Source organism: Sparus aurata, chromosome 8 (assembly GCF_900880675.1).
Source record: "Sparus aurata chromosome 8, fSpaAur1.1, whole genome shotgun sequence".
Taxonomy (NCBI): Eukaryota; Metazoa; Chordata; class Actinopteri; order Spariformes; family Sparidae; genus Sparus; species Sparus aurata.
The window spans coordinates 31,657,333-31,905,110 of NC_044194.1; the positions used below are offsets into that span (position 1 = coordinate 31,657,333).

The window sequence follows — 247,778 nt, forward strand, 5'->3', positions numbered from 1 at the left end:
TATGCAAACACTATACACTATATACAATAAAATGCTAATAAAATAAAATGTGAAAAATGCTAAGCAAAGTGGAACTTAGTGGGAGCTAAAGTGTAAGAGAAATAATGTGCAGTTTTATTGACAGTGATAATAATCTAGATAATAGATTATTTAAATGGTGTGTGTTTTTGCATAGGCGTTGTACAGTCTAATGGCATCAGGTATGAATGATTTCCTTAATGCAGCGGGGTTGAATGAGTCTGTTGCTGATTTAAAGACTCAGAACATCAACATCAGTGTCCCTCAGTTTACAGAATAATAGATGGATATGAATCGGAGCTCAGAGATAATAATCTGACATATTGTGTCCTTTATGTTTATATGACAATCATTTTGTCAGCTCACGGTATATGTACATATTCAAAAGACACAGAGCACCATTGGCAGTCATTTGGTATTGTGTTTTTGTCTACCAGATACAATTCAATCCAATTTTTTTCAACTATGGTTACCTAAATGTAGGATTTCTTATTATGTCAGAATCAAGACAGTCAGTACTCTCTCTTTGTGTGGAGCTTTGAACCATTGTTGATATTTATACTGTATATCTCCTTTCCATGTTTCTATGCTATTTGCCCTGTTTTTATATCTCCCTGTGCATGTAAATTCTGTACTGTTATTGTCATAATTATTCAAATTGTATATACAGTATGTGCTAACTGAAATACCAATGAACAGACATTAAAGGATTGTGTATTGTGATGAGTATAGCTGAGTTAAATTATCACCAAAGTGCTGGATATTGCATCTTTCATGTATCTTTAAATAAGAAAACGTCTGTAATTGTTCGGTTTCACATGACTGCAAGATAATGATCATGAAGGTGTTGCAAAAGCATGCACAGATGTAATCTTAATAGGTCACAGATGCATTGCTAACCTGTTCTGAAAACAGCTGTGATAAGATCTTGTGAATCTCCATCACTTCAGACTGCACCACACAGATTTGCATACAAGGGGAAACTGACTCATGATAAATTGGAAATGTAGTTGACCCTTGAGGAGTCAGACAACAATATGTTTTTTTGTGTGGATGTGTGGTTGGTGTAGTATTCATAATCTGATTCGAGATAATTTTCTACTGAAATTTGATCTATAAAGGCCACATATTTTCAAGCATTTCTTGGTCTAGTGTCAATTTGTTTTTGTGTACACCCTGTCAGACAGGTCATTGACATAACCTGCAACAGCTTTTACTTTTCCATTATAAACTGAAGTATTTAAGATGTAATATGACTTTGCATAAAAACTAAAAACCCTTTTACAAGTGTTGCTCCTGGCTTTGCATGCCTATATTTTCATCAAAAAATGACTGGTCCTCAGACCATGGTTAGTAATAGTCACAATCTTTTGGTTATTCTCCCGTGGATGAGTCAGAATGTGTTTATTCAGAATAGTGGTTGAAAGCCGTTTTAGTCAGTCCTTGGTGACAATAACCCTGCCCCCAGCCCTTTACGTAAGTGGTTCTTTATTCTTGATCAGCAAAGTGTTGGTGCCACTCTTGAACCACTTTTCCTGGCCAGGAGCCAGTTATTTTGCTGACAAAACACAAAGAACTGGTTCCAAAGTAGGCACTGGCTCTGAACCAGCACCTGAATCACCTTGGTCAAACAGGGGTGAAATTTAATTGTTTTAGACTTCACTATTTGTCAGTTGTAACACATAAGATGAATTGTGTAAAAGTGAGTTCATGGGTGGCTGGGTGTAACCTCATTCTATGGGATGCTATGGTAACTGTCTGCTGGCAGTAGCCATGTATTTACCAGACAAATCAAAGATTGGTAACAATCTTTTCATCCAATTATTGGCCAGAAATCAAGCAATTATATATCCCAAAATTGCAATATGTAAGAATCTTGGTTTTAAAACATATTCAAAAATTGACTGAAATTAACAACAGAATGTGAAAAAAAACAGTTTTTACGTTTTGTTATGGTGCCACCACCCAATAGCTTTCCCAGCTGGGGACAGGGGTATATTTTGCCACCTTCTCTTAAAATCAACGCTCAGCTCCTTGATTTTGTTGATGTTGAGCAGTAGATTATTCTCTGAGCACTGCTCTTTAAGATTGTAGGTTTCCTTTCTGATATGAACTCTCATTATTGTCTGTAATGTGTTTGATGATGGTGGTGTTGACTGCCCACTTCAATTTACAGTTCTCCTAATGTCTGTGAGTGCAGTAATGAGTATATGGTGTGTGTTATGAGAGTGTTTCCCAATCAGCTTTGAATGTTGAGCTAAAATCAACAGACAGCATCCTGATGTAGCTGTTTCTATTTTCAGGTATGTGAAGACTGACTGCAGGGTAGTGAATGTGGCATCCTATGTAGATCTGTTGGTTCTGAAAGCATAGAGCTGTGAGGGTCCAGGCTGGCAGGGATGTTGTCTTTGATGTGCTGGAGCACCAGTTTCTCAAAACACTTAATCAGGCTAGGGGTAAGAACAACAGGGCGGTGATTATTAGACAAGACACTGCAGCCTTATTTTGACAGTCTCCAATCAGAATGAGATGTGCAAAATGTCAGTAATGACATCACATCGGCACAATTTGAAAGGTGAAATATGCAAATATAAAAGAAGAAGGATGAATGGGGAACATTCTAAAAGAACACTAAGGACAAAATATCCTTTTAACTTAACAACTGGGTATAAACAACTGAATATGTGATTGTGTTGTTTGTTTTTTTTTGTTACTTTTTTACTGTATTGTTTTTCACTCATAAAAGTGTGTGAAGAATATGATGTTCATGATGATCTTTCCACGGACTGAAAAATGCACAGATGTAGATAAGATAAACGCTGAGGAGACTTCTGTTTTCTGTCTCTCCGTATCTCTACCGTCTGTCTGCCTCCGCAATGGAAAACTGAGGAGGTGTGGGGAAATCCTGATATAATGTCTCATGGCAGGATCAAACCTGATGATAACATGATATCATACACGTTTCAGTATCACAATGAACAGGATTTACAAGAAGCGCAGTTCTAAGAGGTGTTCACAGCAGAGATAGAAGAGGAACATCAGCATTATCTCCATCGTTTAACTGCATCATGAAGACATGTTTATAATGACTTTATCTGTGTACTTTCCTTACAGCTAAAGCTCTGCAGTTCACAGCACCTGGAAACTGCTGCTTCAACTTCTATGCACACAGGTTACCATTAAAGCTTGTGTCTGACTTAACCAAGACCCACAGCTCCTGTCCAAAGAATATATTCATGTAAATCTGTGCTTCGTTTTCTTGCTATTCTTATATTATGATGGGTGATGAAATGATGAACAGAAAGATAGATGACCACACTATCCCACAAAAATTTGTTACAATACCTTGAAAACACGATCACAATGACTTTTAAATGGATCGTCTGAATTAATGACCATCATCATTTGGAAGGGTTGTAATTAAAGTATCAGTATGGTCTTGACTGTTTTTTTTAGCCTGATACAGGCAGACTTTCCAGTGGGCTCTGGGTGTCTACAGTCAGCTCCACAGCACTGAGAGCAGCAGTCTGCAGCCTGAACATGTATAATTGTATAATACTTATTAAAACAATGCCTGGTTTTGCAGGCCTAAAAGTGTGAAGACATGTGACTTATATTTGAATAAAAATCAATATTTCAACAAAATGGTTACGTGTGTATTTTCTGAGTAAAGTGTGTATTTATAACAATAACAATAATAATTAAAGCTGCAAGCAGCGTTGAACGGGCCCTCGCAGTCCACGCGCGTCGGGGCGTGCTGCCGTCGATGCATGCTGCCGTCGATGCATGCTGCCAGCCTGAAAGCCAGCCAGGTCAGAGAAGAACTGATTAACTGATGGGATGTGAGATGTCACCTGCTGCATGATGAAATCTGAAGAAGAGGAAGAAATTGCAGCTCATGGGGGACTTGCTGTTGTGCTTGTCCCTCTGGGGCTTTAACAGCCAAAAGTCCTACATCTAAAATAAGACCATCAGCCGAAAGCCAACAAGATTTCCTACATGTCTATGTATATATTGTCTATGTGAAGTTAAAGTTGTGGGATCAAAATCAAGCTGAAGAGAACTTTTTCTACAGTTCTTCCAGCTGCTCTCCACTGTAGCTATGATGTCACGCATTCTATTTCACGCAACACCAGTGTTGGGAATAACGGCATTAGAATAAACAGCGTTACTCACAGCGTTACTTTTTTCAGTAACAGTTAACCTAATCAATACTACTATTTCCATCGTTACAATGCCGTTACAGACTATTAAATGTGGCGTGTGACAAACTGAAGCTGATCACTGAGGCTGTTGTCATCCATCTCGGCTCTCAGCCGCCGGAGCTGCAGAGCTGTATTTTTTTTCCTCCGGTGAGGGAGGAGGGAGGAGCGAGACAACCGCATAAGTGATGATGATTTGCTCCCTAACGTTGAGTTAGAGTTCTTAAGCCAATCAGTGGCAATGTTCGGTTTACACACAAGCCACACACGCACACAGCAGCATCACACACTCAAACTAGCAGAGGGGAACTGTGGTAATGGTGAGTCCGGAGGGAAAGTTGATGTTTTCAAAGTGGAAATACAGACACTACTTTAATCTCCTTTGTCCACATCCGTTGTAAGCAACTCTGAGCACACCTTTTACAAAACTAACACTGGCCAAAACTCTGTTGCTGACGCTGTTGATGATGATAGCAGGCCAGGTGTGGCTAACCTGTGCTCTGCGAACAGCTTCACAGAAACTTGTGACACAGACTGAACTGAATGCAATGATAGACAGGTATGTTGTTGAGAACTTGCTCCCGTTATCAACAGCTGACTCAGACTCCTTCAGAGCACTCATTGACAAAATATCGGGGAGAGCAGGTGCCGGTCAAAGAAATACAATTTCTAAATACATTTGTAGCCAAGCAGCTAAAATGACTGCCGAGCTCAAAAGGGGGAAGAAATAAAAGTAGCGCAACAGTTAATTTCCTGGTAACTAATTACTTTTATAATGGAGTAATTCTGTTACTAACTCAGTTACTTTTTGGGAGAAGTAATTAGTAACTATCACTAATTACTTTTTAAAAGTAACGTGCCCAACGCTGCGCAATACACCCCCATTATAAAATCAGAAGACGGCCTACAAATCCTTGAAAGTAAAACTGTGATGATTTGAAAACCATAAAAGATATTTAAAAACTGAATACATGCCCCATAGTTTGAGGTCTTCTGACTCTTTAAAAGTTAGAATGGTGTGTCTAGCTCAACATATTAGGGACAAGGAGAGGTTGAAGGTCGATGAGTTTTGAAGAAGACTTTAAGATTTCCCCACTTTATCCCATTGAAACTAATTAGACTGCGACCAGAGCGCCATCTATTGGCCGATTTGCACCAAATTTTACACAAAGCCTCATCATGCCATACCACACAATGAAGAGTATTTATGTGATAATCACACAGTATTTTGTAAAGATATGCAAGATTGTCTGTTTTCAACACAATATGCAGGAATTTATCATTTTATATTTCGGGCAGTTTATGGACTATCAAAATTCTTTTGATAACTTTTTGTCAGGAGGGTCCACAGATGCTTCACGCAAAGTTTGGTGCAAATCACTCAAATTGCCTAGGAGGAGTTCGAAAAAGTACGTTTTTCATTTGTCGCGATTTTGCGAACGGAAAGTTAGAACGAAAGTGGGCGTGGCCTACACCAAACAATTCAGCTGAATGGAGGGAACACATAGGGATGACGTTTAATAATATGCAACATATTAAGTGGGAGTTATGAGCCAAAAACGCTTTTGCATTGAAAATAGCGCCACCTGGTGGTCATTTTCGGTGAGTGAGTCACAGGGGCCATTCTATAGCACCTCTATGAATTTCATTTCCATAAGTGTTATGGTGTGGGCACAGGGCCAATTATACAATTAAAGTGACGCCAGAGCGCCACCTAGTGGTGGATCGGTAAACCCATCGTCAGATGTCCTCAGGAGGGCACTGACAATAAATGTACCAAGTTTCGTCTTAATCCGATGAACCGTTGTGGAGATATAAAATACATCAATTTAAAGAGCGCCACCTTGTGGTCATCGCCTAGAATTTTGCACAGGGCCTCAGGGGCTCATGGGGAAGTAGTATCCTGAGTTTCATGTCATTTGATCTGACTACTGTGGAAATATCCAACACTTCCTGTTTTGAGCCAAATCTGCAGGAATTTGTTATTTAATAACTTCAAAATTATTTATTTTAATTAGAATCCTTTAATAACTTTTTGTCAGGAGGGTCCAGAGATGCTGTGTGCCAAGTTTCGTGCAAATCGGTGAAATCGCCTGGGAGGAGTTCGAAAAAGTAGGTTTTCGACATTTTGCGACGTAGCGAAAAAAAGCGGTAGGCGGAAATGGGCGTGGCCTATACCACGAGATTCAGGACAATCCACTGAACGCAACGATGTAAGGTTTTTGAATGTGCGACAAAGTATTTGGGAGTTATTAGCCAAAACGCGCTTTCCTTAATAACAGCGCCACCAAAACGCGCTTTCCTTAATAACAGCGCCACCTAGTGGTGGAAATTCAGGACGACAATAGATTATAAAATTTTTCGCCAGGTGTGACTTATATTCCAAGTTTGGTGAGTTTTTGGGTATGTTCAGGCAGTGAAAAATGCGATCATTTTGGACAAAGGAAAAAAAAAAGAATAAGAAAAATCAGAATAATCATTACGATTACAATAGGGACCTCGCAGGTTCCCTGCTCGGGCCCTAATAATAAACTTTATTTGTATAGCACTCAGGGCCGTTTCTGTCTTTTTGGGGGCCCTATGCAAGATGCTGTTTGGGGGCCCCTATTTTGTCAAACTACAATGGATAGATTCCTAACCCTTTTGGGTGATCCATAAAGATGCAACAATCTATTAGCTACATTTTAAGAGGAAAACAGGCTAGAGTCATGAAAACCTCTCTCAAATTAAAATCAAACATCTTAAATTGACCCACACTAGTAAGTTGAACTGACAGAAAATGATAATACAAGGTAAACAATAGGGATCCTTGATAGGTCAATAAATGAAACTGATGGAGTGTTCCTCAAATTTATTTTATTTTAAGGTGACATTAAACATATAACATGCATACACCCAAAATTAAAGTTAAAGTTGTAGAGAAAATAAAATAGGCTATTACTTAGAAAAGAAAATCACAATGAGCCAGCATCCATATCAATTTGCAAACAATAAAAACAAAAAAACTAACAAGAATAATATAGTTGAGGTAGTAAGGAACCTTTCAAATGTAACACAAGCCCTTCAGGACCAACACAATAAACCAGCATACAATAAAAATGCAACAATGAAAACAAACCAACAATAAAAACAATGCTTTAAAGGAACCATACAGAACTATATAACACAATCACACCACTTTGTGATGATTATCAGTATCATCTGAGTCTTGTGTTTTAAGCAGATCTACTCTAAGCCGCTCCTCAAAATTTCTGCTTCCTTGCCAGCATATTCTCATATGCTGGCAAGGAAGCAGAAATTTTGAGGAGATGCTTGCCAATCTCTGGTGCTGAAGGTGGCAGCGCTGCTTCCTGTTCTCGAAATTTTGAGGAGATGCTTGCCAATCTCTGGTGCTGAAGGTGGCAGCGCTGCTTCCTGTTCTGCGGCTCCAAAATACTTCAGAATTGCTCCTGCAAAGACGAAACTCCTCAGGTTACCAAGCAAAACAGATCCTAAGCAAATATTTATACTAGGGCTGCACAAAAAATCGTTAAAAAATCGCGATCTCGATTCACACATACACGTGATCTCATATCTACACACAGCGATTCTGAAGCATTTTATATCTCGAGCTGAATCACAAACAAATGCTCTTATTTTCCTCCCGGATTTTTTGAAGCGCCCCCAAACGCAGCACTGCCGCTGCCTCCGCCCTCAACCTGTGGTAAAGCGTCTTTACAACACGTGATTCAGTGGCGGAAGCCCGCCTGCAGTTAAGTGTATGGAAGGAGTGAGTGAGAAGCCGTTTTTAGACGGGGCAGGTAGCCGCCAATCTGCCCGTCCTTTTGGCGGCTAGGTCCGCGGTTTTAGACAGAGGTCGCCAAATTGGGGGTCTGTTTTGGTCCGCCGATTTCCCACCTCGGAGGGTATACTTATTTCCGCCTCGCCTGCTAGATGAGCAACTGGACAGCCGCTGGATCAGGAGATGCTAGCGTCTCCTGGATCTCTAGCTGTATGGTTGTGTTAGCTTGTTGTTGTAGCCACAATCTAGGAACGGTCGCTACTTTCAAATTAAAAGCCCCCCGCTAAGAACCCAGCTCTAAACTCCAATGGGGTGTAATGTAAAGCTCTTATTTTGAAGACAAATTCGTTGTCACCTGCTCACAGCCCAACGTCGGGCTTCACGTCACGTCACATGTTTACCTCTACCTCTGAGGCGGCTTTTGGAAAAGGAAGAATATTATGCCTCCGTTTTAGAAAGCCGATCACAGCAACTATCACATATCACCTAGATATCCACGTGAACATGCACACCTGCTCCAGCTGCTTGCTCTGCCTGCCTGTTGTTGAATTTGCATTCACCGTACCTGTTTGAGTTGAGTCCTTTCCTTGGTTCACTCAGCCCTTAAAATATTCTGATTTCAACTGTATCCAACGCAATATTCTGGACATTGCGTTGGATACAGTTGAAATCAGATTCATGATGACAATGTCCTCTCACATTTAATGGCAACAGCTTCTCATTTGTAATAGGTCAAACTAGGGCTGCACGATTCTGGAAAAAATGTGAATCACGTTTTTTTTGCTTAGAATTGAGATCACGATTCTCTGGCACGATTTTTTTCACAAAATGTTTATTGCACTGATGAACTTGAACAAAACAAAACAAAAACATGATAGTATGGAAATTATTTGTAAATTTGTCTCCCAAGATGAGAGGGCATCCTTTTATACCTCATTTTGTACAGTGTTTATTGGGGCCGTATCTTAAGCTAGGTGATATGTGATAGCTGCTGTGATCGGCTTTCTAAAATGGAGGCATAATGTTCTTCCTTTTCCAAAAGCCGCCTCAGAGGTAGAGGTAAACATGTGACGTGACGTGAAGCCCGACGTTGGGCTGTGAGCAGTTGACAACAAATTTGTCTTCAAAATAAGAACTTTACATTACACCCCATTGGAGTTTAGAGCTGGGTTCTTAGCGGGGGGCTTTTAATTTGAAAGTAGCGACCGTTCCTAGATTGTGGCTACAACAACAAGCTAAAACAACCATACAGCTAGAGATCCAGGAGACGCTAGCATCAGAGTCCTGCACGGGTCTTATTTTGCAAACCCGCACCCGCCCGTACCCGTCGTACTTAAAACCGCATCCGACCCGTTTCCCGACAGTAGCACAAATTACATTCCGCACCCGAGCCGACCCGCTATAAATTGATACCGACGCCCGACCTGCACCCGAAGCAAAATTAGACTGACGCAATTTTTTAAAATGAAAGTAAGCCAGCGTGGGGAATGGGAGTTCTGGGAGGGCGCAAGCACGCATGAATGAGCTCATATGAAATATACGGTACATGCTTATCATTTTGAAATGCAGGCATATTTTTGTAGATGTGTCGCTAATGATTTTTAATTATTTTTTGCACCTGATGCCATGAAAATGACAATCGCAAAACCCGACCCGCGCTCTCTAGGCGTCCGACCCGATCCGCACCCGTGTCCGACACAGGACATTATTTTTCACCCGTTTCATCCAAATTCTGCGGGTCACCCGTCGGGTACCCGCGGGTACCCGAACCCGTGCAGGACTCTGGCTAGCATCTCCTGATCTCAGCGGCTGTCCAGTTGCTCATCTAGCAGGCGAGGCGGAAATAAGTGTACCCTCCGAGGCGGGAAATCGGCGTACCAAAACAGACCCCCAATTTGCCGCCCTCTGTCTAAAACCGCGGACCTAGCCGCCAAAAGGACGGGCAGATTGGCGGCTTGCTGCCCCGTCTAAAAACGGCTTCTCACCCACTCCTTCCATACACTTAACTGCAGGCGGGCTTCCGCCACTGAATCACGTGTTGTAAAGACGCTTTACCACAGGTTGAGGGCGGAGGCAGCGGCGGTGCTGCGTTTGGGGGCGGTTCAAAAAATCCGGGAGGAAATAAGAGCATTTGTTTGTGATTCAGCTCGAGATATAAAATGCTTCAGAATCGCTGTGTGTAGATATGAGATCACGTGTATGTGTGAATCGAGATCGCGATTTTTTAATGATTTTTTGTGCAGCCCTAGGTCAAACCATTTTATATTGCCCGATTACATACCTATGAATCACAGCTCACATGTCTTGCATTTACTCATCACTTAAGCAGATAACTGAAATGCACAACATTTTTCAACAGTTATTAGATAGGCTTTATGGGGAAATTCACTTGTTACAACAGCCCAAGATGAAACAAGTTCCGGAAATAAGCATCAGACAAATACGCATAAAGTTAAATAGAAAATAGACAGAAAAACATAAGATATTTACAAAAAACAAAGTGAGTGGAGAGTGATTATTCAGGTAGTGCTTGAGTTAAACAGTCTGATGGCTGTGGGGATCAATGATCTGCGGTAGGGCTCCTTCTTACACAGTGGATGTAAAAGTCTGCTGCTGAAAGACCTGCTCAAGGCCTCCACAGTCTGGTGCAGGGAGTGAGAGGTGTTCTCCATGATTGACAACAGCTTGACCAACATCCTCCTCTCACCCACCACCTCTATGGAGTCCTGTGGACAGTCCAGGACAGAGCTGGCCCTCCTAACCAGTTTCCTTCGTCTCTTCCTGTCCCTGACCGTCCTGCTACCTCCCCAGCACACCACTGCATAAAGGAGCCTGATGCCACCACGTCATAAAATTTTCTAAGTGATGTCTTCTGCACTTCAAAGGCCTCCTCAGCAGATGGAGGCGACTTTGGCCCTTCTTGTAAAGGGCATCCGTGTTATCATTCCAGTCCAGTTTATTGTTAAGATGAACACCCAAGTATTTGTATTTTGACACCATCTCCAAACTATGTCCAAACCCTGGATGTTCAATAGTGTGATCTGTGGTGTCTTCCTTTGGAAGTTGATAATCATCTACTTTGTTTTACTGGTGTTTATATTTAGGTGGTTGCATTCACACAAACAAAGTCATTGAACATACTTCCAGTTTCACCCTAAGAAGTGCTGGCTGTATTGTATTGAAAGCACTGGAAGTCTTCTACAGCACAGGAACTCTCTCCAGAGTCAGGCTCAGGTTCAAGATGTGGGTGACCACCCCACAGAGCTGGTCTGCACTGTCCTTTAACACTCTGGAGCTGATGCCATCAGGGCCAGTGGCTTTCTTCTCCTTGATCCTCCTCATTCTATTTCTAAAGCGTTGCACACAGTAATCACTGATGTTAATTTCTGCTTCATCATACTTGCATATTTGTGATACATATATATATTTACAATATATATATCACAGTAATACAAATATATATATTAGGGCTGTAATCTCCTAGTCGACTGGTTGAATTATTGGTCGATACGTTCTGGCTCGACCAAAATTCTGATTGGTCGATTTTTGGCGTGTTAATTACATGCTGCTAATAGCAGTGAGTAAACACGCAGTGGGTCCTCTCCATCCCAATGCTGTGTGTCCTGCATATGGCATTTGACTTCATCAGGAGGAAAGTACCAAGTGCCAATGGGGGTGTTTTCAGGGCACCCCTGTTTCACAGGTAACAGTGTGTCTTCAGAACACCCCCCTTGTTTTCACTATTTTGGATTAGCCCAACCCACTACAGACAGCTCGACTTCAAGCATATCACCTAAAAACGGTAAGCTGACTTGTCTGCGTTAAGTTGCTCCGAACGTTTTAAGTATATGAACAATTATTTTTTCTTAAAGTGGACTTGCCTTTTCTGTTTAAGAGTAAAAGTTTTAGGTTAATAGTTCATGTCTCAGCCACGAAGCTGAGCTCCTGTGTTCAGTCGGCACACAGACACTATCAGTTATTATAATAACTATAAATAATACACTATTATAATTAATTTTAATCAAAAAATTTCAGTGTAAAATAATAGGGTCTCAAACGATTTAATCTAAAGCAAATAGGCTAATAGTCTTCATATTTATTTTGGATTAGTCGATTTTTAGTTGAAATTTCACGGCCTCAGTCGACCAAGGATTTCTTTGGTTCATTACAGCCCTAATATATATGGGTTTTTTTACATTTTCAACAGAAATGTTCAAATGCATAATATGCACAATTCCCATTATTGTACTGTACATGAACTGTCATAAGTACTTCTTTTAAAAAAACAGTCTGAACTTTGCCATTCTATCAGCGCTACCCAGCACAAAATTTCACCATAAGCTGTGAGATTCTGATGTGACTTGCAATCTTATCAGTTCATCTGTGACATACTGTTGATCTTGACTAATCTATTTAATCTGTCTCTGTGACTGCACTTGCATGCTTACAACAGCAACAACTTTCAATGTCCTGATAGCATCACCAGACACTGCTGGCCTGTGGTTCACTGTGCAACTTTATCTGCATGTCTCAGTAGCTGTGTATAGGCAGCAACAACACATGCCAGAACCTGTGAATATTCATTAGGGCCCGAGCAGGGAACCTGCGAGGTCCCTATCGTAATCGTAATTAGGGCCCGACCAGGGAACCTGCAAGGACCCTATTGTAATTGAAATGATTTTTAATATTATTTTTCTTCTCACAAAATGATCACATTTTTCACTGCCTGAACATACCCCAAAACTCACCAAACTTGGAATATAAGTCAGACCTGGCGAAAAATGTTATAATCTATTGTCGTCCTGAATTTCCACCACTAGGTGGCGCTGTTATTAAGGAAAGTGCGTTTTGGCTAATAACTCCAGTATACTTTGTCGCACATTCAAAAACCTTATATCCACGCGTTCAGTGAATTGTGCTGAATCTCGAAGGACAGAGGATGTTGTTCACTGTACAGATTGTAAAGCCCACTGAGGCAATGTGATTGTGATTTTGGGCTATATAAATAAAATTGATTTGACATGACCGAGTTCAGCCATGTCTCCTCTCACTCAACATATAAATATTTTGGTCATTACATTACAGTTTTTTCAAAATTCGCAGGGGTTTGGGAGGCGTTTTCCCATTCATTCCTATGGGGACCTCTTCATCTTTGTCTCTGTTACTTCTCCAGCGTGTGTATCTGAAGAATGCATGTGTAGTGCGTGAGCTACAGTGTGTGACATCATCTTTAGAGTGGGGAGCAGCTGGAAAATCTGAGAAAGAATTCTCTTCAGCTGGATTTGGATCCCGCATCTTTCATTTTACATAGACGATGCAGCCATTTTAAGCTCTTTCTGCCTTAAACTTTCCACCTTTTCAGTCTTTTTTCACCTTTTCAAGCTCTTTTATCCCTCTTACTCTACAGCTTTTTAGCGTTTTCAGATATTCATCTTTCTGCCTTTTCAACTCCTTCAAACATTCTGCTTCATGTTCAGCTATGAAAATGTTAAACTTTTTAAACTCTTTCAGCCCTATCCAACTTTTCTGTATATCTGTGCAGTGAACACTGTTTTAGCACAAAGGTGACATCATCCAGTGTTTTGAAACCATTAGGGGAGTTTGTGCCTACCACTGTGCGAGAAGCTGGAAGGTTTGTTCAGCTTCTTCCTGAACCTATTTCATTGCATCATGCCTCGTGTGCATGCTCTCTTCAGCCAGCTCCAGAGGCAGACCATCGAGTCAGTCTTTGTCTGGGGAATCATGCAGCAGGTCACACAGTTTTTCTGACTTCAGCGTACATTATTTCATACCGGCAATAGCAGGCCACCGAATTATAAAACAACGACTTCCTCAGCGGAAGGTGTTGCTTGAGCATGCCCCGACTGTGGCATGCATCGACAGCAGCATGCCCCGACGCGCGTGGACTGCGAGGGCCCGTTCAACGCTGCTTGCAGCTTTAATTTTATTATCTTGTTGTTAAATGTATTATTTCATAGTTATATTACATTTACTTAGACCATGATCACAGAATAAGGTGAAACATTTTACCTAGTAAGCAACATTTAGTGGTTTATTGACACACACACACGTCTGTCATTCTATACTTGTAGAGAACTTTATTGCGTCCCCTAACCCCAATTTAACCATCACAAATGTCCTGACATGGCCCTCATTACATTGTAAAGATGCATGGGGACACTGTTTGACTTTGTTTTAGTCACAGTGATGCCTTTAGAATGTTCTTTTTAAATAGATTTTAATCAGATGTAACTCTCAAGTAACTCCAAAATTAAAATGAGTTCTTAGCTTAATCAAATAAATGATATCCCTGTTGATATCTGGTTTTGTTGTAACACATCAAAACATTACAGCAGAGCAGCTTCTGAAATGCTGGCTGGTGCTGACTTAACATCTAATGCTGAGGTGTCCCTCAACTTCCTGTCACCATAATTATCTGTGTGAATATGAGACTATGTAACCAAGACACACTGTGATCGCATCAGATAACTTCAGACAGCAGAGACGGGAGAACATCATTAGGCCTACAAGGAAGACAGCATGAAGCGCTTTACACTGGGAATCCTGCTGCTGCTCACTGTTTACTGCACTGCCATGCGTAAGTCTGGTTTCTGGATACATTTGGAGATAATTTCCATTTAGGGGTCTGTTATCTGGAATAGACTTAGTTTTTTTTTTATTTCATTTTGTAATTCAATTATACCACAAGCTTGTGCATAGTTTATGCGCAGGTTTCAATGGATCATTGGATAATGGTCGCTCAAAATGTATCTGATTGTAAACAGCCTTGGTTCTTGTCATCTTAACGTTATAATACAATACAAAAAGTGGTTGCTTTTATCCGTGATCGACCAGTGAGCTTCAGTTTTGGCCCTCTAAGGCAACCCTGCTTTGGTATGTCTGATTATTCAACTACTGGGACCTTTGATTCTGAGAATTAAGCATTTCTGTAATGTTCTGTTTTAACTGTTATTTTACTGAAAGATTTTTTCTGCAAAGCCTGGATATCTAATGAGGGACGTAGCCAGTTTTCTCAGTGCAAAACCAATCCACACCATTTTTATTTATTTATTTTTTAATTTGGGGATGTTATTTGCTGTTAATTATTCAATTACATTAATGGAATTTATAGTTAATGGTCAGAAATACTGAGTAATTAATATATGTATATATATTCTTAAATGGCTATGTGTAAAATTTAATAGAATAATCAGCCTTGTAATGAAGCGCATTTCGTTACTTGTACATTTTGCACATGTGGGTAATTATGTTCTTTTGCACAATAACTTGGAAGGTACAGTAATGACGGCACTTTGCACTTTAGTCACGATAGCACTTTATCTGCCAAAGTTTGCACAGTACATTTTGCACATTGCGTATTTGCACAGTTCATACAGATATTTCAAATGTTTGGTGGTTCTGTTATTTATTGTAAATGTATTTTATAGATTTATTGGCAGGGGCACATCAGGAACAGAAGAGTGGTGAAGCGTTTGTGCTAAAGGTAAAAGGGGAAAGTGTCACTTGGTTGAATAGCCATTTGGTCATATGTAAATTTACCTCAGTAGTGGAAGAGTCCAGTCATGGTTAATTGGTAGCACAGTATATAAGGCGCCATTTTACCATCTGTCTGTGTTGCTGGTTAAACCTATGACGCTCACCATACTTTCATCTGTTGCCTGGTATCTGAGTTAAGTGAATAAAAAAATGTAAAATTGGGAAACCTGACCAACTCCTCGACTTTTCTTCGCCATCATCCAGCCGCTCACCGGTCGCCCTTTCACAAGCCTAGAAAAATTTTTTATGTCTTCAGTGGTACATTATTACAGCCCTATCCACAATATGACAAAAGGCTGAAATGTGATGCAAATATAATACATTTTTTGTCCTTGCAAAAGAGATCTTGAATTGAATTAGTTCAACTGATAAAAAAAGCTTGCAGTTAATTAAAAACAGAGCATTGATATTGACCTAGAGGGTAATAAAAGTGGAGCTTAGTAACATAGTTAAGAGCCCTGAACTGACAAAGAGTAAAGGATACTTTGAGTTACATTTAGTGTATTCTAGTAGTAATCAAAAGGAATGGTCAAATCACATCCTCTATATTGAATGAAATGATGCTTGCCATCAATCTTAGTTTGAACGGTCTGTTGAATTGTCTGTCACTTGTACTGTCTGCTCGCTTCAGTACAAAAGTAGGACTAGGCCAGTACAAGCACTGTTTTAGCTCAGACCTGTATACAACAGTATTCTATTATTAGTGATCATGTCCCCCACGCCCATGATATAAACATTTAACTTCATTTTGACGGGACCAATAATCGCTGTGGAAAAAATTTCAGTTAGAGCAAATTAAATTGGACTCAAAGAAAAGTAGCAAATATAGCCAATTTTAACTTGAATTTATCAGACTTAGTAACTAATTTCTTTACTTAAAAGAACTTATTTAACATGGGTAACACTTTATGATAACCATCATTAATAGATAGTTAATGTATAGTTTATTAGATTTAATACTACTAATGATAATACATTAATTTTATATAGCGCTTTTCAGGGAACACAAAGACACTTTACAGAACACATTAAAAACATAACAACATACATTGTTATTTAGTTGAGTAATGTCTCTGTTAAGAAACAATAACATGGTTCATAAAACATTTATCAAGCAATTGTGAAGGTTAAAAACATCAGTTGCTACTCTCTGACAACCCTCCAAATAATATTGATAAATGAACCAGACAGTTTTTATTAACCATTTACAAAGTATTATGACCATCAATTGCAATGATCCCAAAAACACTTACTTGACCAAAATGTGCCATTCTTTTATTATAACAGTTTATTTTAATGACATGACAGATGTTAAAATTAAGATGTCAAAGACCCAGAAAAAATGCCTTTGACGTGACCTCAGAGTTCTCAATGGTACGACCATTTCTGTGACTTAGTCGTCCTTCTGCTTCCATGATTCTGATTCAGTCATGAATGTCTCAGGCCACTTTGAGGATTCAGTGTATGCCTTCTGTGTTACTGAACACATTTTCTAGCAAGCAGCAACTCACATACTAACTTGTTGTGCATTGAGGTCAGTGAATGATTGTGGTGCTAAATGATCCCTGATTTTGTTATTTTTTTCTGTCGTTTTTCAGCTCGTGGAGTGAATGAAATAGCACCTGCGACATGCTGCTTTAAATTCTTTACTGGCAAGATACCACAGTCACAAATTATCTCCATCGTCAAGACTCACAGCAGATGTCACGAGAAGGGATTTGTGTACGTCTTTGCTTTACTCTTACTCTTGAACTTTGTCTGTAGAATGATCCTCACTGGAGCAATGACAACATCTTGAGCCAGTTTTTGTCTGAGCACAATAATGCAGTACAACATTTCTAAGAAACATAACAGAGAAAATGTTCAATCTATGACTTTGACCCCAAATGATATTTTCCATTTCTCATTCTGTTGTTGTTACTTTTTTTCCATGTGTGTGTAGGGTCAGCACTGCCAGGGGGAGGGAGATCTGTGTGAGCCAGAACCTGGACTGGGCACGGAAAGCTTTTGAGCAGCAGGAAGTCATCAAGGATGATTGATAGTCCTCTGTATGAATCATCAAACATCTCCAGCTACTGCACCTTTGCCTTGCTCAATTTATAGTTGATAGCATCATTTTATAATAAAGAAAGCAGGTTTGCATTGTTTACTTTTATGCAGAGACCCCTAACATCCCTTAAAGCTTTGCTCTTCATTTCCATTTTACTTAATGTATTCATTCATGAAATTAAAATGAAAAATAAACATGTTCAAAGACCTGGGTCTAAGTGTTGAATGTAACTTAATCTTGCTGAGAACAAGCACAGATTTGTGACATTTAAGGTTTTTTTAAAAAAAATCTCTTATCTTTTTAATAAAAACTAATGTCAGAAGTGTCATCATTTAGAAGAGATAACAGAACACATTACAAATCAATAAGAGCCTAGTGAGTGGAGAACTGCGTAGTATAATGACAAAAGTGTCAAGAGGAAGTCATTCTTTCAACGACCCCACAGTCCAGTATTTCAGTAGGTAACACGTATTTCTGCTAAAGCCTGAAATGTTTCATAATTTTCCAACAGTTGGTTGTTTCTTCCTTCGAGGTCTGGTCTGTCCAACACTGTTATAACTGTTGAATACATTGTGTAATTGTTAGTAATAATAACATGTTGGCTATAACTTCACATTTGTTAACCCTCACCCTTAGTTTTGTAAAATTCATCCCTACAAATGACACGACTACTCATTAAAAACACTATAAATCACAAAATATTACTAAGGCTACATATTAATTGACACACTTCCTAAACTGCCAACATACAATATTCATTGTAATGTGTAGCTAACTAACTAATGATTATGATTAGTTACCCTCTCGGTCGACCTTCTATGTTCACATACATTTCTCTCCGAAGTAAACTTAATTAATTTAACATTATGCAACAATGCATTATACCATGGTCTGGGCTTATACTCAATTCTGACTGACTGGAGGGTGTCACTTAACTTTTGATATTGTGCTGTAGTGATGAAGAACTTCTGTAGGATAACCCGAAGTTAGCATTGTCCTGGCTCCCTTGTCAAAAGGTCTATGGGATTTTTGAATTGGATTTTGGATTATTGCTGAAGATAAGCTCTGTGGCAAACACAAGTGTATGATACTTATACATTTTGTTCAGCGAGATCATTTTCATAGATGAACACCACTTTTGTGAATTTCAAAGCGTAAATGAATTGGCTAAAAGTAACAAGCTATTGCTAGGCTATAAACAGACTACATCACGGTCGCATGACTTAAACGTCACCACCACTTAGCGTCTTACTACACAATTACTATACAGGTTTTATACAAATTGATCAATGTACAAGTTGTAAAGTCAGAGTTAGAATAGATTGTAACTAAAGTCCAGCTGTTAAGATGGACTAGTGAGTAGATGAGACTCCGTGTTTAGCGTGATGAAGTTTAATGTCCCTTAATGTCAACCTGTGTAGTCTAATTTAGACACTTGTAAGAAACCTCAGCTTTTAAGACAAGTAGGCCCTATGTGTATTTCAGGCATTTAACTGAAAATCCATTCAAAAAACTACAAACGGTGAAGTGATGAAATGGTGCCTGTCTTGGTTTAAGGCAAGGAACTCAAAAAAGAAGGAAGAATCATTACCTCAATGAATCTTGCTTTTGGGAAAGACTTAAGTATTGAAGTCGATAGAGATGCATGGAGAAACACACTAAAACCTACCATATCAAATATGACTTCTGATGAAGAAATGCCTTCAGGAAAAAAGAACACACTAAAGAGAATAGGTCAACCCCAAATGATTGACACAGCTAATATTATGGCAACACTTTATAATAAAGTACATAAACATATGAGTAGTTACTCATTATTGCATGAATCATAAACAACTTGATGATTAATAATGAGCAACAAGTAATTCCTGAATAACTGCGATGTAAGGACTAAATAATAGATAATGATACATTACTGGATAACAGACTGTGAGATAATACATTAATGAGTCATTACATAGTGATTGGTTCAGAAATATCTGTGAATCAACATACTGACCGCTTTCTTCATGAACTGTTTTCAACCAGCCGCTTAGAGGCATGAACTAGTGAGGACTAATTGATTCCTGATTACTGAATCATTACAGTATGTAAAGAACAGTAAATTGTTTTAGGCTGTCACCTCAGCCTCTCTCTGTATTCTGTTTGTGGAGCATGTGAATGACCCTGGACTGCCATCTAGTGGCCAGTCCTAGCAAGGTATAAAAGGGAGGAGACTATGAGCCCTGTAAACTCACCTGTGCGCATCTTCACCTGTGCGCATCTCAGTCGCCTTCTCCTTTGTCTCCGCTGGGCTGGCGCTGCATCTGTGCTGCCGAGCCTTTTCTTTGTCTGGATTATTAGTATCACTCCCAGCAAGTTTAATTTGATCCATGTATTGTAATCACATACCATCTTTATGTTGATTAGGTTGCTGCAGTCTGTCTTAAGTTTGTTTATTGTTAATAGGAGGTAGATGGCTTTCCAAACGGCACCTTCAACATACAAACAATTAGCTCCCTTGGTAAAGTGGAACGAGGTATGTAAAACTCAAATTTTGGGCTATTACTTTTATCCTTGAGGTGTCTAGATTTATTTTTGGTTGATCAAGTTAAACAATGAGTGTAAACATTTTCTAACAAATGTATCTCTTTCGTATTTTATTATTGAATGGGGGTGATTGTATTGAGGATTTGGAAATTGTAAATCAAATGTTTCATGTGTTTAATCTAACCTCTTTATTTTCTTTCTGTATTTCCTTTTCATAGTTTTCACGGTGCTAGAGCAAACAATTAAAATTAAGCACCTGTCAGAATCTCTCCGCCTCATTTTGTTGACGCCAAGGGTCCGCTACACAGTAGTTTCTTTTTTAGTGTAACTTCAAGTAAAGTTATAGATCATACTGAATAGTTACCCAATACAAGTACTCCTTAGTTAATCATTCTTTTTCTGTACCTTCATATAAAATAATGCATTATAATGATTAGTTACTGACTAGTCTATTTGGTATTTCCTGGGAGTTCACAATTAGTTGTTTAATAAACAGACAGCATGATTCTCAAAAATATTTGAAGATTTATATTTCCAGATTTTAATGTAATGTCCTTGGTCGACCAAGGACATCCAAATTACAATGATATCCATTCAAAAACTCAAGCCCAGTTGTCTGAGTTGGGACAAAGCCTTCCCTCAGTGTTATCACTTATGGAAGAGACAAAAACCAGTTCTAAAACATAGAAGAAAAGAAACATCAGAAAGAAAAGAAAAAAAAAATCATTGTAGCCAGAAAATTTGTATTTATGACAATGCTTTGAGGGACAGAATTATTTGATAGCGGAGTGCTTCGCCTCTGCCACTCCTGTACAGTAGGAGGCAGTATACATATTTGACATTTGCTTACAACCTACCATGATTAACACAAAGAAGAAGAAAAAAAAAGACGAAGAAGAAGAAGAAGAAGAAGAAGGAGGAGGACGGTAAGCGAAGTGGGAAAGAGGAAGAGGATCCGGCTGGACTAACCATGGCCGCAGCTGACAGTGGGGCGAAGCCCCTTCAGAATGCCATGAAAATGGCCAAAGTAGCAATACAACTGGACGTAGGAAACAAACACAAGGTACTAAGCTATACAGCTTGACTGCAACGATAACAGGAAGGTTGTTTAGCCCCACAGGAAACAGTCTGTAGTGATGTAAACATAGGGAGAGGGGCAGGAGCTGTTAGTGGGTTAGCTAGCTAAGCTGTCACTTCAGCATGTTGTTTTCATGTAAACAGTTTCAGGGTTGCCTGGGGTTGGTTTCAGGGTTGAACGCATTTAAAACATTTTTTTTAAACCCTTTCAGTGTTTATTCTGTAAGGCCCACTTGCCATTAAATGTGTGCACTACAATCTTAACATTTAGTAACTACTCATTTAATAACTGATTTAATAACTATTTTTTCAGTTAATATCACTTATGTTTTCGACTAAGACATAGTTAGCTTGTTATTCCAAAGTCCCTCAATAGTAAGGAGTTTTCTTTTATTCAAGACAATTATAATAATGAATAACTTTTATTATTCTTATTGCTATAACCTATCATACATCACTCAGAACATTTGTAACGCAACATTTTTATCATGACCACTCAAATTGAGCAAAATGGCTAATTTTATTTTTGATTCTGACTTTTTACTGTCACTGGTTTTAATTACTACATAGCCAAATTACCAATGAAACAGAAGGGGTGGTGGTGGTGGTGGTGGTAGAGACAATAAACAGAAAACACTCTCAGGAGAGATTCCTGAATGGGACACCAAGTTGCCGTCATAAGTGCTGTTATACTAAATGTATACACAGAAAAACGATTGGCTGGCTTACAATTAAAAAGTACTGTATTATGAAAGATAAGTAACTTCAGGTTTGTACCATTGTGGTAAGAGTACCAATATTTGGCTTAAATTCAACTGTGAGGTAACAGGCAGAATATAAATGCAGTCATAACTGTACATGTGGTTTAGTTATTAAGGCAATTAAAAAAAAAAAATATATATATTTATCCCACAGCTGGGAAATTCACATGTTACAACAGCTCAAGAACATCTTTCAGTCTAGTTGCCAGGATTAGATTTTAGCAGATATATTTTATTGACATCATAGGGTACACAAAATTTGTGAACGTGACAAAGGAAAACCCGGGAAATTTTCTAGCCGTGTTTGTCTTGACGAAACCTGTTGTTTTTAATGACAACTCAGGACATCTACAGCAGTGTCTGTAGGAACCAAAAGAGGGAGCTATTTTAAGCAAAACACCCAACCAAGAACTTGTGACGAGAGAGGAAACAGAACTCTTCTTTAAAGTTAGCCTTTGCAAATTAGCTACTTACTATGGTCCACCATGACCACACTGAGAGAAGTTCCACAGAGACAGGTGTGTGAGGTGCAGGTTGATTGGCAGTGGACCAAACCACTGTGAGGCAAATGGAGGGGGTAAACCAATCTTTAGAAACGTAAAAACGCACTGTGCCACATCTTTAAGTATTTTCATTGCTTATTATGATATAGTTTCAGATTATATGTTTTCCCTGATGAAGGTAATTGAGTGGGACATATCTCCATTTATCCTACAATGTCAGGGTCCGATGACATTAGGCTTGGTGTTGAATTGACACCTAAATTTGTAAAATGTTGAGAATTACAGAGTACATTTTGAAATGGTCAGAAAATTTGGCATTCAATGATTAACAAGCAACACATATAACAGCTCTATATGGATACTTAAACTTAAGAATTGCCAGGATATTGTGAATAATCTGTGAAGTACAACCAGTGAAACTGAAACATTGACATTGTATCCTACTCTGGTGTGTTGCTATTGCCATGTCTCGTTGGCAGTAGTTCTTCTTCCTCCTCTCCCTCATATTATTATGTGGTTTACTGTATACCATAATGATAGGAATATAGTACATGCTTGTGGTCTTTCTGCAGGAAGCTTACTGTGAATACCTCCGGATTATCAGCTTCATATCACATGCACTTTTGGAGGAAGCCGGGTTACAAAGTAAGAAATGAATAATGACATACTATACATGACTGATTACAAACATATGTACTGTGTTTTATGATAAATGATCTAACTTTATGATTTTTTAATCTATTACACCTTTAGTATGTGTGATCAATTTGGATACTGTGTGGGGGTGGGATCAGCTACTGGAGGCAGCTGATCTAAATGTTGATTCCTTCCTTTATTATCATCTATAGTTATTAATAATTATTGCTTATAACTATATAACTTACCCCAAATATCTAACAGTTGAACTTGCCTCATCAGTATGTTATACAACTGTTACAAAGTAGAGTAATGGTATTCTTATTATTGCCAAAAATAATAACATAATTAAAATGCTTAGGAAATAATTAATTATATTTATTTTGCCCAACTGAAGACAAAGGAGTAAAACAAAAAGCTGGAAATTGTACAATAAACCTAAGTTGTCTAAGTTGTACCTCCAAACTGTACTCAGCTGAAGTACTTAAGAACATTTATTGTAAACGTGTTGGGTTGTCACATTAAACTGCAGTTCATTGTTTAATGCCCTGTCCTGCACTGCAGTATGGCAGGTTAACAGTCCATAAAGAACCTGTCTCGTGTGTTCTGCTGATCGGCTCTTCTGATTAGCCTTTATAGAGACCACCAATCTAACTATTCAGAGCAAATATCAGGCGATGACAACGAGCAGTTGATCAGTCGAAGCACACTACCTTCATTCAGCTTTTAAAAAAGAAAAAAACTGTTAAAAAGCTGTCTGCATTACTCTTCTGTACCACTTCTTAACAAAACTAGGTTGAAATCTAGCATGTGACTGGAAAATCAATGTGCTACTGAGGATGTAATTGATGACTGTATGGGACATATTAAGCGCTCTTTGGTTAACCCAAAAAAATAGTCCTGTGTTTAAGCCACTATTGAAATATCCAGTTCAAGATAAGGCCCTAAACATTTCACTGTGTTCTACTAATGTCAAATAACTTGTCAAATAACTGCATGAAACATTACATAATAATCAATAAAATGTAACATGTCACCTTTTCTTGGCCTCCCTCCAAATATATAACAGTTGAACTTACCTCATCAGTATGTTATACAACTGTTACACAGTAGAATAATGGTTTTCTTTATTTCTGGCTGTGAGTGTTTCTTTATAGTTTTGTAAATTACTGCTAAATTGGGCCTTTTCATCGGATATGTAGCTCGGCACTTTTTAGATTGTGCTATCCTATGTCGTGACAACTTGCCTTCATTATGATCGTGATGAAGTCCTGAGGTTTGTTGTTTTATTTGTTTCAGCTCACCAAAGCAAATTCCTGTCAAATGGCAGTACATTATTGAATGTTAAAATAGTAGACTGTAGAAGTTCTCCAGTCAGACCAGAAACTGTAGGCATCTGATACCATCAGCAATGGTATGCTGTGGGTCTTATTCTGTATAAACTATTGATTTTTGGGGCCTATTGCTATATTCTTTTCTATGATTTTGATTTGCATAAATTCACATTTATCTACAAAAATAAAAAGAATACAATAAAGAGTTGTTGCAATAGAGGCTCACCATATTATCAACATTTAAGCTGAATCTAGAATTCTCCACTCTCTACTAAGCACCAGTGCCAACAAATTGGAACTGCTACGTCATAATGAAACAGGCAAACAAATGATCTCTTCAGTTAAGTTACATAACTTTTCTAAAAAGTTCATGTTGTTGTTGACTGACGAATAGACAGCTTACTATGTGTAACCTGTGTTTACCAAAGACATCAACATAACTGACAGTGTTATTGACTTTGACTTGTTGCGCAAAGATACTCTCCAACTTTGTTACTGTACTCAGTCCAAAACCAAACATTTCCTCCCAGCTTTTTGTTTTGCAACTCCACACAATGTAATATTGTTAGATGTGATAGGAAATGTGTAGGATTGGACAGGGCAACAAAATGTATATATTTTTTTCCCTTATTAACGTAGACATCACTATAACTTAAAAATGATTACCTAAGTGAAAGTTATCATCAATTTTTGTTGACACATTTTAGAATTGTTATTGTTTCACCTATTTGATCATTTTTTGAGGGGGGGGGGAGTACTGCTGCTTATGTAAAAAAATTAGCATATGGCTTTTTTATGGGTTCAGAGGAAGCTGCCTGTAATCTGATAAATTGTCTCCTGTGATGTCACGCAGTGTCTTAGTGGCATGTTTGGTAATGTAGGCACCAGGTTTCTAAAACAAGTTTTCAAGACATAACATTGTGTCCTGTATGTGCAATGAAATCACACATGTTGAATGATCGTCTTGGCAGTTATGTAGGTAAATTGTTTCATATGCTGCATGTCAGATGGTGGTATCTTTAATTGAACTGCAAGTAGTGATATCAAACATTACCGTACCATAACGAGGATCTCAGGTGGTTCTGATTAGATGTTCATTAATCAAGAGAAAAGCCTCTTAGATTTGAACATGTGGCATAAATGGATCGGAGGGTGGGACCACCCCAGACTTGCCCTTCGGGGACTAGCAGAACACAAGCAGTTTCACTCTGCCAACATAGTTAATCATTAATACCAGACTTGAACTAATCAGCGTAAATACAGTAGCTGATTGTTAGCACACACTTAAATCAGATATCAAGTGCCATATGATGATACCATTAATCATTTTGTGATTTTCGGAAAAATTAATAAATAAAAAACAACTACGACAACTTCTCACGACTTCCACTGTCTTCTTTTTCTTTTTTTCTGCCCCTGCCTCAGAGGAGAGGGAGATGGATGCAGTGGAGGTGGAGCGCATGTTGCGGCTGGCTGAACAGTGTCTGGAGCGAGCAAAGTCATTTATAGGGAAGAATGCCGACCCCCCTGACCCCGCTTCCATCTCTGCATCCTCCTCCTGTTCACCTGGCCAATCAGAACTTTATCAGACTGCGGTCCTCCCAGCCACCACTGCTTCCAGCACTGGTATGTAAATACATCCCCTCCAATCAGAAGTAACTCTTTATCAACTAACCATTAAATCACTTTTAACTTGGAGTCTGCCCCAGGGGTCACACATCACAACTCACCAATGTATAGCCACTTGATTTTGTAGTGTAAGTCAATCACCATTCTAGTCTTTCTGTTTGCCCTCTTACAGTCCTTCCATTCGATATTCCCATTGACACAGGGTGTCAAGCAACCAGCCCAACAAAGACTGGCTACCACAGGGTTTTGTCAGATGGTGGCGGAGAGCCCTCCCCCTTTCTTCCTCCTGAAATATTTCAGAGGCTGCAAACAGTGCAGTCACAGGACACAAGCAAAAAGTAAGGGCAGGTTTTTATCAGGGAGGACAATGATCCAGTCAATGCCAGATATTCTCTGCAGTGAACAACAGCACAAATAACAGTCTTTTCTTGGAACCTGTCACTTCTAGTTTCTACTCAAAACTCAATGTTTTGAACTGACCAACCAGTTCAAACATATTTGTCCAGTCTTTATCGATGTCTAAACGATGAGTTTGGACGAAAAAAACATTACATGGCTCCATAAAGCTTGTTCAGCTTGATCCAAGTCTTTGGAAGCCCCAAGATCACAAATTGATTTTAAAACACACTATTTTACACCCTTTGAACTCATTCTTTTTATACAAATGAGAGCATGTATATTAGTGTTTAAATGGAACAGATTTCTCCAACCATTGTGTACAGCCCACTCAGTGCAGTTAAAAGTGTGTTATCATATTAGTGACACGTATTATGCCTTTACTGAACCTAACTGACTATTACCTTGCTGTCTGAACTTTACATTTTAGTCAAATCTGGATGTCAGGGTGCACTGTGAACACTGATGTCACATACAGATTCAATATTCACATTACACACAGAAACATAGTTGTCACCCTTGTTCAAAGTCTAGATAAATTGGAAAGTCTCATTTCAATCCATATGCAAAATAAAGGTCCTTTACAATTTTATGAAATAAAAAAGTTTGTATTAATTCTTCCAACACTAAAACAAACATAAATAAATGAAAAAGAGTAACTGTGCTCGCTCTCTCACAGTCAGTGGGAAAACATTTTCGGAAGTTTTTAAAAAAATATAAAACATGGCTCCATATTGCTCCATGGCATAATCCAAGTCTACAGATCACAAAATATTTAAATATTTATTTACACACTTGACATGCTGCTCAGCTGGTGCACCCACTCCAAACACTTTTAGCTTAGCGGCTACAGTGAAGAGTTAGGCATAACAAAGGAATGTCAATAACACTTTTTCAAATCAATTTGGGATCTCGGGGCTTCCTGAGATTTTATTTTTAAAAGAAAGATACCCGCTAATTCAGCTGTTTGGAGAATGCTGCAACAGTGTTCTGTTGTCAAGCCTTAGAATTTTAATGTGGACTAACCAGACTTTCAATCGGTGGGAGGGTTCTAATTTTTAGACCTGTGGTTAGAAATACAATTAGAATATTTTTACTCTTTACTATGGTTTCCAATGTTTTAATAATGCTGCTCCGTTGTACTGTCAGCCTGAAAATCTGTTCTTTTTATGCCTAATCATCCTTATCACTTTTCACTGTACAGTAATAGAAATAGAAGATATAACTTGCAGTCTTCTCATGAACATATGTGAATGCTGTTTGTGCTTGTATAAGCTTCTTATCAGAATGTCAACCATGTTAATTTGAAATATTTAGTAGTCTCAATTGAAAGTAAGAGTCTAAACTGCTGCAAATGATAATTTGCCATTTACCAAATGATAAGAAGAATAATGATCATTTTGCTGATAGCTGGAAAGACAGATTGTATAATTTACCTTTAACCTAGACCTTATGTGACATCGCTTGTTTGTGTCTTTATTTTATGTTTGTATGTGCGTGTGCATGCTTCCCAGGGAGTTGACACCGATCGAAGAAGCATCACGTCTGAACCAGAAGCTGAAAGCCAATTATGAAGCACGTCTTGCAAGGCTCACACCTGGTCAGGCCTACCAGAAGACGTCTTTGGTATGTGACTTTATATTTGTGTGTGTTTGAGTGTGTTAGACAGACAGACCTCGTGGCTCAGGTTAATTTATTATTATAACAATAATGTTAATCTTAATATGTAGTTGACTTGAGCTGACCCCAAATTGATTTGAAAAGACATTACTTACACTAATTTTTTTAAGACAGAATCTTCACATTCATTCATCTGGGATCTTTAGGCTTCCAGAGACTTGGATCATTTAATGTTTATTTTCAGTTGATTTTTATGATTTAAAACAAGCAAACACCAATTGTTTTTGTAAGCAGCCTTGACATGTTGCAAAATCAAAGAGGTTACATATCATTGGATGTTACATGATTGTATTCACTGTTTACCTGTTACCTTTCATCATATGTTAAAGTAAAGAACTAGATCTAGGTCCGTGACAGTTTGAGATGTAAACATTAGCCCTTTTTACACAGCGTCTACGCATTATCTCCGGAGCGGTGGTTCGCCAATTCTCCGCCGATGGTGATTCACACAGAGCGAAGCATCTCCGCCTTCATGTGTGTAATTCACACAGAAAGCCGGCGCTGCGGCTCCTAAAGAGGCGTGACGGTACACGTCATGTTGATGACGTCGGTGTTTCCCAGGTGTTCCCCTGTTAATCTAAACCTGTGGACAGTTTATAATCATATGGATGCTGTTATAATGTGTAGTGATTGAGATCCAGACCCACCAAACATCCTGGAAAGTGACGGAGTTAAGTTTTTCGCGCTAAATTACATAAGTATACATAATCACCATCAGTAAACAGGACGCTGTCTGACTCTGTCACTCACGGGGATCGAGGCTGTTTTCTGGTGTAAAGTTCGGTGAAGTCTCGGTCCGGAGGGCTGATGGTTGCGGTGATTTATTTTCGTCACAAACACTCGGTGAGTTAAGGTTTTTTGCCAGTGACAAATGCTGTTTTTTGAGCAGAAATGTGAGGAAGAGTCGGTAGGACAGGCGGGAGGACAGATGCTTCTCCACGTACAGCTGTGGTATTTGTTTTCCTCATATAAGTTGCCAAAGACAGTTACAGTTGCTACGTTACTTTTGTTCGGTCCTGTAACGTAGTTTTGTGGGACATTTCTCTGTATTTAGTTGAGTGAAGGACCTGTGTAGTTATCAGACTAGTCAGACTCACACGCCCCCGCTCTGCGCCTCCGGATTATCTGTTCACAGTATAGTAAAGGACCTGGGTCAGATTTGTGGGCACTTCATTTGGGAGAGAATTTCTCAACTGTTCTAGACTAATATGACCCTAAGGAATAACATGGGAACTGTGCGAAATTCGCTATCCGGGATAATGGTTAACCCTAACCCTCCGGGATGAAACCCCCTAAAATGGCCACGCCTTTTTTGTCCAACAGGTGAATGGGGCATGAATGGGGCATGAATGGGGCAAAAATTTTAACTTATAGATATCACCACGAAACTTCACATGTTGATCACTGACATCAATACAAACATCTTTTGTATTGGAAGTCTTCATGGATTTTATGTTTTAATATGCAAATAGGCCATTATCTGATTAAACATGTGCTAATTTGCATAACTTTCAGAACAGATATGTCAAAATTGGATAAAGCCAGGTTCAACATTCTATCTGCATTTTGTCGATATTAATCACATATTTTTAAATAGGTAATTTTGGATATTAATACTACTCGAAGAAAGAACATTTTATTATTTCAATTACACAAAGTTTGATAGATGTAGCTAGATGGATGCTCCCCTTCTTGTCTGTTTGTCACCCCTTTCTTCTTGTCACTCCTGGTCTGCAATAAGTCACTGTTCATTCGGTGTGATGGGATTTTTACAAGAATTCCCTCCCTTGCACTTGCAGTACTTGCAGCAGTGTATCCCTGCTACCCGGCAGGGACAGCTATTCTTGTGTGCACACTTGCCACATTTGCAAGGATCTGGCAGGCCCTCAGGTTTGGAGATCACCATCTCAGGCACCAAGATACCACCACTTCTTTTAAAACCATACATCTCAGGGTTCATGATCAAGGTGGCATCTCTAAATGGGGCTTGAACCCATAGCTGTACTTGATAGTAACTCCTCTGAATGTGTTTTTTTGCATTAGCTGAGGTACATGGGGCTTTCTCCAAATCCATTTTCAAGGAATTATTCTCAAATTCACTTAGTCGCAGGTCATCAAAGGTCTCCAGGTTGGTGGATGGTTTGAGACACTTCACCAAGAATGTTTCTGCCATCTGAATCGTGCTCTCAGTTAGCTGTGGACTGGCGAAATGACTGATCAGAATGGAATTTTCCTGTTTGCGGACAGCATTCATGGCTGCAAGTTTGGTAGATATCTTGCTGGTTGTGTCACACCCAGTCAGGGCGTGGAGTGCTGGGAGACACTTTGAGATCTCAGCTCCTACAGCTTTGCAGATGTTATGGAGAGGTAATATTGACCTCTTCACTCCTGAGTTGCGAACCAGCCAGAAATCTTGGAGACCAAGATGTCTCCAGTTGTCTGCGATGTGGTACAACAGACACACAAAGACATCTGTGTCACCTGAAGACAGTGTCAGGGATGTAGGTCCTTTCCGGTGGTGTAGAATGTCCTGTATATGGAACATCATCCTGTCATCAGCTTCCTCGTGAGTGCAGTTGAGGCGAGGGAATGGAGATACACACCCAGCTGACACAATCCAGGCCTGTGGTGATATACCAAGGTAAAGGGGTTTGGTGTCCTTGTAGTTTGTGATGAGCCACTCAACATAGAATGCCTGGAAAGCAGTTTTACTGACAGAGGATGACCAAAAGTGCTCTAATTCCACTGGAACCTTTTGGATAGGTGATATCTTATCAAGGACAATCATGTATTTTGATTTTCCTCTTCTCTCCCTTTCTCCATTCTTGATGCTGTCCTCTCTGTAAGTGTCGAAAACTATGTGTATCTCATCAGAGTTCTGTCCTGCTTTGGTAACCATAGATGTCAAGGCTATAGCAAGGTCATAGAATGTCTTGACAGGAGGCTGAAGCTTCTTTAAGGGGACCTTTCTTACCAAGGCCATTAAGTCAATAATAATGGCTTCAGTGTGTGGGGGAGTTTCTGGTCCTTTTTTATCCACTTGAGGACACAACTTCAGCAGCTCAGTCCCAAGTTGTGATTTGCCACTCTTCTTTAAGTAACCATATTTGTCAACCAAGAAGAACACAGAGTTGGTGATCTCATGCTGGAGTAGCTCCTCAACAGAGAACCCCCGGTGACAACCGTACTCAATAAACTTGAGAGCCTTGATTGTTTCATCTTTGATGTCTGCTTTGGAAGCCACATTCATGTTGATCTTGGGGGACGTGAACTTGATCTTGCTAATAGTTGAGTGTATCGATATTGATCCAGTTATGAGACGATCATTGATATATTTAGCACAAGCAACACTGCCCTCCTTGACACAGCACACCAACTTGTCTACATTTATGTTGGTCACAATTTCTCCTGTGAGAACATTCTTCAACGCTAACTGGTCTTGAAGAGGCTTGCATACCTCGAGAAGATACTGCTCTATGTCTTGCACCATCCTAACTATCTTAGTTGCAGTACTCTGGTTGAAGTCATGGTGAAGTGATAGTTCTCCTTCAACATCATCCTTCATCTTTAGGAGGTCAACATACTGGTCTTTTTTATGCTTGATGATTCCCCACAGAGCTACCGCTTCCTTCTTCCTGGTGACTCCAATTATCCCCCCACTAACTTTGGCAGGGCGGTTGTAGCACTGCTCTAGTGCCTGGTCAAAAGGCACTCCACTTCCTTTCTTGCTGGTGTTCACAACAAATCCACCATTTATGTAGGAGTTGTAGAGGAATGGGAACTTCTCCTTCAGTTGATAGCAGTCTTGCAGGAATACTGGTGTCCATCGAGAGTAGTTTGTTCTTCCAAAAAAGAAGAACAGTGAAGTTGCCCTCTCCACAGCACTGAGGTAAAGAATTCAGTCTCCAGAGCGCAGAGAACTGGTCAAATCCCTGAATACTGGGAACAGGTCGGACACGTATGTGTTCCAGTAATAAAATGACTGTGACAGCGATGCCTGTTCCTTGAGGTAGACTTGAAAGTCTGCTAGGATGTTGTCAGCAAGCTCCTTTGTGGTGTTCCATTTTTCGCCGATAAGCTCTTCGAACTGACAGTTGATCTGAAGTGCTTCTAGTTCAGTTTGTCTCTCAGGGTATTTGGAGAAGAAGGCTTTCAACATCATAGATGTGAGGACCTCATGTATCATTGAATGAGCAGTGCGGGCCCTGGCATAGTGGGAACCAGAGATCACAGTCTTGATGACATCAGTACCAAAGCATCCTGTCTCAACTAGTACAGCAAAGATACCAGAGGGTTCCAGATATGTACCAAGACAGGCTAACACAATCTTCTCCATATGAAACCCACCTAGACCAAGGAATATATTTTTAAACTGGTCTGGTTTCAGGAGCTGAATTTCCTTGGCAATACAGTACACACCTTCGTCAGCCCACAATCCACCGTAGGTATCACCTTTCTGTTTCAGAGCATCCTGAAAATGTATCATTGTGGTGATGATTGCATCGTAAGTTGTAGCTGGATAGGGAAGGAAGGGGGCAAGAACCTTAGTGGTAGGATTAAAGTTGTAGTTCACAGTTGCACTTCTTACAGCTGTAAATCCTGGGACGATGACATTGTCACTCTCATGTGTCGCTCTTTTGTTGAAGCGATTGACTATCCACAGAAAATAGTCAGAATTTATTGACTTGGTAGATTCACTGAAAGCTGTTGTTGCAGTCAAGGGGTTTGTTGACATTTCAGATACTTCTGCTGCTGTAGTTGTGGAGCTTGATGTGCTCGGAGTGGGCTCTGCTGCCACTGTGATGGCATCTGTTGACATGGATGAGGGGTTTGTTGTTGTGGAAGTGTTTATCCCATCAGATACTACAGTGGTGGAGTCTGTTGCTGAGATAGAGGGTTCTACTACTGTAGTAGAGACTGTTTGTGGTTTGGAGAGGGTTTCTGATAACTTGTAGTTGGTTTGTATCTCCCCACGCTTTTTCACAGCCCCCATCCTGATGAGCTGTTGACAACTGACTTTAGACCGAAGCTTTACTGTGGTTCGACACTTAGTGCCAAGAGGTCTTTTAGATATTGTACTCTCCTGTGATGGTTTCTCCAAATTAATTGGAACATTTTGGAAGAGAACAAGGATGGTATCATGTGTGGAGCCTGTTCCTGCCAGGGTGCTTTCATTGCGGTCAAAGTTGTCCATTGCCCCATTTAGTGGGCTTGTTGCTTCGAGGACAGGGGGAAGAGGTACTCTGCTGTTACCTGCTGTAGTGATGATCTGTTCAGCCAGATCCGCATCAATCCTTTTGACTGTGTTGTAGCTGACACACACTCCGTGATGGTTAAGTGAGGTCACTAGCTCTTTTGATCGTGTCAGACTGTGCACTCCTTGAGCCACCATGACATGAAAAGGTGTTGGTTCCTTGGCATCAGTCAGGATGTAATGCATCATTTGAAATACTACATCCATCTTCAGCTGAGAGGTTGATTTTCCCTTGATAATGTAAGTGCAAAACTCTTCCCATTTTGGTGGTCGGTTCTTAATGAACATGTTTTTGGACAATTGAAGGTCTTGGGGATCACAGAAGCTATGCTGCAGTCCGAAGCTGTAATCTTTCATCTCCTTTGCCAGCACAGTTGCAACTTGTTGGACATGGGAAACTCTCAGGGTCTCTACCAAGGCCTGTGGAGAACTGTTTGTACAAAGTACCATCTGGGACATTCGTTTGTTACTCGGGTATGTAAAGCAGACAGCGTATCCATACAGCTGGATGATTAGCCTCTTTACAGCCTTGTTTGACACTGTTTGGGATGGACCTTCATTTAGTCTGTCTCTGATGGAATTCAGACTGTGTGCTGATTTACTAAAATTAATTCCAAGGGCTAAAAACCTAGCCTTGAAGGACTCGTTTTCGGCTGTTACTGTGTCTTCCATTTCAAGGTTTTCCATTATTTCATTAATTTTAGCTTCATATTTATGGAAATAGTCCCTACAGCAATGGTTGTGATACATGACATCAGCTGCAAAAACATCATCTACACTAGTCATGGCTGCTGTTTCTGTGTATATATGGTCCTTGAACAACATGGCTGCATTTAGAAGTTTTTGAGCCATTGGTTTTTCACAGATTCTGTATAATGTGTGGATTTTCTTCTGTTGAACTGTTTTGATATCCGCGCCACAAATGATACAGACATTTTTTGTTACACTGGACTTGAATCTCTTGCTGCGTCGCTCAGATGTATTATTACTTGTCTCCTGCTGAGATGATTGTGATTGTTCTAATGGATGGGTTATGCTCTTAGCCCTATATCCCTCTGTCTCCATATCCCTTTGAAACTGTCTGTAGCAAGATGAGGTGTGGTATTTCATGCGGCCCTGCTCTTGAACTGTCAGTCGAAGAACCCTGTCAGCCCAAGTGTCATTACTTTTTGTTTGTTGGGCAAGAGAAACAATACTATCCCTTCCAGTTTCACCACTGGAGAGCCAATCAGATAGTTTCCTCTTCTTCTGGCATAGGATGCAATTCTCAAGATTTATTTCTTTGGCTGGAGCATTGAGAGGCACCTCATCCTGAAAAAGAAACAATTATACTATAATTTAACTGATGGACAAAGCTAAGACTACAGTTGTGCTCTAGAATCAAATATCTTTGACCCCTCTTGACCTCTAGTCTTTAGTAGAAGGGGGACCCAGTAGATGTACTGTAACATTCACGAACTGATAAAATGTATCACCTTTAAGTGCACCCTCCCTTTACTGAGGAGCCTTTCCATTTTTTTAATCCGCAAAATACAGATAGACCTACATATTATATATTACATACATAACATATTAAGTGTAAATAACTTAAAGCTGATCTTACCATGTTTCTCACGTTATGGGGAATTATCTCTCTTACATGGGATGGGTTTTATTTTTAATGTCTGTGGAGCTGTCTTGGGGCTCTCATGCTGTGAATAAGGGATGTAGCGGTTAAAGGTTACCGTTTAAGTTTTAGTTACCATGGTAACCGCCGCGGTCGATAACCACGGCGTGGAAAACTCGCGAGATACGCATGCGCAGCGCGCAACGTGCGCTTGTTATGTAGTGAAGAAGACATGGCGAAGGGAGGACGTGATAGTAGCGGCCCTCAAGGCGTTTTTCCGCTTCAAGGAGAACCAAATCTGCAGTCTGGGCGTATTGTGGTTGTTATAAGAATGCTCAGGGACAGCTGGTCGAGGATGGCAGCCCTGTCTGCAGGAGCTGCGAGAAGAAAGTTGTTGCGAGGGGCGGCAACACATTTAATTTATTTACTTTCACTTTACGACCATCACCATCAGCTGTTCAGCGAATGCAATGTAAGTTAACCTTAAGCTCGGGTGCATGATGTTTGTGTATGTCGAGTTTTCTCTGTCTAATTTGCTGTTGTCACTAATGTAAACTGACCAAATAGTGATAGTGGTATAACTGAACGAAGTTGATCCGTGATTTGGCACGTTATCTGAACCGCGTATTAACTGTAGATTTCACTTTTTAAAGTCGACCTAATAATTCCCCGAATATTGATGCAGAGCTGCAGTGAGGAGGATTTGAGACAAACACGTACTGGGTGGACTGAGTTAGTGAACAAACTGACTGAGATGACTGACTTTCATCTCAGCTCCGTTCACCTGAGCAGCGTCTACCTGTGGCTCAGCAGACATCTGACCAATCAGGCCGACCAAGTCCACTGACAACAGATGAGCAGGCAGACAGAGAGACAGACAGCCAATATATATCCAGCCAGTAATATCAGCAATATATCATACTTGTGGATTATTTGTAGAATAGCCTATAGATAAGGAATACTATAAAATGGTGAATGTAACAAGTGTCTAGATAGAGATGAGAGCCAAAATAGAGTATTCATAATTAATTAAGCAATAATCCTTTTTGCTTTTATCTAAAAAAATGTCCAACCTGTTTCTAACAAAAGTGATATGATCTAAATTGTGAGTTTTGTGATCTGCTGGTTGCACCCTTAGTATTAAGTAACAATGACAGTAATAATTAATGATGACATGTTTTATTCATTTTTTTTTAACAGAGAGGGTCTGCTGGCCAATCGAGTGCTGCTGCCAGTACATCTCATTCTACCGTATTTAAGGTTTATTTAGCACAGTTTTGATACAGTCTTTTATACTTATTTAATGTTGATTTTGCAGTGTTTTGTTAAGGTTTTGGATTTGGGCTATTTTAATATATAATAAATCTATTTAAATATAAATCTTGGTGAAATTATTTCAATTTATCAGTGTATCAGTGTTTTTTCAGCATTTTGAAGACATTTTAAAAATATACCGATAACTGTGATAATTTTTGTCACTATTACCGCGGTGTGAAACTTTCATACTGTTACATCCCTACGTGGCAACATTGAGTGCTTAAATAGACATCTAAGACATTTGTAAGTGAATTCTGAAGAATGAAAAAGAAAATAATTTGAACCTGGCTTTATCCAATTTTGACATATCTGTTCTGAAAGTTATGCAAATTAGCACACGTTTAATCAGATAATGGCCTATTTGCATATTAAAACATAAAATCCATGAAGACTTCCAATACAAAAGATGTTTGTATTGATGTCAGTGATCAACATGTGAAGTTTCGTGGTGATATCTATAAGTTAAAATTTTTGCCCCATTCATGCCCCATTCATGCCCCATTCACCTGTTGGACAAAAAAGGCGTGGCCATTTTAGGGGGTTTCGTCCCGGATAGCGAATTTCGCACAGTTCCCATGTTATTCCTTAGGGTCATATTAGTCTAGAACAGTTGAGAAATTCTCTCCCAAATGAAGTGCCCACAAATCTGACCCAGGTCCTAGACTACTAGCCTCTTTAACACAAGCCCTTTTTAAACAGCCTCTCCGCATTATCTCCGGAGCGGTGGTTCGCCAATTCTCCGCCGATGGTGATTCACACAGAGCGAATCATCTCCGCCTTCACGTGTGTAATTCACACAGAAAGCCGGCGCTGCGGCTCCTAAAGAGGCGTGACGGTACACGTCATGTTGATGACGTCGGTGTTTCCCCAGGTGTTCCCCTGTTAATCCAAACCCGCGGATAGTTTATAATCATATGGATGCTGTTATAATGTGTAGTGATTGAGATCCTGACCCACCAAACATCCTGGAAAGTGACGGAGTTAAGTTTTTCACGTTAAATTACATAATTTTACATAATTATACATAATCGCCATCAGTAAACAGGTTGCTGTCTGACTCTGTCACTCACGGGGATGGAGGCTGTTTTCTGGTGTAAAGTTCGGTGAAGTCTCGGTCCGGAGAGCTGACGGTCGCGGTGATTTATTTTCATCACAAACACTTGGTGAGTTAAAGTTTTTGCCGGTGACAGACGCTGTTTTTCGGGCAGAAATGTGACGAAGAGTTGGCAGGACGGACAGGAGGACGGACGCTTCTCCTCGTACAGCTGTGGTATTTGTTTCCCTCATATAAGTTGCCAAAGACAGTTACAGTTACTACGTTACTTTTGTTCGGTTCTGTAACGTTGCTTTGTGGGACATTTCTCTGTATTTAGTTGAGTGAAGGACCTGTGCAGTTTTCAGACTGCACGACCGACACACCCCCGCTCCGCGCCTCCGGATTATCCGTTCACACTGGGATGGCTCACCAATAATGCGGCCCTGATACTACCTCCAGAGGCGGATCAGCGCCGGAGCGTAATTTCCCCCCTCTTCGCATCTGAAACAAACTTTCACACAGGGGAGGGTGCGGAGAATTGGCGCAGGATCCCCGCATGCAAACGGCAGTGTGAAAGAGGCTACTAATTGCATCCTCCTTGGCTCAGCTATAATGCTAGCTAGCTTAGTTGGCTTGGTTAGTTAGCCTCTTGTCCATGAGTAGATGCTCACTTCCTTCTGCGCTATAATATGGAAAGAAAATAGTTCCTACAGGAAATTGCTCCCAACAAGGTCTGCGGATTAGCTTGAGTACGCATGTCAGGCTTTCTGGAAAAGACATTGCTGTTTAGTCTGCAATTATATTGTTGGCGCTTTGAGCACCACAAGCCAAGTTTCTTCTATTTTCCATTATATTGGAGAGAAGGCAGACATCTCTATGGACGATATCTCTGCAACTTGGCCACTCACACCTAACAATTTACATGGAAAAATAGCACTACAGGTAGCAGGAAAAAATATGACTTTGGGCTGAAATGCACCTTTCACTTGTTTAAGCTATTCCTTTCACACTATATCTTTGTAATTAAGAAATTAAGATGGCTCTAGTATCAATGGGCTTTTGTAAATTTAAGGAATACCCAAAACGTGTATTCCTTCTATTGCTTTTGCGAAACAGCCTCTCACTTAACAATTTATTCGTGTGGGGTGGGGGGAAAAAAACGGAAAGAGATTAAGAATTTCTTGCGATACTTCTGGTGTGATATCTTGCCGCATCTTGATGATGAATGAATACCTGCGTGAGGTGGAAGTCAGGCAGCAGTGTAGTGATCTCTGTACCGCATGGGTTGTTAAATAGATAACGCCTCAGCTAAAAAGCAGCACTTTCTCCTCCAATCATACTTGTCTCAGTGGTGAAAACAATCGCCTGACAGTGAAATAATGGTGAGCGAGACTCACAAAACGATTAATGAGTAAATTGGTCACGATGAAGAGACATGCTCTGACCTGAAACGCTTATCCCGATATTCACTTTTTGCTTCTGCGGAGACGTTGTCATTCACGTGAACTTGTCATTCAGACACGGAAAATGTGCTTACTGGAGAAAACTGAAGGCTTTTGTAAAGGTAAAGTAAGTCGCCTATATGCTCGCTAATTAATGCTACGTAGGCACACTGAACTGTCAGCCAGCACTTACTTCATGTTTTAACAGAGGCAACATTCAGTTTTCAGACGTCAAAGCCTCAGAACCGCGCGGCACTACCGCTAAACTGTTTGCGTTTGTTCAGGATGTCAGTATCACAGCATTCACAGGAACTTAAGTGTGTGATGCAAACCACTCTGGCAGGGATCACCTCAAGTTTTAATACCGTCTTTAGGTTGCGGTTGAAATAGCTGTAGTTTTGTTGTAATTTAGACTTTTGGTCATGTTGTGTTTTCCCTATCTTTGTGGTGCAGGCTGTAACATGGCAATGGTTGCTTCTTAACGCTTTTATGCGTCATTTATCGAATCTCAAAGTAAAAACCTTTTTTTTTCAATGCTTGTGAAAAATCATGCCAATAAAGTTTTTTTCCTGCAATATGTTACTTTGAAGAAGTTGTGTAGCCTCCTTAAAAAGTTATTCAAGAATAACTATACAGTCATTTTAACTATCTGGAAACCAGACAAGTACATACAATACTTTTCAACTACTTAAAACAGATTTTGATAACATTGTTCTTGTACATTTTTGTCTATGACTGAAAATGCATCTTTCCACAATAGTGGATGTTATGCACCAAAGGATATTTTCTGCCCATTGGACCTTTATTTAGAAAAGAAATGCCTATATTTAGATTAAATCATGAAAACTTTTGAATGTTTCCTTAAACTGTTCAACTTTAGATTATAGCATTATTTGAAATAAAGCATACAAAATAAAGCTGATCTAAAATAAAAAATACAGAGTATGACTTTTGTGCGTCATGTCCACTGCAGTGGAAATATGTATTTTCAGTCACATAACAATTGTACAAGAATTGGATAAAAGTATTGTAACTCCATGGCTGAAAATGGTGTCTGTGTATCTGTCCGCTGTAGTGTGCGAAAGTGTTAAATTACCCACGGTAAAGCACCATTTTAATGACTTTTGTGAATGGATTGTAGATTTTAGATGGGAATGAGGATAGGGTGTGACATAGTGATTGGCAACACATTTCCAGACCTCACTATGTTGGATGTACAGTATGTGTATATTTCTCCAGCACTGAGAAGATGGGGATGGCTACGTGAGACTATGTTGGTAGAAACTACCTGAATATTGGTAATGCTGGTAATACCTTATGTTAGTTCTGAGATAAACTGGATTTTTCTCGACAGGGGCAATTCACATGTTAATATAACATTATATTATATTGTTCCTCAGACATATTTAATTGCATGAATGCATGTATTTAAAGCAATTTCCTCCCCTCTTTTTCCATTACAGACGCTTTCTCTTCAAAGGCATATGATGGAGAACCTCATTATAGCCAAAGCCAGACAGGATGCTGTATCCTTCTGTTGTCAGCTGGTGTCCTATATCGCTATGTGGTAGAAAGATGAAAGCCAGCTTTACTAAAATCATCAATTTTTTTCGCTGAAGCAGTGTGTGATATTCCTTATATCTTCTGTAAACATTTTCCTAGCTGTCCAATTCCCTGAAGTAGGTGCAGTGAGGTGTGTGCAGGAATGGGCAGACGAGAAATATTAATACTGCGCGGACACTCTCCCGGGGGGGCCTAAGTAGGCTAAAATTAATTAATAAAAAATCACGAAAATTCCCCCCCATGTCAAAATGTAAGTGGTTGGACTATTATAACACACAAACAAATCATCCTTCTGGCAACTTTTTGTTTGTTTGTCAAAAGCGACTGGTGTTATTGGAGACTTTTGTGGTGTTTGGAGACTGACTTGAAAGCACGTATCACTCTGCAGTTACTGTGCTCAACGAGCAGCGGGTGCTGCCGTGAGTCCCTCCCCCGTCCAAAAGCACTCACAGGCGGTCAGTCCCTCAGTACCTCGCGCAGCAGTCCAGCCTGCAGTTGGAGCAGAGAGGAGACACACACCACTCCGCGTCCAGGCTACAAATGAATCGCGGATGCGCATGGCCGCCGCCGTCCCCGCCCTGGCGTACAGAGCGGGGTGTAAATGTACCGTATATTACCAAATAATAGCCGGGTTTCAATTAACTGCAGGGTCCCTTTAAACGCTGGGTGCAGATGTATATTTTGATAATATCCAAATAAATAAATAATTCATTAATTTTTTTTAAATCAAGGAAGAAGACGTGACCACTGACACTGCACATTTTTCTTGGCTTTTTCTGGCTCCGGTGCAGCAAAAAATAAAAAGTACGACTTTAAATTCAAACTTTCTGTCGTAAAATGTGCAGAGGAAATCTCGGGAGAAGCAGCCGCTAGAAATTTCTCTGTCGACCCCAAGAGAGTGAGAGACTGGCGGAAAAATCAAACTGAGCTTCAGCGTCTGTCCGAGGAGGACAGCAACAGGGCCAGGCTGCCTGCTGGAGGGAGGAAGAAGGCTAGCGAGGAGCCTGAGATAAACATGCGGGAATGAGTTATCGGCAAACGGGCACGCCACGAGAGAGTGTCCCGCAAAATGATCAGGACGATGGAGAAACAAATGTACGCCACTGTGAGTGACAGCAGAGATGAGGAGTTTGCAGCGAGTGCTGGTTGGCTGAATCGTTTCCTCCGCCGCAACAACTTCACTTGCAGAAGGATGCCAGAGAATTCACCGAGAAGCTGGTGAAGTTTGTGACATTTTCATCCCGGATTTTTGTGAGAAAGGAATTAAATGTCTGTCCCAAATTGCCGCCTGGTATGTTCACTGATTGAAACAAATAAATGCCCCGACTATTATTTGGTATTTTACGGTACGATAACTCTCCCGGCCGGGGAGAGAGACACGCATCACAGTGCTCAACTGCAGACACATCAAAGAGGTGACAAGACGAGACTCATCATGACTGACAGGCATCAAGGCCACTCAGCGTTACCTTACCGACCAGCCCCCAGATAATTTTATTCACCAAAACAGGGCCTTTGGCAATTCTGGACAGCTGTTTTTTTTCTTTCGTTTTTTTCCTTCTTCCTTCATGGGCCCCTGTCGGCGTGTGTGCGTGTGTGTGTGTTTCGGGGCTGTGTTCTGCGATGAACCAGCTTTGGGGGGGCCCAGCTTGCAAAAGGTTGAGAACCCCTGCTTTAGGTCATTGGCTGTTTTTGATTTTTCTGGTTTGTTTTATTGATTCCCCTTATTTGTTAGGACTTAAGTTTCTTAATGTCCATTGTAACATTAGCTCCAGCGGAAGATGGAGGAGAGAAGACTAAGACTACAGGAAGAGGCCAACAGGTACGCCATGGTTATCCACACTAAAAATTTGTGTGGATGCCTCTTTACAAGCATGCATGTTACTGAAACACATAGCTATAATAACCTTTTGAAAGGGATCCAGAACTTTGCTATTGACTTTGACTAAATTCAGTTTAACTATAACCCTGTCTTAAGTTAGTTCCTTCTCGTGCCTCCTAAGCTTTTAAATAAAAAAAAAAAAAAAAAAAAATGCATGTAATAGTGCATGAAAAAGCCTCACTAAAAAGTCTGTGGCATTATATATTAATGTTGTTATCTTAGATTAAAGCACTCAGTAAATTCTTGGAAAGGATTATGTCAGTGTTAGAAATTCAGTTTTGCCATTCCACTAAAAATACCCACTCAAAATTATTAGAGAGGGAAAACTCTGGTTATTGTTTTCAAATGATGAGTATTGTTAGATTGTTTTTTTTCTTAACAGAAAGTGAGATATGATGGTCTTGTCAGGTCGGGGTTTTAAAGGGAAGACTATGGAAAGGGGAAGGTGGACCCAAATGCAGTAACACACGAGAGGCAAGGCGTGGGGAAACAAAAGGCGAGCTTTTATTTAACAAAAGCTGAATTTCACAAAAACAGAAGCAGACAAAACGGGGGCAAGAGGCAAAGTAACAAAAGAAAGCTATGCAAAGTAGCAACCAAAAACAGCAAGACAAAGTTCAAATCAAAAGCAAAGTTCAAATCAAAGGCAAAATGCAAAACTCAAATCCAAAAACACATACCGTGGGGAACAAGGATCAGACAGGAGCAGGCACATGGACGGGAGCATGGACAAAGACAGACGCTGACAAAAACAATGACCAGACAAGGAGTGAAGGGAACACAGAGACTAAATACACAAATACTGATGACAAGACGAGGAACAGGTGAGGTGGACCAACAGGTGAGATAACGAAGGGGAGGAGCACATGAGAACATGAAGGGACCAGGGCAATGGACAGAGGGAGCCAGAGGGAACATAGGAAAAAACACAGGAGAACTTAAAGGACACATGAGGGCATGGGAAAAACAAGACACAAGACAAGATACATAGACAGAAATCAAATACAAGAAACTACAAGACAAAACCAGACACAACAACCAAGAATCTACAGTCATGACAGTACCCCCCCCTCAAGGGACAGCTCCCAGATGTCCCTCAAAACTTAAGTCCAAGTGAAGCTGGGAGGGTGGAGGGGGGTCAGGAGGAGGGCCAAGGTCCAAAACAGGAGAGTGGAGGCGAGGACTGGAGCCCACTGGAGGCCGGGGGCGTGGGCTGGGGCCCCCTAGAGGTCGGGGACGTGGACTGGGACCCACTAGAGGCCGGGGACGAAGACGAAGACGTAGGCGTTCTGGAGGCCGGCGACGAAGGCGAAGGCGTGGGCGCTCTGGAGGCCGGCGACGAAGGCGAAGGCGTGGGCGCTCTGGAGGCCGGCGACGAAGGCGAAGGCGTGGGCTGGCACCCACTGGAGGCCGGCGGCGAAGGCGAAGGCGTGGGCTGGCACCCACTGGAGGCCGGCGGCGAAGGCGAAGGCGTGGGCTGGCACCCACTGGAGGCCGGCGGCGAAGCGGGGGCTGGGACCCACTGGAGGCCGGTGGCGGAGGCGAAGGCGTGGGCTGGGGCCCACTGGAGGCCGGCGGCGAAGACGTGGGCTGGGACCCACTGGAGGCCGGCGGCGAAGACGTGGGCTGGGACCCACTGGAGGCCGGCGGCGAAGGCGAAGGCGTGGGCTGGGGCCCACTGGAGGCCGGCGGCGAAGACGTGGGCTGGGACCCACTGGAGGCCGGCGGCGAAGACGTGGGCTGGGACCCACTGGAGGCCGGCGGCGAAGACGTGGGCTGGGACCCACTGGAGGCCGGCGGCGAAGACGTGGGCTGGGACCCACTGGAGGCCGGCGGCGAAGCGGGGGCTGGGACCCACTGGAGGCCGGTGGCGGAGGCGAAGGCTGAAGCCCTCTAGAGGCCGGATCGCTGAATGGGAAACCCTCCTGGGCCTTGGCCGGACCACCAACAGAGGTTCGCAGGGAGCTGGTGGCCTGTGAGCCAATAAAGGGTCGCTGGCGGCAGACGACCTCGGCCTGGCCTCCGACCAAGGAGCTGGCACTGGACTTGGTACTGGCCTCGGCCGGTCCTCCGACCGAGGAGCAGACACAGGACTTGGCGTGGGACTCGGCCGGGCCTCCGACCGAGGAGCAGGCGCTGGACTTGGCGTGGGACCCGGCCGGGCCTCCGACCGAGGTGCAGGAACGGGCCTCGGCGTGGGCCCCGGCCGGGCCTCCGACCGAGGTGCAGGAACGGGCCTCGGCGTGGGACCCGGCCGGGCCTCCGACCGAGGTGCAGGAAGGCCTTCCGACCGAGGTGCAGGAACGGGCCTCGGCCGGGCCTCCGACCGAGGTGCAGGAACGGGCCTCGGCCGGGCCTCCGACCGAGGTGCAGGGTCTGGACTTGGCATGGGACTCAGCCGGGCCTCTGACCGAGGAGCAGGGACAGGCCTCGGCCGGTTCTCCGACCGAGGACTCGGCACTGGACTCGGAGCAGGAGCAGGCCTCGGCCCGTCCTCCGACCGAGGTGCTGGGACAGGCCTCGGCCGGTCCTCCGACCGAGGAGCTGGGACGGGACTTGGCATGGGCCTCGGCTGGTCGTCCGACCGAGGAGCAGGGACGGGCCTCGGCCGGGCCTCCGACCGAGGAGCAGGGACAGGACTCGACATGGGCCTCGGCCGGTCCTCCGACCGAGGAGCAGGGACAGGACTCGACATGGGCCTCGGCCGGTCCTCCGACCGAGAAGCTGGGACAGGACTCGGCATGGGCCTCGGCCGGTCCTCCGACCACCCCAAGTGGCAGGAACAGGCGCCATCGGGTCCACGGCCACTGGCAGGTGTCGACCGGGCCGCCGACTGAGGGCCAGCTGGAACCGTTGTCAGCCATTCCGTCAAAGTGGATGACCCAGCTGGCATCGGCTGGGCAGCCAACACAGGAGCTGGGAATCGAGCTGAGGCATGGTCCGTGGCCGGAGCTGAGGCATGGTCCGTGGCCGGAGCTGAGGCATGGTCCGTGGCCGGAGCTGAGGCATGGTCCGTGGCCGGAGCTGAGGCATGGTCCGTGGCCGGAGCTGAGGCATGGTCCGTGGCCGGAGCTGAGGCATGGTCCGTGGCCGGAGCTGAGGCATGGTCCGTGGCCGGAGCTGAGGCAGGAGTTTGGGCTGGGACCCCAGAGCCTGACTTCAGGGAGCCAGGACGTGGACGGGCTTGTCGCTTTCTCGGTGGAGCCTTGTAGGCCCGCCGGGTTCCACAAAAAGGAGACATTTTAGCTGAGGCATGGGCTGAGGCATGGGCTGGTAGCTTGGCTGCGGCTGAAGAAACCAAGGCCTTTCTGAGGTTAGCCAGCTCCGCTATAAAGAGTGCGACACACGGAATTTCCTTCAACCAAGGCCTAATAAACAGTTCTTCATCAAAACTTGCTATGGCTCTTAGCTTCTTTTCTGTGTCAGCCTCTCCACTGACAACCTCCAACAGTCTGTCCCCTAGCCTACAAAGCTGTAGGCTGTAGTCTGCTGGGTCCATTTTAGGTCTGGTCATTCTGTCAGGTCGGGGTTTTAAAGGGAAGACTATGGAAAGGGGAAGGTGGACCCAAATGCAGTAACACACGAGAGGCAAGGCGTTGGGAAACAAAAGGCGAGCTTTTATTTAACAAAAGCTGAATTTCACAAAAACAGAAGCAGACAAAACGGGGGCAAGAGGCAAAGTAACAAAAGAAAGCTATGCAAAGTAGCAACCAAAAACAGCAAGACAAAGTTCAAATCAAAAGCAAAGTTCAAATCAAAGGCAAAATGCAAAACTCAAATCCAAAACACATACCGTGGGGAACAAGGATCAGACAGGAGCAGGCACATGGACGGGAGCGCTGACAAAAACAATGACCAGACAAGGAGTGAAGGGAACACAGAGACTAAATACACAAACACTGATGACAAGACGAGGAACAGGTGAGGTGGACCAACAGGTGAGATAACGAAGGGGAGGAGCACATGAGAACATGAAGGGACCAGGGCAATGGACAGAGGGAGCCAGAGGGAACATAGGAAAAAACACAGGAGAACTTAAAGGACACATGAGGGCATGGGAAAAACAAGACACAAGACAAGATACATAGACAGAAATCAAATACAAGAAACTACAAGACAAAACCAGACACAACAACCAAGAATCTACAGTCATGACAGGTCTAGTACATGTACTGGCATTCTATTTTGCATTTACACAGAAAATGTGTGAAATAAATCAGCATGTCCATATTTTTGGTAGCTATTAGAATAGCTACTAATTATTGACTAATTCATATAGACAGGTCTGAAATTTAAACCAACATGTAGAAGGGACAGTGAATCTGCCCGCTTAACTGTATCTGTGGATGGTATGTGTATGTGTCAGAGTCTCAAGCTCAGTCACTTCCAAAATAATGCATTGTGGCTGGAAAGAATGTTGATACTTAAGATGATAATACGGATAACTGGTCAGTATGTTTCAATAATACATAGTTAGCTGACTGGTATGCCATTACAATTGGTTACAGCGCAGTGAAGCAAGTAAAGATGTTCAAAATATTTTGTCTGTGTTTTTGTAATTACAGGAGATTTGCAGCATCTGGCGCAATGACTGCAGAGGAGCAAGAGCAGCGTATTCTATATACAAATGTACTGGAGTATGAGCAAGATCATGTACGTTTGCAAGTAATCATTATAAATGTGTTAAAACTACTGAAAGAAGCCATACCAAGTTACCTCAGCTCCAAGTGATGCCTTTAGTAGCACTTGCTTGGTCTGGCTATCAAAGCCTGAATATTATGACTGAGGCAAACAACTCTAGACTTATGTGTAGCTGTTTCTTATCATTCTCACACAACTGATGAAAATAATTGTACATTTTGTACTTATCAACTTTATATTGATCTGTTAAGTTAAAATGAGTCAACCAATCAATCAGTTATTTAAAATACTAAATGTAGTTGCCACTAATTTTTTTTTATATATATCTGTCTCCTTAGGATTGGCCCAAACTGTGGAAAGCTAACATGAAGAAGAATCCTGACGATGTTGCATTAGTGTCGGGTCTAGTCTCATACCTGTTTAGGTAAGTGTCTGTAACATGAGCATTTCAAATACAGTTAAAGATAAAATTTGAGTTTTTGTCCCAATGTGATCCAGTTTTTAGGTGTAGTAAATCATTTTTTTTTCCAGAGATAGGCTGTAAAGGAAAGAAAGTAAAATAGTTTTATTGAAACTGAAATTCAGGGAGAATTTCCCTGGACCTGAAAGACCTTGCTCATACAAACTTGTAGAAAATGTGTAACTACTTAGTGTTTCTCACAGAATCAGACTTTAATAGTGGCGGTGGCTGTCCAGCTGGGGTGCCATAGAGCATGCACATGCGACTTCTGACGACCAAGCCGACTACCTTCCGGTTTAGTGAGCTAACTTGGATTGGGATAAAATGTAACTGTGAGGCTCGTCAAGACTCTCCAAATTGTATTGGACTGAAATGTCCAAATTGGGCCAAAAAAATTAGTCATTTTTGGGGGTTATGAGGTTTTTATTTTTTTGCGTCTTTCACAATGTTAGTTTTTTGGAAAAAGTCCCCAGTGCATCACATGGTGGTGTAATTACACGGCTTGGCCAAGACAAACAGTGGTTTGGTCTTGACCTTTCGGGAGGTCTTGTGTTGGTATGACTCAGGTTGTTACTTGACAAACTGAAGTTGAAGCCAATACAACAGCTCTGCAATATACAGAATATATACATAAAAATCATATTTGTATGTCTATGGATTCTGTGGTGGAAAATCTCATTTAGAGGTGAACAAATAATAAATGATTCACACAAGGTTGTCTCGATGTAATTTAATAGATTTGTGTGGTAAAGCAAAGGACAAAGTTACAGTTTGCACACTCAGATATTTTGAGAAAGGGAGATTTTCCCAAATCTGTCCAACTGGCCAGACAGCCTTGGATGTACCCAACACATGACACGTGTGCGGGGAGCACAGAGTGCTACTGTGCACTTGTACATTAATCAGCGAGGTCACAAAAAGTAAGTCAAACAGTTCATAGTTGGGCCAAGTCATAGTTCAGAGTGCGAAAAAGTGTAATTAACCACAAGGTTTTGTTCAGTTACGTGAAATAGAACTGTGCAAGGTAATCCAAGATAACAATATGTGCGGTTAAATGCAAATGAGAAATGTTGCTACTACAGATTCCTCCTAGAGTTTCTAAAGCCGTGTATCAGTTTATTTTATTTCTATATTTATGTGTTTCATTTTGTTGTGTTTAACTATGTCCTCAGCCGGTCTGACCATCCAGTGGTGAAGCTGCTGAGGAAACACCAGTACCGACTTTACAACAGGCTCTACCCCATTGTCAGCAAAGGCCTCCCTCAGAGTCCTGCTCTGACACTGAGCCCATCACGCAGCACTCATAACCTTCTTCATCCAGGTAGGACCCAAGCCAGGTGCTAGTGTTGTGGATTGTTCAAGAAAATAATGGATTCACATCCATTTGGTTCATCTTGTCAGCTGCTTGTCTTGAACGTGTACAAGGCATTCAAGATAAGCCATTGGTGTCAAACTGATCCAGTAAAGGGCTGTGTGGCTGCAGGTTTTCATTCCAACCAAGCAAGAACACACCTGGCCCTTTACTTATAATATCTAAACCACAAATTACTAAAGTTATGACTGATTATTCATCCATCGTTCATGCTACTTTCTCCTTTGGTGTCCCTCAAGGTTCCATCTCAGGTTCTTTTTTATTTTCAGCTGCCTGCTAAATCAGGAGGTATGCAAAATGGTGTGTGGCCACGCCGCTATCATGACTAAAAGGAATGTACATGTTATTATTGTAATGCAGTAATAAATTGTAATAAAGTAATGGCAAAGGAGCCATGCTGTTCCCCTGTGTAGCTATAGGTTAAAACACTTCAGTAAAAGGTGCTACATTATCTTTAATACATTTGCCAACTTTATTGATCATACAGAGAACCTGAGGAAGCCAACCAGGACTCTAGGCAAGAGCGCTAGTGGCCAGATCTTCAGCCCTGGCTCTTCCCCCTCACTCTCTCATGACCTTGACACCAATTATAATGATGAGGAAGTAGAGGAGCCTCACACACAGGTCTCGGTGGATCGGGAGAACTCATTTGAAGATCTGGAGCAGTTCTTGACCCAGTTGGACTGGGCCCAGCCCCACAGCAGCACAGATGATACTGGCTCAGATTTAGAGCTGACCTACGATCAGTCGATGCAGGACGAGAGAAACACTCAGGAGATGGAGATGCGAGCACTGACAGAACACCTGAAGGCCATTGTCAAAGACATTCATATTGCAATTGGTGAGCATTATGATAGAGGATGTATGTGCCTGTGACAGCATATGCTGAATATGTCTTACCTGTTACTGGTGAAAATGTTAAGACAGAATTGTACATACGGTCAATGGAATCGTGGCTGAATATTAAATGGTAGTGGTGGTTGTATGTTACAGATCAGCTCCTGTCACTGTGTTTGCTATCCTTTGAGTGTCTAAACACTGCCAGCTCTAAAGACCTGTGCCTTGCCAGCATAGAGGAAGCCTTCTTCACGCCACTTTGGAGCGCCCTGTTGGCTCTTTTCAGGTAAGCGTATATTATGGATTATGGATCTTCTCACATGACCCATCCTACTTCGCCTCCAATTGGTTGGCTTCTTTGGTTGCTTTCTCTGTGTTTGACTCAAACTGTTGACATACACAGTAGCTCTGGTAATGTCTTTTGGAAGTTTATAAACTCTAGTTTTGTGGATAAACAGACTGACCTCTTCAGCCTCTCTCCAAGTCTTCTGCTGTCACAGTGCCTCTGGTCTTGTTAGGTAGAGTGGAGAGGCGAGCTGCCGACGGGCGGTCCTGCCCCTGCTCTGCCAACTGGTCTGTTCACTCTACCCACCGAGCCCAGAGACACTACAGCTGCAAGAGCCAGTCATGGTGGTTTGTTTACCAGGGCAACTACAGCTCACAGTCTGCTGCATCAGCTCCACTTCTGTCTGTTTGACTAACAAGAAAATCTATAATTACTACACCGGAAGAACCAGTTTTAAAACTTGTCAGATGTGTCAACGAGGAAACGTTTAATAGAATAGAATATTCCTTTATTGTCACTATACACATGTATAGTGTTTGAATGCTTGAGGTGTATAAACTCAGTTGCCAGTTTATTAGGTACACCTAGCCAAAGCTAATGTAGTCTTATGCTATGGTCATGCATGAACAGGTATTGGCATCTTTTTCTATTATTTTGTCCACCCAGTTTATAATGCTAAAGTTTGTAATTAAAAAAAGACACCTCACTGTGTAACACAGTACAATTCAACAGAAGTGAAATCTAGATCCCATAAAATGATTGTAAAACTGAATTAACATCTCTAAAACATGTTGCAGAAGGTTCTTAGTAATCCAGTTCATGGTAAATCTAATTGCTATATTGTAGGCAACTTGTCCTGTTTCAGTTTCTTGAAGATGTTTCACCTCTCATCCAAGAGGCTTCTTCAGTTCTTACTAACTGGAAGGGAGTTGCAGGCTTTCAACTTTGCAGGCTTATGTGTGGGGCCTTTCAGGATCATTAGGGTCATGTGTGAGCTCTGAGTTCCAGAGTTATTAGGGCCACTTGTGAGTCTTAAACCCAACTGGCCTTCATGTGGGTTGTAGGTTGGGTTGTGCATTGAGAGGCAGCAACAGAGCAGACTTTGACTGCTCTCTGCAGGCATGTTCTGTTTTGCAGGCTTATGGGGCTGAATCAGCAGAGAGGTGTTGGAGAAATGATGACACTCTCTATGAAGGAGTAATAAAATGTCTGTAGAATGTTCTTATTTACCCCAGAAGTATTGAGCTTCCTTATCTCCTGAGGAAGCTCAATACTTCTGGATCTTCTCAGTGTTGATATAGAGCAGTGTGCTCTTAATAGAGCAAAACAAAGAAGACGATCAAAAATTAGTATTTATCATTATTTCATTTGTTGTCAGAAAAACAAATCTGGAAGACAAATCAGTTAAATGAAGGCTAAAAACTAAGAGAGCCTTTTGTGAAAAGGATAAGAGGAAGATAGGAAAGTAATTCAAGATAAATTGTGTACTTTGTAAATTGTAATGTAAAAATATTAGTCTTCAGTTAGCTTGCACATGCAACAATACAACAGTATTCATTTAAGCGAATGACTGCTCATTGATTGATCATTGAAAATTGTTTGATAAAAACAACGCTGTGTGAAATTTAAATGAACCAAATTATAGATACAAGACAGTTAGAGGCATTTAAATTCATTTAGTGTTTTTTTTATTTTTTTTATTTTAATATTTAAACTTAACTCTTTAAATAAATGCAGAGCAAAGACATGGTAGACTTTTAGGAAGTCAGAAGGAGTTCAGGCAGTCAGTACTGTTCATGTTTATCATTATAATGCACATAAAGTGAAAATCTATGTTTGAATTGCATGTATTGTGTCCTAGAAATACAGTGTGGGTCAAGATCTCTGATGACAAGCATGTGGCAGTGCTACTCTGTGTCTTCCCAGCTTACTGCAACAATAATGACATTTACTGAATGTGTCGATCTCTTTTCACATGATTGCAGGACATCTTGCAATACCATATACAAATGTGTCATTCAGTTTTCTGTCATTCCTACTCTAGATGGTACCTTTTTGTTTGAGAGTAACTTAGAAGTGATTTGACTTGATTCGTTAGGTGGTCTTATTCTGACCCATATGAAATCAAAATAATGCCACAAAAAATTACCTGGCACAGACTCTTCGTGGAATGACAGACAGGGACCTGTTACAGGTTTAAGGAGCACAAGAGCTAAAGACAGATTCATATTTTCCTTAATTCTTCAGGCCAGAGTTAATTAATATTGATAAGGCAAGGTTGACGGTATGTGGCCCCCTGTGATGTCTCTGCAGGCTCTGCTGCAGGCTTCTCACCCATAAGCACAGTTATGTTGTTCAGTTGGAACACATGCCAAAGCCACCTAAAGGTCCCCCTGCAAATGTTTTTCCTGTCATCAAATTGCCATTGATGTTTTTCCCTGGAATTTGTCAAATTAACCAGTCAGCTACAGCAAATTAGTCCTTAGTTAAACTACCCTTCTTCTTCCAGAATGCCTCGTTGTGTGCCTCACTTACAAACATCCATTGTTAAATAATTATTTCTCTCGTGTTTTTACTCTGCTAACGTTTGTCTTTTTTTCTCAGGAAGGTCCACAGGGAAAGAGAGCAGGCCTTTGAGATGAGTATGAAGCTGTACCAGGATGCCTCGCCTGGAGTTGTTGGCGTTCCCTTGAAACTGTTCCCCCAAGAACCTGGTTCCTACCCCTATGAATCTGCTGTTCAGGAGCTTAAGCTTCTCATTACAGATTGCTGTCCACAGAGGAAGTTGGAATGTATTGGTGAGTCAGATTGTGTTGATTGTATTCTTACTCACACAGAGGTTGACTTTCAGGACAGATGGCTTCTCTTGGAGTGTATTCATTCAATCCCAAGAAGGAAAACCACCCTTTTCTGTACCATTACCTCAGATTTTGTGCTGACTCTCATCCGAGCCACTTTTTTTTCAGATTATCTGTAGGTCTTGACAAGTCTAAGATATTGAATTTAGTTTTCTCAACAAGTCATAAAGGACTTAGAAGGTATTAAAAAGTATTTATTTCACAAGTAATTTTATTTAAGAAATGTTTTTTCTATTGTCTGCATGCTGTAAGGAGATTTATTAATCCATAAACTAAAAGTGGGATTATTTTGACAGCAGATTATGCAGCAGGATGCTGTTTTCCATAATATCTTTGTACTTTGGATGGTATGATGGTAAAAGTGTTATCAAAATGCATTCTATGCAATGCAAGTCTTAATGAGTTAGTGGGTGAAACAAAGTTACATGGTTGGCCAAGGCAGTTGAGTAGCGTTTGCTCATTGGCTGATGGCCTTTCAAAATTAAGATGCGCAGGTAACTAATTTCATTCCTCAAATACTGTATGGTTTTTACACATGAGAATTTCCATTCCAGAAATGCATGTTGTAAACTATTTCACTGGCCACCCCATTAACTAATTGGCCACATTTTAGCACCATGGCCAGACATGGTCCAGCCATATACTAATTACTCCTCAAGTAGGCAGTTGAAATGACATGAGGCGCCATATATGATTACAATTAGGTCAACGGAATGTAAGGCAATGTTCATATGACCTGAGCTTCTTTAAACAAATCAGTGTTTTTAGTGCAATACAGATGTCTCTCATTTCAGATGATGCCATTATCACGGCTTTAAAGGTGCCACAACACATCAGAAAAGGAAGGGTGACTTTATTTTACCCAGCTGATTTTGCATTAGTTGCAGTGCGCACCAACAACCACCTGGTGGCACACGCAGTCTAGACTACAGACTGCCAGAGCTGGGACAGAGCAGATACGCAGAGACTACAGTGAAACCTATCAGCTCCGCTGGCGTGGCGGACGTAACGCAGCGGACACTATCCAGTGGATATAGACCTGAAAGCCTATGTGCCACTTCAGCCACTATCCAGTGGATTAAGTGAAAGTGTTGTTGCTAGTTTTAGACCGATGGTCTTAAAAAAAGTGTGATCAAGAGCATTGCTTGCTCATCTCAGAGCAACAGAAAGCATTTGCAGTAATAAATGTCAGTGGGCCCTTGATCTTAAGTCAATGTCACAGTGTTTAACCCTTGTGCCTTCCTTAAAAAAACTTCCTCTAACCACCTTCGTGGCAAAAATGTACACGCACAAAATCTGCCATGAAATCCTCATACATCAATATTTTTTTCTGCTTTTTTTTTTGAATCCCTTAACCAACTTGTTCCCTGATCAAAATGATCAAATATTTAATAATTTTCAGGATTTTAACCCTTTAAATGCCAGTTTGATTATTTGAATTATCAATTATATTTAAAAAAAAAAAAAACACAAAAAATGTATTATTTTCTATATAATAAGTAGTAGCCTTATGGGGCTTTGGTGGTGATTAGAGTCTTGGATATGTCAAAGATTACCAACAAAATTGATTTGATTGCATCAGTATTTTTTATGTAGTAACAAATACTCCCTCTAACCACCTTCGTGGCAAAAATGTACACGCACAAAATCTGCCATAAAATCCTCATACATCAATATTTTTTTCTGCTTTTTTTGCTTGAATCCCTTAATCAACTTGTTCCCTGATCAAAATAATCAAATATTCATTAATTTTCAGGATTTTAACCCTTTAAATGCCAGTTATATTATAATTATCTATAAAAAACCCACAAAAATGTATTATTTTCCATATAATAAGTAGTAGGCTGATGGGGCTTTGGTGGTGATTAGAGTCTTTGATATATCAAAGATTACCAACAAAATTGATTTGATTGCATTAGTATATTTTATGTAGTAACAAATACTCCCTCTAACCACCTTCGTGGCAAAAAATGCCCCATTGACTTCCATTAAAACCACATTTTTTAATTGCACTACCATTACAGTATAAAACCATGCATTCTGTAATGTCAGCATGCCATTTTGAAGAAAACTAGTGATATTTAACATTTTTGATGTATTTCACCAGATTGAACCATTTTCCCATTGTAGGCCGATGCATGAAATTCTTGTATTTTTGCCAGTTATATTATGGAGCCGGGTGACTACCAGGGCCCTGTGTGTGTGTGTGTGTGTGTGTGTGTGTGTGAAATGTTTTTAAATCAACATCTGATTCATCAGTGTGAACTCTTATTGTGCAAACTGCAACAACTTTGGAAATTTAGACAACAAAAAACAAAATAGAACATATGAAATATGAACAAAATATGAAATATAAACAGAAATATCCAGGCATTGAATATACGACGTGTGTGTGTGTGTGTGTTTGAGAGAAACAGATACATGGATAGTGTGTGTGTGTGTGTGTGTGTGTGTGTGTGTGTGCGCTTGTGTGTGTGTGTGTGTGTGTGTGTGTGTGTGTGTGTGTGTGTGTGTGTAATCTGAGGGTTAAATGAAATACAAGTTTACAGCTGCTGTTGAAATATCAAAGTTATTGTTTCTTCTTCTTCTTCTGGACAGAAAGGAGGTCTCAAAGTGTGTGTGTGTGTGTGTGTGTGTGTGTGTGTGTGTGTGTGGTCCTGCAGCATGTGACCTAGTGTTCCCTACAAATGCACACTTGGTGGTGGAAGACCTCTTTTTCAGGCCTCTGCACAACCAGCACACACCTCTCCTTCTAGTGGAGCTGGTCAATGGCGCTGTCAGGATGAGAAGTCTCATGTATGCCCGAATCTCTTGGGCATCCACGTCACTCCATCCTGACACTGAATGCCTCCCGTATAAGTTTGTCATTTGCAAAATGAGCTGGATCAGGTCAGGAGTGAAGAAAAGGTCAAAAGATGATGCTACATTATGGATTCTTGATATTGCATCTCCCATGGGCCCTGGCATCATGCCGGTGGGTGCCTGCATGTAGCACAGAGTCTCAGCATGAGATGGAGACCACACTTGCCCGTCCACTGACTTTTAGGATGGACAGGATCCTCAGTGCCCGCTTCACTCTCAGAGGATGGGTCAGAGGCACTCACAGACGTGGAAGACTCCAGCGAGCCTTCTGTGTCAGACTCCCCCTCGAAGATTGTGGTTTCCCCTGATGAATCCTGCAGCTCGCTGTCAGATAAAGGCTGCATGACCATTTCTAATGCCTCTTCTCTTCTGAAATGCCTTTTCATTTTTGCACCCTCTCTGCTCACTAATGAAATGACCCCTCAGACAAGTTGCATGTTTATCTTTGGCTGTGAAAGCAGCCAGGTGCATAAACACACTAACTGTTGTTTTTGCTTTGTTTTTGAGAACAGCAAAGGCATGTTTTCACTCAAGCACCTTTTCAAAGACACATGAAACACATTCCTCAAAAGATGACCTTTTTTCACCGCTGAAGTGATCAGTGCATGCTTACAGATTCTCACACACACACACACACACACACACCACACACCACACACACACACACACACACACACTCACTCTCACTCTCTCTCACTTTCTATCTCACACACACACACAGACAGACACACACACACACACACACACACACACACACACACACACACACACACAGGGCCCTGGTAGTCACCCGGCTCCATAATATAACTGGCAAAAATACAAGAATTTCATGCATCGGCCTACAATGGGAAAATGGTCGAATCTGGTGAAATACATCAAAAATGTTAAATATCACTAGTTTTCTTCAAAATGGCATGCTGACATTACAGAATTCATGGTTTTATACTGTAATGGTAGTGAGATTTAAAAATGTGGTTTTAATGGAAGTCAATGGGGCATTTTTTGCCACGAAGGTGGTTAGAGGGAGTATCTGTTACTACATAAAATATACTAATGCAATCAAATCAATTTTGTTGGTAATCTTTGATATATCAAAGACTCTAATCACCACCAAAGCCCCATCAGCCTACTACTTATTATATGGAAAATAATACATTTTTTGTGTGTTTTTTTTTAATAAATAATTAGTAATTCAAATAATAAAACTGGCATTTAAAGGGTTAAAATCCTGAAAATTAATGAATATTTGATCATTTTGATCAGGAAACAAGTTGGTTAAGGGATTCAAGCAAAAAAAAAAGCAGAAAAAAATATTGATGTATGAGTATTTTATGGCAGATTTTGTGCGTGTACATTTTTGCCACAGAGGTGGTTAGAGGGTGCAAAATGCATTACAGGAAAATAAAAGACATGTAAGAGTAAAAGACACTGGATTTAAAAAATTTGACTAAAAAGAAGAGTTCCTACAAAAATCCATGCCACAAGCTGTAACACAGCCAAAATGATCGCTAAATCAAAAGGTCTTGAGTTGAAAAAAATTTACAAAAATGCCTGAGGAAGGCACAAGGGTTAACCTACTATATAGAGGGCTCAGTATTCATACAGTGAGATGCACCTTGATAGGCAGGTTCACAGCACATGTACACTGTGCTTTCATGATTAGAGGCTGCTTTCAGTGATTGAAAAGTTTCCTTTCCAATAGTTCTTTTGACCTGTCCAGTACAATCAGAGTCATTACACACACAGACACGCACTGCAGCGCACCTCCTGCTCCAGTAAAATTGTGGTTTCACAATACAGAGTGTTTTGCAGGAAACATCACTGACTAGCACCTTTTATTTGTCTTCTTCCAACCCGGTCATTTCCAGCAGCCACATGAAATTCAAAAGGCTCTCAGCAGTGTGTACGCTCCGTTGTGGGCTACTGTAGGGGTCCAACATGGTGACCTCCATGGATGGAGACCCACTCTTATATTCTATTTCTGCCAAGTCTTTTCTGCTAGATGCCACTACATATTACACACTGTACCTTTTTGATAAATTGTCACTCACACTTTTCATTTAATAATAGTTAAACTGCATCCCCCCCAAACAAAACGGGTCAAATCCATAACCTGTGCAGTGGAGATAAATTACAGATTGATACATAACATATGGAAATATTAATCATTAACCTGATACATTCTCATTCAGGGCGAGGAGGATGATCTCCTCACTAGATAGATAGATAGATAGATAGATAGATAGATAGATAGATAGATAGATAGATAGATAGATAGGTAGGTAGGTAGGTAGGTAGGTAGGTAGGTAGGTAGATAGATAGATAGATAGATAACTTTATTATTAACTGAGGGGAAATTAGGTTATCATGGCAGCGTTCAAGGACAAATACTATCAAAATACAAGGGCAAACAAACTCCTTTGAGAAAATCAGAAGTCTAAATCCTACCGGGAATGCATTCCTAACATTGGATTTTTGATGAAATGTGAGCTTCTGTAAGTGTACAACATTTGATAACATTTGATGCATCAATTCAATGAAGCTCTGACTGGTTTAATGCACCGTTTGCGATTTATTAACCACAATGGAACATTGGTTGGTTTGGTCAGATTGCAGATCATCCACCATCGCCCACATTTAATATTTAATTGATCCGTTCTTTTTGCTCTGCATTCTTGGACCAATTTTGTAGTTGCTTTTAATTACAGAAAGCCATTTTTCTAAATTGCTCAGTTAGACCAGTGCTCTCTTTCAGTCTCTGTATATTTAAAATTTGGTCCAAGGACAACACTTGAATATGGTTTATATTAATTTCTACTACTATGTTTCATTACAGTTAGGACATTACGGCTGATCTGTGCCTGTGCCGAGGATTACAGGTGTCTTCATGAGGTAGACTCCACACCAAAAACAGCTGCCATGTAAGTAAAATATCAGCTGCAACAAGTGGCAGCTTTTTGAAGCTTTGGCATCACATGCATTGTACTATACTATAATATTTACTGTTCATCAGGGGTATTCAATTCAAACCTCAAAAGGTGCAGTTAGACCAAATTTCCTCAAACGAAGGTCCAGAACATTATTATGCCCAAGTTGCAGTCTGATTCAGTGTCTTGAAGAGTATGTTGACGTAGCCTATCAACTTCTGTATGTAGCTGACAACCGACTGTGAAATTAAAGAAAGTACAATTCTATATTTCAACAAAATTGTCCATTTTAATTACATATGTGAATAATGAATAAATGTTCTTTTCTAATTTCATTAAAGTAAACCAGATACATAAACGAAGGGTGAAAAAATAATTTTCCCTTTTTCTTCATTTTGAACCCCATTTCACATCTCATCAACTTCAACAATCTCAGTATATCTCAACAACTGAACAGTTTCCTTCTGCTGTAATTAAATTAAAACAGTTTGATGGTTAAAAGGTAAGGACATTGTGAAGTACAGAGTAGGACTGTTAGAGGTTGTATTATTCTTGTAGTTGAATTTTCACAAGATACACCTCATCAAACATTTGATTTAATAATTTCTGCATTATATCCATGATTGTAATAGGGAGGAAAAGGCTGCCCCAAAGTCCAGTGGAAGTACCCAAGCATTATTTAAGGGCTCTCTGCCTTGGTAGCTACACTGTCAGGACTCATCAGTGCTCAGCAAAGCCTGGCACAGCAGGAGCTCTCCTAGGTCTATTGCCCCCTATAGTGCCTCTTCCTGGCCAGGCCTAAAAGTGGGTCGCCATATCTTCGTTTTGGAAAAGATCCAGCACCCAACAAGGATCTTGAGGAAGAGAAGAATATTAGATGGAGGGATTTAGGAGTCCTTTCAGAGAAATGCTTGGGGGGTTAAAGCACCCATAATAGTTAACATACAGTGTGCAGTGGAATTTAATTTGGTCTATGTTGACAAAATTTGCCTGAGATACTGACAAATAGGAATATGCCGAGAAATGTGTTTTTAATGTGTATCGTCCCTTGAACCACATCCAAGAGATAAACCAGTCATCAACCTCATCACTGAATATTTTAAGACTTATCTTAAAGTAAGTGGACTGAGAATATTTCTGCATTAGTATATCACAATAGGGATGCATCTAACAATTCTTTGTGTGATACCTATTGATAATTATTCTGATTAAGTGATGAGCGTCATGAAATGTCAGGAAAAAAACAATCACATTTAAGAAGCTGGAATCTGAGAATTGTGTCATTGTTTCTTAAGAAATAACTCTTAAGAATATATAAATAAATGATTAATCAATTGTCAAAATATCTTGCAATTAATTTCAGTTGAAAACTAATTGACTGATTAACTCTGTTTTACAAGCAAAAACAGAGTTTACCAGTGAACACACAAGTAAAGGAACCCAGAGCCAACTTTTTTTATTATGGTGGGTGGGGATCTCGGGCTAGAATAGGAGCATTTACTGGGTGGTTTGTGAAACCAGTTTTGGAATTACCATGGGATATGTTACCAACATTTAAAAGGTTTTCTTTGTATACTTTATATGTCGACACCGTTTTGTGTATAGACCAGCACAAAAACACCTTCTGGAGAAGGGACATGGTTTTGCAAGTTTATTTTTGAGTCATCTGATATCTTGTCTGTTTTCATACACTCTTGCTCTCATCCCTTTCTCCGTCTTGTTAGATGCACTAATGATTTTTGAGACTAGCTGAGGCTATGTCTCCTGCTCCATATCTGTCTCCTTGCATCAGCGAGAGTGTGAAATGATCAGAGAAAGCAGAGTTGGTTGGGCAACAGTGCTTCTAAAACCTTACTGCCCAAAAAAGTTGTGACAAAGGATTTTTGTGTGTGCTCGAAGTCCCAGTAAAATATATAACTTGGTAACAAAGTGTAGCTCCAAAAAATGAAAACTAAATTATGTTGTGTGAAATTTGTTTTGTTACCTAGAAACATGAGTTGAACATGGCCAAACCACATTAAGATGATTTATTTTTTCTTGTTGATATTTTGGAGACCAAGAAAACAGTCATGCATCATGTCATCCCAGGATTTATCATCTGCAATAATCTCTGGTGAAAATCATTACAGCTTGGCCAGAATAGAAAATATATGAATAAAAGCCAGCATTTTAAAGGGACAGCTGCTTTTCTAATTCAGACTCTGTTTTTAAATGTTAAGCCTTTAACATGAGATGGTCTTAAATTTGAACTTTTGAGTTCAAGCTTAGAGCTGCACAATAAATCTAAATATAATCGAAATCACAATATGGCCAAGTGCAATAACGAAATCGCAAGAAGCTGCACTTGATTCAAGTAAAATGTGTGACAAACATCATTATAATGAACTACTGCAGTGCTCCGGAGTTGCTCTCGTCTACAAATCTTGTTCTCCAGATGTAAAGAAACATGTTACAGCATGTACAGATCCCAACATCAGGCCCATTGTCAAACGACACCCTTTGATACACTGCCTGTGTGTTTGACCACAAACGCATAGGTTGATTTGATAATTATCTGCAGTGCTTGAATAAGAAAGACATGATTTGTTGTTTCTTAATCTTGAAAAGGTCTTAAAAAGCTATAATTTTAAGTCTCTCATACCTGTTAACTACTTGTAAAAGTGCCACTCAGAAGTGAAATGAACATTTTGACTCTTAAATGTATCTCTAAACTAAATTTGGAATGTATACTTTCCTGCTTCCACTCTGCCATCAAGTTTGTTCTGTACTGATTTGCAGCCCATATATGACTGCTGTTCTTGGTCATCTAAATACAAGTTGCCTCTCTGTGTGTCACTGTGACTCATATATTGTTTTTGATCAAGGCCTTACTGATGGATGGAAGTGGATTTATAACTAATTGCATTGTTAACTAACTAACCTACATTCAGTAGGAATTAATCAATTGTATATTTACATTGTATATTTGGTTCCCCATTGTTTCAGCGTTTTTTTTTTTTTTTTTGCTGCCCCGCCATACAGTTTCTAATTTCTCACACACACAAACACACATTATTGTACTCGCTGCCCTCCTTTGCTCATTGACCAGCAGTTCCATTTTTGTCAGTTCTTTGTCCTTGACCAACTAGGAGCTCATTTGTTCTCTTGTGTTCTTTTGTCCACTTCCCTTTCTTGTCTCTCTTCTATTGTGCTGCTAAGTTGGGCACCACTCATTCTCTGTATCCTGTTAATTAAGAATATTTTACCCCTCTACCAATTGTTGCTGTTTTCTGACTTGTTTTAGTCTCCATTAAATTTAAATGCTTGTAACCCATAATGGAGCATAATCTTTTCGTGGAATCAGTATTTCTGCATTTTGGAATAGTGTGTTGTATCCTTGGAATGCAGAGACACCAGTATTCGTGAGAGTGGATTGATGTGTGTGTTTACAGTACTGAACTCAGAAGATTATAATTCCGGTGTGTGTGTGTGTGTGTTTGTGTTTGTTTGTGTGTGAGGTCAAGCTCTTAGTGGTTACATGAGCCTGTCCACACCTTCAAGAACCTGTGGGAGGACAGTATCTAGTTGCATGCGGCTGGGTCAGTCAAGGGCCAGCAACCTACCTTCTCACGCAAACTAGCAAGCAAGCGGTTAGCCCTGCGTGTGAGTCCTGATAAACAAATGGTCACTGTCTGCACACAGGGAGAATGCTATCAGACTGTCATCATCTCCCAGACTGCAATTTGTCCTCCCAACAGATCTCTGGGAGAGAAAAAAAGCTTTATCATTTCCATCCCTGAGCTTGCTCCCATTAAGAGCTACATTTGATTTAGTTTCCATTCAGTGCCCTGGGGAACACATACCATCATACTCTGTCAGTGTCACACTACATTTTCCCCCTTACAGGTCTATTTATTTACTTGTGTTTTCCTCTTTTACTTGATCTTACTGCCTCCTTTTCCTTTGGTCTGACAGTGGTGCGGATGACCTGTTGCCTATTCTGTCCTTCGTGGCTCTGCAGTGCCAGTGTCCTCAGCTGGTGTCTGAATGCGCTGCATTGGAGGAGTTCATTCATGAAGGGTGAGTCATCATGATGATGTCAGAAAGATGCTGAATAAACATATCCATTGTTTGCACCAAATACACAAAAATTGATTTTGAAAGAATTTGTTCTTTCACCATCCCTTCCCCACATGTCGAAGAAGAAAGTTCTACTTAGACTGAACATGTGAAAAGTGGACCAAATAGAAATCTGAGCCAGCTTATACAATACTTCTCATCTCTGTTACTGCTTTGACTGACCTTAGGGTTTCAGGGTAGTTCAGTGTTGTGCCAGGTTGAATTTAGCAGTGTATTGCACTCATCTCTATCCTTCTTTTACTAAGTGTCATGTTAACAAACTTGTTGACTTTTGTATTCTTTTTCAGTTGTGACTGGCTGTCAAACTAAATAATAAGAAAGTTCTATGGTATTCATTTTCTGAATGTATTTGTTCATGTTTAACCTCAGCCAGGCCGCACGGCAATGATAGTTATCATATCACAACCATACTGGGTAAGTAGTACACAGCTTTCCCTAAGTTTCCCTGCACAGATATGAGTTGAGTATCGATTTTTAGTGAGACAAGGGCTTGCAATGAGTAGGCTGCAGTCACGAGACATCACTGCAGCCCACTTCAGAGGCGGAGAGGGCCTGGCTTTGGCCTTCTTTGGAGCAAGTCCATCACCGACGAGGCTCGGCTCAACTTGGCACAGTAAAACTGGTGATGGAAAAGCAACTACTAAGAAAAGTTCTTAGTACTTGTCTTGATGAGTACTAGAGAACTCTTACGTTTTATGACTGTATCCTGCACAGTTTGGAAGTTAACACAAAATCTGTCCCTGTCCCTGGTATTGGCCGATACAATACATTGAATTTTGCAAGATATCTACCAACATATCAAGTTATTTTGCTCGTAAAGCTAATGGAAAGCTAAGGAAATCAATATAAATGCATTCTACTACCTCTCCTAGTCACTGGATAGTACTGTTTGAACAGTAGAGGGCGTAATCATACTAGTCAAGAAGACAGCTGCTATTTACTGTCAGACTGTCTCAAGGCTCTTCAGGTTGAGCGAACAGGCCAGCTGGCACGCTGCTCTGCTGCTGCCTCACCAACTGGCCTGTCTGCTTCACCTAGGGAACCCAGAAACACTGTAGCTGCACCAGCCAAAGTGACGCTGAGTTTTCTGGAGGGGAAACTACGGCTCACAATATGCTCCATCAGCTACGCTGTGGCTGTTTTTACAATTAAGCTGTGACAAAAACCTGTCAAACCATTAACACTAGACAACCACTGAACATGGTTATGAAATATTTTTGTGTTTGGTTATCAGCAATCGCTTAGGGGGAGAAAAGAATGGCATCATATAATCTGTCATTTATATCTTGAGAAACAAATGATGATTAAACCATTCACATAGAACTGTCCATCCATCCATTATCGTCCGCTTATCCGGGGCCGGGTCGAGGGGCAGCTGCCTGAGCAGGGACACCCAGACTTCCCTCTCCCCGGACAATGCCTCCAGCTCTTCCGGGAGGATTCCAAGGCGTTCCCAGGCCAGCTGAGTGACATAGTCACACCAGCGTGTCCCGGGTCTTCCCCGGGGTCTCCTCCCGGCGGGACATGCCAGGAACACCTCCCGAGGGAGGCGTCCCGGGGGCATCCGAAACAGATGCCCGAGCCACCTCAGCTGGCTCCTCTCGATGTGGAGGAGCAGCGGCTCTACTCCAAGCTCCTCCCGGGTGACAGAGCTCTTCACCCTATCTCTAAGGGAGCGCCCTGCCACCCTGCGGAGGAAACTCATTTCGGCCGCTTGTATCCGGGATCTTATTCTTTCGGTCATGACCCAAAGTTCATGGCCATAGGTGAGGGGGGGAACGTAGATTGACTGGTAAATCGAGACCTTCGCCTTTCGGCTCAGCTCTCTATTCACCACGACAGACCGATACAACGACCGCATTACTGCGGCCGCTGCACCGATCCGCCTGTCAATCTCACGCTCCATCCTTCCCTCACTCGTGAACAAGACCCCAAGATACTTAAACTCCTCCACTTGAGGCAGGAACTCTCCTCCCACCTGGAGGGAGCAAGCCACCTTTTTCCAAGTCGAGAACCATGGCCTCGGATTTGGAGGTGCTGATTCTCATCCCAGCCGCTTCACACTCGGCTGCAAACCGCCCCAGGACATGCTGGAGGTCCCGGCTCGAAGGAGCCAACAAGACCACATCGTCCGCGAAAAGCAGAGATGAGATCCAGTGGCTCCCGAACCAGATCCCCTCCGGCCCGTGGCTGCGCCTAGAAATTCTGTCCATAAAAATAATGACCAGAACCGGTGACAAAGGGCAGCCCTGCCGGAGTCCAACATGCACTGGGAACAGGTCTGACTTACTGCCGGCAATGCGAACCAAGCTCCTGCTCCGGTCGTACAGGGACCGTACAGCCCTTAACAGAGGGCCTCCGACCCCGTACTCCCGGAGCACCTCCCACAGAATGCCACGAGAGACACGGTCGAATGCCTTCTCCAAGTCCACAACTAGGCCTGGTTGGGCAAACTCCCATGAACCCTCGAGCACCCTGCGGAGGGTATAAAGCTGGTCCAGTGTTCCACGGCCAGGACGAAAACCGCATTGTTCCTCCGACTGCCACGCGACACTGCAGAGACGTGTCAGCCAAGACAGCCCCACAACATCCAGAGACTTGAGGTACTCAGGGCGGATCTCATCCACCCCCGGTGCTTTGCCACCGAGGAGCTTCCGAACTACCTCAGTGACTTGGCTTGGGTGATGGATGGGTCAACCTCTGAGTACCCAGCCTCTGCTTCCTCTATGGAAGGCGTGTCAGTGGGATTGAGGAGATCCTCGAAGTATTCCTTCCACCGCCCGACGATATCCCCAGTCGAGGTCAACAGGTCCCCACCTCCACTGTAAACAGTGTTGGTGGAGGACTGCTTCCCCCTCCTGAGGCGCCGGATGGTTTGCCAGAATTTCTTCGAGGCCGACCGGTAGTCCTCCTCCATGGCCTCCCCAAACTCTTCCCAGACCCGAGTTTTTGCTTCCGAGACTGCCCGTGCTGCCGCACGCTTGGCCTGCCGGTACCCGTCAGCTGCCTCAGGAGTTCCCCGGGCCAGCCAGGCTCGGTAGGACTCCTTCTTCAGCTTGACAGCAACCCTTACTTCCGGGGTCCACCACCGGGTTCGGGGATTGCCGCCGCGACAGGCACCGGAGACCTTACGGCCACAGCTCCGGACAGCCGCGTCAACAATGGAAGTGGAGAACATGGTCCATTCGGACTCAATGTCCCCAGCCTCCCTCGGGATCTGGTCAAAGCTCTCCCGGAGGTGTGAGTTAAAGATCTCCCTGGGAGAGGGCTCTGCCAGACGTTCCCAGCAGACCCTCATGATACGTTTGGGTCTGCCAGGTCTGTCCGGCTTCCTCCCCCGCCAGCGGATCCAACTCACCACCAGGTGGTGATCAGTTGACAGCTCAGCCCCTCTCTTCACCCGAGTGTCCAAGACATACGGCCGGAGGTCAGATGACACGACCACAAAGTCGATCATTGATCTCCGGCCTAGGGTGTCCTGGTGCCACGTGCACATATGGACACCCTTATGTTTGAACATGGTGTTCGTTTTGGACAAACTGTGACTAGCACAGAAGTCCAGTAACAAAACACCACTCGGGTTCAGATCAGGGAAGCCGTTCCTCCCAATCACACCCCTCCAGGTAACACTGTCGCTGCCCACATGGGCGTTGAAGTCCCCCAGGAGAACGACGGAGTCCCCGGTTGGAGCACTCTCCAGTACCCCTCCCTGGGACTCCAAGAAGGCCGGGTACTCTGCACCGCTGTTCGGCCCATAAGCCGAGACAACGGTGAGAGTCCTATCCCTGACCCGAAGTGACCCGGGACACGCTGGTGTGACTATGTCACTCAGCTGGCCTGGGAACGCCTTGGGATCCTCCCGGAAGAGCTGGAGGCATTGTCCGGGGAGAGGGAAGTCTGGGTGTCCCTGCTCAGGCAGCTGCCCCGCGACCCGGCCCCGGATAAGCGGACGATAATGGATGGATGGACAGTTCTATGTGAATGGTTTAATCATCATTTGTTTCTCTGATATAAATGACAGATTATATGATGCCATTCTTTCCTCCCCCTAAGCAAGTGACCAACCGGGGATTGGGCCGCCGGGGCCCCCGCCCACGACTGCCACCCATATCCCACTGCACCGGCCCCTTCTGAACCCCCCGTGAGTGGTGAGCCCACGGGAGGGCGGGCCCACGTTGCTCGTTCGGGCTGCCCCCGGCCGGGTCCCGTGGGCACAGACCCGGCCACCAGGCGCTCACCTGCGAGCCCCAACCCCAGGCCTGGCTCCAGGGTGGGGCCCCGGTGACGCCGATCCGGGCGACGTGCACGTCCTCGTTGTTTTTTCTGTCATCAGGGGCGAGTGAACCGATCTTAGTCTGACCCGTCACCTAGGACCTGTTTGCCTTGGGAGACCCTACCAGGGGCATTAAGCCCCGGACAACATAGCTCCTAGGATCATTCGGGTGCTCAAACCCCTCCACCACGATAAGGTGCCGGTTCAAGGAGGAGTCATATAGAACTGGATCAATATAATCCAAAAGAGTTAAAAAAGCTTCTATACTTAAAGTGTCTTAGAGCCTAAAGATGACGTTATGTTCTATGTTCGACAGAAAGCACTGTGCACACCATCTTAAAATAGTGTGGTAAACATGAATGATTGAATGAAAGAATGAATAAATGAAGGACTTTATTTCAAACCAAAAACATGATGACATAAGCAAGGCTGCTACAATAAGGTTGAATACACGTTAGAAAATACCTTGATAAACAGTGAAGTAGAACAGTTGGGGAGGGCTAGTGGTCTTGAGTTGAAATAGTTCATCATACTGAGTATCTTTGCGTGTCAGTTAAAACCACACCCAAGAGGTCTACTTACAGCCATAAAAACAGTGGGTTGTAAAAGCCAGCCGGTTAGATTGGCAGAGGCAGAGGAATGTCAGGATATTCGGGATTTGGTTTTTCTTCTCTATAAAAATACAAATAAAGTTCCACTTGATGTTTATGTAGTTCAGTGGGTTGGAAGGGTTCAAGTGAAGGGAGTAGTGGAGCCAAGACAAGCCACAAGGCTATAAGTAGGTTGATAGGCTCTTGTTTTCTTAACCTCCTGAGACCCGAGCTTTTGTCTGGTGTGCAATTTTTCTTTCTCCTTGCTATTTGGGATAAGTAAGACCTAATAAGTATAATAACTAAACTTTGTTTTTGTACAGGAAGTAGTTTTTGCAAAAAATGATGTCCTCGTATGAGGACAGTGGGCCTGTCATAACCTTAAGAAACAATATTTGCTGTTTGGGACCAGAAGGGCCCAATTAGTGTAAATTGATTATTTTAGCTTTATACCATAAGTAGTTCTCTCAAAAATCAATGTCCTCATATGAGTACAATGGGTCGATCTTACTGTATGACACAAATGGACACCATTGGTCAAAAAAAGTTTGTGACAGTTTATTTTAAAATGTAAATATGAAAGTGTATACATCAAATGCAAACAGCTGTTTATTTAAAGCCCTAAACATCACTTTACAAAAAAAACTGCAATGTATTGTGTAAATGGTCTATTTCAAGCCCTAATCATGGCTAAACAACAGTGCAAATAATACCAAATATTATGTCCTTTTTCTTTTTTGGTATGGCTTCCCAGTTTGTCCGGCCACTTTGTCTCTTTTTGTTACACTCTCCATCACAGTAACGTGTGGTTGGAGACCACAAGGTGTCCATTTTGGTGTTGTGGTAGTGGCAGTTCACTTTTGTTGGGTCACTTGTGGTTGCAGCTTAGGTATAGGCCACGCCCATTTCTGCCTACCGTTTTTTTTTCCCGCAAATTAGCGAAATGTAGCAAACCTACTTTTACGAACTCATCCCAGGCATTTCACCGATTTGCACGAAACTTTGCACACAGCATCTGTTGATCCTCCTGACAAAAACATTGTTTTTTGATATTTCAAACAATACTCAATAAAACAATAGTTATTAAATAACAACTTCCTGTAGATTTTGTTCCGAACAGGAAGTATTGCATATCTCCACATTGGTCTGTCCGAATGACATGAAACTCTGACCACTAGGTGACCACTGATGACCACTACGTGGCGCTCTTTAAATTGGGGTATTTTATATCTCCACATTCACCAGTATCATCCTCAGACCTTGAACATGAAAAATTATCAAAAACTTTCGCCTACGTCAAACATGGGTGGGTGCGGTCCATTTTCATGCTTCGCCATAAAGCATCAAGTCCTTATAACTTCAACATGCAATTTCCCACGTACACCAAATTCACCACACATGTATACAATGTCACCCTGAATACCTCCATGCATCAATGCTCTGTTATATCCACAGCGCCACCTACTGGACACAGGAATTCAGATAAACATCCTATATACATGACATTTCTAGGTTTTTTCCTCCATATCATACACTACAAGATGACATGCAACTAAAAGGTGAGCGCCCCCTCACAACGTCACCGCCAATCAATAATCAAAAAAACTGGCAGGAGCAGGCAACCAAATCAATAAGGAACATCTTCCTCATTCCTGTCTGGACCAAACTACACATGTTTGATAAGGGTCCTGCCCTGAACACATAGGCCAATATACAGTCATAGTCACAGCGCCACATGTTGGACACAGGAAATGACATTTAACCCCTTCCTGCACTGACCGAAACCTTGGACAGTTAAGAGATGCGTACACAGTAATCGGGCAATGGGACTGGGTACACGGCACGCCCCGACGCACGTGGACTGCGAGGGCCAGTTCATTGCTGCTTGCAGCTTTAATTGGTTTCGTGTTCTCTCCTCATGGTGGTGGCCATTTTGTTAGTGGGAGTGGCACCTACTAACAAGGTTTTGGTCCTGTGCAGAAGTGTTCCTGCCTGGAAGCCAAGGGTTTAAGGGCCGGCTCCTCTCCAGTTCCTGGGGGCTCTCCTCCTTTGTCCCAGACTGCCAGCATGTTTGTGTCCAAGCTATGTTTTACGACCAGGGCCTTGGGGAAACCCTGGAGCAACATGAAAATGAGACTCTCCTCTTCCTGTCCCCCAAGCACCACCAGCAGCTAAGTATTTTTATATAGTTTTATTCAAAAAACATAGCTTGGACACAAACATGCTGGCAGTTATATCCCCACGTTTAGCTAAAAACATGGTACAATCAATAACGTAACATAGTCCCAATGTCCTCAAACGAGTACTTGACATTTACTCATGTTCTAGTTTGCTACTATTAATAACGTGTCAAATTTTAATGCCATAAGAAGCTAGAGACATTATTGTACATAAATACAGTGGTTTCATTCATAAAATTTGGATATAATTTCTACCGAGCTCTTTTTTCTTTCGGGAGCTGCTGTAGAAGTCTTTTGCTGATATTCCCACCATTTTGTTTTTACTGAAATTGGTGTAATGTTGTAATATCACCACGAGATGGTGTGCGCAGTGTCCCTAAATGTGGCTAATAGGTAAAAGTTTAAAAAAATTGAGTATCATGGTGCTAAGAGGCAAAAATGTAATGTCCTTGTATGAGGACGCAGGGTCTCGGCGGTGAATGAGAAAGCCAAGAGTTAAATGATTGGTTGAATTGGTCAGTCAACATTCATGGATTTTCATTCATTTCTTGAATTTGGCACAAATGTTCACTTGGACTAAGAGATGAACTGCAACTTGTTTTCTGTTAGCTTTAACGTGTTAGTTGGCTTGGCCCTGTTAGCCAGGTTCATGTAGTGTCACTGCCACCCACATTGCAAGCACAGAGCAGCAGATCTGGAGCATCATCTCATGACATCTATATCATTGTATGGGGGCTTTATGGTTTCTTGTAAGACAAGCCAAGCCAAGCCAAATTTGATTAATAATTTCCAGACCACAGTCAAGAGATAAACATTTTCTTGTCTCCTTTCCTTTCTGGGTCTCTCACTCTTTCTGTTCCTGTGCAGTGCAGCATCCTGGCAACATTTGAGTCTCATGTCTTGCTCTTGTTAGTTAAAGGTCAGCCAGGGTTAACTTACTCTCCAGCTCCATTCTGTCTCATGTCTGCTGTCTCTGAGCAAATCTCCCTCATCACTTTCTCTTCTCTCCTATCATCCCTCCATCCATCTCTCCCACCTTTTCTCTCCATTCTCAACTTTTAATACGTGCATAACTGCTCCTAAAGTGGAGAAAAGAGCAGATTTCTTTCACTTACATACTGTGTGGTCAAGGAAGAGTGGAGATGCGACCTTTAGTCACTTAGGAAAAAGCTGATGTGGTGGTTTTCAGCAAAACAAATAAATTGGTGCTCTGTTCTTTGAAGGATGTTTGGGATTCTTGTGGGCAGTCATGCCTCGTTTGTTAAGTTCTGTCGGAATAAAGATGTTTCTGCCCAAGTCCTTCGCCTTCTCACTGTTTTCTGTGACTTCATAAAGTTAAAATACATGGAAGACTAACCAATATCTTTATGACGTTTACTTAAAGATGTCTTCTTATCAGCTAACAAGTGTTATCTCTGTTTTTTTCTTTAAAGCTATTTAATAGGAGAGGAAGGCTACTGCCTGACCTCCATGCAGAGTGCCTTGGCCTACATTGAGTCATTGCACACAGGAGGAGCTCAACTTCCTTCAGACAAGCTCATTTAAAAAACGGTAAGGAAAGCTCATACTTAATGCTCTGATAAACCTTTTGCTGACCTTTGTTTAAAGCCCCTGTACAGACTTTTCATTTAGTGTTGATTTTGGCGGCCCCGCTGGACGAAAGCGGTGGTGTTTTGCCGGAATGAAGACTGCATTTCCCATGAGCTCTAGCGCCCACTGTCGTGAAGACGTTTGTCTGGCCGGCGCGTGTCGATTTGTTTTGGAAACGTCGGAAAGATGACGGGACTTGCTTTGAAAACTTTTTTTTTTTTTTTTTTAGCAGCTATCTGCAGCGTGCATATGGACGAGGTAATGTGTCTATTTGTATTTCTACTTAATATAATATGCCGCCGGTGAAACAAAGTAATGCTGCTGTTGCGCTGCAATTTCCCAGCTATATATATTACCCACAGTGCTACAGAGCTAGTGTTACAGCAAAGTCACAGTGATTGTGATGGATGTTTTGTTCTAAGTAAGAAACTGAATCATTTATAATGACAGAGGATATTACCGATGCATCGTTGCAGGTCGGCTGGGCTGATACACACAGCTGAAATGGATGCCAGATCTAAGACGTTTGTTGTCGTTTTCACGAGTGTAGTCTCTAGAGCTAATCTAGTGGTAACGTTAGCCAGCTTTGTTGTAACAACATAAATTCATGTATTGCTGTAAACTACGTCCCGCATTACATTTCATAAATGAAATAAAATTTACAAACCTGTCTAGGAGGAATCGGGCGAATTCTGGATCCGACCCTCCCTTCAAGCCCCGCAACTCTCTCCATCTCTGGAAGGAATCGCCCATGTTTATCCGTGTTTTAGCCCTAGCTCGATCGGATTCCCTCTCGGAGACCCTTTCGTTGGTCTTCGGTTCGAATTCTTTTTCTTTTCTTTGTCTCATTATCAGCCATGACAAAAGTTTTAGCTTGGTTAGCACTGACTAGCGTAGCAACAAAACAGCTATGCCGTATCCTGAATGTCGTCAGTTCCGGTCTGACTGCCGTAAATCGTTTCGTCAGTGGTCCGACCCGACCAAGGCCTTTCAGAGGTATAGAATTAGACTACTTAGAAATAGCGTATCTTCACGCTGATGGGCTCATTTGCTGTTGTAGGTAACAGAGAAACATCAGCAGAAACCAGAGACTTTTGCATATCCAGTTAAAAACTCCATACAGGGGCTTTAAAGAAACTCGTTGAAATACTTGGAAATTAAAAATGTCAACTCTAGAGACACTACAAGACTTTTTTACTTTTGTGACATTTAAAAAAATAAAAATATTAAATTCTTATGTTGAAAATCAAGTGACCTTATATGGTTCCTCGCCTGTCTAGGGTAAATGTATGTATAAAAAAAATATAGGAAAAACACATAAACTTAAGGGAACATTTATTTTTAACATGTTTTTATCGAACATTACTATCTATCTATTGATCAATCGATCGATATATAAATAGATATCTATAGATAGATAGATAGATAGATAGATAGATAGATAGATATACCGTGCTTTACTAGGAATGATCGAAATGAGGATCTACTCACGTTAAGTTGAATACCAAACATACGTCTACCGTCCCAGTTAAATCGTTGATCAATCCTCTCAAAATACTGAAGGCACTGGACTCAGCCAAGTGTGATATGCTTTTTATGATATCATATCTCAAATTTCTAGTGCAATTAATCCACACAAATATAAAGTGTGCACATGATGGATAATAGATGTGGACAGAAATGCACTTGGTGTCTAGTATGCTCAAGAACACATGGACCACCATGCATGCACTCCCTGCAGTGGACTACACCTCATCATTACAAATTGCACTCTTGTGTCCTAACTGTGGACTTTGTGCTTCTTCACAAATTTGAGTGATATTTGGTCTCCTTCTCTGAGCTGTAAATAGTTTATTAGATGACTGAGATGGAGCCACAGCTGCAAAGTCCTTTTTTTGTTCTTGTATAAATTCAATGTAGACTCAGCTGACATGGAGGTGAGTGAACCAATCATCTAAAAGGATTTGAAAGGATGACCTGTGTCTCTGTTTGTACTGTTTGTTAGACCTGATCTTAGAACAGACTGAGCTGTGAAGCACAGGCCACTGTTTGAAGCAGTTTTGTCAGCAGAGAAGAGATGGAGGGATGGATGGATGGATGGATGGATGGAGTGAAGTAGACTGAGACTGATGCATTACACTGAGGGATGAGTGTTCTGCTGAATGGCTTGTCTGGCGCCCACACTGCTGCTTAGCTGGACAGGGGACGATAACGCTGAATGTTATAGAATGTGACATCCTCGACTGACATCCCCCCAAATTCTCAGTGACACAATGATTGCAGTCCAGCCAAATGTTTAGCTTTAACTGCTGTGCTTCACAGAGCTGTCGCTGATCTGCTGAGTGGCTAGATTAAAGTATAAGCATTCTGGGTTATTTCATACTTGAGATCCAGATCTAGTTTTAAAAGTATGCCCTATACAATATTTAGACAATTACATGCATGAGTTACATGTATGACTTCCCATGAGTGAACTTTTAAGCAAAATTTTCACCACAGTCATTTCTAATATAGCATTGTGTTTTCAGCTCTCTCCGTCCTGTTCTGGTAAATGGACAACTAAGGAACACCTTGAGGGAATTTCTTCAAATATAGCACAAATGTCCATTTTGACTAAATAATGAAGCGATTTTTAGCCATAACACCACTCAAATAATGACAAAATTTCAAGCAAATGTCTTATAAGATAAACTAATGAGGTGATCTAATTTTATACCAAAAGGTCAGCTTTACTGTGACAAATAAGGTCAGAAGACATTAAAGTGCTCTCATCTCCAAAATGATTGCACATATGCTCAACAAAAGGAGTCTTTATTCTCCTTTAAAATGTAATTAAAGCAAAGTAGCCGGTGGTTTTTGGAAGTTACTGAGACTTTTTAAAAAACAAAGCTACACAATTGAAACATAAACACTTCACTTACGGCTGAGTGACACAGACTGGCTGAGTATCTGTGTTCACACACATTGTTGGTTTTAATCTTTTCCTGAGAGGACTGTAAGAATAAATACAGAATGCTTCTGGCATGCATTTGTACATTTTAAATGTATTATCAGTGCAGTGAATAATATATTCCATTTTATGCTGTAGGTTGCTGCTCTCACCAGAGACCATCTTGACCGCTCATCCCACATTTCCTGCTGTGTTACAGCTGAACCTGCAGCTCTCTGCAAGTTGTGCAGAGGCATGTTATCTTGACACATCTTAACACACAGACTGTATATTTAACAGGAGGACCTCCTTTTGGTCTGTTTCCAACAGAGGATTAAACCAGTGTTTATGAGTGGTTTCTAACCAAATTGTATCCTTAATGGAGCCAAACTCAACAACAGCAACAATGTATTATCAAACTATAAGCATTGCTGCGTTAACTAGCACTGGATTTTGAAAGGGACTATTGTATGTGATTTAAGTTTGAAAGTGATGCCACTGAGAATGCTAACAGAGGAAAAAACTTGTAATATAGTTTACTAATGAGGGAATGTATTTGCAAACCATATTGCAGGTTTTCCTTGAGATGTTTTCACTTGCGTTACATTGAACATTGTAGTCCATATAATGTGGCATTAAGTTTTCTCTTACACAACATGCAAACTCATAAATTAAACTGTGTGCGCATGTATTTTTGTGTTTGTTCATATGTGTTATTTTAAGATTTGTTTTAAAAGCCATCCACAGACTATGGATTAAAAAAACTAGTGCATTGCCCGTAGGAAGTAGAAAAGTGGGAGGTTAAGTAGCTTTTTCATGGATGGCCAAATGAGGCTGTGTTTGAAGGTGAGACGTCAGGATAATTTGCCGTTTTTGACTATCTTTGATTTTACCATTATATTTCACCGTAAAAACTATTTACCTTGCCTTGTTTGGTGTCATTATTTTCAGCACAACCTCGCATGTGTGACTGTACAGTTATTTTTTTCCATTTTGACATACTGTATTAACACAATGGACCTAAAATCACAAAAACCTAAAATCCGAGTTGGAAAAAGTTAGATTTTTTACTGTGAAAACCACAAATATGTTTAACGAACCATTTTTATTACTTATAATGCAAATATAAAATGCTGTTTGCAAAATTTGTGGATGAGTTTTTGAAATTTACAAAGTTATATGTAACTATTTACATTTAAATGCAGGCAATGCCTCAGGGCTCTCTCAGCTCCTCCTTGCCTGCTCAACATTCAGCAGTCTCCTCATTGTTTTGGCTCACAACACAAAAAAACGACTACACTACACACTAAACACACTACACACTAAACACTACATAACACACTAACTATACACTCCAAACACGCTATATGTCACAAATCTCTCAACTCTCAAAACTCGCGATCTCTATTGCGGACACTTTTGTGACAAAAGCCTGTTTTAACCGTTTCTTCCCGCACCAGACAACGCAAATGTGACGGCAATGTTCACGAAAAAGCATGGCGGACATTATTTACTGTAAGTCCGGTTTTGGACGTGCCGTCGCGTCCGTCGACTCAGGAGGTGGGCCGTGGGGGTGGGCTAGCAGCTAACGTTAGCTACACACGAACATCCACAGATTCCTATTCCAGTTTTTTGTCCTTGCGTATCCAGATCTCCTTAGACCCGAACAGACTCGGTCCGGACTCGTTTAGTCTCATTAATCCACAACAGTCAGTTTAGATGCACAGAACGGAACCAAACCGCCGGCAAAATCCCAGTCCAGCTTGCGCCGCTGCAGGTATAAATCCCCTTCTTTCTTAAGGTGTGTCGTGGAGTCGGGCTCTGCAGTGATTGGCTCTGGTGCGCACGTGGCTACGGTGTGCAGTGATTGGCTCTGGTGCGCACATGACTATGGTGGCTACGGTTGACAATGCTAGCGGAATTCGTAAAGCATTTATGAAATAATTTATTAACGGTATCATTGCAGTCCAAACAAATCCGACGTAGCACACCCTTAAACCAAGCAGCAGCCATGTTCTAAGTCTCAGGTCAGTCTGATCCTGATCCGCAGAGATATTTGAGGAACACACACACACACACACACACACACACACAGAGATTCCTTGCCTTTATAGAGAGATGGCAATTTATGCACTTTAGGTGACGAAGCTTTGCGCGGTTAGGCTACACTGGATAATGGATTTGAGTTCACACAGTAAATCCACAGTGTTGGCAACAGGACAGAAGCAGTGTTTCCAAGCTGTACTGTAAAATGGGATTTGTAGCTTCTCTTGAGAGTCACTCTGTTTGCATGTAACAGCATGTTGGTTAACATTGAATTTAGGTCTACAGCTACATGGTTGGGTAGTAATAGTGTGTGTGTGTCTGTGTGTCTGTATGTGTCTCATGGGATTGAATGTAAGTCTAAGTGATGTCCCAAGAATTGACTTAGGTTGGCATGTGTGTGTTTTGCAGACAATTTGCAAACCAAGCCACAGTGACTGCAGGTACATGTGACCACATCTAGCAGTTTTGAGTCGCTGGTGTTTTAGGTATACAGTGACCTTGCTTTTGTTTTCATAACCTTAAATATTTTTAAGGTTAAGGTAACACCAGGGTTCAAAATCAACAAACTCTCCATAAGAACCATAAGACTGGCTCAAAATATTAACCCTTTAAATTTGGAAATTGATTATCCGATGAGATCTTGTCGCAGTTAGCAAACATCAGATGTAAAATGTAAAGTGGTGGTATGATGTTGCTCTGACCTGATCTGAAATATTTTAACGACTTTCCTGTTTAGTCCTTCATGCTGTTTGGTTTTAAATACATGCAGAGACGAGCATGGATGTTTACCTGAAAGGGTCTTGTGCTTTAGCTTTTTTTTAATTTTTTTTTTGTTATTAGCAAAATGTGTTTACTTGAGTCACTAAAAGCATGCTGTTTTTTCTTTGAAGACTCCAGTGTGTTTTTCATCCCTCCCAGACAGCATTTGGTTTCTGTTTGTTTGAACACGGTGTACAGGTCACCTTCTAAATTCTAGATATTTGTTTGGTTTGTGTCCAAGTTGTTTTATGGTTGCAGTAATGCTTCTGAAACCTCACAATGGATTTAAAGTGTGCTGTTGTGGCACACTCCTTTGCTGGTTAAACTCTGACACCTGAGACTTGCAGCAAGTTAATTGCAGCATGTGTCCTTAGACAAAAAGGTTTGATTATGTCATTACAACCTTGATCTCACACAGGTTTCAAGTCCTTAAATCCATTTTTGTAATGCACTGGAATGAATGGAAACCAACCGCTCCTGGCAGATGGCTGCAAGGAACATTCAAATAACTTCAGCTTTGGTGTGTCTCAGTAAATGATGGGCAGTAACTTACATTTTACTGCATGTGTAAATATCCTAGTATATGCAAAAATGTAGTTTGGTTTGTATTTTGAAAACACACCTCAAGCAGACTTACCTTCAGTGTCACTTAGCAACTGAATAACTACAGTTTTATAAATGGACATTTTATTAATTTGATTTGTTTGCTTGCCTGAATATACTATTTAATTTTTATTTTGTATAGGTCCAAAAGATGTGAAAGAAATGTCTTAAGAGCTGTCAAAATGGATTTACTACTGTTCCCTATAATTTGTGACATTAACACAAAAAACAGATTTATGTCTATATAATACATGTTTATGTAATTATAATTAAAATGGTAATGGTAAAATGCTGTGATATTTTGCAAAGTGGAGAAAGCCACTACATTTATGTTAATTATTAATTGTACATTTTGCATACCTTTTGACAAGTGAATGTGTTTGGCAGATTTAATATGAAAGGTTGGATATGTAAAACAGAGAATGGTCAATGTGTGTTGGGTCAATAAAGAGAGCAGCAAATTGTTTAAATCATTTTGAACTGTATGTTGTATTCTGACCCCAGTTGTGGATCTGTATTGCTAACCCTAAACATCCTCAGGCTCTCTGTGATTAAGATGTTGATGATGTGACATGAGCCAGGCTTTATTGGTTCATCATATTTGACTCAATCGTAATGTGGAACTGTAAAGTCCTTCAACACATATCTGCTGAAGTGCAGTTTATTCCACCGACTTCACTAGGTTTCACAAGCTCCTCGCTTTTAGTGTAATAAATTAAGAAAATAAACTCACAAAACATCATGAAAGGAAAAACTCACATCTATTTTCCTTACAAAACAAAGATACAACTGAACACCTTCAAAGAAGACACTCTTTTTTTCTTTTTTTTTTTAACCAAACTGTCATGAGTTTATTTGGGTTTGTAGATCATCCTAAAACACATCTTATTCAGACACAAAACGTAAAACTCACCATTAACAGTAAAATGTGAGCATATTCCCACTCTAAGTGCTTTTTTTTACCTGCTGGTGAAGCCTGACTCTCCCATGCCCCCCTGTCCCTTAATGCCTCTGCTGTCCTCGCCTGCTGTTTTACCCCAGGAGTCATAGTCCCAGTCAGAACAGCTGTAAATCACCTCTGTACTGTATTTTCTATCTTCTCTTCTTCAGTAGCATCTCTTTTAGGCTCTGTTCAGTCCCAGTTTGGTGTCCAGCCGTGATCACTCTAACCCCCAATTTCCACTGGATACGTGTCCGCTGCGTTGCAGCTCCGAACCGGTTTTGCTCCGCCGTCCGCCGTCCGGCAATCCCCACCGGTTGCGGTTTGAGTCCGCTGCGGCGCAGTACGGTAGACAGCTGGCTCACGAGGCAGAGGAGTTCCCGCGATAATCACATGATCACTCACAACCGCAGTTATAGGTCTGTGTTATTAAAATCAAGAACACGAAGTGTTCCCGACCGAGGGATTAGCAGAAAAGCTTGTGTTTGTCTCTTTTTTTGAGATTTATGTACTGGTGTCAACACCGAGTGTTTTATTTTGAAAGGTAACCGGATGCTGTTTGTTATTTTAGCGCTTGACTTCCTGTCTGCTCGGTGCTAAATTCAGCTGAATTGCTGCGTCGCACTCCGGCATCCGCCAGATATAGGAGTCCTGCGTATCTGTGCCGGAGGGCGCCGGACTGCCGGAGCTGGGACGGAGCAGATACGCAGCGCAGCGGACCTGGTGGAGATTGACACATTGACTAAAGTGAAACGTATTTGCTCCGCTGGCGTGGCGGAGACCCAACGCAGCGGAGACGTATCCAGTGGAAATTGGAGGTGACCCCCGGTAATAATTTTAAAAAAAGAAGAAGAAAGGGAAAAATAAAATAATAAATAAATAGATAGTTCAGACAGTGGCTTCAGGGAAAAACTTTTCATTATGACTCAGTAAGGTATTACTTTTTTTGTTATCTAACAAAATCAGAGATTTAAGCAAAGAGCTCAGTTCCAGGAGAAAAGGAGCAAATTTAGGTAGTGATTTTGCAAATTTTTGTTTGTGAATAAAACATTTTGCATAGGATAACAAAGTTCATCACGTGTTCAAGAGCATTATCTTCTGGGTTAACATAGCAAATAACATGTTTAAGGGTAAGAGAATGGACAGAGTTAGCAGCATCAAAAAAATGAGATTCAACATCACTCCAAAACGCCAAACAAACGCCAGAATGAACGTGTTTACAATAACGTTCATCAGGCAGAAATACAGTACGTTCAGTTCACGTTCGCCCAAAATATGAGTGAACGATCGTTCATTGAACGCGCTCAGGCACAACACTGGTCCCTTCAAACATGGCAGCCATGATAAAATGTTGTCGAACGTTACCCCTAACCACATTTTGAATCAATTAGTTCATGCTACAGTTACTCTGTGTGACAAGCTGGGATACGTCTGTGTTTAGGAGTATGTTTTACTGCAGTGTCAGTGAGTGTGTGTCTCATAAGTGTGATGGGACACACCCTGGCAGAGATTGCGTGACTTGAGAGTTCTGACTGTGGTTTCCTGACCTCAAAGCTGGCTGCTGATATGACACAAGCCTCTGGAGTCGGTAAGCCTATATCAACAATTTCCAAAGCAACAAGCATGCAGGCAGCTGTTATTAAATAGATGTCCCCTTTGTCCACAATGCCTTGACTCGTCTCCAGGCCAGGGAAAGATGATATCTCACGGAGGACCACACACACACACACACACGTACACACACTCTCTCCTGCCCTCATGGCTGCCATGCATCTCTAACTACTCTACTGTCTGCCATTCAGCCTGTGTAACTTTCCTGTGGTGCCAATACGTGGTATGTGGGTTTTCAGAAATGAAAGCTTCAGTGCTGCTTTGGTGAGGTCTCCATCAGGAAAAGGCAGCGGCATACTGCCAAGATCATGGCTTGTTTGTCCATCTGGTTTGAAATTTTAATCCCTCTCATTTTAGCCGCTCCAGCTTTTAATTGAAAGCAGAGGAACAATTTGTCACCCACCTCTTCGCTGAACTGTACTTGCTCCCTCATTGTCATCATCTTGTTGTCTGTTTTCACCGACTGTATATTCAGTCAGTTTGTCAAAATAAATGTATTCACTCTGATGTATGTATTTGTAAACCTTTAATGCTGCCAACCACTTCTCTGCTTACACTCCCATTCCTAAAAGAAAATATGGGATCCATTTAAAGTGAATTGGAGGTTCTTGTTTGGATCCACACAAGACATGTGTCAGAATGTTGTTATCTTTTGGTTCTCGAGTGGTAGATTCAGGCCACATTTGGTGAATGTACCACTCCTCCCATTTATTTGAGTGCTAGTAGTGTTTTAAGGCTGAGGCAGTGTCGATCGCAGGGCATGCTGCAAAACAAGGAGTTGCATGCCATGCAAAAAATTGGTACAAAATCAGCTTTGGAGAAATGCAACAAAGCACCGTGGTGGCTAATCATGCAAGCCAGTCTGGAGGACTATTAGCATTGCTTCCAAATGCTAGCAGCATGAATGAGCTAAAACACAATGTAGTGAAATGTAACCTACTATGGTGATGGAATGGCTCTCAGACCAGAGGCCAAATAGGTCAGGTCAATGGCAGGTGCACTGGTAGGCAGAGGTTATGTTAGACTTTTTCAATATCCTTTATTATGACAGACAGGGTCATGAAAATTCTGTTATAATCTATTGTAATTCATTTTTTTTAATGATTGAGACAAGTCGTGGCATTTTATTGAAAAAAACTTGAGCCAAATCACATTAAATCGGCTTGAAAGAAATTTACAGATTATGATTTTATAAGGGAATATAAAACAGAAACAGCAGAGGGCACTAAAACACTGCAGCCATTAAGCCTATTTATGAAAATATTAACTTTTACAAAATTAGACAGTTACAATTAAACTATGAACAAACCATTTATGAGAAATTAAACTAAACTTAATTGACTGGCTGTAGCCTGGCCTATACTCAAACTTTTGTCCTGGTCCATATGGACATAAACTTTGTGCGGTTTGCTTGGGCTTAATAAAACGCGTCAAGGGAGAATGCTGCAGAGGTGACTGTCAGCACCCAATAGTGAGGGAGAATACTACAGGTGATCTACATGTGATTAGTGAAGGTGTTGTGTGTCAATTACACAACACCTTCACTAATAGATAGTAGATCACCCTCAGTTTTCTAATCTGTCATCATGACAGAAAGCCATCAGATTTTGGCGACATTGTTAAAAGATACCATTCAGCCAATGACAGAAAATAGATGGTTAATGTGACCTCTGCTGGTAATATGGAGAAAACAATTGAAATGTTTTTGTGATACATTATGTTTGACTTGTATTCACTCATTTGGTCTTAAGAACCAGTTTAAACCCCACCATTATGATACATATGCCTCATATAGAAGGTAGCCATATCACTTCAGCCCCCTCCAGCTGAATCTCACTCACTTTAAAGGAGCATGACATGAGAGAGTGGTCATCATCACCATCTTCAACCACTCCTTGACACAAGCCATCATTCCATCCTGCCTGAAATCAGCCACAATCATTCCCATACAAAAGAAATCAGCCACAGACAGCCTTAATGATAACCGTCCTTTAGCACTCACACCTGTCATCATGAAGTGCTTTGAGAGGCTGGTCTTACACCACTTTAAAGCATTCCTCCCTCCTCCCTTTGACCCATACCAATTTACTTATCGAGCAAACAGATCCAGCGAGTATGTACTGTACTACCATACTGCGCTGAGTCATTTGAAACACCAGGGGAGCTATGTAAGAATGCTTAACATCAATCACAGCTCAGCTTTCGGAGTTAACTGTGAAGTAGCAGGGTCCTGTTTATGAATTACATGGTATGGGATAGGAGCATATAGTCAAGAACTCGCTGATACTGATACCTGGATTTTCCAGACCTAGTGAAGATGCATCGCATCAGACATTGTCCAAATATGAAAGAGAGAGGTTAGTGTGTCTGGGTCATTATGCTGCTAAAGATTTAAAGATTTTTTCTTTTGCTCTTTAATGCACCTTCATGTGTTAGAATCTCTGTAAACAGATAGTTGTGTGTCCAGTTATTATTACCAAAGTGTTGTTTTTATTGTTTTAATTTTCCTATATTCATTGGCAGTAACATGTTTCCCAAGTGTTTATAATTACCCCCGAAATGCATTAAAATGCTAGATTCATACTGTAGTCTCAGTCAACATCAAATCAAGTGTTTTATCCAATTTCCTGTCAACTCATTTCATCTTTTCACCCACGTTTCCTTTCGGACTGGCCCTCGAGTCTAATATAGAAGACTGTGGCCCCTTACACAAAGCCAGTTTTCTTTTCCTATTAGAATGAGATGAGTCATGGTCAGAGGGTGAACATGGCCTTTGGTGTCGTTGTGTTTGACCGTTTCTGTTCGTTTCAGAGAAAGGGAGGGAGACAGAGGAGGAGATGAAGAGGAAGAGAAAATTAGGCCCAATGGACTCTCCCTTTCAGTTTAATTATAATTTGGCCTAGTTGAGCTGTCAGCCGTCAAGTTCAAAGCAAAAACTATGACTGACTACACACCCTACCCCCACCAACCCCTCTACTACTCTTGCTTTCCCTGCTCCTCTTTCTTTTCCAATCCCAGTTATGCTTGTCATCAAGGACCACATGTAGCCCACATCGTTACAACAAGCATCTTTATTGGCATGATAAACAAATGTTGTAGATGCATTAACACGCTAGCAGGACAGTATACAAAACAACAATGCTCTCTCTGACAATGCAGTTTGCTGTGGCCCCTTAACTCCTGTGCAGTTTATCTAAGGGATGTGCTGCCCCAAATAACAGAACACACATAAAGGGGCCTATAGGGGGTCAGTGCTTGTGGACGGGATGGAGAGTCACGCTAAGAGGCTTGTAAATGTGTCAAATCCACCCTGACCCAAATATCAACCTACTTTCTCTTATTATTATTATTATGACATTGTTTTCATTGTGTGCCACAATAGCCCCATAGAGACAATAACACTGAAATACTTAAATAACACGATACTGCAATCAACACACAGGATCCAAAATGTAGAACATATATTATTCATTGGTATTTGAAGGCAAAACAATGCATATTTAAGTTTTAATAATTTTGATCTAATCAAAGCTCTACAAAAATGGGCCATGCTATGGTAGTTAGCCACAATCTGTCATGTCCTGAATTTTTCGAACTGTGCCATGCCAATTTTAAGCCATGGTTTCCATCTTTAAGGGGTCAGTGTGCTTCAAATGAAGTACTCATTGGATCCTCAGGTATAACCTTTCCATCCACGCGACTGGGAAAGTTGGGGTGCTGTCTTCAACAATTTAGATTATTTTTCTTAAAATATAAAATCTTGATATCACATCCACTATGTGCAGAGATTGGCCACATGCTATTGCATCAGGTATATCAGAACTAGAGAATATTCTATTGAAAAAAAAGCAAAGAACGTCACTGAAGTAAGAGTTCAGTAAGAGTTTGATTTACGGAATGGCTCCACTGATAATAGTTCTCTCCTACTGTTGATCTGATCTTACTGTTTGTAGTCAGTTGCTGATAGATGGTAACGACAAAAGGTGCCATGTAGTTTTTTAAAAAGCCTGTCCTTTCTAGCAACGCCTCCCAGATGGCGTGTCAGGTTAAGGAAACTTGGCTAACCTCCCTCTATCCATACAACAATCTCTCCCCCCGTGCCGTCAATCTTCACCTGTTCTGTCCAATGGTTTGACCTTCAGAGGTTTACATTTATACCAACTATATTTAGTAGATGCATCGACAAATTGCTACGTTATAATGGATACTGCGTCTTCCGATGATGAAGAAAGCAATAATAATAGTGATAGTGATAATATTTTTGTACTGAAGCAGGCCACTATGAAAAGGCTTGATTACAAATCAAATCTGTTTTATATGCATCATAAAACAGCACATGCAGAGAAAACACTTGCTAACAATCTGAGAACAGACAGCAGAATATACAATATTATATGAAACAACAACCAATTCACATAAAGCTGTGCATGACTGGGGTTGTGGGAGGAGAATACAAATGAACCAAAGACACTGTTAATGTGTTTAGTATAGATGTATCACTGTCACAACAAAGTAGGGCTGGAGGAAGGGTTTCCAAGTCTAAAGGTTCCTCTCCAGAAGGACAGTTTTTAAGTCTGCAGGGCAGTTGACAGTAAAGATGGTGTGGGAGGTGTTTCGTCTTTCCACAAGGGTGGCAACAGCCTCGCCTAGGTCCAAGTGGTTCAGGTAACCTGGAGCCATGCGCTCTGGAGCAGCCACACCTGTGTTGATCTTCACCTGCCAGGTCAAATCAATAAAGGAAGACAGGGGATTAAGATGTAGGATACATGCAAAAGAAGGTTAGAGAGAAGCAACAACACCAAGAGAAAGACTGACATTTAGGATATAAACAAAAGATGCTTGAATGGAATGAATAAGGAACACTATGGGGTTTTAGAGGAAGTGTATGGTTCATTACCAGTTCACCTGCTATGAATACCACTATGTTGGTACAGTCACTATGGCAGAACAGACTGTCTACAGAAATGAACTGCATGAGTGGTGGATAATAAAGTTATGTGGTGTCTTGTCTCAGGATTGTTTTCTAAGAACTTCTTCCAGGACCTGCTGATTCAACTTCACAGTATTAATGCCCTACTGAAATCACATCTAGTCATCTGTTTTTATAGTTAAAAATAACATGTTAAATGTTTTATAATTAAAATGTGATAACATTGTATTATGGGGCGGCTGTAGCTCAGTGGGTAGAGCTGGTGGACCAGTGATAGGAAGGTCGCTGGTTCGAATCCCCTGCTCCCCTGGGGTGGGACTGAGCTACATGCTGAAGTATCCTTGAGCAAGATACTGAACCCCAGAATTGCTCCTGATGTGCAATTGGCACCCTATAGGGCAGCCACTGCCATCAGTAAGGGGGTCCTGCAATGAGTTGGCGACTTGTTCAGGGTGTACCCTGACCTTTGCCCATAAGACAAACCGCAACCCCCCATGGGGGGAATAAGTGGTGGAAAAGAAATCAAAACGAAACATTGTATTATGAAAAGGTGGTTGGGGTAATATCATAAAATATTATGAAACCAAAAGATATAAATGATAAATCTACTACCTTTTGGCTTATGATTTTGTCTTAAAGGAGAACAAAGAACATATGTGTGGAAAAAAGTGTCTTATTATATGAAAAGACATGTCCTGAAGATGTATTTTAGTTATAATGGGATGTTTAGCAAATCAAAGTGATAAGTTGTTCAATTATCTAGTTAGCAATCATCAAATTAATCACGGTCTGGATTTTCTATTCAAAACCCCAGAATCTTGGCACTAACTGAGGCATTTCCTTTTTTAATCTGGTGTGATGCTGGGGGAACAGAATGAACAGGTCTGACCCTTTGAGACTGAGATCAGGTAGAAATTCTATATACACTTCAGTGCTTTGTTAATTGTTGTGTTATCCCATTAAAGTCTCACCTGGTTGAGTTTACAGGGCACTTCAGGGTACTCCTCTCGTAGCACCTGGCAGAAGGCCAGGGTGCTAGCAGCTCCAACTGTCAGGAAGCCTGTACCAGGCATCAGCAATTTCTCACCTGCTCCTCCTGTAGCACAGAGCAGCAGAGTGTAGAGAACTACCTGCACATCACAGTCATGTTTTAACTGTTAACCAGAGCTAGGCAGAGTGCTGGAGTTGTGGTTGAAGTGACTGTAGACAACAATGCACAGATGGAAGCAGTGATGGAACGTAAAATAAGTACAATTACACAGGTTCTGTACTCAAGTACAATTTTTTTTTACATACATGTAAATATGGGTATAATTTACTTGACTTAACTATATAATTTAACTTAATGTTATTTTGATACTAAAGTAGATTTATTGCCAGAAAATGTCTTGTCTTCTTTAAAACTTTTACTCAAGTACTATTCTGGCTGACTTTTAATTTTACCAAAGTTATATTTTAGCCCAATATCCTTACTTTACTCAAGAATGAATATTGGGTACTTTTTACAACACTGAATGAAACACCAGACATTGGTCCAAATCTGGGCCTCTGATCATTTTTATTTTGGTTGGCTGGCTCTGGCCATGATTTGGGCTTTTTCTAGTTTCCTCGGGTCATTCTTGGCTTACATCTGGCCATGCCTGCTCATGGCTCAGATCTGCATACAGAAGTGGACCATGTAAGTTCTCTCATTCCACACAGTATGTGGGCTTGATGAACGTGTCTGGTGCAATTTTGCTATATGGGACAGAGAATTATTACCTGACTGCAGGTTGCCTCAGCACACTGAACTATTTAGCTCTTCTCTGTGCCTGTTGGATGTGTGAATATGCAACAGTTTGATAACAAATTGACTTTGTAAGGTTATTGTAAAATAATGTAGGGGTTGTGTTATTGACCCCAAGTGGCCAAAAAGAGAAAAAAAATGAAAACAGCTTTAACAAATCATGTTTCCTGCTTGCTTACTTTTATCACAAAGACCAAAGTATAATGACTGTTATTCTTTTAATTATTGCTGTGCGTAGCCTGTTGGGATCAACAGATGAATTTGTGAATATCATTGGGACTGACTAAGCCTGACCAGGTTATTAAACTCCATCCCCTGTCTTTGTTCAGTCTCTTCTCCCACTGGCCCCCTGCCCACTGAGCTCTTTCTCTGGAGCCCCCTGCCAGACCTCTTCCCTCCTGGTCTCTCTTAAAACAGGCCCACAGTACTGCTCTCCACAGCAGCGCTGCAAGGTCCTGTTGGTACCCAAGCACTAGCACAGGCAGCTGTGGCACAAAGCTTACCAGCTAACTTCATTAGGAAGAGGAACACAACGTGCGTAAGCACAGGGCTACAAAAGAAGGCCAAGCACTGCACAGCAAGCGTTCAGAACCATACATGAACCCAGCTTGGCATCAGCTAAGGAACCACTAGCATAGCCAAATATAGCCTAAATCCCCTATAAATGTTGCATAATACCCCAACACTTCTGTGTGTAGAAGACCAACATTAATTCATTCAGTTATGCTCACATGCAGACACGCACAGCCAACACCATATTTGACAGAGCCTTTGCAGCTTATAGAGATAAATGAGTAAAGTCACCTGTTATGAAGGTGTAGGTACAGTTGGAGTCGTCCCTCACGAGGGGGAAGAAGGTCTTCCATGACACAAATGTGCTGAACAGTAATGTCTCAATTACCTGTAGAGTAGACGGGAAATTAAATATATAATATGCAGGCAAAAATGTTCATGTTTTATTTTTATTTTCATTTTTGTAAGGACAATCCTCCATAACTGCCACTAAGAGAAACAAAATGTATAAATGCATGATTGAATGCAAAGAAAATACATTATTTGTTCAAAACTGGCAGTCTTATTTATTAGTCTAACTGATGCCTGGTATGTGTGTGTGTGTTCACCCAGTGTAGGTCTTTGAGAGTCTGAGTGTGTGGGGGTCCGCCCTGCCACCAGCTGAAGCCCAGGGATGAGACGATGTCTGTCACCTTCCCCACCGCCTTCAGCAGAGCCTGCTTTGCCTGCTCTGCTCCCTCCTCTGAGCCTGGAACAGAGGGAAGAGTTCACAAGAGAAAAGACAGACTTCCAGGTGGTGGTCCAGCTGAGACTGTCCTTCAGAAGGAGTAAAGATGCCTTTAAAACAGCATTTTAGACCTATATGTGTGACTGTGATTCGAATGAAACAGGATTTTAATGGCTGATGTTGATGGAGTGTTTGCTTGAAGCTGCTATCCTCTGTCAATATAATTTGAAGCGCAGTGGGGCTCAGTAACATTTGTTCAGATGTTTAGTCCAGCACTTCGATGCAGACAGACATTTTTAAACATATTACTGTGCTCCCCTGATTTTTCATGTTGTGCCATCAGCAGAACAAAGCTTTCATCTATCCAGTAAAATATCTGCCAAATCATGTTAACATTCCCAGACAATGAATCCTTTCATATTAAAATACCTCTTTTTTATTTCCACAGACCCAGCTATAGATGTCCTGAGGTCTCCTTAAAACATCCAGTGGTGCAATGCTTACAAATGTAGAAATGCAATACTACATGTTTTTTTTTTTTACTTTAAATAATGAATATTTTTACCAATTTTGAAATGCAGTCTCAAAGCTCTGATCACTGGCTTGTAAGTAGATAAACCGCCATCCCCTCCATCCCCTGATATTGAAGTCTGGTTGTTAAAATATAATCTGATATGACACGTATTGTAGACATGTCAATGTGGTAGGTAGCCTTTAACACTAACAAATAATTATAACAACTGACTTTTAATCTCACACTGCAATCTGGTAAAAAATGGTAAATATGATTTATGACTAAATACCCCCAGCCTCAGCTGCAGTGTGTTAAGAGCTTTCTAACAAACACTAACATAGAAACAAATTAAACTTAGGTGGTGAACATGGTGGATATCATACCTGCTAGACATCTATATTCAGGATTATCATCGTGAGCATGTTAGCTTTCTAACATTTGCATTTAGCTCAATGCACAACTATGCTGAAGAACAGCTTCACAACGATGCTAGCATGGGTAAAGCTCTCATAAGAGCAAAATCATCTTTATGTATCCATCACATTTGTCCTGGTGTAATGAACTTTGCAGCCTCTGCTAGAATGCGAGAGATACTTTTCAAGACAGCCTGGATTCTGTATGTCGTATTCCTAAAGCTGAGACAATTAGTTGATTAAATAATTGATCATAAGACAATTAATTTATTTTGATAATTGATTAATTGTTTCAATGATTTCTTTTTTAAAAATGGAATATAAGCTGGTTCCCGCTTCTTAAATTTGAAGATTTGCTGCTTTTTTTCTAATTTATAACAAAAGATGAAGAGTCTCTTTGGATTGTTGGTTGGAAAAAATAAGCAATTTGAAGATGTCACTTTGGGCTCTGGGAAATTGTGGTGACCAATTTCACAATGTTTTGCCATTGTACAGATGAGACATCAATTTGTCAATTAACTGTGAAATAATCAGCAGATTAATCACTAATGAAAATAATTTGGCCATACCACTTACAGTCTCCCACATGGTGAGTATTAAATAGTAAAGCCTCTCACTTCCTGAATACTCAGTAGCTTCAAATATCATCAGGGAGGAACCTGACTTACCCACATTCCCCACTATGGTGGTGAGGTTATCCTTTGTGGTGGCAGACATGAGTGATCGGAGTCTGTCCAGCCGACTGCTATCCCTGGAGATCACTGCGACTTTGAAACCTGCACACACACACACACACACACACACACACACACACACACACACCAGATCAGATACAACATTAATCTACTGTTCAGACAGATAAAAACAGCATCTTTGACAAAGATACAGTGGGACTAATCCCTCCAACATGAAAATGAACATTCACTAGTAGTCCCACATCGTCATCATCTTTCGTTTGGAAAGGTTATGAGTAGATAAATGTGACAAAGTAGCAGAAGTTAACTTTATGCTTACTTCAAACAGCAACGCTACAAATGCAAAGGAAATCTGAAATCAGTGCACTCTCATTACCATGTCCTCTACTGTCTCTGTCAATGGTGTATGCAGAGTGCAGAGACAGCAGATTTCAGCTGTAGGACTGTAACAGGGATGAACATGGTACCAAGAGCAACTATTCAAAATAAGTTGATGATGGGCTGTAGCACAGAGTCTGAAACCAGAGCTCACATCAACTCACCACTTGTTGATCAAACCTTTGATCCGGCATGAATTATTTCCTCTGATTATTATTTGACATTGTAAACTTCACGATCTTGGTTAGAGATTCAGTTAAGCTTTCATAGCTCTAAACAATTGCTGCCCCTTCAAAATATATGACATTATCATTAACAATGGTTCATGATTTCATGCCTACAACACATATGTGCTCAGAACAGTTGGTATATCACTGTGCGTGCAGCCAAAACCATTTATGATGGCTTTGTTTTCTGGCAGGTTCATTTCTGCCAGAAAACATTTCGACCGGAACAATGAACACCAGTGTGTGAAGCAGCGTTTTTCGATTTGGGCCAAATAGATTACTGGATCTGTCAGTGAGGCGATATGTGACAGATGTGGCGATAAACAGGAAAGTTTTGGCACGCAGAGGCTCCGTCAACATCGGATTAAATAACAGTCATTCAAGAATTCAAAGACAAACAATAGTCATGAATTATGGAATACTCATAAAATTCACTCAAACTGTCTTCTCTGCAGCTCGTGATTATGGAATTCCCCGTGCGTAAAATCCGCGAGACAGACACCTGTGCGTAAAACTGTTTTAACACTATCTGCATTATTTTTTAAATCGGCATTAACAGGAAACAAAAACAGTCAATATTTCAATAGTTCCTGTACATGTCCTTTCAGAAGAAGACAAGGGTTTTATTTGTGTCCCCGGCAGCTTACCTTTGTCCAGCAGTGCTTTAACTACGCCGGAGCCCACTGTCCCCGCTCCTCCTAAAACTAACACAACCCTGTCCGAGTTTGACATGCTTGCTGCCGCTGCAAAGGGCTGCTGACGGATGGAAGGTGACACTCTGAGTACGATGGAAGAGATAGTGCATAGTTTGCCGGCCCGCATGCTTTAAACTGAACTCAGGAACTCAGTAACGCCCCTCTCCCAAGACACGCCCGCCAGTCAGCAAAAGACCACAGTCCTCATCCTATGATACAGACGCGCGCGCGCGCGCACGCACGCACGCACACACACACACACACACACACACACACACACAGTGTTGTATCGAGCTCTGTTTCCTCTTCGAGTCCCGCCCCCGTCCGAAATGGCCCGAAGGGCGAAGGAAGCGCGCGTTCACAAGAAACTCGCCCCCGAGCTGTTGTGCTCGTACCACAGAGACACTGTGGAGAAAGCTGAAGTTCAAAAGTGACTTTTAGCGAGTTTTATCTGACCATGTTGTATTGTAGAAGTGAAATCCAAATTTCATAACTGTCTAGTTACATTTTTAAACTGGGACAACAGCACATATGTTTTATATGTCTTTATTAACACAACCAACTACTGTTATTTCTATTAATAAAATATATTATATTTGTGAGAGACTTTTAATATTTTTAATATTATGGACTTTTTGAAGAAAGTGTTCTCATTCATTTATAGGCTAAATATAAATCGCTATTTTATTATATTTGTCTTAAATCCAGCTCCATTATAGCAGGTAAAGCACATCCTGACAGCTTGGAATATTACTGTCAGATACTGTTCCCCCTCTGTTTCATATGAAAGGAGGCTCACACATCTTTCAAATTCATACACCTGACTTCTTTCCCCACAACAGATAAGTCCTGTCCTGTCCAGGACTGCTGTAAATGGACAAAGCATTTGTCCATTTACAGCAGGGGGAACGCATCCTGACAGCTTGGATTATTACTGTCAGATATTGTTCTCCCTCTGTTCAGTATTAAAGGAGGCTCAGACAAGTATTAAAGACTTTAATAACATTAAACAAAATATAGTGTATACTTGCTTAGTATACACTTAATTACTTAACACACAATTATTATTCAAATTCAATAAATACAAAATTAAATGGCAAAATGTGCAATATTTAACACATCAAACATCATTTAACCACATCAAAATAATTTTAAAAAATGATAAATATGAAAATGTTCATATAGGCTTTGTAAAGAAAACATCCACATTTATCAATTTCTTATTTTAGTCTTTTAAGTTCTTTTAAGTTTTTTCAGGATGCTGCACATACAAATTTGTCCTCTGTCTTTGGCCTTCCAACACATACATAGTGGAACCATCGTCCACAGGCATCAGAGGATATCTGTAGTGCAAAAACATTTGAACATTTGTGTCATAATGTAAACATCAATTATAATTCCTTCACCATTATTAGCTTGGGGGATGATAGTGTTTTTAAGATAGTGCTTCAGCACTTGCTACTTGGGGGGACTTTCAGCCACTGAAGAAAATGTAAATGAGGACTGCAATTTATTATATCTAAGGGTATGTAAACTAGATAGGTAACGAACACCACATGCGTCGATCATGACCTTGTGACGACATGTCAGTGCATCTCTTAGAGGAGCTCATTGGATAAACTGAACATCCCAATTAAAGCTCAATTTCAGTAGCCTATTTGCACAGGAGAACCCCGAATGAGACATCGCTCAAGTTGAAGAACTTTGGGAAAGCTATAAAAAAGGTATGTAAATTGTGCTGTAAATAAATAACAATATAATTAAAGCTGCAAGCAGCGATGAACGGGCCCTTGCAGTCCACGCATGTCGGGGCATGTTGCCGTTGGGGCGTGCCGCGTACCCGGCCCAATCGGCCAATCATTGTGTATGCATCTCTAAACTGTCCCTCTTTTGGACAGTGCAGGAAGGGGCTAAATGCCATTTCCTGTTTCCAACATGTGGCTCTTTGACCTCTGTTGAGGAAGTTGTTCCGTTATAATTTGGTTGCCTTCTCCTGGCGGAATTCAATAATTTACGCTGATGTCAGAAGAAGTTCCTGCAGTCTACATGAAGAACAAATAATGAGAGGACTACACTTTCCTGACAGATCTTTTAAAAGAAGTTTGCATCCATTAGCAAGGCAGCACTACCCTCTGGTGGAGAAAGCCTGAATGTAGGCCATAGTAGAAATTTCTAAACCGTGAATCAAGTGAGAATCGTGAATAAGGAGGCTATTGTAGTGGGTAATGGGCCCCTATTGTTTGAGACAAAGTATGCAAACTGAGAGATAACTCCACCCCAGCTTGTTTCTCACAACTTGCTCATTTTTGTGGGATTTTTTGCTAATCGCTAAAACTGACAACTAAAATGACAATATCTGACTTCCTGTTGGGTTCAGGTTATTGATCAAATAGGATTTTTGGTGCATTTGGTCATGATATACGTGCTCATTGATTTTCGTACATATTGGTGAAACACGCCAGCTGTGTTTTATTTTGGTTATTTTGCGATAAAAGCGCCCCCTTGTGGCTGAATTTTGCACAGAACCTTAGGGGCAGATGGGGAAATAGGAAACCAAGTTTTATGTCATTTGGATATACCAATGTAGCTATATGCAACACTATTGTGACAAATCTACAGGAAGTTGTTTTTGAATAATTTGAGTATTCTTTGGATTATTAAAATTGTTTTTACAAAATTTCATCAGGAGTGATCATAGATTGCTATGTGCAAATTTTTGTGCGCATCGGTCAAATGGCCTATGAGGAGATGAAAACGGGTAATGTACCACATTTCGCGATTTTGTGGAAAAAATATGAGCCGATTCAGCTGAATTCAGGGAATGTGTGGACATAAGGTTTTTGAATATGCGAGATAGTATGTGGGAGTTATTGGCCAAAACATGTTTGCCCTGATTATAGTGCCACCTGCTGGTGGACACATGTAATTTTTGGTGTGTGAGCTACTGGCACTAGTCTGTACCACCCACATGAATAAAATTTCGGTTCATTGTTACGGTTGCTGATCCCAGCATACAGACCGCTTGTCAGACACTTCAGACCAGCTAACAAACAGGTGAAGACCTGGCCGGAAGGAGACATCTCTGTCCTTCGGGACTGTTTTGAGGCATCAGTTACTGGCTTCATCAGCAAGTGCATTGATTATATCACTGTCATCAAGACCATCACCACACGCTCAAACCAGAAACCATGGATGACTGCAGAGGTATGTGCACTGCTAAGAGCCAGAGACATAGCCTTCAGAGCAGGAGATAAGGAAGCTCTGAGCACAGCGAGGGCAACACTGGCCCGGGCTATCAGGGATGATAAACGAGCGCATGCCCAGAAAATCCATGGCCACTTCAGTGACAGCAGAGACACACGGCAGCTGTGGCAGGGCATCAAAGCCATCACCAACTACAGGACAACAACACCAGTCTGTGACAGTGATGCCTCCCTGCCTGATGCACTGAATCTGTTCTACGCCTGGTTTGAAGCAGAAAACAATGTGGTGGCGAGGAAGAACACCCCCCCCTCCTGGCGAACAAGTGCTACATCTGACCAAGGCTGAGGTGAGAAAGATCCTACAAAGAGTCAACCTGCATAAGGCTGCTGGCGAAGACAACATTCCCGGGAGTGTGCTCAAAGGATGTGCAGACCAACTCGCAGATGTTCTCACAGACATCTTTAACATCTCCCTGAGTAGTGCCACCGTCCCACTGTGCTTTAAAACCATCACCATTATCCCTGTGCCCAAAAAGTCACCTGTGTCCTGCCTCAACGACCACCGCCCCATCGCACTCACCCCTACCATCATGAAGTGCTTTGAGAGACTGATCCTGAGGCACATAAAGAACCTTCTGCCTCCCACCCTACACCCCCTGTAGTTCGCCTATCGAACCAACCGCTCTACCGATGATGCCATCACCACTACCCTCCACCACCTGGACAAAAAGGACACTTACATCAGAATGCTGTTCATAGGCAGAAGGTACCATAGCACACGGTCAGTCACTACCAGAGGTGGGGGTCTCGAATCACATGACTTGACTCGAGTCGGACTGGAGTCGCAAATTTGAGGACTTGAGACTTACTTGACTAACACTGATGAAAGACTCGACTTGACTTTGACTTGGCATTCATAACTTGAGGCTTGACTTAGACTTGACACAGATGACTGGAAAGTCTTGGCTTTTCTTTCTTTCTTTCTTTCTTTCTTTCTTTCTTTTTTTGCGTTTTTGATACTTTGCTCTCTGCCACTGACACAGAGCGTGCAAGCCTGGCAGGTGGTGGGCGTGCCAGAGTGGCACTGTGGCGCACAGGATCAAATGAGGAGAGGCAGCATGGCGAAATCATCACATTAGGATTCAAAGATTATTTCATGCCTAGGTGATTTTGGCCGCCGTTTTGGTTACAGCGTGTGTGTGTTTCATATATAGTGTCTTCAGTGGGCACAAAGCCATTATTTTAAATGTAGGCGTGCTGTACACGCTCACAACCAAACACTGTATCGGCACACATTCGATGCGACGCACTTGTTTTTTCATGCACATCCGCGACGAACCTGCTTCTCCTTCAGGTCTTGTGTCTGTGTCTCTCCTACTGTTTTTTTTACGGAGCTCTGGCCCGTTTGAAAAGAGGAGGGGGGCCGTATGTGTGAAGACCTCGCCTCCGAGATGTAGAATGTGTTTTATAGAAGAGAAACACACATTTCAGGACAGAACAGACATGTCCTGTGATGTTCAGCCTCCTTTTATAGTAGGGGAGGGGGAACAAGAGTGAGAGTGAGAGTAATATTCTCAGCTGTCAGGATGTGCAGTATGGTGCAGTTCCAGGGTTGATATTAATCTAATCTTATTTTTGTATTCATGGGTTTGAAAAAAAATTCTAAAATTGATCAACTATGCAATTACATCATATTATTGACTAACCTCTCCTATTTCTGAAAAATACATTCATACGAACTTCTTGTGACTTGCTTGACTTGACTTAGCAATGACTTGACTTGCTTGATTTTCATCACAGTAACTTGGGACTTGCTTGAGACTTAACTTGCACGTATGTGACTTACTCCCATCTCTGGTCACTACCATACAAAAAAATAGCTTCTTCCCCTAGGCCATAAGACTCTTCAATGCTCAGAGACTGAACTGATCACTTTTGTTGCCCTTTTGTACGCTGTTCTATGTCACAGAGAGAAGAACTGCAAAATAGCATACCGAGTCTGAACCTGCAGGTCGTTACCTGCTCAGGCCCTTATGAAATAATGAAACAAACTAACTACTAGCCTACATTAAGTTTCCAAATCCTCAATTAACTCCATGTTATCTCTTGTCCTGCAAGGGAAAGGAATCCAGACATTTACCACAATTTTTTTTATCATAAATCATGTAGTACCCAGAGGGTGCTACAAAATCGGAGAAATATGTCATTATATATAGATCAAAGCTCATTTTAATTTAATAAAATCTATTTAAAACATATTTATGACCCGCAATAAAGGACTTACTTTTTTCTATATTCTACACGGAAGGAACATTGTATAAGAGAGGGAAGACTCAAAAGAGAAAGGTTGTCTATGACAAAGAAGAGGCCAACCAAAAATTCAGAGAATGCAATGCAAGTGCCTTTGGAGCTCACTGTGGTATCATGAAAACGAGAGACGCAGTGTGTAAAAGGTTTTATTGGCCTGGCATGACAGCTGATATTGATAAGTGGCCCAATATGTATGTATGTGCAATGTAATGTTGTCATATGTAATCTAATCTAATCTAATACAATTGAGGTGTCTGGATGGCAACACATTCTGATTTTTGAATTTACTTAGTGTAGGTTAAATGATGATTCATTGTTTCTCCCCATGTGAGTTAAAGAGTGCAGTAGTAGTAATAGTTTTTCAACTGGTGAGGGCTAAAGGTTTGCAGACGGCAGGCCATCATAAAGTACTAAAACCTGAGATTGGCCCCCGGCAAATGGTGGGAGATGCCCAAACGTTTATGTTCCCATAGAGGGATGGGGAACCCATTTGGGTCATTTTGGGGACAAGACCTACAGTTGACCGCAGCCAGGTCAGATGACTTAGGGGAGAAGAGTAGGGAAACAGGTCAACTCCTCTTTTAGGCTATTGGATAATATGCCAAAATAACCAATTAGAAGAAGTGGGTGTTTACTGGAAAAGGGGCTCTAAAGGCCGGTGCAGAGAAAGGAACAGGGGGTGGCACTTGGAAAACCTCCTAAGAGCAAAAGGCTGAGGTTTTGAGGAAGCAGAGGGCAGAGCATTTTTTGGCATTGTTTTGTCCACAGATTTGATAATATCAGAATGCGGCCGCTTCTGATCAGGACTCAAGGCGCTAGATTTTGTTTCAATAAAGATTGCTTCTTCATTCCACCCGCCTTGCCTCCGCAGACTCCTTTTATGATCAAACTACACGCCGACACCGAAAGAAAGAGAGCCCAGAATCCACACAATAATTATAGTATAATATAAAACAATATTATACAAAATAATTTAATGTAACATAAAATGTATGTATAATATATACTTGGCCATGCAAGATATACATATGTGCACAAAGATCTAATTTGAAAATATATGTCATGAGTAATTTATACTTGACTATGCAAGACATAAATATATACATGTAAATATGATGTATAAATATGATATAGTAATGCTATGATACATAATATCAATAATATCAATATAGTGTATATTATCAGGTAATATATATATATGGTGGTGAACAGAATCCATATTCCTTCCTTTTAATAATACCGAAGTTCCCCGTTAACATATTGTCTTCCAGGTTGGAGAATGTATGGAATGCCAGGCCAGTGCTTCAACAATAAAGCAGGAGACAGAATTCATCCCTGTCAGGCCTGGGCTGGAGATAGGACTCAGACGCAGAATTTGGGCAATTCACTAAACAAAGAGGGTATGAATCACAATCTCTAATCTGCAAGGCATATAAACAAAACTACTCTATCGATATCATGAAAAAATTAAGAAACAAAAGGAGGCACTCCACCGGAGGCAAACAAAGGGCTATAAACTTAAACTCAAACTTCACTGAGAAACATTACATTTAACACATGAGGGAGAGGGGAACAGGTGGAAACAATCAGGGATAACGTCAGACAGGGGACACATGAGGAAGGGCAAGTGACCTGAAAGGAGAGGGGAGTTAGACTTTCAAAATAAAACAGGAAATTCACAAGACAAAAAACCCAGACAAGACAACCCTCACCATACGATCCCCATACAAGTGATAGACAATATTTTACTTGTAGGGACTCGTAGGGATGGACATCATTGGCAAAGTGGCTGAGACAGAGGCAGGCAATATGTATATGTGTGTAATGGTGGATTACTTCACCAACTGGTCTGAGGCTTTTGCCCTACCATCCAAAACAGCTGCAAATGTGGCAGACTGTAAAGTTCTTTTATTGTTTTGGGGCCCCAAAAAGGATCCTAACTGGCCAGGGATGAGAGTTTGTTAATGAGGTTTGCTGAATGTTATGTACGTGGTTACATAAATGACATATCACATACATACACATGATACTGCACTGTAAAAAAAATTCTGTAGAATTTACGGTAAAATGCTGGCAGCTGTGGTTGCCAGAATTTTACCGTAGAAAATACGGTCACAATGTAACTGTAAATTTCACATTAGAGAACTGTTATTTGTTTACGATAATTTGCTGTAAAAATAACAGTTATCATATAAACCTGTTTACGGTAAATTCTTTTAAAAATAACATATATACTGTAAACCTAATTACAGTCCATCAGTGAAAAAACACGGTAAAACTGTAAGATATATTACGGTATTTTATTGCAAAGTTCAACTACGGTAAAATACTGGCAGCTGTGGTTGCCAGAATTTCACCGTAAAAAATATGGTACAACACACATGGAATTACAGTTTGTTGGCGTAGATTTTACAGTCAGCAAATGCAAATGGTAAATTATAAAGGAAATAACCAATTAAGCCCATTGTAAACCAAAGTACAGACTATAATTGATAAACTTTAAGAACATCTCTTTGCATATACACATTCTCTTTGAAAAACAGAACTTGTCCAGTATACTCACAAGGCAGTGTTGACATCTTCAAAAGACAGTGTGTGTCCATACATATGAAGGATAGTCCATGGTAGAAGAAATAAACATCATGAAAAAAGGAGCCACTTGCCCTGTGTTGATCAACACTAATGAGTCACTGAGTCCAGACTTGGCTGAAGAGGGCTCTTAACATGGAGATGGTGTTCAAGAAACTGGAACTTAAAGCATTCGGCAGTCACCAGTTCTGCTTGAAGACTCATGTGTTGTCCATCTGGTGTCCACTGTAGACTGGCATGATCCTCTCTGCAGCCAGAAAAAGAAACAAAGCAAAGGTTAGATTGATGCAGTGCCTGAGCATGATGCCTACAGAGATAAATTCAGCCTTCTGCTGTTAAACTGAGCTCCAATGAGCTATACATAGAATGAAACCAGCACTCTGGAATATAGTTTTGCAGGTCATCAGGAGTATTTCATTAATTTTATTGTATTAGTGTGAAAAGTAGAAACAGCCACTTTTCAGGACTAAGTGATCATCACTATTTGTTTCACCCTTGTCGAATTGCAGCCTAAATCCTGAATCCTGTCCATAATACTGATTTTTTTTTTTCTACTGTATGTTTGTATGAAGCTGTTGGCACCGTTCACTTGAGGGAGATCGATTGAGTGTAGTTTGAGTGCTTGCATCTACTCATTTGCTACACTGACATAAACCATAGCTTACCTCTAATTATCCTTGACAAGACTGGTGTTTGAGTCATTGGGTCCAGACTTGACTGAAGACAGGTGGGACAGAGTCTCATACAGACATGTTACAATGTTAAGGAAACTGGAACTTTGGGCAGGTGTTGTCATCATTCCTGCTTGAAAATTCACGAGCAGTCTTCAATCACGTGTTTACTTTGGACTGGCATGAATCTCACTGCAACCAGACAAAGAAAGACAACAAAGAAAACATTGTTAATGATAATAATGATAATTATTATTATATAGCACTTACACTGTTGCAAAGTGCTTCCCGCAACAACAACAACAAAAAACAAAACATTAATTAAAGAAGTTGGAACAGAAAAAAAATTTAATGGTGAATGAAGAGTAGGTTTAAAAAATCTCATAAAAAGGCCATCCTATAAATATGATTTCAGGAGGCGCTTAAAACAGTTAACAGATTTAGCAGATCTAATAGATTGAGAGAGACTGAGGGAGAAACTGTGGAGACTACAGCTGAAAACACACAACCCTTTGGATTTGACATCGAATCAGTGATTTTGATTTTTTTAAGGATAGTTCCGAGGATTTACCCTTAAGGAACTCCAGATAACAGGGTAGTAGACATATATGGGAGACATAATTATTGTTGTGGCCATGTAAGTATTTGACAGGTAAGAAGAAACAAAAACATTTAATGGCAGCACCAGTTCAGAAGCTAATCTATTTAAATGTACTCACTGAAGATGAGTGCTGATAACGATGACGACGAATCAGAGGACTGGCCATACCGCATTCCTGCAAAGTTGATTGCCTTGCATTATCCAGCTGCACCGTGCTGTGGAGAAGGTGAAATTATTTGTTAAAAAATTGTATGGCTAAGGTGTTAAAGGGATCATTCTCACTTGTTATGTTATCTTTGAATTCGCCTAGATCAAGTGTCAATAAATGTTTCCTTCGTAATACATCCAAGTCTCCTTGTATCATCTTTTATTAAGAGTAAACCAGTTTCTCCATTATCAAAGTCTTAACCGACTTGCTACAGAAGTTACAGCTGAACATTTTTCTAGCATTAGCAACGTTAGCTGTAGCTAGCGACTTCTCAGAGCCCTTAAGTGACTCTTTTATTCGGCAAAAAGCAGATAGTGACATGTCCAGCAACTTTTAAGATATAGCTACCTGAACTCCTCTGCTTGAAAGTCAACGAATAAGAGCTAACGTGGCTCTGCGGCTAGCTAACGTTAATCAGACAGTCTCAATGAGCTGTGAATGTGCTTACCTGAAGAAGAGACTCTGCTCCTGTGGGCGCGAAGCAATGTGACCTGAAATTTCAAGCTTCCGTTAACTCGCGGTCATCTCTCTCTCTCTCTCTCTCTCTCTCTCTCTCTGTCTTGTCTGTCTGTATCTATCTATCTATCTATCTATCTATCTAGCTGTGTGTCTGTGTGTCTGTCTCTCTGTCACAACAACAAACACTGCTCCTGTGGGCGCGAAGAAATGGCGGTGAACTGAAATAAAAAATTTCTAGCTTCCGTTAACTCAGCCGTCATCTCTCTCTCTCTCTCTCTCTCTCTCTCTCTCTTTCTCTCTCTCTCTCTGTCGTTCTCTCTGTCTCTCTCCACAATTCAATAAAGCTTTATTGACACGAACAACTACAAACACAACAACGTTTTCATTGTCATGTTTTACATATAATAAAAAAAGGACATGTACAAGAATAAAATAAAAATAGAAATTGTGTTTTCACTATACAAAAGAAAGATATAAAATAAAATATACTATTATTTTATGGAAGCCCATTTCCGCCACTTGACAAAAATTATGAGATACTTTGACTTAGTATCTCATAATTATGACTTAGCTATCTCATAATTTTGACTTAGTATCTCATAATTTTTTTTCATCAAGTGGCGGAAATGGACTTCCATATTATTCAAAAAGGATGTGTTAACAATGTTGCAATAAAACTGACAATAATACAACATTTATAGTTTTCTATTGCATTAAGTGCTTTGTGTCGGCCCGAACAATGCCCCTTAACTGTGATATAATAAGCACATACCACGGCCTGTCATGATGAATTGCTTAAATATACCATACTTTTTAACATTCTACTTTCTATACAAATGATGGTATGATTTAATGGTTTTGTACCGTAAATTTAAACGTAAACATCAGCAAAATCTGTAATTCAGACAGAATGATACCGTCAATTTTAGGGTAATTACACGCTTGTGACATTACGGTATTTTACCGTGAATTTAGCAAACTTTTTATAACATTCACAGTAAATTCCATATTTTCTACTTAGTAAGGCCGTAAAATTTAAGTTATTTACTGTTTCTTGATTTACGGTAATTCTTTGTGTAAATACATTTCTTTAATGTATTTACTACAGTGATATACAATTTTTTTATTTTACGGTATTTTACTGTTGCTATTGACAGTTTTTTACCGTAATTTCTACAGACATTTTTTACAGTGTGTATTATATAATACATAATAACATATAAAGCAACTACATATATACAATATTTCCTCCATTTCTCTTAAGCAAATGACTGGACTACCTGCCAAGACAGGTATTATTGGTTAAGACTATTTTGAAACTTTTCTCTTTAATGCTTTCGTTCAAATTGAGGACAGTAGGAGGCAACAACACGTCATGAGTGTGTCTGGCTGTCCGGAAATAGAAATGAGTGTAGACGAAGCACTACCACCTCAAAAACAGCTTTTTGTGGAGTTGTGGCTACCACACCCTATTCATATTTACGTAGCACCCTAACTTATTGTTTGCTTTTGTTGTTGCTTTGTTTGTTTACCTTGTATAAGGGACATTTCCCACTGATGAACCACTGCAGTTATTGGCTTAAAAGCCTGCTGTCATGTTCTGACACTTAATGTGTATTGAGCTTTGGCTCTTGTGTCTGTCTCATCTCAATAAAAAAAAAAACCCTATCAAATAAGTCAGTGTGATGCTCAAAGGTTTAGGTGTATTTATCATGTAATTGCACAAATTGAATCATACTGAGCTGGATAATATAGTTTAAAAGGTTTTACTGTAAAAAAATCTTATCTATACATATATCTCTACATCTACCTCTACATATATCTAAACATCAATTTATACATATATCTCTACATGTATCTATACATCAATCCATACAAATGTCCATACATCAGTCTATACATATGTGTATACTTATATCTAAACATCTATTTATACATCAGTCTAAACATCAATCTATACATATATCTATACATATATCTATACATCAATATGTACATATATCTCTACATCTCTCTAGACATCAATCTATACATATATCTCTAAATCTATCTATACATATATCTCTAAATCTATCTATACATCTATCAGTACATCAATCTATATATTTATCTAAACATCTATCTACACATCCATTGATCCATCTGCATGACATCACAGAAGTCCACCGTGAGGAGAGGAGGGCAGCTGATGCTCTGCACTGGGTGGACTTTTTGGAGGATTTAGCTGCTCCATCACCAGGTGATGCTCCGCATCCTCTGATTGGCTGGACTCTGTGTGATTCCTGCAGAGGAGGACAGAGATGTGACTGCTGTTTCAAGAACATGCAGCCAGGAGGCGGGCGGGGCTTACAATGTACTCCTGTGGCCGGTGATACATGTCACTCACATGCACGGTCACTGGAGTTTGTGCGTGCAGCAGCTGCACAACGGCTGTCCGCTGATGTTTTCTTTAAATATTTCATGCAGTATTAAAATGTTTTTGCACTACAGATATCCTGTGATGCCTGTGGACGGTGGTTCCACCATGCATGTGTTGGAAGGCCAAAGATAGAGGTCAAATTTGTATGTGCAGCATGCTTAAGAAAAGGAACTTAAAAGACCAAAATAAGAAATTGATAAATGTGGATGTTTTCTTTACAAAGCCTATATGAACATTTTCATATTTACCATTTTTTAGAATTATTTAGATTTTTTTGTTGATGTGTTAAATGTTGCACATTTAATTTTGTATTTATTGAATTCGAATAATAATTGTATGTTCTATTAAAGTATAGTTATGAACTCAACACAGACAAATAGGTCATTTTAAGCGATTCATATCTCAATTTAATGTATATTTTCATATTATCTTCCCATAATCTAGTTTATGTTGTCATTTTATCCAGTATTTTGACTTTAAATTCATCTTTCCACAGCAGCACTCCGCTTCTACGGCCTGTCCCCATACTAGTACCACGCGCACCCGTCTGAAGCTGGGGAAATCCGTGCCACGTGACAATGTTTACCTTATAGTGGACAGTCGGACAGCTATCGGCTGCAGTGGACGGCTGTGTGACCCGATATGTCCTACATGTTTGATTGATGAACACTGAATAAGTGCCAGGCACAGGTGAGTTTTTCTGTGTATCTTGTGTGCCACCAAAGCTTATATTTTGTTCAAACTTTCAGTTGAAGCGGCGATATAACGTTAGCTTAGCTCAGACATTCGTAATGTCTACTGCAGTGAGACGCCATTCATAAATCTAACTATTTAATACTTCCTTGTGTACCGGCAAAATATGATGACATTTAAATCCAAACGACAACGTTGTCTAAAGTAATGGCAGTCGTCCTTTATATCGGCGTATGTCAGATATATCACAACCCTTTCTTCATCTTCGAAATCGAACTTTTTCTGAGAATGTTTGCTGTTACTTCCTGTCTTTCCCAGGCACAGAACAGCCTGGCCCTATTGTAAAGTTGGCACTTGTTGGTCGGTGGATTGTATCTTAAACAGGTGAAAGGAATACGCCCACAAGACTTTTATAGTGACTTTTGTTCCCACATCTGTTGTAAAAAAATTTTTTCAAAAAGCCAGAGAGTTCCAGTAGATAAATGGGGTGTGAAGTTGTCGCCGTGAAATAAGTCCGAAATAGTAACTGCAAATATAACAACAGGAAACATAGCAAAACTAGCTAGTCCATGGGGAAGTGGTTTAAGCTATTGCTAACGTCAAACTTGTTTACCGGCGACTATTGTTGTTTTCTCAGACTGATATCACGCACGAACGGCCAGTTTATGAAAGCACACTAATTCAATATCATAACCGTGTTGGTCAACGTGTTAGTGTGCGCATTAGGGTAGGATGTTATATTCCTTCTTTCATAGATTTAGGCCAAGAGATGACGAAAGTTTCACTTTCAGTTGTGACTATATGACCGTGTTTACTCTGTAAACCGATTATAGCTAACAGTGGTGCTGTTTTTAACAGTGGAGAAAAAAGTGTATTGAAAATCTGTATTCAAGTAAGAGTACAGTTATATTAATGAAATATGACTACATTTAAGTAAAGCTACTGGTATTAAAAGTGTTCTGCTGAAATGTTACCTAGAGTCTTAGTTACTTGATGTACTGTTGACGTTCAGCGCATTATCAATAGCATAGTAGTTTTTTTTTTTGTGTGTTTTATTTAGAAATTTGGGTAAGGCTGTGGTCACCCAAGATTATAAACACTCCTGGACAAGATTGCTGGAACCCTTAAATTGAAGAAAGAAAAACTCACACTGGGCACTGAAATAACTTGAAGCTGACAAAAGTAATAATAAATAAAATGATTATAAAATTAATTAAATAATGAAAATCAGACATTGCTTTTTAATTGTGGTTCAACAGAATCATTTTAAAAATCAAACTAATGAAACTGACCTGGACAAAAATGATGGAACCCTGAACTTAATATTTTGTTGCACAACCTTTCAAGGCAATCACTGCAATCAAGCAAACTGTAACTCTTAATGAGACTTCTGCACCTGTCGACAGGTATTCTGGCCCACTTCTCGTGATAAAACTGCTCCAGCTGTCTCAGGTTTGAAGGGTGCCTTCTCCAGACTGCATGTTTTTTCGCTCCTTCCACAGATGTTCAATAGGATTTCGATCAGGGCTCATAGAAGGCCACTTCAGAATAGTCCAATGTTTTTTTTTTTCAAGCCTTGTTTTTTGGGTCATTGCCCTGTTGGAGGACCCATGACCTGCGATTGAGACCAGGCTTTCTGACACTGGGCTAGGGCTGCACGATTCTGGAAAAAATGTGAATCACGATTTTTTTGCTTAGAGTTGAGATCATGATTCTCTGGCACGATTTTTTTCACAAAATGTTTATTGCACTGATGAACTTGAACAAAAAAAAACATGATAGTATGGCAGATACTACTATGCCTCTGCCAAAGCAATGTTTTTTTGTTCATTTCAAGTTCTATCATTGGATGAGAAATTATTTTTACACAAATAAAAAAAAAAAAAAAAAAAAATTAGTCTCCCAAGATGAGAGGGCATCCTTTTATACCTCATTTTGTACAGTGTTTATTGGGGCCGTATTTTAAGCTAGGTGATATGTGATAGCTGCTGTGATCGGCTTTCTAAAACGGAAGCATAATTTTCTTCCTTTTCCAAAAGCCGCCTCAGAGGTAGAGGTAAACATGTGACGTGACGTGAAGCCCGACGTTGGGCTGTGAGCAGTTGACAACGAATTTGTCTTCAAAATAACAGCTTTACATTACACCCCATTGGAGTTTAGAGCTGGGTTCTTAGCGGGGGGCTTTTAATTTGAAAGTAGCGACCGTTCCTAGATTGTGGCTACAACAACAAGCTAACACAACCATACAGCTAGAGATCCAGGAGAGCTAGCATCTCCTGATCTCAGCGGCTGTCCAGTTGCTCATCTAGCAGGCGAGGCGGAAATAAGTGTACCCTCCGAGGTGGGAAATCGGCGGACCAAAACAGACCCCCAATTTGCCGCCCTCTGTCTAAAACCGCGGACATAGCCGCCAAAAGGACGGTCAGATTGGCGGCTTGCTGCCCCGTCTGAAAACGGCTTCTCACTCACTCCTTCCATACACTTAACTGCAGGCGGGCTTCCGCCACTGAATCATGTGTTGTAAAGACGCTTTACCACAGGTTGAGGGCGGAGGCAGCGGCAGTGCTGCGTTTGGGGGCGCTTCAAAAAATCCGGGAGGAAAATAGGAGCATTTGTTTGTGATTCAGCTCGAGATATAAAATGCTTCAGAATCGCTGTGTGTAGATATGAGATCACGTGTATGTATGATTCGAGATCGCGATTTTTTAACGATTTTTTGTGCAGACCTACACTGGGCACCACATTTTGCTCCAAGATGCCTTTATAGTTGAGTTTTTATTTTTACCATGGTAACCCTCTGCCAGATGCAAAGCAGCCCCAAAACATAACCAAGCCTCCTCTACAGTAGGTAGTGTTCTTTTCGTTGTATGCTTAATTTTTGCGTCTGTGAGCTGACGTGACTTGCCAAAAAGCTCCAGTTTTGTCTCATCTGTCCAGCTGACATTCTCCTAGAAGCTTTGGGAGGGAGGTTGGCTACAGTCCTCTGGACCTTAAACTTTTGAATAATATGTGCAGCTGCAGTCACAGGAACATCTTGCTGCTTGTAGATGGTCTGATAGCCTTTACCTTTAACATGCTTGTCTATAATTTTCTCTCTAATCTCTTGAGACAACTCTCTCCTTAGCTTCCTGTGGTCCATGTTCAGTGTGATACACGCCATGATACCAAAGAGCACAGTACCCACCTTTCACCCTTTAAATGGGCAGACCGACTGATAACAAGTTTGAAGACACCTGTTATGCTAATTAAAGGACACACCTTAGTTTAATATGCCCCTATGGATAAACTATTTTCAATCTTGTCTAGGGGAATCACCATTTTTGTCCAGACCAGTTTAATTAGTTTTTTTTTTTTATTTTTTTTTTTTTATGTCTGTTGAACCACAATTCAAAAGCAATGTCTGATGAATTTGTTAATTTTCAATAATTTTGCATTTATTATTACTTTTTCAGTTTCAAGTTATTTCAGTAAACAATGACGAAAGAGGCACTTTTAAGATTTACTGTATTTTCGTTTTCGGGCAAGCTAATTTTTAATGGAGTGCAGGGGCACTCTTATGCTAGCATCAAAATTGCTATATTTTTAAAACAACCGACCTAACAGGCAGGAGAGTAATGGTGGACCTCCTACGTGTTAGGTCGCACTCGGGGATTGACACTTTTTGTCTGTCATGACGGCGGCGCGCCGGAGATCCAGCTCCTATGGTGAGTAGTTCAAAAACCTTCTTTTTAGTAAACTTTGTGTACACAAACAATGTTCTCAATGCTTGTGTTCATGTGTAGGGACCCTGGTGATACTACGAACAAAGTTTCATGTTGTGTCGAGCCTTCTTAGTGTTTTAAAAATAGCTATTTTGATGCTAGCATAAGAATGCCCCTGCACCCCATTAAAAATTAGTTTGCCCGAAAGCGAAACTACGGTAAATCTTAAAAGTGCCTTTTTCGTCGTAATTATGCATTCACACAAAGGTTTGACTCGTATTCAATCACAAATAAAGCCTCGGTTGCTTTTTGGCGAGAGTTTCACTTTAATGGAAGAGTACCAACAACCATGTGTGTAGGCAGAAGGTTAGTAGTAGGACCATGATGCACCTGGGTAGGCCTATGTTTTTGTCTTTTACCAGTGCAAGAGACACATACAGAATCCATTTTTTCTTTGTTTGCCTGCTTGTTTCTTAGAGAATGGACACTGAACTTCTTTTGCCTGCATTCACTAGAATCCCATGGTGCAGCAGTTGCTTTTTTGATTTTTATTTTAAAGTTTGATTTAGATTATTTGACAGATGGCCAGTACACATACTTTCAAGTATAATATGCAAGAATTCTGCTTTAAAATACAAAAAATCTTTACTTTATAATTTGCTGAGTTGTGTTCTTAGATCAGACAGACAGATAAATCTATACGTTTTATCAGGCTAACGGTGCGTTTCTGTAGATGTAGGTGTAGGCGCTGCTACTTCTGGGATAGGAAAGTCAGCAAACAGAAGCTACGCCTTTGGTCTGTTGTCGATTCAAGGCAGAGGCATAAATCAATCATCTAAGCTAGATTTATGCTTTTGTGTTTAATTGATGCTTTACTTATGGCACAGCCTCTGCGTAGGTGCATGCCCTACGCTGTAACCTTAATTTATGCATCTGTGTTTAATTGTCAGGGTACTGAAGGTGTACTCTCTGGTGCTTTGCTTCACAGCGGAACTTATAATGGGATTGTCACCTGTAGTTTTCCCACAAAACACACTACACTCATTGGCTATTGCAGTTCCTCCTACTGGCGAGAGAGAGAGCGGACAGGTTGCATGTCTGAAGGACTGGCTGCCCCTCCACAAGCAGCTGGCTTGCTGAAACCAAGTCACTAAAGCTGAGTTTGTATAGATAGATAGATAGATAGATAGATAGATAGATAGATAGATAGAATTACTTTAATGATCCCAGACTGGGAAATTATTTTGTTACAGCAGTAGTGGGTCCGAAAATAAAACATTTCATACATAACATAAATAGAATCCAATATATACATAGTGTATATATACAGTGCAGTGTGCTATAAACAGTAAACAATAATAATATATACAACAAAACAAAATATGCAAAATATACTATAACAATAATAATATATACAACAAAACAGTAGAGAGACCAGAGTTCTCTGTCAGGCAGAGGTGAGAGAGTTATTGTATAAAGTGATGGATTGTGGCAGGAAAGATTTCCTGTATCTGTTGCTACGACAGCGAAGCTGAAGCAGCCTTCTGGAGAAGGTGCTCCGCTGTCTGACCAGTGTGAGTTGGAGAGGGTGGAGAGGATTATCCATGATGGATAACAGTTTTTTCAGTGTCCTCCTCTCCACCACAGCCTCCAGAGTGTCCTGTTTGCAGCCAATCACAGAGCCAGCCTTCCTGATCAGTTTGTTGAGTGTGTTGGTGTCGCTGGCTCCGATGCTGCTTCCCCAACAAACCACAGCAAAGAAAAGTACACTGGCCACCACAGACTGATAAAAGATCTCCAACATCTTGCTGCACACGTTGAAGGATCTCAGCTTCCTCAGGAAGTAAAGTCTGCTCATCCCCTTCTTGTACACAGCTTCAGTGTTAGATCTCCAGTCCAGTCTCTGGTTGATGGTAACACCCAGGTACTTGTAATCCTCGACCACCTCCACATCCTTTCCCAGAATGCACAGAGGTTGGAAAGCCGTCTTCCTCTTCTTCCTGAAATCTATCACCATCTCTCTGGTCTTGCTGATGTTCAGCCGCATGTGATTCTGTCCAGTCCACTCCACAAAGTTGTCTACCAGTGCCCTGTACTCCTCCTCCTGTCCCTCACTTATACACCCAACAACAGCCGAGTCGTCAGAAAACTTCTGCAGGTGACACGACCCGGTGTTGTAATGAAAGTCAGTGGTGTATAAGGTGAACAGGAAAGGAGACAGTACAGTCCCCTGTGGAGCTCCTGTATCACTAACCACCGCATCAGACAGAACACAGGACAAACTGTGGCCTGCCTGTCAGGTAGTCAGTAATCCAGGAGATCTTTGTGTCGTCTACACCCATCACCCGCAGCTTCTCCCCCAGTAGCAGTGGCTGAATGGTGTTAAAAGCACTAGAGAAATCAAAGAATGTGATTCTCACAGTGCCTCCTCCACCATCCAGGTGCGAATGGGCTCGTTGCAGCAGGTAGATGACAGCGTCATCAACTCCCAAGTGGGGCCGGTAAGCAAATTGCAGAGGGTCTAGCAGGGCTCTGGCCAAAACCAGTCTCTCCAGCACCTTCATGACGTAAGATGTGAGGGCCACTGGTCGATAGTCATTGAGGTCTGATGGTGTCGACTTCTTTGGAACAGGAACCAGGCAGGAAGTCTTCCAAAGCACCGGTATTCTCTCCTGACCAAGGCTCAGGTTGTAGAGGTGTTGTAGGACAGGAGACAGCTGGCTGGCACATGTCTTCAGGATCCTGGGGCTGATACCGTCAGGGCCTGCAGCCTTCTGCTGGTGGAGTCTCTCCAGCTGTCTCCTTACCTGGCCTGCAGTCACAGTCATGCGGGGGAGGCTGCTAGTGTCTTCAGTGGACACACATGCACACATGTGTACATGTAGTATTTAAAAATTCCAGTTCCAAAAAATAATAAAACTTTAAAATAATGGATTAGTTGTTGCTCAATACTACAGTACAGTTATTGTCAACCACGAACAAGGCCACATTCCATCTCTACTTTCAATCTGCTGTTTGTCTCCCTCTCAGCTAAATGAGAGAGATGAGCATCTCCAGGCAGAGGGACCTTGTGACCGCCTATGATCGCAGTTTGGAGCAGCAAATTCTGGGACAAGGCTCCAACTTGGTGTGTAGAGATGAGGACCTGTGGAAGCAAGTGGAGGGGCTGTTGAGGGATGGAGATGCTCAGGAGACGCACTGCCTGGGTCTTGATCCACTGAGGGTGATGGAAGAGTCACTTGAAGCAGCAGCAGAAACAACAACAGCCAGCACTGGGAAAGTGAAAGCCAGAGGAGGCCTTCAAGGGCTGGCTAAAGCCTTCGAGGTCGTGGAACAAGCGGCCTTGAACCTCTACCTTGGCCCCTGGCGGGAGGAGTACAAAGTTGTCAAGGTTTGCTGGAATAGTGGAGTATTTTATAACATTTTTGGTTTTAATTAGACTTGGATTTAGACAACTTTTTTTAATCCTTAATTTGTGTAGATTACATTTTACCTCAGATTATCACCCACAATGTCCACCTACCTCTATTAATATAATGTATTCTCTTATTGATTGGACAGTCGAGTGACAGTTTGGACAAAGTTGTTAGACTTGAAATACGGTAAAATTCCCATTTTTATCTATTTTCTGTTCTTGTCCTTTGTGTCCCAGATGTACTCCGGTATGTTCACCCACTATATCAAACCCGTGCTGTCGATGGCACAGATTGAGAAACTGTTCAGCCTGCTCGGATACCAGCCCAGCTCCTCTCGACATGAGCAGCTTCATCTCCAGTCACCCAGAGTCAGTTGTGGTTCTTTGGACGACCTCCTTCGTTTGTCATGTGCCTTCTTCCTGGCCCGCTGTGAGTGTCGTCTCCTTCTGACGGCTCTGGGGAAGCACGTTGGTGACGCCCAGTGGGAGCTGAATGTGGTAAGGGAGAGGCAGAGAGGAAACAGACTACAGGTATGTCAGCTTGGGATGTAGCAAATCAGTTAGTCAATCAGGCTGTATTTAAAAATACTGACTTTATATACACTTTTTTTGGAGGTTGGCTTTTCTCTTTTGTGATTATTCCTCTTTGTGATTAACCTATTCAATATAACGAATCAGTCAAAACCTAATGTACCGTATACATAGATATATACATTACATGTTAGGGATGTCCCGAGCCGATCTGCAGGATCGGACATCCCTTGTACATATGATACCATTCAGTCACAGTTAGTGTGATTGAATGGGTCTGAAGGTTAAAAGCCCTACTCAGACAGCATGTATTTCTTGAGAGGAGATTTGTTCGATCATCCCATCTATTTCCTCTGCATATATCCTGTCACTAATTAATGTTATTACTTAAATTCACAATAACAGTTGAAAATACAAAAATATATACCTAATATAATAGCCATGTGGTTGTCAGAACTCCAACAAGCATCACAGCCCTATTTCAGATCATGCAAGCGTAGCAATGAGTGCACAATAAAAAAAAAAAAAAATTGATCAGGTAATTGATATGATCACACTGTTTTAGTTTTATTTCTGTTGGTTACAACATTCGCTAAACGTGACACAACAGCATTGACATGGTTTTGTATTTCATGAATGAAACACAAAATGCCACTTTTGCAAAATTTTAAGATGGAAAGGGGTTAATAATGGACATGACTGAAGATCGGACTGGTTCCCTCAACAAAAGCCTACGGGATTTGTAAATTGTATTTTGGATTATTGCTGAAAATCAGTTCTGTGGCAAACACAAGATTATGATACACATTTGCACATGTTCAGTAAAATAATCCTCACAGATAAACACCATGTTTGTAGATTTTGCTGCAAAGTTTAAGTTTGCAACCTGCAAACTTAAACTTGTTTCCTCTTTTGCTTGGACCTCTGGAACTGACCTTTTCCCACTGAGTATTGTTTGAAATTCTCTGTGCCATCTTTCCGTATTTTGGATCCTCACTTCTCTGCGAACTTTTCAGTCATTATGAGAAAGGATTTAGGTTTAACACTGAAGCCTACACCACCTTAAATACATAAGAAAGATCTAATTGTAGTGACTAGTAAATACAACTGAACTGTTTCTGATTTATTGTCCATTTATCTTAGGTCGCCATGGACAACACCAAGAAGATGTTGGAAGTCAATCAGCCATTGATAAAGCAGTTTGACGGTGAACTGGACGTTGATCTGTACACAGATGAGCAGCTTAATGAGGGGCAAAGGGAGATGGATGTCACTGACAATGAGAATCCTCGTTCTTTGACCTGGGTGACTCTCAGCAGTGCATCAGCTCCTGCTGTTAAAACACAAAGCAATGGAGTGACTTCTCTGGCCTCTTCATACAACCCTCAGACCACCAGAGAGGACATTCGCACCTCTACACTCAATTGCCAGCTTATCAAGACGTCACCACTGGAGTCAGACACTAACAGAAGCTTCTCAGCCAGCATGAAGCAAGGCAAACGTCCCTCTGAAGAGACGACATTTGAGATGGGGGACTTGCAGTCATGCAGTCTACAGGTAGAAGCAATGGGGCTTTACAAGACCCAGGCTAAAGTCAGCCATTTTTGCAGCTGTTTCCATTCTTCTCCTATTTGTCTTAGACATTGTGTTCAATGCAACACCTTGCATGATATCACTTGTGCCTCACTTCAGCAATGCCTGAAGGAGAATCACTGTGTTGTACTCCCCGACAATACGAATGAGAAGATGGGAGAACAGAGAGCTGTGTCACCACAGGGTGAGAGCCTCAGAGTCAGTCGGATGAGTGTATCACCAACTCTCACTAGTAGCAGTGCTGCAATGTCCTCCTTAGCTCTGCGCGATGACCCTAAAGCAATAACCCCATCCATTCATCCAATCACCTACCATGAGTGCTGTGACCTTCGCTGGCCAGACCCTCAGGTCCTTTGTCTCAGGTGCAGTGTCTTCCACTCTGGTTCCTGCAGAGAGATCGACATCTGTAAAAGTTACCACGAGATCAAGCCACTGGGAGTGTGCTCATGTGGAAGGGCATGTTCCAGAAAGCCTCTGGTTCTGTGCAGGTATTGTGGAGAGGAGTATTGTCGGGATTGTTGGTATAGAAGTCCTCTTGAATGTGCCTGTGGCCAAACCTTTGACCAGTCATCCTCTGTGTGATTTGTATTGAAAAAGTACTGCTAAATTATGGCACAACTAGCAAAATCACTGTGCCTTATATATCTGCGTACTGGTTCCAGAATTCAGTAAGTTTTTTTTCCTTCTAATCTGCTCCTCTTTCTGAGACATGCATCACTCTGTACTCAGTTATTCTGCAAGTGCCCATATTTACCATTATCAGCATTTTTTAAATATTGTGTTCAGAATTGAAGTTGTGATCGCATTTGTGCACTTATGTCACTTAAATGTAATTTAGTGTGAAGCACAAGGAGGTGTTTTTTATCTGTTGCCTGCACATTGACTGGAGTAAAAATGATCATTATGTGATAGTGTGTTTTATAGTTCATGAGAAAACTACTGTTACATTAATGCATGTAACTTTGAAAGAGTATCTACAGAAGAACTATCACTGATCAAGCCCTATTTGGAATATTCCAAAAGCTTTGTGCCATGCGGCCTCAGTTAAGTATGTGACTCTAGCTGCAAAGTAATTATTGTCATTATCTATTCATCTGCCGATCATTTTCTTGTACAATCGATAGTGCGTTTGTTTGAAAAGAATATGAAATAATAAATGTCCATTACATTTCTTGTGGCTAAATTTACTTGTTTAAATTGCTTGCTTTGTCCAACTGGCAGTCTAAAACCCCAAAGTCCTCAGTTTGGTGTATATAGAATCCAAATGTCTTGATGTTTCTCTGTTGACCAATTAATTGTCATCATCAGTTCAGCCCTAGAACAAAGTATTCTTTTAAGGGTTCAGTTGACATTGCAATGGAGAAAATATAAATTGGCGCCATACAACTCATCCAACATCATCAAAGTCGCTGGAAGCTCCAAGGTCCCAAATTGATTTGAAAAGATATTGCACTGCCTGGCAAAAACAAAAATATTTTGTTACTTTTGATGACTACTTTTGATTAAGCCATGCATTCGCTGTGGCATCATTTCAATAAGCTTCTGCAATGTCACAACATTTATTTTCGTCCAGAGTTTCATTAATTTTTCTCCAAGATCTTGTATTGATGATGGGAGAGTCGGGCCACTGCCTAAAATTTTCTCCAGTACACCTCAAAGATTCTCAATGGGGTTAAGGTCTGGATTCTTTGGTGGCAAATCCATGTGCGAAAATGATGTCTCATGCTCTCTGAACCACTTTTTCAGTTTTAAGCTTGATGAATCCTGGCATTGTCATCTTGGAATGTGCCCATGCCATCAGGGAAGAAAAAATCCATTGATGGAAAGGAAAAACCTGGTCATTCAGTATATTCAGGTAGTCAGCTGACCTCATTTTTGGGTCACATAATGTTTCTGACCCTAGACCTAACCAACTGAATCAACCCCAGATCATAACACTGCCCCCAGAGGCTTGTATATTAGGCACTGCTCTGGAACAGGTAAAATCGGGACTCATCAGACCACATTAACTTTCTCCATTGCTCCAGAGTCCAATTCTTATGGTCCATAGAAAATTGAAGCCCTTTTTCCCGATTAGCCTCACTGATAAGTGGTTTCCTTAAGGCTACACAGCTGTTTAGTCCCAATCCCTTGAATTCTCTTAACACTGTGCATGTGGAAATGCTTATTTTCACTATTTAACATAGCCATAGTTCTACTGTTGATTTATGACCATTTGATTTCACCAAACTTTTAAGTGGTCTCCAATCACGATCATTAAGATTTTTTTCTGACCACATTTCTTCATCAAAGATGATGGTTCACCACTATCCTTCCAGGTTTTATAATGTGTCGAGGACAGTTCTTAACCCAATTTTAACCTGATCTTTGCCTGACGCAGGCCAGGCAGGCCTGTGTTTGTAGAAAATATGTTGCCAGAGCAACATATTTTCAATTTTCATTGTGACTTATTTTTTGAGCCAGTCGGTGTATTTACCCCCATTAAAACAAGTAGATAATGACTGAATTTAAATTTTTGGTGAACTGTTTATTTTCGTACAAGGCTGTATATGCACTAGCAGCTTTGTGAGGATGTGATTACTCACAGCTGTTCTTTGAGCTAAATGCCCACTGGATGACAATGATAATACTAGGATGCTCATGTTTATGGGGTTGTGTTTAACATGTTCTCAAGACATGCCACATATGGTGGATTAAAATTAATATCACAGCAATCAACTGAAAGAGCTTTTTTTGACCAGGCAGTGTATTTACCCACTTTTAAAACAGTGTACTATGATCTGTGTCTAAATTGGACCTTTTCTGGAAAACAATCTTTATAAAATGACTGAACAGAAGTGGGATAATTTATGAACATATAAGGGAACATTCCCGGGGTGGTGGTTATCTCAGTTGGTAAAGCACCCCCATGTACAGAGGACCAAAGGTTCAAGTCTGACCTGTGGCCCCTTGCTGCCTGTCGTCCCCCTTCTCTCCCATCCCACACCATGTCACCTCTCTGAGCTGTCCTGTAAAATAAAGCCATGAAGGCCAAAAAGAATTTAAATAATCCTTCAATTTATAATTCTAAAAATCATCTAATGTGGAATGAAGTTATATGCTTTTCATCAGATGGATTAAATCCAAATCTAATCAGTTGCTATTTGACCCAAGTCATTTCCAATACATTTAATTTAGTATTACACATATGTAGTGTATACGCAGATTTAGTGTTTTGAAAATACCTTGCCCACAAAAGCATAAAAAAGATGTACAGAAACATTACAATAACCATTTTAATAACATAGAAAAAAACAAATGATCATGAGCATGGGAAGTCATGGAGATCGACATACAGAAACATGAACCCTGGGGGCAAGTGAAAGTGACCATAATACTACACCATTGTCTTTCAGCTGTTAAACCACTTTTGTTTTTCCTGGATCCTGCTTACTCATGTCCCAGCTAATTAGAGGCTCTATTTTTTTTAATACAATTTTCCATTCTCACATAAAACCTTTTTTTTACCAAATAGACTGCTAAAATATTGAGAATTTTGAAAGATGTTTTACTTTTAATGTCTTTGCGAAAATTTGGTATCTGTCCAGATTAGTACTTTTTAAATCGTACTGGTGCCAGACAAAGGTCACGCATGTGATTCACTCATTTTATCGTGACCATATCTGTCGCTTTTTTTTATCAAACATGAAGTTTATATCAATCACAAAAACACTTTCATTGCCTTGATGGATTTCCAGTACAAGTGGTTATTGATGATCCAGATAACCAGCTCTTTTACAGACTCTCATGACAAAGTTTGTAGTCTATCCTGAGGATCTACTATTCATTGTACACCTGCCAGTTGATGTTGATGAAGGTCTTGCTATCCATGCGGTCGATGTAGAGGACCCCATCTAAGTGGTCCATCTCATGCTGGAGGATACGAGCTGGCCACCCACTGGCCTGCCATGTGACATCTTCACCATTTTCATTCAGACCTGTGGGGTTACAAGGCAAAGTGATGGGAAAGATACACAGGAATGAATAAGCAATTGCTATAAAATGTGCCCAATAACAGTGATAAAAAAACAACTTATACTTGATTAAAGAGTAAAAGTAAGGACACTGTGTTGAAATATTACTGGTAGAAGTGAAGCTTACACACATATGAATAGTTCTAGTAGAAGTATTCGGTTAAAGGTCGACAGATTTAGATTTTTAGAGGCAGATATAATAAAGATAGTTGGATTATATATATATATAATTAAAATGTTGATTATTTTTTGTTGGTGAAAGCTAGACTATATTAATAATTTCAATGTTTTCATTTATTTTTTAAATGTAACACTGTCGAAATTTAACAATATTTGGTTTTAACTTTATTAGAGCTGTTGAACTGAACATTAAGGCCCTTTCTCTCTCCCACTCTCTCAGTGATAAGTTACAGTGAAACTCATGCCTTGCAATGTTAGTTACATAAAGTAACTTTAGAGATATGCAGGACACAGTCTTTAACGTGAGTTGTAAAGCTAGCAGTAGCTGTCTGTTTGATATCAAAGACACAAGATCTGGAAGCTTTAGTGGATTACACTGTTGTTATCTGTTCTATTTATAATGGAAGGTGAGCTATTCTGTGGCTGAACTGGCCAGGATGACTTCTGTCATTCGTGTCATCACATTGTTAAACGTGATTTCATTTCATGAATGGATTGATAGATACGTGTCTGAATTATTTGGAAGCGACAAAGCCACATTGATAAGTACAGTAACCCAAACAGGAAGAAGCACTGTTTTCCCTGGTCACTATCTCCAGGTAATGATGGAACAACTAGAATAACTGTGGAAACTTTACAAAAAAAAGGACCCTGCTGATGGAGAGTGATAGAAACTAAAACTGAAACAAGAGGGAATGATTATAGGAATTAGGGCTGCCTGATGAATCGAATTTTCATCATCATCGCGTTATGAACATGTGCAATAAACACATAGCAAAAGACTGCCTGACATGCGATGAATAAAAATATCATTTTGTTTACATGCGCCATGCATGCATCTTGAGCGTGCCAACATTTAGCCTATCAGACGGAGCCCTGGATACAAGGGCCAATCAGGTGAAGCCCCAGCTAGCCAATAGCTACCGTGACAAAATAAATCGGCATTAGTTTGTTGGTAATTGCCAGGTTATGATGGCTGAGGGAGGAGAGAAAATCGATGAAAATGTGGTCTGTGAAGACCTTGTGGTGAAAAGAAACAGCATTCATGTTATATGGATTCAGGATAGACGATGTGTTACAAACACAGGTACTGTGTAAAACATGCCAAGCAGTTGTTGCGACTTCTAGAGGAAACACAACCAACCTCCATCACCACCTGCAATACAACCATAAAGACCTACACGAACAATTCAAAATCAACATTATCCATCATTAACTGTATAGTTAATAATATGCAAACTTCAATGTTTGTTTATTTATCACAAGTTATATCATCATCGCAATATTGATCAGGATTATCGCACATCGCAGATTTTCCTTATACCGTGCAGGCCTAATTAGGAATCAGTTTTTTTTTTTGGTTTGTTTTTTAAATGCTGATGAATACTGAGGAAATTTATTTTAAAATCCCTTAATGGCCTATTGGCTCTGATGAAGATCTGTAAAGTAGCTAGTAACAAAAGTTATCAAGTTAATGTAGTGGAGTACAATACTTGCCTTAGGAAATACTTGAGTAAAGTACATAAGTCCAGCACTTGAGTAAATGTACTTTTCTACAAGAATGCTTACAAAAACACACAAAAAAATTATTCAGATTTTTCTAACTTGAAAAGGCTTAGTCTCAGTAAATTACATTTGGCCCAAATCTAAAGGCACTTCTGTATAGGAAACAACGGATTAAGCTATAACATGCGTACCAGATACTTCCACAGACAGGTAGCGTGGAACAGTAGCAGAGAAGCCTGTGAGGCTCTCACAAGCCTCCTGAAAGAGCACAGTTTGTCTATCCAGGACCATCAGCTTGGGGTTGATAAAGATCCTCAGAGGTTGGGTGGAAAGACCACGGACCTTCCTTGATTCAGGCGAACTCTCTTCCAACATCTTCTTAGGATATTCCAGTGCTAGAATACGGAGTGGTACCCCAATCTGAGGTGCACTTAGTCCCACACACTCCAGTTTCCGCATCACTTTCACCATAGTCTTTATGACTTGTTGGATTTCTGGGCCTGCTATAGCTGCAGGGTCCACAGCTGCCGCATGTGAACGCAGCACTGGATCGCCTACCTGGCACACATGACTGTATGGAGGACTGGGTGAAGATTTAATCTTGCGTTTCATGTACTGAAGATAAGAGCGCACCTTGACATTGCTGTAGTAAGAGTGACCGCAGGGTACAAGTTGGTGGGGGGAGATAAGAGGAAGACAAGTGGAAGTCACTGCTGTTAAGGCCCTGAGGCCACAGTCAGGGGCTTTGGATACACAAAGTCTGAACCCTGTCCTGGAGAATAGGAGCAAAGACATACATGGTTTTGTGTTCATGGTTGAGTTCCAGCTGGGATGATGAGTCACACGTCAGCAGGGTGGTGTACAGAGCTGTGGGAAAATTGTAAAAAAAAGACATTTAGTTTATCAAGACCCAATGCTTGATTTTGGAAGCTGTTTGTAGGGATTTCTTCCATTCAGCCAGCAGAGCATTCAGCTCAACAAGGATATTCAGACCACTATGAAGGCCAGTTTACTTCTTGCACATTGGACAACCTTTTTTTCACAGACATAGCTTCATGTATAATAGCATTGACATGTTTAAACAGGCAAATACATTCTTCAAACAGTTGTTCGAAGTACACTATTAAAAAAATGTATACAGTTGTGGTCAAAAGTTTACTTACACTTGTAAAGAACATGTACTGTATATCATGGCAGTATTGGATTCCAGTGATTTCTACAGCTTTTATTTTTATGTGATGGAGAGAGTGGAACACATACTCCTTTGACCTCAATTCTAGCCAGATTTGGCCATTCCTTTACCACTTTTGATGTGTGTTTGGGATCATTGTCCTGTTGGAACACCCAAGTGCACCCAAAACCCAATCTTCTGACTCATGATTTTAGGTATACTTATGAGTGACTATGATTGATACTTACATGGGCCCATTAAAGTCATCCGACTTTAATAGGCCAACACGTGATCCGAAACACACATCAAAAGTGGTACCACAATGGCTAAATCAGGCTGGAATTTAGGTTTTGGAATGGTCTTCCTAAAGTCCTGACTTGAACCCCATGAAGAACACGTGGACTGTGCTGAAGAAACAGGTCTGTGCTAGGAGCCCAACAAAATTAGTAAAACTTTGAATTCTGTCAAGAAGCATGGTTAAAAATTCAGCCGGAAGAGTACCGGAAGCTTGCTGATGCTATCAAAAGCACCTAATTAAAATGAAAATGGCCAAGGGACATTTAACCAAATAGTTTAATCATTATTGTTCATTTTTGACCTAGCAGATTTCGCCACATTTACAGAGGACCTATGATAATAATTCACTATAAACTTGATGAATGTTTTTTGTGACAAAGTAGTACGTGTTCCTCTCATTACATCACAGAAAAATGAAAGCTGTAGAAGTCACTGGAACTCAAGACTGCCATCATGAGTTACAACTGTGTATAAACCCAGACTAGATATATTATTGCTTTGCCTTTACTTGCAAATAGGTGCCTGGCCCAAACCAACCAACCAACTAACCCATAACCGACAGGGCATCTAAACACCTGTGCCCATATAGCGTACCTCCATCTATGGAGGACTAAACCTGACATAAGTATGAATAAATAAATAAATAAATGCATAAATAAATACATCAATAAATAAATGCTGAAATACAGGAATAAATAAATAAATGCATAAATAAATAAATGTATAAATGAATAAATGCTTTTTATTTATTTCTACATTTCTGTCCACCAACATTTATTTATTTCTGTATTTCTGTTCACCTACATTTATTTATTTCTGTATTTCTGTTCACCTACATTTATTTATTTCTGTATTTCTGTGTCCATATGTTAATGAGGAGGTAGGAGGTCCTAACCTTAGTCAAGAGCATGATTGGTTACAGGAGTGTGCTCGATGAGGGTCTACTACTTCTGCTTTACTAGCAGCGCTGATTCCTGTACACTGTATAGGAATGTTGCTCGCTGCCAGCAAGCCCGCTCAGCTAACTGTCAGCTGCAGTTGTTGACATTTGTTCATTTAGCTCTGGTTTAGTAATGAATTTGACTGGCGTTCATTTTAACTTGCGAGAGTCCCAGGTGTGCTGGTGGTGTGGTTTGAGAATCCCGTCTGGAGAGATAGGGGTCCTCAGCCATGTCCGCTAACCAGGAAAAACATAAGAGCTAACAGGGGGTCTCCACGCCGCTCTCGAGCCGACTTGCAAACCACTGCTAGACGAGCGCTACAGAGCACAAATCGTCCAAAAGTGCATGTTGTCGGTCTCATATCTTTGTCGTGGATGTCTGTACTCTCAAATAACTCATGGGTGGAACAGGCTGAGGCATTTGTTCATGCCGAGCGGCCCGAGAGCGGAGTGGAGACCCCTGTTAGCTCTTATATGTTAGCTGCTCGCTGTAGAATAGAATAGAATAGAATTACTTTAATGATCCCAGACTGGGAAATTATTTTTGTTTTTATTTATTATATTATTTTTATTTTGTTTTGTAGCGCAGCATCCAGGTTACCTTGTGACACCGGTTACCATCGGGTGTTTTTCATTAAGCACTGCGTTCAAATGGTTACTTAAAGCCATCGTTCCGAGCCGCATACATCCTTATTAAGCTGAAGCTAAGTCAGTGTGAAAACTACACTGTCATACAGCCTGCTGGTCAAACAGTCTGCAGGGTACGTTGACATCCAGCCCGAGCTCAGCGTGTGGTCAGTCAGCTGTGGCAAATCGTGAGACGTCCAGATCAACCTGTGATACAAACACCAGTAGCGAGAATGGTTCATAGGAAAGCCCAGACATGTATCTCACTCTCGATGGTAACAGTTGTCAGCAGTTAACCTGGACGCTACGCTCTCAGCGCTACAGCGAGCAGCTAAGAGCTAACAGCGGTCTCCACGCCGCTCTCGAGCCGCTCGTCGTGAACAAATGCTTAATGTTGTTCCAGCCATGAGTTGTTTGAGAGTACAGAGATTCACGAAGATATGAGACCGACAACATGCACTTTTGGACGATTTGTGCTCTGTAGCGCTCGTCTAGCAGTGGTTTGCAAGTCGCAGTCCCGGCATCTCCGTGTGGATAGAAGTGTTCAAGCCACGTCAAAACAAATACACATATACATGACTTGGAGCGATGAGCAGAATGTTTTTCCTGGTTAGCGGACATGGCTGAGGACCCCTCTCTCTCCAGACGGGATTCTGAAACCACACCACCAGCACATCTGGCACCCTCGCAAGTTAAAATGAACGCCAGTTAACCTGTCACACTGGTCGAGGCCATTAAGCTAACTGGAGCTGGTTTACAATAGTGATGGCTCGTTCGCGAACGAATCAGTTCGAACGAACGACTCTTTAACGCGAACGAACTGACCTCATTCCCCGTTTCACTTCTCTCTCTCGTTCGTTCGTTCGTTCTCACAGACCAGTCGCTGCGTTGTTCACTGTTTAGTTCTCAGAGTGGTGAGGAGGACTGAGTGCCAGCCAATCATATGCTGGGTCTAGGACACTGTCGTCGAATTTTAGCCAATGAGAAACAGGAATGCATAGCAACCGTTTCCATGAAAAAAAAAAAACATTTAATTTCGTTCGCAACTCTCACTCAGTCACTCATTCATGGCTAGCCGGCTTTAGCTGTTACCTGCTAACTGTCGTGTTGTCTAAAAATACACATAATCATGAAGTTGCAGCTATGTATTTGCCATGAACTGCAGTGTTATGTTGACCGTTAGCATGATCGTTTGAGAATGAGGAGCTCTTGTTCTCTTTCATTCACTGATTTCTCTCCTATCGTTCTCGTTCAGTCAGTCACTCGTTCTTGGCTAGCCAGCTTTAGATGTTAGCTGCTAACTGTCATGTTGTCTAAAAGTACACATAATCATGAAGTTGCAGCTATGTTTTGGTCATGAACTACAATGTTATGTTGACCCATAGCGCGATCGTTTGAGAACGAGGAGCTGAGAACTGTTTGTTACGTGAATCACCGCTGAACGACTTTGTACCCGGAAGTGCGACTGAACGACGGGAACTGAATCTCGACAACGAACGATGAAATCCACCTCTAGTTTACAACGTTACAGAGAACGAGGCTTGGGATCAGGAATCGTTTGCTTTTGTCTGACTCTCCGATTTGACCAATCATGCTCTTGACTGAGGTTAGGACCTCCTACCTCCCTCCTCATTAACATATGGACACAGAAATACAGAAAAAATAAATGTAGGTGAACAGAAATACAGAAATAAATAAATGTAGGTGAACAGAAATACAGAAATAAATAAATGTAGGTGAACAGAAATGTAGAAAATGTAGAAATAAATAAAAAGCATGTATTCTTTTATTTATACTTTTATTTATTTATACATTTATTTCAGCATTTATTTATTCCTTTATTTGTAGATTTATTCATTTATGCATTTATTTATATATTTATTAATGCATTTATTTATTAATTCATTTATTTATTTATTTATGTATTTATTTATGCATTTATTTATTTATACTTATGTCAGGTTTGGTCCTCCATATACATCAACGTGTAGTTTTGGAAGGTTTGGATATCTTAGAATTGTTTTTGTCAATTACGCTAATTGTTGAGAATTGAAAGACACACTGCTGTGTAATGTAAATACAGCATCATCAATAGTACTAATGGTAATGCTACATTTCCATCATATACTACTACGACAAAGGGCGCCATTGCCAAACGTTTTAATCGGACACTTCATAAATACATCTTAGTAATTTTGATCAGATATATACATGTGTGGGTGAACGTGTGAACACAACATTAACTGTTGCGTGTCGCTTTCCTGGCATCAGCAAACTTCCTTTCAGTACGTCAAATACCGCCGACGGGGCCGGTGTGCCAGAAAACGACTGCTTGCCAAAAAACGACTGACCCCAACGGGAACGCCCATCGGGGTCGTTACTGGTCTCTCCACAGCAAATGACTGCTCCCGACGGGAACGCCCACTCCTGAGTTACAGGGGCAGTCATTTTTCGGCAAGGCCTTGCCAAAAAGTGACTGCCCCCTGTAATCTTGTCAGCCAGCCTCATGCTTCCTTATCTTACAACAGCAGCAGCAGCATAAACAACAACGACAATAAAGTATACTACCAAAACTCATCTCACGATTGTTAATTTAAAGACAAATTGTAGCGTATGACAGAATGACAGCCTACTTCTCAATACAGCATATCCTCGCAGTTATGCTGTGGACTGCAGTAACACCCCCGATGGGCGTTCCCGTTGGGGTCAGTCGTTTTCTGGCACAACACCGGCATGTGCCTCAAAACATGCGCACCCATTCAAAGGTGACTATGAGCTATAGCTACAACGCTAAGTCACACGCGCGTTGGTGTCGTTACATTTAAAACACACGGCTAAAGCTAGTCACCTTAGCTTAGTATTTGTATTTCAAGACGCTGCATACAGCTACCTTACACTAGTGTGTTGACATCCATGCTAACTGAGAAGGGACATATATTCAGGATATAAGGTGAAAGCTCCGCAGAGGATCCGTGGCTCGTCTTCTTCTTCCCTTCTCTCGATGTACTGAGTACTTCCCATAGACATATAAATGTTATGTCTATGGTACTTCCGAGTCTTCTTCTTCTTCTTCTAATAGAATTCCGGCAGGCTGTACGCAAAGGAGCGTAATGCTGCCCTCCACAGTCAAGACTTAACAGTTATCTTAAATTCTCACATACAGAACAGTAGAATGAAGGAACTTAACAACTGCTTTTCCAATGAGATCGAGATTCTGTTCTGCTCCAAAAATGGACTTATGAGAGAAAATTGATAGACCCACATCTGAAAGTTCTTTGAACAGCTGCTGTCTTTCGCTTTTATATTTGTTGCAGACAAACATAATATGATGCACGGTTTCTAAGTTTCCACATTCACACAGACCAGATGCTTCCCTACTACTTTTAGACACCCTGCAAGACCACAGTGACCTAATCTCATCCTGATTAAAATTACATTGTCTCTCCGCCCAGCTTTCGTTTTCCATATTACTTTTAACAAAGGGGTGTAAGCGAAGAAATGTCTGCCCATCTTCGCCAGAGTCCACTCTTCCTGCCACTGATGTTCCAGTTTTTCTTTACATCTGCTGTTACATTAACTTTACTACGGCTCCTTGGAGGTGACATGGACGGTCTTTTTTTTAATCTCGTGAGTGCGACTTAGTATCTCGCACTGCGCCAGTTACTATCTCGCACGCGCGTCTTACTGTATCTCGCGCGCGCGACTTAGTATCTCGCACGTGCGAGATATTAATTCAAGCGCATTTTGACGTAATGTAATAGTGCAGTCCGTTAAATGCAGGCTTATTATCATGGATCGAGACCATCTCAGAATTTTAATTGATTAATTAATTAATTAATTAAAGTTAATAAAGTGTCTTATTCTTATTGTGTAACGGTAAGAGGTACATGTAACAGGTATTTTGATGATCCACGATGAGTGTCCAGGTGTTTTAATAGCTATTGTAATGGCTATTATGCTAGCCATGATGGAGGAGTTGTAAAGGTAATAGTAGTTTGGTCATAATTAATTTAGGAAATAACGTTGCAGCAGTCACAACTGGCAATCAGGACAAACGATTAACAATGGATGCAGGTGCATATAGTATCATATTCATGTGGAAGTTGTGACAGAAAACCTACATTTACTAAAATACCTTCAATTTTCCACGACATTCTCACACAGACCACATTCTCTCGGCTTTCACAGTACACTAAACACGTTTGTTGTCTTCTGTTATTATATAAAACAAATATACTATTGCTCTTTATACCACAAGTGGGCGCTGTTATATAAGACAGGTCATAGTTAACACGCTGCACGTAGAGAGGTCAGAGTGCAACAACATGGCGACTACGTACGATACGACGCTGCTACTGAGAACAATGTTACAGTATAAGTTGTTGAAGTAAATGGCACTTGTTCATGATTCCAGCGTCCCATCATTGTTGAGTTAACACCACAACGTTCACTTCATTCAATCATTTGAGCCAGAGCAAGAAATCAGAGATTTCGTTTCCCTCCACCCCTGAATGGACAGGTATCCACAGAAAACATACATTGAATCCCGATCTTTCAATTCTAAATAAGCAAGATAAAATTTCCCAGATCAGATCAGGACGGGCCCTTGATGTCCCCTCCTTCAGAGCCACCAAAGCAGCAGCTGAGTCAGAACAGATAATACTTTTGGGGGCTTGTTTTCCTCAACCCAATCTAGTGCCCATAAAATTGCCAGCAACTCTACAGAGAAAACTGTACTTCCGAGTCAACAACTGTACTTCAGAATAAAGGTCGGTTGTTATTTCATAGAACAGGTCCTAAAGAAAACCTTTATTTTGATAACAACAGATACGTTTGACAAGGAAGTAATTTCCAACTTTATCGAAACGAAACTAACCAACTTGTCGGTACATGTCCAGCTCGTCATAGAGTTTGTATGGTCAAGCTATACATTTACACCCCATTCAAAAATAGGGGTTTAAGAGTTCCAGCGGTGCTTTTTTCTTTCACAAACCCCGAGGAGCTGTGTCGTTAGCAACGGATGGAAGGAGTGGAGCTGCAACTTTTCCGTAAATGTTTACAGAGCTTCCCTAAGTTACCGCTGTGGATCATAGAATATGCCTGGGCTCACAACATGATGGATGTACAAGAAGGTTGGTTTATTCGACCATTTCTGATCAGATGTTTAACCTGTTATTAACCCCAAGGTTTGTATGTTTGTCTTATATTAATAGATAATTTGTAGTTTAAGATTTAGTTGTTTTGTGTCATTCAAATGACTGCCGACGGTTTACTTTGCAGATTCAGATCGAACACCCCATTTCAAATATCAGAAATATTACCTCTGTTGGCCTTCTGACATTTAAAAAGCTTTTAGATAGTGATGCAGTCAGTGAAGGGAAGTGTCTAAATATATTTAATCCTTCTACTTAAATAGGCCTTGTGTTTACTTGGTTTTCTTTCAATTTCACGCTACTTGTAATTGTAAGGACCATTCAGGAGGACCTACATTTTAGTCTACTACATTAAGTTGACAGTTTAGTTAAATTTCAGATGAAGATTTTGCATATCTACCATAGATTAATTAATTAATTAATTAATTAATTAATTAAAACAAGTTATTTAATTGTGATTGTTCCAGAATAATGACCAACAAAAGAAAAGTAGTCCTTTGGCACAGCTTTCCTAAAATGAGCATGGGTTCGGGGTGAATTGAGCTCTCTCGGGGATAAATAGCCAACGTTGTATACTGATAAGTAAATTACACAAACCCAAACAATTTCAACGTAATTTTGAGCTTAATTAATGCTATCAATTTAACAAAGTTACTTTTAAATGAAATCATGTTTATATACTCTTGACATTTTTAGTAAAGATTAAAGTGTCATCTTTATGTGTTGGCTACAGAGTATGTATGTTGAGATGTGCATACAGGGTTCAACTCATAGCAGATGTGTTACTGCCCAGAAGGCTAAAACCTCTGACTGGCATTTGGAAAAGAAACTGCTTACATAGATGCATGCTTGAATGCACCAATCCTAATCCCAGTAATGTATGTATTAGATTAATGTATGATGATCTAATGTTCGTAATATTGGCATAATAAAGTTTATTTACTCAAGATCTTGAGAATCATATCCCATTATCTCAACCCCTGTTGTCTGATAATGACATTATCAGACGGTTATAATGACTGTAATATCACAATATCTGTAAAATAATATATATATATTTTTTACCATATTGTGCAGCCATGATAACAACTAAAAAACATGATGCGAAAGTCTTGCTTTTGGTACGTTTGAGTGCATGGCTGTGAGTGAGCTGTTGGCAGGTCTTAAAAAAGATTTTCCGACTCAACAACTTTTTTAGGCATAAAATAACTTAAATCATGCAATATTAAAAATATAAAGTCACCGGTAAACTACTAATAATCTAATAACCTGACATTTAATGATTTCCCAGTCACAGCTGGTCATATTTCTGCAGAATGAATACTTTTACACTTTGCTAAACATTTTTACTAATATTAGTGTGATTGAAGTCTACGTAATGATGTGATGTCATGTTGGTTCTTCACAGTTGTGGACCTCTCCACTTGGCCAGAATTGGACTTCCAGTCTCTGAGCCTTGAAGATCCATGGAGGCTGCGTGTTGCTTCTGCCCAGATGTATTACATTGTTAAGAACAGGGCTATGGAGCATTTTGAGGGAACAATGGGCTTCTTGGAAGCCACTTACAGGCTGTTACCCAGACTAGTGGCTCCTATCAAACATATGAAGATCCTGTTTGGCCTCAAGACAATGGTATGGAAATATGTGGTGGTAAAATATATTAATTCAGCAGGCATATAAAATCATTGTTAACCACATGGTCCAGTTGCAGTTGATCCATTGTAGATTTTTTTCTCTCCTTTCCCCCTCTCATTGCTTTCAGGTCATTATGTGGATGCTCAAGGAGGGCAGAGGAATGGTGGATACTGTGCTTAAAATCAACCTGTTCTTCCCAAGTAAACTACTTCAATACCAAAACCAATGTGTAAGTGTCCAACTTATTTATCCAGTTTTCTTTAAATCTTTGAGACAGTTAAAGATGCTCCTACTCAGGCGATTTTGGTCCTCTTTAGCAATGATTTTTCACGCAAAGAATTCATTTAAAGCTGCACTAATAAATCTTTGTATTTACAATGAACTGTAATGCTTTATATTTAAGTCCTTATAATAATAAGACAATTGTAAGTCCTTATAAGACACTACTTAATATTGATAGACAAAACATTGTTAATAAAAGCCTCATAAACACATGTATTTTTAGATTATATGACATTTATAAGTACTTTTAAGAAACTTTTTAACAGTTAATAAGCTGCTTAAGAATGTTGATACAAGCCTTGTGAGTTTCTTTTATTGTCAATAAGACATTATTCTTGAGATATGATATCTATAAAAAGCATAGTTAACTGTTGATAGGTGCTTAAATACATTATAAAGTATGTATTAATCTAAATTAGGTTACCAAAAAAGTGTAATGGTAATGTTTCCACAATGACATTAAAAAATAGGTTTGTTTAACTAAATAAATGTGATTCTAATTCTGTTAAAAGCAATTATAAGAGAATCATATGGATTTTAACATATCTAAGATGTCTATAAAGTCTTATAAGTGCTTACAACTGTCTTAAATACATGTGTTTATAATGCTATAATTAAGACTTATAAAGTAATTAAATTAACAATTTTTACAAGGACCTTTACAGAAACACAATCCAATGAACTTATATTTATCAGGTAGACTAAAAGGACCAAATTTACCAACGCCCGACTGGATAATATTATTGGTTGACCTATTATTTTATAGTTTATTTCACTTAGTATTGGACATATCTGATTTAAGAAATACTACATTTTCAGTAACTAATGTGCCATGACTACTATTGCATATATGAAAATCTTACCGATTTATTACAGATGTTTTTTCTTGCATAGACCCAATGTGAAATGTTCCTCATGAGGAAGAACCACCTGGACTTCAAATCTCAGGCATTAGCACTTGCCATGGACAAGATCAAACTTGAAGATTATATTCTGGTTGGTTAACTCACCACACTGTCTTGGAACAATAGGAGTAACTGCAAAGATGAAAGAAAGAATGCAAGTTTTAAGGTGCCTTGTGTCCCACATTTTAATGTAATCATCCATCCACATTGACTTTTTCTCAGTACATAGTGATATAGAGCATCATACACTTAAGTAAGAGGGTGAAGTGAAGATTTTAAACTAATCAATACTGCATACATTTTCAATCAATACTACAACAAACACCAAGGATAAAGAAAACCAATTTAAACAAATATTCCCATTTTTTAACGCCTGTAAACCATATGATTGGAGGGTTGTGCCAAGCCATATTATGGAAAAGAGCGTCACACTCTGAAATATGTCTTTTGATGAATTGACTTAATCATCTATATGGCCAGCTGGCCTTCATCAGTGTGTACAAATGTTCAATGCCTTTTTTAGTGTACCGTGTCAGTTAATAGGTGAATTTAATTGTCAATCACTGTGTCTCCACTCAGTTAAAAGGTGAAAATCATCATTACAATCACTGACTCCACCTAGAGTGAAACACACCACACCACAAAACAAACCATCATATATGGATAGATATTTTGAATAATGCACCCACTGGTCGGAGGGCAGTGGTAAATCCTAAAATGGACAAGTCATATAATGGAAAATTGGCATAAATCATCATAGTATGTAAACATAGCACAATAAGTAAGGAAATTTGTGTTTGATAGATTATTTCTTTGTTGTAACATTGCTTCTCGGCAATAAATCTTATCCTGTTGGAAAGCCTATTTATTTCCCTTTTAAATGGTGCCACATTTGGAAGGAAATTGCATTGGCGGGATGAGCAGCAGAGCTGAGTATGTTGCGCCCATGAAAAATTTCCCAAATCTTCGCTGCCAACTTATTCTGCTATCGACTCTTGTTTGGTGTTGTATGGTGGATTAAATTATTGAAGTCTGAAGAAACAAGACATATTGGCAATTTAACAATGTATTCATTTAACAAACAGGAGCCTCAGTAGCGTGTAGAAGCACCATGACAAGCCTTGCTCTTCCAGTGAGGCAGTGAGGGAGTAGCTGCCCCACACCATCACACTGCCTCCACCAAAAGATGTTACTCTATCGGTGCAGCAATCAGCATAGTGTTCTCTGTGACTTCTCCACACTTTGAGCCTACGGCAGTTCGATTGCTGTGTATGGTTCTTCCACACGCTACTGAGGCTTGTCCAGATAACCACACTGAAAGATGTATTATGTGTCTTATATCTGAATTAAAAATTTTCAAAAGGCATCAACACCACAAATACAGCAGAGAGATCAACTTTTACTAATTTTTTATACTAGGCTGGTAACATATTTACTTCTGCTGTAATATTGATTGACTTTCTTTTGTTTCTGAAGTTATTTTAAAGTATGAAGTCTCTCAGTGTGTTGGTGCAGATCACTGTTTTCTCTCAGCCCTGACCTGTGAGTCCATTTCTGTCCAGCAGAGTGCACTGCTTAACTACATTTGAAAATAAATCCTTATGTGCAGTACAACATACAAATGTGAAATGTGTACTTAGAACATCCAACTGATGTACTAAGGGGTAAAGAAATGCTTTGCATTGTTATTTCCTTATTTATTTTGTGGCTATTAAACTCTAAACTTCATAGGGAAACATCCCAGAACTGTAAGGGTTCCGAAATGGAACTGGTCAAAAACAGCGTCCTAGAAAGCTCTGGAACTCGGGTATTAAAGTTCACTGGGCAGAACATCAAACAAACAAATGGAGAGGAACATTGTGGACCAAACAAATTGTTTTTCCGAAAACATGTACAATGACAATTTATTTATCCTTATTAGCCTTGATTAGCTAATAAGCTTATTAGCTTTGATTACACAATGCTGTAGGCAATCTTTGTTGTTTCTATTGAGACCTTTACTTTAAGTATGTTTTTAAATTTTACAGAAATTACAGAAAATCTGATTTAGGGTTTTCTCCAGGTGACACGGGAAGTTCTTGCTGTCTTTCAGAACCAGTTGGAGAAGCAGTATGGTGGACATTATGGCCAGAAAGTAGAAGAGAGGCTGCTGAACTATCTACATAAGTTGGAGACTGTGTTACCAGGGGATACCTACATTGATAAGGTGTGTATGTTATGTTAAGCCCCATTAACACTGCCCTCTCAGTGCTATGGAGGACTAAACCTGACTTAAGTATAAATAAATAAATGCATAAATAAATGTATAAATTAGGGCTGTCAAAGTTAACGCGTTGAACGCAAATTGTTTGATTTACGGCCGTCAGTGGCACCTGTAGTCTTGATCCAGAGGGTGGCAGAAGAATAAGAAAGGGAATCAGAAGAAGAAGAAGCAGGGTTGGCGTTCGGGAAAAACATGGTGGACTGAAAAGCAAAAGTGAAAGTAAATGGAGAAAGGACTTATGAACGGCAAATTCACTTTCAAAACACTGCCAGATGGTTTGGTCGATAGGACAAAAGTTATCTGCATGTACTGTCGACATGAAATGAGTAACCGCTGAAGTACGTAGAGTCTCAAATATCATTTGCAAGCCAAACACACGGCAGATGTAGCGAGCCCACCGCCCCCCCTCGTCAGAAGCAGACATCACCACGTTTTGATCCCATTTAGGGTGAGGGGATATTTTTTGAGCCCTTTATTTGAAGTGCATGATTTTAAGTGTTGAATAAACATTTTCATAAAGCAAGCATATTTGCCCTTTCTTATGTTGTTAAAAGTATTAAGAACATGAAAAAAATACATTAAGGTACATTCAGAACAGAAAGAAATATGCCAAAAAAATTGCCATTAATTTGCGATTAATTGCAATTAACTATGGACAAAATGCGCTTAATCGCGATTTAAAAAATTAATCGTTTGACAGCCCTAGTATGAATAAATAAATAAATGAATAAATGTTTAAATAAATACAGGAATAAATAAATAAATGCACAAATAAATAAATGCATAAATACATGTATAAATAAAACAATAAATAAATGAATAAATAAATGCATAAATAAATGTATAAATAAATGAATAAAAGTATAAATAAAAGAATAAAGAAAAGAATAAATAAATACATACATAAATGAATAAATAAAAGAATAAATAAAAGAATAGATAAAAGAATAAATAAATGCTTTATATTTATTTCTACATTTCTGTTTACCTACATTTATTTATTTCTGTATTTCTGTGTCCATATGTTAATGAGGTAGGGGGTCCTAACCTCAGTCAAGAGCATGATTGGTTACAGGAGTGTGCTCGATTAGGGAATACTACTTCTGCCTTAGGTGCGCTGATTCCTGTACAGGAATATTGCTGGCTACCAGCATGCCCGCTCAGCTAACTGTTAGCTGCAGTTGTTGACATTTGTTATTCATGTAGCTCTGGTTTAGTAATGAAATTGACTGGCGTTCATTTTAACTGGCGAGGGTCCCAGGTGTGCTGGTGGTGTGGTTTGAGAATCCCGTCTGGAGAGGGGTCCTCGGCCATGTCTGCTAACCAGGAAAAATATTCTGCTCATTGATTCAAGTCATGTATATGTGGGCTGCGACCTGCAAACCACTGTTAGACGAGCGCTACAAAGCACAAATTGTCCCAAAGTGCATGTTGTCGGTTTCATATCTTTGTCGTGAATGTCTGTACTCTCAAACAACTCATGGGTGGAACAGTCTGAGGCATTTGTTCACGCCGAGCGGCCCGAGAGCGGCGTGGAGACCCCTGTTAGCTGTAAGCTGTTGGCTGTTAGCTGTGGCGTTGAGAGTGCAGCGTCCAGGTTAACTTGTGACACCTGTTACCATTGAGAGTGAGATACATGCCTGGGCTTTCCTATGAACCACGGTCGACGGTCGCTACAGGTGTTTGTATCACAGGTTGATCTGGACATCTCACGCTTTGCCACAGCTGACTGACCTCACGCTGAGTTCAGGCTGGATGTCAACGTACTCTGCAGACTGTTTGACGGGCAGGCTGTATGACAGTGTATACAGTTTAAACACCGACTTGGCTTCAGCTTAATAACGATGTATGTGGCTCAGATCGTGGCTTTAAGTAACCATTTGAACGCAGTGTGGAATGAAAGAAATACTCGATGGTAACAGGTGTCACAAGTTCACCTAGACGCTGCGCTGTCAGCGCTTCAGCTAACAGCCAACAGCTAAATGCCAACTGCTAACAGCTAACCACTAACTGCTAACAAGCCAACAGCCAACAAGTCTCCATGCCACTCTCGAGCCGCTCGGCGTGAACAAATGCCTCAGACTGTTCCACCCATGAGTTGTTTGAGAGTACAGACATTCATGACAAAGATATGAAACCATCTGGAACCCTCGCAAGTTAAAATGAACGCCAGTTAAACTGTCACATCGGTCGAGGCCATTAAGCTGGTTAAACCGGAGCTGGTTTGCTACGTTACAGGGAGCAAGTCTGGCTCTCCGATTTGACCAATCATGCTGTTGACTGACGTTAGGACCTCCTACCTCATTAACATATGGACACAGAAATACAGAAATAAATAAATGTAGGTGAACAGAAATGTAAAAATAAATATAAAGCATTTATGTATTTATTTATTTATTCTTTTATTTAACTTTTATTTATTTATTTATTTATACATTTATTTCAGCATTTATTCATTTATTTATGCATTTAGTTATTTATTCCTGTATTTATTTATATATTGATTTATTTATTCCTGTATTTATTTATATATTTATTCATTCATTTATTTATGCATTTATTTATACTTTTATTTATTTATGTCTTTATTTATTTATTTCAGCATTTATTTATACTTTTATTTATTTATGTCTTTATTTATTTATTTCAGCATTTATTTATACATTTATTTATGCATTTATTTATTTATACTTAAGTCAGGTTTAGTCCTCCATACAGTGCGGGAATCATGCGCCAATGTGTGAAAGTTACCAATGCGGAAAGGGGGGACAGTTTTGCTGTGGCTCTGATCCGCCTCTGGAGGTAATATCGGAACCGCAGCAGAGGCATGATGCTTCTGTCTGAATGGATAAGCCAGCAGCGCAGGACAGGAGTGTGTCGGTCCGTGAGTGAATCCGACTGGGTCCTCTATTTATTGATGGTGATTATGTAATTATGTAATTCACAGCAAAAAAAGTAACTTTGTCACATTTCAGGATGCATGGTGGGTCAGGAACTCAATCACAGCCCATTATAACTTCATCCATATGATTCTAAACAGTTGGCCGATGCTTGTTTAGATTAACAGGTGGAAACCGGGTAAACATGTTGGGAAAAAAACACATCTCAACGTCATGATGTGTACCATCACACCTCTTTTGGTTTCAGAGAGAAAACAAAGGCGGAGAAATGGTGAGCCTTGGTTGCGGCAATAATGCAGAGCATCTATGTGAAAGGGGGTTTAGTGTGTGCTTTTATCTGTGTTTGTAGATTGTGTCCACTTTAGAAAGAGATTAGTTATATCATGGTATGTTTTCATTCTAGTGCTGTAACCCTTGCTATGTTGAAGCTTTTCATGTATTTCAGAGAACTTCTGCAAGTACTTTTAATGTGAACAGTATGTACATAGTATATTATAAAGAGTAAATCAAGTGCTTAACAGTACCCTGAATAATTTTTTGGTCCACAGCAGAACTTATAATCATGTCAAGACGACCACCCTATTGCATGTGTGGGACTGACCCTAGATAATCAGTGTTACGTAACTCACTTGTCAGTCATTTTAATGTTTTTGCTGATGGGTGTCGTCTCAACATGCACAAGAAAAGTTTACATGTGTGACCCATGTGTGGAGATACAGCTCTCTTCAGCGTCAGACTACTTCAAGACAGACCCAAATAAGGTTAACTAGAGAGGCCACACACCTGTGGCTATACATCATACATGGAGTTGCATTTCTATACCGCCTCCAAGTCTACTGTGCGCTCAAAGCGCTTTACAGTACTTGTCACATTCACACACACATTGATAAACTGATGGCAGAGGCTGCCATGCAAGATGCTAAGTGCTCATCAGGAGCAATTTGGGGTTCAGTACATATGGGTGTGTGGCTGCCACCAGTGATATCATCACCGGGTGAAGGTGAACAGTATCAACATCCATGCAGTTCAGTCACCATAATGGAATAGGTAGATGGAGAGTCTCTCCACTCAGAAAATCTGGTTTACATACAACCTTCTTTTATGTTTACATTCAGTGCCTCTGTCCAAAACACGCAATTGGTACTGTTGGGGCATCCTCATCAAAAACATTATCAAAATCGGTCTTCAAAAACCCCACAGGGTACCTGAGAACATGGGTATACCACGAAGGACCATACATACAGTATGATAACAGCTGACCTGCCTCTGACATCATGAAAAGAATTTCTCATTGATTGCATTTTTGTCTTATTTGAATATGTGAATTAGATACTGAAGAAAGAAAGTCCTGTCACAGAAGAGGATAGGCTATTGTTGGAAGTAATTACTTCTGACTCCATGACGATGGCAACAACTCTAAAGAAAATGCTGCACTGTGGTAAGAAACACCTTCCAATTCACAACACAGATAATACTCAAACATGAAGTCCACCGTATATTTTTGCTGTACCTTTGAATTGGCAATTTTATTGAGTGATGTAAAGTTATAAATGAAGAAAATTAAACTCTCAGTGGGGGTCATTCCATTATATGATGTGTCTCCGTATGTAGAAAAAAAGGGACACCTGATTTATTACCTGCATTATTTCCCATATAGTCCCTATTAAAAAAAAATAAAGAGTGTTCCACGGCTTTAGAATTGGACTTCGACAGTATAAAATTGTCAGACTCACAATGGACGTTAAACTTACATAACATTACAATCAAAGATGGTGTCATGGGACCAGATATAGCATCTTTAAAAAATATATATATATTCTGTTCCTGTGGCACAGATCGACTTAATTTTTCGAGTGTGTAGGTCTGGTGGAATACACACAAAGTGAATGACAGGACCGTAGAGTACATGCCCAAGTTGCATATATGGAGCTGTTTCAAACAAGATTATGCCACCCTTGCTCAAAACACGTCGTACTTTTAGCAAATCATGTCATTAATCTAACATTTTATGAAATTTGCTGTGACTGTGTGTGCCCTTATATGTTACACCGTGTTTGCATAAATGGCAACAGAAGATTGAATGCACATTAAGCCAATATTGCATTTTTTCATAAATGATAGAACTACTTTAATGGAAAAGTATTGTGAGATAACTTTTGTTGTGAATTGTTTAAATAAAAATGACGTGACTTTTTCTGATGATAATAGTCAATTATTCAATAAAAATGCACTGCCTTCTTGTTCCTAGATGTTGCCTCCCACAGTCTAGACAATATTTCTGTTTCTGCATCATCAGAGTATGGAAAGAGTAGAATGGAAAACTGTCAACTCACAAAGTCCATTCTGAATTGCATTTCTTCAAAGTCCCCCCTTAAGTCAGTTGAACCCAATAATCCCCTAGAGTGTCAGCCAGAGGTTTTTTGCAGAGGAGAGGAGGCTGACAAAGATGTGTCCAAGGACAGCCCTATTTTATCGGAGAATGACAATGTGAGGAGAAACCAACAAACAGAGGAGGACCAAGACAAGATGGACGAAGAGAAAACTGCAATGAAAAAGGAGGAAATCAGTCAGAGAAGCATTGAACATGTTCAGGAGGCTGCTTCCTCTCCTCAGTTCTGCTCCAAACACCAGCGATGGGTGAATAGCATCCTGCAACAGTGTCCTGATGAGTGTTCAGAAGAGCTGCTGCTTCAGACTACTGTTTCTTCATCTCCCCCATTGTTCCAGTCATCCTCTTCTACCTCTACATCACAGGACCTCACCCCCTCTGACCTCATATCTTGCCCCCCTGATCAACAGCATGCAGCCCAGGCATGTGAACAGGCAAACCCTGGAGATAAGCTGACCTCTGGATCACCTGGATCAGCAATGGAGACCTCTCGAAGGGAACCACTACCTCAGCCCTCTTCATCCAGAGACACTCTGCTGCCTGCCCTTTTGTCGCCTGTAGTCCAATTGATAGACATTGCCTCTGTCAGAGGGATTAACCTTACCTTTAAACTCCATAAAGCAACTCCAAATCAGTTCACCATGTCCAGTAACAAACAGGCATTTTCTGCTACCTCTTTAGACCGCTTTACCTCCAGAAACGATGCCATACTTCAGGGAACGACAAAATACTCTACGTTTAACCAGCCAGAAACTGTGGCCAAAACAGTTCTCCCAGAAACACCACAAGTGCAGACAGCTCCCGTATCTCAGGATGCATCTACCTCTACCAGATGTCAACCACCAACTGTAAAGTCCTTTTCTCGACAAGTTGTGCCTGAGAGCTCAGTCAAACATCATCCTCAGACACTCAACACAACTTATTTTAAAAAGACCCCACTATGCTCCACTGCTGTTTCCACTACCTCCAACTCTGATAGCATGGCTGTTAGGTCAGACACCAGCAGAGTCCAAAGAGCCCAGCCAAGGTTATCACTAAGGAGTCATGTTATGTTACTGCAGTCCAAGCTACTTCAGCCTTATGTGAGTCTTAGCAGGCTGAGCAATCAGAAGTGTCATGATTTGACCATGGGGAGATCCTCATCCAAGTTTGTAGAGCCTATTGCAAGAGGCAGCCCTGATGAGGACAAGGAGAAGAGGAAGTTCAGTGAAGGAGATGCAGATTCTTCTTTTGATCCAAACACTCTTTACTCAAGTTATTCTTCAAATGGTGACAGCGAGGACTCGCTTAGTGACCCCGACTATAAACCTTGCATTAAAAAGAAAATACTTTGCTAAGTTTAAGGCAGCAAGGAATCTCATTTGTTTGAATACACAGTATGGTCTTTAGCCTGACTGATACTGGATTTTTGAGACCAATACAAATATTGATATTTCGAATAGAAAAAAAAAAATAAGCTTAGACAAAATTGGCCATGAGTAAAACAAGAAAATAAAAATATTAACACAAAACATAAACAGTTGTGATACAGATGAATAAGGTGAGTTTTTTATGTGTGTCGCCGAAATACATCCTCACCACAAAATTTTATGAATACATTAATTCTCCCCAGGGGTTGAAATGTAATGAGAAATTTATCACAATCAGCAGGTCACAGTCATGACACATGACAGTCATGTTTCACTAACTTGGCCATTCCAAATGACAACTGTATATTTATAAAGTAAAGATGTATTGGTGAATATGTAAATGATACCCAGCTCTACACTGTAGAAATAAATGTTTTTTAAAGCACCAAAATAAACTCATGTTTGCCACAAGCTCAGGGATCAAGAGTCTTGTTTTCTGTAGTCTGAACATAATCTGTGTCACATGTGTGTATGAAGCAAAAGGGTGCACTTCCTTTTTAGTTTATGTTAAGCAGACATGGACCCATGCTCCCATGGACTGCCCACTGGGAGTCACGTGCTGAGTCAGTCTCTGCATGGCAGTGGCATGACATGGCACCAACTGCCTGCATCACGATCAAATATGTGAACAAGAACTGGTATCGACGTGAGTGACGCATCGCTTAGGGTCGGTCAGCACTAAGGTCAACAGTGACCCTCAATGTTTGCATTTCCGTATCTACACAGTGCTGTTGGGGGGAACAGTACTGAAGTTAGAGCCTTTGTGGTGGAGGTAATATAAGGACACTGTTTACCGGCTTTTGACCCAAGGATTGATTACTAGCTGTGCCCTTGAATGATCCTATAACTCCTGCACAGAAAACTGAACTCAGAACAACGAGAAATGTTTTGCTTTGATTGTTATAGCTATTATAATGGTCCGCCTGGACCTGATCAGCCGAAACATAGTAAAACATAGAAAAGTAATAACAGGTGAAGTCAGAGTGCAATGTTCTGCTGTGAATCCTTGGATCCAGATATTAAAAGAGCAATAAAGAGCTCAACGTGTTGTGGACCTGGCCTCAAAATTCCACAGGTCTGAATTTGATGGAACATTCATTGGATGTCCTGGAAGAAAAGCACGCAATGGAGGTTATACTATGGATTGGACTTTAGTCTGACTCATCAAGGCATGGACACAAAACTTTTGGAGTTGTCCTGTGATATAGGGAACCAAGGCTTTGGCGGCAGATCCTTTGAGTACGTTTGTTGCATGGTGGATGATGCATTGCGCTCTTTGCCATTCCTTTTGCAGTGCAGCTGGGGAATAGGTTACGGAAGTTCTCCTTGGTTGGTCACTGCCATCGTGTAGTGCCATTGCAATGAGTGGGTGAACTTGGTCTGCGGTGTTGGGGTGGCCGGTGTGTGTCAAGTGGCATTCACATGAATACCAGGATCCAAGATGTCCCAGCAGAACATTGCACTGTTACGAGATGATCAGTGTTTTTCACTTCACCTGTTAGACCTTTTTTAGTCCATGTTTTGGCAGATTTGTGTACATCGGTGTCCGATGGAAAGACAGTAACCTAAACTGATTTTAATTTAGTAGTTACCAGATACGATTGACAACAATGATTCCCCAAACGGAGCATGTATCTGTGTCTTTCAGACCAAGCCCATCTGGTGCTGCTAAATTTAAGACTCGAGTCCAAGCCAAGACAGAGGCTGTATTTTTGCCCTCTTTTATTCATTGCTGCGGTAGTGATGCAGTGGTGTGATGCTGCACACTACATACGGTTATAGATGCATAGCATAGTATAGCAGTCTTATTTTTCTGTGACGTAATGAAAGGAATACATACTATGTCACAAAAAACCTTCAATAAGTTTGTTTCTGTAATGAATTTCTTATAGGTCATCTGAAAATGTGTCCAAATCTACTGGATCAAAAACATACATACAGTAATTTTAATATTTGGTTAAATTTCACCTCAATTAGGTAATTTTGATAGCCATCCACAAGGTTCTGACCAGTCAATTTTTGACCATCCTCTTGACAGAATTGATGACGTTCATCTAAAGACATTAGCTTCCTGGCACAGTCTTGTTTCTTCAGCAAAGTCCACATGTTTTTGATGGGGTTCAAGTCAGGACTTTGGGAAGACCATTCCAAAACCTCAATTCTAGCCTGATTTAGCCATTCCCTTACCACTTTTGATGTGTGTTTGGGATCATTGCATCCCCATTGCATCAATGGGATCATTTTAGGTTTTCTAAAGAATTAGGAGATAATCCTTCTTTTTCATTATTCCATTTATTTTCTGTAGAACACCAGATCCACTTGTAGCGAAACAGCCCCACAGCATTACTACCAGCACCATGCAAGACAGTAGGTATGGCTTTACGGGTCAAAGGCCTCACCTTCTTGCCTTCAAACATAATGCTGCTTAATGTGGTCAAACAATGTGGTTTCATTTCAGTTTTCCTCCAAAAAGTTTTTTCCTCGTCTATGTGATTGGCAGCAAACTTCAATTGAGCTTTGAGGTGTTGCGCCTGGATCAAGGGATTCTTTAGGCACAGCAGCCTCTCAGCTCATGTGAATGCAAAACACGCTTGACTGTGGACACTGACACCTGTCTTCTAGCAGCTTCCAATTTCTTGCAGACTTGCTTTTTGGTGTTTTTTCTGTTGACTCTTGACTATCCTGACTCATTTCTCTCGGCAGGCAGGTGATGGTTTGCATTTTCCATGACTGTTTCTCGCCGGGCATATGCAAAACATCAGCTTTGTCCTGTCAAAACATGTCACATGACACATGTCATACAACGTCCATCAACACATACACACAATTATGATGTTTTGTCATTTCTACATGTCAACCTGGTCCTCCAAATGGACTCAGATACACATCAGTACACAGATGCAATGAACAGCAGAGAGACAGAATGGCTCTCTAAGGTTCTTGGCAAGGTGATAAAGGGCTTGTTGAATGGCAGAGTACAAAGTTCCAAGGGATATACTTTGTGTGTATTGAATCATTATATAACTACTGATTAAAAGGAAAATCCACCTAAAAATAGACTTTATATTAAGAAATTCACAGTATTGTTTGGAAAATCAAGCTTATATATTTACAAGTGACAATACTATGCTTGAATTAATAATGTTACCATATTATTAGTGATTGGCTCTTTGGTTGCATAGAATTTTTATATGAGCTTATACATCCAACAGTCCAAAAGTTGAATTAGTATATATTGTAAAATACTTAAGATTAACAAATTCAATTCATTGTCAGAAAATAAACCTATTTTATGGTGGATTTTCCATTGAAGGCTTGTATCGATTCATTCATTTATTTAATCTCAGACCTGTGTGAATGTTGCAACTCAGTGTTGCATCAGATGTTCCCAACTTATGAATACTGCATGTTTTCTCTTTTGCTTTTAAAGCCACTGTGTACATCTTTTATGCAAAATGTGCTGTTTTTTAATATTCAGATTTTTCTATGTAAGAATCAAATAATTTGTAACTCTTTCAGTTCATTGATGTGATATTAGTTTTAATCCACCATATGAGGCAATGTCGTGAGAACTTGTTAAACACAACCCTATAAACATCAGCATCCAGCATCCAGAGCTGAGCATTGTGATTCTGTGGGCATTTAGCTCAAAGAACCACTGTGCCTAATCACATCCTCACAGAGCTGCTGGTGCATGTGGCCTTGTTTGAAAAGAAACAGTTCACCCAAAAAGGAAAATTTAGGGCGTGAGTGGGCTATTGCATTGGACAGTTCTGAACCCAATTTTAATAGTTTAAGACAGAGTGTCACTGGAATAGTTGATAGTTCAGTGCCTTGCTTGATGACTCGTTCATAGTATGTCACTGTATAGGTGACAGTGTCACTTATCTGATTTCCTGACCCATATTAACCCTAGTGGTTTGAAGATTCATACTGGACACTTTCTGGTTATAAGGCCACCTTATTAAACCTCAAAATCACTTCCAATGAAAGGTAAATTACATAAACTGTGCTGTTTATGGATTCACCTTAAATGTGTAAGTTCATCAATCAAAATTAGAATCTAGAGAAAATCCCTGGGCAAGTTATGCAACTTTAAGTCAAAAGCTCTGAATACTTGTGGTGAGATCATGTTGGTTCCCCACCAAGCGGAGAAACTCCAAGCTGAAAAACCCTCCCTGATGGAGTACATCACAATGACTTTGCAGTTTTGGTTGAAAGCTGAGGTCCAAATTAAGGTCCACACAAGCACCCAGAACATCTTCTGACAATAAGACAAACCCATCCTCTGCTTAGGTCTAGTGTTCAGGAACGGGTCAGGTATTTTCAGACATGTTTGGTATCTATTGTTGAGGGATAAAAGATGACAAACGGGTTCACAAAAAGATTCCATTCCTTATCACAAGAATCGATATTTGATGTAGGGTTAACCGTTACGCTAATAGTATTATGCATTATCATTGTCGTTGTTGTTTGGAAGAAGAAGAAAAGCAGCAATGAATTTATCCTTCTAAGAAACATTTTCTTTGTAATTTAAGCCTGATATAAATGATTTTCTGGTGCTTCTCTGCCTTGACTGTCAATATTTCTTTCAAAGGGAAGTTAAAATTAGCTGATGCAGAGCATGTAACCCTACCGTTAAGAGAAAAAACAGCTTGACTGACTGGCTCTTATGTAAGTAGTAGTTTTCCACATATATTGTTTAAGTTAGAACTCCTTCTTTCCCCTGCCCACTCCCAGCACAGCAGGCTGCAGTTCACTGATTGTATAGGAAATGGAAAGATGAACCAAATGCGTCCAGTAGCAAAACAACCCCAACGTCAGTGTGTTTTTTCAAAACTAGTGTTCCTGTGTGTGACATATTGATGCAACACTATGTGACTAAACCTGTGTAGCCTGTGTGTTACGTATTAATGTAACACTAAGTGACCTGGCAGTCTAGTGGCTCACATCTGGCAAACAGTGATACATGAAAACATAACATGTTTTGTTCTCTCGGATGTCAGCCTTAGTATGTCATACACATCATGAATAAGTAACTTTTTGGTCTGGCAGGGAGCAGCTAGAAGTAGCGAGGATAAAGGTTATTGTTATTCATTCTGTATACCTGAGTATTTGTTCAGACTTTGCTACATAGTTTCACTTGTTGTTTTGGTCAGAGCATTATATTGAACATTTTTCAACAATTTTTTAAGGCTCACAAATCTCTTTGTATGTGGAGAGAATAGTCACCCAACACTGCGATTCCCCTCAACTCTACCAAGCTTAAAGGGAAATATTACCCCAAATTTGGAAAATTCCATTACCATCTAATCACCTCCATAAATATACTAATGGATGAAATTAAAATATTACCTATGAAAATATTATAAGCTAACTGTACTTAAAATAGGCCTGCTCAAAGGAGTACTTATCATGAAGAAAATATCCCCTGTGTGTTATGCTATATATTACATAATTGGAATACTGGTGCATTAAACTCTAGCATTTGCTATCGTAGTTGTTTGATGTTGGACAATTTTTTTTATTTGCTTCAATAGTTTGATCTATAATATTATAATATATAACACTCAGTGTTAGGAAAGTATAATGTAGTTTAAAATAGATATACTGAGGTAAAGCACGAGTACATTTCTTGAGAAGAAAGGCATTTTTAGCAAGGCAAAGATGCACAGTTGTTTTATATTTAGGTACTTTTCACTGTCATCCCCGCAGCCACGTTGACGAGCCCTTGTTTTGACACCAACGCGGGACGCATAACTCTGTGCGACTGCAGATGCCACCGAGCTGTGCGTGAGAGCCGTTCCACTGCGCCTGTCCTTTGGCCGGTAATTGCCTCCGTTAAGTGTTTGGGGAGGTATGGTTCTGGTTAGTGATGTAAGAGGGGTGTATGGCACATCCCTCAGCATCCACCAATCGAAATAAGGGCAGGGCTCAACACCCATTTTTGGAGGTCTTGCTATAAAACCGACATAAAACATCCCAAAACTATTCAGTTTATTTAAGTCATTAACCTCTACTGCAGCTTTGTCGGGAGACTTTCTGTTGCATATATAATGAGGTAAGTACAAATATATGATTTTAAAAAAACCTAACCTTTATCATTTCAATTAATGGTCTATTATTTAACAAACTGCAAGATACTTACACATGTTTTTCATCTGTTTTGCTGATGTTTTGGAGATATATCACAATTTCGTCTTCCAGACTTAATTTGCTTTGCACAACGACGGATCAATTATTTCTGTGAGAGTTGAGTTGATACCCGTTGAGAGCGATTAAGAAGAATCCCCCCCCCGTCCGTCCGTCCGTCCGTCCGTTCGAAGAAGATGGAACACAGGCAGAACAGAATTATTTTGGATGATTGAAAATGATATTACATTTTGAGAACCCAGCAGAATTGATAGAGAAGCAATATGTTAATATGTTCATCATTTAATAATCTCTTATAACATACTCTGGTAAGTGAATAACAATATTTAGATTGATCTTCACTTTTTAGTTATCCTCTATAATGCATTCAGACAACCATTAAGGCAGTTTTTGTAGTTTTTTTGTTTTGTAATTTTGCATCAGCCTTGTCAGAAAGAAATTTCCACTGTCGCTGTAAGTATTCATTTCAATACCCCAACTTAATTTAAGTTAATGTATGATCCACTAAATGTACCTCAAAGGTATGAAAGGTATATTTCAAAAGTATTTTTTTTATGCAGAATAGCCCCAGTAATATTAATCTATATTACACTGTTATTGGGTTACAGTTATTGATTATTATTGTAGCTGGTTGCAGGGAGGATCAGTTTTAGTATATTATAATCTGGAGTATTTTATGTTGTTTTGTAAACTCCAATATCTATAATAATTCATTATATTTTATAAGATGGTCATATGTATTTAAGTCTAAAATTTAAGTCTTAAACTCTAAAAAACAACATTAAAAAAAAACTTTAAAATGGCAGACATAATCTGTCTTTCTGGGAGCCATAACATACCAAATCGATGCACAAAGACACTATTGAACTGTTTTGTTTTTTTTTGTTTACACAAATAGACAATCGGAATCAGAAATCCTTTAATGTCCCTCAGACGGGGAAATTTGTTTGTCGCAACAGCAGAATATTACTAGAATAGAGCAATAGCAAAATAGACAAAATAATTAAAAAGGAAAGAAAAATAGAATCAACGTATATACATATTTACATAGTGTAGTGCAAAAATGAGCAACACATTTTTATATACAGATTTGAAATATAGATAATAAATATGGGTGTTGAAATGAGTTTGTACAGACTTATGAAGACATAAAAAGATAAAAAACACAGACAAATACCAAGAGTACAAGAGTCCACTATGTAAATGTACCAGGCTTTGAAACAGCAATCCACTGATCCAACTTGGCAATTTAAAAAAAGTCCAAATAAATAAGTAAAAGAGAGAGCTTGTCATTGCGCCTTAATAATTAACATAAAATGAAGTCCTCAAAAAATCAAAGAGGGACATACATCTGAAGGCAAATACATTTATCCAAAATATAATGTCAGGCTGCTATGACACGTCTCCTTTAATAAAAAAAACTTGTTCCAGACAAGCTGACTTGACTTTTAAAATTGCAGAGGATAATCCTGTTAGAGGTGCAGCAAATGCTTGGATATTGTGGGTACACATGACCTGTCCCCCAGGAAGCTAAGTTGAATTGATTCAAGCTCAGGGGTGCCCATCCACTCCTGTATTGCTTTAATTCTATTGAACTGTTAAAATACAGTATAGAGTAAATGTACTTTCTTTCACTTGAAATGCTCACCTTTTCCCTCTGCTGTAACACTTATTGTCCATCAATCTTGTCAGTTCCAGGATGGATAACAAGTCTTACTTGGTTCAGATGAATGGGAATGGAGTCCATGGAAAAAGCACTGTCAGTGCCAAAAGCCTCAATGGGAAAGGAGTTCACGGAAATGGCATACACCATGTCAGTGTGAATGGCAGTTTTTATCCGGCCAAAGCCAAGAGCCGCAGGCAGAGATGGGAAGTGAAGCCCTCTGAGATGGCCAACAACACGTTCAATCCCATCAGGGCCATTGTGGATGGGATGAAGCTCACCCCGAACCCGGATAAACCCATGATCGCACTCTCCATAGGTAAGAGGGTTACTGAATGACAAAGCTGGGGATTTGAAAACATCTGGAAAAACTACTTTGCTGTTTACATGCAATGCAAACTTTAAATTTGTTAATATTAATTAATTAGGTTCAAATGTTCAAAGATTCATTTGATTTTCATTTTACAACACAGGGTTGCACAACAAAAAGCAAGTTGTAGTGGATACCTCTGTCTCTTTTTTCAGACAGCAACAGGGTGAACAGGTTGATTATTAGTCAATAATATGTTCAGATTAATTCAGTTTATGGCTATAATCAACAAAGGATAACTATCCCTTTGGAATTCCAACTAGTTTCTATGATTGGAAACAAGATAGACTAAATAAAATACCTATATGCAATGATAATAAAAACTAACTAACTAAATACATACTAAATGGCATACTGTCCACTGCTGTCCACTTCTTTTTTACTGCTTTTGGCAAATTCTAATAGCTCTTCAGCTTGTATTTTACATCAGATATCGATTATATGCATTATCTTTGCTTTCTCTTATTGTTGGCTGATTGCTTATTATCACATTTGTTCCTCAGGGGATCCAACTGTGTTTGGAAACCTGCCTACAGATGATGCAGTGCTTCAGGCCATGAAAGACGCCATAGACTCCCAAAAATACAATGGCTATGCTCCTTCTGTCGGTGAGTCAAACTTACTGCAAACTAGCGAAATCTGAAGTAAAACATCTGGGTATAAAAGCAGGACCACAGATGCATAATGGTGATGTGTTTTTACAGTTTTACAGCCACATTAAGTCACTCTGTGCATTGTCTCTCAATGTATAATGACAAATTTAGGAGCCAGCTATTGTCTCTAATGTATCTCTGTTTGCATCTTCTGTATATTTCCCTTGTGTTTACTGGCAGGTTATCTAAAGAGCCGACAGGCAGTGGCCAACTTTTTCAGCTGCCCCGAGGCTCCACTAGAGGCAGAGGTGATTACTCCTCATACACTTCATACCCTTTTCATTCATGCTTTCTCATCCTCATCCTTCTGCATTGCTACCTTTACATCTGAATCACAGTGTATTACAACTTAGTGCATTGCTCCCACATAGTTGGCTAAATTAAAATTCCTTTCAGCAGCATCATTCTTTAAACACTACTTGCGACTTAATACTCATAATAATCTTATAGTAATGAATCAGAGTTTATGTCTTAGTAGTTGACGTTCTTTTTACAGTGACTTTATTCAAGTCAATGAGTAGAGAATGTGTGGATTTGGTGTCTGTGCTGTTAGGAGTAAAGTGCACCCACCCTCCCTTTTAGGATGTGATTTTGACCAGTGGCTGCAGCCAGGCCATTGACCTGGCTATCAGTGTTCTGTGTAACCCAGGGGACAACATCCTGGTCCCATGCCCAGGCTTTTCCTTATATAAGACTCTGGCTGTCTCTATGGGCATTGAGGTCAAACTCTACAACCTGCTGGTAAGACAGAGCATGTACAACACCATATTGTTTAATATCTGTTCTCATTTTGTTCCAAACACAGAAACTGTACATATACCTAAGCTTAAAGACAGAACACTGTGTTGGTTTCAGGAGTAGCTGGAGAAATTGCTCATTTTCTGTTTAAAATATGGATAGATATCCCAAAGAATTGATGAAGCCAAGGTGGAATAGCCTTAAATTTGCATTATTTCTAATGGCCAGTAGGGGGTGAAGTTCAATTGAATGTAAGCTTATGAGAAAATGACCCTAGTTCTCACTTGATCTTTCACCTCAGTTAACAGTTTTCCAGATGGGTGTATGGCCTCAATCGCCACTTTCAATTCATTTCCATACAGCATAATGTTTATTTGTAAATAATGGTCAATTTAGAGTTAAATAGATGGTAAACAGTGTATGCTTTAGGGCGTGACTGCCTTGTGATTGACAAGTCACTAACACGGTGACCGTTCAAGGCGGATAGAGTCGCCTCTCTGCAGTCTGAATACATCTTAATTCATAGCGTTCAGGAATAGCAGCTTCTCCACAACTGCCAAAAAGAGAGTCCTCATGAGAACTAGGGGTGGTTAATCGGCCCAATTTCCCGATTCGATTCGATTACGATTATTGAAGTCTCGATTCGATTACAAATCGATTTTCAATTATTAACGAATATTGATTCAATTTCCAATTATTATCGATTATTGATCTTCCATTTAACATCAGTCAGCTGCTGAATTATTTTACTTATCTTTTAAGTAACACCTCATAGCACCTTCAATATTGTATAGTGTAACTGTAATATCAAAATTGTTATTTTTTAATTTGTTTTAAATGTAGTGTTCCACTGTTAAAAGAAAGCTGCCAAGCTCAGCAGCCGGACTCATGTTAGAAGCACTGTTGGTGACGAGAACCAGGGCGTGTTTCTCTATTCCCCACTCGTCTGCCATTGCTTTGAGAAACTCACACATATTTGCGCTTGTGTGGCTATCATCCATAGCTCTCGTCTGAAGTAGATTCCATTAACTGCTGACATAATGAGCTGTAACGGTCACATATGAGACTGTAGCTCTGGATGTCCAGGCATCACAGGTTATTGCTACCCTGTGAGCAGAGTTGAGGGACACTTGCACGGAAAGGTTTGTCTCCTTGTAAAGATTTGGAATCGATTTAAAGGAGAACTTCAGTCGATTTAAACACGCATCTTCATTGCTCAAGCTACCCTTGACTTGCCAGTACCGAAGACGCAAACACATTTGGTCCAACCATTACAGAGCTCCGTGAACGGAGATTTAGCATTGACAGCTAACAGCATGGGGTCAGAACTTTACACTGTGTTTTAAGCGTCTTAACATGCTCCACATCTCACACCAAAAGTTATGCAACATCAGCAGACACCTTACAACACAGCACTGTAGCGTGTATGACTCAAAATGAATAAAAAAGTAGTTAAAACGGCGTGTTTGTGCAAGCAGCCACATACCGTTTGTTGACATCAGCATCTTCCGGTAGCTAGACCAAACTAGTCAATCCATCGAGCGTGCGCTTACTCCCTCACTGGCGGAGAGGGAAACGTATTCCAGCATTTTCGTGTTTCTGTTCATAATGTACATGACCATGTAACAGCCTGTCATGAGCCATGAGCCTTACAATAGCCTGTTAAGCCTGTTAAGTGCACACTCGATGGATATACTAGTTTGGTCTAGCTACCGGAACACACGGATGTCAACAAACAGGTAAGTAGCTGCTTGCACAAACACACTGTTTTAACTACTTTTTTATTCATTTTGAGTCATACACGCTACAGTGCTATGTTGTAAGGTGTCTGCTGATGTCGCATAACTTTTGGCGTGAGATGTGGAGCATGTTAAGATGCTTAAAACACAGTGTAAAGTTCTGACCCTATGCTGTTAGCTGTCAATGCTAAATCTCCGTTCACGGAGTTCTGTAATGGTTGGACCAAATGTGTTCACGTCTTCAGTACTGGCAAGTCAAGGGTAGCTTGAGCAATGAAGCTGCATGTTTAAATCGACCGAAGTTCTCCTTTAAGTATGAAAAGGCTCCAGGATGGAATAACATATCTTGACTCCAGACTGTGGACCATGTAGCAGAAGCCATTGAGAGGAGGACTCCAGTTTGTATTAGTATTTCCAAAAAAAAATAAAATCTTTTTTTTTTTTTTAATCGATTTTTGGAAATTTAATAATCGAATCATAATCGTCAATATTATAATCGCGATTAATCAATAATCGATTTTTTTCACCACCCCTAATGAGAACTGTTCATGTCATTATGCAGAAACACATAGACCCTGTTTGTGAATAGAAAGTGTTGTTATTGATTAGTTTCAAATGTGAGCTATCAATGTTTTGAGAATCATAGATTCCACTCCAATCATCTCCACTGTATTCTGGTGAGCGCAGAAAGCAGAGGCAGAAGAGATAGAAAGTGTTTCGCCTGAGTCAATGCCCTATGAGAATGATTTAGGCCATGCATCACTGTTAACCTTTATACTGAGTATAAAGGACATGATACCTTTTACATTCTTGTCTCATCCTGACATGCATATTTGTTTTGCAGCCAGAGAAGTCATGGGAGGTTGACCTGCAACACCTGGAGAGCCTAATTGACGAAAGGACATCCTGTCTGATTGTCACCAATCCATCCAATCCGTGTGGCTCTGTCTTCAACAAGGAACACCTACAGAAGATCCTCAAAGGTAAGCAGCCATTCTGCCTCACTCTGCTTTTGTAGGAAAAGGGGTTAAAATCCTCAGAAGCTTTCAACTGGTGTCAGTTGAAGTCAAATAATAGGACAATGTTGGACAGAATTTGATTCATCTTAGAGTAACACTGAAATGATTCTTGCTTTTCTCAGTGGCCTCGAAACACTGTGTCCCAATTCTGGCTGATGAGATCTACAGCGATATGGTGAGAACAACTAATCAGCAACACAAGTTACAATGTACAGGTTAACAGGTGGGCTTTGCCCTCTGTAACACCAGCAAGACACATTTTTCATCACAGTGAAAGCAGGTGTTTTATTTGGTGGTATTTGCTCTGGCTCTGGATGGTGGTTGGACAAACCAACATCAACACAGGGGGGATTACAGGCCTTTTGTGTTGAATGAAGCCTGGAAGCAGCAACTGGTATGCTGGATGAGTGGGGGGTGGAGGGTGGGGAAGGGTCAGCAAGGGCAAGCAAGGGATGTGGGTGGTGGTGATAGCATTTTAGATACTGGCTATGTGCATGTACATATTCAAAAGTGCCATCCAGCTCAAATGTAATGATTATTTATCACAGGGCAGTTTGTCACATGAAGGTCTTAATGCAATTTAGAGTTGCTGTTCTGTCTAGAAGGGGACTATAGCATACATTACCTTAAATGGTATCTTACAAGTGAGTACTTTGTGACTTTAATATGATTACTTTTTTATGATACAACATATCCTCATACCTATGATGACTGAATAGGTCAATTGCCAGTGACTCCCGAAATGACATGACGTTGCAACATACCAGCAACAAGAAGACTGGACCTTTGTTGTACTGTCACAGTTTGGTTAGGTTTAGGCACTAAAACCACTTGGTTAGGCTGAGGAAACATTGTTGTTTGGCTTAAAACAAATACATTACTTATCTAACCACAGTTACGCTAGTAAATTAAAATAACTCACCAATAACTTTTGGTTTCACACTGGACATGAACAGCGGCCTCATGGGTGAAAGTCCTGTGATTGTTTAACCCGACTTTCCACCCCAACCTCATCCATATTCAAACTTCATCTCTCTTTATACTACTTCACCTGACTTACTCCTTTATGCCATAATTATTGCAATGGACACACACTGTTTGGCTATGTGCAGTTCTGACATACAGCTAATTACATTCACTCAAGCACACTTAAATACATATTTTAGGTAATTGTACTTTTTGAGTATTTCTATTTGGTGTGACTTCATGCTTTTACTCCACTAAATCTTGGAGGGATTTATTGTACTTTTACTCCCCTACTTTGTCTGACAGCTTTAGGGACTAGTTACTTATCACAAAACAGATTTTAACACCCAACCTGCGCAGTAAAAAAAACCCTGCATCTCCAAATGGGTTGATTTAGAATATTTGTGATAACATAACTAACTGTTCCTTTATGGATTGAGAGAATTCTTAAATTTCTTGGACCTAAGCATGCAATTTAAAAAACCTCATTGATTAGCTGTAAAATGTAAAAGAAATAAAATAAAACAGACTGACATCTTTATATATTTATCAATGTCTTCTCTCTTTCAACCTACAAATAAACAGATTATCAAAATAATTAATTGATTAATAATTAATTTGTGTTTTATGACATGTTGTTGTTGGAACCCCAAATTACACTGATTCATCCATAATTCAGATGGGAAATCTCCCAGGTTTCAACTAGAAATCTAAGTTGAAATTCCAGTTTGTTCTCAATGGGTACCTTAGTCACCTACAGTGTCTATACATATTTATTGTAAAATTTAGTATTGACTAATACCGTCTTCTCCTCTAAAACTTTCTACCAAAGGCTTACTCTAATCATCTGGAATGTATTGGGGTAGAGGCAGACATCAGAAGCAGAAGAACTGGAAAGTGGGCGAGCTAATCCTTTAAACCTGAAAATGACCAAATTTAAATATTGACTGTCAGAAAACAGTTTTTCAGCACATTTAGTCCAAAGTGTTGGCATCGTTACCGTCCTTGGCCAAGTCTGTTCTGCTCAAACTTTAGCTAGGTCATGCAAACATGTAAATGCACACACACACAGACTCCTGTAATTTTCCATTTGGGCAACATTCTGATAAGGGGATAAACAAAAGTGTCTGAAAGCATTTTTCAGCGTTTGATTTTTTAATTTCACCCCAGGTACTTGAGTGTGTATCAACTATGATCTTTTACAAGTCAATGATTTATATTAGAAAGCATTATTCTCAATGACCCCGATAGCTGTACATGTAGAAATCATTAGTAGTGTAGTTTAAAGTGGACAAATAGAAGTTTGGTCTATTCATTCATCAAAGTATGAAGTTCATTAAGACAAGTCCAATCGCAATTACACAACCTAAACCATCCCACATCCTGCTCCTCCTCCAGACCAGAATGACTCTGCACTTTTTCGGCCTACATGTGTTTGCAGTTAATGCAGATGTGGGGTTTTGGCAGCAGAAACAAGAGGAATGGCGTGTGTGTTGTAGTGGTTGGAGAGCTTTTATGACTTGAATGTTCGGGGGCCTTGGGGCCAGGTTGTCTGAACTTCACCAGTCATGCCGGGGGAGACTGTCAGGAGGCGTTACCCTCCATAACACCCTTAGCAGTAATTTATGTTTTACAGGGCATGTCTGCAGAACGAAGTGTTTTCTTCTTCAGTCCTGAAAAAGTTGGTCACTGCTCCATGTTTGCTCATTTACAGATGTTTTTTCACTGCACACATTGAAGTAACTGCTCCATATTGATAATATTGGTTTATTGTAATCCTACGATTACTTAACTCATACTTGATTTAAGAGAGGGGAGGGTTGGCGAAGCCCGCCACAATCCAGACAGGCTCCTTTTACATGTCTAATGATGTTATGTCATTCACAGCAGTCTGACCAATAGAAAATGGGGCAGTTCCCCTGCTCAGCGTCAAAGAAACTGCACAGCTGTAATGAGAACCAGCTTTCTATGGGAGGAGTGTATCTGACTGTAGTAACAGATAAGCACATTCAGGATCAGTATCCCTCCTCCATACATACGCTCTCTTACTCTCTTTCTACTCATTACTCATTACATTACTCTATGTAATCTAATATTATCCTTCTTCCTTTAATTTCTCCCTCACCCCCAAAATAAGTATTATAATGATTTTGTTTTCAAAGCTTGATCTGCTGCCCCCAAGTGGCCAAAAAAATCAGTTTATGCTACTTTAACCACTCAAATGTTTCATTTGTTATGGGAAAAATGTCTGGTGGTGCCAAGTTCATGAGTTGTGACAGAACCTTGGCTATATATTAGCTACTAAGATGTTAAAGCCCAAGGGAGTAACATTTTTGTGTGGTCTACATACGAATTAATTGACTTGAATGTTTGATTCAATGTGATCATAAATTGGCATTACCATCAAGGCCACTGTCCATGTTAAGTTACAGTGGACAATGGTGATCAGTGACCATGGAAGATTTTTCCATCTGAACATGTGTCACTGTGTTCCTGCTCCCTTTCTCAGGTTTTCCCAGGTTGCAATAGTCCTTCCATGGCATCTCTCAGCAGCGACGTTCCCATCCTTTCATGCGGTGGTTTGGCTAAGAGGTGGCTGGTCCCTGGTTGGAGGATGGGATGGATTCTTATCCATGACAGGAACGATATATTTGGATCTCAGGTACATAGGCTTTTTTGTGCATTCTTTTAACAGAGAGAGTAGGAAGTCTATAATAGATAACTGTTTCACTGACCTTATTGACACATGAAGTATGTCTCCTCTAAAGATTCGACAGGGTCTGGTGAAACTGACCCAACGTATTCTGGGGGCCTGCAGCATCATCCAGGGTGCCTTAGAGAACATCCTAAACAACACACCTCAAAGCTTCTATGACAACACCATCAGCTTTCTTAAGGTAAAAACAGGTCATAATAAAATAGGACTGAGTAAGATCCTTTGTCTGGGACATACACTTTGATCAAAATACTTTCTCAGTGAAGCCCTGGACACACAAGTCAGTCTTTTAAGCCCTGCTCTAGGACAAAAAAATCTTACTCAAATTCCTTTAAAATTATGTGACCAAACTATTTCATGTCTTTTGTTTTCTTAATATGTTTTCAATTCTCTTTGACATGTGTTAAAAAAAAATTCTGACTGGATGCTTTATCCTTTTCTTCTGTAGTCCAACTCAGAGATTTGTTTCAATGAACTGTCCATCATCCCTGGCCTGAATCCAGTAATGCCTTCCGGAGCCATGTACCTCATGGTCAGTGTTTGAAGTGTGTTTGTGTGTGTGGTATATTTTAGCCATGGACACACGTGCAAATAGTTTTTGTATCATGTTAACTTTGTAGTTTAAGTGGCACTCCGCAGAGTTTGCATGTAACAGACAGTATAATGTTTTCTGTTGTTCTGAAGGGAGCTCTCTGCAGTCTGATACACTGTCATCAGGATTATTCTGATTTGACCCGGTGACTACAAATTTTAGATTGAAAACTCAAGCCGGGGGCATTGAGTTTGAGATGCAGAAATGCTCTGATGGAAGATCTATGAGTTGCATTGTATAAAATTTAGGACCCAGTGTTTTTGGGTTTGACCATTGCTTAATGTCAAAGGCAGGGTATTTCAACCTCAGTTAAATACAACACACACTACTAAATTGCTGGTTGGAGTGACCCCACAGTCCAAGATCAATTATTTTTTCTAAATAATTGCAGTAAGGACACTCATCCTAAGGGCATCATTATTTTTAATATTTTATATCTGTTTTATTTTATATTATTGACAAAGATCTTAAGGCCTGAAAAAAAACCTTAATCCGATAAATTCCGAAAAAGACCAGTGTTGTAAAAAAAAAAAAACAACTCATACTTTAGTAAAAATAAAGATATCATGTTAAAATATTTCTTTATTGAGCAAAGTCTTGAGGTATGTCATATGTGGTATATTATTTTCTTAGACTGCCAGTATAATAATTACATTTTAAAATGTGCAATTTAAATGTGCTAATTTTGCTCTCGTGCAGCATGCAATCTGCAAAGTTACATGTTACTCAAGTTATGAAATAAATGTAGTGCAGTGAATAGAACAGTATTACTTAAAAATTGTACTTACGTACAGTACTTGAGCAGAGGTACTTTTGATTACTTTCACTTACATAAATTCTCAGCTGTTACATTATAGCATCTTAAAATTGATAACCATATATATATAAATTAAATGGACAAACAATTTCATGTAATGAACATGTTAATTTCAGGATGTCACTGGTAATGAATTTTCCTCTTCTTACATAAGTTTTATAAAAGAAAATCTGAAACTTAAGCAAGAAAAAATAATTCTTATACATCATGAACCAAACTTGATGGACAGTGTTACACATCACAACATATTTATTTCACATTAAGGATCTCATCTCAGCTGTCCATGCATGTGAATCTAAACCTTTTACTCTATCATTCTACAGTTTGTTATTCAATCGGTGGAAGTTTGAAAATAAATGTGAGCTTCTTCTATGAGGAAACTGTGTGAACATGTGACCTTTATCCAGGTGGGGATCAACATGGATAACTTTCCTGATTTCAAGAATGATGTGGAGTTCACTGAGCAGCTGGTGACTGAGCAGTCTGTCTTCTGTCTGCCTGCCACAGTAAGACACCATCCTTTTTTTGTCCCTTCTCGTCATTTATCTATATATTTGTTCCAATATGTTCACACTTCAATTTATGTATAAATGAAAAAGCGAGCGTAATCACTTTAAAATCTAAGAGAATCTTTGCTCTGTCCTTTCCCAGGCATTCGAGTATCCTAACTTCTTTCGCATTGTGGTGACTTTGCCAGAGGAGATGATGGTGGAGGCTTGTGGTCGGATCAGGGAGTTCTGCGAGCGCCACTACCGGCCCCACAGCCGCAACAGCAACGATCTGGACCAGTGATCCAAATCAGAGCTGGACCAGTCATGGACCTGAGAGAGACCAAAGCCTAGAGGAAGGAAGAACTGTCCTCCAGTCACATGTACTGAGCTGGAATCAGCTTGAAATTTTATTCCACCATGTTATGAAGTTAAAGATGTAGAAATCGGATGTCAAAACTGTAAATATCATCAAAAGCCCAGAAGCAACATATCTTATGGTCCATTGACGGTGTAATTTTTGATGTAAACCGTATGAAATGAGCAGACCTGATATTTATATTTTATACAGGAAAACTTATATTAACCTCTTCTTGTATTTGTGTATTTATATCATTTGTGTAATGCGTTGTTTGTCTTTGTAATCTTACTTCTTTGATATTAACTGCAGGTTCGTAGACTTTGCATACTGTACAAACCAGCTGTCTTCTTCGCTGTCACAAATAGGTAAAAGGAATATATATTTGAATATCAATTTTTATAAATGTCAGGAATAGTAATCTCCTGTGTCCTTACCTTATGCCAGAAAACAGTTCTCAGTGCAGCGTTGGACTGCATTGGCATGGTCTTTATCAGAACATTATGTGTATATTGTTTGTATTTTAATTGTGTGTCATATTGAATCAAATATATTTACGGACAGTTTTGTTAATAGTTACATAATAAAAAGGTGTTATAAGACTGATGTTGACTGATTTAGGAAAAGATGATTAAAAATGCATTTTTATTTTGAGTAATGATGTTGTGCACACTTGTACACTTCAAGTGGATTAGACCCTAAGAACATGGCATTTTGCATACAAAACATGCTGAGCCTTGAATAGACTGCACTGTGTACAACAGCATAGATTCTGATCATTAAGGAACTGATCAGAATCAGCCTGAGAATCCCCAACACATATTAAGACAGATAAACTAAAATATTACACAGGCTAAATGTTCATTGAACTTAAAAAGGCCACAATGTCAATTTTTAAAAGGTTCTTAATTCTTATTTTATAATCACAAATCATCAATCAACAGCAATTTGATTCAGTCCATGAAAGGTTTCTCATTCTACTTTCTACAGAGTATTTGATTCTTATGTAACCTCTTACATACTTGTACATTACCTTACACAGTTATCCTTCCACTGCAGCCTGTTGATTGTGACTCAAGATAAAATGGCGATCGATTTGGCAGCATTTCTCTAGTAGCACTCAGGAGCAGTAAGTCCTGGTGGTGACATATTGTTTTTTCCCTTGCCACCATTAGGTTTAAAGTGAAATGTCTTGACGACTGTTGGATGGATTGACCACATACCTGCTAATGACATTATCATTAGTCTCAGCTGTGCTTTTTAATTAGACCAATCAGCCACAACATGAAAATGACTGACAAGTGACGTGAACATCGATCATCATGTTACAATAATGTCTTAAGGCCGTATGACCATGCACAGACAGGTCAGAGCTGTTTTGGCTGCACAAGGGGAACCTGCGAAGGTGGTTTTATATTAATGTTGTGGCTGATCAGTGTATGAGAATTGCGTTCCGGTGAAATAAATACAGAGTCAATACTAATAATCTAGTCCACACTAGATTATTGTTGTTGCAGGGAGGTTTAAAAAAAAAGAAAAAAAAAAAAGTTTTTACATGATCTGAATAAGTTCATTGATTAAACAAACCAACACAAACTGATATATATTCCCATGAGTGCAACAAGCCAACACCATTTATGAAAATGTATCTTTCATATACTTTTATTGGCCTCCCAGACCTTCTAGCTGAATTAACCGAATTTGTAGAAGCTCATAGACAAAAAAAAAAAGAATTATATTATTAATAATTAAAAATATTTAATAATAATGAGAAGAGCAATGTACAATGCAGTGAAACTACCTCTCCTGTCCTCTCTGCATTTAACACATATTGATGGAACAGTGGCCAGCCACTGTACAGAACCCAACTACATTTTTATTCTTACACAAAGCTTATGCTTCTCAGCACTTTTAATGGCCAACGTCTATTTATGTCTGTTTTCCAGAACTTTTAAGGCTTGATAGACTTCATCAGTTGATATGATAAATGAAACTCTTTTCCCTACAGATCTACAGCCTTTATACCGTAGCTGCACAGCACAGTGATACAATAACGCCATCTAATGTTGAATTGGAAATATTACAGTAGATTTTTCTTGCAAAGTGACCCTGCCTGTGGGTATGTGTTAATGTGTGTGCACTACTACCCCTATGAGACGAGTGACCTTTGCAACATGCTCCTCCTCACTCACCGAGCATACACATAAATACTTCAAGTGAAGTACTTTGTGTGTTGTCGAATAATTAACTATTGGACTGATAAGGCAGGAGGGGACAGAGAAGTGAAAAGACTGAGGGGAAGAAAAAGGGAGAGGAAGGAAAGAAACACTTCAAACAGTAAAGTACAGAACTCAGCAAAGAACAAGGACGCTGAGTCAGCAGTTGCAGTTTGAGGGGAAAAGAGGAAAGCTGTGATAGTATACTAGGGTGTGCAGAGGTTCTTATTTTGTTTTTCTTGTGCAGTGGTTAAATGGACTCCATGGAGGACACACAGGTGGCCAGGACCATAGAGCTGAATGATGGCACAAGAATGCCAGTTCTGGGTCTGGGGACATGGAAGGTAGTCTCAACACTCATTCCTGTATTTTCTTTTGGCTGTTAAGAATGTTACGTTTACCTGCACACTGTTTCGCAAGATTAATGTTCTTAATTATGCCCTTTAAACAAATGCCTTTTTATGTAAAAGAATGTTTACTGAATACTGCTTAGGGAAGCTTCTGGTTTGCAGATTTGTTTTGTCATGAGATTTGTTCTGAGATGGCAACATACTGCCTCCTTTTTTAAAGGAATAGTTTAACATTTCATTAACTTAGCTTATTGTTTTCTCATCGATAGCTAGATGGGTAGATTGAAATCAATCTAATGTCGATGCATTAACAATGGAGCGAGAACCATAGTTAGCATGAAGACTGGGAAAATGCCAGCTGTCTGAAGAACAGAAATGCCTGTGAACACTTCTAAAGCTTAGTAAATCATAGCTTGTTTATTTACAATGGATTATTAGAGGCCATAGACCCAAACTCTTTGTTGCTCACCATACCAAAAACTCAAAGCCACATGTCACTATGACTTATTATTTTAACTAAATGTCTGGTCGCTTCTGTGTCTAGATGATGTGCATGCACTCTAATTTCACTGCAGGGGTAGTTAAGCTCATCTCATTCAATTTCTACCTTAAACTTGATTAAAAATCTTATAAAAATAGTGCTGGCCTTCTTGCTGGAGATAGGTGAGAAAATATAACACTTATTTCTCTGCATTCAATTTCAAGCTGTCAATTTACTTCTATTGTGCATTTGTTTCTAATGTAATACCTTTTTTCCATTACAAATACTAAGCTTAATTGTTTAAAATTTGAATCCTTGAACAAGTTTCTGCAAAATCTGTTGACTCATGTTATCCTAGCATGATTTGACAGTGTTCCACAAAGCTTTGATTTCACAGATTGCTTGACTTTCCCACAATAAAGTGCCCCAGTAAGTGTTCAATGGGGTTGAGGTCAGGTAGGGGAGACTGGGGTAAGTTGAGCCAAAGGGTAAGTTGAGCCACCCCTTGTTGCTGGGAAACAGTAAAAAACATTGATCATGTGACCAAATATTTAAGAGGAAAGCATCATTTCATGGAGTCTGTGAAGGAAAGAACCACATGGGTAAAGTGGTTCGACATTTATTTCCAAAAAAACATTTTTCACTCTTGAAAGTGAATTTAGTCATCATAAGTTTCATGAGAATTGTGTTAAGACCAAAATAGATAATTTTAAATTTGTTTCATACATCAATTGTGCCATCTGTGAGCTACAACATGAGGTCATAAACCTAGCATAAAAGTGCACCATTTTAGCTGTGGGGACTAATAAGTCAAAATGGTCACTCTGGGGTAAGTTGAGCCATTTGGCCAGGGGGAAAGTCGAGCTGGGTAGATCGAGGGAGAGATGGGGAGAGATGGAATGAGAGGAAGATGGAGGGAGGAGTTCAACGAAGATGGAGAAGCGAGGATAGATAGAGGAAGGAAGGTAGGAGGATGAGAGTGTCAGTTCAGATTGTTCAAATGTGTTACTAGTTCATAACTGACCTTACTGTCACCAAGGACACCAAGAAACTATGATTCTGGACCAAGAATTCAGTTCTAGTGTTTTCTTTCCAAAAACACAGCTGTTAATGTTCTCTTCCCAAGCGCACTTTAAGGTATTCTCATGCTAAAATGTTTTTTAACAAAACAGCTGTTTGGCAGTAATATGCAATAATAATTTAAAAAAAGTTATTGTACCTGTTGAATTGTGTATAATAAATAAAAATACACATGAATGTGAAGAAGTGACCGTTATTTAGGGAGGGAGAAGGTGAGGGAGGGGTGGGGTGGGGGTGGGGAGGAGGGTGGGGGAGAGTAGGGATACGGCTCAACTAACCCGCTCTTATGCTCAACTTACCCCATCCACGGGGTAAGTTGTGCCACAAGACCACTTTCTTTGGACATGCTATATTATCGAAACAGTTTGAAGGGATGCACAACATCCTGAAATATATGCAGATATATTAGTGAGTGACAAAACAATGATTGCCTTGATGTAGTGATCCTTAATATGAAAAATGGCTCATCTTATCCCAGTCTCCCCTAACTGGAGTCCTTAGAGTCTATGCCAGTCGTAGTGCATGCTTTCATTGAAGTAAAAGTGCAACATACTAAATACTGAGATAATCTTTAGTGTACAATATTGTAGTATTGAAATGAATAGTTATTTTTAAAGATTCAACTTTTCACTCAAATTGTTAAGCTTAAATTTTAATTTGTTATGAAAACGAATAGCACTATGTTTGAAAAAAATAATAAATAGATTAACTTCTATCTCAGACTTTTGTTTGAGTGTAGTCTAGTGGCCTAATCTTGACAAGTCTCCAGCAAAATGGCAAAAAAATGTTTTACCTTTGGATAGAGCAAGGCTAACTGAATCCCCCTTTATACAGTCTTATTCTTAATTTAAGCTAACAAACTGCTGGCTGTAGCTTCATATTTGACAGACAAACATGAGAGTGGTGTTATTCTTCTAACTCACAGCTTCTTGCTGTGAGTTAGAACTGAAAAGGGGAATAACCACTGTAACTGATATTATTACCATTAGGACCAGAACAATTAAAAAAAATATATATGGTGTGTTCCACTAACCTTGAGAAGGACAAAACTGACCACATTTCAGTGCAACAGGTTGGAAAAACACACAACAGCTCTAATCAGATCAGCCACTGTAAGCTGATGCTAAAAAATACCAGTTGATAACAATGCATATAGGTGTTTTGTCCACATATGGAAGTTGGACAGTACTGTGTGCACTGATTTGATGAGAAACAAATAAGATAGAAGAGCTTATAAACCGTATATCCTACATTTTCAAAGCTGTTACTGTGCCAAGCAGCCATCTTGGATTTTGAGGTCCGTTGAGCTGTGTCTGACTTTCTGATTCAGAAGTCTGACGTCAGGTTCGAATTGAAATTGTCGACTTGGAACTTGGTAATTCCGGCTTCCAAAGTCAAATGGAACACACCAAGAATCAGCCCCTTCTAAACTATCCATAATGCATTACATAATGTGAACAGTATATGTTGGTTATTTTGGAGGAATTAAGAGAAATAAAGGCCCATTTAAAAAATGTTTTACTTGTTGCAGTCTTCTCATCTTCCCCGCACCTCAGTCCAGGGTGCAGTAGAGGCTGCCATTGCGGCTGGCTACCGCCACATAGACACCGCTCACAGCTACAAAAATGAAACTGATATTGGCAAGGCTCTGCGATCCATGATGCAGCAGGGTGTCATCAGGCATCAGGACATGTTCATTGTCAGTAAGGTGGGTGCTGAGGAGAACAGGTGTTACAGCAGGACCAGGGTGCAACATGAGGAGGGGGAATTACATCTCACTCTGCCATACTGATACATTTAGTCAGTTTGTATAGCAGAGCACAAAAAACAACATCTGTCTAAACCTTACACATAGAAAAAAGGTTCTTCTTTGATGTTTTCTGATTTCATCAAAAACATTTTGTAGTGATTAAAAGAGAGTCCAGTATTATGTATTAATAACAAGCATTAATAAATGCTAAGATGTTTAATGTCTTTTTTGTGCTCAATATGCTGCCTTATATGTTATATATGATTATTTGTTAACCCTTGTGTTCTATACTTTGTTTTTTAAGCTGTGGGTTACCCATCATGCCCCAGAGGACATCCCGGTGTGCCTGAATAAGTCCCTGAATGATCTCCAGCTGGACTATCTGGATCTTTACCTTGTGCATTTCCCTGTTGGCCTCAAGGTTGAGCACAATATCCAAAATAATGTGGCAGAATTAAGATTATACTATCAATTAGTGATGCATGGATCAACCCATAACCCATGGGACCCACCGACTGACAACAGTGAGAAAGCAGTGTACACAGAGTCACTTCAATGTTGATGAGTGCCAGGAGAATGTCCTTGACTTTCGGAGAGATCACTGTTTCACATACCCTCCCCTCTACATGATAGTTTGAGCGGTGCTGTACATTCCAGCAACAAGCGCATCCAGGGAACGTGCTTTCAGCTCAGCTGGTGGTGTGCTCGAAGCACTTCTGATTCTGGAACTCACTTATACTCTGAGTAGGGCAGAAAGAGGGAAAGAACGAAGAGTACCAGTCTCGGTCACACAGAGCAGCAGGGTCAGGACCTCAGAGAGCAAGATGGCGCACAGTTTTGCCCTTTGTCTTTTCCTCAGTCCAAACATTTGCGAAGATATAATGCATAAAGTTGTTTTTGGGGTGGGGTTGGGTACGTGTTGAGAGGAACTACTTGCTATGTTCTAAAAATTACACTTTTGATGCAGGTTAAGAGTAATTTCTGGCTCTACATGTTTTCAAACTGTTTAGCCACACACGCCGTATTTACTTGCAAGAATTTGTGTTTCCTTTACATTTCCATATAGAAAATGGGTGATGAGCTTTTTCCAAAGAAGGATGGAAATATGCTGACCTCTGACATAGACTACATAGATGTGTGGAGGGTAAGAACATGTGCACTCTGTGTTTCAGAATGCACTGGAAGTACAGTTGTATATATAAAAATATTCATATAACAGCTAATGGAAACTCTTCAGTTTTTTATGCCAACTAAAGAAAACATAATACAAACAAAATACAAATGGTTTCCTTAAATTTGCAGCGTCTCCCTCAAAGTTAATTTGATATTGTCTTGTTTTTGATCAAACATACCTCATCCACCTAGCATGGAGAGAAGACCACAGATTAAATCACAGAAGCTTTTGAGAGGAGACTGTAGACATTTGTAACTGGCTACATTTTGTCTCATTCGCTAATCTTCCAAGAGTATTTAGAACATTAAAGCATATAATTAAAAAAATAATTCAAGACATAATTGTTGACACACACATATTCAATTCATACATGCATGCATTCACATATATATTATACATTGGCAAATATACTGTAATATACCTATAGAGACCTTTACGCTGTCTGTTGCTGTGCTTGTAGGGGATGGAAGCCCTGCAGGCCTCTGGGAAGGTGAAGAGCATCGGTGTGTCCAACTTCAACATCCTGCAGCTGAAGAGGCTTCTCGCTCTGTGCAGGGTGCCACCTGCTGTCAATCAGGTGCCACAATTTGAGTTCCTTTATTGACGTAAACAAGAGAAAGTCTTAACAAAAAAAACCTCTTTCCCTCTACCCTCACACTTCTTCAAGGATGGACCTATGTTCCATACTTTGATTTTTTGTTCAAGTATTAAGTTATTGGTTAGACCTTTTCATGATTTTTTCATGCCATTGTTAGACAATAGAAAATAAAAATTGAGATGTAGAATGGAGAATAGAGGAGGAACTCGGTTCCATTGCAGGGCTGCAATTTAGTTGCAGAAACAAGGACTTAAACAGGATGTTTGAAAATGAGTGGGGCATCATAGTAACAGCTAGAAAAGTATGTTAACAGCAAAGAATCATATGTGTTCTTACATTTCTACAAATGTTTCTAATAAAACTTTCAAATGTGTAAGTGGCATATCATGTTCACATTAAATGCACGTGTGCTGACTTTCACATTAGTAGGGGGAGGGGATGTGGTGGCATTACAGCTAAAAAAACGGCTGCCAAGAGACCACTGTGTGATATGATGTTTCATAATACGCAGAGATATCGCCAGCTGTTTTTGTGGCGGCAGGTATTGGAAATCAATCCCTGAGCTTTTCCTAATCCTAACCAAGGTGTTTTTGTGCCAAACCCTAACCAGAGCAGAAGCACAGCGTTGTCACAACATAAAATAGAAATCTGAACATAAAAATCATAAAAATGCAACATAAAGAATTGTAAAGTTTAAATATCTCCGTGGTTTACAGAAATGTACATTGTACAACATTTATTTTAGGGATAAGATGGCGTTCATATACATCACATTACAAGTGATGTCATTCTGATGTTTTCTAATGTCATTGATCAACATGTCATGTCATGAATAAGTATTTTAGATTACTGGCATAATTATCTCTTCAGCTGGTCATCATTAGACAATAGATAATGTAATGTAATATTATGTCACAAATACTTAACTCTTAAATTGTTTCAAATTTACCTGACATCATATGCTGCTACACAACATAGCATCATCACATGATGTGGTTGCATGACATCATATAATATAAAAATGAGATACACTCACATTACATTTTATACCGTGGTGCAGTTAAGGTAACGCTGCCACCAGCATCAATATGTACTGACCTTTTATTTGGTGTTATATTAATCATAGGTGGAACTACATCCCTACCTGGTGCAGAAAGACATGATAGAGTTCTGTAAATCTGAGAACATCGCCCTGACTGCCTACAGCCCCTTTGGCTCACCTGAGAGACCCCCAGAGTTGTAAGACACACAGCATAACTCACACTCTACTAACCAATTACAAATAAATCAAGAACCTTAGATGTGATCATGCTCAGAGGAAATTTAATGATCATTAGAGGGCACATTTATTAAAGTCCACTTTGGGTTTATTAACACCGCACAGTTAGCATTAGGGGAAAACATTAATAATAACTAAGAAATTGTTATGGTATATAATGTTATCTGTCCTCTTATAACTACCTCTTTGTCATCTTTATATCAGCAAAGAGGGTTCAGAGAAACAGTGCAGTTTTCCTCTGATATTATTTATTTACAAATAGGATAAATCTTGGTCACACAGTATGGAAGATATGAAACACTTATTTAACAGTGAAATACACGTCATACAGACTGCATTTTCTTGTCATCTGTATAGTAATTGTGTCAAAATTAGGGCTGTCAAACGATTAATTTTTTAAATCGCGATTAATCGCATTTTGTCCATAGTTAACTCACGATTAATCGCAAATTAATCGCAGTTTTTTTGGCACATTTTTTTCTGTTCTAAATGTACCTTGATGTATTTTTTAATGTTCTTAATACTTTTAACAACATAAGAAAGGGCAAATATGCTTGCATTATGAACATTTTTGGCGGGGGGGCTCTCTGCATCTGCCCTGTGTTTGGCTTGCAAGTGATATTTGAGACTCAATGTACTTCGATGGTAAGTCATTTCATGTCGATAGTACATGCAGATAACTTTTGTCCTATCGACCGAACCATCTGGCAGTGTTTCGAAAGTAGTTTGCCGTTCATACCGTAAATGACCAAACAATATACGGGTTTCAATTATCCACAGGGTCCCTTTAAACGCCGGTGCAGATGTATATTTTGGTAAATAACCGCCGGTTCCAAATAAATATCGGGTCTAATTTTTTATTTTTTTTTAAATTAAGGAAGAAGAGGTGTCCACTGACACTGCACGTTTTTCTTCTTCGCCTTTTTCACGCAGTGTGCTGCTTTCTGTCAGTCAGTATCACACTGATGATCGCCATGGCTCCGGTGCAGCAAAACAATAAAAAGTACCACTTGAAATTCAAACTTTCTGTTAAAATATGCAGAGGAAAACTCGGGAGAAGCAGCCGCTAGATGTTTCTCTGTCGACCAGAAGAGAGTGAGAGAAACGGAGCTTGAGCGTCTGTCCGAGGAGGACAGCAACAGGGCCAGGCTGCCTGCTGGAGGGAGGAAGAAGGCTAGCGAGGAGCCTGAGATAAACATGCGGGGATGAGTTATCAGCAAACGGGCACGCCACGAGAGAGTGTCCCGCAGAAAGTTCGGTAGTGTTGGAAATATATTCACAGATTCGAACTTCCCGGATCAATAACTCATAAGTGAAACCTTTTTAAAACACAAACGACGGCTCTTTTCTACCGTAGTAAGGAAGACAACGAGCTACAACCGTATTTTCATCAAAACGAGCGTCTGGACATTAACTCTGGTCTGTATGGTCAGCCGGCTGTGAGACGAGGGCGCAGGGATCGTCTACAAAGTGCAACACCGAAAAGAGAAACTAGAAAAAATTCAATAACTTCAGTATTATTCAGAGTGTAGTGTCACCAAAATCACTCCACACACCAGTGGTCTCCTGCTGGTTATTCTACATTTTTTTGTTTGGAAAAAATGTGCTTTGCCATAATTTGGGGGAATTTCTATTGGGAGAAATATTCAATAACACTAATATTCAGTGAGGTGTCACAAAAATCAACTCACCCTAACCCTACTTAACAAAAACTACTTTCTAATGTAACTTTAACTTGATTTTGGTATATAAAAATGTTTTAATACACAATCCATGTCTTATTATAAATTAGGATGTTATGGTGTCAGTCTGAAAGGTAAATCAACACATTTTACCCAGTGGCCTTGGTGCCCCTGAAAAAAAAGTGAAGGCCAAATGGACTTGCCCCTAAAATGACAAAATTCCCACCCTGACTGCATGCATTCCCACTAGTAAGCTACAGTTACTCTATGTAAGCTGAGTCCAAGTTGTCTCTAAGAGAGTCTCTAGAGTGTGAAATATTGCACATTGCCTCAGCCTGCAATAAAACGGTGGTCAATTCATGATACTTTCTCATCTCCTAATTTTTATACTTAATAATACAATGTCAATGTTGTGTAAGAGGAATCATTAATCAAATATATGAAAATTACACAAGACAACAATATAGAAAAATTTATGGATTTGACGCTGTGATCGGTGATCGGCAATATCAGGATCGGCAGATACTGCTTTCGGTGATCGGTGATTGGCCCCAAAAATCCTGATCGGTGCATCTCTATAGATTACCCGTTACTGAGAAAAATCCATACTCGCACGTGTGCTCCCTTTTTATTTTTTCTACTCGCACAATCTATTTTTAGGCGCATATGCGAGTAAAATGCTCGCACTGTACAGCCTTGAGTGGTGTCATTTACATTTGTGTTTGTGTCTGTTTGCGTGCGTTTACATGTGCGTGTGTGCTGTATAGGATTTGAAGGATGTCAAAGAAAAGAAAACTGGATATAAGAGACTTCTTTAGGAGTCAAAGTGTAAGTTACTTCAAGGGTGTATAGGTAGAGGCTCAACAATAATTTAATGCCAAAGAGATACACTTTTTTAAAGTTATTTTTAATTCTTATTTTCATGTATTTGTGTAGAAGTGAGCAACGGTTTAAAAACACAAATGAAGAAACTTTGTGGTGGAAATACAATAAAACCTCACATTCTAGATGATCATGTAATTTTATAATTATAAAATATAATTAATTAATATTAAGTTATATTAATATTTAGTAAAATCCTTTTTGCTCAGGCAATAACTGTACCATCAAGCTCTATGATCATTGTATCCCTAATGTATCTGTTCATATGTCATGCATCAACATATTTTTGTAAGGTGACAGACAGCAGAGGGGCTGGAGGAGATGGAGGAGAGGCCAGAGAAGGTAGAGGAAGAGAGGCAGGAGGAGGTAGAGAATAAGAGGCTGGAGCAGATAAAGGAAGAGAGGCTGGAGGAGATGGAGGAGGAAAGGCCAGAGAAGGTAGAGGAAGAGAGGCAGGAGGAGGTAGAGAAGGAGAGGCTGGAGCAGATGAAGGAAGCGAGGCTGGAGGAGATGGAGGAGGAGAGGCCAGAGAAGGTAGAGAAAGAGAAGCTGGAGGAGATAGAGGAGGAGAAGCTTGAGGAGATGTAGGAGAAGCTGAAGGAGAGGCTGGAAATTCACAGGTGAGGTTAAAATTTATGATGGATCTGATAGTCATGAGATTCAGCACTGTGACAAATCTAAATAGCAATGCTTCACCCATGTGGCTTTAAAACTCTTCGAAGTTGCCTCTTTGTCTTTCATTAGTTGCTTTAACCTATAACATCTGCATGATGTGAAATTACGATTGCTTGTGTAAAAAAACGTCAACTTTCAGGAGTGCTGCCTTGGAGCACTTTTGTGTCCCCACCAATCTCAAAATCAAACCTACTACCTTGAGGTTAACACAGTGTAACCCTCTGCTATTTAAACGGCAGATAAACACAGAAGAGCACAATTGCACATGCAATTATCAGGGACACAAGGCACAACATAACCGTGAGGGATTTTTTATAGTGGAGTCCCAAACAATCACAGCTTACCTACAGGAGTAGACTTGCTCACCTTTATGGGCAGCAAGCCAAGCCTCCTAAGGTCAGTGACATGACTGTTTTTATATGGCCTTGAGGATAGGTACATGATAGCATCAGTCAAGGAAAAGACCGTGGCAGCGGTCTGAGTGAGGTCGAAATATATCTACAAGTTAACTCAAGGTAATTCTGCATTTAATTTGGTCACCACTTGCTATAACTTCAAGGAGAGAGTCAGAGAGTGATGAAGCCGGCGAATGAGACTAAATGTAACGTGATTAAAACTTAAAAACATTACCTTATCCATAAATATTTGTGCCTGAGTCAGGCAGATACATTTACATCAGAAGTGATGGTTGTTTAATGTCATTTACACCACTAGTGAAGCACATTTTTTGCCTTGTATTACTTGCATAAGGGATCATTCTAGTTTATTCTTGATACTTGTATTTAGCCACCCCAAACAGACAGATTTCTGTACATTACTCTTAAGCAAGCAAGCAACAGCAATTAGTGTGGGTGTATGCGTCGTTGTGTTTGAATTTAGTTCAGTCACCGTAGTCAGAGTCATTTCTTGCTATATGCAGACTATGCGGGTGCATAGGGCCCCCTCAAGTTGCAAGTCCGGCCTCAATATATGAGACGTGTCCCTACGGAAAAGTTGTGAAAAGTAGCCTACCTCCCACTTTTTTTCCTAGCACCACCGCTAAGGTTCTAGGTGAGCCAAGGTGACACGTACGCCCGCTGATTGGTCAGATCTTCTCTCTACCAATTGGTCAGGTCTGGTCTCTTAGCGAGGAGAGGTGAGGCAAGTTGCGCTGAGCCGCCGGTATCAGTCATTCACAGCATGGCATCAAAACGAACCTATTCATCTGGTTCAGAAAAAGAAAAAAGAAGAAACCAGATGAAGAAAAATGCTCACAGGAAAATGGTAAGGTTTTTTTTTAATGATGTGGGTTGAGGGGGGAGCTTTAATGCTGAATTTCTAGCTAGCTTAAGTGTTTGCTTTAGGAAAAGGCTCAAATAAAATGTATGTCACATGTGACGTTTGGGAGGGAGGGTGTCTGTCACGTCTGCTATATCCTTGTCCAGTGGGAGCTGCTGTTCCGTAATAGACCTCCTATGTAACATTACTTTAAGATTATTTTTATGATTAATTTATCAATTTAAGTGTGTCCTCAGTTTATAGGTCTCAAATGTGAAGTGTGCTAAACAACACCAATACATAAAGGCCTATTGTGGATTATTATGGACTATTGCGGCAGTGGATTATTGCTCTGAGTGGATTATTGTTAACTCTGCTCTGTCTTTACCACATTTATTAGAATATTTATTGTGACAATATAATTTGAACGAATTTGCCTACATTCCTTTAGTTATGTTTTTGATGTATTACTTTGTTTTATTTGGAATAATCATAATAGCAAAAATTAAAGTAAATTTAAAGTAAACTATACTATATATGACCATTAGTTCTGCCCATAGAATATATGTTAATGCCATATCATCAGTTAGGCACAAGTTGTCCACTTTCCACTCCCTGTGAAATATACACAAAAATATTCCTTCAGTATCACATAGATATCACATGTGCTCATCAGTCATTTATCTTTGTTTTATAACTCTAACAAGTACAATGTGTTTGAAATTAAGTGCATGCTTTAAAGGGACACTGTACTGTATAATACAATGTTTAATATAAAGACAGATTATGAATTTCTGCATTAGTGTAACATAACTCAATTGTATAGTATGAATATTAGCTTAGGATCTATTTTGCTCGGTAACCTGAGGAGTTTTGTCTTTGCAGGAGCAATTCTGAAATATTTTGGAGCCGCGGACGAGGAAGCAGCACGGCCGTCTTCAGCACCACTGAACCAGGATGTTTAAGTTTAAAAATATTTTATAATTTAAAATAAACTTCTTTGAGGAACACTGCATCAGTTTCATTTATCGACCTATAGAGGATCCCCATTGTTTACATTGTATTAACATGTTCTATCAGTTCAACTTGCTTGGGTGGGTCAACTTAAGATGTTTGATTTTAATTTGAGAGAGGTTTTCACGATTCTAGCCTGTTTTCCATTAAAATGTAACAAGATTGTTGCATCTTTTTGGATCACCTGAAAAGGTTTGGGATCTATCCATCGTAGTTTGACAAAATAGAGGCCCCGAAACAGCATCTTGCATAGGGCCCACAAAAAGACAGAAACGGCCCTGACCGTAGTCTAGTTCTCCCTCTTCTTCTCCCCTCCCCTCTCCCCTCAAGTACAATATATTTCCACTCCAGCGCCAGTCAGAAGTCTGCATTACATTAAAAAAAACATGCTATGGTGGAAATTCTTATTTCAACTTTGAGAGAAGTGAACAAATAAAAGATGAATCAACAAAAGATTGTCTTTGTATTATTTAGTAAAATTGCAAAATAGAAAAATAGAGAATACCAGAGTCAATACATTTCAGCTGAAAGGTCAGCGTTCTTCACACCATTAATAATAATATTTGAAGTAAAGGGTAATGATAATTTTGCTACTACACACCAAACAATGGAGGTTATTGGTGCAGATCACTGCTGCAATTAGCAGTCATCTTTATTAAGGAGTGAAGGGAAAGCCATTTTTGAATCTTGAAATCAAAAAGTAATCTCTAAGCTCCCTTGTCAGAAAACACTCCAGATCAGAGCAGAATCCAATGTGACTCAAGGTGTTTATTCTCTAGAAGGTCTGGCTCTGCATGTGTGCACTCTGTTTCCCAAGCCACACAACACTTGGCAAATGTATTTAGTTTTGTTTTTAATGAGAGACCACTACATATTGTGAATTTACTTATGACACAGTATATGCATACATAAAAATAAATACATATTGCTGTGGCTTATGTGAATTTTCAATCTTCCATAGTTCAGAAGTGTGCATAACGCCAACATATAAAGTAATACTTGCTGTAGATTATTCCCAAAGAAAACTCTTCTGTCCAACTTTGTCTACTTTGTACACCTCAGATCACAAAGGATAAGCAGATAAGGATCCTTGGCTCTACCACTTTTAGAACTTTGGATGTTGTGTAGGGTAATACTGATGTAGTCTGACTTTGCGAGGATAAGAATAGCAGGGCTCACAACCCCTAGCCTTAATGTTAAGCCTTATCTAGTATCCTACCTCCGCTTGAGTTCAGTAAGAAGTAGTCTGATGAAATCCACAGTTCATACAGAAAAATATGAGCACAACTGACTGTAGATGGTAGGTGAGGTTCTCTGAAGCAGAGTAAAATGAGCTGCTCTATTAGCGTTGAGAAATATGAAGCAATGACTTTGGCAGAAATTTATTTTGACTACCTGTTTGAGTTCTGAATTTAAAAAATCTAAAATCCTTTACTAGTCTTTTTTATCTTCCCTGTCTTCAGGTTCAGAGGAGAAACCGATCCACATAAGCTCCTGGATGATCCAGTTGTAGCAGATATAGCCAAGAAGCACAGACACAGCCCTGCACAGGTCAGTGTGATTCACTGAACTGTAAGTGTGTGTGTGTGTGTGTGTGTGTGTATTCCTTTGTCAGTAATGCTGGTGTTGTCCTAGGTACTGCTGAGGTACCACGTGCAGCAGGGTATTGCAGTCATCCCTAAGAGTGACAAACCTCACCACATCCTTGAAAACACGAAGGTAAAATTCGATCATTGCTGCATCTATATGCTTTTTTCTTGTCTTCCCTTTTCAGGGGTGTCAATCTTACGGCCCGCGGGCAGGGTTTAATCTGGCCCGCGAGATGATTTTGCAAAGAGTAAAAATAACAGAAAAGTCTGCAATTTTTCAATAAAAGAAACTGCTATTTCAAATGTGTCCACTGAGAGTCGCTGTTCATGCTGGAGCTGGGAGTTCTACGAAAGGCCTGTCTTTATTCATACGTGCTCGTTTGGTGTCACCTTTACCCTCTGTCGCACCCTCATTACCCAAAATGGCTTTGTTGAAGAAGAGAAAAGTGGACACAGAGTGCAGAGCTTTCCACGAAAAATTTACCTTTTCCTATTTATTCACGGAGGTGAATGGAAAACCTGTGTGTTTGGTGTGTTCACAGCAAGTTTCAGTGCTGAAAGAATATAATATTCGACGGCACTATGAGACTCATCTTGCCTAAAAATATACCAGCTTGCAACTGACAACTGAGAAGACAGAAGATAAATGAATTGTTAGCGGGTCTGAAGAAACAGCAGTCTGTTTTTACCCGTAGCCGAGATATCAGTGATGCAGCAGTGAAGGCTAGCTACCTTATTGCTAGCGAAATAGCAACATCATCAAAGCCGTACTGTGACGGTGAGTTCGTGAAAACATGCATGCTGAAGGCGGCCGAGGTCGTGTGCCCTGAGAAGCGGCAGACTTTTGCTAACATTAGCCTGACGAGAAACTCCGTGGCAGATATGATTTCGGATTTTTCGGCGGATTTGGACAGCCAGCTGAAGCACAAAGTCAAGTCATTTGTTGCATTTTCGGTTGCAATTGATGAGAGCACGGACATTACGAATGTTGCCCAACTCGCCATATTCATTCGTGGTGTTGATGAGACTCTTTGACTGTCACCGAGGAGTTCCTGGAGTTGGTGCCTATGACGGATACCACAACAGCAAATGACATTTTCAACTCTCTCGTCGGAGCCCTGGACAGGGTCGGAGTGGACTGGGCCCGTGCTGTCAGCCTGGCTATAGATGGCGCACCATCAATGATCGGGAAAAAAGCAGGTGTTGTGACAAATTTCAGAGAGAAAGTACAGACTGCAAATGGAGGACGTGATTTTTGGACATTTCACTGTATTTTGCACCAGGAGGCATTGTGTTGCAAGTCGTTAAAAATGGATCGTTAAAAGTGGTTGTCCGAACTGTTAATTTTTATTCGTTCCAAAGGTCTGAATCATCGTCAGTTTGACAGCCTTCTCAGAAGTTATGCAGGATCTAGCATTTATGGTGGATATTACAGGGCACTTGAATAACCTGAACAAAACACTGCAAGGCCGCAAAAAAATTGTCACACAGTATTATGACAGCATACGCGCCTTCAAGTTGAAGCTGACTTTGTGGGAGACACAACTTTCGGGTGGTGACCCTGCTCATTTTCCCTGTCTCAAAGATGAGTGTGCGCCCAGAGTTAATGTTGACATCACTAGGTACAAAGATAAGATCACGGGATTGCTGCGAGAGTTTGAGCCACGGTTTCAGATTTTTGGTGAACTTAAGACAGATTTCACAGTTTTTTGCTCGCCATTCACAGTCAACGCCTCTGATCTGCCAGTCAACATCCAACTTGAAATAATTGACTTGCAGTGTGATTCAGATTTAAAGGACAAATTTGCCTCAGCGGGCTTGGACACATTTTATCAGTTTCTCCTGCCAGGTTACCCCAAAACTGCTGCAAATGTTTTGTCCATGTTTGGGACTACCTATCTTTGTTAAGAAGTTTTCTCTGTAATGAGCATCAATAAAACAAAGCTGCGCTCAAGGCTCACACACAAACACTTCAATGACATCCTGAAATTGGCTGCTACTCAGGATATGACGCCTGATATTGATGCACTTGTGAAGGTTAAACGATGCAAAGTTTCAGGAGCAGATAAAACAGTGAGTAACCCTGCTTAATGTAAAATGCTGCTTCAGACACTTTTGCAGCCTTTAGAGTTCTGTAAAAATTCATGCTTGCTGTGGAAATATACTCTGAACATTGTGCAATATCATGTCAGTCGGCAGCAGAGTTTGGTTCGGTGGAACCCTGTTCATGCATTGCCACAACTGATACAGTATGTTTTTTTTTAAATGTTTTGTTGTATTAACTGTACACATTACAAGGCATTGGGGTAAAGCAACCCTCTTTAATAGTTTCCACCTACTTCAGTTTGTATGGTGTGGTGTGTAAGTTCAGATGGTCAGGAATACTACACAGATGTGGAAATGAGAGTACATTTATAATAATTTCTAGATCTTGACAAGTTGTTTGATCCTAAAGTAAAATACTATATTGGTCAATTCCAGATACCTGTGACTGACTATTTTGTGCCTTTGTAGATACACTGTGACCTGTAAGTGCTAATTCAGATGAGTAAATGATAAACTGAGGCATTATATTGTTGAAATTGTACAAATTTTTCTTAAAAAATGTCAGGTTGACGGGGCATGCAGGTGGTCAAGTGGTTAGAGCGCATGCCATATACGCAGACGATCCCGGTTCGATTCCGGCCGGAGGTCCTTTGCTGCATGTCACATCCCCCTCTCTCTCTCCCATATTTCCTATCTGTCTGCTGCTTAATAAAGGTGTCTATGCTGGAAAAAATCTTAAAAAAAAAAATAATAATAATGTCAGGTTGTTAACAAGTTTTGTAAAAAGATTGTTTTGATTGTTGTGACCAAAGATGAGCATTTTCAGAATGTACTACTTTTTTGCACTAAAAAAAAGTGGAACATTTGAAGTTGTGCTATGATTTACTGGTCGGCCCACCAGTAAATCATAGCACAACTTCAATTTGGCTGTATGTGGCCCCTGACCTAAAATGAGTTTGACACCCCTGCTTTAGGTAGTAAAATCATCAAATTCCTAACAATACTGTAATACTAAGCAACAGTAGAAAGGGTATTGATTATAGTATACACTACTCTTTATAGATCCTTCATATTCCATTACATTTTAATCTTATTTCTTAAGACATTATGCAAATTATTATCAACAGGAATTACTTAGGTCACAAATACATGTTTGTTTGTTTTTCATTTAAATTCCATGCAACAAGAAAATTGCAATAACCTAAAATTTCAAGCGCACCTAAGTGACCAATGAAAATGATGCACTTGATAGATTTTGGGGAGGAGAAACTATAATCATCTGCATAGCTGTCTGTAAAACCCAGTTGTCAAAATCAGTTTCATTGTTTGTGGTGTTTTGTGCAGATCTTTGATTTCAGTCTGACTGAGGAAGACATGAGAGCTCTGAGAGGACTGGACCGAGGGTGGAGAGCCTGTATGTTGGAAGAGTAAGTTTACACAAAGCCATTGTGGCAATAGTTGTCTGCAAGGTGAAGATATCCCCGTAGTCTGGCATGATTTTTCTGTTTTTCAGAGTCAAGTCTCATCCATACTACCCCTTTGTTTGAGGCTACCAGGGGAGTGAAGATAGACACGACAGCAACCTGGATCTACTATAACCAGACCACCAACATACAGCCTACCTACAGCATCACACACTGCCATTCATCAGTGACATGTTTACCTGAAGATTCAGTCTTCAAATATGAATGTAATGAATGTGACAAATATCAGGGCACTGATAAGCTCTTTTCTATTTGACTTAAAACTGTGATGATCTTCTCTAAAGAATAAAATACTATACATTTGTTTTCACACAATAATTATTTTTTTATTTGACAATTTCACTAAAAAACAGTTTAACAAAATAATCTGGAAAAAGATTTGAATAAAATATGAACACATAATTTAATTACATAAAGTTTCTGTTAATGTGTGTCATGGTAGGCTTCTCTAAATAGATCTAAAAGCATGTAATGTGCTTTGGTGGGAGACATATGGGTCAAGCCTTCAGACTGCAGACTGACAAGCCTTCAGTCTGCAGATTTTGTTTAAATCTGTCCGTATACTTAGAAAATAACACATAAATAATTGTGTATTTAATTTAATTTAATGCAGTTTTATTTATGCAGTTAACTCGAGATATCCATTCTTGCCAGTTATCCATCCTCGAATGGCACATATGTGGTATAATTTAATGGCAGCAGATTTACCTGTTGAAACTCAGTCATATCTGAAACAGTTGGTCATTGTATTCAGTCAGGTTTCAGCCAGTTAGCTTGTTCATTTCAATTATGGGTAGCTACCATCAATGTTGTCTTGTTAAATTATTTCAACAAATTAATCTTGGCTACAATATGTTGGACACTAACATTTTTGGGAAAACAAACAATAATTAGTGGGCCCCCTGAAAATCTGATGACTTCTTGGGGGTCATGGACCCTTTGTTGTGGATCCAGGATGTAGAGGACATGGAGATAAAGCACTGCTTCTGTATGGCAGTGTAGAGCAAGTTAGTTTAGCAGTGGACTACATCTGCAGCAGGTTTGAGGACCCAAGAGGACTCTTGAAAATGTTAAACATTGCAATTTTTGTGATTCTGCCCACTATAATATGTGTGGATTCTATGATAACTGGCTCTTGGCTTGAGCAAAACACAGGTACGAAATATTTTACATTTATCATCACTATTATCACCATCTAAAACAAATAGAAAGATTTTTTTTGCTGGTTGCTGATTGCTCTGCTCCATGCCATGTTGTCACATGATGCATAACCTATATTTGAAGATCAAGACACTGTGGCAGGTTTTTCTTTTTCTTAAGTAATGATTCCAAACAATCAGAATTTTACAAAAGAATATACCTGTACACCCAATTTTATTTCGACCTTCTTGTTGTCTTTCCTTTGTAAATGTGTAGATCTGTCCACAGTGCAGACTAGAGTATCATTCCCACCCTTAATCATGTTTGCAGGTTAATGCTATATATTAGCCCACTGTTTAGCCTTTGAGCTTCTACCAGCTCTCATTCAGACTTTAAAGTGACTACAGGAACGTTCAGTGTTTGTTGATTCTAGCGCCCCCTTTTGACACAAGCGCTACGACATTGGTATTGGAAGCAAGTGACAGAGAGACTGCAGGATGGATTGCAATGAGCTAATGTATATCTATGTGATTTTTTATGTGAAAATCGTGTCAGACTCCTCATAGTCACTTTAAAAACACAGACCGATGTCTGAATGCAAAAGCATACTTTTGAATCTAATGTACCAAAGACACAAAAAAGATTTCTCTCTCCTGAATATATGTAACTGGGAATGCAAATGCAGAAAAAACACTGTCCATCATATAATGTATTTTTTTTATACATTTATCTTCTATTAAAGCTTTTGTATCAGAGGGATGACTTAAGCACTGTCTGTCTCAGTGAGCATGCCTTTTATTTATGCACAAAGAGCAAGTCCTTCAGCACTGTTGTTACGTTGGGTTAGACATGCCTTTCACTCCTTCTCTCATCTTCTTCTTCTCCTCTGGAGAGGGTGATGATGGTGAGGGCTTAACAGTGCACACACATGCTGAGGCCCCTGCGATGCGTTTAGGTAGGTCTGGCCCTCTGGACCATGTCCCCTTGTCAGGGTTATAAAACTGTGTGGCTCTGGAGAACGCCATACTCTCCCAGCTGTAGCCCCCAAGAACATAGATCCTCCCTGCCCAGACTCCAAGCCCCGCCTCGCTGTTGGGCAGCAGCAGTGGTGCCACCTGGGTCCACTGGCCATTGTTTGGGTCGTAGGACTCCACCTGCAGGATGTCGAAGCGCTCTGTGGTGTCTTCATGGTCATTGCTGCCACCAATTGCATAGATAAGGTTGGTGAGGGAGGCCATGCAGTGCCAGCCCCGGGCAAGAGACATGGGTTGGCGCTCCATCCATACATCATTACCCTGTGATGGATCGTAACTCAGGACATCTCTGCGGTATGGGCCGATCTGATAGTCATGACCACCTGAGATGTAGACTATGCCACGGTGGACTGTGCCAGCATGGCCATAAGTAAACCTGAAACAAGACAGAATTCAAAAAGCAAGGCTAGCGAGACTTTTAAATAAAAATTGGTTTCTAATGAAATATTAAACATGATGAAAAATAATCAACTAGAGTTACCACCTAGCGGTTAAGAGCCTCGACCCACCAGTCAAGATGCTTGCCCCGAGGTGCAGCGTTGAATAATGGCCAGAACAGTTTTTGCAGGATATAATATTTAATTAAGGATGCATGATATAGATTTTTTTTTAGCCGATACAATAACTGACAATCATCCGACTATCATGACCCATACTGATAAAATAATCGATGATAGAATCTAACAATTTTTAAACTGTAGTTTATACATACCTGAGTCGATGAAAAGCTAAGATGTAGTGTGCACAACATGGTTTATTTGACATTCCGTAGTTGTGATCAGATCTAAATGTCCAGACCAATGAGAACATGTGTGGCTCATGTCTACATTGTGTAGCTCTACACAGGTGGGTAATGAGTGCGACAACAGCTTGTTTGTTGTTGTTCTTCTCTGTTTTTACTGGCTAATTACAAAACAACTTTAAAGGTGCATACCCACCACCTACTGTGTGTATACGCTTTACTTGTTGGGTCAAAAAAGCATTTTGGCACTGTATTATCAGCTAGATTTATCAGCTATAAGTTCTTTGTCTGCTGATAACCGATAATGTACATTTTCCAACATCCAGCCAGTAATTTATCTATTGTGCATCCCTACTTATAATTAAAATTATGATTATGAATTTAATTACGATATCACAGTGAAGTTGACCTTAATATATACGTATGGACAATCCGAAAACAGAATGTATGCCGTAACAGCTATCGACATAAAAGTCACAGTAACATGTCATTGTGCATATTAAAATATTGATAAATGCACCAAAGTGTGTACTTAACAAGATGTGTAGCCACCAAAGTCATATATGAGAACACATCCTCATGTCTGCGACACATTTTAATTGAAAACCATTCATCCGAGACATTTCCCCATGAAACAGAAGACCCAGTGACACGTGTTCCTTCATACCTGGGCAGTCCTGCCACGTAGGACCAGCAGTCCTCAGCAGGAAAATAAACCTCCACGGAGGACAAAGCTCCGCTGTCGTTCCTCCCACCCACAGCGATCAGGCACTCTCCAACTGCCCCCAAGTAAAAATCCACTCGCCGCTGGTTCATTGGAGCACCCTTCAAAAACATCACACTGACATTGTGTCTGGGCTACTGCTTCAATAAATATATATAAATCAATAAATATACACATTATATATATATATATATATATATATATATATATATATATATATATATATATATATATATGTATATATATATATATGTATATATATGTATATATATATATATATATATATATATATATATATATATATATATATATATATACATACATATCAGAGGAGGCTCGTCCATAGAGGCAGAGGAGGTTGGTCCTCCTCTATTTTTGGGAGGCAAGAGGAAGATCCATTTTTTTTTAAGAAAGAGTAACTGGTTGAAATAAATCATTACCAAATCTCAGTATCATTTATAAAATATTGTATATATATTATATCATTAAAAAAGTTTCTTCTTTGGAAGAAAATCCACCTAAAACGGTTGAACAGCGACAGCTGCAGACGGAGGAGACAGAGCAGTCTGTGAGAGGAGCAGGGAGCAGGAAGGTGGGGGCTAGAGGAGGACGGAGGGCTTCTGTCCTCCGTGGGAGGGATCTCCTTCCATTGACTCAATGCATTCAGGATTTTTTCATGCTGACCTATGATTGGCTAAGACACGTAAAATGACGCGCTAAGGGAGGACGTCCTCCCTTACCAATCAGCAACCAGAATACAAGATTGACAGCAGGTTGGTCCAATAACAGTTCCCAAATTTCATTCTCACGTTTATACAGCCGTAAACAAAAAATACTTCTATGTACCGTATTCACCCGAATATAGTACGAGTTTTTTTTTTTTTCGATTAAAATTATGTGAAAAAGTGGTCACCAGCCGCCACTGATACATATATATATACACATTTTTATATGTATATATATATATATATATATATATATGTATATATATATATATGTATATATATATGTATATATATATATATATATATATATATATATATATATATATATATATATATATATATATATATATATATATATATATATATATATATATACCAGTGGCGGCTGGTGACTGAAAAAATTGAGGAGGACAGGAGGAAAACCAGTCCACGGTGTCATGTTATTTTATACAAGACAACTACTTATCCCTACTTTCTTATATTTAATGAAATCTAAGCAATAAAACAATGACTTAAAAGAATTCTTTAAAAAACATTTTATTAAATGGCTAATATACAAGACAAAAAAAATACCACTGTATACCCCATACGGAATTTGATCCCCAGTCACCTGATCTACTCACTGTGCTACCACAGCAATCAATGTACATACTTCAGGACAGCACAGGACATCACACACATCACTCATCACAATCGCCCGGTCGTGCCGCTAACGTTATTTCCTCCAGCAGGACGAACGAAACGAAAACTATGAATTATCTTTCTGACTGCTTCGCTCTGATTTCTCCCAACAGTTTTTTTCTATCAGAAATTTGCTTATATTTCCTTTGAAACCGATTCCAATGTCGCTGAAAACTCCATATTTCTGTCCGAGCATGGCGGGCAGTGAAAGCTGTAAAATACCATATTGACCCGAATATAGGACGACCCTGATAATAAGACGACCCTTCTTTTCAAGACTAATCATCAGAAAAAGACTCTGATATCCAAAATGTGTTTCTCAGTAACAAACTCACACACCCTCCTGTCAATCTCTCGGAAGCGGCCACTTAGAGGACCACTATAAGCTTTTCTCTTACTGTTAGCGTTTTCAGACGATCTTTTTGGACCCGCCATCTTCGGACGTTACACTCCGTAACTCCATATTTCTTGGTTGGCTGACAGTTGTTTGGCACCTCGGCTGCATTGATCTCATTATCTTAAAATCAGCATCATAGCTCCGCCTCAGATGTCTGTTAACTTGCCACACTTGATCCACTTTGCTCCGTAAAATCACCGTGTCTCTCCATTTTTCCATCTCCTGTCACTTCTTCTCCGCTGTGATTGACAGATAACCGCAGCCACAGCGGTCGTGTAGCGACCCAGACAACTATCAGCATGTATCAATGGTTAGACCCCGATTATAAGACGACCAGAGACGTTCTACTATTGTAGACGACCCCACTTTTTCACATAATTTTAATCGAAAAAAAAAAAAAACTCGTACTATATTCGGGTGAATACGGTACATAGAAGTATTTTTTGTTTACGGCTGTATAAACGTGAGAATGAAATTTGGGAACTGTTATTGGACCAACCTGCTGTCAATCTTGTATTCTGGTTGCTGATTGGTAAGGGAGGACGTCCTCCCTTAGCGCGTCATTTTACGTGTCTTAGCCAATCATAGATCAGCATGAAAAAATCCTGAATGCATTGAGTCAATGGAAGGAGATCCCTCCCACGGAGGACAGAAGCCCTCCGTCCTCCTCTAGCCCCCACCTTCCTGCTCCCTGCTCCTCTCACAGACTGCTCTGTCTCCTCCGTCTGCAGCTGTCGCTGTTCAACCGTTTTAGGTGGATTTTCTTCCAAAGAAGAAACTTTTTTAATGATATAATATATATACAATATTTTATAAATGATACTGAGATTTGGTAATGATTTATTTCAACCAGTTACTCTTTCTTAAAAAAAAATGGATCTTCCTCTTGCCTCCCAAAAATAGAGGAGGACCAACCTCCTCTGCCTCTATGGACGAGCCTCCTCTGATATATACATATATGTTAGGGCTGTCAAAGTTAACGCGGTAATAACGAGTTAACACAACATCCTCTTAACGCCGTTATTTTTGTTAACACGCAATTAACGCTCGGTATAAAAAAAAAAGAAACGCGCATTGTCTGATTTACGGCCGTCGGTAGTCTTGATCCAGACCGTGGCAGAAGAATAAGAAAGGGAATCAGAAGAAGAAGCAGGGTTGGCGGTTCGGGAAAAACACGGTGGACTGAAAAGCGAAAGCGAAAGCGAAAGCGAAAGGAAATGGAGAAAGGACTTATGAACGGCAAATTCACTTTTAAAACACTGCCAGATGGTTCGGTCGATAGGACAAAAGTTATCTGCACGTACTGTCGACATGAAGTGAGATACCACTGAAGTACGTCGAGTCTCAAATATCATTTGCAAGCCAACGCAAGCTCATCCCTACATGAGACCAAAGTCACCATGCCAACAACAGATAAGCTGAACAGGTTGGCGACAGTCCTGGAGAGAGAGAGGGTGATTGTGTGTGTGACACAGAGAGAGAGAGAGTGTGTGTTAGTGTGTGTGTGTGAGAGAGAGAGAGACAGAAAGACAGAATCAGGTTCCTAACTGAAGTACTTTTTCACTTGTATTACAGGTACATAAGTGAACTTCTGGGAGGAGAGAAGTTTCTTAAAAGTATTAAGAACATGAAAAAAATACATTAATATATTTAGAACAGAAAAAAATGTACCAAAAAATTGCGATTAATTTGCGATTAATCACGAGTTAACTATGGACAAAATGTGATTAATCGCAATTAAAATAATTAATCGTTTGACAGCCCTAATATATATATATATATATATATATATATATATATATATATATATACTGCTTGTATAAATAATGGCAACTGGAGGGCAGGGAATTTACCCTGACACCTTCCCAGATTACCTCTTACAAAGAATGTTTTTCACTATATACTGTAGACATGTATTTGTAAACTGAAAAATAATAGATAAGGAGAATAGAATTGACTCCGTGGTATAGTACCTTGGTCCAGTCATTGTGGCGAGGGTCATATCTGTACAGCAGGTTACAAGCAGCGTCTCCATCATTGTCCCTGCAAGAGCTGCCTCCTGCAGCAAAGATAAAGCCCCCCAGCACTGCCAGGGAATGGTGGCTCCGCTTAGCTGGCAGTTCTGTTTCCAACTCCCAGCTTCCTGTTTCACTGTCGAGCCGGCAAACATTGGCACTGAGCTCCTCTCCACGTTCTGACACCTCGCAAAGTAAAGAGAGGAGGTTAGAGGAATCAAGTGAGTGTCTGTTCTGCTGAGTTTCAAGGGTTTAATCATATGTAGTTACTGTTCATAGTTACAGTTAGTTGTAACTTGTCAAATTTCAGGATAAGCTGTCAATACAAAGTCTCAAGTCTCATTTAAGGAGGTTCAAGTCAGGTCAGGATTCTTATCATATCAAATCTTGAGTGTCATTCCATAAGTCTTTGAACAGAAGGCCACAAGTCAATCAAAACAAGTCCATGTCAAGCAATGTTTCTTACAACAGCAAGTCTCAAGTCAGTTCTTCTTGGGCAAGACCAAGTCAGGCTGCAAGGCTTGAATGGCAAGACTCATTTGAAATAAGTTCTTTTCATGTCGTAATTCTATCAGAATCAAAAGGCTGAGTAGGATAAATTGTTTAATTAGTATTCAGATTTTTCACCACTACACACCTTCAATCAGTGATTTAGGAGATCTCTTCTACTCTATAATGGTGTGAATATTTGATGGTGAAAGGTGTTTTAGCTGTTTTTCTACGTCTGTTGTTCATGTTAGTGTTTTCTCTGTTGATTGATAATAAATACACTGTTCTTTGGTCCTGGCTTGTTTGAATTTATGTCGTCTTGTATGTCTGTGCTGGTTTTGGTTGTGTATGCATTACTTATAATAAAGCTTCACTTATTCAGTCTCAGGTCTAGTGTAAAATGTTTAAGGACAAGTTCAAGTCAAGCAACTGTCTAAAGTCTCAGGACTTGGTATAACAAGTCTCATGTTGAGTTGCTAGTCTTCATAAAAATGGCTTGTATGGCTGTGTAAATCCTGTCAGCATTTGTCTTATATAGTTTTTATGGTTACAAGTTGTCAATAAGGTCAACACTTAAATATATCTTGCCTCAGGTCAAGTCTGAAGGGAAGTCTCAATTAAGTCAAGTCTCTTGTCAGTCAAGCCCTAATCAAGTCTCAAGTCTTTATTTTTGCTAATCAAGTAGAACTGAACTCCAGAGCTCTACCAGCAGCTCAAATGTTCTTATTTACATTTACAGAACAGTTTCACTATGGCTGTAACATTAAGAAATTGCTATGAAAGAAACTCCTTTTTTTATAGAATTAAGAGCAAGTCTTGTATATCAACACATTTTGTTTTCGCTAAAAGCGTTAGCGCACACCCCATCTGAAGTGGGTGTGTGTTGAGGGTGTGAATAACGTCTTCTCATATGAATTTGGGATCTCCGGGCTTCCAAGGAGTGCACTGACAAGCTGTATTGAGCCATTTTATTTTCACTTATTATAAAACAAGTCCCCCAAATAGCTCAGCTCTTTAGGAGAAAGCTGCCATGCTTGTTTTTCTGTGAAGCTTCTAACCGTAACATAACTGTTAAACTTAATTTAACAGTTAACAGATTTACATCTGTACCTCCCCTCCAATCAGCAGCAGTCGTTCCACTCCTTCCCTCAGCGTAGTGTGTCCTGTTTGTAGGAGTGGCTGGGCGCTGGGCCTAGCATGGTACACCAGAGCTTCCTCCACCACAGCCTCGCAGACAGCTTCCTCCAGCAACAGGGCCCGCACCGCTGGCAGCACCCGGTCCACTAAGTCCCCCATTGGCATCAGAGGAAAGCGGATGTGGGAGAGAAGTTGGCTGGCATGGATCAACCGCTCGGGACTCTGGCTGAGCCACTGCAGGGCAGCCTGAAGAAGTGCCTGCTCATTGTCATGTTGAACCTAACGGTGAAGAGAGGAGCTCAGAGATTGATTATCGTGGCTTTTCATATTCTAAACCCACATCTGAATCCCTTGTTGTGTTGTTTTCCAAAGGTCAGTAAAAAACTTTTTTCTCAAAAAACTCAATGTTCACACATAAACAACGTAGAGTATTTACCTGGCCAGTGGAGAGGTAGAAGGTGAGTTTGTGTACAGGAATGTCACGAAGGAAATCAGGGGTGAAAGAAAGCGTAGCGAAGCGTGCAAGGATAAAGTGGTCGATGAATGTGTTGAGTCTCTCCAGACTGTAGAGCAGAGCCAGCTCTTGCAGGTACAGGTAGTTGCCCTCAGTCACCTCCCGTTCCAGGTACTGGCAGCAGAAATCCACCACTCGCCACATCTGAACAACAGCAGTGCAGCTATATGACACTGTAATACTCTTTTTAAACCAGCAATTTTAAACCAGCCTTACACATGCATAGTTGGTAATTGCAATAATAAATGCGAAATGTTCCAATTTAAAGAATAAGGCTCCACATCTGAAAAGAATGACAAATTCTTCCTTAAACTTCCCACACCAGCCTTTCCCTCATTATAACGATCATTTATTGCAACACTACACAATATGCTCTGTTGTAAAAAGTACCCAAAGTAAGCAAAAATAAAGAAATTGAATAAGAGTCGTAAAATATCAGTTATCAAATGTACTTGAGTATCAAAACCGCAAGTAAAAATAAATTCTACATATCTTTACATGTATGCATATACTGTATATAATGAGTTAAGCAGATGATCAGATCAGATATCCTGCGTTCATTATCATTACGTGTTGAACAGAGACATTTTTCCTACCTGCAGAAGGTGGGCGGCTTCCAGCACATAGTCAATGTTTCCTCCATCTAATGGCAGCTCCCCGCTGTACAAGAAGTCCACTACAGCGTTCAGACCAATGTAGGACATCCCGACCAGCTCCACCTGCAGACAGGAGGAGGACAATAGAGGTGAATCAGGAGTCAGACATATGATAATGCACGTGTACACCATCCATCTGCACATTTACACAGAGTTTTCTTATTGACATTACCATATGTTAGTTGACACAAAGAAAAAAAATGAGACAGAATATGGAGGAAACACGCACTAGAGGGACCAAGACAAAGGATGTTCAAATGATATACAGTAAAAAAAAAATATTTTCAGCATCCCAAGTACCTCATCCTGCCGTTCTTCCCTCATGCCCAAGGTGAACATAGAGTGGAAGTATGGGCTGGAGACAGCCAGCAGGGCTCGGTGAGCAGGGACCCGCTGGTCGTCAGCCACCAGCACCACGTCACAGAACTGGCTGTGGCGCCGCTGCTCATTGAGACCCTGCAACACCTCCAAAGCTTGATCCACCCAACGGAACACCTGTCAACACAATGCCGCAATGTGGTTCTGATGAGTCTAACAGGCAATATATAGGATTACATTCAGCTTCCTTTTTGAGCCACAAAAGGCTTAAAATTTAATTTTAGCACACACATGGATGCACGCATCTGAGTACAAGCAAGTGAGTGATGCAATCCACACTCCTGTTGACTATTTCATGCTCTCATCTTCCTTTTGATAGCACCAAGAAACGATGATATGCAGGGACGGGAAAGACTATCTTCAAGATGGCGCCTGCCCTGTCGGCGACTCGCTACCAGCAGTGTTAAAGTGTTTGATCGTGTCTTGTTTTACCGTCGTGTCACTCTTTGAACGCAAGAATCACACGCAATATGTCGGGATTTAAAGTGCACATGTTTGGACTTATGTGGTTAGTTATATGGAGTTGGGGATTGTTAAAGTGCAATCAATCAATCAATCAATCAATATGATAGCTGATGGAAAGAATGCATATTTCAAATATTCAGTGTAGGTTCTGCTTACTACAGATTATACCCAACCAAGGCTTCTAACAGTTCAAACACATCACTATGTGGACAGTCCAGTGAGGCCTGTTTGCCAACAGTCTGGTGTTTAATAAACAGTCAGTAATTCTATAGTAATATGAACAATGGAGAGGACAGGTGTCAGCTTCATGGATGAGGTTCCTCGGGAGACTGTGTAAACTGACACTTGTATGCAGATATGACAAAACAGCTGGCAAAGCACTTCTAAAGACTTTTTATTTCTGTGTGGATCTGACTGTGTGTGTGGATCTGACTGTGGATCAGGGGCCCGTTGCACAAAAGTAGGATTAAGACATCCAGCATAAGTGACTGAGCTGAGCTCAATGAATCCATAACAAGAGCGTCCAGGCTTAATTGGTTGCACAAAGAACAAGCCAGGATGAGCAGACACGGATTCATCAAGCCAGGTGAAACCAATCCTGGATAAGTGCGCGCTCACGGCTCCCTCAAATAGACCCCGCCACCGATCACAGATTCACCATGGCAAGTAGAGTGGCTTACTTTTCCCCGCCGGAGGCAGAAATCCTCATGGAGGCATACGAGGAGGTAAAAGACATAATTAAAAAGAAAGGCAACACCGCCACAGTGATAAAGCAAAGAGAAAAAGCTTGGCAAAGTATTGCTGACCACCTGAATGCGTAAATAGTGCACAATTATACACTCACCGCTCCACTGAAACATCACAATTACAATCCAAATAGTTAATTCACATCTCCAAAAACGCAGTTGTACTCTGATTATGAATCAGTTGAATTTTTATTGAAATGGACTGCATATATGAGTGAAACTGTGTAAATGTAACTCCATCAGACTGTATAACTCTTTGATAAATAGATGAGCTAATAATATTAATAATAATAACCACCTCCGGCACCAAATACAACTGGCAGATATAGATACACAGTACAAGAAGAAAGAGATGGAAAACCTTGCACTGGAGTCCGAAATAAAAAAGAAGACAATTAGAAAATTGGACCTTGAAATAAAAAAACTTGAGCGGGAGGTGAGTTATGCCTTCAATGAACACTGTATGCTGACTGTAACACAAATGTATTAATCATTATTCTCCTTTCCTCCTCCAGCTCCAAGAAGATGACACATCTTAAATAAAAAAATCAAAAGGTCAATCCACGTAAAGTCAAATGAGCCAATAGCCTATTTGAAGGCCCAAAATGGTGTGTTCCTTTCTGCTCTGACAATGGCGAGTGAGGGACCAATATGTGTTAAATGATTTTAGTTACTATGCATGCTTTAAATTTCAGTTAAATATGTCCAGCAGTGGCAGAGGAATTTGTGTGTTTTTTGTTTTTTTATTTAATTTAAATTGATTTGGCTTCTTATGATGTTTGTGCTGTATACTGAAGCTTGCAGGGAGGCTACTGCATCCATTCATTTGTCTGTTAATTTGATGTGTATGGATTTGTCCTGCATTTATTTCAGTGTGCAGACATGCGGGGTGTATTATATACAGACCTTTGAATGTGTATTTATCCTTGTGTTGTATAATATGCTTTGATTCTGTGCTTTCCATCTTGTAGAGTCACTGTGTGACTTCAGTTTTGAAAGGAGCTGATGGTTTACCTGTTTTGCTTTGCCCTTATTCAATAAAGGAACATAATGTTACACTTTGATGTGTATTTATATTTATATGGGATGTGTATTAGGTAGTATTAGGGCCACACTGAGGAAGAAAGAAAAAGTCATACATTTATGAGACTGGTTCTTTCTGCGTAAAAGATGCATTTTTTTGCATATTCTTTTTAAAGTCCTGATACTTATGACAATGTGATGCTGATGTGCCAAAAGTTTAAGTATGTCCTTGTTTGTGAAACCTATACTGAAGAACAATTCCACGAAATGCTCCACAGCCCTCATTTTAACAACTATCCTCCTCTAAAACAACGGGTTACAATATTATGACTTTATTCTCGTAAATGTATGACTTTATTCTCGAAGTCTGTGAATTTTTTTTTTCTTTCTCTGTGGCCCTAATATTCCATCATTTTATATATAGCCTTATAGTCTATGGGAAACTGTAAATTATCTAATGATAGCAACATCATCTAAAATCATTATCTATCCAAAATGATTGAAATTAATGATCACAAACGTTTAAATAATGACAGTGGGTCTAGTTATATGTGATAACAATGTGTAGTGGGCAATGGAATAACTATTGGTTTCCATTTGTGGTGACTGCTGACTGAGATAAGGGATGAGATTAAATAGATCCTGGAACTTAGCCTGGTCTGGAGCAGGCTAGCTCCACAGAATAAATCTCCATGGTAATTTATACCATAACATATCCTACTACCCCCTATCCCACTTTTGTGCAACCGGATCACGGATAAGTTGAGCCAGGATAACCAAGATATCCCGGCCTAATCCCTTATCATTTTATATATAGCCTTATAGTCTATGGGAAACTGTAAATTATCTAATGATAGCAACATCATCTAAAATCATTATCTATCCAAAATGATTGAAATTAATGATCACAAACGTTTAAATAATGACAGTGGGTCTAGTTATATGTGATAACAATGTGTAGTGGGCAATGGAAAAACTATTGGTTTCCATTTGTGGTGACTGCTGACTGAGATAAGGGATGAGATTAAATAGATCCTGGAACTTAGCCTGGTCTGGAGCAGGCTAGCTCCACAGAATAAATCTCCATGGTAATTTATACCATAACATATCCTACTACCCCCTATCCCACTTTTGTGCAACCGGATCACGGATAAGTTGAGCCAGGATAACCAAGATATCCCGGCCTAATCCCTTATCCTAGTTTTGTGCAACGGGACCCAGCTCTGTACTCAGTCCTTGCGCTGATACAAGCCATTTTTAGACAGGGCACCAAGCTGCCAATTTGCCCATTCTTTAGCGGCTCAGTCCACGGTTTTAGACAGAGGCCGGCAAACTGGGGGTCTGTTTTGGTTCGCCGATTTTCCGCCTCGGAGGGTACACTTGTTTCCGCCTCGCCTGCTATCTAAAAATGAGGCAGCAATGTGCCGGCCTCTGCGTGACGTTGGCGGAGGTGTCAATGACCTGCACTGTTGTGCGGCCCACAGCTGGGGAGTTTTAAAACCAAGAAACAGCTGATCACAGCAGTCAGTCAATCATTTCATCCACGGACATTAAGATGAGCAACTGGACAGCCGCTGAGATCCAGGAGATACTAGCACAGGGGTACTCAAATACAAATCTTAAAGGGCCAAAAAGATTTTTTTCAATGACTCAAAGGTCCATGTATTGAGGTAATTTCCATTTTAACATAAATTAAAATACATAGTTGAATATTTCCTCTTTTTGTTTGCCTTCAAACATTGTGTCCATCACTTCAGTCATGCATTATTTTATTTCATTGTGACATAGATGTGACAAGCATCCTGCCTGCAGCTTGATATGACGATTTCAGTGCATTTATTTGTGTTGTGCTTATCGCTGAATTTTGAGGAAATGTCTCTTCAAAATTCCTATGCTTCGTCTCATAATGACGTTTCAAATTGGAAATCTTCATCACAGCTTCTCCTGGCATATTGTAACGCCCCTTGTTGACTGTGGCGCAATGACTCTTGGGTATTCTGTTGGTGTTGGTGTAATTATGGTTCATGAATGTGTTTGTGAATAAGATGATATGTAAGATGGTTGTGGGTTAATTCACGTCATTTGTTCTTTGATTAAATGGTGTTGAGTTTTAACAAGGATGATAAACATTTTGGCACAATGAGTGAAAGGGTGTTTGCCGGGAGAAACTCCCCGGCCGTTACAATGTTTGAGTGTTTGAAAATACGTGATGAGACGGAGTAGAACTAGTTAAACTACGTCTGGCCTTTGTTACCGCTGCACTGTCAGATACGTAGGGCTTGTCCTGGTCAGAGGGAGAATAAATGCAAATTTTACATCCCTGTTTCTCAGAGTTGCGGTTTTTCACTGTCCACTAGAGATGGGATTTATGGCTCTTTGAGGGGAGCCGGATCTTGGTGAACCGTTCCTTTCAAAGAGCTGTTCAAATACTGGCTCATTTGACTGAGTTTTAAGAAGCCAGCCTAGTGGTAACTCATTTTATCTTGGAAATAATCACTGGGAGGTATGATGGGGTGAGATTTGTAACAAAATAATACAAAATTAGATATCCCACCAATATCTGAGTTTGAATTATTCTGAAATATTGATTATAACCTCATTTGCCATGCGTGGACCAAATTTTAAGTCTGATCTGGATTCACTGTAAATATTCCACAAGGTTGCGCCATATCACTCTGCTTTGACAGTGACATCACTATTTTGGATTTACCCTTTGTACAAAGTGTTTGTATGTATGTAAAGCTACCATGACTTGTTATTCATGCAACACCGTGACCTTAACACTAACAAATAAACATTAAAAAACAAAGCACTACCTGATGTGGAGGCAGGGGAAGCACTCGCATTTTCAGTGTCACTGGAGACTTCATTGTCACTATTGCCTGAGTCAGTTGGCTCTCTTCTCACCTCTGCCACTTTTACTGTTGGGTGTTGTGTTTTGAAGTGTCTATGCAAATTATTTGTTGAACCGGAATTAAAAGAAATATTTTAATGACAAATATTGCATTTTGCATTACTGTCTTCCCCAAGAGAAAAGTGCATCAAAATGCTGCTCCGTTTCCTTTGGCTCATTTTGTCCAAACGACGACGTCACGACACACGACAGTGACTGTCCTCCTCCTAATTAAGACCGCTGCAGCTGCTCTGCTCTCTGAGGTAGGGGCAGTCACGTATTTCTGTTTTTTTTTTGTTTTGTTTGTTTTTTACGCAAAGGCAGCGTGCACAACTCAGGCGGCATCATGCTACATTTGCATATCTAATTAGCACCGTGCAGCTGGGCTGCGCTCCTCCCCATGTAACTTCTCTGTCCCACTCAGGGGAGGAGCACAGGAGGAGCACACAGTGATATAAAAAAATAGATAAATTAAAAAAAAGAAAAAAAAAAGAACGGTTCCCAGCTGCGACACCGTTCCCATCGTTCAAATTAACGAGCCGTTCAATAGAATCGGTTCGTTCGTGAACGTCACAACACTACTGTCCACTTTGTAATAGCAGTTTACTTGGAAACACGCCATTTTCAATCTTTTACCACCTGCAAAATGTGAACACGAGAACTGCTCCGAAAGGGAAAGTGAAAGTTAAAAGTTGCGCTTGCGGCAGTGAGTGACCCAGCTGTCTCTGTATCGTTGGTATGGAGACAAGTCCCGGTGCACACGTGCTGACCCAACCAAAACACATGGTGAAGGAATAAAAGTTCAGGGGCCACAAACAGGAGGCCGGCGGGCCGGATGCGGCCGGGGGCCGCCTATTGAGGATAGCTGTAACATTACTAGCATATCGGTCTCTGTAGCTGTTTGGTTGTGTTAGCTTGTTGTTGTGTCGGCAAGCTAAGGACGGTTGCTACTTTCAAATTAAAAGCCCTAAGTTCGCAGTTCTAAACTCCAATGGGGTGCAATGTAAAGCTTTTATTTTGAAGACAAATTCGTTGTCATTGTTCACAGCCCAACTTCGAGCTTCACGTCACGTCACATGTTTTACGCCTACTTCAGAGGCGGCTTTCGGAATATTAGGCCTCTAATTTAGAAAGACAGGCCGGCACATTGTCCTCCTTACCTTGAATCCGTGTACCCTTCGTTCTTTGGTTTTTCCGTTTCAAAACCAAATTAAAATAACAGAAAAACAACTTTGTTTTTCTGTTATTTTGTTTTAAAACAGAACGGAAAAACAGAATAACACAAAATCAATCCGTGTACCCTTCGTTCTTTGGTTTTTCCGTTTCAGAACCAAATTAAAATAACAGAAAAACAACTTTGTTTTTCTGTTATTTTGTTTTAAAACCAGAACGGAAAAACGGAAAAACAGAATAACACAAAATCACACATTTTGTAGCTGTTATTCTGTTTTAAAACAAAAACAGCATAACGTGAAAATTAAGTTTTTTGATTTTTACTGTTTTGTTATAGTGATATTTGGAAAATTCGGATTTAGGAGCGGCAGCGCAGCAATTGTAATTCATGTAATTCACACAGAAAGCTGCGCTGCCGCTCCTAAACAGACGTGACGGTAGACGTCATGATGATGAGATCGGGGTGTTTCGGGGTTATTTATCAAAATATACACCTGCACCCGGCGTTTAAAGGGACCCTGCGGTTTATTGAAACCCGGCTATTATTTGGTAATAAATGGTATTTACACCCCGCTCTGTACGCCGGAGCGGCGGCGGCGGCCATGCGCATCCGCGATTCATTTGCACTGACTGCAGGCTGGACTGCTGCGCGAGGCTACTGAGAGACTGACCGCCTGTGAGTGCTTTTGGACGGGGGAGGGACTCACGGCAGCACCCGCTGCTCGTTGAGCACAGTAACTGCAGAGTGATACGTGCTTTCAAGTCAGAGTCTCCAAACACCACAAAAGTCTCCAATAACACCAGTAAAAGTCGCTATTTGTCGGTAGTCGCTTTTGGCAAAAAAGTCGCCAGAAGGATGATTTGTTTGTGTGTTATAATAGTCCAACCACTTGCATTTCGACATGGGGGGAATTTTCGTGATTTTATTTTTTATTTTTTAATCTTTTTTCCGAAATTTTTTTTTTTCCCTCCCATCCTGTAGCCTACTCGCGCCCCCCCCGGGAGAGTGTCCGCCCCACCGGTTGAGAACCACTGCATTAGTCCATTATTAGATTCCTTCTGATGCTGACTATCACATAAAAAGGTGTTTTAGAGGCTCAGACAGACCTATTGTGTTCATTGGCAGCTCATTATGAGAGAGATCACGTCCACCTTCGGTGCGTGACGCACGTTTCCTAATATGGACTTCACTCCTGGAGAGGGTGACCCCTAATTTCCACTGGATCCGCTCCGTGTGTGTAGGTTACAACAGGTTGTGGAATCTGGTTAAAATTCCGCGTAGTCAAGCCAGCCGCTCCAACATTTTAAGTGCACCCTTATTACAGACTTTATGGCCATAAAGTAAGGGCGCACTTAAATTGTTGGAGCTGCTCCGTCTCTCCTTCTTTCTCTCCTGAGACGGGGGCGGACCGGACGAGTTAATGTTCCGGAGCAGAATGTCAATCAATATTTTATCAGTATATGCCTATAGGCTACATACACACATAGCCTACCCTGTTTATAGAAGTAATCACAGCCGTTTCCAGATCGGCGTCTGAAACATAGGCTACTTCTGCAGCGAAGGTTGTGCTCCATGAAAAATAAAAAATCGGAAAAAAGATTCTAAAATTTTTTTTTAATAAAATCACTAAAATTCCCCCCATGTCGAAATGCAAGTGGTTGGGACTATTATAACCCACAAACAAATCATCCTTCTGGCGACTTTTTCTGTCAAAAGCGACTACCAAAAAATCTAGCGACTTTTACTGGTGTTATTGGAGACTTTTTTGGTGTTTGGAGACTCTGACTTGGAAGCACGTATCACTCTGCAGGTACTGTGCTCAACGAGCAGCGGGTGCTGCCGTGAGTCCCTCCCCCGTCCAAAAGCACTCACAGGCGGTCAGTCTCTCAGAAGCCTCGTGCAGCAGTCCAGTCAGAGCAGAGAGGAGACACACAGCACTCCGCCTCCAGGCTGTAAATCAATCGCGGATGTGCTCCGGCGTACAAAGCGGGGTGTAAATGTACCATTTATTACCAAATAATAGCCGGGTTTCAATTAACCGCAGGGTCCCTTTAAACGCCGGGTGCAGGTGTATATTTTGATAAATAACCGCAGGGGAAACACCCCGACGTCATCATCATGACGTCTACCGTCACGTCTCTTTAGGAGCGGCAGCGCAGCTTTCTGTGTGAATTTCATGAATTACAATTACTGCGCTGCCGCTCCTAAATCCGAATTTTCCAAATATCACAATAACAAAACAGTAAAAATCAAAAAACTTAATTTTCACGTTATTCTGTTTTTGTTTTAAAACAGAATAACAGCTACAATGTGTGTGATTTTGTGTTATTCTGTTTTTCCGTTCGGGTTTAAAAACAAAATAACAGAAAAACAAAGTTGTTTTTCTGTTATTTTAATTTGGTTTTGAAACGGAAAAACCAAAGAACGAAGGGTACACGGATTACCTTGGCGCAAATGTGCCGCCTTTTCTATCTAAAAAGGGCTACAGAGGCACTGACCTTAGATGATTCACTGATGCGCTGAGGCCGACATACCCGGCTCGGTTTGTCACTGTCCATTCTGTCTCCGCAGGCAGGCATCATCTACACACACACACACACACACACACACAGCTTTTACAATACGGGACACCAACTACCTTTCAATCTTTCTATGCTGTGAGGACATTTGGTCTTCACACTGTAGCTAGAAAGGAAAGAATACACACTGACACACACAAAGAGTCAATGACTATCACTAGGTCCAGTCACTGTCTGATTCACTGCCAAGAATGATCCCATTATAAACTGACTTGTGCTTACATTTGGAGGTACAATGGAGTAGAAGGCATCTGTTACACTGTGTTACAGATGCCGCAGCTTAGCTCATTGAGGACAACTGTATATTTGAACGACGATACAAACTGCACTGCTTCCTGAAAGAGCCTTTGTGAAAAGTCTTTCCGTACACAGACATGTTCCTGTAAAGACATACTATCTAGAAAGCGCTGCACTGTGTAGCATATTGTCAGCTAGCCTGGAAAACAAACGGACTTCCGGTTAATGGCATCACAAGATTTTCAAAATGAATCCTTTGTCTCACGAATCGGTGAAAAAAACCCATCAAAAACAAAATCATTCATGTAGTGTAAATGAGGAAAAATCGAGATATATTTGGTCAATTTAAGCATAACCCAAAACCTGAGTGGGATGGCTTCGTATGTATATTTTTAATAAACTCAGACGTATTATGTTCGGTGTTTGAAACTAAAGAATTGCTACAAAATATTGTTTAAAAAAACTGCAGTCATAAACTTTTTTTTTTATGTAAAGACAATGCTGTCAGGAACCACTGGTCACTGAAAATTTAACTGTGTCATTTCACTTGAAAATGCCATCACTCCTTTGTTGTGTTGTTTTATTTTGAAGTCAACATTTTTTCAGCATTAACATTAACGACGTGATTAACGACGCTGCCTGAAAGATCTCCAGGAAGTAAAATACAGCTTATGGACCAATCACAGCCAGCTCCATACGAGTAAATTCAAGAAGGCCAGTGTTACAGAACGTTTAAAGATATTTAAAACGTATTATTTTAATTCTTTATTTCTTTGATATTATTCCATGCGTAACTGGCAAGTAGGTCATAATGAAGTTGGGTGCTGGGATGCATTTCTTCAAAAAACATGAGGTCCATGAATGCAACAGAATAACTACACACTAGAGACTAATAAAACGCGAAAGTCTTTATGAGGAAAAAGAAAAACCCTATTTTCTCATATCACTAATATAGTCAAATTATGAAATATTTCCTGATTTATTGTGGCCGATGAGGAGGTTAATGGACTACTACTAATGGCTTGATTTTATGCATACTTCGATGACTGAGAAAAACAAAACAACACAAAGAAAAAATTAGAGATGTACTGTAACCATGGAGAATATGTGAAATAAAACAAGGCGATCTCTCTCTTTAAAAGCATAAAATGTCAATTTGAAGGAAAAATAAAACATATATCCATAAAATGTATCAATACTCACTACTACTTCATGGGGCCCATTCTCACAATTCAAAATTGGACTAGTAATTGAACTAAATAGGGAAGTTCAACTAACAGAACATGTCAACATAAAGCATCTGGATGGGAGCCAATCCTTGGCTAAATCCAGAGTGAGTGACCATAAGTACAGATTGGCAGAGGTCACTATATGAATTCAAGGAGGTCAGTGGGGAAATACATCCGTAACTGTCACTTAGAACTTAGAACAGAGGTATATTTTTCTCTGTACGTGACTAAAATATAAAACCAATGGAGGTAAACACTATGAAAGTTTTTAAAGTCTAGTTTAATGACCCTGTCAGAAAATATACACACTTTGATAACACTAGCAGCTTGTTTTGTTACCTGACAAACTGATGACGTCAACTGATGTCAACATCTATAGGTTTTTTTTCAAATGATGCATATTATATGTAATGTATAGAATGTGTAACGTGAAAGTAAAATATCTGCAACTTGTAACATGACTGTATTTATGTCAACATGACAGAAGAGTCATAAATGATGGGATGGGCTGTTGGTGGACCAGCAGGTGGCGCGATGATGCATTAACCCAGAGCCCAGAGGTGCTGGTCCTGCTTGAGATCAGGCTTTATCAGTGTCAGTCATAGTGATCCGTTAGAGCCTGTAGACTCAGGACTCCCAACAGGAGGCAGAAGCCCGTTGACCTCTGTGCTGTCTGCCTACTGCACTGATCATTACAGCCCCATACTTAATCACTGAACTTCATGTAACCTATGCACACCGTATACCACACCTGCTCCTGGCTGACTGTGTTGTGTTGTTGTATATAGTTTGTATTATATATAGTCGCTAAACTAGTTTTGTGCTTTACATTGTTAAGAAAGTCGCAAACAGCATATCAGTTTTATATAACACACTACTGTACAGTGTTGTACTTTGTAACGTTGTGCTTCTATTAAAAGTCTTTAATTGGCCCCCAGCGACAACTCTGAATGAATAAAAAGTAATTGATTTGAAATGACTCAAACAAAATTGGTGAATTTTAATACCTCTGCATCAATCCATGTCTAGTTGCACTATTTAGCAAAAGAAAAACCGGAAGTTGATTGTTGTGCTATCAGAATAAAAGACTCATGACTGAAAAAGAATCAAGTATTCTGCATTATCTGGCATACAAAAGCAACAGCAACACTTCTACTACTCATAGTTTATCATATTAAGCGTATCTTGCCGGTCTACTCTTTGTCCTCGGTTATTTCTTGTTTAGGGTTTACAGAAACGTTCACTTTTTGAGATATGCCCCATTCTTGCCCAATTTTTTTTTCTACTTTCCTATTCCTCCTCTTTTCCCCCCTTACAGCTGAAACTACCTCTAACCCTCTTCAACTTTCCCCATTTTCCTGCTCTTTTCTGTTTCATTACTTACTTCATTCACATTAATTCTAACCAGCAGCAAAATGAAGATCCACTATCATATTAAATAATGCTGTTTGATGTTGTTTAGTTCATTTCCTGGGGATTTGCTAGTTGAAATAGATCACTGTAGGAAGCATATTCATGTAAACAAGATCATGATTTGTGTTAAAAAATAATTTCTCCACTGCTGTTGTCCTTTACCTAACAGACTCAGATACATACACCAATCAGCCACTACAAATGACAGGGTAAGGTAAATAAGATTGATCATCTCTTTACGGTGCAATGTTCTGCTTGGAAATCTTTCGTCTGGACATTGTGTGAATCCACTTGATATGCACCACCAAACCAAACGCCACTGCAGACTAAGTCCCTGCAAAATTGGCTGAGGAATGGGCCAACCGTGGATCAGACAAGCCGACCAATGACTGGGTTCATTATAACACTGGATTTGCAATGCAGCAGCCCCGTTGGTCTTCCACCCAAGTACACCCACACTACAACTCTCCTCTGCACTGGCCACCCAAATCTGGTTCAAGACACTTCCTTGTCCTGCCACCGGCAATGCTGGACTTGGTCAGACTGTCCACTACTCTTGATAACTGCCAATACTGCTACCTCACTACAAGGGTGGCCGACAAAACTGCTCAACAAAATAAATATTATTCGCTGTCCTGGCTCCACAGTAAGTGTCAAAATCTTGCTACTGCTGCTATACAGTCCTACCTTATTAATAATAATAGTTAATGTACTTTTGGGGATGTGTCCATATGGTTGAATACACGTATTAGACACTTTGGGTAAAACGTCAGTTAGAATAAATGCAGTGTAATAAGCTATACCATTCATGTACTTTTTTTTATGAAGAAACAAAATTGTTTTTTAAACCAACATTTTCCAGCAGCCATTGTTTCTTTCATTCCATTCTTTATTTTGAAAGTCCTTTCCGGAAAACGTAGTTGTATGTTGCGGTTGCCCTGACAGTGGTCCTCATCCCATTGACCATTCACAGGGAGAAGGTGAATCCAGCGTCTGGGGGACTCCTCCGTCTGTCTTTTGGCAACCTCATCGACTAACATCACCAACGCCCATATAGTGGCAATATACAGGAAATGAACCGAGCTGCTAGAAGGAGAGCCGTCTTTTTCCGCTAAATCCGACCAGCTTAATTTGTTACAGTGCGGTGGTTGTGATTTTGAAGTGGAGCCTATTGTACAACGTATCAGTTATAGTTCTCTGATGTATTGCATCAACTGTATAAGTTAGCTGCTTTATTACTGCGTAGCTACCTCTCCCTGGTTTGGACCGATACAACGTTGACTTCGTCTGTGTGATTCCTGTCCACCTAAAAACATGGCAACCCAGATCGATAAAGAGGCTTGCAGAGAGGCTTACAACCAAGTCAGAGATGATAACACGGACATCAATTGGTGAGTAGACGGACATGGTTTGTGATCCATACTCCATCCATACCCTTTCAAGAATGTGACTGCTCTGTTTGCTTATTGGCAAAAGTAAACGTGTCGTACATATAACCCAGGATCTCAGCTGGGTATGAAAAACCAAGCCGTCATTTACCTTGGCAGTAATTTAATTCATCAAGCAGTCTGTTTTTCGATCTAATCTCAGTTACATTTTTTTTTAGTTCTCCTCGCCTGTTACCGCCCACTGCGCTGTCTTTTCGACTGAGAACGAAGCTGAAATAATAGCAGATCTTGTAGTTTACGTCTTATTAAAATCCGTTTTGGCTTACTGGATGAATGCCGAATGGAAGATAGATGCCCAAAGGCATAGAAAATGGTTTAAGCTGTAGTTTATGTAAACGGAAAAATTACATTTAGCTAGGCTAACTTTAAATTGCTCGATTTTTAAACATAGTTCCACCTACTTACTTGGAAGACGCGCTACAATGGCACATTGGGGGGGTTTGCCGGGGATTTCCTCCCCCCAACACTGGATTCGTGAAACCCTGCATGCAGTGCTTTTGTTTACAAAAACAAACAAACAAACAAACAAACTGTAAAATCCATGCAGCTCTTAGTGTTGTGTGCTAGCTGCTCTGTGTTAGGGCTGTTTCGCTGTCACACACGGCACAGTTATGAGGCCCAGCGGGGCAGAAGTAATTTCCTTTGTCCTGTATTCAGAGAGGATAACGTTCTAGCGGGGACACTTACACATGGCTGACACGCAGCCGCCACCTTGCATGGGCGTCTGAGGCGTGTTGTGCATGGCTCCAGCTTGCATAAAATTGGTCTGATGTATGCATGTGTTATGGATCAACAGACCATGAGGCTGAATAATGCGCAGAGTATTAACGCATGGTGTGTTGTTCATCTTCCAGGACTGCCTTTAAATATGAGGGTTCTAGGATCGTGCCTGCAGGACAAGGGGCAGACTATGAGGACTTCAAGAGGATGTGCACAGGTACAGACTGCATTTTACTTGAAGTATGCAACCGCATATGTTAACCCAGCTTTCCCAGCATAATGTATGTCTGTGTGGTATGTCCATGCTGCTTTTTAGTCCAGATCTTGTGGTGTGATCATGTGTGTGGCCTGTGTGTCTGTGGAAGGTTAAACAGCCTATATGCCACGCAGCTTGACTTGGCAAGATACTAATCTTTTAAGACTCTCTGCCCTGTCACCCATTGGCCCTGAGCCCTGTAACAAAGCTGTCAACGCACTTAATACTGTATGCATTGCATTGCATAATCTGTCCTACAATATCCTGTGCGTGGTTTTTACAAGGTTACACATTTATTAAGGTCAGCCATTTGTATGTGGGTGGAACGTTTTTCTCATGAGTTACATGTGAAGATGTTGAAGTCTACTTTAAAACTTCAGTCCTTTTTCTCCAACTAGTTGTCATTCATGTACTTTTCATTTTTCACCTGTCCTCCAAAATGCTCCTACCAAAGCATCTACATTCAGCCGAATAAAGAATAAACACTTAAACAGGTTTGTGTGTGTGTGTGTGTGTGTGTGTGTGTGTGTGTGTGTGTGTGTCTTTTTATGAGAGATCAGGTCTGCTATGTATTCACTGCACAGTACAATAGTTTATGTTTGTTCCTCACAAAAAGGAGAGAAAGTAGACATTCAGATGATAATTCCCTTTGAGAATGGATAAATAATCGGTGCTGGCCGGATGTAGAGAAAAAGGTCTGTCACTCTGATGCAAGTTCCCCTCTTTCTGTGTCCTCCAGAGTAAAGCATCTGCTCAGATGCAGGGTGTGGCTTTTCCTGATGCAAGCTTGTGTTGTCTTTAAAGCTTGCTTCCTCAGGCCTGTGCTCCTTTTTTCTTCCTGATATTTCAGAGCACAAATTCCTATGTTGAAATCACTTATGTATCACAGTGCTTTGCAATAGTTGAGCTGGTGTGTTTGCCATTGGTTCCTGTTCAGAGATGACACGCGCATTAACAGACACGTTTTTCTGTCTGTGGGCTTGTTTTCCTTATTTAGCAGTGAAGTTTTAACTGTGCAAAAAAAAAAAAAAAAAAAACCTGGTGTAGGAGGAGTTGATGCAGACTGATAGGGTAGTGAGGCTTGAAGAGGAGTGCTCATTTTGAGTAGCAATGTTTTACTTATTCAGGAATTAAAAATAGAGGGATTTTGGTGTGCACAGTCTCGATCAATGCGAGAAGATTATGCACACTGCAATTATTGTTTCCCAATGATGTCCCAAATCACTTCATTTATTTTTTTTATCCACCAGAACTTTTAAACCTAATTTCTGCTGACAAAATGTAGCAACAACCAATAACATATTTAGTCAGTGTCGTAAATTATTTGTAGGTCACCTAACTACCAGGTAAAGGGGAAATCAGTCCAGAATATTGGCTGATGGGAAGGTTTTTGTCAGGTTTTGTGTCTTCGGAACAGTTTTTTAGTGTTTTTAGCTACGTTAGTGGCATTGTTAGATGGATGGAATTTTTGCCTGGACTGAAATTGTTAGGCAATAATTAGATGGATGGATCATCATGATTGATGATGAAATTTGTCAATTTGACCTTTAAAGTCCTCAGTGAATGAATCCCACTGACTTTGATAATCTCTTGACTTCTCCTCCAGCGCCACCAGCAGGTCAGATTTTTCACTAGTCAAATAAGTGGATTAAGGACACCGTGTTCTGCAGACTTCCATAGTCTCCAGTATCGATGTCTCTTTTTGCTTTTGAGGACGAAGGTGCAGATACATTAACCATCTATCTGCCCAACCCTAGTCTCCAGAGGCTGAACAGTACCGGCTTTTTTTTCAAGTGTAACCACAAGATTCCCATTATGGATTAGTTTATTCATGCCAAATGGTGACACTAGAACAAATGTCACTAATGTATATACACACAGATAGAGACATCTGTTGGAGGAAATGTGACTCTCAGAAGAGGTCACTGACATGGCGTGCTCTAAAGAGAGAAATGTGGCTGACGAAAACAGCATTTAATCAAGACAAGTTCATTGTCCCCACGGCCCACTCAAAACCAGTACTTCTAACATGTTCTGATTTCATTTTGATTATTAAAAGCACCCCAAAAAACCCTCAAATCCAAATTATGGTCACCAAAAGTAAAGGCAGCTTTACTCACTTTGAATATTATTTTAACAAAATATCATTCCATGCTCAATTTTTGACCATCCACACAGGTGTTGAGGGTGGCCCTGACACTATTACAACCAAGATTTAAAGTTCTTGCAGGAAAAGTATAAGCTCACTTCTTTCACTGAACAAGAGAAAGTGGAGGAATAGGGAATAAAAGGGTAAGAAAGACTGTTGAGTTATTAAGATGAAGTGAGGTTGTTTTTACAGTTGGTTAAGAATGTTGAGATGTCAAATGGAGTTAAAACAAAAGAAGACAAGGGGAAACTCAAGGTACACTGTATTTTTTGAATTAGTCCATTATCTTAAAAGGCACATTTATTAAAACTGCTTTTATTTTAAAATATAGCCCTAATGTTATTTGAAATGAGAAATGACCATGAATTTATTATTTAAGTATTTATTTATAATCCCTTATTTATAATACTGTTGAAATATGTGTCAAATCTTATGTTTTTTGGATTGTACTTCATGTAACTTTCCAGCCAGTTCTTGACAACAAACAGATTTTGACACAACAACCATTCTACTTCAGTGTAGGCTACTGTATGTGGCAAAAACCAGAGCAACTTTGGACTCAGTTAACACATTGGTAACACCACTCCTCTCCAGACCTACCTGACACTGTCCACAGGAGACAGCTCTAGTTTCCAGGCTGTCGCAGAGTGACTGAGCGTGGGCTGAGGTGGCGTACACAGGAAGATACTGTGTCACCTGTCAGCCTTTGCCGTGCTCAAACAAAGCAAATTTGTGCAGAACAAAGTCTCTCTGAACAAGGCCTTCTTGCTGTCTCATCATTGTTGTAGTTTCAGAGCAGTTTTCTCTGCAGTAGGGGGAGGTCGGCTGCAGAGTCAGCATGGGTTTAGAGGGAAGACAAACCAGGAAGCGTCTGGCAGTAGGAGGAAGTTGCGGGGGGGGTCTGTATACTCCGATGTAATGGATGGCGGTGTGGTTTTTGGTCTGCTTGTAAAAGCATCGAAGAAAAGGAGGACTATTTAACGCAGTTGGCTTGAGTGTGACTTCCTCTGCAAAGAAGTCGGCTGGCCCCATCGTCCAGATCAACCCCCCACTAAGAGCACCAGGCCTTGAAACCGGTGTTTGTCATGGCCAAGCGATGTAATTACATCACAGTCATGTGATGCCCTGGGGACTTTTCACCAAAAACAAATATTGTGAAAGACGCGTCTGTAAAACGGTAATAAAAGCCTCACAACCACCACAAAATGACTCAGAATTTTGGCAATACTGTCCAATAGAGCCACCCGATTACTTTTTATCCCCATCTGAGCTAGCTTGGCGCTAAACCGGAAGTTAGGCAACGTAAATCTTGAGTGTGCATGCCCTATGGCACCCCAGCTGGAAAGCCGAGCCACCACCCCAATTAAAGTCTGATTTTGTGGGAAACGCTGCTCTCTGTAATCTCAAACAGTGACTTCAGCAGATAAGACAAAGGCTCTTCTTGAGTGTCAGAAGCCTAAATCAAACTACCCTTTCAGTGAGGGAATCGTACGATGGTGTTCATCAGACCAACACAGACAGTAACTGGCAATGTTACAGGACCAACAACAGTTATGTGGTAACTGGTAGTGTCTTTGGCAACTTATATGAAATACATACATTCATACATGGAAAAGTGTCTGTCCTATCAACACTATGTCACATTTCTGCTTGAAAGACAGTGTCTGTACCCGGCAGAAGAGTCAGAACGCTCCCACAGTTGGATGGCGTTGATTATGTGACGTGATTTAGAGCAAAAAACTATGTTGTTGGTGTGTTGTTGTAGTTAAGGTCTCTGGTATAGAAAAAAATCACTGTGACTGTCAGCCCCCCTGATCGAGATGTAAGTGAACTTTCCCCTAGAAAACAGCATCCCTCCCCACGATTGAGAGTCGGACAGGGTCCTCAATTTACTGATCGTGATTATGTAATTATGTAATTTAACTTTGTCATCTATCAGGAGGCGTGGTGGGTCAGGATCTCAATCACAACACATTCTTACTGCATACATGTGATTATAAACAGTCAGCAGATACATGTTTACTTTAACAGGTGGAAACATAAAAATAAAAAGACAGACACATGTCAACGTCATGATTTGTACCGTCACACTTCTTTTGGTTCTGCAGCTGCATGGTTCAGTGTGAACAAAAAGAAGCAACATAAAGGCGAGCCTTCCTTGTGGAGATGGTGCGGAGTCATGGGTGAAAAGGGCTACACACTTTACTCTGTGTGTGCGTGTGTGTGTGTGTGTGTGTGTGTGTGTGTGTCCTGCTGCAGACAAGGTGTTGAAACTGGTGAATTCTATTGTGTTCACACTGATAAGACACTGTACAAGCACTGCTTAATGGTGTTAATGTCCGGCTGGTCTGATCTGAGAACAGTGCTGTTAAGGCTCTGCCAGGAAAGTCTTTATCAGCTGCCTTAGTAGGTACATAATGATAAGATAAATGTTACTACTTTTAGTGAGAAAAAACTAGAGCAGGAGAAATTAGCCTGGATGAGAAAATGGTTGGGGGGACGTGGTCAACATTGGCTGTCTATTGTCCAACAAAAACTGACACATATTGATTTTCTGTTTTTGGAGTGCGCATGCTCAATGGCACCCCAACCAGATAGCCACCGCTAAAATTTAAGTCTGATTCTGTGGGAAACACTGAATACCCAAACAGTAGAGGAACGCTATCACCAGTGGAGCCAGTTGGCAAATCAAATTCTTACTGAACCCAATTGAGAAAAGTGCAGAAACATCTGTACGATTGAGAAAAGCCTGCAGTTCCATTCTAGCTCTTCTTTCAATGAAACTTACTCTCCAGCTCTGATGTAATGAATTCTATAGCCGCCATGCCCGCCTTTTTAGGAGTTTCATTGTTGTTTTCAAATGAATGGTCACATATCTCTCTCGTTGGCACATTTAAACCATGGCCATCGCTACCAATAGTCTCTCAAAGCTGCTTGGTTCAATGCTTATGTATTAGTCCACATGGACATGGATAAGTTCTCGTGATCAAATGATCATGGGATTGCAAATCCAGCAACCTCACAAAGTAAGGAAACTACAACTTTATAACAGAAGGAAGGGGTTATAAAAAGGTGATATGGAGTTTGCAAGATGTGGACAGTTACCAGGCAGGGTTGGTCTAACAAAAGATGCAATTTAGTTGAATAATGGGAAGTGTAGCATCCACTTATACATATATATATCGGTGATAGGCCAATTGTAAAAAAAAAAACAAATTGAATTAGAGGCTCAAGCATGTCTACCTTATCCATTTTGGTGACCCAAAATCAGTCTCAGTTTGTATTTAGTCAGTAGGCATTCATAACAAATTTAGGGGATAAACAGTACATTGCTGGAAAAGTTAAAAACATTCAAACACAGGTTAAGTGTAACTGCTTCACTGAGAGGTCGACTGACATTACATCATTATATGTTGCATCTGTGAGCAGTTCACCCTACAGAGTGATGTCCCCTTTGAACAGGATTTAGAGAGGTAAAATTCTGGAAAAACAAAACAAATAAACATCAGAAATAATATTTTTTTGTCTATTTATCCTGTCTGGTGGTGTAATAGAACATTATTTACAGTATTCCTAATTCTGAAGCGGACGACCATAACAGTGACTGCCATGGTCACATGGTGGTCTGTGTCACAACTGCAGGGCTCACAGGAGATTTGACTCATTTAGTCTATTGACCTGAATATTTCCTCCTTGCGCATGCATGCACACCCACACACACACACACACACACACACACACACAAACACACTTAACAAAACTTCACCCAAAATGCAGGACCTTGTATTCATCTGCATTGCTGCACTGGACCTCTTTTGTCTGTCCCTTACACACAGGCATATTGACATACACACAGTGTAGTTTTGACACGCTTGATGCTACTGCCAAGTGATTCAATAAAGAAATGTACAGATTTGAATGTGTTTTCTTATATACATTCTTCAGGTCTTGTAACATCAGGAAAGACTTGAGTGTGAGACGTGATAAGTTATCATTTCCAACACGTTTCAACATTTTGAAAAGGTCTATATAAAACTGGGCAATGTTTTCCTTGTTGCCTAAACCTCATCAAAGTAGTTTTTGTTCCCTAAACCTCACCAAATATTTTTTGTTGCCTAAAACTAACCAACCAGTGACAGAAAATAAGTGAGCTTTATATAAAGATAAACATAAGTCAGCAGCAGTATGATAAAACGATCCAAATGGGATACAAACCTGAGTTTTCTGAGTATGTTCTCTTTTCCTCTGTAGGTTGCTCAGGAAAACTTGTAGACATTGTAGTTTCCTAAGTTGAAACGATAGTCCTGGAGCATCACTAGTTGTGATATTATCACAATATTGGATAAGCAATGTTTATGAAGCTGTATCTTAAATAAATGTAACATTTCCATATCATATCAAAACATCTAGATATGATGAGAACAAAAAGGAATGTATAATGTTTAATAAAAACTTTAATTGAATCGTGGCCTTAAAATCAAATGACATTGTATTGTGGATTTGGAGGATAGTGACTCCCCTAGTACTTAAGTTTTCCCAAATGTTTCCAACAAAGTTCAAATACATAGAAACCCACCGGTTTATTCAAGTAAACAGTAGGTTTCATTTGGTTGCCTAGCCCTTGAGTTCAGCAGAGAGTCATAGAGTGATGAAGGAAGTTGACGAATGAGATTACATGTAATGTGAATTAAACGTATCCACATTATCTCATCTGTGAGAGTTTGCGTTATGTCTGCTAGATTTTTTATGGGCAATGATGGTTGTTTTATCAATGAAGACAACAACTCCCATGATCCCATGCTACTTCACAACATCATCCAATTACGTCAACAGAAATGACAAGTATTTCCAGTGATTGTAATGACATGCAGCTGCTGTACTGCTTGGACTGTGAAACTTCTGTTATGATCCGCTCCCTCTCATCGATCAAAGACATTTTATGAAGAGATTATTTGTTTAACGGTGAAATTCGTAGCTCTCTTCTCTCAGCAGATGGAAAAACAGAATTTGATGTTAAATCACATGACTGGAAGTATTTGTGTGTGTCTTCTACTAGGATGTGATAAAGTATGTTCCATTTTCAAATATCAGCTACAAGCATGTTAAATCTGTATTATCTCTACCATCTCTTCCCTTAGATGATTCGCGTCTGTTCGGCTTTGTCCGGATCACAACAGGAGATGCAATGAGCAAACGAGCCAAGTTCACGCTCATCACCTGGATTGGCGAGAACATCAGTGGGCTGCAGCGGGCCAAGATCAGCACTGACAAGGCCATGGTCAAAGAGATTGTGCAGGTCAGAGAGTCTGAGCTGTTGCATGTGTAGAGAGTAGCAATTAAAATAATGGTTGTCATCATGAGAGTAAAATAGAGTGGAGCTTTAATTGTCCGTTTTGGGAAACTGGTTGTTACAGAGGCAACTGGCAACCAAACACTGAAAACAGCTAGACAAATAGGATTTTTAAAAACAACAAACTATCTTTCCATGATATGAGACAAAAATGCACAGAAAGCAAATGAAACATGAAACATTTATCAGAAGACTCAAATTTGAAATGGAGTAGTGTATGCGCCTAATCTAGTAACTAAATGCAAAGGCAAAAATACAATTTGTGTAAATATACTGTAAACATTCAGCAAAGCTGCACTGATCAATATTTTTTAATATTAAGAACAAAAATCATGATGTGTAATGTGAAAGGGGTTTCTCATGATGACATGGTGATTCTTTTTGCCAAGCAGGAGACCAAAAAGGAGAGTAAATATTGGACTTAAATTAATGCCAATTTAATCTTTTTGTTGCTCCTTTGCCCCAAAGTCACCAAAAATGTACATCACTTGAAGCAGCTTTAAAAAGCTCTTCTGTCAATGAAATAGACTCTCCAGCTCTGATATAAGTGATACTATGCAAGCTATGCTAACCTTTTGAAGAGTCGCCATTGTTGTTTTCAAATGAACGGTCACATATCTTTCTGTATGGCACATTTACACCATGGCCGTCACTACCAATAGTTTCTCAAACGAAGCTGATTGTTCAACGCCTGTGTATTAGGCCACATGGACATAGCTGGAATCCTGGCAAGTTCTCAAGATCAGGTGATCATGGGATTACAAATCCAGCTACCTTGCAAAATAATGGAACTACTACTTTATAACAGAAGGAAGGGGTTATGAAAAGGGGATATGGAGTTTGCAAGATGTGGGCAGTTACCAGGTAGGGTTGGTCTAACAAATGATGCCATTTAGTTGAATAATGAAAGGTGTAGTATCCACTAATATTGATATATCTGTGATTTTATATATAAAATAATTAAATTAGAGGCTCATGCACGTGACATATAGGGAATTTCCATGCCACCATGTCAATAACAATGATCATTTCATGTATACCTTATCAATTTTGGTTATCATAATATCAGTCGCAGTTTGTATCCATTCAGTTGGCATTCATAATACATTTAGGGAATATACAGTATGTCGCTGGAAAGTCTGCCCTAGAGTCTCCAAAAAATGTACATGTACCCTTGGAAGTAAACAAAAACATGTTTACATTTTCACGTTGGGTATCCTTGGAGCATTCCAAACCTTTAAATACATTTCCTTTTTTGTGTTATCGTGTGAGTGCTAGAAGAGTATCAGATACATATACAATCAATATCATATAATACTACTACTGTGAAACATTGATTGATATAGTCTTCACTTTTGCACCATATGTCCCTGACTTAGCTTATAAAGTGATCTGGCTAGCTTTTCTTAGGACATTAAAGTAGCAAAACTTCTTTTTCTTTCTGATTCCACAAACGCCAACCACTACTGCCATATAACTCTTCAGAGATGTTCTACTTTTTCATGTGCTCTGTGGGTTTAGGGGTTCCTTTTAAAACACAATGGTACTGGGGTCAGAAGTCGATAACGTGATTGACTAGGGTATCGTCTATCAGCTCAACCCTAACCAATATCAATTACAGGCTTAATCTAACAGCTTTCGGTAAGTCCGACCCATTCCAAGTATGGATACAGATATTTAGTTGATTGAACAGATACGGATACTGGTGTACTTACTCTTTAGCTATCTTTGGGTTTGTTGCCTTGAGGTCCTCAGTCATTGATTTTCTGTATGCCAACAGTTGGTATAAACTTGTTGCGTTTTTGGTGAATGACACATTTACCCTTTGATAGTACTCTTCTTCACTTCATTATGTGTTTCTCTTCTCCAGAACTTTGCCAAGGAGTTCATGTTCAGTGACCTGAGGGAACTCGATGAGGACAACATCCGTAATGAGCTGAAGAAGGCGGGTGGAGCCAATTATGATGCTCAGGCCGAGTAGAGAAGTGCCATGGTCCACTGGAAGGGTTGGGGTTGGGGAGGTCGGGTACGGTCTGGGAGGGGTAGGATAGAGTAGGTGGGGGTGGGGAGTGTTGGGGCAGGGCTGCTACCTCTTGGGGAGAGGGCGAGGCAGGATGGAGAGGGTGCTAATAGCGAAAGGAAATGGGTGCATTGAACACACACATCTTACCTTCACAGTGAGGTGCAGCAGAGAGCTCATAGTAAACAATGTGCTCATTTGCAAAAACATACTGTAGGTACACACAAAAAAAACAAAGCAGAAGTGCACCAGGAGCAGTTTGTAGAACCAGTTTAAGAATTTCAAATGCTGGCCAGACAATTTTGATGCCGCCTAACAATGGCCTATTATGATTGGGATTCTCTTCTTTCATTATTTTAACAGCTTATTAATGTACTCTCAGCAACAGCATCAGGACCAATAAAACAGATCAGAGCTACTGTAGTTACTCTTTGTTTTGGTACAGATACTTAACAGTACAGATGCTGTTGGTGTACCTCTTAAATGATAACATCTGCACGAGGGCACTTATATACTTTGTTTTAACATGCTGAGCTGCTTTGGTCACATACTTACTTGCAGTAGTTTGTGTATTTGAAAGATTAAAAAGTCCATCCAATGGACATGGTGGGGCGGAGCTGCGCCAAATAGTCCAACACATTCAAGATTTAGCACATAAAGATATTCTAACATGGTGACACTTCCCTCGTAGCAAGATTTGTCTGGCCCAGGGATGGGCCACATAGCCTACCTACACTTGACCCAAATATAACGATGAATTATGGTCCACAGGTGGTCCAGATCTGGTAGCAAGAACGCAAGTGCTCATGACATAGCAATATCTTAGTCAACTGTATGACTATAGCTGGCCCTATTCTGACCCAGAACCAGGCTAATGTCTCAGGCACCTGTGTTCTGGCTAGAAGATCTGGACAAACAGGACGGTCTAGTGGAAGTACTTGTAGGGCCCATCACAAGTGCGTAGTAAAAATCAAGTGTATAAGTGCTCTTAAAGATCACAGACTGTCTTCTCTCCTCTCCTACCTGCCCTCTCCCCAGTGAGCTCATGGTTGGTTATCTACTGTGCAGTGCATTATCATCTCACACTGATCTTGATCTCAGCTGGGCTGCAGCTGAGCAATATAAAGTGACATCAACGCTTCAGCACTGTTTCCTAGGAATAATTTCATGCCATGAGGATGTAAAAAAACTGAAGGTTTTCACTTCAAAATCATACTGTGATCATGGATCACATTGTGAGACTGAGTTCATTGATAAGGAACAAATGCCTCTAGTTGAAATGAAACCTTTTACTTGCAGACATGTGTTTTACACCAGAGCATGCTCTTAGTCATGATACACTGTACCTCCAGGAGGGAATGATCTCCATTTTCTAACAGTGTCCTTGGTGGTGGTTGTCAGCTTGCTTTGAGTAAGCCTGAGTCACTGTGCTGAGTAAACCATCTCTTCATCTCTAGCCAGACAGCTGTGTTTGGATTACAGCCTCAAAGCCAACCATGACGTCTTGTCCTGAGATGGGCTGTAATTCATCCTTCTGTCCTCAAACTTGCTTGCTTCAAGCTTTGATTCCCTTTTATTACTCATTCAAATGTGTCTTTTTGTCACTGTGAACATTTTTGGACCTTTTTTTAATGTAATTTTTACCTTCTGACATAATTAATGTTGCAGTTTCCAGAATTTGTAGAGGAGTACGTGGCAAAGAGTGATACTGTTGGTCTCACAGAAGGCTCTCTGCCTGTACATATTATACTTTAGTATCAATATATTGATATCTCTGCAGATCTTTTAGTCATGTATACAATTTTCCCAAAAGGACTTGGAAAATGGAGATCTTTTCTTCTGGAGTTCATCTCTCAATTTACCCCATCATATTGTAATCTACTGTGTTTGACTGCCTTAGTCTCCCAGGGAGAACGGGGCGTCGTGGATGCTTCTGGACACTACACTGTGATTGGCTATCCTATGGTGGCGGGACTTTGATCAGCACATGACCCATCACAACAATGGGTTGTGCTTATCAACCCAACCCAGGAGGAGCCATTTCTCGGTTGTAGCATCTCTCTTTATTTGGTTTCAGCCCCCCCTTCCTCCTGCAAAAAATAGGATTTTTTTATTGTACTTTCTTTTTGTTTTGTTTTTGAGATTAATTTTAATGTCTCTGAAACTTTAACTTTTGATTTTATTTTTAAGAGCATTGTTATCTTGATCATTGGCAGAAGAAATGTTCAAAAAATAAAGCAAAAAAAGAAATAATGGGCACTAGACGAGTCATTTTAAAATAAAAATTAATGTTTTTTCCAAACCTGCTTCTGGAAGTGTCTTTTGTGTGTCTGTGAAGCTTAGAAGACCATGAATATTCTGGTGGGACTTAAAAACTGCAAAGATCATGTTTTTTGTTTGGCCTTGGTTGGCCAAGTTTTAGGCACTTCAGAGCTGTGTCAAATGTCCCTCTCATTTGTTAAAAGAATAATGGTGAATCAAAATGAATAACACATCTTGTAATTAACAAGGTTTTCTACAGCACCTGATGTGGTCAAATTTACTCGGACAAGTCAAAATGTCTGTTGTAAAAATCCATTCTAGTCTATTGACGTTCATTCAGTTCTGTACTGTGTAAAGTTCTATCAGAAGTTCTTGAAACTTACTTGAGTTGTGCATTCATTCACATTAAACAAGTAAGTCTGTAAATCATGACTTCATGATGATAAGAATAATGTAACTGATAAAAATAATGCAGACTAGATGTTCTGTAATTATACAAGTCAATCAAGTTTGTACAATTGAATTGGAGTTCAGTGTTTTTCAGTTTCTTTTTTGTCTACGTAAACAGAAATTGAAATTTCAAACTTAATTGAATGAAACAGTCAGATTCGTAGGTCAACAGTCACACTAACAGCCAGACAGCAACTGGTGATGCAAAGAGTCTCCTTACATACAAGTATATATTCATCTTATATTGTATCTTAGCTTGTTGAAAGAGCTGCCAAACAAACATCCTGAGGTAGGAGTGTTCTGCTGACTTTTGCAGGCTTTATAGCTAATTAGCTTATCAGCTGCAACATTCTGGGCAGCTTCGAAATGTGCCTGCAGATATCACTTTGGTCACTTTAGTAATGAATAATGTGGACCTAATTCTCCACCACTGCTAAAATACTTTTGATCTAGCAACCACGGCTCTCAGTCTGCTACATCAGCTCCAGCGCCAGATTATTCTTTTACTAACCAACTGCGAGCAAAACACAAGCACCGCCCATTAACACCAGACAGCCGCTGTAAATACAGTTAGGAAATAATGACATGACAGTAAGGCTGACAAAGATTTTGATGGCCCTGGTCGTCCACTGGTCAAGAGGGAGAGAGATTGGAGGGACCTGCGCCCTCGGCCGTGTGCCTGTTCTTAGCTGTCCTCCTATGTCCACACCCCCCTGGGTGACCTGGTAGTCCAGTAAACAACCAGAGAAACGGAGGGAGCTCTGTGGGATATAATGAATTTAGTGTTTAATCAAACTACAAAAGACACAATAGTATGCTATCGAGTGTATTATTGCCAACTGCATGTTCGGTGGATGTCTGGTGTTAATGGGTTGTGCTAGTGTTTTTCTTGTGGTTGTTTAAAACAAACAGCCAGCGGTGGAGCTGATGTAGCAGACTGTAGCAGCTCTAGTTACCTGGTATACACACCATAACAGCTGGCTGTCAGAGCTGCAGTGGCTCTGGGCTCGTTAGGTAACATTAGAAAGAAAAGCCAAGTGGCAGAACAGTGGCAGAGCAGCCAAGCAGCAGATGTCTGTCTGCTCAACCAAACAAGCCCAGAGACACTCTGGGTCACTTACAGCGAAGTGCAGATCAGGAGGATGAGTGACAGACAGGACCAGCGGAAGAGCAGGAGAGAGGCTGAACATTACTTCACTACATAACCAGAGCTACTGTGTGATTTAACAGTTTGAGTCAAGAAAATGCATCCAATCAGTGATAGAGTAGGGCGGGTCTTGAGAGAGCATGAGTAGGTTTGATATAAATGCATCAAAGACATCTTTGTACTGTGTTGGAGAGATATTATCTTAAGTTGGCAATCTAACCAGCTAGCCCAGCCTTTCCTCTTTCATACTACCACTTTTATGTCAAGAGGAGATAGTCTGGGGGATAAAAAGCTGCAAGTTCACTAACTATTTTATTTCAGTCAATAAAACAAACTCAAAATGTCAAGGAAGTAAATATTTGTATACCTATTTCCTTTCCAAAAGAAAAATGTATCTTTATACCGACTGAATTCAAGTTTCTCTTTAACCAAACTAAGACAAGCTTAGTTACCTAAATAATTCCTTGTCAAAGAAACTTTATCCAAACTAATTTAAACACACCAACAGTCTTGGTTTGTCTTTCCTCGATTCACCTCCGTTTTGATCAAAGTGAATCATCAATTCACAGAGTGAGATGAAGGATTTTCTGGCTTGATGCGCTGTTTGATGCCCGATCACCTTCCTTTGGCCATTGTTTATGGGCTGAAATATGTGCCACTAGAAACTGAATTTGAATCATCAATATTTGAATTTGAATTGCTAAACTTGAATAATTGCATTAAAAAACTGAATTTGAATCACATAATTTGAATTTGTATTGTTTAATTTGAATCATTGCATTGAAAATCTGAATCTGAATATTATAATTAGGGCCCGAGCAGGTCTAGACCTGCGAGGTCCCTATTGTTTTTCTCGTGATTATTTTTTTCCCCCCGCAAATGATCGCATTTTTCACTGCCTGAACATACCCAAAAACTCACCAAACTTGGAATATAACGCACACCTGGCGAAAAGTTTTATAATCTATTGTCGTCCTGAATTTCCACCAAGGAAATAATATATATAATCAAGGAAAGTGCGTTTTGGCTCATAACTCCTATATACTTTGTCGCACATTCAAAAACCTTACATCTACTCGTTCAGTGAGTTCTGATGAATCTCGTCATCTAGGCCACCCATTTCCGCCTACAGTTTTTTTTCACTAGTTCATGAAATGTTGCAAACCTACTTTTTCAAACTCCTCCCAGGCGATTTCACCAATTGGCACGAAACTTGTGACTTGTAAATTACAATTTACTGTGACTGACATCCGGGTAGTTAAGGAAGAGCAATCGAGCGCAGATAACTAGGACATAGTCAATGGTCACAGTCTCCACAGAATACCTCCGCTCTCCTCGCACAATTACCACACACGGGCTTGTGGCATTTCAAGTGTCCAACGTTTTGTTCCATTTGCAGCTCTTTCGGAACAGCACTACCTCCGTGTCCGTGTCTTTTGCTGCTACTGCGGTGGTTGCTTCAGCTGCTGCCCACCTTGTGCAGAGTGCCGCGCCCCCTTTTCCCTCCATGTATTCTGCCCTCAGCTCCTTATACAAGATGCGGGCATTGATCCCAGCCAGGTGGAGGATTTTATTGAAGACCGCCACTGGCCATCTTCGCGTACTGCCTTTGATGGAGTACGCCCTCGCATCTATCTGGTCCGGGACGTCCTCGCCGTACTTGGTGTTGTTGTAGTACATCACAGACTCTGGGTTTGCCTCCGCCCCACTAAAGGTGCCCAAACCTGTGTGCATGGTGCTCAGGATGCAGACATTCTTCCTCAGCTTTCCCTGGTACACAGTGAGAGTCGCATCACTTCAGCACCTCGTGCTGAACATCTCCGCTTGCTGTTTCATGGAGGGGGGAACTCCCGTTTTTGTTTGCCTATGGTGCCAACCAGGCTATATAATACAACTATATAATAATTCACTTACAAGTACATTCGCAAAGAAGTACAGCTGGAGACCGCTAACATAGAAACACAGGAAATACAATGAAAGCAGCAAACTGCGAGAAAAAGAGAGACAGCGAGATCCTCCCAGTGGCATTTGCATGTAGTGGCACCGCAGTGGCAACCTGTGGCATGTCTGTGGCATTTCCTGGCACCCGCTCGGCAGTTCAGAAATTTTATATATATATATATATATATATATATATATATATATATATATATATATATATATATATATATATATATATATATATATATATATATATATATATATATATATATATATATATATATATATATATATATATATATATATATATATATATATATATATATATATATATATATATATATATACACACACACACATATACATACATACACATATTTAATATATAATAGGTCAAGACCTGCAAAACTATGTACATTAAAATGTGTAAACAAGTAGAGATGCGACGGACATGCCACAGGTTGCCACTGCGGTGCCACTACCTGCCAATGCCACTGGGAGGATCTCTGTGCTGCTGGAGAAAAATGTAACAATGAAACCCTGTGAATTAATGTGCGGTCAATATGACCGCTTATGGCCAACATAGGACAAACTTATTATATTTTCTTTGCTTTGTGTGTAATTTATATAAAAACTTGTTCTAAGTGTTATAAGGGTTTTTTTTTCTCCTTAAGTGTTGAAATTTTCCTCAATTCCTAATATATACATTTAATGAAAAGAAATTACGTGTTAAATAAACTTGATTTAACATGGTAGATACTATCATATTGTTTTTCACCTTATGATGCAATTTCCACTTCCTTTGTATATGAAATAAGTTGAAGTGGACTGGGACCCACTATAGGCCGGGGACGAAGACGAAGACGTAGGCGTTCTGGAGGCCGGCGACGAAGACGAAGGCGTTCTGGGGGCCGACGACGAAGACGAAGGCGTAGGCGCTCTGGAGGCCGGCGACGAAGGCGTGGGCTGGCACCCACTGGAGGCCGGCGGCGAAGGCGAAGGCGTGGGCTGGCACCCACTGGAGGCCGGCGGCGAAGGCGAAGACGTGGGCTGGGACCCACTGGAGGCCGGCGGCGAAGACGTGGGCTGGGACCCACTGGAGGCCGGCGGCGAAGACGTGGGCTGGGACCCACTGGAGGCCGGCGGCGAAGACGTGGGCTGGGACCCACTGGAGGCCGGCGGCGAAGACGTGGGCTGAAGCCCTCTTGAGGCCGGATCGCTGACTGGGAAACCCTCCTGGGCCTTGGCCGGACCACCAACAGAGGTTCGCAGGGAGCTGGTGGCCTGTGAGCCAATAAAGGGTCGCTGGAGGCAGACGACCTCGGCCTGGCCTCCGACCAAGGAGCTGGCACTGGACTTGGCACGGGACTTGGTACTGGCCTCGGCCGGGCCTCCGACCGAGGAGCAGGCGCTGGACTTGGCGTGGGACTCGGCCGGGCCTCCGACCGAGGCGCTGGGGCAGGACTTGGCATGGGCCTCGGCCGGTCCTCCGACCGAGGAGCAGGGACGGGACTTGGCATGGGCCTCGGCCGGTCCTCCGACCGAGGAGCAGGGACAGGCGCCATCAGGTCCGCCGACTGAAGGCCACAGGCAGGAACAGGCGCCGTCAGGTCCGACGACTGAAGGCCACGGGCAGGAACAGGCGCCGTCAGGTCCGACGACTGAAGGCCACAGGCAGGAACAGGCGCCGTCAGGTCCGACGACTGAAGGCCACAGGCAGGAACAGGCGCCGTCAGGTCCGCCGACTGAAGGCCACTGGCAGGCGCCGTCAGGTCCGCCGACTGAAGGCCACTGGCAGGCGTCGACCGGGCCACCGACTGAAGGCCACTGGCAGGCGTCGACCGGGCCGCCGACTGAAGGCCACTGGCAGGCGTCGACCGGGCCGCCGACTGAAGGCCACTGGCAGGCGTCGACCGGGCCGCCGACTGAGGGCCACTGGCAGGCGTCGACCGGGCCGCCGACTGAGGGCCACTGGCAGGCGTCGACCGGGCCGCCGACTGAGGGCCAGCTGGAACCGTTGTCAGCCATTCCGTCAAAGGGGATGACCCAGCTGGCATCGGCTGGGCAGCCAACACCGGAGCTGGGAATCGAGCAGAGGCATGGTCCGTGGCCGGAGCTGAGGCATGGTCCTTGGCCGGAGCTGAGGCAGGAGTTTGGGCTGGGACCCCAGAGCCTGACTTCAGGGAGCCAGGACGGGCCTCGGCCGTTCCTCCGACCGAGGCGCTGGGGCAGGACTTGGCATGGGCCTCGGCCGGTCCTCCGACCGAGGAGCAGGGACAGGACTTGGCATGGGCCTCGGCCGGTCCTCCGACCGAGGAGCAGGGACAGGCGCCATCAGGTCCGCCGACTGAAGGCCACAGGCAGGAATAGGCGCCGTCAGGTCCGACAACTGAAGGCGACGGGCAGGAACAGGCGCCGTCAGGTCCGACGACTGAAGGCCACAGGCAGGAACAGGCGCCGTCAGGTCCGACGACTGAAGGCCACGGGCAGGAACAGGCGCCGTCAGGTCCGACGACTGAAGGCCACGGGCAGGAACAGGCGCCGTCAGGTCCGCCGACTGAAGGCCACTGGCAGGAACAGGCGCCGTCAGGTCCGCCGACTGAAGGCCACTGGCAGGCGCCGTCAGGTCCGCCGACTGAAGGCCACTGGCAGGCGTCGACCGGGCCGCCGACTGAAGGCCACTGGCAGGCGTCGACCGGGCCGCCGACTGAAGGCCACTGGCAGGCGTCGACCGGGCCGCCGACTGAAGGCCACTGGCAGGCGTCGACCGGGCCGCCGACTGAGGGCCACTGGCAGGCGTCGACCGGGCTGCCGACTGAGGGCCACTGGCAGGTGTCGACCGGGCTGCCGACTGAGGGCCACTGGCAGGTGTCGACCGGGCCGCCGACTGAGGGCCAGCTGGAACCGTTGTCAGCCATTCCGTCAAAGGGGATGACCCAGCTGGCATCGGCTGGGCAGCCAACACCAGAGCTGGGAATCGAGCAGAGGCATGGTCCGTGGCCGGAGCTGAGGCATGGTCCGTGGCCGGAGCTGAGGCATGGTCCGTGGCCGGAGCTGAGGCATGGTCCGTGGCCGGAGCTGAGGCAGGAGTTTGGGCTGGGACCCCAGAGCCTGACTTCAGGGAGCCAGGACGTGGACGGGCTCGTCGCTTTCTCGGTGGAGCCTTGTAGGCCAGCCGGGTTCCACAAAAAGGAGACATTTTAGCTGAGGCATGGGCTGAGGCATGGGCTGGTAGCTTGGCTGCGGCTGAAGAAACCAAGGCCTTTCTGAGGTTAGCCAGCTCCGCTATAAAGAGTGCGACACACGGAATTTCCTTCAACCAAGGCCTAATAAACAGTTCTTCATCAAAACTTGCTATGGCTCTTAGCTTCTTTTCTGTGTCAGCCTCTCCACTGACAACCTCCAACAGTCTGTCCCCTAGCCTACAAAGCTGTAGGCTGTAGTCTGCTGGGTCCATTTTAGGTCTGGTCGTTCTGTCAGGTCGGGGTTTTAGGGAAGACTATGGAAAGGGGAAGGTGGACCCAAACGCAGTAACACACGAGAGGCAAGGCGTGGGGAAACAAAAGGCGAGCTTTTATTTAACAAAAGCTGAATACAAAAACAGGAGCAGACAAAACGGGGCAGGAGGCAAAGTATCAACCAAAAACAGCAAGACAAAGTAGTAAAATAAAACAGTTCAACAAAGTGCAAAGAAAAAGGCAAAGTTCAAATCAAACATGGAAAAATACAAAACTCAAATCCAAAAACACATACCGTGGGGGAACAAGGAACAGACAGGAGCAGGCACATGAACTGGAGCGTGGACAAAGACGGACGCTGACAAGAACAATGACCAGACCCGGAGTGAAGGGAACACAGAGACTAAATACACAAACACTGATGACAAGACGAGGAACAGGTGAGGTGGACCAACAGGTGAGATAACGAAGGGGAGGAGCACATGAAGGGACCAGGGCAATGGACAGAGGGAGCCAGAGGGAACATAGGAAAAAACACAGGAGAACTTAAAGGACACATGAGGGCATGGGAAAAACAAGACACAAGACAAGATACAGAGACATGGAAATCAAATACAAGAAAACACAAGACAAAACCAGACAAGAACACAACAAACAGATCTACAGTCATGACAGTATGTGAAACAAAATATAATAGCCTACAAAAAATTCACATGCCAGAAGAAATATGCCTCTGAGCTTGAGAGGAAAAAGTCAAAAAAAGTCAAAATAATTGTTGTTTTTGGCTTGCAGGGCTCACATGTGAACACGTAGGTCGTGTCTGTAGATGCATCTATATCCAACATGTAAATGCTCAAATATGGCCTTGGTTAGGCTGGCGCGTTTGCTGGCTCATCGGTGGTAGCGGGAGGGTTGTCCATGACATGCTTGTGCCATATGCTTGTGCCTTCCTTGGCACAAAGACCCACACACTCTGTGAAGCATTTGAGTGCTGCCAGGGCAAGCCAATCAGAGGCAGTGTTGGCTTTGCATGTCACGACATGTTTCATGCCTTTTTTCAAAGAAAAAAAAATTATATTATATAGGTCTTGTTTAAATAAAAAATATTTCATGTTGTTGGTCAAAATTGTAGTTTGTAAATTGAGTAGTTAAACTAGAAAAAACGACCCAAAAAGTAATTGAATTACTTGACACGGCACAAAATATGAATGTAGTTTAACTACCAGCAAGTTACAGCAAATTGTAGGTAAGCTATGTAGTTCAACTATATGTAGTTTACGTCTCCCCAAGACTGGAGGAATTGATATAGATTTCTGACCATTTAACCTTTATTTTTAACCACTTTGTCTATTCAGACTTAATTTCCTGTTATTTCACGACCTAGTAGATGGAAATAGTTTGGATAGTCTTGGACTGTTTGAAATCCACATGAGATGCACATGAGAGTCATCCACTTAATTAGCAGCCTCATGGTCACCACGTCTCCACTTCTTTCTCCGTTTCGTGGCAGGTGGCAACCAGCCAGCAACGGTAAATTACGTAGGTGAAAACGTAGGTGCTGATTGGCCGAAGAGGAGTCCTAGTTATCAGCGCTCGATTGCTCTTCCTCAACTACCCAGATGTCAGTCACAGTAAATTGAAATTGAATTGCAAGAACTGAATTTGAATTTTGAGAACTAAATGTGAAAATATATAGAGAGTTGAACTCCAAACTAATAAATTCTATTTCAAATTAGAATATTCAGATTCAGCTTTTCAATGCAATGATTCAAATTAAACAATACAAATTCAAATTATGTGATTAAAATTCAGTTTTTTAATGCAATTATTCCAGTTTAGCAATTCAAATTCAAATATTGATGATTCAAATTCAGTTTCTAGTGGCACATATTTCAGCCCATAATTGTTCTAGATAGAAATGCGACTTATTGTCAGTGTTTGGGAGACTTAAACTATATAGCTTAACTACAATTTGCTGTAACTTGCTGTTAGTTAAACTACATTCATATTTTGTGCTGCATCAAGTTTTTCAACTACTCTTTGGGTCATTTTTAGTTTAGTTTTTTTTGTTTAACTACTCAATTTAACTACTCAAATAGTCAATTTTGGCCAATAACATGAAATATTTTTTATATAAAAAAAGGACCTATATAATATTAAATTTATTTTTTTATTTTTTATTTTTTTTTATTTAGTTTAGTTTTTTTTGTTTAACTACTCAATTTAACTACTCAAATAGTCAATTTTGGCCAATAACATGAAATATTTTTTATATAAAAAAAGGGCCTATATAATATAAAATTTATTTTATTTTATTTTTTTAAAAAGACATGAAACATGTCATGACATGCTAAGCCAATGCTGCCTCTGATTGGCTTGCACTGGCAGCACTCAAATGCTTCACAGAGTGGGCGGGTCTTTGTGCCAAGGAAGGCAGTGCTCATATGGCACAAGCACGTCATGGACAACCCTCCCACTACCCCCGATGTGCACCCGAACGCGCCAGCCCAACCATGGCCATATTTGAGCATGTACATGTTGGATATAGATGCATCCACAGACACGACCTACATGTTTCGTGCCCAAGAGTTAGCGCCTCTGAAGTTCCTGTGATGTTGACCAAACATGTCAGCTTTTGCTCTTTGGAAAATAAAACTTGAGTTGAGAGGCATATCTCTGCTGGCATGTGAATTTTTTGTATGCTATTACATTTTGTTTCAGTTGCTAAGGCTACTTTTTAGCAGTAGTTTTACAAACTACCTTTCTCCAGGGGTAGAAATGTAGTTTGTTCAAGCTACTGCCAGGCTGAAGTACATTTAGTTTTACAAGCTACGGTTGCAATGTAGCTTCCCCAACACTGCTTATTGTGCACTCACAGGCAGCAAGGCTAACACTTCGATCCACAAAATTGAAGAAGCTCATATCAGCTTGTGATGAGCAAAAGGAAAGACAAGCAGCAGTTATAATCACTTGCACTGAAAAACAGCAGCATATCATCATCAAATCAGCGGTCCAGAAGAAGAAAATGCAACTTTAAAGCACACAACATACAACATACATGATCAATAACACATTAGTACATAGTAACTAATTATCATTGGTGTCGTCCAGACAGTGTCCAGTGTGATTGCACTGGTGGGGATAAGCGTGTGTCCTTCCACCACATTAATCCAGCTTCTTTCCTTAGCATGGATGAATAGGCTAGAATTGCGTTGAGTTTAGGGGCACTTTCAGCCAATGGGAGAACAGGGTTTTGAACTTGGAGAATAGGTAATGGGAGCACTCAATCACTTGCGGATTCAGGGTCCACACAGCAACGGTTTCTGGGGCTTTGGGGACTCCTAAGGGTTTCCATGGTCACCGCTATAATCGTCATGCTTAGCCAGTCAGCAGCTGGGGAGGAGGAGGGAATATTCTATAGCGCTCTAGTCAGTGTCTCAATTAGATCCTCACTGTTTCTGCATGTCCCCCTGTGTTAGTCCTCCCAGATCTCAACTGGAGATTTCGTTAAATGAAAATTCACTTATTAACTGTTTTAACCATTTCAATAAATTGTTGTAAGTTTTAGTTTCAGGTTAGTTTTTTCAGGGGCACACAAATCAGAGAAATTAAACATCAAAATCAAATTCAGCTTGTGTCCTATTTTTTGTGTTCCCTATATTTAATCTCAGCATAAAATCAAGAGTACAAAAAACAAAGCATATTTTGTATCACATTCATAAACTTCAACTTCTATAATAATATCAAATGAACAAATAATACGCAGATCTGTAGGTTGCTGTGTTTCTGCTATGCTTATGTCCTCTCTTTCTTTTGCAAATCAAATTGAACAGTGGATGATACTAGTTGTACCCAGAATATTTCTTTGACTACCCAGTATTTGAAATTCAAGTCTTCTCTGTATACTATTGTTGGCCAGGATTGGTAAATATGTCACCAATAAGTGCGTTACAACTGAACGCTGCTTCCTGATGACTAAATCCAAAGTCAGTAAGCACTCTGTTTACACAAAGTCAGGTGTTGTGAGCTTACAGGGACTGTCAGTGAAGTAATCAAAGGCTGAACACTGATTTCCAATAAAGCAGCCTAATTTGCATGTTCTCTTGTCAATTGAATGACGGCTGCTGGTCTATTTCAGGTCAGTCGATGGCCCCCGGCTGTTCAAACCCACACACCATCAGCATGTATGTGACGTGTGTGTTATTCTGCTACGGCTGTCAGATGAATGGATTAATAATCAGTCTCCCTGACTCAGCCACTGATCAAGCATGATTTCTCTGTGTGTGTGTGTGTGTGTGTGTGTGTGTGTGTGTGTCTGACAGGCTAACTGGGTGGTTGCAGTGATCTATGAGGACTAACAGCAGGTTGCATACTGACAGGTGTCAGATGTCTGGTATCGGTCACTGTGGCTTTAAGTAAGCTGTAAGAAAGTGAGTAGTCGAGGATGAAGTTTAAGCTCATGCTACAGTGTGAGTTTGTGTAGGAGGTAAGACTAGTTGAGCCAAAAAAGTAATGAGTAATGTGTATAAAGGGGCCATATTAATGAGGTCAAGGCCTTCACATGGATTAGATTGTGATATCTGGAGTTCATAGCAGTTTTAGGAAAAGTGAAAAATAACGTGTTGTGAGTATTACTCGCAAACTTTCTATTATATTCTCATGTTTCAACAAATGAGGAACGACTGGCACTTGATGTCGAAATCTGCTTCATAATATACAGTTCACACAATACCAAGATGGTATTGGTAATTTGGTATTTTGTAAGTTGCTTCCGTGTTTTTTTGTTGTGTTTGCTTTGTGGGTGAGCTGATTCCCGAGGAACTTCACAATTTTCTCACACGATGTTCTCACATGTTTGAGAAAGGCAAAAAAAGACTACAGGCCAATTCAGACACAACGCAACCACAGCACCACTGCACTCTGCAAACCTTTATTTTCAACGATTTGCACTGCGCAATAATAGCAACTACATCCAAGGTACACATACAGTAAACGTCGACTTTTGCCACTTTTACATACGAAAATAGATATGTTCTTCTCAAAAGATGTAAATGTAATGATGTAACCAACATACTTCCATACGTCCGTTATGTTGACAGGTGTTAGATAATATATCTAGTCGAGGCTAGCTCAGGACAAGAAGTACTGACAACAACACACATGGTGACAGTGGAGGACATTGTAATAATACAGTGCCTGATAAGAAAGAGGAAAAACCGTAGGCTGTGTTGTGACCATTAAATATAACAGAATTCTGATAATTCTTTGCACTTCAACAATGAGAGAAGTTGACGAACATCATTTCCAGTAATTTAAGGGTTAGGGTTATAAGCTTATAAATATTGTCAGAATTCTAACATGCACACAATTATAATTCTAGCACATTGATATAAAGTATGATATTGTTCCAGTGTTTACCATTTATAGTTTTGTATGTTAGCATGCTTACATGTGCTAATTTGTACCAAACAAATATTACAGCTGAAGGTAATGGGAATATCATTAGTATCAGATGTTACCATCCCTAAAGATTCCCTCAGACCAGGATGGACTGCTAACTGAGCTGGGACCACAAGGGGAATTGCAGTGGGTCAATCCTGAGCAGCTGGGCTGTCAGAGTCTTTGAGTTGCAAAATGTGAGTCACTTACTACAAATGTTTCAACACATGGTCACAATATGTCATCTTTTTTAATCCCATTTACCGCTTGAACTTCAGTGATCATATTGAGGTCCGAGCACTTCTAAAATGCGGGTAACCTACACCCAATACTGTGCCTGAACACAAAAGGTGACGTGCTGTACAGCCCCAGGCTATTAAGTGTTTCACACAGTATAGATATGTTTCTAATATGTACATCACTCCCTTAATGGAAAACAATAGATATTGTTGGAAGTTCATATGTTAATTTTGTAATTCCTACTGGCCCTCTATCCCCTCGTTCCTCTCACTTTACAGACCTGCATGTCCTGACAGCTCCAGTCAGTGTGGCCAAAGGTAGATAAAGGCAGCATCATCAGTCTAAGTGTGGCCTTACCCAATCCATTTGTGAGAGAGAGACAGAGAGAGAGAGATCTGTAGGGGTGTCTAAACAAGGACTGTCGGATCAGTTCCTGCAGAGCGATACCACTCATCCTTACTGCATTCCTCAAACCTCCTCAAAACACTGCACAGCGGCATATTTTACAGCCCACAGCGAGTCATGTGCTCTGTGCAAATATGCATGTGCTTGTGTGTGTGTTCTGTGTGAGTAAGAAGGGCATGAAATGTCTTGTAGGCTCACAATGTTTCTAAATGTTGATGTGATGACGATATTTATGAGCCCTCACAGAGACAGGATAATGACACAGGGGTTTGGATCAGATTAATTTCAAATTGGGTAAACTGGTGAATGTACTCATGCGCTGTAGTTGTAATAATAATAATAATAATAATAATAATACAAAAAATTATGATAAAATGTTCTAAATGTGTGTGTCAGTGTGAGTTTCTGTGTCATCAGTGATGTTTCACTTTTTTTCCCTTGAAGATTGAAAGACTGAAAGACTGAAAGGCTGTAAGGCTGTAATGTGATACATCTGTTTAATCCTGAGCCATGGATAGACAATTAATCCAGGCAAAGTAGTGTTTTACAACAGACTAATTGTAAAATAATTTTTTGCAGCTTAGATCATTTCTATGAGGTGTCCAGAACGACATATTAAAAGTCCTAAGAAATCCTAGGAGGAAATATGTTAAATTCTCATCAATCCGAGATGTGTGCCAATAAGGCCAGGCAACAATACACCCCAATAGGGCCATTTTTTTCCTTTACTCCTATCAAAATGAAACTTTACACAATGAAAGTACCCATGAAAAATAACTTTTTTGGCATTACAAGTTTCTTTTGAAATGAATTTGAATATGCACATGAGCTCCACACTTATTGAATATGTCCTAACTTGCATAGGCAGAAACACCATTCATATGTATGACAAATACATCGGCCCAATCTTCATCCAATCATCCTACTGCTAATGGGTAATGGCAATGCTGCTTTTAGACTGGCCTCTAACCTGAAAACTGCCTGGCTTGGTAGTACCTGCCAGGGGTATAATCCCCGCCAGTATAGTCTTCAGGGTCACAGAGGAACACAAGCCTCCCTACCACGACAAGGTAGCAACAACAGGGGAGGGTTTTTTGTTTTTGGTGTTTTTTATTTTATTTTATTTTTTTTTGTTTGTTTTTCTTTTTACATTTTTTAAATGTTTTTTATTTCATTTTTTTTTAATCCAGCCTGGATCCTCGACCCCTTCTCTGTGGCTCTTGGTTCTGGCACACCCTATATCAGTTCTTGTTTGTTCTTTGCTTAGTTCTTCCCCTCCGGGTCATATTCATCTGATAAATCAGGCAACTGTGAGTTTGTGCAGCTAGTACCATGACATTCTTCGCAAATGGCAGTGTAAGGGAGTCCACATTTTTTGCATGTGCATCTCTTTGTGCTGCAGTCTTTCTTCCAACTACAGCGGACTACATCTAGTATTTCTGGTGGTGCCGCAGACTGATCGGTCATTATTGGCATACATCTCCCATCCAAAACATGCCACCCCCAGGCTTTTGGGTCCATACGTTCACCTCCCCCTTTCCACTCCATCATTTGGTAAAAGATCCGAAGACTTTGGAACTTTGCAGCTGTTGATGTTGGAGGGAGAGTTTGAGGTTCCACTGGAGAGCCAGTGAGAGTTCTGAGTTACTTTATCACAGAATCACCTGTATCTCAGCATATCCAGTGATTCATCTTTTTTGCCCCCATACAGTGATACTAGAGCTTTTTCACCTACTGCAATGATGATGCCTTTCCCTAAATTTTCCTGTGACTGGTTGAACACCTTAGCTTGTTCGAGAAAGCTAGTGTCATTCTTTCCTTTTTTCAGTGCCATTCCCTTTCCTATGCCAAATAGTCGAGACTTAGAATCACAGCCTAAAATGGCATGGATGAAGAGGAGATTGTCACACACCGTCTGCTTTATGCACCATATCCGTCTTGTTTTTGTTGCTTTCTTTGGTTCGGGTGCCAGAAACAGCTCCTGTGCATTCAGATCAGCGTGATGCAATAAGAGTAGTAACAAGTCTGTGTCATTACCAGTGTTGGGCACGTTATTTTTAAAAAGTAATTAGTTATAGTTAATAGTTACTTCTCCCAAAAAGTAACTGAGTTAGTAACGGAATTACTCCACTATAGAAGTAATTAGTTACCAGGAAAAGTAACTATTGCCTATCAATGCATTCAATTCAGTCTGTGTCACAAGTTTTTGTGAGGCTGTTAGCGGAGCTCACGTTAGCGACACCTGGCCTGCTGTCATCATCAACAGCGCCAGCAACGGTGTTTTTTCGCCAGTGTTAGTTTTGTAGAAGCGTGTGCCACTGAGAGATGCTTCATTAGATCAGAGTTGCTTACAACGGACATGGACAAAGGAGATTAAAGTAGTGTGTGTACTTCCACTTTGATAACGTTAACTTTCCCTCCGGACTCGCCATTGCTGCAGTTCGTGTCATGCTGGTGCATTACTGCTGTTTATATTTGTTTTTCTATTATGTGCCGTGTCTTATTCTGTTAACTGCATGTTTTGTTAATCTATTATGTGTTTTCTTGAATCTCTTCAGTTATGATTGTTTATGATTGGAGTGTATTTTCTTTTGATTTGAGTTGATTATATGCATGATTTAGAAACGGCTGATTATGATTTGAACAGTGAATGCCACTTTTGATTGACACCCACATTAGCCAATCAGCTGTTAGAGCAGGCCCACAGATGATTGATAGGCAGGCCAGGTAGTCGATGAGCTCTCTCTTTGTTTTCTCTTTAGGCGCCGACACACGGGGGAGAAGGGCGGCAGCGGAGGAAAACATCAAGGCCGACCAGAGACACCAGTGATAGTGTAGGAGGCCTCTGCATGTGGAGTGGCGGAAGAGGGAGCTTCTGCACCAAAGCTGTCCATGGGTATCGCTAGGAGCAGTTTCAGCCGAGGTGGACCAAGGCTGGGAGCAGCTAGGCAACAGTGAGGTTCACGGCTACACAGAGTGGAGGACGACTCGCGGAGTTCAAGTCAGCGTGGTGGAGTGGCGGCGCTAAACCACTGATAGGGGTTACACACTGGCAGGGCTCCGGCATGATTCTGGTTCCTGAACGCAACTTTGAACCGGCCGGCGCGTTCAGACTGAAAAAATAATTGGTTTGGAACCTAAAAAGTCGGTTCTCAGCGGAACCTAAAAATAGTTGGTTTTTCCTTGGGAACCGTGACATCATCAGTGGGTGTGTCAAGCAGGAAAGCAGGAAGAGAAGGAAAGAAAGCAGAGAAGACGATGGAGAATAAAAAATGTTCAGTGGTCGACAGAAGAAACTAAGTGTTTGGTGGCGATTTGGGCATCACCTGAATTCCAGGAGAAATTAGAGACCTCCACAAGAAAGAGCAAACTATACAACAAACTTTCGGAAGAGATGGCCAAGGCTGGGTTCACCCAAACGCCAGACCAAATAATTAATAAACTTGAGCAAATAGCTGCAGTAACAAAACAAACACTCGTAAATAATCCACACGACCTGCCATATTGCCGTTGCTGTGTTTACTTCTGCCTGTGTGACGCGGAATGACGTCCTCCCACTTTGGTTCCACTTAAACTGGTGTGAAAGCGGGCTGGTTCGCCAGACAGCACCAAGGTTCTGAGACTCCAGAACCGAACCGGTGCCAGAACCAGAACCATGCCAGTGTGAAACCGCTATGAGAGGACAAAGACTGGATCATGGCTGTGAGCTCTGAGACTGTTGAATTTTAACATTGTTTTAGTTCTGTTTTTAAGAGAATGTTTCCCCCATTTTAAGAAAAGTAATTGTTCCAACCAATTCGGGTGCAATAAATATTTTCTGTATACAATCGTGTTCGGGTTTTTAAGTACTGCTCACCCTTGTATTTAAAAAGAACTTGCACTTTAAAGATGGTGGTTTGTGATTAACATCTAAAACATCTGAGAGAGAAGAGAAAACCACCCTTTTTGACCTTCACCTCTGCTAGTTTGTGTGAGTGAGGCTGCTGTGTGCGTGTGTGGCTTGTTTGTAAACCGAACACTGCCTCTGATTGGCTTAAGAACTCTCACTCAACGTTAGAGAGCCAATCATCATCACTTATGCAGTTGTCCCGCCCCTCCCTCCTCCCTCACCGGAGGAAAAAAACAGCTCTGCAGCTCTGGTGGCTGAGAGTCGAGTCGGTGACAACAGCTTCAATGATCAGCTTCAGTTTGTAACGCGCCGCATTTAATAGTCGGTAACGGTAACGGCGTTGTAGTGATGGAAATAGTAATTAGTTAGATTACCCATTACTGAAAAAAGTAACGCCGTTAGTAACGCCGTTTATTCTAACGCCGCTATTCCCAACACTGGTCATCACCTACTAAGACTGTGTCTTTAGTTCTGGCAGAGGCAATGGCAGTTTGGACAATAAGCACATATGCATCTTGCTTTGCATGGTCAGTGATACACCCAGCCCTCTCAAGTTTATCACTGAGATAAACCAAGAAGCGTTGTTTTCCTTGTTGTTAAGGAACTGGTCCTTTTTGGGTTGGATGATCATGTCACCAGAGAAGTGTACAGTCACAGCGGAAGTAACAGCTGTTTGACGCAGTTGAGTGGCGTCTTTTATTGTTGGTTCTTCTTTGTAGCTATCAAAGACTATGACAGTAGCCGTACCATATTTCTGTGTGACATATCTGACATACATTTCACACACACTGTCATAAGTGGACCCGCGTGGCCATGGTAGACGATGTAGTAATGCAACCCCATCAAGGACATGCTGGACATCACTGATGGGTTGTCTTTGCTGCTGCTCAATAGATTTCCAGAGGACATTGGCAAGAATTGCCTTGTTTGCCTGTAGGGGGAGGTAGGATGATTCAAACAAAGCAGGCTGGTGACTGCAGAGTTCATACTTGAACAGTGATGGCAAATCTTCACAAAGGTCTCTCACTGCTACAAGCCTCTGGAATAACAGCTGTGGATCCACTACCACTGTCTCTCCTTTGATCTTGACAGTTGATCTAGATGCAAGTGTCACTGCTTGGTCAGCTTTCCTGAAGGTGAATTCCTCCACTGGTTTCCCTACCATAGACTCCAAATTCTTGCACCCAATTTCCCTTGATTTCTCAACATTGACTCCCTGCTGGGCTGTTATACCATTAGCAATGCTGTGCAGGGAAGGGTTCTCAGTGAATGGGTCTTTCTCTTTGAGATAGGTGACCAGGGCAAGAGTGTCACTGACATCTCTAGTCTGCCTGGCCTTTGACAGGTCTTTATGTTGGTCGCTGGCCTCATATGAGACACCCGTGAAGGACTGCATAGCATTGTTGATGTTTGCACATGCTGGCATTAAGAGGTTCACTCCAAGCGTTGAGTCTCAGTAAATACTTTGCCTCTTAAGCCTCCATGTGTTTTTATACTTCTCATGAGCACCTGCTCAATAATGAGATCAGTGGACATTCCAGCTCAATACCTGTTGCTCCGCCTCACTACGTGAAATCCCTCCTCAAATTTCTTGTGGACATCTGGATGTGTTTCAGGTAGGGCTGTCATCATTTGCAGGTATACATAGGCCGATTTTGCATATAGTCTGTTTACAGAAGCAGCAAAGTAGGGTAGCATATCATGAACACACTGAAGGTGCAATCTCCAGTTGCCTGTCCTCTCAGCTTTGATGAATTTTCTCAGAATATCAGTCATATCAAATCAATCAAAATAAGCCCATTAGGGTGTATTTTGGGCATATTCAATTAGTATAATGCTCATATTCAAAGAAACTTCTAATACAAAATGTTTTTTCATATAGACTTTCATTGTGTAAAGTTTTATTGTGGTAGGATTAAAGGAAAAAATTAAGCTTATGCGAGTATATTTTGGGTAGCCTATATTCGATTAGTGTATAGCTAATTTGCATATTCAAATTCATTTTCAACTTGTAAACTTGTAATACAAAAGATTTTACTTTTTCATGGATACTGTCATTGTATGAAGTTTTATTTTGATGGGAGTAAAGGAAAAAAACAGCCCCATTGGGGTGTATTGTTGTCTGGCCTTACTGGCACAAATCTTGGATTGATGAGAATTACACACATTTCCTCAACTAGGATTTCTTAGGACTTTTAGTATGTTGTTCTGGACACCTCATAGAAATTATCTGTGCTGAAAAAAAATCTTTTACAATTAGTTCTATTTTTGGCTCCAAAGTGAGTTACTTTGACTGGACTAAATGTAAAACATGAAATGAAAGTCTTTCAACTTTTGTCAGTTGGTTCCTTTCACTAATTCAACATTTGGTTAGTCACAGCTCAGCGGGGTCCTAAATCCAAATGGACCAGCGTGCTCTGAGTCGTCTGTGTGCGAGCAAATGGTGTTGAAGTAACCCCTCACTCTGGGAATGAGCCCAGAGAAAGAGACAGGCAGGGATCCTGGGTGTGTATGAGCTTTGTGTGTGTGTGTGTGTGTGTGTGTGTGTGTGTGTGTGTGTGTGTGTGTGTGTGTGTGTTTTGGAGTGGGGATCTCTTCACACTTAATGAATTTACTCCACTCAAGAAAGATATCCCTTGTATCTTGTACTATTGCTCATGGTGTATGTGTTTTCTAGAAATGTTTGCACTAATTAGTCACTCTCTCTTGTTGTGAAATTAATCATCAACAAGATTATTGATCACTTTTATTACCAGCAGATTCCAGATTTGACTACCACTTGTATCAACACTGCATAATTTGAAATAAAGTTTATAATTGATTCCCTTTAATTAGGCTTTTGCCGAAAATTATGAATTTGTGTTTTAAGCTGTGTGTCTAAATTTGTCCTGGTGGATCAAATCTTTGTTTTGATTTCGCAGCTTACAACTTTATTACTTCAATTTACTCTCACTGCTTTTCACAACTTCATTTCCAGCTGTTTGAAAAAAGAAGTTCTGATAAAACCACTGAACACTACCTGCCTAGCACCCAACTAGAGTATACCAAAAAAGTCAGACAGTAGCTACTGTACGTAGTGGAGCATTTGTATTTCTATAGCACTAAATATTTAGCTCTGGAAACTGTGCAGACAACACTTGCCAAATCCTTGCCATGGTTTCTGTTTATGGTGTTACATACAAAGTGAAAAGTAAAAGCGCCTATTCGGCAGTGTTTTGGATTTAAACCAAATTTGAACAATGAACTTGTTGTCTTTAATGAAGGAGAAGGAGTTGGTTACCTCACTGAGAAGTCGCAGCCTGATGCCTGCAGCTCCTCATTTAGTACATGTTCTATTACGTCTGCGGACTGTATAAAACTTTTTCCTGACAAATATCAAATTGATCCCTACAACAAATGCCTAAAATAAGTTTTGTTTTGCATTAGCGGTGCTTAACTAACTGAACACACTGCATTTCCTGTAACTAGCCTACTTAAAAATAACAATCACTTCAGTTGTTCAGCAATTCGACCACTGGAGTGCCACCATTCCACGTGGTATGTGGGCTGGATGAGGGTGTCTGTTAATTTTTGCTCTTTGGGAATGCTTTAAATGTTAAGCTGCAGAAAAGGTTTGATTTACATTATCAGTAAATTTTTCATGTTAAAAGTTTTGATCTAATATCCTCTGATCCAGGAATGTCATCAGTGGCGTACCTTTGCTGTTTTATTCGGGGCTAAAGCCCCGGCTGTTTTTTAATTAGCCCCGAATTTTAATTTTCCAAAAAAAAAAAAAAAAAAAAAATGTTTTGCACAAACGCCTCACTACAGTCGCTCAGTTTCTCTGGCCCCCCTAGTCTGCGCTCGCTGCAGCTGCCTCCTCTCCCCCTCCCTGTTGCTGCTTCGAACATGGCACCGGCTTTGGAACTGACCGGCTGATGATTGGCTGTTCTGCCTTAAGTCCCGCCTCTCTTGCTGTGTTAGATTTACTGTTCAGCTCGGGCTGATGAGGCGGGAACTACCGTAAAATGCCAAATAATCGTCGGGGCGTTTATTTGTTTCAATCACTTAACAGACCAGGCGATTATTTGGGACAGGTGTTTAATTCCCTCCTCACAAAAATCCGGGATGAAAATGTCACAAACTTCACCAGCTTCTCGGTGAATTCTCTGGCATCCCTCTGGACAATAGTTGTCTTCTGCAAATGAAGTTGTTGGGGTGGAGGAAACGATTCAGCCAACCAGCACTCGCTGCAAACTCCTCATCTCTGCTGTCACTCACGGTGTTCTCTCTCGTGGCGTGCCCGTTTGCTGATAACCCATCCCCGCATGTTTATCTCAGGCTCCTCGCTAGCCTTCTTCCTCCCTCCAGCAGGCAGCCTGGCCCTCTTTGGGTCGACAGAGAAACGTCTAGCGTCTGCTTCTCCCGAGTTTTCCCCTGTATATTTTACGACAGAAAGTTTGAATTTCAAGTCGTACTTTTTATTGTTTTGCTGCACCGGAGCCATGGCGATCATCAGTGTGTTCTTGACTGACAGAAAGCAAGCATATGTGAAAAAGGCGAAGAGGAAAAACGTGTAGTGTCAGTGGTCACGTCTTCTTCCTTGATTTTTTAGAAAAATTAATAAATTAGACTCGACCTTTATTTGGAACCGGCGGTTATTTACCCAAATATACACCCGTACCCGGAGTTTAAAGGTGACCCTGAAGTTAATTGAAACCCGGCTATTATTTTGGTAATTTACGGTAGCTAGGTTCATAGTTGGCACCGGCACATATCCACCTAGACATATAGACGCCTCACTGAGCGGGCTGTGTTCAGTATACAGGTCGACACCGAACCACAGGATGTGTTTGATCATGTTTTTATGAGTGTTTACAGCTGCTAATGTATGTAACGCTCTGACTGTGATGATACATGACAGTTAAATATTGAATCTGTCTATAATAGCCAGATCCTGACATGTAGCCTAATTATAAAATATGATAATGTATAAAATAACATTTAATGGTAAAAAGTACAGTTGCAGTAGGCTTCTATTATAAATATGCAGCATATATGTAGTTTATTATTATTATTATTATTATTATTATTATTATTATTATTATTATTACTACTATTTTTCAGCATATTCTTGACTTTGAATGGGAGCTGCTGTAAAGTATTTATGTTTCTGATTTATATATTATGCAGTCAGTTGTCCATATTTTAAGTTAAATTAAATGAACCAAGACAGATGTCACATTTACATGTCAGGGTGTGGTTATTATAGACACAAATTCAATATTTAAGTGTCATTTATCATCACAGTAACAGCGTTACATACCAACCCCCCCCCCCCACAAAATTGTTTTTAAAAAAAAACCACCACCACATCCATCCCCTGCACTTTTGAAAAGCTTGCTACACCCCTGCCTGTAGGCTACATGGAGAATGTCTTTATGTCTAAAATTTTTTGTCATTACTAATTTATTTCCCTGTCACAGTCAGGCTAGCTAAAATGTAAATCGGGAAGGCATTAGAAGCCTGACTGAGACTGAGAGTAACTTTTTTGGAGATCCCAATTGAGTGAGGAGGGAGAGAGACACAGAGAAAGACACATAAGAGAGAGAGAGAAAGGGATGGAGAGAGAGAGAGAAAGAGAGAGAGAGAGAGAGAGAGAGAGAGCAGGGTTGGCGGGAGGACGAAGGGGGGCTTAGAAATCAAAATCTGCGCAACTGAGCAAAGCAAAAGGGGTGGGAGGTGGGGTGGGTCTCTATTCAGATTCTCTTAGGCCATGTGAATAGGGAAGACAGAGCGGCAGAGAGGGAATGTGAGTGTGAATGGGTTAATTCTCAGTGCTCCTGTGTGCCAGCGCTGAACAGTGTTGGCACAGAGATGCCATTGTCGGAGACTAACGAGCTGAGGGCGACTTCATTCTCCCACCCCAAATCAGCATCTGTTTACCAAGTTTACAGAGAGCGTTTACTCAATACAGGCTGACAGTTGGGTGTCTGTTTGCTATGATGTCAGTCTATTGGTTTTTATCACTATCGCTCTCAGGTATCCACCTCCCATTTGAAAGATAACAATACAGTTTGAATCAAGTCATCTTTATTTTTTACTGCAGAGGCCTTCCTCAAGTGTTAAGAATCGAATCTGGCAAAATTAATGAAAGAGTTGGGAAAACGTCATATGATCAAGGTCATTAGGCTACACTGCAGCACAAATGTTTAAACTTGTTATCTTCTTCTTCTTTTTTTATGTTTTAAAAAAAAGTATTTTATGGGAAGGCTAGCAGGCCACTGGTTAACTGGTTATTGGGGGTCTCTGTACAGTAAATCCATGTGGATATATTCAATATACAGTGTCATCAGTTCACTTTTTGGGCGATGAGAGGCCACTGGCAAGGAGAGTAACAACTAGACGATCAAAACAAGCTGTTCCCTGTCTTCATAGCTGTTACAAAATCTAAGTTATCCAGCCTCAAACTTGAGTGTCTTTCGGGGGTCAATGCACCGTCAATCCCATAAATATATCTGATACAGTGTCATCTGTGTTATTGAGTTGTGTTGAGTATTTCATCCACTTTTCCATGATAAAAATGCAGCTAGCTCGAGGCTCACTGACATATTGACTTCCCATAGTGCATTGTGACTGGCTGTAAGAGGTCTGTTTACATCCTCTCAACCAGTGAGAGGTCAATTTGACTGAACATGCTTGTTTGTATGGTAAGTCATCAGAGGGCTACTGCATTTTATTGTGATTTTCTTATTCAAGAACCTCAGATTCATACAAACAATTTGTAAAAGTTCAAAATTCCAATCCATTCTCAGCCCAACCAAACATCAACACAACACAACACAATTTAGAATCTATGTGTCTGCTAATTAAAAGGAGTCAATATGAAATGTATTGTTTTTGCCAATTTCTGGTTTTTGGATGTAAATTTTCAATCAAAGTCAAATATGATTTCAAGTCTGTAACATCCATCCATCCATCCATTGTCAACAGCTCATCCAGAATCGGGTCACGGGGGCAGCAGCTTCAGTAGCGAGTCCCAGACATCCCTTTCCAGGGCCACACTGGCTAACTCTGACTAGGGAATCCCCAGGCGCTCCCAGGCCAGAGAAGAGATAATCCCTCCACCTGGTCCTGGGTCTAGCCCTAGGTCTCCTCCCAGTTGGACGTGCCAGGAACACCTCCCTAGGAAGGTGCCCTGGTGGCATCCTCATCAGATGCCCGAACCACCTCAACTGGCTCCTTTCCGCGCAACATGTGATGTGAATACTTCTTCCACCATGGATTTGCAGAATGTATACTTCCACGTTTTTCCTGTGCTTCTGTGGTCAGAAGTTTAGGATAGAAACTGTAATACAAAAAAAAAAAAAAAAGTATTTTATGATATAAAACTATCCAGGGAGTCTGCAGATGAGTGCTTTCATGGATGGGCAGTCAAAGTCACTTATTCTATAGCCTACAGGGAGAGACACAGTAAACTGTATGTCAGAAAGCGGGCCAGGAAAGGCAGACAATGATTGGAAATACATTGCATACTTCCAACACAGCAGTAGAAAGAAAAGCAGATCTGAGGCCTATTTGACAACATCTAATGACCAAGGATAATCTTTGCATGCCAACCATAATGCCAATAACTGCAATTAATTCAAGGTAAATGGTTTCAGAACTAACATCTGATTATGGTAAAATAAGCTAATGAAATGTTGAATTTAACTAGCTAGGTAATTGAAATAATAATCTTACAAACTTACTAAAGCTGGCTACATAAAATACTGTTATTGCATAGATTCATGACAGGTCAGCTAATGTGTTAAATTGCCAACAAAATGCAATCATTCCATCATCTTACAAGTCAGCGTGCTCAGGAGACACTGGAACTAATCACTGCTTGGTCCCGTGAAACTCTGCACTTCCACACTCCAAATCTAACGTTGCTAGTTAGACTGAACTATTAATGAGCCTGAGTAAAGGCTTTCATTTAAAATAATGAGAAGTATACAGTGGGAATAAAAGGAACATTAGATTTAAATTTAAAATGCATCTTAATCATTTTGATGATAAAAAGATGCATAGTTTAAGTTTATGACTATATCAATGAAATCATAAAAGTGCAAAAACTTCCACTCTTGAAGGCTGTGTCCAGTCTTTATTTCATGTTTTAAAAAAACTTGATGTGGAAATGTGTATAAATTTCCAGTAACTTTAAACGATGCGCGTAGCATCATCTGAACAGGGATTGCTGAAAACAAAGGGAGTGGGGAGCACCTCTTACTTGGCAGACACACACACACACACACACACACACACACACACACACACACACGCACATTTAAATCTATACCTGTAAATAAAAACCTAGAAAGTTGAGTATCTGAAAGGTAGGCATCAAGGCATCACAGAACTCAAAACATAGCCTTTCTCTCCAGATTGGCACTGATGAAGGTCCTCATTAGGGCATCAGTATCCAGACTGTCCAAAATATCACCATGAACATGCCATAAGAACAAGATGTGTTTTTGGGTCATAGCTGTACGTAACCACTTAGACTGTGCAGGGTGGAAAATGTTCTCTCCGATTAAGCAATTGAGATGGGAGACATAGGCATAGTTTATGAGGCTTTCAGCTTCTTCAAAAGTAGCCCTTGTTTGTGGATGGAGTTTGGTCAAACTTGTCTTTTACATGGAGTCTCAACAATGACATCACTAGTCATTTTCAGCTGGGTCTCCTGTTGGGCTCTGTCAAAGTACAAGGGAGGGTAAAGGTGATTTGAATCCATGTTTGTTCTTTGTTGACTGCCTTAATAATCACCTCCTCTCTAAGAGATGCTGTTTTCATGCCATCTTGGTTGAATGGCTTCTTTAGTTTCTCTGTAACCAAGTCAAGTGCTTCATAAAACTTGCCACACCATGAGAGTCACGCCTCTGGCTCTGTTGTGTACCGATAAAGGCCTGGGGTTTTTGTCCCCCTGTGCTCACCAAGCACACTCTGCCTTCTCATCAGCTTACATGGTACATCCTCACCACCTGCACATATGAATTGTAAAAACAATCAAAGCCTGGAAATAAAGCTAGTGAAAGCACTCACGCAGTCATTACACTCTATATCCCCATAATAATCCTTACTGGAACGAAACTTCAATAAATAGGCTTTGCATATCAAGCTTACATTTTCAAATGATATCCCAGGGCGAGGGATACCACTGAATGAAGCATATAATTTTGGCAACTTTTAAGTGGAACAAATAGGCCCACTTGTTATCTAGATATTTAATTTCTCACCTAAAGAAACATCAAAACTAGAAAGAGTTGTAGTACAGAAATTAAATCTCATGCTCTGTCATTTTGGCTAATGTCCTCTGTCATCACTGCCTGTTGAGCTTAAGTTCAAGGACACTCTCTGTGTTGAAAAGTAATAGGGACATAAGGACTCAGATGAAAAAGAAATTCAACAAAGGCCTATGCAGTTTTAGAAAATTTGATGCATAAGCACAATCACATTTTTTACATTGCGATTTGACAGTATTTGTTGATCACATCTATTATCTAATGAACAGAAAAAGTTTGCCTGCATGTTGTAGCTATTCATTTTATTGTACTGTGTTTCAAGTGTCATAATTTTACACCAGGATCAGCACAGGCCAAACAGTGTTTGGCGACGTTACTTTAAAAAGTAACTCATAATGCTACAAGATTACTGCCATTAAAAATAACCTGTTACATTACTGCGTTATCTATTTAGAAAAGTAACGTGTCAATTAGTTTAGAGTTACCAAACATGGAGAGCCCTTTGCGACTTGTTGCGCATGTGGGTTATAATGTACAGTCGGCCTGTAGCCCAGAATTCTTTACAGCCCAGAATTGGTAACTCTGCAACTTCATCATAGCAATAAGGGACACAATATAACAAGTACAGCTCTTTATTTTGCTGACAAACTGACAGTGAACTGGGCAGAGGCAGACAGTGTTAGGCACAGCTGTTTGAAAAAAACAATACAACACGGCTCTTGTAGCCAGTATCAGCGCCATAGAGAGAAAACTCTATCACTCTGGCCAGTATATGATGTTTAAAATGCAACTAATGAATCGGTAAATTCGAGTGCTTATAGAAATGATAATGCACAAATATGATGGAAGTGCATGAACTTTTGACAAGCTCACAAGCTGATAGATAGTCTCATTAATTAAAAATTCTTGGTATGAGCAATTTTTCGGAGCATTGTAAAATAAATTATGCTTTTTAAAAAAGCTAATAACAAAATCAGCAATTTCAATAGGGTGATGAGGACATGACACCTATGACCAAATTTGATACTGGGAATAAAACACACACACACACACACCTAGACACAACAACCTAGAAAGTTTCGGATGCTTTAGATCTGTAAACTTTCTTATCACGTCCTCTAACATTTTCCTCAATCACTTTGTTTACAGATAATTCTTGAGAAGATCTGTAGAATATCACTTTGTCTCTTTGTGGTTCAAGGATGTCAGTGACTCATACATCAACACTCAAGAAGATGTATGAAAGTTTTACCAAGCTGAAATTTGACTATGCTGATACACCAGAAAGCATGCTAACATACACTGATATAAAATGAAATAAAATAAATGCATGTGTTTTCTCTTTTTTCTGACTCAGCATTCATACAGTCCCCATTAGCAGCTGACTTCGGCGATAAGTACAGTCAAGTGAAACTTAAGTCCTTATCTTCATCTGTATGTAGGGAAGATGAAATGAGCAGCTCACTTCCTGTTCTAAAGGTTATCTATAGATGGCTGACCAAACTAGACTGAGCAGAGGAAGGGAGAAGGACAGAAGTCAAATTTTAACCTCATGACATTTCCTGATTCAGAGTGTCTGACAAGGTTAACTGGTTAAGTTAACTTCACAGAGTTTATGGTATCATCTGCACTGGTCCCAAATTGTCCAAGATTTAAAATCATGAATGTGAACCAATGTTAGGAGGATGTAAGTTCAATTCTAAAGATAGCAAATAATACATCAATAATAAATCAATTAAAAAGAGATACATGTTAAGAAAAAAACTCTGCTCACATGTAATCTTCTTCCTTATTGGTGAGACCAAGACTTAAAGGGATAGTTCGGGTTTTTTGATATGAATCTGTATGGCATCCCTGTCAGCAGTGTCGTGCATCAACACTGACTTACCCCCGACAGTGTCCTGTGCGCCGAGTTCTTGCCCGGTTTTGGTGCTGACGAAAGTAGTCCGGCAAGTTGTCTGGGGTCATGAAAATAAAGCCTTTTTCTTCTCAAAACAAATGTGTTCAAAAGAGTGATACATTTGCATCACAAAACCGTTGTCCACGAAAAAGTCAGACCTCATAATCGCTTGGTGCTATTTTATCTCGTTTCGATCACTGCTCCCTGCTGCCAGCCTGTTTCACTGTGTTTACTGCTCAGAAAGTTAACAACATGTCTGACTACGACACCGACGATCATGAAGACTTCGACTTTAGCACAGAGCCAAGGGGGTATCTTTATGAACCCGAATACACTGATGCCGAAATTCGCCAGATGGAGTTAGAACGGGCAGAGAGAGAGAGGAGGGACAGAGAAGTGGTACAAGTTGAAGCTGGAGCCACAGCTGGAGCCGTGAGAGACCGGTTGACAGACAAATGGTGGTGCACTTGTTTGAAGTGTCAAATAATGCCCACAGAGGTGGAGTGCTACTGCTGCCACGAATGGGATCTCATCATGCCACAAATGCAAGACTTATAAACTTATCGCTAGCTAGCTCTCACATTAGCTCTCTCGCGTCGCTGTGGTCGTTGGTCCGAGCATGTAAAACACTGCCAAACAACTGAAACTTTTTCGTGGACAACGGTTTTGTGATGCAAATGTATCACTCTTTTGAACACATTTGTTTTGAGAAGAAAAAGGCTTTATTTTCATGACCACAGACAACTTGCCGGACTACTTTCGTCAGCACCAAAACCGGGCAAGAACTCGGCACACAGGACACTGTTGGGGGTAAGTCAGTGTTGATGCACGACACTGCTGACGGGGATGCCATACAGATTCATATCAAAAAACCCGAACTATCCCTTTAAATTACTGTCTGAGATTACTATTTTCTATTCTCTTTTATTTTGCCTCTTGCTGTATCATAATGTATTAAGTTTTCTACAGATAAAGTGTATTCATTCATACTGTTTCATTCATACAAGATCTTTTTTTCTGCATTTGTAACATATTGTGTTCTCTCATATTATGCTATATGTACAATCATGGTCAATAGTTTACATGCACGACTAGACTGTATTGTATACCATGGCAGACTTGATTTCTTCAGCTCTCATTTTTCTGTGATGTTATGAGAGGAACATATACTACTTTATCACAAAAAACATTAATTAAGCTTGGTTCAATCATGAATTAATTATGTCTTCTTAAAATGTGACCAAATCTACTGCTTAAAAAATATACATAAAGTAATTATAATATTTGGCTGAAAGTCTCCTAGCCATTTTCACATCAATGTAATGCTTTTGGAAGCCATCTACAAGCTTCTGGTAATCCTCTGGCTGCATTTTTCACCACTCGTCTTGACAGAATCAGCAAAGTTTAATATTCTTATTTATCATACTGTATTGCATTATATCCCATTGTATTGTACTGTATTTATTTATTTAATACATCATTGTATTGCAATACTTCTAATCAAAAATATAGTAGTACTGTACATGCGCATGTTTTGTGTATACAATTTTGATATTTCCTGTTTAATTTTGAATTTATATCCTCCTGTCTCATATCTCACTCTTTACCTCCTCCCTTTGTCCGTTCCTGCCTTTGCTATTATTTGCCCCCTCTGATGTGTTACACTTGTGTCCAGTTATCCCTAACTCCCTTGTGTATGTAGTCTGTGTCTTCTCTGGTCTCTTTATCAGTTTGTCTGTTTAGTTTCTGACTTCTGACATTCCTGGCTTTTCTGCAATATCTGACATAATTCTGCCTTCCAACCCCCTTTTTGTTATCTCAAACAATGACTGTCTTTCTATTCTTTCTATTCACTGCCATTACTAATACACTGTGAACATTTATTTCTTGCTGATTGTACTATCATTTCAATTAAACCAGAACTCTCTGCTCTGCATGGATCAGCGGCAACCAGTAAAATAGTTATTCATTTATTGAACCTGTTCAACTGGCACAGAGCAGTGGCTCTGTTTCCACAAGGGTACCTTTAAAGGTCAACTGCCTCTGTGCACAGACTCAAACAATAAACAGCAACATGGCTGCGTGTTTTAATGGCTCTCTGAATTACTCCAAGACCAGTATCAGTAATATCACTATAGATCAAGACATGGGTCAATGGCACCGATCTGTAAGCCATGGCTTCAACAGCTTGATTCATATTGTTAGGCCTATTTTATGGTGAATGGACTTAAACTGGATACACACAAATACCTCTTATCTATATGTGCAAAAATGTAATCTGGCAGAACGTCAATTTGATTTAGGTCCTTTGGTCATATTTGTTGTAACTTACTTACTTTAAGAAACTTTATCCTGAAACAGCAATACCTCAACATATATAGTAGAATGTCGGAGTAGACGTGAAGTGAGCCTTTCTCTCAGCATTTTTATTTAAGGACCATTCTGAGATTATAAAGTAGTTTGTATTTCACTGATTCCATCACAAAAGTTTAAGAAATCATTGGAACTCAAGATGGCCATTATATACATGTTCCTTACAAGTGTATGTTAACTATAGACCACAACTGTATATTGATATAAAATATTAATCTAATAAAAGTGCACAAATTGTACTTGAGTATAGTACCACTTATTGTAAGTTGCTTTGGACAAAGTGTCCGCTAAATGCCCTAAATGTAAATGTACCTAAATCAACGTACATTCCATCATTGTAACGTACCATAGTGTATTTTATAGGCTCATTATGTTTTGTAAAATCAATCACAGCTGCCGTTTCTGGTCTGGTAGTGTGATTTTTTTACAAAACAAGGAGATGGAAGAATTCTAGATTAATGTCTTCTCCATTGCCAAACACTGTCAGTAAACACGGCATAGCATAACATACGTCCAGCTAACTGTGGTACACTTTGGTCAGATCTCCGTGGGATTGTGCAGCCACACCAATGCTCTGACCTCACAGGCTCGGTGGCAAATATTCTCGTCTTTATATAGTTTTTGCCTATCATGAGCCTTCTCAGAGGCGAGCCTGGCATCCCTGAAGGCTCACTAGCCTTTTCACCATGGACAACACATACACGAGAGAGATCCAGTGCTATGAGAACCCAACACAAAGGAAGGCACCATCACATCAGCTGGAACCCAAGCCTGACGTCCATTCATAAGGTAGAAGGGGTCTAAAATGTGTACTGACATTTCAAGAGGTGTTGAGGAGCCTGAAAAACAACCTGCTTCACATAATTGTCCCATTCACCCCCGCAAGAGATTGTAGGTAGTGTTGCGTCTCTTTCTAATCCCCAACAGATGGCGGAGGCTCCGGATCACCTCCGCTTGTACAGGACCTCCAGCACTCCATGCACCAGCACGTAATCCTCTGACAAGCAGAAGGCCGCAATGTGAGCAGTCTGCTTGGGCAAAGTATACAGGTTAGCAAACTTTGTGAAGTAATCCTCTATCACCAAAATGTACCTGTTCCCATCACAGGCAGTTCCTGAATATCTTTGCTGATCAACCTGGGACCGGGGACCTGCTGGTTTTACCCAGGTTCAGCTGAAAAAAGTGCCTACCACACAGTTGCTGCAAGGCTCAGGGACCACGGCTAAGGAAATCACCGCCTGAACTTGCCTCACCCTCATGAATGAGTGTAGACCTATCCAGCAGTTCATCAATGATCGACAAGCAGTCAAACTCTGTCCACAGCTTCTTGAGGCTGGCCAAGGCGGCCCCCAGGCACCTGCAAATGTTGTGCTTCACCCTGCCCCAACCACGTCAGCATCAAACCAATGTCGGGATCTTTATTCTGTGAGGACTGTAGATCAGAGTCACTATACAAGAGAGAGTAAGCAGGCCTTTGGTTGATGCAGGCCTCCACTTGAGGCAGGAGCTCTCCCCCAACCCAGAGGGAGCAAGCCACCTTTTTCCAGTCGAGAACCATGGCCTCAGACCTGGAGTCTGATTCTCATCCCAGCTGTTAAAGATTTTTGCCATGACAGACGCTGTTTTTTGGGCAGAAATGTGACGAAGAGTCAATACGACAGACCGTGTGACAGACACTTCTCCACGTATAACTGCAGTATTTTTTCCTCATATAAGTTGCCAAAGAAAGTTACGGTTACTATGTTACTTTTGTTTGGTCATGTAATGTTATCAGACTGTCAAACCGACACACCCTTGATACGTGCCACCGGCTAATAAATTCACACAGGGAGGGTTCACCAATGCTGCGCCTCTGATACTACCCCCGTCGCCGCATCTGAGACTTTCACACAGAGGAGGGTGCAGAGAATTGCCACAGGATCCCCACATTCAAAGGCCACTGTGAATGGGGCTAGTGTTTGCTGCTTGCAAACGGTGGAAAGTGCTCTGACCGGCAGTCTAATGATTTTAGAGCAGACTTTGACTGTGCTCTGCAGGCGGGTCCTGTTTGGCAGGCTTATGGAGTGGAACGAGCAGGTGATGGAGAAAGTGATGACACTTTCTGTGAAGTAGAAATAAAATATCTGTAGAATGTTCTTACTTACCCCAAAAGTGTTGAGTCTACCCAGGAGAGACTGCTGCTGCTGGCATCTCCTGAGGATCTCCTCAGTGTTGGAGGCAAGTTTAAGCTCACTGTCAAAAACTGTGCCCCAGTATTTGTACTCCTCCACAAGCTCTACATTCTTCCCGTGGATTGTACTGATGGCAGCTTCAGCCAGCTCCCTCTGCTTGCTGGAAAAGGTCACCGCCACCTCTTTGGTCTTCTCCATATTTATCTCCAGGGCTGATTTACCACACCACTCCACAAACTCATCCAGCACTGAGCTGTGGTGATGTGAGAGGCCTGAGAGCAGGAACGGGAGAACTGTGTCATCTGCGTACTTTACTTGATGACAGTCTGGATGTGTGGACCTGCAGTTATAGATGTAAAGGATGAAGAGCAGAGGTGAGAGGACGCAGCCCTGAGGAGAGCCTGTAGAAGTGACAGAGACGTTGGAGAAGGTGTTATTGACCAGCACCCTCTGTGATCTGTTGGTGAGGAAGTCTGTAATGGACAGGATCAGCTGGTGGTCCAGGTGGAAGCAGGTGGAGAGTTTCTCTGCAAGGAAATGTGTGGCTGTAGGGTGTTGAATGCAGAAGAGAAGTCTCCTAACAGTAGTCTGGCTGTGGTGTTGGGGTGTTCCAGGTGTTTGTGTACCGTGACCATGATGAGTGTTTTTGCATCATCGACCCCTCTGCCTGCATGATATTCGAACTGGAGAGGGTCCATCCGTGGGTTGGATATGACCCTCTCCATAGCCTTCATCACGAGAGAGGTGAGAGCCACAGGCCTTGGGTTATTCAGAGCTTTGACTGAGCTCTTCTTTTGGGATGGGGACCACTGTGGAGTGCTTGTGTCTCTATAGCTGGGGAACTGTGCCGTTGTCCAAGGAACACTGAAACAGTCAATGAAACACGCCCCCCAGCTGCTCTGCTCTCCTTGGTCCTCCTGAGGGCTCTCACCACCTCCTCTGTGTTGAAGGAGAGTTCAGCTGCTGCTGGCTTGAGGGATGAGATGATTGCTTCTAGTAAGGTGGTGTTGTCTGTCTCGAATCTTGAAAAAAAGGAGTTGAGGTCGTTGGGGAGGAATGCTAGGCTGCTGCTGGCCACCTGGATTGTCCTGTGGGTTGGGGGAGCTAAACTTGTATTGAATTTCCCTCCACATTGTTCTTTTACTTCAGCTTGTTTTTTTTTATGGCGTGCTTTACCTCTTTGTTTACCTTCATTTTTTACCTTTTCTTTTTATTGAGAATTATTTTGAGTTCTTTTGTTATCCAGGGATTACTGTTCAGGAAGATTATTACTTGTTTGATGGGAATGATGTTATCCACACAAAAGGAGATGTATGAAGACACCGTGTCCACTTGCTCACTGATGTTGCTGGAGAGGGCAAGAAGGTTATCCCAGTGTGTGGATTCGAAGTATCCCTGCAGAGTTGTCGTTTGTCCACTGCTTGATGTGTTTGGTCACCTTCTCTGTCCTACTAATGACCGGGGTGTAGGCAGGTGCCAGCAGAATGGTGTTGTGGTCACTCAGGCCAAAGGGGGGAAAGAGCAACTGATTTATATGCATCTGGAACGGATCCATAGCATTTATCCAGAGTCTTATCCAAGCGGGTGGTGCTGGTGACAT

The 247,778-nt window shown here is 40.6% G+C and overlaps 10 protein-coding genes across 32 annotated transcripts; 7 read left to right on the plus strand and 3 right to left on the minus strand.

The window, feature by feature from the left end:
• The first annotated feature begins 14,484 nt into the window (after positions 1–14,484).
• LOC115586998 (C-C motif chemokine 3-like) lies at positions 14,485–17,815 on the plus strand. The gene is made up of 3 exons (XM_030426529.1): positions 14,485–14,599; positions 17,157–17,280; positions 17,501–17,815. The coding sequence occupies exons 1-3, from the start codon at positions 14,542–14,544 to the stop codon at positions 17,595–17,597; spliced, it is 279 nt and encodes a 92-aa protein (XP_030282389.1). The 5' UTR covers positions 14,485–14,541; the 3' UTR covers positions 17,598–17,815.
• Positions 17,816–21,022: 3,207 nt separating this feature from the next.
• On the plus strand, positions 21,023–88,097 carry vps9d1 (VPS9 domain containing 1). 8 transcript variants are annotated; one of them, XM_030425369.1, is made up of 18 exons: positions 21,023–21,200; positions 23,051–23,123; positions 25,874–26,074; positions 26,250–26,415; positions 27,988–28,099; positions 40,272–40,334; positions 42,141–42,193; positions 46,819–46,906; positions 47,233–47,318; positions 48,527–48,675; positions 49,214–49,567; positions 49,720–49,849; positions 52,454–52,647; positions 58,406–58,490; positions 62,451–62,555; positions 71,092–71,209; positions 71,478–71,506; positions 74,337–75,104. In XM_030425369.1, the coding sequence occupies exons 1-16, from the start codon at positions 21,108–21,110 to the stop codon at positions 71,201–71,203; spliced, it is 2,064 nt and encodes a 687-aa protein (XP_030281229.1). In that variant the 5' UTR covers positions 21,023–21,107; the 3' UTR covers positions 71,204–71,209; positions 71,478–71,506; positions 74,337–75,104. The 8 variants fall into 8 exon arrangements, 7 of the variants coding, with proteins under 7 accessions (XP_030281229.1, XP_030281230.1, XP_030281231.1 ...); XM_030425370.1 differs by having other exon boundaries at positions 71,481–71,506; XR_003984871.1 differs by lacking the exon at positions 71,478–71,506 and having other exon boundaries at positions 69,459–71,209.
• On the minus strand, positions 83,190–91,253 carry LOC115586378 (uncharacterized). Its single transcript, XM_030425375.1, has 6 exons — positions 90,967–91,253; positions 89,688–89,795; positions 87,974–88,113; positions 87,657–87,753; positions 86,038–86,162; positions 83,190–84,852 (listed from the first exon to the last, which is right to left on the minus strand). The coding sequence occupies exons 1-6, from the start codon at positions 91,139–91,141 to the stop codon at positions 84,676–84,678; spliced, it is 822 nt and encodes a 273-aa protein (XP_030281235.1). The 5' UTR covers positions 91,142–91,253; the 3' UTR covers positions 83,190–84,675.
• Positions 91,254–104,024: 12,771 nt separating this feature from the next.
• Positions 104,025–114,594, plus strand: spata2l (spermatogenesis associated 2-like). Of its 4 annotated transcripts, XM_030425468.1 has the most exons (5): positions 104,054–104,164; positions 109,744–109,792; positions 110,899–111,259; positions 111,521–111,814; positions 112,958–114,594. In XM_030425468.1, the coding sequence occupies exons 3-5, from the start codon at positions 110,903–110,905 to the stop codon at positions 113,987–113,989; spliced, it is 1,683 nt and encodes a 560-aa protein (XP_030281328.1). In that variant the 5' UTR covers positions 104,054–104,164; positions 109,744–109,792; positions 110,899–110,902; the 3' UTR covers positions 113,990–114,594. The 4 variants fall into 4 exon arrangements, with proteins under 4 accessions (XP_030281326.1, XP_030281329.1, XP_030281328.1 ...); XM_030425466.1 differs by lacking the exon at positions 109,744–109,792 and having other exon boundaries at positions 104,025–104,164; XM_030425469.1 differs by lacking the exon at positions 109,744–109,792 and having other exon boundaries at positions 104,025–104,164; positions 111,521–111,781.
• Positions 114,595–116,664: 2,070 nt separating this feature from the next.
• pdf (peptide deformylase, mitochondrial) lies at positions 116,665–125,233 on the minus strand. Of its 3 annotated transcripts, none has more exons than XM_030425470.1 (3): positions 125,037–125,233; positions 119,298–119,973; positions 116,665–117,384 (listed from the first exon to the last, which is right to left on the minus strand). In XM_030425470.1, the coding sequence occupies exons 2-3, from the start codon at positions 119,917–119,919 to the stop codon at positions 117,227–117,229; spliced, it is 780 nt and encodes a 259-aa protein (XP_030281330.1). In that variant the 5' UTR covers positions 119,920–119,973; positions 125,037–125,233; the 3' UTR covers positions 116,665–117,226. The 3 variants fall into 3 exon arrangements, with proteins under 3 accessions (XP_030281330.1, XP_030281331.1, XP_030281332.1); XM_030425471.1 differs by having other exon boundaries at positions 125,032–125,216; XM_030425472.1 differs by having other exon boundaries at positions 124,990–125,216.
• A 1,651-nt stretch (positions 125,234–126,884) lies between these two features.
• Positions 126,885–144,863, plus strand: LOC115586855 (uncharacterized). Of its 4 annotated transcripts, XM_030426264.1 has the most exons (8): positions 126,892–127,273; positions 128,703–128,926; positions 129,057–129,158; positions 130,106–130,207; positions 132,209–132,322; positions 136,609–136,717; positions 143,675–143,751; positions 144,793–144,805. In XM_030426264.1, the coding sequence occupies exons 1-7, from the start codon at positions 127,162–127,164 to the stop codon at positions 143,734–143,736; spliced, it is 825 nt and encodes a 274-aa protein (XP_030282124.1). In that variant the 5' UTR covers positions 126,892–127,161; the 3' UTR covers positions 143,737–143,751; positions 144,793–144,805. The 4 variants fall into 4 exon arrangements, with proteins under 4 accessions (XP_030282123.1, XP_030282122.1, XP_030282124.1 ...); XM_030426262.1 differs by lacking the exons at positions 143,675–143,751; positions 144,793–144,805 and adding an exon at positions 137,528–139,488 and having other exon boundaries at positions 126,886–127,273; XM_030426265.1 differs by having other exon boundaries at positions 126,894–127,273; positions 141,383–144,863.
• A 162-nt stretch (positions 144,864–145,025) lies between these two features.
• tat (tyrosine aminotransferase) lies at positions 145,026–157,955 on the plus strand. Its single transcript, XM_030426266.1, has 12 exons — positions 145,026–145,138; positions 146,923–147,212; positions 147,767–147,871; positions 148,097–148,164; positions 148,499–148,657; positions 151,238–151,376; positions 151,535–151,587; positions 154,888–155,040; positions 155,147–155,275; positions 155,543–155,626; positions 156,911–157,009; positions 157,155–157,955. Exons 1-12 carry the CDS (start codon positions 145,134–145,136, stop codon positions 157,293–157,295), a joined length of 1,425 nt encoding a protein of 474 aa, XP_030282126.1. The 5' UTR covers positions 145,026–145,133; the 3' UTR covers positions 157,296–157,955.
• A 1,614-nt stretch (positions 157,956–159,569) lies between these two features.
• LOC115586319 (aldo-keto reductase family 1 member B1) lies at positions 159,570–177,221 on the plus strand. 3 transcript variants are annotated; one of them, XM_030425257.1, is made up of 10 exons: positions 159,570–159,909; positions 163,008–163,184; positions 163,531–163,647; positions 164,293–164,370; positions 164,861–164,977; positions 166,125–166,237; positions 173,251–173,338; positions 173,423–173,506; positions 176,767–176,849; positions 176,936–177,221. In XM_030425257.1, exons 1-10 carry the CDS (start codon positions 159,820–159,822, stop codon positions 176,967–176,969), a joined length of 981 nt encoding a protein of 326 aa, XP_030281117.1. In that variant the 5' UTR covers positions 159,570–159,819; the 3' UTR covers positions 176,970–177,221. The 3 variants fall into 3 exon arrangements, with proteins under 3 accessions (XP_030281117.1, XP_030281118.1, XP_030281119.1); XM_030425258.1 differs by lacking the exon at positions 164,293–164,370 and having other exon boundaries at positions 159,571–159,909; XM_030425259.1 differs by lacking the exon at positions 163,008–163,184 and having other exon boundaries at positions 159,571–159,909.
• A 283-nt stretch (positions 177,222–177,504) lies between these two features.
• On the minus strand, positions 177,505–196,871 carry klhl36 (kelch-like family member 36). 6 transcript variants are annotated; one of them, XM_030425253.1, is made up of 10 exons: positions 196,641–196,871; positions 196,338–196,421; positions 188,684–188,707; positions 187,461–187,655; positions 187,101–187,223; positions 186,427–186,648; positions 185,964–186,269; positions 184,323–184,543; positions 180,490–180,663; positions 177,505–179,456 (listed from the first exon to the last, which is right to left on the minus strand). In XM_030425253.1, the coding sequence occupies exons 2-10, from the start codon at positions 196,419–196,421 to the stop codon at positions 178,880–178,882; spliced, it is 1,926 nt and encodes a 641-aa protein (XP_030281113.1). In that variant the 5' UTR covers positions 196,641–196,871; the 3' UTR covers positions 177,505–178,879. The 6 variants fall into 6 exon arrangements, with proteins under 6 accessions (XP_030281113.1, XP_030281114.1, XP_030281115.1 ...); XM_030425254.1 differs by lacking the exon at positions 188,684–188,707; XM_030425255.1 differs by lacking the exon at positions 188,684–188,707 and having other exon boundaries at positions 180,490–180,647; positions 184,323–184,550.
• Positions 196,872–199,787: 2,916 nt separating this feature from the next.
• Positions 199,788–213,542, plus strand: cotl1 (coactosin-like F-actin binding protein 1). The gene is made up of 5 exons (XM_030425842.1): positions 199,788–199,943; positions 200,544–200,688; positions 201,600–201,682; positions 209,009–209,166; positions 211,091–213,542. The coding sequence occupies exons 2-5, from the start codon at positions 200,612–200,614 to the stop codon at positions 211,199–211,201; spliced, it is 429 nt and encodes a 142-aa protein (XP_030281702.1). The 5' UTR covers positions 199,788–199,943; positions 200,544–200,611; the 3' UTR covers positions 211,202–213,542.
• Positions 213,543–247,778: the final 34,236 nt, after the last annotated feature.

Coding starts and splice junctions, on each gene's coding strand:
- LOC115586319 (XM_030425257.1), top strand. CDS start 159,820: ATGGACTCCATGGAGGACACACAGGTGGCCAGGACCATAGAGCTGAAT. Junction 164,371..164,860: donor ACTACATAGATGTGTGGAGG/GTAAGAACATGT, acceptor CTGTGCTTGTAG/GGGATGGAAGCCCTGCAGGC. Junction 166,238..173,250: donor CCTGAGAGACCCCCAGAGTT/GTAAGACACACA, acceptor CCCTGTCTTCAG/GTTCAGAGGAGAAACCGATC.
- cotl1 (XM_030425842.1), top strand. CDS start 200,612: ATGGCAACCCAGATCGATAAAGAGGCTTGCAGAGAGGCTTACAACCAA. Junction 200,689..201,599: donor GATAACACGGACATCAATTG/GTGAGTAGACGG, acceptor TTCATCTTCCAG/GACTGCCTTTAAATATGAGG. Junction 201,683..209,008: donor CTTCAAGAGGATGTGCACAG/GTACAGACTGCA, acceptor CTCTTCCCTTAG/ATGATTCGCGTCTGTTCGGC.
- klhl36 (XM_030425251.1), bottom strand. CDS start 188,863: ATGTTTCAGTGGAGCGGTGAGTGTATAATTGTGCACTATTTACGCATT. Junction 184,544..185,963: donor TGCTGCTGATTGGAGGGGAG/GTACAGATGTAA, acceptor GCGAGGTGTCAG/AACGTGGAGAGGAGCTCAGT. Junction 179,457..180,489: donor TACGTGGCAGGACTGCCCAG/GTATGAAGGAAC, acceptor GTCTTGTTTCAG/GTTTACTTATGGCCATGCTG.
- LOC115586998 (XM_030426529.1), top strand. CDS start 14,542: ATGAAGCGCTTTACACTGGGAATCCTGCTGCTGCTCACTGTTTACTGC. Junction 14,600..17,156: donor TGTTTACTGCACTGCCATGC/GTAAGTCTGGTT, acceptor GTCGTTTTTCAG/CTCGTGGAGTGAATGAAATA. Junction 17,281..17,500: donor TGTCACGAGAAGGGATTTGT/GTACGTCTTTGC, acceptor ATGTGTGTGTAG/GGTCAGCACTGCCAGGGGGA.
- spata2l (XM_030425466.1), top strand. CDS start 110,903: ATGAGAGAGATGAGCATCTCCAGGCAGAGGGACCTTGTGACCGCCTAT. Junction 111,260..111,520: donor AGGAGTACAAAGTTGTCAAG/GTTTGCTGGAAT, acceptor TTTGTGTCCCAG/ATGTACTCCGGTATGTTCAC. Junction 111,815..112,957: donor AGAGAGGAAACAGACTACAG/GTATGTCAGCTT, acceptor CATTTATCTTAG/GTCGCCATGGACAACACCAA.
- tat (XM_030426266.1), top strand. Junction 148,165..148,498: donor AGGCTCCACTAGAGGCAGAG/GTGATTACTCCT, acceptor CCTCCCTTTTAG/GATGTGATTTTGACCAGTGG. Junction 157,010..157,154: donor TCTTCTGTCTGCCTGCCACA/GTAAGACACCAT, acceptor GTCCTTTCCCAG/GCATTCGAGTATCCTAACTT.
- vps9d1 (XM_030425371.1), top strand. CDS start 21,108: ATGGCCGCAGCTGACAGTGGGGCGAAGCCCCTTCAGAATGCCATGAAA. Junction 23,124..25,873: donor GGAGGAAGCCGGGTTACAAA/GTAAGAAATGAA, acceptor CCCCTGCCTCAG/AGGAGAGGGAGATGGATGCA. Junction 58,491..62,450: donor ACACCAAAAACAGCTGCCAT/GTAAGTAAAATA, acceptor TTGGTCTGACAG/TGGTGCGGATGACCTGTTGC.
- LOC115586855 (XM_030426262.1), top strand. CDS start 127,162: ATGGAAGGAGTGGAGCTGCAACTTTTCCGTAAATGTTTACAGAGCTTC. Junction 128,927..129,056: donor TGTTTGGCCTCAAGACAATG/GTATGGAAATAT, acceptor CATTGCTTTCAG/GTCATTATGTGGATGCTCAA. Junction 130,208..132,208: donor AACTTGAAGATTATATTCTG/GTTGGTTAACTC, acceptor GCTGTCTTTCAG/AACCAGTTGGAGAAGCAGTA.
- LOC115586378 (XM_030425375.1), bottom strand. CDS start 91,141: ATGCGGGCCGGCAAACTATGCACTATCTCTTCCATCGTACTCAGAGTG. Junction 86,163..87,656: donor TACCTACACCTTCATAACAG/GTGACTTTACTC, acceptor TCTGTGCTACAG/GAGGAGCAGGTGAGAAATTG. Junction 84,853..86,037: donor TGCCCTGTAAACTCAACCAG/GTGAGACTTTAA, acceptor TTGACCTGGCAG/GTGAAGATCAACACAGGTGT.
- pdf (XM_030425470.1), bottom strand. CDS start 119,919: ATGAACACAAAACCATGTATGTCTTTGCTCCTATTCTCCAGGACAGGG. Junction 117,385..119,297: donor CCTGTCTGTGGAAGTATCTG/GTACGCATGTTA, acceptor GTAACCCCACAG/GTCTGAATGAAAATGGTGAA.